The sequence below is a fragment of the Denticeps clupeoides genome, chromosome 16, assembly GCF_900700375.1.
Source record: "Denticeps clupeoides chromosome 16, fDenClu1.1, whole genome shotgun sequence".
NCBI classification, from domain to species: domain Eukaryota; kingdom Metazoa; phylum Chordata; class Actinopteri; order Clupeiformes; family Denticipitidae; genus Denticeps; species Denticeps clupeoides.
The window spans coordinates 13,566,886-13,855,243 of record NC_041722.1 but is presented as its reverse complement, the minus strand read 5'-3'; the positions used below and the strand labels follow the sequence as shown (position 1 = coordinate 13,855,243).

Here is a 288,358-nt window from a genome sequence, read left to right as displayed (position 1 = left end):
TTAGCGCGCCGTTTCCTCCCGTCTCGTCCACATCCCCTGCAATGGGGCAAGGGTGCTGCCTCGGACCCGGCACCACATCACTCTTCCTCCTGGACTTTAATAAAGGTCTGCGGACAGGCAGCAGCCGCCTGGATGCCCTTAATTTTCGTTTTTTTTTTTTTTGGGGGGGGGAAAGCCCTCAAAGCGTTCGAGTTGCCTCCTCTGGGATAATTTATTGGCTGTTAGGGGTATTATGGCAGCCAGGGTCGATTTGACCTTTAGCCGTGGCCCCCGAATAGCTGAAACAATCCAGCAGGCTTTACAGCACACACACACATCCCCTTCACACACACACACATATAGGCACAGTCTGAACTGTGATAATGAGCCCCTAAAAAAAATCTAACAAACCATTCTCACACCAAGCCTGACTCCATCCTCACCCCGGAGACTTTGATCAGATGGCTGTGTCCTCGCCGCTAATGGGGAATGGCAGAGGAAATATTTACCTCCACTGCGATCTAACGTGCGTCCCCTCCCCGCGGGTAGCTGCTTAATTAAAGAGACGGGTCACATGATGCTTTTTGGCATCGTCGGTAGACGTGGTAGCATCGCGCGGTGAATTAGGCCCCGGGGTGAGGGAGTATCTCGCTGGCGGCGTGAACCCCCACCTGACCCTGTGCGGATGCGGCAACGCCGCACAGGCCCCGCAAGGGCCATGATTTGGGAGGCAGGGGGTTGGGCTGGTGGTGTCGTGTTATTTTTAGATGGCGGCCGTCCCCGCCTAGCCAGGACGGCCACATGTTTACAATCCTGCCAAGTTGGTGTCCTCCCCCCTGCTTTTTTTTTTTTTTTTTTTTGTATTCGTCTCAGGCCAAAAGAGAACAGGAGCATTCTGGAATGTTTCTTGTGACCTCATTTACTTTCCCCCTGCTGTGCCGCCAAAAGCATCCCTGGCTCTGCACCGCCCCTCCCCACCCCCAGCTGAACCCAGCAGGGTGGACACAGCTGACCACACACCTGCGGACGGCCATTATTCGGCACCTTCATCTGCTAACGATGGCGTTGCTCCGAGGCTCGGGGCCTCTCTTCATTACCCGCTTTTAAGTCGAACCAGAGGTCGTGTAGCCGCGTGCCTGACTCAGAGGGAACACTTTTTTTTTTTTTTTTTTTGATGTTCAGCGCCAGCAACACGACCTTGACTTTCGACATCAGACCCCTGCGTTTCACAGCAATGCAAAACCCCGTCGCCGCGATATGCTGGGCTGGAGGTTCGCACGGGTGCCTGTGTTTCCATCTGTTTCCCATAATGACGGGTCTTAAAAAAAGAGCGTCCCGTCCTCGTCTTCATCAGATTAAATCCATCGCGCAGTATATGATTAGCCCGAGGGCTAGCTGTTTGTTTGCAGTCGGCTTTCTGGCTGTCGAGCTGAAGTAGTTTGGTTTAGGGTGGCAGCCGGCCAGCTCGCTTTCCCCCGGCGCAGCCGTGCAGCGCTGGGACTGGGATTGTGTGGCCGCGCGTTTGTTTAGTTCTCTGCTAGATCAGCTGTGCGATTGTGCACTTTTGTGAATGGACTGTGTCTGGGCCTCCACCGCTTGTTTACCGCTGGCTGGCGGACGTCCAGGTCTTGCACTCAACTCGAACCTGCAGCTGCGTGCTTTTGTTGCTGCGGACATTGTGATAAAAAAAAAAAAACTGCAAATGATCACATGAATGGTGTGTGCTGTAGTAGTCTGACTGTGTGTAGGAGTATTGATTGTGGGCAAGTGTGACTAGAAGCATTTGTGTAGGAGTGTGTAGTGGCATTGCTGTGGTTGTACAAACTGTGTGTGTGGGTCGGGCCGTTTGTGTTAAGGTGGATATTCCACAGGCAATGATGTTAAAGCATTTTCCATTCATATTTGACAACAATTTTGGAAAACATATTAGTGATCAGTATAATTCAGTATAGGTTTTGGTGGCCTGTCTTTGTTTCTGTGTTAGTCAAACTGTCATTTTAGTCTTTATTAGTCTTAGTCATGTCCATACTCATTTTAGTCCACTAGTATGACCAATTTAGTCTTTTTTATTCAGAAAAATCACAACTATTTTAGTATGGTTTTAGTCAAGTAAAATTTTAGTACAAGTACTAATAGAATATATATTTTTTCTTCTCGCCACAAATATTCTGAAATCTAACTATTGAGGATTGAGGAAGTGATGTCATCTGTGTGACCAGATGGAAGAGGAAACATAAATACTGCATATTATTGTCACATGATGAGCATTTACATTGTGTCTCATCTTGTTTCTGTGAAACCATAAAGGTTAGTTGACAAAGATATTTAGTCAAAAATGTTGTCAGTGGTTAACTTGTAATTTTCCAGTGTGAACGCTAAGAACAGGTCATGTGATTTATTTGTCCGATAAATCCAATTGATCAATCTCTGCCCCTTCCTCCTCAAATGACACAATGGCAACAAATCAACCAATCAACCTCAACACATCAAGCAGTTTTACAGATGTCCTCCAAAAATGTGCGGCGATTGTGAACCCAAACCATGACACAGAAATGCCTTCACAGCATCTCTATTCATTCTTTTCCCCCCTCCACTCATTTATTCTGATAATTTTCTTAATCCATACTATAAGTAAGAAAAATGGTGGCATATGTCTGTACATTTACTCACGCAATTACACGTTGTTTCGTGTGCAGCCATTTTATGTCCTCACTGGAGCACATTTCACACACACACACACACACACACACACACACACACACACACACACACACACACACACACAGAGACACACTCATGCTGTCTTCTCTGGGACCGATCCAAGCTCCACTCACATATGGCTTTCATATAACGGTGGTAAAAGTCACTGCTAATGTAATGGCTTCATTTTGAAGCTTGACATTGTTACCCGTAAACGTGGCAGGGGTGCGGCGGTAACAAACCTTGATTTACACTAAGGAGACACCTTGTTTGAGACCCTGCTAACAGGCGGCTGTGAATTGACTGAAGTGTCAAAGTAAGCAGGTCTTTCATGCGAACCCGAGACGTGTGTGAGTAAAGGGATACGACTTTATTTGGCCCCTTGATGACGCCTACAAATTACCTTGTGCTGGAGATAGAAACCCTGTGGTTTAAAAACCCTCTGTTATTAGCAGGAAAACATAATTTATTATTTTTATTAAAGATCTATTAAAATCATATATAGTGCAATGAGGGAAAGAAATATGAAAATAATGGGAATTAACAAGAAGATATCTTTCTCATTGAATAAAATATAAACGCTCTAAAAGCCCATACGTCCACTAGCTTCTATTTTCATTGTTGCAATGAGCAGGTATACGCATGATTTCAGTCATCATGGATATTTGTGAAACCCAGAATGTCATGTAACCCATGCTCTGAACTGCATTCTATAAATATGTTATATACCAACCTTCAAGGAGGTCTGGTAGCACAAAGGGTTTGGCCCTGGTCATTGTGTTGTAAATTCATCTGCATTTGAACAGTGTAAAAGGAAAACTCTTCTCTAGATTACTTATATACACTATAGATTACACTATATGCCAACAGTGGTAAAACAAAATCTCTCATATGTAGATGATAGCATACTGAGCTGTAAGGAAATTTAATTGAGTTTGAAAATTTCCCTAAAAGTTTAGGTTTAAATGTATTTAATACTTGGTTTATTGAATGAAGATCGAGAAATCAATTTTTTTTTAGCCTCATCTTCATTAAGGACCCACTCACCCATGTGTCTGGGGGCGTCTCTGCAGTCAATGGTGCAGCCACCACGCCTGATGAAATAACCAAAAACAGCTCAATACTATTGAATTGGATGTGTCTGCCGCTGCTAAATCGGTGCAGTTTTCAGAGACAGTAGGGCTCGCCGGCCATTTTCACTAGACGATAACCCGATTGGGTTTGTGTAAAGAGCACCATGCATGTAAATAAAAACATGTGGCACCATACAGTCCTCAATCCCCTGAAACTGGATTTCAGATCTCATAATTTTGGATTTACAGAATAAAACACTTTGTATGCACATGAAATCAACCCCTCGGCTACCTTTACAGAAACGTGTGTGTCACATTATCCTCCCTTTCTTGCAGTTTCTTTATTACATTGAGGGGTAGTACCTTGTCAGCAATGGAAAACAAAAGTGAGTAGCAATGGAAAAAGGCCACAGGGTGTCATGCCAAAACTCCAGTATAGCTATTTTGCAACAACAAAGAAAATGGCTCTGTAGAATCTGAACGTAAATGCCACTTGTGACATTAAATACTGCACGATGTAGTGTCATAATGTGCAGGGATGCGTGTCACAGTGGGCTTCAGAGTGTGACATTACGACACACACTATCACATGTTAACAGGCTGTCATAAAGGCAAAAGCCTTTGATGTGTGACTTTGATTGATAATAATGGATCCTCAGTAAAATGTTGACAGTCATAAAGTATGTTGTTTAGTGGCAACCTGACATATCGAACTCAGAGTAAGTGATGAATAAAGCCACTTAAACAGGTTTATCTGTTTATTCGTGAGCTTGGAATGATAGTGAGGTGGTAGAAACCTAGTGGGTAACACACTCGCATATGAACCAGAAGACCTGTAACTACTGATTGAAGGTTGCTCTGGATAAGGACGTCTGATAAATGTGGTAATGCTGCTTACTTGGTTACTCTACATTGAGACTCTATGTGATCCTTCAAATGTGGAGTTTGTTTAGAAAATACTGCACTGTTGGTGTGCCGGTGTTTGGTTTTTGGGTGACAAGGGGAAAAATATAATGATAAAAAATGAAATAGTTCATCAGTCTTGTAGTTACTGAAGGCACAGAGAAAAAAGGAAATCAGGCCCTGCCCTGCTGTTATGTCACTCAGGGTCAGGGTCATAATGTCGGCCCGTGGCGAATGAGACACTCTGCTTTGAAAAGTTGGAAAGGAAGCGAAGCGTGGAACGGTTACAGAATGGGCATGGCTACGACTTGTCCTGTTGGCCCACACCTGGAAGCTGTTCCCTCTCACAGGCCCAGCAGATTTATAGGGCCCTGCCCGCCCGGTCGTAGTGTTAATATGCCAAGGCTTTCGTCGAAATGTCTATGCTGAGTTCTGGAAGAACACATTTCAGCTCGCTGAGCTTCGCCATCCGGCTTTTAGACGGACACAGGAGGGGCTGTCTAGCCCAGATGGGAACGAATGCATACATCATATGTTTCTAATGATATCTTCTCACTTTGGGCAGGTCCATGTGCCCTGAGCAAATGGCCTTTCCCTGGAAGTCAAAAGTTTAGAGAGAGGGAATGAAGATGTATTTTTTGCTTGTTTTTCGCCAGAGAAATCATTGTAGGTTTGTGAGGTAAAGGGGTTTGGGTTGAAATCAGCTGGATTGAGGAAGCAGCGTGCATGAAGATGGTCAATCATTGGGCTTCTCCCATTTTAATTTTTTTTTATAAAAGCATCTCATTTTCAAGACACAGAAAACTACCAAGAGTTTCTCTTTTAACGTAAATCCACCAGACTTAGCATGTAGCATTTTGAAAATAGCACCCATTATATTAGCACGTATGTGAAAAACTGCTGAAGGTCTGTGCTCCTACCTGTATATTTTGAGCTAAAACCTGGAAATCACACCCTCTGTGTTTCTCTCCACATCTGTAAGCAGATTCAGAAATCTGAGTCGCAATGTGTGACGGCGGGCACCTCGCATATTTGAATCTAGGCTGTCCATGGGGCCGGTTATAAAAACATATGTGAATCAATGATTTGCAAGAGAATTTGTTTTAAAAAGCATTCCTCTTGCTGAGCACCGAACAATGTCGGATGCTCCCTGCATCCCAATTGGCTGGAATGGGTGAATCCTGCTGGGAGGCAGGGCTGGCCTGCTTTGGCCCATCACACCAGGCTTTCAGAGAGCCAGTCAGATGTCAATGAATCTCTTCTCAACAGGAGCCCTTTTTCTCTCCTGAGTCATTATGCAGGAGGACAAACATATTCAAATCTCTGATGGAGAACAAACCAAAACATCCCCAGTTCAACATCCAGCTGAGTGGAGCAGGCATGGTGATGTGTTTACCTCATTGTCTGATGGATGTGATTGTTATGCAGCTTTTGCAGGGTGGATGGCCTGCTATGAGATTGTGTCCTGGGTCTCTTTCACCATTAATATTAAGAATATTTAACTTGCCTTTTTAAAAAAGTTTTGAAAAAAAAACATGGCTTCAGAAGGTAGAAATCTACATCTGAGATAAAAAGCAGGAGAGCACTTGAGGTCGAAGTCGGTGCCGTTGGTCACAGCAGTCAGTTGATTAAAATGTTAAGTGTTAAACTTCAGCCTAAAACCATTTCTGTCAATTGGAACCCGTTTTAATCAAAACTGTTTTGCGCCCTGAAAACGACGTCCTTTTTAAAGACAACAAATGAGAGCTGGCCATTCGGTCTTCAAGACAAAACTTATCCAGTTTAGATTTAATGGATTTATTGAAGAATTATTGTACTGAGTGGTTTCGCAACGGGAGAAGCTGAAGGGTCAGAGGCTGAGGCAGAAGAATGGTCAAGGACATCACAGGTAACAACAGGACCAGGTAAGGGCAACCCAGAAGAATAGTCAGGGCCAGTCGATTGGTGTGAGCAGAGATGAATCCATGAATAAACGGCTTGCGACAACAAAGGCAGACAATGATGAAACAACAACGGAATCTTCTCGGAACCTTATATACTAGGCAGTGGTGGCCTAGTGGTTAAGAAAGAGTTCCCGTAAAGCAAAGGTTGATGGTTCAAACCCCAGTCCGCCAAGGTGCCACTGAACAAAGCATCATCTCCACACACTGCTCCCCGGGCGCCTGTAATGGCTGTCCACTGTCCACTGATGGCAGAGGACACATTTCGTTGTGTCACCGTGTGCTGTTCTGCAGTGTTTTACAATGACAATCACCTTGCTTTCACTCCTCACTGCTGCGATTGCAGTGCTGGACGTTTTTGGCCCGCAGTCAAAGTAACAGCATGCCTTCACCCCCTTGTCTGTCAAGCTTTGCAAAACATGCAGAGCCACTCCATAAGTCTGTAGCAGCTGACACAATGTACTGATAGGTGCTGAAGGCCAGACGCTCCATCAGTCAAAAGCCCATTCAGGGGGGTCTCCTCCCAAAGGATGAGCAGGAACATGATGGTTGTTGTCAAACGATCAAATGGTCCACAAACGTAATGATTACCTGATACTGCAGTAAGTGCTTGCATTATCACACACGGCCATCCATTTTCTGCGCCGGCAGCTACAGCCAGGGCGACTAGATGTTGAGATGAGTCAACATCAAGACAAACATCTGATTTCCTGGAGTGCTCTTTTTTTCCTCAAACAAACATCAATATTTGAAAGACCTGATGTGATTGTCGTTGTGGTATACTGCAGCACAGCACACGGTGACACAATGAAATGTGCTTAGTGAGCAGTGGGCAGCCAGGACAGGCGCTCTGGGAGCAGTGTGTGGGGATGGTGATTTGCTCAGTGCCACCTCAGTGGCATCTTTGTGACAACCTTCTGATTATGTGTCCTTAGGCCACCACTGCCCCTGGAGGGCAGATTTAATTAAAACAGAGAATCAAAATGTCAATCACAATTCATGATGATTGACATTTGTTGTTAAAAATATATGATTTGTTCTCTGATATTTTTGACCAGCATTGTTACTCAGTGTTTATCTGCTTTTACAATCATCAGGTGTAAAATAAGCCACTACTTTAGTGACAATGCATGCTGGATGAACATTTTTAGCTCTGCCCAACCAAAAGTGTTTCAGTCACAAAACAGCAGATAATCATTGCATGTAACTGTTCTCATCTAAACTGTACTTCCTTATAAAGAGTTTAATCCAAACTGTTATTGATCCATAAACTGATGTAAGTTGTGGTTAAGAATGCCAATTTGATCATTCAAACAGCCCAGAGGCCTTTGGGCAAGTCCTTTAATGCACATTCTATGCAGTTTCTTCTTAAAGAACTGTAGACCAGGTATTCATTCACTTGATGCAGTTTAATTAAGTGCAAATGGGTACTGATTCCTAAATCTGGAAAATTACTTCACATCGCAGCACAATTTATCATCTGTGGACCCATTTACACAATTAATTGATGCACAAGCACCTGAATCTGTAATTCATTATTTTGGCTTTAAAACCACGCATAATTGAATGGGACAAAGAACATTAGGAGATTTCCAAAATATTCTGATTTGTAGCCTTAGTAATAATAACTAACAGTGGCCTGTTTTTTCTATTTCTTGCGATGAGTGATCCTTTGTAGGTGTAACTGAATTTCGGCGGACATGCTGTAATGTAGTTTATAACATCAGTGCTTCGTTTAGCAGTGTGACTGAGCTCAAGGGTCAAAGCTTAATTAGAATTAATGTGGCACATTCTTGCCATGGCCTCGGATGATTTCACTCATCCAGTTAGGCAGAAGTGAATGTATATCTCCATAAAACACACAAAGACAAAGCTCTTTATCAGCGACTCTGCAACATGAATCTTATTTAGGCATGGCTCTGCGTGTTAAATGAAGAACCACACTTGCTGCTCTGAAATGTTAGAAACTCAGTCGATTAGACTAAAAATACACAGAAATATACTGAGTCACACAATGACACATGCACACATTAACACATTACCATGGCATCCCTCTAAGGTATAATAATTTCAATTGTTGTTCGTGGTGGACAAATGAAGCGGAGACATTCTGTGTTTTTATTATTTTCAAACACCCATTAACATTTATAGATGGAACATAGAGCCTGCTAATCACTTCTGAGCTTTTGTTTTTAAGAGAAATATGCTTAGTTATACATGCATTTATCAATAGAGCCAATTATGCAATCTTAGCAATTTGTCTCTTGTTTTATAACAGCCTGGGTAAGAATTAGCATCATAAATAAAGAATAGTTTCATGCAACTGGGGAATAGAAGTCTTACAAAATGTAGGTCAATAAATTATATATGATGGCATATTTACGAAGAAAAAAAAGGCGCCGTGGACTATTTCTAAACAGAGGACCTTTCATCTCGCCATTAGGCCAGTCTGCGTCAGAGTGCTCAGTATAACTTCTGACCAATTACCCTCTGAAATCCTTGATCTTTTCCTTTTAGACTTCCCCACTTTGATGTAGTTTCCCAACTGATTAATAGGTAATTGCATTACACTGTACTAATATATTTCATGTTTAACACTACTGAAAAATATGTGACCTCTGTGACCTTCCCTCTCCATTCACTGGTACATCCTTACGTCCTCAAATATCAGTTGAAATGCGATTTGCAGTTTGTGCTCATTGCAAAATTCTAAATCGCACATTCTCACAGGGTTTTGTTATGCTGTATCGGTACATGATAAATAGTAACTATATTACTTTTTGTTGAAAGTTATTTAACAATTTTAATAATTTTAGACCGTGTACATATTTTAGGTTTTCTTTTTAAATCTAGTTACTTTGTATTGTATTTGTTTTACAGTGAGTCAAATGCTCTAAAATTTTGTTAAAAACTGCTCAAATCCATGCAAATTTTGAATGACAATAAAGTAGCTTTTATATTTTACAGGGAGGAAGCATAGATTTAAACTAATCTTATTTTGTCTTATTCTGCTTAATAAAGACCATACCGAGATGTTTGAACATCTAGCAATATGTGTAAGAAGCAAAATGCAGCTTACCATCAAAATAGGGGTGGTAGTAGCCTAGTGGGTAACACACTCGCCTATGAACCAGAAGACCCAGGTTCAAATCCCACTTACTACCATTGTGTCCCTGAGCAAGACACTTAAGCCTGAGTGTCTCCGGGGGGACTGTTCCTGTAACTACTGATTGTAAGTCACTCTGGATAAGGGCGTCTGATAAATGCCTTCAATGTAAAAAATATCTCCTCAGCCATATTTATTTTATAATATGCAGATAAAAGCAATGGATTCTCCAGCCCTTAGGTTCTCTGAATGTGTAAAACATCCATCAGTGAAGCAGCCACGTACAATGCTCAAAAAATAAAGGGAACCCAAAAGGGACATCCTTACTAAATACTTTGTTCATTACATCGTTGAATGTGCTGACAACATAATCACATCAGTATTATCGATGGAACTCATGGAGGTCTAGATTTGGAGTCACACTCAAAATTAAAACAGGGAAAACACACTACAGGCTGAACCGTCTTTGATGTAATGTCCTTAAAACAAGTAAAAATGAGGCTCAGTAGTGTGTGGCCTCCACGTGCCTGTTTGACCTCCCTATAACACATAGACATGCTCCTGATGAGGTGGCGGAAAGATCTCCTCCCAGACCTGAAATAAAGCATCCACCAACTCTAGGCCAGTCTGTGGGGCAACATGGCACAACATGGAGTGAGACATGATTTCCCAGATGTTCTCAATTGGATTCAGGTCTGGGGAACGTGCGGGCCAGTCCATAGCATCAATGCCTTTGTCTTGCAGGAAACTGCGGACACAGTCCAGCCACATGAGGTCTAGGATTGAGGAGCCCAGGACCAGCCAAACCAGCATTTGGTCTCACAAGGGGTCTGAGGATCTCATCTCGGGACGTAATGGCAGTCAGGCTACCTTTGGCGAGTACATGGCCCCCCCAAAGAAATGCCACCCAACACAGACTGCCAAACCGGTCATGCTGGAGGATGTTGCAGGCTTGGATTGACTGGAGTTACGTTTTTGAGCAGTGGAATGCATGCATATTAATCACACTGGTGCTGGGGTGAAAACTGCACACTGTATGGAAAGCAGGCTGCTTGTGTGACCAGAGTGGGTTTCAGTTTTCTGTTTTACTTGGATAAGTGCTTGAGCCAGCTGAGGTGAACTGACAATTATTTTTCTTTTCCCTTCACTCCTTCTAACACCATCCCCTCTTTGTGCAGAACGTCCCTCCGAGGCCAAGGTTCGAATGTTGCATTTAAATGAGCCAAAAGTTAAATGAAGACTTTTGAATATTTCCTTTTTTATATTTGTTAAACCTACTTTATTCTTGAGCAACGTGGCCTCTGTGGAAATCAAACGTCCCACTCGTCATGCCAGGTATATGCCCTGTTCAAATGAAGCCTGAGCAAAACATGGGATGCTGCTAATAACCAGGCAGTTACCTTCCTTTTCTTCAGACGTCCTCGTCTGACGCCTGGGTGTCTCTGCTCCCAGGAGTGATGTGAAGATGTGTTTCCTCATGTCATCTATCATTTCAATTTCCCTCTAATGTGCCTCCTGTTTAGCTTTTCTCGCTTCAACAGAAACTGACATTGACAGGCCCCTCTGCCAAGATCACAGCCAGATCAAGTCAAGCAGATGTTTCAGGATGCTCCTGCCTAACACAGGGCGTGCATTCAATTAGGCTTGCAAGAAGGTGGTTCATGATAATGGGCCACTAATCTAACCTATAGGTCATCTTTACCTCGTCTGACCTACAACATGGAGAACAGCCAAGACCAGGCTGGTGCGGCAAAGCTTATGGTGGTTCCCCTGAATGACAAATGGGGTTTTACTCGAAAAAAATACATAGAGGATGATTACATGTAATTATCCTGAACTAGAGCAGATAAGATTTTGAAGCAACATGGCACACTTGGTTTGGGCCACCTGAAGCCAAAGACATTGTGGCAAGTTAAACGTAAACAATTTACATGTTTTTTGGGGTACACAGGTAGTATGACAGATATTTGTTAAAACTTGTTAGTAGGCTGTATACATACAATGTTTATGTATTTTGTGATATTTTTCAGAATGAAAACTATGCAATGAAAAGTTTTTCAAATGGATTGAAAGACAATCATTAACCCAGCCACCGCGGACCCACATCACAGAGTATTTCTTGGTGCCAGTCCCAAGCCCATAGATGGGGAGGGTTGCGAGGATTGACTTTTGCCAAATCAATTGTGGTTACAGGCAGACAGGTTGATCCGCCACCTTCAGCCAAAGGAAGAATAAGATTGAAGACAACCATTAAGAAAACTTATGTCAGATATAATTACCCAGTCAGGTTGTAAAAGTTTTTATGTTCTGCACATATTGGTATTTCCCAGTCTGTTCTTATTGGCCTAGCGGTTAAGGAAGCGGCCCCGTAATCAGAAGGTTGCCGGATCGAATCCCGAGCTACTGGCTACTTAGGTGCCACTGAGCAAAAGCACCGTCCCCACACACTGCTCCACAGGCACCTGTCATGGCTGCCCACTGCTCACCAAGGGTGATGGTTTAAAGCAGAGGACACATTTCGGTGTGTCACCATGTGCTGTGCTGCAGTGTTTCACAATGACAATCACTTCACTTTCACTTTTTGTTGGGTTTGCACCTGAATCCACATCTCTACTCATTACCTCTCTGTCACAGGTGGGCTGGACATGACATGAAGGAGGACGCATTCGCACGATCACAGGACAGGGGTTTAATACAAACTTCACGAGACAAGGGAACATTAACATGCACAATGACCCGACGGTGAACAGACGGTCCGGACTCCGGATCCGGAGTCAACCCCTGCCGGTCTGGATCATGACAGTACTCCCCCCTCAAAGGCACTACAACCTGGGAGTGCCCACAAAACGGTCCATGAAAGGCGGGAGAAGTCCATAAGGACGAGTGGTGTCAGTCCTGCACCGGTGGCATCAGGCCCGGGCCAAAGCACGGCTCGTCCGTGGATGACCGGCGTCCTGACCGCCGTCCGCAGGCACCATCACTCCGGTCAGTCTCCGGTACGCCCCGCTGGAAAGTTCGCCGCCTCCCTCGTCTCGGTTAACGCCGGGAGCACCTGAACTGCGCGACCGGTCTCCTCGACCCCACGGTAGCTTTCGTAGGCCATCGAGGTCCGGTTGCACGGATTCGTTGGTACTCCCCCGCCTCCGGAATCGCCAGGGGGAACATGGACAGCGTGACAGATCCTCTCGACCCCACGGTAGCTTTCGTAGGCCGCCGAGAGTCTGTCACGTTTGGGGAACTGATTAAAAACATGACATGGATCATGGCGGGGAACTGGCGATTACCGGAGCTGCGTCGCTGGAATCCGGTCGAGACGGCGGCGTCGGGGGACGTCCATACATGGAATCTTGAACATGGAACTATGGAGCAGACGTCCTCCCGACCATCCACGGCTCCCTGGATCTCAGCGGGGCGTAGATCAGCTGCGTCCACGTGGTCGGGTCATTCTGTCACGGGTGGGCTGGACATGGCGGTGAAGGAGGACGCATTCGCACGATCACAGGACAGGGGTTTAATACAAACTTCACAAGACAGGGGAACATCTACAAGCACAATGACCCGACCGCAAACAGTCACGAACAGGATAGTTTTATACAATTATATAAATATACACCAGGTGAACACGATCAGGGAACATTACACAGGACTAACATGAAACTCCGGTCCGGACTCCGGATCCGGAGTCAACCCCTGCCGGTCCGGATCATGACACTCTCGAACCTTGAGTTGTATCGAATGTGGTGGAACGTGGAAGGATGGAAGCTGATCCAGGGTTGATGACTACTGCCTTAGTGTCTAAACTACGACTGTGTGACTGTATCAATCCTAAATATCGATACTATCGATACCAAGTTGGTATCAGTATTGGATCGATAATAGCACATTGTTATTGATATTTTTGCTGTTCTATTTCTCTACCATGTTCCAACTTAAAGGTAATTGTGCTGGTAGAAATTCTGCTCCTCACACATAAACATGACTCAGTGACATCACAGAAAGGTACAGCCCGGCCTGTTTGGTGCCCTGGGCGAGCACCAACCCAACCCCCCAGCAGCTCAGTACCCGAGACACCCACCGGCCATCCTCTCCCCCCTAAAATCTAATGGTGCTGCAGGACACACACTTTTAAGATTGACTTTCCAATCACATTTATTTTTTCTATAAAGTATCAGTATCGGATCAGTAATTTTACTTGGTATCAGATTTAAAAGGAACTATGTGTTATCGCACATCCCTAGTCTGAACTGCCCCTATAATCAACACCCAATATCCATCAGCTTGCTTGTACATGATAGGTCAAGGCTAGGTTGAAGGCTAGGTCAAAAATAGTAATATAATAAAATAGTCTTGTTCAAGTATATAATGCCATATTACTGCTGACTATCGAGTCGGTAATGGAAGGATGGACATCAATGAAAAACACACATCTACACACACATCCATGTTGTTCCATCACATCCATCCTATTATAATCTGTCTGTTAAAGATGAAACATGCTTCTCCATGAGCATTTTTCTTGTAATGCTATGAATACAGGAAAAGGCAAGGAATGACTCGACAGACATTCTGCAAGCAGTGGGGAATCAAAAGATACTATCAAGCCATGCTGTCCACGATAACATTCATTTAAATAATTAACTATTGCAAGTAAGCTGTCTAAGATCCGATCACGACATCTGTATGTGAAGACAACTTTTTAATTTTACTGCAGCAAGTCTACTGAAATAAAGCAGAAAACACATTTCAATCTATTCCAAACTATTCCATCTACCCATTGCCATTCTTTTTCTGTCCCCTCAGCATGAAAAGCTGGGACTGCTTTTTTCAGCCAAATATAATTCAACAGGAAATTTCATACCTTGGCGCAAGCCTTGCTTTCCCATGACATTATAAGGACAAAGATCCCTGCAAATGAGCCCAGCGGCAGATTTTGTAATATTCACAGACGACTGGGATGGCAGCAAAGTTTAATCAGCGGGTGGGGCATTTACTGCTTTCTCTCTGCTTTCTCATGGTGAAGTATTTGTATATTTGCAGACAGCATATGAAATTGTGAAATTGTGTTTTATATTCCTCTTCACTCGAGCAGGAAATAAGTTTGAATGATAATAAAAAAGGGAGTAAAATTCGCCGCTGTGCCGCATCACAGTCCTGCAGGCCGAGAAAAAAGACGCATGCGTGGGGAGCGTCTCCGGGACACGCGGTGTTGTCGCGTCCTTTCATGTGTACAGTGACCATGGAGAAACACGCCGGGCAAGCCCACCAGCGTTACACAGACCCTCCAGGATCCTACAGGCCTGACATGAAGGCAGTTTTTCAGCAGTGTGTGAGAATGTGTGTGTGTGTTTTTGCAGTAAAAATGACAATGTCTATTCATGACAGGAAGTCAGACCATGTTAAGATGTAGAGGTGAAAGTGAAGGTGATGGGTTAAAAACACGTTTTGTGCACCGTGTGCTTCACAATGACAATCTTCCATTTTCAAGTGATTGTCATCGTGAATCTCAGCAGACGGTGATGATGTTGGTTCTGATCCCGCTGGTCACCTGCTGATTGCACCTGCAGCATCTATATATCCAAAAACAAGGAATTGGTTTTGGTGTTCTGTGTACACTGTGTACAGGCGTGGGGCAGCTGCTATGATCTGTGAATCCCACATGGCTCCCCTGTTAAATTTGGAGAAGGTTGCTGTTACTGTAGAAAAACTGCAAGGCCATGCAGAGCTCTAGGGGGTTGGTTGAATGTGTGTTAGTTGCAAAAATGATTACAGATATTGGAAAATATATAAAAGACCAACCAGCCTGTGTTATTGTTATAAAGCACTAAATGGCCAAGCTCCTGCATATATTACTAACTTACTCCAGAATAAAACTTCAGACAAAACCCTAAGATCCTCTAATAAGTTGCTTCTGGTTGTCCCTCAAACACTCCTAAAATCCAAGCGTGATGGGTCCTTTGCAGCTATTGCTCCGACACTCTGGAATGCCTCACCACGGTACATCAAACTCTCTCCATCCATCTTAGCCTTTAAAAAACAATTGAAAACATGGCTCTATACCCAGGCGTTCTGAGATCGAGTTTTTTTTATTTTTGTTTATTATTTACTTCTTATTTCTTTATTTCTTGTTTTACTATTGATGTTCGTTTTATTCTCACCCATTGTTTTATTCAGTGTATTATTTCTTATATGCACAGCACTTTAGTGAAAAGCTTTCTGTTTTTGAAAATGTGCTTTATTATTATGGCATGATTCACCACTGGCATGATTCAGAGAGTAAATAAATAGCAAAACCATGTTCAATGCTTACCTGATTAAAACCTTGCGTTCTGTCCCCTTCACTTACATTTACATTTACTGCATTTATGAGACGCCCTTATCCAGACCGACTTACAATCAGTAGTTACAGGGACAGTCTCCCTGTAAGTGTCTCAGGGACACAATGGTTGTAAATGGGGTTTGAACCTGGGTCTTTTGGTTCATAGGCGAGTGTGTTACCCTCTAGGCTACTGCCACCCCCTTTGCCAGTTGCCTATAATTCACCAATTTAGATCAATGTATCTCCTCTGTCATGTTAAACGGATTGATATTGGCATTACATGCCACTCTTCACCATAGCCAATTACTCTATATCTTGCTACTATCTAGTTTTATTAGTAGTTACAGGGACGTTTCACATAAATTTTTTTTTTACATATCTTTATCAGGTAGTGCAGAGTCAGGTTTGAACCTGTGACTTTGCAGTCAAATGGATCATACACATTTTCCTTCAACGTGCCCTGAAACCTGCAGAGACACGTGAGTGTCCAATGCACTCCACATAATAAAAATGTCAGTAACTCAGGGAAAAAGGGAAGTTATGCGCTCGCTACATCCATCCATGCCCTACCATGTCCTAAATGGATATGTACCATGTACCAAGCTGCCCATATCCTGGATTGTATTTTCCAACCGAACTCAAATGACTTTTCCTGTGGAACGTTGCCAAACAGTGAATGATGACGCTTTAGGAGCAGGAAATTGGCCACTTAGCCACCCTTTGAACAAGAGATCACAGCTTGCTGACCTCGAGCATATGACTTAACGTTCCATCGCTGAGGTTTGGCTGAGGTAGCGTTAATTAGGTTTGCCCAGCTTCCCTGGTAGTCGCCCACTTTTCAGTCTGTTAGATCCGGACTATATGAGCTTTTTAATGGGCGACAGATGTAGCGCAGTTGATAAACAATGAGTGATGAAGTGAGATAAGATTAAATGAGCCGCCGCACAGACACAGTCCAGATTTGACGTATTTCTGTTGTGATAAGTCTGTTTATCTCTGTTGATGCATCATTAACAGAAGTTAGACAGTGTCTGCCTATCTCCGATTATGCGACTGTTTGCTGTGAATTTAAAATCATGTTCATTTTCATAAACAACTTTATGGATTGGGATATTATGTTATTTTGTCTTTTAAATTCCATCATTAGATTGCAATGGCTATTATGCCCAGTGCTGTCATGAGCAGTTAATAATTCTATAATAAGTCTATGCTTGTGGTAATGGAGAGACAGTGTTTAAATATAATATATATAAATAAAAAGCTGCAATTTTGGTTGGCCATCATGGGGACAGGACAGAAACCGAAATGGCAGGTAGCAGGTGGTGGTAGACAGTTTGTGTGTCAGATGACTGTGGCTTCCCACGGCCGGACCCAGCTAGCCACCTCAAGCCGTGCCAGGACTTAAACAAAGCCACCCAGACACCTGTTTCAAAATGCAAATTCAACCCACCATTCCATTTTCTTCCTTCTTTTTTTGTCACCCTGTTTGCTAATTGTCTGCGAGGTTCATTTAAGTTTCACGGGGCACAGTGAATGGCTCAGTTTTACTGCCTAATTTCTCAGCCAGAGGGCTCTAATGAAGTACATTATGATCACATTTAATTAAACGGCAGCAGCGCACTTGTATTCAGCTTAAATTAAATTAAACCGAGTGTTTGTCATCTAATTAGATAAATCATGCTTCATCCAGCATGCAAATGGCTTTGTTCACCTTTGCACTTCAGAAACTTTATGCAAATATGTAATCAATTATGTGCAATTATGATTGCTGCTATCGTTCCACATGATATTGAAATGCTATTTTGATGATTTACATTCTATCTGCAAAACAGATGACCATATTCACACAATAAGATGCGTGCACCTTGGTTTTCATTTCCAGAAAATTCCATTAAAAACTGGATTGGAGGCCACCATGCTGAAGGTAGACCCTGCAGCTTCCCTGCTTCTATGATAAACACTGCAAGTTAATGAAATTAGCTAGGGGTACTGAGCAAATGCAACCCTTTTTTTTTTGTTTGCAATGTAGTATTCAGTGACAGTCTAAAAGAAAATCAAAGGTGGTCAGCTTTTCATTTATTATAATCTTACAATCAGAATCGAGATCATTTTAGAGCAGAAGTGGGTGAAAAATTGTACTTCAGAACAGGATGCTACAAAACATTGGCAAAAAAATAGCGATATAACAGCGATGCTCTTTATGGATTGTGCTCTTTTTACCCAGTGCCTGGAACTCATCATCATTTCAACCTAACAGCTTCATTTGAATTCCTTTCATTCTCTTTGGCTCTGGGTGTTTAGGTGACCTATCAGAGAAGAGTGAGATCCGAGCGTGGGCGAGAGGTGAGGCTGTCTTAATAAGTGCTTAGCAAAAAGTCTTAACTCTGTCAGTGCTGAGGTCATTCATTGTTCCCTCAAGGGTGGAGAAGTGGAATCTTCGGTTTCTCTTACCTCATTGGCCTATCCACTCCGGTTGAGACGGCGAGATTAAGATGAGGTCATCTGTTAAGACTGCAAACAAGGATCCTCAGTCCGTTAGGGGTGTGCAGTGTTTGAAGTTTACACATAACAGGGTGGAGGTGAAATATAGGAGCATAAATTTCCTGTTTCCGCTCAAAGCTCAAATTATGGAGTACAACTTAAACTTAGCACAGAGTATATACAATGGCACCCCTTCTGTAATGTGTGTGGGAGTGTGCCTCAATTGTTATTCAGTTTCCCCCCCAGTTCTGTCATGGCTGATGCAGACAGGTGCAGAACAGATGCCAGGGAAAGTGCCGGAATGCCAGCACTGATCCCTGTGTCATTCTCAGATCCCCTGCGGAGACCAGTCGGAGCTGCTTATTGTTCACTTCCCCTAACAATGACAAGGGGCACTGGGAGAGATACAGCCAGCTGGGAATGCTGGGAATTGCTAGGACAATGGCATACAAACTAGCAATGGCACTCAGGGTTACAACTAGTCTACCGGAATGTGGGAACTTGCCAGCCAACCCTGTAACAATTAATCTCAGTTGGGTTTACTATCCATACTACTGTAGCATTGTCCTGTCTAATAGCCCTTCTTTTATTCTAGTACCTGTTCTAAGCTAAATTAAAATGACTTTATATTTACATTTATGACATTTATCAGACACCCTTAGCCAGAGGGCATTACAATCAGTAGTTCAGGGACAGTCCCCTAGGAGACACCCCCGGGTTAAGTGTCTTTCTCAGGAACACAATGGTAGTAAGTGGAGTTTGAACCTGGGATTTTGTGGCCTTCAGGTTCATTGGTGGGTGTGTTACCCACTAGACTAATACCAACCCAATTTGGCACTTCAGGTCCAGGTTAGATAGCAATCATTTCCTGTCACTATTATCAAGAAAGAGATCTTTATTTATCTCTTTATTTATATATAAAAATTACACTGGTAAAAATGTAAGTACATAAAATATACAAAAATATTTTTTTATATACATATTCACCAGTTTATAAATAAAAGAGAACTGTAAAAATGTGCGATAATTTAAAACTGATTCATATTGGCAGTGCAATTAAATAGAATGTATTTAGAATGTGGTTCAAAATTTAAAGTAGGACTGGACTGTCCCTGTTGGAGGTAGGAGCAAAAACATGCAGTCTAGCAAGGTCTTGTAACTTCATTTCAAAATGACCAGGGGCAATTGGTTTTAATAAGTGTCCGGTATGAATTTCTATTAGTCTCTTTGAAATACCCTCCAAATCAATTATTTATTTTCCACTACGTTTCACACAGCACCGGATAACAAGTTATGCATATTCATTTAAATGAAGCCTACTTCTTTGGCTGCTTTTCAGGTTGGAAGTCTGGGCAGCACCACACATTAACCCAGAAGTGTCAACTTCACAGCCCAAGGGGTGGATCCAGAAATATATTCATCCAGGCTTCTTCAGTTTTTGATTAATCTTGAAATTTAATACCTCAGTGCTAGACTGTAACTTGATACAATGCTTTTTCTGTCCACTAGTTAATGTCTACTGTCCTAGATCTGGAACGTGCTGAGGGACTGTTTTTCATTTTACAATTAAATAACAAATGATTATCTACATGCTTTTGCTGCAAAAATTTTTTAAGGACCTTTAGGAAACATGCTGGCATGTTGAAATACACTACTGCTTTCCCCCCTCTTAATCATATTTGAATAACAGACTATATTAAAATTTTTATTTAAAATCTTTCAGTATTCATATATTCTTGTATGTACTTTTACCTAGACCCCCCCTCCCCCACGTACACATTCATCACATACACAGAGAAATCTCTAAATCTCATTGTACACTTTTACTCTCATTGTACAGGCGTACAGTGATAATAAAGGCATTCTATTCTATTTTATTCTATTCTGTTCTAAATGAGTTTAACACTATTGCATTAACCATTGCCCAGAGGAATCCCGGCCAAGGCAAACAAGGCCTCTGCGTCTTGTGTGGAAACATGAAGTCTGCTGTTGATTAAGAAGTGCGCTCTGGGTGTAATTGGAAATGATTGATCAGAGCGCATATCCACCCATGAAACTGGAAACTCACTGTATTTTCCTGCTGTCTGTTGGAGGGAAGTTCATTCTGTGGTAGTGGTGGGCACTGTGAGTAAGGAGGAAGTGTCGTGCTCAGCGTGCCAGGGAATGTTTCAATTAGGAGTGTGCGTTCCATCCAGAAGACCCGGGCACACCAGACAGCACCAATTTATTCTGTTTCTACATGTTACAGCTTATCACACCCAGGTGGAAGTGTGGACCTTCTCCACGTTCGCTCCAGGGCTGCTATTTCTTCAGCAGACTCCAGACAGGTAGAGTGTAATGCGTCCTCCAGCCTGGTTTACACTTCAGCTTCGTCTCCCATCCCCACTTCGGCTGTGCAGATGGAACACAGCGTTTGCTTTACGGCCACAATGCGATCGCGGCCAAACAGAATGGATGTTCCATATGGAAGGGTTTTGTGTTTCACAGTGGGTAACCCTATATGGCTGCGTAGTGTGTCACTGCCAGGATAAAACCTGTCATGAGAAGAAAGAAAAAAAAAACAGACGAGGGTGATTCCTGTTTGCGGCCATCTTTCGTTTCACCCCGGCCGGCGTTTGATGCGGTGTTCTCGCCTCTCGCTCTTCTTCGTGACCTGATTATTCTGCGTGCATGGGGCATCTGTTCCACCAGCCGGCCAGCGGCCGACGCACATCAATACATCTCACTTTACATTAAGTCTGGAACAGCGAGAGCCGTAAAGTCGAATGAATTTCCACCGCGCCAGTATAAACTGCGCCCCGCTACACTGCAGCCGGATGATTTATTGTCATCCCCCCCACGACTGCACTACGGTTGAATTTCGATTCACTTTATTTTTTCCCTCCTTGCATTCCTTCCTTGTCATGGAATAGCCATGCGTGTAAATCAGTTTGTTATTGCGATGGGTGTAGGCGCAGACTGTCTACTGGCCGGAGCACAAAAGGTCTAGATGAGGAAGCCGTGGCACGGGTCCAGTAAAGCTCGCCGTTTGATGTGAAGGAGAGTCAGGCTTAGAACAGAGTCAGACATGTCATCGGCTTATCATGCTTATCGAGCTGAAATCGCTTGCTTTGATATGCTTTCTCCTGTTGGAATCACACCAGTAAGAGTCTGAACAACAGGACGTCTGAAGCACACGCAGCATTTTAAACGTTTTCAGACATTTTTATTAATGGGTGATAAAAAAAAAAAGCTTGACAGAGAGCTTACCTGATGTCTGGCAAAGTCTAATGCCTGCAGCATGGAGTCATAATGGAATAGACTTTGCAATAGGAAGAGTAATGCTTAGCATTTCCAGAAATGGTGATTGAATTTAATTTGTTGATTAAATGTTAAATTAATATACATATCCTCACCTATGGTCATGAACTTGGGGAAATGTCCAAAACAAGAAGGATACATAAATTCATAAGTTATATATACAAGGATTCATAAGTTACTTTTTGCAAGTCCCACTGGACGGAGAAGCCAGGGAAGGCCCGGGAACCAGTGGAGGGATTATATCCTGGGAGCAGCTTGGGATCCCCCAGGGCTGGCTGGGATAAGGGACGTCCCGGATGGAATGTGTCTTGGAAGGGTTTTGCTTAAATACACCATTTAAGTGAAAGTCTGAAGAAAGCTTGAGGGTAAAGGTCCTTTATGTAAATTGTAGTTCTAAAATCTGATTGGCTGAACAGTATCCTGCACACTTCTTTTCCAATTATCACATATTGTTGAGCTAAATTGAAAAGTTAGTTTTCTCTGTAATTGTATTTCTCATGATTATTATAAACCATATAGAGGTGTTTGTTTCTGGGGAGATAAAGGTAAAGATTTCTCTATTCCCGTCTGCGATAACACAGTCGACAAAACAATATTCCTCCTGTCAACCATTTTTGTTCCAGTCTTCCACACTCAGGTTCCTGACCAGCGGGGCTCCAGGGCTAACCATTTTATTATGTTCCAATTCATGGAGCACACTGAGACGCCGAGGTGCCCACGGGGGCCAGATTCAGACTGGACCAAATATCTCTCCTGCCAGCGTCATTTAATGTCGCATAACGGAGCTCCAGAGGTCTGAAAGTATCGTTTTTACTCAACTACACTTCAGATGGGCACAAAAGGCCAACGCGAACATATAGAGCGGGGCTCGGTTAGTATCCTGGGATATTTATGGGATCTTCACTGCTCAGGACCTCTGCCCTTTGCAGACTGTGGCCCTGTGCAATTTCATATGTCCCAAGAGGGGGTACCAGGGTCAGTGAGGCAGAGCTACAAGCTGCTAGGTTCTTCCTCCCAGTACCGAATGTGACTGGTGTAAAGGGAATTTAAACTTCTCCAACCTCCAGTATTAATAAGAACCTGTGTGACTCATTTGGGCTGTGGCTGTGAGCGATGACACCTTTTTTATGTGGCTGTGTTGTCAGCTTTAGAAGGGACTGGAGCTCCTCCGAGACGCCTTCGTCAGCCAGACTCGTGTTTTAATGAGGCCCTACCTGACATTTACCTCCACTCTTCACCTTTCCCAGAACAACAAAACGGAATACCGAAGCAGAGCGCTCAAAGAGGTCTTGAGCTACTGATATGTATTTTTGAAAAAAGAAAAGAAGACCTCCAGAGTGATCTCTTTGTTTAAGGCCAGGTTCTCTGGCCAGGCCTCTCCAGAGCAGACCTCAGCCAATGTTTGCTCAGAACTCACAAATCTGACCACCCAGCAAACTTGACCTGGATATTAGAACATCCAGGGCAAAGTATGACCAGTGCATGTTCCTCGCGAGCTAATTTAAAAGTTTCTCTACTCGGTGTCCGTCGCCATAAGGCATGCTGGCCTTCAGAATGTATTATACTAGCACAAACAGGATTTTGTGAGGATGGGGTTTTTCCACCAATTTGCCCTTCCACAAGTTTGCCCTCTAATTACAATTAATTCCATTCTGTAAGAGAAAACAGGAGCAAATGGGTTGCTGATTGACAATCCTTCATGCCTGGCCTACAGAGTGAAACTTTCAGATAGAAATCACATACCAACTTTGAATTTGGCTTCTCCCACCAATAAAGCAACTAAGTTTTCTTTTTTATTCAACACAGAAAAAAGGTGAAACCAATTAATCAGACTCAACAGCCATGGTTCTGCCAGTACAGGCGATTCACACAAATAGATTACAGAGAAACCAGCCAGCAAGATTCTATGAATAAGGGAATTCTATGAATAAGTGACTATACTTATAACACTGACTGTGCCTGATTAGTCTGTTTATGAAGCTCTGTTTCAGGGATTTAGGATCTTTTCTCGCATAAAAGCACAATACAGATGACTAAAAAAAAAAGTGAAGTGATATACAGCAGTACAGCACACGGTGAACACAGTGAAATGTGTCCTCTGCATTTAACCATCACCCTTGGTGAGCAGTGGGCAGCCATGACAGGCGGCCAAGGATCAGTGTGTGGGGACGATGCTTTGCTCACTGGCACCTCAGTGGCACCTTGGCGGATCGGGATTTGAACCTGCAACCTTCTGATTACGGGGCTGCTTCATTAACTTCATTAGGGGCCACCACTGCCCCTAGACTAGTCAGAAGATGTTCCTCATTGTTATCTTAGATCCTCAAATGTAAGCATATGGAAACAGGAAATATGAAAAAAGATTATTGCTTCTATGTAGTTGAGGTTTGGAATTCAGTCGTTATTCTGTCATAATATTTTGTAATTGTATGGAATGACATTTTATTGCTCTTTTGTTTATTATAGACAATCATCCTAGCCTTATTAATTCATTAAATATGTATTTATTTATAGCCTGTTAATCCATTAGCACAATATAAAAAATGCTGCATGATTATAGTAAATAGTAAAATGCTCATGGTTTTAAATACTATTATTCTTCTTAAATTTGAGCCCACTTCTGAAGACCTACCCATTTGACTCCCAGAACCCACCCATCAGCAAACTGGAAAGGCCGAGACTGTGCATTCTAATGGCAGCAGGAGTGGAAGCGATTTCATTCACTCGCACTCCGCTGCCCCGCTGCTTTTGAAGTGCAGACCCTGCCAGGGCTGGCGGTGAGGCCCAGCTGCTGTAACACCATCATGAAATATGGATTGTGTGAGTTAAAGGCAGGGGACGCGTCTGAATTATTCCTCTCAGCCCGAAAGCTGGCAGGGGAGCTGCTCTAGAACAAACTGCATAGACGTGCCATCATATTTTTCAATCACCGCAGTGTGCGGAGCGCGGTACCTGTGGAGAGAGGGAGGTAACGAAGTAAATCCCAGCTATACACATCGTTAAGCCAAACTCATTACAACGCCAGACAGGGTGTGTATGGCTTGCATATGAGAGCGTACGTACGACGTCCAGGCAGCAGGATTTAATTAAGGCCAACATTTTGATAAAAGTACTGTAATTTAGTGTGACACACTACAGCAGGCTTTTACCTGGAGGTGCATTTGTTTCTGCGCTCTACCATATGTAGTGGTTTTTGTGTCTGGCAGTGATTGGTTCCACATTTAACCACAGATCGCCCTTTTACATGCGATGGTTTATAAGGTAACATTTCTCCCTCCACACTTAAAGAACATCTTTGAGATGTTTACTCTTCTCTTGCTCTGACATGTACATCCTGGGCCTTAGAACATTCTACACTATACACCACGAAATAAGAATCAGCGGGATGGAGACTTGTATGTGTCTGGTCTGCACAGCTGCCAGATGCTAAACTTACTGCTCTAAACAGGGGAGACTAAAACCCGTTGTGACTGTGTCCCTTCTGAGCAATGCATTAATGTGCAATGTGTCATACAGAGATCAGCCACATCATTAAAGCCACTGACAACTTACAATGGGCAACTTACAACTGGGCATCTCATTTACAGTATTTATCATCTCCAATGTGCAAGTCTGTCTGTTTTGACCCCATTGATGCCACAAATTGCTGAGGACCATAATAACATCCATGCTTATCAGCTAGCTGTTTATGAAAGCACCTACAATGGACAGGTGAGCATCAGAAATGCTCCATGGAGCAGAGGAAGTAGTACTACAGACCGTTAGCCTCACAACTGAGGGCGGGATGAAGCACAGGAATGGGACATTTTAAAGTGATTGGCAGCACAGCACATGGTGCATAAAACAAAATGTGTCTTCTGCTTTTAATCCATCACCCTCAGTGAGCCCGGGGGACGTGTGTGGGGACGGTGCTTTGCTCAGTGGCACCTCAGTGGTACCGTGGCAGATCAGGATTCAAACCGGCAACCTTCTGATTACGGGGCCACTTCCTTAACTGTTAGGCCACCACTACCCCTAAAAGGGTTTATTAAAGACAAAAAAAAAAAAGGCACGATGGCCAAAAGGAAACATAAAAGGAACTTAAACAGACGTATGTCAGGAACTTAAACAGACGTATGACAGGAACAAAACCAACATACAGGAATGTAAGGGTGAGTCCACATTAATGCAGCAGCATTGAAGTAGATATATAAGGCAAAATGGTGCTAGAAGTGGGACATCATGGTTCTAGATACTAGGCCTTGTGCAGTTCATACCTTGATTTATTCAGTGCTCTTTGGCAGCAGGGGGTGATTTTTTTGGCTGTTCTAAAAGTTTTTTTAGTCTGTATGTGGAAGTACACATGATATATTAGCTTGAACTGGAGGCACAATCTCCTCTGTGACCCGAGGAAGGCAGTACCAACCCAACGCCCACATCGCCACTAGCCCATCCCTCCATTAAAGCCGAGCCTGGCTCTGCGCCTGCACTCTCAACAATCTCTGTTTGTCTCACATCCAATCTGTTTCCCAGAAAAGAGCCTGGAGTTAGGATGTTTTCTGGTTCTATGTAATCAATAAGGGCTCTGAAGAGCTTGTGGCCTTGCAGAAGAATCTGGCTGCAGTGCTGGCACAGTGAGGAAAGAAGGGGGTAGAGTTTTTGAGGTTAGCGCTAAAGTCATATGCATCTGGAGGCTTCATCTGCCTGACTATTATTAGAAATATTCAGAGAGCAAACCAATGTGTGTCTTTTCATTCTGATTTTTTTTATTTTTTTTGGTATTGAAAAACCATAACTGATCATTGTGGCAAGTCTCATGAATGTTATAGTCTTCTGAACATGTGCCATGGAAAATATTTTCAACATTTAATATAAATCGCATAAGGCCAAGCCTTCAGTTTGCTCACGTCTAGAAAAAGGACGCAAGCAGTTGGACCTGTCGGGTTCACAGAGTTAAATTTGATGAATTAAACCCAAATCCCTGTTGACTGGCTGTTCTTTTTACTGCTTGGCTCTGTGAAACACCACACTCTTAAAAAGTTTGCCGACTCGGATGCCCTCTCGCTTTCAGGCCTTAATCCATTGTGCTGCATCTGCTGGGCAAACAAAGAGCAGACAGGAGTTGGGAAAACGAGGAGCGCTGGCTGGTCCTGGGGCATCAGTAATGCACATCCCTCTCCCACCCTTCCCCCTGAGGAGCCCTGGCTCTCCACTCACTTAGTATGCGTGAACACTTCGGCTTTCCCACTGGTCATACGCTAATGCAGTGAATGGCCCGGGGTCAGGGGTCATGCGGGCCCATAGTGTGACATCATGGCGACCCGCAGGGTCATGGAAGGGTAGGGAGGATACACTGTGATGACAAAAGGGCCTCGAGATGCAAAGGGAATTCCGATGCATGAAAGCGACCAACAAAGAGTGATGGAATCTTTCAAGGCTTCTGTTTTTGTCTCGGGTTTGACATGGAACAATGGTCATGTTACCACTGCTAAGCTTTATGGTAATTATTTCATGAGACAATCACAATTTTATTTAATATTATTTTTAGAATATGCCAGTGTTAACTGCTCTTCTTATTTGATCTCACTTGGTAATGGACAACCTACTGCACAACAATGCCTCTTAGCTGGCCCATAGCTCCCCTATTAAATAATGGCGGGTCACATGCATGGCTACCCCGTTTAAGTTTTTTGTGCATCATCAAGTTGATGTGGTATTATTGATGACTCACATTCTCGTCGCATTTGTCTCACACCTCGGGTGGAGTCTCTGCTTCAGTGCCTGTGGAACCTTGAAGCACGCGGAACTGTTTTGCTCATCAGCGTGACCTGCTCTCCGGACGCCAGATCACTACTAGTTGGGATGGTAGTAGCCTAGTTGGTAACACACTTGCCTATGAACCAGAAAACTACGGAGTCTTCCCACTTCTTACCATTGTGTCCCTGAGCAAGACACTTAACCCTAAGTTGCTCCAGGGGGGACTGTCCCAGTAACTACTGATTGTAAGTCGCTCTGGATAAGAGCGTCTGATAAATGCCATAAATGTAAATGTAAACTACTACATGTACACCTGTTGGCCTGTTGGAGTAGCTCAAGCTCAACCAACACAGAACTAGCGTTCTCATGGTTCTCACCTGGAATATTTCAAAGCATCAACACATTTTGGTTCAACGCAATCTGATGTGTGGAAATCCTGAAAGGGAGTCCACACATTGGACCTGATTCAGTAATTTATTAAGGAGTAGATTAGAAAGCATCGAATCGACCTAATTAGTAAATTACAGTAGGTTTTCCTGGCGGCAGTAGCGAAGGATAATTTACTCAAGATGGATTTCTGTTTCCCTGCCCTGTCCATCCACACAGAGGCCATGAGGACCTGAGGATGCTTGTTTTGATAAAAATGGGCAAAAGTCATCTTATCCTAATCCCTACTTTAGAAACCAGGTTTAATGAATATACACAACAGCATCAACTAAAGTGTCTCACTTCTGGGGTGATTTATGCTTAATAGTGCTAGGTCGGCTCTAACCCAAAACGGCGAGCAGAACAGCAAGCAGTAAATGAAAAAAAAAAATGACAAAGCACATGTAGATAAGTATTCAAAGCCTTCTCTATTTTTCCGATTCACCTTTGGCAGCAGCCTCAAGTCTTTTTGGATATGATGCCACAAGCTTGGTACACCTATCCTTGGCCAGTTTGGCCCCTTCCTCTTTGCAGCACCTCTCGAGCTTTTTATTATGAGGTGTTGTGTATAGAATTCTGTGAGAAAAAAAAGATAATATTTTAATAATTATGCTGAATTTGATCAAAATGTCATTCTAAACCTGATAACTGGGATTTTGTTGTGTAAATTGTAAAATGGCAGCCAAAGTCCCTTGTTTCTTGCTTGGGTGGTAGTAGCCTAGTGGGTAACACACTTGCCTATGAACCAGAAGACCCAGGTTCAAATCCACCTTACTATCATTGTGTCCCTGAGCAAGACACTTAACCCTAAGTGTCTCCAGGGGGGACTGTCCCTGCAACTACTGATTGTAAGTCGTTCTGGATAAGGGCGCCTGATAAATGCTGTAAATGTAAATGCTTTGTTGTTCCTTCCTTACAGGATGTGACAGGCCACTTGCAAAAGCACACCAGACAGGGGAAGGAATCACATCCGCAGTCCATGAACTGGACCTAAAGTCCCTCACAATCACATCTTACCATGATGCATGGCCATGAGGAAGCACCCTGAGGGTCGTGTGTCTGAGTGGAGTTCGGGCTGCTCCAGTCACACCCTGCTTCCGGTGCTCTCTGTGGTGGCATCCCAAAGGAGCTGTGGCTCCTGAGTGGCTCTCACCGTCGCTCCGCCCACGGTGTCTGTCTCTCCCGCATCTGCTGCTTAGCGATAACGCATTGCCGCAGTGAAATCGGCAACACTCGAGTCGCCACGTGAAAAATCTCATCAGCACTGCTGTACTGCTACGCCGTGGCGTGTGGGTGTTTAAAGTGAACAAGGCTGCAGTCCTGCGGTGCTTAATGAGCCTCTTGTTGCACTTCAGGTCTGGCGCTTCCACGGAGGATGAGCGGGTGCCATTCATGACACATTTACCTCATTTCACTTCTTAACACGATTCCGCAAATCCAAATAAGAAGAGACCAGAAGGACAACATGAAAGATGATGAATGGCAAGAGAAAGTTTGAATCTCATCAACAAGCACGACACTAATGCCCCCAGACAAAGCCTTCTGGCATTTGAAGCTACGGGACAGTAGAAGGCGCTGACCTTTTTCTTGAGCAGATTTTTGAGCGAGAAAATGAAATATAAAAGAAATTCCTGGCAACGTTAGTAATAGTGCCAAACTAGCCAAGTGTACAATAAAGTAATATATAAAACTGCACAGTATGAATGTAATAAATGGTGTCCTAGTAAATGGTACAAACGTGCATCTGATTTTATTAAATTATAATCTGTTATGCTCTGTATTTTTATCTATTTTATCTATTTTAGTCATTTGCATACAACTCAGAATCACAAAAGAACTTACTGAATAAATGATCATTAATAATATGCAAACATTTATTATTTTTGATACGTTAGTAATGTAATAATATTGTGGAATTTGATATGTTGCATGTATTGTTGATCTTATTTAAAAGGTCATCCTATTGCTTCCCAATCCTGACCCTATTAAAAATCGGTCTGTTGGGGAGGAGTTAAGCAGGTTAAGAGGCGTTTATCTCCAGAAGAAAAAAAATACGAATTTCTACCGTATTCATTTATTTTGATTTGATAGACCCCTAACCATTTTGTGTTCTTTGCCATCAGCTGATGATAAAATGCAGACCTGGCTGGCGTCATTTTCCCCTGCTGAGGTCAGCAGACTGTCGTTCCCACAGTCACTTTGGACTAATGGGTCGGCATGGGCTAATGGGCTGCTTTACAGCTCACTCTTTGCGGGGGATGGTGGTATATCTGCTGCCGTAATGATATTGTTGACCCGGCGTGTTCCTCCCTCTACAATTTCGTGGCAACATGTAACGCCAGGTCTGACGTTGTCATATCTTTCATAAGTCTTCCGTGGTGATGCTTTCTTGCCGCTGTGGCTGCTGTCATTTATTTCAGGATTTGTCACAATCAAGCATTCGAACCTCCAGGGAGTGTAAGATATATGCGGGACCAGTGATTTTATGGAAGTTTTATTGTGTTTGTCCATCACTTGAATCCAGTCATGATCCCACCTTAAGGTGAAAGAATGCTTTTTTTCTCCAGGAACTAAAACCTCCAACATGTAATATATACGTGGCCAATCGGTGGTTCTCTATTGAGGTAGGGGTTTAAACAGGTTTTATAATTAGCATGGAGGAAACATGGAGATTATAGCTTATGGTGGTTTGTTCTGACCTATTTTACAGTAACTAGGGCAGTCCCCTAAACTCCTTTCACTGCTGTAGGTGGCCCATTGCCTGTGTCCTTCCATTTAATGCAGTCTGTCTTAGAAGGGCCTTCATCATCATCATCATCATCACCATCATTGCTATATCCTAACATTAAATATGAATGAATAGGTTGCATTCAATGCACACAATGAGGTTTTTGTTCCTTAGATGGAAGATTTTGACTTCTGGGCTAGCACATGTACGTTCACACATGGTTCCCCCACCAACACACACACACGGTTTTGTTTTGTGCTTTCTCTGTATTTCATATTTTATGACGAGTTTGAGGCCTGCATGGCCTGAAGACATGTGGTGCTGGCGCTCCCCCAGACAGGGTCTCAGAGCTCACCAAGCATCCTCAAACAGCCCCGGCTCCTACACTCAGCCTTTCGGCGCAGAGAAAGATAGGTCTTGTGAAATGTAAAGACGTCTTGTGCCATGTTGTACTGCCAGCTCAACAGTTCTAAAAAAAGAATAACTGTAGCATGTACATTTCAATGCGCGGAGTGCAAAACTTGTACTGATACTCCATCATGACGATCAGCCCAAATTTATATGTGTTTTTAAAAGAACTTTTGAGAACCAGCTGAAGCTCTCTGTTGTCAAATCTCATTGCCATGTATTGTTTCAATGTGAATGGGACAAGAAAAACGGCAAAGCTTTTCCCCCGCCGATGCTGTGTGTTGCTCTCACACATTGAGCTCGGAGCTTTTGGGAGAAGGACGCAGCAGAGCAGGCAAGCTGGTGGCTATAACACAGCAGATGGAGCCGGTAGCAGACTGAATGTCGGAGTCGGGGGTAGAGTGAGAGCAGGGGGGCGGTGGGGGTGGGGGTAGGATGAGGAGGCGAGAGGAGAACAAAAAAAGGGAGGCGAGAGAGGGAGGATCCGCGAGGAAGAGTGGGGACTGTTGAAGCAGCATCGGTGCCAGTGGCTGAGGAGCCAAGACTAGCAGCAGGGCACCGCGGCGCTGCACGGGCAGGGCAGCTGGGGAGCGGCGGAGTGTGAGATGTAAATATGAAAGAGGTCTGCGGGTGTCGGGTACGGGGGCTCCGCGGAGCTTCGCTGCACCTTTTCTGCAGGCCCATCTGGGTGTGGCGATCCCTGCTGGAGGATCTGCATGCAGCTTATCGGCTCGGCAGCCTTTGTGCGTAGGCCCTGTTTCAGGACAGGATTTGGGGCGGGCGTGGGATCCCTGAATTGGCGTGAGTGGCGTGGATAACACCCCCCCCCCCTCCTTCTTCTTCACCGAGTCGTCTCCTGTAGAGCCCCATGGACCCCTTTGTCCCTGGTGGCTTTTAATCCCCCTGCAGATATTATCCTGCAGGCCCCCGCGAGAGGAGGCTCTACCCCGCAGTATCCGTACACACAGCGCCCTCGACCTTTCGTGGAGGTTAACTCGGTCGGCACGGTCCCCCTGACCTCCCCTGATTGCCTGTGCAGATGCTGTGTCTCTCCCAACTGTAATGTGAAGGGGGTGTCTCTGACGCCGGCGTAATAAAATTCTGCCTCGTAACTCCACCTGCTCTCCCACCTGTCAGACCCGGTTAAGGCTGTAATCTTCAGCCTGATCCTGCCAGCGCTCTGGGAAATTTACTGTAACTCACAAAAGAAAAACAAAAGGAATATATCTGACTTTGGTACGGACGGACACTTTTCTGAAATATCATAATTGAACAGGAATGTTTATAGTTTGTCATTGTAAACATGCCTTATTTGTAGTTTATTGCATATAAATTTCAAGAAATGGATATTTCTCAAGACATTGGGTCCACTCACCTCACACTATAGCTATTTGTGGGGTTTCTGATGCACTCGTACGTCTTATTGCCTTGTTCTAATTTTCACATTCATGTCCCATCTGTTTTATGTTTTGTCTTGCGTTGTGAAACGTTACACCATTGCTCCAGAGCAGCGCCGTTTCAACCGACTGTGTATTTGTGTAGGGCTGAGCTGAGAATAAACATTTTTGAATGCTGAGATGCTGACATGTATATAGACGCTTAATATGAAGCAGCTGTGGAGTTCAAGCTCATCTCATGGTGGGCAGCGTGGTGCCACGGTGTCACTCAGGGCAAAGTTATTTTGAGTGATGACACGTCTGTATCCAATTAGGAGTGGCATCTTCCAGGATGACGATGCACCCATCCACAGGACCCTGATTGGCTGATGAAGAACCGCCTTTCGTAGATGGTTTGGTAGTTCTTGTGGTGCTGGGGACCTTGTTGGGACATTTCCTCACCTCCTAGTGTCTTCCTCCTCTAATTCATCATCCAATCGTAAACCCGCATGATATTTTGCAGGAAACATCACAACAAAACAGAAGTGAATCTATCCAAACTGAGTATACGTGACACCTTTTTATTCAAACCAGTAAAGCATTTAGGGATCCATGCATAAGCAATGTCCATAAATTCTTCTACTGCTCTGCAGTAGGTGATGCTGAGTGTTTGCAGAGGTTCGCTTTAGCCTGTAATGGATGGAGACAAAATAACACGGCCCACACTACAGTCATCTAGTGCCAGGGTCTAACATTAAGCAGGGCATTCTCACGACATCAGAATGCATTACACAGCATGGCAGTCTGCGCGGAGGGGACTGATAAATATTGCAGGAGCCTCTGGGACTGGCGCTTGCCTCTGAGTGAGGCCCTGAGGGCCGGCGGCCTCCCAGAGCGACGGGAAACCCAAGCACCAGCTCACACGCTTACGGCACAGTGTTGGCTGGCCTGCTCCCACCCAAGAGTGAAGATTTTATTGCACAGTATGTAGTATTTATCATCACAGCGTGCGGGGATCGGCAGAGCTCTGGTTCACATTGGTATGAAGAAGTGATGCATTATGGAAGGCCACCACATTGGTAGAACAAAGGTCAGCATTCAGTCCACGCTCATCTGACACCACAGACGAGCGACAGTTTTCTGTTCATTGTAGCAAATCAAAGCATCCACAAGGGTGAGTATTTGAAAACTTCATGTGAAGTAATGTAGAACATTTATTGGATGCATTGCGATTTATGGAATTTATGGGATGCATTAGAAGTGCATGGGATGCACTTCTAATAATAATGCCTCATATTCTAAGATAAATAGCTTTGTGAAGGCTTGACCACTCTTGACCTGTTTTTTTATGCCCCGACTAATATTTTTAAGTTCAATTTATTTTTGCAGGAAATGGGAAGAGTATGGTAATTCAGTTGAACAATTCTGGAATTGGAAGTCTGTACAGTTTTCACCATTTGTTTTGTGAATTAATCATAAAGCTTTAATTTATAAATAAATTGTATGATGTGCCAAACTCTGCTTACCATTTCAAAGTAGATGTATATTATAATATAAAGTGTTACTTTAAATGCATGTATAAATGCATATTTGCAGATGCATTATAGGTACAGCACAGAGCAATGAAATCCTATTTTTTGGAACCTGATATGGTGCCATGCTGAAAACTCAGCATGTGTAGAATTAACCATGAGGCGTGTTGACCCTGCATTTGAAATATATTGATTTAATAAGGTACAAACAAGCGGCATATCTGATTCTGTTTTAAACATCGCCGATCAATGACAAGCATCGGTCAAACATCAGCAACTTGCTATGTGCTGCAGCTCATTGTTGCTGAATTTCCATTTCTGTAAAAACACAGTTGACCTCTGCACTTCACAAGAACAAGCATGTGTTTTCTGTCTAATACCATGCATGTAGAGAAATGCATTATGTAAGAGTAAACTTTTTTTTATTTATTCCACCTGTTCATTTCCATCATTTGCACACATCAACGTGGGAAAGCCGCACAGGAGAGCGTTTATATTTAAACAGCGCATTTCATTTTCGATAGAAAGGTATCCTGTCTGATGGATGATAAATATTTAAATACCCCAACCAGCTGAGAGGGAATTTTGTGGAGTGCAGGAATTCTTTTAAGAGGCCCATTACTACAGTATCATAACATCTCTGGAGAGAAAATGGGGTGAGGAATTTAGTTTCTTCTCTGAATAATTCAAAAGAAGTGTAAATGCAGAATTCTGATGAGTCCTTTTTTTGTTGGTTTGGAAAAAGTGTTTGGTTAGGAGGACGACACCACTGACTTCTTGAAGCAACACCCTGCTGGTGCTCAAGGAAATCTGTGCTCAAAGCTGCACTCTACCTTCACTGATCTCATGTACCACATCATAACATAACTATTATGCTGTATGTCGGCATATTTCCAAATTATGACCTGATCTGTGCTTAGGAGGTGATAAATTAGAAGGTTTAATGAAAATTCTTAAAGGCTGGACTGCTGGATGTACTTTCATGTTCCTTAAAAATAAAATCCCACACATGATTACATGTCATATTCCAACATAAATACAGTGAAAAGAGAGAAATGGCAAGAAAGACAAACGATCTTCTGCAGTAACAATAAGATTTAATATTATTGCCCCAAGAGTCTCACGTTTGAAATGACCTCCCTCACCCTGCCTTCAACGTGCACGAATGAGCATATTTTTCTCCTCTGATGATACCCCGTGAAATATTGAAGAGGAAAGTTCAAAACTATTTTCCTGTATTTATGGTGACCGGTTGCGGGGGGATCGACTGCCGCAGTATTTCAAATATACCTATACTGTTTCATGCAGTGCAGGATGTGCATGCTATTGCGCAATAGCCGTTTCCATTGTCCATAGATTTTTTTACGCTGATTCCATCTCGTCTGAAGCCATGCCAGGGAATATGCACTTGGCCATGAGCTTCTCCTGCAACTGCCCTTCTGTATGCAGTCGGGATGGGGTTCATCCATATCATATATCAGACTCTCCACCAAATGTGTGGCTGCTAAATATTTAACACCGTTACATCTTATTTTGCTCTCGAATAACAGATAAGGACCATTTCTCAAAACTCCAAATTTCATAATCTTTCCAAAAACAAAAATAGATCAATATCATCGCAATTTTTGTGCTTGTTCCTTGCAGACAGGGAGGAGCAACTGCTCGTCCTTGAAGTCTGGGGCAGAGCTGTCGGTGGGAAAGTAGGGTACGCTGCAGATTAGATCTAGCGTTGAGAATGGAATCACGTCATGGTCTGATGAATGTTCCATGGTCCAGAAACACAAGTGTAGGAATATCGTTCAGTGCCGCAGCCTCAGGTCTGGAGCCCAGTTTTAGCAGCCGATGGGCCAGTGTTTCTCTGCAGCCCACCTGTTACTTTAGAGGCATGGAGATGGCACACCACACAAGTGACAAGGTCATTTTGGGGCGTTTCAATCAACCTTGATTTACAGGGTGCTCTTAATTTGTTAAAGGTGTCCTAGACTGTTGGATGAATGGAAGGATGGAAAGTTGGATATATGGAGCTTTAACTCTAAGATAATGATATTTTGGGCACTCATGCTTAAAATGAATCTTACATTAACAGTTAAATAAGCAGAGAACATATAATCATGGAAAGGTTTAACCGATTTGAAATGTTTTATCAGCGTTTTGATCAAGATGTGTATTGTTTTGTGCAACATTTTACCAAGGTTCACTGGCCCAAGGTAATCTAGGAGAGCTGAGCTGGGTTTATGAGATGGAATATCATAAATATCAGATGAGCATATTGCATTCGATAAGCAAACCAAAACCAAAAAATCTAGATCTTGAATTCTGTTCAATAGCCTGAAATTGTAACGCTTCATATCTGATGCTGATTGAAACATCGGAGATCAATGACAAACATCAGCAACCCAATGTGAGCTCATTACTGCATGTTGAGTCTCTTTACAGAAGACATGCATGAGTTTTCAACATTCTGACCAATGCAATCTTCGCACATAAGCAAGGAACCAACACACATCAAGGGGACTGTGGCATTGTTAAATGGATTTGCATTCTCCTGGTAAATCAAGGTCATTTTTTGTATGCCATCACATTAAGCCATCAGCAGTTAACCGTGAGTGTAAAAGTCAAAGGGTGACACTGATGTGGTTTGATTTCATTGATCTGGAGAAGCAAATGAAGTGCAATTTTTCTCCCCAGTACAATGGCTCACCAGAAGTAAAAAGAAATCAAGAGATAACCATAGAAGCGGTTTGCGTTTAAGCTGCAGGTCTTCCCTGCTCCGGATCGTGGAGCAGAACACGGAGAAATCCAGGGCCAGAGGTCTGAGTTAATGGAGAGATAATGAGTTGATAGGCGTATGGCTGACATGAAGACATGGGCTGAGTTCTTACGCTGAACATCCACTAGCCACAACACCAGCGGGCAAATAATTGCCTCCATTGCTGCACAAAGATGGAGCGGAAATGGATGTGTGGTTGACTGTGGGGAGACGAGAAAAACAGGGAGTCGCCTGCCCCTCTGCTGCACGAAAGCGGTCGAGCCGAAGAGAGGCGGCCGTCACTTTCAGTCCTCACGCGTCTTCAGCCTTTCATTAACCGGCTGCGCCCGTCCACGTCCGTTCACTGAAAATTCAGCATCATTTATTAATCCAGCTTCCCAAACTCTGCCACTGTTCCCTGTGCAGATGGAGCTGGAGAGGTGTGCCTGTCAGTGTGGGTCTTGTTTCTATAAAAGTGTGTGTCATCTGTACAATACCCTGTGTCCATTATTTCACCTAGACAGACACAGTGACATGAAAATATCTGTTGCTGTCAAGAGTTAAGTGAGCAGAAGATGAACTGATCACCAAAGGAAATTAAGATGAGGCATGAAGATTAATATTTTAAGCAGGATTGCATTTTTATATCCATCATTCACAGAAGAAAACACACAAAAAAGAAACAAAGAAAGGAGTCAAGCTGATGTTTGTGCAGTACTTATGAACACAACCTACTTTGTTTTTTGGTTATTAATTCCTGGATTTTGCCACCATTTTTTCTATACACATACACAAATCAGTCCATATAACTCATTTCACATATTTAGATGTTTATTTTCTGGTTTTTTTTTGGCTAGGATGAGACATACGGTGCAGATAGGACATGACAATAAGGCCTCCCAGTGCAAGATCTGTAGAGGCACTTCAAAGTGAACAGTGCAAAGAAAATCAAGGACCTACAGTGAGTGGGCAGCAGAAAGATAACCGGCATTTTGCAGGCACCCTTTTCCAGAGTAACTTACATGAGTGAGTGCAAATTAAGGAACAGATGATGAAAAAACCTTGAAAGTGTGAGTGCAATGTGAAGCCAGAAGGCATGTAAAATGACATGCGTTTGAACATTAGGATTGCAGTGCACAGCTACTATCTTGTTGTTGTCTTGTTGTACTAGTATAGTATTAGGGGCAGTGGTGGCCTACCGGTTAAAGAAGCGGCCCTGTTATCAGAAGGTTGCCGGTTCGAACCCCCCCTCCCTCACTTTCACACCAGCCTGAGATCTTTCATAGTAAACTCAGAGCTCCAGTGTTGGAGGTCTGGGACTCGCGTCTGCCTCACGTTGATGGGATCTTCTCAGGATGTGTTTGGAAAGCTCCTGACGCAGCAGCAGAAGCTCAGCTCACCTGCAGAACGGTTCCAGGAGCATCTCTGTGTGAACAGAATATCAATGGATCGTTTTTTTGGTAATGAATGTGGTAATTGTGGCATGACGGGTAAAAACACGGCTGAAGAGAGCACTGTAGTCCCCTCCCCTGCTCTCCTCTCCTTGCCGGGAAGCTAACAACTGGCAGCTGATGAATGGCGGCCCCTGAAGGTCATGTCCCATTTGAGTATGATGAAACGTGCCGTCTCCACTGACCTCGGCGCTCCCCGCTGATGCGTCCTCATTGTCTTATTGGCCCGCTGGAGACACAATGGAGGAAAGAGAAGGAAAAAATATAACAAACACACAGGCACACACATACTTAAGCTAAAGATGATCACATGGCCATCTGTGTGAAAATGAAGGTCAATGACCCGTTCTCTTTATTCACTCAGTCCTTAAATACACTTCTTTGGTCCTGTTCCAATGGATGGTATAAGATCAACATGACTTGAGTCTCTAATTGTTTTTATTTTTTATTACTATTTTTATTATTAGTTTTACTGAACAAAACTTAAGACATATCTTTTTGCTTAGCATTTCATTAAGTACATTAATTGCACACTTAATTCATTTGCTATCAGTTACAACTTTGTGCCTCAATACCTCCCTTGTTAAGCACCTTGCATTGCCATTTGCATGGAAGATGCTATATACACCAAGCCTGACGGATTGAGTGCAAGAGTCCCTGTCATAAGCCAGCTTGCCACTATCGCCTCACTAATCTTTCGATCTAGACCTCTGCATGTCTTTTTGTTTCATTCCTACCTTACTCTTGGCCCATCCCTCAAAGACCCGGAAACTCAGCTTTTTACTTAATACTCATACTTAAAAAAAAAAATAAAAAAAACGTGTGGTAGTAATCTAGTAACCAAAGGATCCAACCCCACGTGCAATCACTGTATCCCTGATCACATTCCTCCAGGAAGACTGTCCCTGTAACCGCTCACTTTCATTTTTGATACATTTTTACCAGGGTCTCACTATTGTGCCTGTCGTAGTTGTCTTGTGTTGATTTTTCTTTGGTTTCATACACGGTGCTTTTTTCTGGTGTAATCTGTAGAAAGAATTTCAGACAGCTTTGAGGAGGAGGTACCAGATCTGCAGGCAGCAAGGTGCACGGTACTGAAAACAAGTTAATGCTGTCGATACCATGCAGTAGAGAAGAGACACTTCACTACAGCTAACGTATCTGAAGTCGGCCTGTACACATTTGTATACCTTTGTTTTTTGACGCCAGATCAGAGTCCAACTGACTGCCAGAGGGGCAAACATGGGACCTGGCTGGGACTGGGAAGTAGTTAGTGCTAATGGCGCAGGAAGTGAAAAAAAATCTCACTTCACCTCCTCCATCTGCTCCTCCATTTCATTCCTCATCTAGCTTCTCAAAATCTGGTTGCTTCTCAACTAGCAGGTCCCTCATTAGTCTTTGTTGGCAATATATCCCAACAAGCATTTTAAGCACAGTGCATTTCCTGTGTCCCTGTGCGAAACACTCCTTCTCCGCAACGATGGAAGCCCAGAGTAGGACGATGCTGAGGTGGACGGGAGAAGGTTGCCACCACGCACCGAGCGTTCACACAGCCCACCAGACAAAGGATTACCCATGAGCCCCGGCCGGGGGGCTGAAGAGGGGTGTGGGGGCTGAACGATGATGGTAGTGGGGGAGGTGTGGTTTGCTTGAGAGGCAAGGAAATGGTAAGGGGCTGTGGGTGTATGGGGGGGGGGGGGGGGGGGGGGGGGGGGGGGGGGGGGGGTGCTTTCTGTATATGTGGGGATAAACAAAAGATTTTCCTTGAAGCTCAAATTGTTGAGCCAGTTGTGGATGTTTGATTTGAAATGGAAATAGGACTTTAAATGAGAAAAATCACATGCTATATATGTATAAATAGAGATTTAGTTCAATCTTTTTGAGTGCTGTCATACATACCACATACACTGTCACGGTCTGCTTTACTTTTTTAGCCCACAGACACACTCTCAGACACCGGAGAGATGCGCTCTGTCACCCCCTCCCCCAGCAGACAGCATGCCTTTGAGCGCTGGTGGATGATGCCAATAACCAGCCATTTGATGCCTCTGAAGTAACACCTCACGGTCTAATCCTTTAAGCTCCAGGTTATTTCTTTCTGTTGTAACTAATAAAAAAAAAAAAAAAAGAGTTCTTTATCAAATTATTCTGGAAGCTTTAGAGGAAGATCACCAGCCGCAGCGAACTTGTTAAAACTATGTGTCAAAATCGATGTGTCGCTCTACGTGAATTAAGCTCTGTATGCACTGGAAATGCTAAACATTTTGTGGACTAGGCCACACATTAAAACACAGACTTCCTGCACTTGACAGAAAAACACACATCATTTATGCAAATGCGATTCTAATTAGGCTTAATTCAAGGCATCCTTGAATTTTTTTTTCTCTACAGTCATATGATTAATTAAGCCCCAATCAAACCAGTTTTCAGTCTCCACTCTTGGATAAGAGGTTAATTAGCACAGAGTTCCCCGATCCCGGTCTGGACTGAACACCAAGCTCTGCGGCTGGCAGCTGTACCACTGTAAAACTTTGATTCTGTGCGTTTGTTGAGACAATGAGAGGCGAGGTCTTTGGTGGCTCAGCGCTGCCCACCACTGGCCGGATGCGGGGTTACGGATGCAGCATGCGCAGGAACAGGCATAGGGAGCTGTTAGCTGTAGGCCAGAGGGTGGTGCTGGTTCAGGGGGTGGTTGTTCATTATAGCGAGCTCTCACAGACACAGACTCGCTTGTGTGGGTGGCATTTTCTGTGCTGTCTCCCTCATCCAAGCGGTAAAACCAGACAGAAACTGTTGCTGGTCCATCACCATGGCCTGATAAATTCATAAGAATAAAAGACAGAAATCAAAGCATACATTTTACAGGCCTGAACACAGATCCTGAGTGAACAGATGTGCTTCAGTTGAGATGTGAACAGGGGGGGGGGGGGAGTCCACCGTCACATTTCTCAAGGCCGACGCTCCAGTGCCGAGTGGACAAAAGAGGTGCCGTTCACAATCACCCCCTCCTTCCTTCTCTTTTTCTTCTCTATATCTGTCCGTCTCCCACATCCCTCTCTCTCCTTGGCCCTCTGACATGTTCCTTTCAGTGTCTTAACCGAGTGTAATTAATGGCTGGGATGCTGGTTCTGTACCTTAACCTGAAATTCATTATTGGGAAAAAAGCACCTTCACCAGACCCCTGTCTTGTCTTGCATTTCAAAGGCTTTGCTGGCCTCAGCACGTTTTTTTTAACAAACGGGTGGGATTTTTCTGTGTGTGTGAGACAGGATGCATGCAGCACCTCTGGCACCAGGAAGACTCTCCATTGGACCGGCGCAGCCGGAGTCGACGCTGTGCCAGCCAACTGGCTCTCAGCGTGAGGCTCTGTACATTTCACCAGCTCACATCACATCTAAATGTGATGAAGACTTAAAAAAAACTTCATGTGCTATCTGCATTAGTTTGAATTTTGGACAGAAGAGTAAATTACCGGAGTCTTGACCATTATGTATGTCTTTTCCTTTATTGTTATCTTTGCTATGGAGGTTGTTTTTTTTTTTAAAAAAGACCAGCAGCCAGTGGCTCAGGTAGGACACAGTGTTGGTTTTGCATTGTTGAGGTAAATCAGGCCGTGTGATTGTGTTGTCTTTCCTGGGCCTTATCTATTTTCTTAGAAAAGGAGAGCAGTTTGCATTCGTTCCAACGGGCTCCAATGCGTTTCAACAATGCTCATGGAGTTAAAACATGAGGGACATTGACACATCGCAACAAGCGACCCACATTCCCGCTCAAAAGGCAGCAGAAAGGGGGGAAAAATCTCAGTTTTTTTGGGTGACTCTGGCATTCAAGGAATACCTCCATGAGGATGGAACACGCGGTATCAAAATGTTCTTCAAAAGGCGACACTATCTCAAGAGCTCAGCCTCTTCACGACATTTTCTCCGCGGATTACGCAGCCCCCTTTCAACAGTTGTGAATGACAACTGTTTTTGCCAACTTCAAAAACAGAGACATTTCAAAGAAGTCATCGAGGGGGGATTTTGTTTTATTTTGTTTGATGTGATTCCAGTTGGACGTCCCCGCGTTCAAGTTGTCCAAGTCGAGTCAGACCCTTCCAGATAGGACCTCAGAGCGCGGTGCTGGACGTCAGTCATCACACGCTGGCAGACGACCACCGGCGGCCAAGGTTCCTGTCAAGCCTGAGCTGCAGACGCTGCAGATCTGTCCCCAGTCGCAGCGGTGTTCCACGGTCAGTTGGTTAACAGTTGTTAGATGTTATATTGGTGTGTGGGTGGAGGAGGGCGGGAGGGAAGGTCTATCTGCCCAGCCCAACTCTCAAAGGGATCTGCTGAGGGAGAGGCTGCAGCCTCGCATCTCATTAAGCTGCGCTTTTCCCATCGTCCCCTGCAGGGCTGTCACATCTTCCCACTTCTCTGTTTGCTCACCGATGGACCCTCTTTAAATGATGTGGGGTTTAAAGGCAAAAGGAGAGAAAAAAAAATCCATACATGATTTGTTTGAGAGAGAAAGCGGCTTCAGTGGCTGGGAGACAAACACCTTCACACAAAAACTTTTAAGGACGATAAGGGCTTTCAGGATGATTTGGTAAAATACAATTGCTGGTTTCTTACTGATTATTCTTATATGGTTTTATATGTAGTTCAAATAAATAAAAAATTCAGACTCTAGCTGCTGTGTTTTATGTTTAATCTTATTCATTAGCTGTTGTGTAGCAAATAAAGAACAATAATGTGTAGTAGATATATGGAAACCTGAAGCACTCATTTCACAGAACACAATTTTAATTGCGTTTAGTATTTTCCTACCATAAACCTATGTAAAAATAGTCCAGCAGATATTGTGAGAGCCGAGGCAGACTTTTGTTTTTGTTCCCTTTTATAAAGTGCACTGGACAGGGCAGCCAGGACTAAGCAAGATCAGAATCTCCATCTGGAGACAGATTACCCGGACTGCCGGCAAACTCACACTGTGCCAAGAAGTACGGAGCGGCGTATTTATGAGCACAACAGCTCGGTGCTGGATGTGTTTGGACAGCTCGTTGCTTCCTCTGTGCTCTGTTGTGTTATTGAGATGGTATTTCTGCCAAGCAGTGTCCCTCAGCACCCAGTCAGGCTGTTTGTCCAGGCGGTCAGGTCACTTGAAATGTATCTTCAGTGTCTCATTAACTCAGGATGGACTTTTTTTTTTTTCGTTTGGTCATGAGGTTTCATTTTTTTGGACTGTTTGTGTTGGAGGGCAGTGCAATGTCGAAGGCCTTAAACGTCGGACCCATCTGAACCCATTCTACAGTTAGCCATAAATACTATCCTACATTTAAAACATAAAACCCCTCGGCATTCCAATATGCCGACTTCGCTATTTTCCCCAATAGCTTATCTCCACTGGAACTTGTAGACATCAGCAACTCGGGTTCACGTGACCATGGAGGACGTATCTCTCGTACGCTCCCGTTTGAGAGCTATGAATCTTTTTACGGTCAGTGCTGGGATTCTGGGAAGAGACTACTGCTGAAGACACTCGTAAGTGGATGTGTTTGAAAAACTGCACAGACCATACTGAAGTCACAAAAAAAAGAAAAACTGACTACTTTATTTCTGTACCAAAGCAAGTGAAAGTACAGTGAAGGGTCGGAATAGGAACCCATAGACATAGGTGTGAATCTTGCTCGAAGACATTTAATCCCTGAGCACCACAGTTAACTCCAGATGGATTGGATGGATTTACATTTTTAGTGTTTATCCAGACCGACTTTCAATCAGTAGTTACAGGGACAGTCCCCCTGGAGACACCTGGAGGGTTAAGGGTCTTGGTCAGGGACATAACGGCAGTAAGTGTGACTTTGTGGTCTTCTTCATGAACAAAAGAACCTGCAAAATCCACCATGCAGATCATGCACCACTTGAAGAAAAGTCTGTTCTACACAAGATGCACGTATGCATTGTCGGCTGACACCCCCCGTGAACAAAGAATATTAGGAATGTAGAGAACAAATAAATTAGGGCAACAGCGGATACTGAAAGCAGGGAGGGCTGTCAGTTGTGAATATGGATGCCTTCCCATTTTAAAATGACAAAAAAGTAATTTGTACTTTGGGTGATACACAAATGAATAATTTTTTATTCAGAACGCACTATTCTCATATCTCAGGGAAACAGGGTAAATAGGAAAAACTGGTGCAAATGAGGCCAGGAAGAACAAGACACAGGCCTAACCAAAGTGTCAAAGAGCTGGAGAACAGGGTGCTGATAATATGGAATTTGACAGCTTTTTTCAATTCTTCCCTCTTTTTGTGTCTGTGACAATGTGATGGCTCAGGTGACCTTTCATCTCACCTGCTTCCGCTATTGGCATTTGTCCCAATTAATTGAGGCATGCCAAGTGTTGGCAGTGGTGTCCAAAGAGGGTCGCAGCACATGAGGTCACTAATGAACGAACCGACCAGTGAAATCAGACCTTGGCCCTTAATGACATGAGCTGGAAGACTTCATTACAGGTATTTTTGCTGCTCATTTGAACATCTTGATATCTTATCTCATGCACTATGTTATAGATTATATATACACAATTTTCATGCTTCTTGCTTCCCACAGACTGCTGACCTCCGAAATGTTGGTGTCGAATGTTGTTGGTGTTTGACGTGTAATTAAATGTATTGCCTCCGCTTTTAAACATGTGCGTTTATGTCTGGGAACTAGCCAGGTTGCAGCCATTAAAGCAGTGGTTGGTGTTGCAGAGGTTGAATTGCTAGCATCTGCTAAATGCCATTACTACGGATTATTTATCTCTCCATCCTAGCTTCTAATGAGATACTGTACGTACTAACATTTGACTCTGCTAGAATGAAAAGGCTCGGGCTCACTGGCAATTAACACCGAGTTTTAGCTGTAATGACCCATTGCTCGCTGTGTGGCTGCACGTGGAATGAACACATTTCACATTCATTATCCACAAACAATGACTGCAATATTCATGGACGTTTTCTGCTTTTCTTTTGCATCATAATCACAGTTCTATTTCACAGGCCTAATAGGAAAATATGGGTTACATTTATTAAGCCGAGAACTGAACCAGATATCGGGCAAATATTGGTGTCACATTTCCATGTAGTTTCATTGCATTCATTTATCAGTACAATACAAGAGGGAGCGCATTTTTACAAATAACACCATCATAGCAGCTGCAGGCCTGAGCCTAGGACGAACAGATGTGATGTTTCTTTTGCATTTTTGACAAACTGTCTGCCGTTCCGTTGGTCCAAAAATGTGCATGTTGTTATGCCACAATATAAACATCCTTGCAATTGGGTTTTTCAGCAGAGTTACAGTACAGTACAGCACATTGATGGTGCCCTCCGCCACCCCTGCTTCTTCTTTACAGCCACTTCAGCGTAAGCCGCTGTTTGTTTTGTCTGTTCTGTGCTTCTGTGGAATCACCGTGGCACTTCCTGGTAACCGAAAGCAGGCAATAGCCAAGGGCTCCACGCCGCAAAGGGGTCCATGGGAAACCACTGATTATGTTCTTACACTACTGCCATTAATTGCTAGTAAACCGCACGTTTTATGTTTTAATTGCAAAAAGATTGCGGTGGACCGTGGCTGCTATTGAAGCATGCATCTTTGCCGGAGCTACCGAATAAGGAGCCGTCTGTAAATCACTTCAAGCTGTGCAAAATGTTCACATTACAACGTTCACATTTACAGCACTTATCCTGAGTGACTTTTACTGGTTACAGGGACAGTCCCCGTGGAGACACTCAGTGGTCTTCTGGTTCGTAGGCGAGTGTCTTACCCACTAGGCTACTAGCAATCTGTGTAAATTCAACTATCTTAATGAGGCAGTTTGCTGATATAAATGAACAACATTACAGAAAGACAGAAGTACAATATGCTGAAATATTTCATATATAGAAAAACATTTATTCATAAATCTCTTCAACCAGAGCACAGAATGATGTTGACACAAGTTTCGTATTTCCACATTAATATCCTTCAAACAGCAAGCCTTGAAACAGCCCTGGGTGCTACTTCGGTGGAAAGGGACCTGGTCATTATTGTAGATAAAATTCTAATTATTATGTAATTCTCATTCTAATAATGTTAACACTAAATATTCATTGTCAGAAGTGATTAAACACCAATGAAAACATATTTATGAGAATTACTGTACGCTTCAGTTTTTCCTATGTTTGATAAGTGATAACACTAAAACTATGTGCTGCATCTGCAATTTGGTAATTGGGGATGCTGGACATTTAGAACAGATCTGACCTGTTCCCAGTATCCATAGTGCTCGACTTGTAAACAAAAAAACAGTCCATGTAAATTTCACATGCTCCAATTACATGGCACACAAACACACATTTGTCTCCAGTACACTCTGTTCAGGGTGCTCTGATGTGAGTGCAGGCATTACACATTGAGCTTATTTCAAGTTATTTCGGTTCCAGGTTCAGCGGGGCCAGGGCGAAGAATACACGTCACTGTGCGGTTGTCTCCTGCTCTTGTCCACACTGCTGTCAGCAGATGCTGCAGCTGAGTGAGTAGCCCTCACGCATTAGCCGAGCAGTTATGATTTTCAGCTTGCGATCCCCCTGCCATTAACCTTGTGTCAGGACAATCCAGCAATAGAGGAATCCGCAGAAGGAAGCTTGCACGCTTCATATGTTCTATCACTTCAGCAGGCCTGTTCCTGGCAGCCAGTCCTCTAATTCAGTGTACTTTTTGGAAAGCCCATGGATTTGGTACAAAGGCCATTGGCAGCGTTCAAGCTCTTCTAATTCCCTTCGCTCCTCTAAAGCATCAGACTTGGAGAGGAGGCTGCCTGAGCCCCACCTGTGAAAACACTTGACTGTATCTCTCGGTGACCTGACGTCTTTGAGGCCGGTCCACACAGTCCCAGCTTTGCCTAAAAAAGGGTCCGGTTCATCATCGTTCAGCATCTTCTACCTTCATATAGAGAGCAGGGTGAAACGGCCCTTGTGTCTCTCTCTTGCTCTGGTTGTTTCCAGGTAGAAGGTGATTTTAGAGATTCTTTCTGACGCTAACGATCTGACTCCACACGCCGCAAACTCTCCTGTATACAGTTCACACAAGGCAGGCCTGGAGTCAGTGGCTTCACGAATGGAAATAAATTTTTTTTTTCTTTTTTCCAAATAGCACTGAGAAGGGTGACAAGCAGAATGATGTCTGTATTGGTAATTTGTTACTCATTTCAATTAAGTCTCCTGATGTTGCCACGCTGCAGCTCTGTGTTTGCCAGGGTAATTAGGCAGGCCAACCCAGACCAGTGAATCAAAACCGAAAACAGCTGCTATACAATCCATCAGCACAGTGACCTTCCAAACAACACACACACACACACACACACACACACAATCATTCTTCTGGTGTTGATGAAACAGTGGGACTTCATTCAAAATTATTCACAGTCATTTCCCTCACTCCTCAACCATTTCAAAGTTTTCAACTGTAAGAAAGTCCTAGTACTTGGGTTGAACTGACCCTTTTCATTTTTACATGATAGATAGATAGATAGATAGATAGATAGATAGATAGATAGATAGATAGACAGACAGACAGACAGACAGACAGACAGACAGACAGACAGACAGACAGACAGATAGACAGACAGATAGATAGATAGATAGATAGATAGATAGATAGATAGATAGATAGATAGATAGATAGATAGATAGATAGATAGATAGATAGATAGATAGATAGATAGACAGATAGATAGCTGACTTCCTGTCTCAGGGGTGTTTAGAAATGCGTTTCTGCGAGCATCGTGGCCACACCGGCTCATTGACCTTTAGCCGCTAAAATAAGCATTGCCCAATTAGCGGCACATACTCGCTGAGTCATGGGTCATCGGTAATTATGCCGTGTGAGATTGGCCCCCTTTGGCGCTGGGTGTGAGAATGCGCACGCCATTGCACCCGAGTGGTAAATAGCACTTCAGATGTGAGAGGTCTGATCAGCACTTGAGCCTGAGATGGTGCGGCTCGTCCACAACTCAGTGGGCCATTAAAAAGTCCTGCTTCCGTGCGTCATGGCACCGCGGCCGTAATCATTGTCAACGTTTTGATTTTCTTTGCATGCATGGCTCATTTTGTTTGGACGGAGAGATTCCTCGTGCTGGAGGGGGGAGGGGGGGGGGGTTCCTCGAGGGTCCGGTTTTTCTCAGCTTGTTATCTCTCCTCAGACGCGTCCAGGTGTGCTGCCTGCCTGCCTGCCTGCCTGCTGCTTTGTTCACTGCCTCACCTCATTTCCAGTCCTGGGGGGAGTTTCTTCCTTTTCCCCACGACTCCTTCCTGCCCTGTGTGTGTCCAGGACCAATTTTCCTCCCCAGGCCGAGCTGCTCTCAGTATCCAATACTGGAGGTGTTCCCTAAATGAAAATGTAACCCCCTGGCTCACTGACTGTTGGTTTCTTTTTATACTTTTGGGAATTTCTCGGGGCTTGTGTCTTGTGTCTTGTGTTTCTCTCCCCAATTGAGAATCCTGAGAAGAAGACACATAGCCCAGTGCACCATAGAGTCAGCTCTTCTCCCATTCAGTCGCAACAACCACTCAAGCACAAAGTCATGCTATTTCAGACTGCCGGGGGTCAGAGGTCACCGACCTTTGTCCCGCCCTGTCCGGGCTCCGCCTCGGTAGGTTCCCGTTTGGCGCTGAAGGGTGCGGCCCATAAATCTTGTGTCGGCCTCGTGTAGGAGGACCATTGTGGTCGCAGCGAGGGAGATGTCAGGAAAGAATGAGGCTGCCTTTCTTCAGCCCCCTTCCACCTCTATACGAGGAGGGCTGTAATAAGAACAGGGGTTGGGTGCTCATTGTCCCAATCAGGCCGGCCCTCTGCCCTGTCACACAATATAATGAAATCCTTCACGGGGCCACGTTCAGAAAAGAATAGCCCGAATCCAGGAAGAGAGGGAGGGAAAGCAGCTCGCATTTCTATGTGGCCAGCCATGCAAAAAGGACATAGGCGTCATTTTTAAAGGGTCAGCCGGACTAAGCTGCTTTGTCGACTCTGGGCCATTTCTTTAGCCCGTCCACTGACTTAAATCGCCCGACACCTCCAGCCTCTCATTCACACAGAATTTACATTCGTTTCGACCCCTCGTCTGCTCGGTTTCCACAGCAACGGCGGACTGTGTCAGAGTATCATTTCCACTGTAGATTAACGACTGGGAGTGCTGCTCAGAATTCGATTGTGGCCACATTTGGAAGTAATTGCGGCTTTATTCATCCAATTATTTGACAATATTGCTAATTACGCGCTTCTTCAGTCTGTATCATTTCTCAGTGTATAACAATTTACTCTGCGCAAAATGAAATCCAAGCATCCAGTCTCAACATTTTCATAAGAAACATTATTCCCCCTGTCAACGTTTTGGTTGTCATTCAGAAAGAACACAATTTTATATAATAGTTTGATTTGTCACTAAATATCTAACTACTCACTAATTATATAATAATCAATCATTTATTTATCTATTTATTTTCCTATAGAATACTTTGGGGTAATTTTGAGTTATATTATATTCAGTGTGTATTTACCTGTACGTTTGCAGCGGGTCAGTGAGCAGGTGGCTTTAATAGAGGCCACCATGTTGCAGCACCATTTTTAGCTAGATGTTTGTATTGCTCTGCAAAATGAGAAATCTGTGGAACTCCCTCGGAGTCCAAATAGGCCACCAGTATTCTTCTTTGTTGTCAAAACCAAGTTGATTTTGTAGCTCGGGGCCTGTTATGACACAATTTATTAAGTTGCTCTGATTAAATCTGAATTGTTTGCAAGCTATGTGGCAGAGGATTCATGCTGAACTTCAGCATTTGCGCAGACATGTCAGGAGAGCCACCTCAGCTGGTGACAGAAAACTGTTCAGAAGACAGATTGACTCTCAGCATCCTCACCTCGATTCCCATCCCAGAGCTGGCGAGGGGTTTCGGCATGTTTTTTCATTCCTGGATAGATGCTCTCCATCTAGACGCACCTAGTCAAAGACTCTCAGCTCATGTGTGTACCAGATGAAAAGAATAAAGGAACAAGTTGGATGGAACTAGTTAGAAGAAATCAGAATGGTTTCTTTCGGGTCCAGCCTGTGCTTCTTGCTGTCTCCCTGAGGTCTGCGAGGTACGTGCTTCTTGGCGATTGCACACTCCTGGTGACGTTCTTCTTATGATGTCACACAGATGGATGATGGGAGTTTCCATCTCTCTCACCCATCATCTCCTCCCCCATTATTTTAATGCCATTAACACACATGTGGAGCTTTAAACCAGTCCAGGTCCTCTCAACAGAGAGAGGGTCCCGCAATAAAAAGAAGACTAGGTTTTGACTTCAATTCTCAGATGGGGAAGGTGCATACTGAGGCCAACCTTCGGATTTCTTCTTTAAAGACCATTTTCTGTATGTGACTGAACAGTAAATGCAGGTCAGAGGAAGACCCGTCTACAGGGGACACACTGACATGGACTTCATATTGGCTGAAGCATGGATGTGATTTTTACTTGCTTACACCAAGGCATCTAAACAGCAGTCAGGCTAAGCCCCAGAGGACTGAGTGATGCTTAATTGGGTCGCCTATCATCCCAAACATTATCTCTCATTGTCCTCTGCCTAATGAAAAAGCATGAATATTAATTATATTTGGTAATTATGATAATGATTCAATTCCGCAAATGCATGTTATCTGAATGCATTAGAGAGGCAAATAACAGGGCTTAGCAGCTACTATATGGAGGCCACCACTTTAGCTATTGCCCATTTCATGCATTTATTCATTCTTTTAAATAGGACTTTGTTGACCGGGTAAATTAGGAGAGCTGTGGGGTTTGTCTGAATGACATTCTAATCAGGCAAGTACGAGTTAACAAAAATACTGTCTGGAATATGTTTACAATAAACAATGAGTGGAACATACAGAATTAACACCGTGCAACTTTTCTAATGTGAAATCTGAAGGGACAAACATGCAGGGAATTGGATTTTTTACAGTTATATTTACATTCACTTTAACACTGAAATACCGTTGCTAGCTAAGAGCTATTATGTCATTTTTGAGGAATTAGCTTTGAAAAAGGTAATACCTTAATAAAAAATAAATGTGTAACCAAGTGCAATATTAGTATGTCAGTAACACTGTTATTTAATTTAGTCTTAGTCTAAACAATACATTTTATAACAGTAAATTTAAACCATTTTAAAACCTTCTGTAGTTCTGTAGTTTTGTGTAGTTTGGTAAAACAGATTTAGCTCAGCTCCAGACTAAAAATGAAAAAAATGATAGAAAATAAATTTTAATGAAATCACCAACATAGGAAAATTACAATTGATTGCTAAACTGATTAAACAGGATTTAATTGTATATTTAACAAATATATATTTAAACTTAAGGTGTAAAGTATGGTAATTAAGTCAATAAACCTCAAATTTTCACTTAATTTCTAGTGATTTTCCCAGCTCTTTGATTTGGTAATCATAAAAAATATATTTAAAAACACATATACAAACAACCAAACACACACAGCACTCAAATTTTCATCAAAAAAGGAACCAGTGCAGAATGAATTAGTAGACAAAAAAAGTTATTTTCATCCTGGCCATCCCTGGGCACTACAAGCATGACATCCTTAATATTAAACAGTCCTGTTTTTGGTAGTGGCACACAGGCCCATGTGCTTCTGGGAGCTTATCAGAGTAGTGAGTTCTCAGGCTCTGTTCTACCGCCTTCTCAGCAGTTGAACAAAATGACCTGCTTTCCTGTCATTGGCCAGTGTGGACCAGTGAACAAGAACCAACTCAGCCATTGCCCAAATAGACAGGTCTTCCATTTTTCTGAACCAAATAACTGTTCCCCCTTTCAGCTGTGACCCCTGCCTTCAGATCCTCTTTGTTTTTTTCTTGTTTGGTCTTTTTTTCTCACATCCATCTTCGGAATTGTTTTACAATAAATTGCCAGTAATTTATAGGATTCATAAATAGAAGATTGTGATTGTAAATGGAATGGGAACACTCACTGATCCTTGGACTTGATTTCTGAGCCATGACAGATATTGCATGAATAAGAATTATGTGCGGGTCTTGGCATACACTGCGGCACAGGTGCAGCAAGCGTTTTAACACGTCCAGGGAGCTTAAAGTAAAAATGTCACTGGAAATTGCAGCAGAAATCCATGAGTGAACACGTGTGTGTTTCAGCAGGGGAATGCTTTTGTGTACTCCCCCAGGGCAAGGAGTGGAGATTCTTACTGCTGATTTCTGGCAGTAGGTGGGGTCTGGGAAGGTTGTATTGGGTTACGCTGTGTGCATAATGCTGATCGTACTACCTAGACTGCAGTGAACTTACCCTCTCATTTTAATGCCAAGTGACAAAAAGCTAAAAATGTGACAGGTCCTTATGTGACAGGTCCTTTTTTCTAAATCCTTTACTTTCGTGGTAATTGAATAGCAGTGCAAATCTCGTGAAAAGGAGGTATATTTCATACAAGACAGTCCAACTGCTGGAGGCAAATGCAAATCAAATGTCTTTTTTACAAGGTGCACGTTTAACTCAAATGGGGATGATCATTAACCAGAGACTGACAATGACAGCAGCGGCAAACTAAAGTGCCATTTAATTGCTCAGCTCCTGTTAGTTCTGATAAATGCATTAAAAGGGGCTGTGAATTAAAGGATGCATATTCGTTTATGTAGATTTTACTTTTCGATCACAGGAATAATGCAAAGTGCAGTGTTATTTCACAGCCTTGAAATTTCCTCATATTCGTTGTGGATAAAATGCCAACACCATGATTATTGTGAGCAGGGGCCAAAAAATTCCTTTTGTGCTTGAGAACCACAACCAAATTGCTTGAGTAGATGCATGGTAGATTTCAGATTGTTGGGACGATGGTGGCCAGGGAACCGGTTAGGATATTTTCTTGAAATGAAAGGCATTTTCCACACTCAGAAAAGACATATTGAGGAGTACCCTTGTATGTGGACATAGAAAAATTGGTGTATTAAGAGCACGGATCTCATGTTCTCTAAACTAAGCTCTTGCTTCTTGGTAGACATCAGAACAGTCTTTTAGTGGTCATCGAAATGCAGCTTATTGGTTATCCCTTCCTGAATACTTGGCACCAAAGGGAGCCATATAACATAAGCACATTGTACTGATTGTAGATTCAGAACAATCCATAATAGACAGCATACACAATATAACAAATCCCATCTGAAGTGCAATCACAAAAATATTGTATATTTTGACAAATCAAATCACAAATCATATTTTAGAGGTGTATTGGGGTATAAATGTCCTTTTTGAAGTCATTGTCTTGCAAACACTTAAATGCACTTAAAAACACATAGGGCCCACTGGGATGTGGGTGGGCCTGAGCCACCAAATCACGAGCTGGCCCACCCATCCAGAACGCCACCATGTTATCAGGTTAAAGCCCACAGGTGCTGCCCATTGCAGTTCCATTTCAGAAGTGCACCAAAACACATGTAGTCCTAATGACGTTTTATTAATTTTTGTTTTTTTTCAAGCAATCTTTTCAAGCAACCATTCAAGCAATCTTCATTTAAAAATGATTCCTGCAGCACACAAATATCTGCTTGTTTGCGACCCTACGCTGATTTCTGGTGCCGCTGATGAATGCTTTGGTCATTAATGAAAGGAATGCCTGCGTCTGTTGTGCATTGTTTGTGGATCCTGTCCACTGACCACCTGTGTCCCATCTGTGTTTTTTTATATTGTGACCTCAAGTTACACTCAACATTTACAACAGGCTGCTTTCAACACATACATTTTAGTACACGCAGTACTACGTTTTCACCTCCACAGTGGCCACAGTGCCTACTATGTACGAGTCAGAATACAGAGATGATTCTAAAATAATGAACCAAAGGTCAATGCAGTGCAGGAAAGTTTCAGGACATCTCCACTCCAGCCAGCACATTTTATTGCACATTAAAGCACAACGCCAGGCCCACTGATCTCTCTTTTAGCAGCTTGAGAAAAAGACGCTGGAGCAAAGCCCTGACACGGCAGCGCTGCATTAGGATTACATTAAAATGTATGAGGTGACTTGAATATGCAGTTCATGGTGAGCGTTTCACCCAAGGATATCAGTCTGCACACAGTTCCTGTCGGCGGCTGTGGTCTCCGGCACTGCTGAGGTCACGCAGCGGCTAGACGGGCCATTAACCAGGTATTAAATCCTCCCGCAGATCGAGCACCACGCTGCCTGCTAAAACGTCGCCAGCAAAAATATCAAAGCGTTTTTGTTGTTTTTTTACTTGATAAGAGTGGTATCAGGGCTCATAACGCAGGCCCTTTGAGTACATCTGGATGGGTTCCTCACTCTGAGTTGTCCCTGTGACTGCCTGAGCCCAAATAAACATGACCGGCCAGGGCCACAGCGCTTTTTTTTTTCCACTGCGGAATTAGATCAGCAAAGTCATTCAAAAGTTTTAAATGATCCTCGCGCTGGCTTGTAAAAACAGCGGCCGTGTGAAGCTGGCGGAGAGCAGAAAGGTCCTGTTTGAAGTCAAAGCTGGAACATCTAGCTCACCGTTTATATTGGAACCAAGAGGAACTCATTTATTTTCCCCCAAACACTAAAAAGAGCTGTACCATCCTTGAAGACCTAGTGACAGAAAATGACTGCAGAAGATATCTGTCAGACGTACGGGTCTGAATCGTCCCTGGACCCCAGCTCACGTTCTCTGATACCCAATCAGCAATGTAGCTGGGAACTAATTATCTGTCATAATAGTCACATAATCGAATTATGCAATAACAAGGTAATCTCATTGCAATAAGAACAGGACAAGTGTGCCAACAGCATATGGGGAATTGACTGGTTCTGCTCGGTTCTAATAGATGTCAAATCAATCAGAAGCCCTTAGCTGGACGGTACAGATCTTTGATCTCAGAACACCAATAATAACACCAATAATAGTATTTTTTTTCGACTGAGGTCTCAGTGTTCAGAAACTGGTTTGATGTCTTGTTGGCGTTACTAGGATTAGGTATTTGTTAAATTAAAATTCATAAAATAAAATTAATGCACACTAAATTGTGAGTTTTCAGTGTTTTCATCCAAGGAAGCACCACTAGTGCTTCTAGAATTTAACCTACTGGTCTCCTCTCTGAGTAAAGAAAGGATGGAATCCTCCGGCCAGACCTTCCCAGCTCAGCTGAAGCAAAAAACAGTCACACGGGGGGAGCAGACAGGGATCCTCACGGGCAAATCATCTGAAATTGCGCTCCAGTTTAGCCCCCGAGAACGGAGAGCCGCTTTTCACCTGCCATTGATCCCAGAGCCTCAGAAAACTAAACAACCCGACTCCCCGCTGCTGCAGAGAGGCACGAATCGCTCAGAATGTCCAGGGGCCAGAAAATCCTTCTGCTCAGAAACAGTGTGGATGGGGAGAGGAAACGCACAGCACCAAGCTTACAGTGTGCGGACCACACAGGCCACACCAAAGGGCAGATAAATGATGACCCTCAGAGCATTTCAAATGCTATTCATATGCGCAAAATGTATTTAGAGAGTGCAAGCTATTAAAAAAAAAAAAAATTCATCCTTGTAAGGATGGACATCACGGGAACCTGCTTTTGTGTTGCATAACAGCTGTCTGCAGGGGGAGGTGTGACATTTCTGTGTCGATGGTTGTGCGTGAAGATTCGGCACCTCTGTTTTACATGCCTTTTGTCTGACGGCAACGTGTGAAGCGTCAGCCATCAGGCCGCCCACCCTCTTTGTCCTCCCCAAATGGGAGGCACCGGGGGCGTGACATCAGAAACAACAGGTTCTGATTGGTCAGTGACAACTTCCTGTAGGCCAGTGACAACTTCCTGTAGGCCAGGGGTATAAAGGTCTGCTCACATGTGGAAAAAGAGGCTTTCTTGCTCAGGGGGTTTTCCATCGGAAGCCGGAAGGCTTCTGAGTCTTTCTCTCCGCCACTTTTTCTCTTCTCCCTCTCTACTCTTTCTTCTCATTTTTATTTTCTCTGTAACCTTGGTACCTTTTTACATTCAATATTCACATGTAAGTACAATAATTATTTACCGGTGTTAATAAATTAGAAACTGTTCATTTTTAACCTCTATTGTTCCACACACTCTGTTCTCTCTCACACCACATGGTCTTTTTTACATCCTCATAGACTGTAAAATTTAAAACACTTTTTATGTTATAGAAAAAAGACCGGGCCGATGCTTTGAGTGACAAATGAGATAACCGTCTTCCATTTTCAGTTTGGCTGTTCAATTTTTCCCCGGTTATCTAACAGCATATTTGCAGCCAGATGTCAATTAATCTAACACAGCAGGCGCTTTTCATTTCAGCTGTAAAGTGATGGGAGGAAAGTAAAATAAGAGGGAGATTAATTGCTGCAGTTAGATATTATGACGCACCTTTTTGCGCGTCTGTAAATGATGAATGACTTTTGCCCGCATCTTCCCTTCTCCCCCATCATCATATTTGGCAGCGACTCGAATGAGGAACAGAGGATCAAGTGACTCCTTTCTGTGCTTAACAAGAAACTCCTGAAGTGCCCACTGGTCTCTCTTAATTGCTGGCGAGCGTTGATGCGCTGCAGCGTAATACAGCGATATACGTTCAGTCTCAGATGGATAACGTGCATTGATTTTTTTTTCTCCTCTCTGAAACGACAGCATATCTGGACTGCAGTTGTCCCAGGTGATATTTATGACCGATTTATGAGTGATGTGTGTAAGAAGCTTTCCATACCACGCACTCTTGACAGATTTTTTTTTTTTTTTGAGGGAAAGAAAGTTTCTAACGGTGCTGGCCCGCTCATGCAAATAATCTTTATCATGTTGGGAGTTTCCAAAATTATGCTTGAGGACTAATCCGGCGCGTAGGAAGCGCATGTTGGTATTTCGGTGTGTTGAGATTTGGTCGCACGCTTAGACGATCACGCCGTGTCAGAAAATGCTGCCCCCCTCTAATTTACATACAAATGTATCCCCGTCCCACTTTGAGCCGCTCTCTTTCTTTTACGGAAACAAAATTGGGGGACTGGCTATATGTCTGCCTGAGGATTTGTCAGGAACATGAACAACATGACGGCGTGAAGATAATGGGTTGCCATGGCGATCCTTTTCCTTAATGAATTGTTGTGACGCTCGGCTGATGTGAAGAAACACCCTGCGTCTGGCCGATATTATTTTCAATTTGCCGCCGGAGTAACGGAATGGAAGCACTCGGCCTGGCGCCGGTGCCCGGGCGCCGCTCACTGTTTCTAGCCTGAGCACCGCTGGTGGTTGGGTCCGGCAAGTTCTGAGCTCCGGAATCTTCCACCACAGAAGCAGCCGGTGAAGGGCACCTCAGCGGGGTCAACCAGGAGCCCTTAAAGAGGAAAGATCACAGCACCAATGAGGGGATGCAGCTCAGAAAAGGGGCCGTGGGGCTCTTAGAGCCGCATCTGTGTGTGATGTTCTCTCCCGTCTCCTGCTGCTCCACCACAATGAGCAAAAGGATGTTTTTGATAGCGGGATGGCACGTCCTCTGCAGCGCCGCCTGTGACATAATGCCACGAAGCGAGAGGCAACGGCGTTCTTCTGATTCCTGCCTTGCTTGTTAGAGCTGCAGCCAAACCGCCCCAGGGGAGCGGCTCCTGCCAGAGAGAAAATGCTGCATCCGCGCGCCGCCCCACGGAAAACAATCTCCCAGTATCCTCCCCTTCCCGCCTCAACCTCTATCTGTTCTCATCCGCACATCTTGTCACTTCCTATTTCATTCCCTTCATTCCCTTTATTTATTTCCTCCTGAAAACAAAATCAACATGTATGTATGAAGCCTCATGAGCAATTGCCCATATGCCATCGTAAACTTTTTGGATTTGGTGCAGCCATTGGTGGAGACGTTTGCAGCCATTTAACAGAGCTCTGCAGGAACCCTCTGCTTTTCGCCTCTCAAAAAAGGATGCATATTTTAAAGGCCATTTTGAAGCACTTGCTTATCAACCTGTTCTTTTGCCGAATTTCGCTCAGAATCGTATTCACAACTTAACTAGGCATATCCATCTATTTATACAGCAGCGCTTATCCTGGATTAACATATGGGAGTGTTCCCATTTTTTTGGTTGTTGTGAGCTTTCGTTTTTAAATCCCACACATTGCAACCAGACTAATTTTTTCCATTATGATTCAGATTCCCATTCAGAGGACTCCGGCTTGTTTTAAAAAAAAAAATAAAATCTCCAAGCTTTATTTTATTTATTTATTTTTACCATTATATGCACATTTGATGTGCATTTAGCCTGTTCCCAAAAGAAATCCCTTCATGGTCCTGCCATGTGGCATACAGATGCTGAAAGTAACTCTTCAGTTGCTGTGCTTTCACCAGGCTGCGTGCTTGGGTGTGATCGCTTGAGTACGAGTTACGGGAGTTTCACGCTGTTTCAGTTACGCACTGGGTGGGGTGTGGGAGGGTTCACATCAGTTCACGTCATTCACCTGGTGAACCCATCAGATCAAGCAAACAAAAGAAGCGACAACCTCCTCACCTTGCCTTGCATGTGCATTCTGCATCGCTCGGCTATATATTCCTGGTATAGCGTGCCGGAGATGCATTAAAGTCTTGAGGTATGCGATCCCTCCAGAGGCCTCTCCTCAACGCACTGCTGCCCTCAGACTCTTATCTCAGCAACTAAGGCTTTGGCAGACTCATCTTATTTCACTGCGAGGTACTCTACCAATCCTGCAAAATGTAATTGCAGAAAAATTCATGAGCACGGCCTGCTTTTTACTTAATGTTTCAGGGGTGACCAGGCTGTGAAAATGATCAGCTCGGCCAGTGATACAACAAAATTTGAACCTGCTGAAATGGAAGGTGAATAACTGTGAATAAAGTGAAGACCTAGCACATGCAACACAATCTCAACTATGACTGTATTATCAAAAATATATAACATAATCAGTTTTATGGTAGGGATGCACTGGTTTTGACTGGCTGTACATTGGTATCGACCAATTTTTGCCTCTTTTGCCAATCTGCAAAATGGCCAATATTTAAAAAAGATATTGTCTCCCGACCACCAGGGGGCACCGCAATAATCACCCGAGAGTTTATCTCTTCATCGCTGATTTGAATGAACATCTTAACCTCATGTACTGGTTCACCTTATCGTCACAGCCTCTCGTTCTCTTGGCCATTCTGTACTGAACATACATTCAGCAAATTAGTGAGGAGTACGGGTGTGTGTTAGCAGGGCGGCTCATGCCTAATAAAAGACAAGGATGAGATGTGCCCCATGACCACGGGGGTATTTACCAGATTAGGCCTCTTGTTTAGTGTGAAGATGATTTAGGAAATTGCCGGAATGAGCATCCAGTAGCGCTCGCAGTCAACGCTGTTGTAAGAGAGATTTGCGGCCTCGAGACTTGCTTTCATCCTGAAACGTCCACTACCAACCAACAGAGTTTCCAGAACAAATATTCAACCCCACTAACCAGGCTTGCAGGAGCGTGCGCTACGAGTTCGAATGTCGATTATGACCTTAGTGACTGCACCAACATTCATTTCACTCCTGTGTGAAATTTTCTTTGACGCAGCCCCCCTTTGATGACGACAGGGCACAGCGAGTGCAATATGACGGGATGTTATTAGCTTCTCTGTGAAAGGTGGTGTAATGTGTCTCTAGGCAGTATTAATACCACGGCAGTAGCGTCAAACGGAATGAGCAGTGGTGGCCTAGAGGTTAAGGAAGCGGCCCCGTAATCAGAAGGTTGCCGGTTCGAATCCCGATCCACTGAGGTGCCACTGAGCAAAGCACCGTCCCCACACACTGCTCCCCGGGCACCTGTCATGGCTGCCCACCGCTCACTCAGGGTGATGGGTTAAATGCAGAGGACAAATTTCACTGTGTGCACCGTGTGCTGTGCTGCTGTGTATCACATGTGACAATCAATTCACTTCAAACGATAAATTGCACTGGCGAATCTATACTACAAGTATTTCCAGGTGAATTGTGTCTAAAACCAGCCAAATGATTCATCAGCTATTAGTAAAAAGTGGCGCTGATGCGGTCACTTTTGCAGCACAAAATAGCTTGGTGTTTATCTTGTAACGCACTGGTCACTTTGGTGAGCTACCGACTGACAAATTTCCGTGTTTCTCACCAGACCGTAAGCAAACCTTCACCTCTCAATTAATGCTAATTACTTCAGTCTGTAGGAAAAAGGTCTGCTTTTAATCACACTTCTTCACCGAGACACGCACACTGTCTCACACACACACGGGCTGCTCTCACACGGATTGAATATGACTGGCTAATTTATGATCAATAAACCGTATCTTTTCTTATCGTCATTCATGCAAAATGTTGAACTCGCTTGTTTTAATTCATTCCTGCGTTTTATAAATGGTTGAGACGTGTTTTGTTAAAATACCAAATTTTGGCAATGCTGCTTCAATGTAATTTTTTTCTTCTTCTTGGACCATTTCATGTTTGGTAGAGGCTAAAAATGTGACGCTATCTCCACTGCAGCATGCACTACAGTAACATTTAAATCCTAGGCTTCACCACTTGCCAATAAACTGTGGGCTGAGACCAAACAAACACCCACATTCTGGCTCCTGAAAATCTTTAACAAGCTTGATTAAGATAATAACTGCACATGTGTTTTTTTTCCCTTTCGGAATGATATGTAGAACGGGAAGACAGATGCTGGAACCTGCATTCATGGTCCAGAAAAGCTTCTGGCAGAATGGAAACATTTATGGAAATGTGTCTTAAAGAATGGCATACATGGAGCGGACGGAATGACTTTATGTAAATGAATACTTTTGCAAATTCTCCACAGCAGCTCACAAGACAGAAATGAAAGACTGTTTCCACAGTCTGTATTTGATGAAGACTTTGGTAGCACTTCAGATGCAGATGGGACCTAGTGCACAGGTACATATGCAAGAACTACATAACTGAAATCATTCATGATATATGTTTCACTCATTGAACTAGGCTTTGGAGCAGTACGATGCACACAAAACACACTCATATTTATTTCTCAGAGGAAACTAAGATCATAAGATAATAATCCTTTAGTTCCACAAGTGGGAAAATTGCAGTCATGGAATAAAAGTAGAAGTTAATAGCAGCAAAATATGTATAGATAGAATAAAAAAACTATACCTAAAAGTACAGTATCAAAAATACACTATAGAAAAAGTGTATTTAAAATATAACTACATATGTGAATATGTATAATTGTGTGTGTGTGTGTGTGTGTGTGTGTACATATACAGAGTGGATATATACACATATTGCACATAAGGAAACACTATGTGTATTGGATGTGTGTGTTTGTTAGCCTTTTATTTGTGATTTAATTTCTGCGGTTAAAATGAAGAGAGCATCATATACCACTAAAAGTACCAGACTGGGGGGGTTTGCTGTGGAGACCCACAGCCGGATGTAAAATTAGTGAGAAGATGGTGGAAGAACAGCTTTGGTCCTATTTTAGGCCAATTACTGAACACCTGCATGTAAAATCTGTAGCTGACTAATTGAGCGAGAGACTGAGTGATGGAGACATCAAGCTGGTTATCCTGCTGAAATCTGCTTCTGGCTTTTCCGTACAGAAAGATGTTAGGATCCTCCTTTAGTAACAGGCAATACCTCTGCAGGGGTGGAATGCTATTTATATACAATTGTCATTATTGGTAAAGCGGTTCACCTGCAGCTGTTTATTCATTTCCCTGTAACTGTAATTATGCTCTATTTCTTTGTTATTTGGTGGTGGTGAGGGCGCAGTTTTTAGTACATTTTTGGAGAAGCCATATGACTGCACCATAATCAACATGTACTTTCATTTTAGCTGATCGAAAGGTCGTCCATTAAGGGCTACAAGTACAACACAAATTTATGATTTATACATTTTTTACATGTTGTGCTCTTCCTCCATATGGTTCCTCCAAATTCTGTTATTACATTATATTTTGAACAGAAATAGCACAGAATAGCACACAAGAAATTATAATAACAATATTCAGATTTCATTTTCGTGTTTACTGTCCTTGGTGTGTTCATAAGAAAATCACATATTTATGCTCAGCATGCATACCATGTCTTGGGAAGAGACTTCAGTCTAGTTCAATAATAAATCCCAGACGTGCAATGCCCTCAAAAGCAAACCAACTTCCTAATGCCACTAATAGACCATTGATGCTCTAATGGTCATATCTGAAAGATTTCAATGAATGGAGAGGCATTCATGGTAGGCAGGAAATTCAACTCAGTAATGGTGCAGAGCACATGGCCTATTTTACAAACAAGCATAATTTATCCCTGAGTTGCACAGTTACCGTCTCACTCTAGCCAAATGTCATTCCTGTCATTCTTAAAATAGACAGAAGTTCCAGGGTGGTATCATTTAATAATGCTGTACAGGGAAAGGGCAGTGCGCTTGGGTGAACAACAAATTACCCAGCTCTGGAAATGGGTCATACCCAAGGCTCTGCAGAAAGAATTGTATCGATTCATATGGCAAATGGAGAATAGCAATTTGACTCTGGATAACAATGCGGCTAATGATAGGATCCCTGCGCAGTCTGCAGATATGTAGTGGAACTCCCTGAGCAAATCACGTCAGGAGGCCTGGGGGGCATCGAGTTGAGAGTGAAATCAACGCAGAGACAGACGGTGAGCTGATGTAAAATTTGGAATATTTTCGCGTTTAGGGTCAGAGTTCTTTAATAGCTTACAGGAAGTGGACTGCAGGTTTGGAGGGCAAGGATGTTCTCAGCAGTTTTTTTTTTTTTAATAAACAAATTTTCATTATGTCAAGTGCAACTCAAGGTCTCTTGACTCCAGCAATTTCACACTTGGTGCACCGCAATGTTTCAGCAATTAGTCAGACGTGCTGACTTCATTTATAGATAATGCCATTTGGTCCAATGTTATGATTCATGTTGTCATGATTCACCTTTGTAAATGTGGATGGCCATTGTTATTAACATCTTGTGGCATTGCAGACATATTCTGAGGGAGTTTCATGGCGTCAGCGTTGTGTCCCAATTTACTGATAGTCTGCACCTGATGTCTTTTCATGTGTAGTCCGTGTCGGGTCATTATATGTATGTCTGCGCTTGTACCGTGTCCTGTATGCTGTGCATTGTTCCAAGTAAATCCCCTGTCTGCAAATGTGCCCTTCTGTCCTGCCATGTCCTGCCAAAATTATTTGACAAAATTAAAGAGATAAAAAATGCTTGCTAGCTACCTTGGGTGGCAGGAGATTAACTTTCCTTTTTTTTTTATTTCTAAAGTAGGCACAGAATGGTAGGACCCTATGAACATCATGATAATAATCAGCTATAATAATGATTTCTGGGTGATTTAAACCCCCCTCCTTTCCATATATCACATTTCCAGAAATGTATTTTCCATTTACTCCTAATACGCATTCCTGGATCGAAAACATACATTTGATTCAACCAAGCAGCTGTTTGGTGAACTCACTACTCAGGTGGTTGTTTCATCATGAGATCATCACCATAATTGTCTAGGGGTCACAGGCCAACCAGAAAAAATTCTGATTGGCAAACTAATGAATGAACAGTGACAAACTCTCAAAGCCATCGATCGATTATGCTGTATTTGTGATGGTATGTTATTTACCTTTGGGTTGATCTGGGTCAGCAGCCATCTCTGGACAGCCGTCCCGCCACTGACTACTGTGGGGCAGTGGTGGCCTAGTGGTTAAGGAAGTGGCCCTGTAATCAGAAGGTTGCCACTGAGGGGCCACTGAGCAAAGCCGCGTCCCCACACACTGCTCCCCGGGCGCCTGTCATGGCTGCCCACTGCTCACACAGGGTGATGGGTTAAATGCAGAGGACAAATTTCACTGTGTGCATTGTGTGCTGTGCTGCTGTGTATCACATGTGACAATCACTTCACTTTAAACTTTTTACTTTACCAATCTTTGTTCCCTGGCACGGGTCTCGTTTTCCCTACATTCCTAAATGGCCGGCAGTTTTATTTTTCCTGGCACCCACTGCCTCCTGTAATGTCATTTTTATGCAGTGGGAAGCACAGTGCTCTCTGGGAGAGAAAGCGGGAGAAGCGGCTTAATTTGTTTCTGTGGAAACTAATACTGTTGGACCTGGCCTCTCCGTTCTGTTCCTGCCCCTGATGACACGGAGGCCAGAATCAAAACCAGATGCCCTTTTGCACAGTATTTGACTGTGCAAGACACTGAGTGTGCAAGAGACCACCTTTGGCCAGAGGACCAGAGGAAAGCATGTTTCCATGGCTGTTGCTCTGGGTTTCTACATCTCTGTAGCTTCCCACCCTTCTCCAACCCACCCTCCCTCTCCTTCTGAACTTAAAGGGCCTGATATTTGCCCAAGGAAGTAAAGCGAATAGGAAAAGTATTTCTTGGCAAAATGCGGTTTGCACGGCAAGACTCCAAACGCAGCCAAATCAAAAACACATGGCACATAAAGAGGAAGGAGTTCTGGATTAGGTGTAGGTGGCTGCCATGTAAATGGAAGCTTCCTGTTAGTGTTATTATTATAAAGACGCGTCCACTGAGGCAGAGTGGAGTCTGTCTTTGCGGAACAGAGGTCTGTTTCTGTCCTTCAGCGCAGGTGAGGACATGGTCTAACGTTCTGCCTTGATGAGAAGATGCCATGTTGCTTAATCTGTCACAGATCTGTCACAGAGAGCACAAGGAATTTCTAGAAAGAGTCTGTTATGATTTCTCAGACACACTCTAAAAGCTGGTGGGCTGTCTCTGCTCCTTGATGTTGTTATCTTTAGGACATTTTTTTTGGTCTTTCCGCAGGATCAAAGCAGCTGAGAAAGATGTCTGGCTGGTCCCAGAGTGAGGAAGGTGTTGGGAGCGATGCTGAGCTCACCGCTCTACTGTAGTGCCACTCTCATTTAACTAAAGTGTATCTGTAGCACCTCAGATGTGTGTTGTGTTTCATTTAGCAGTGGCGTTCACTGAAAACGGAAAAAAAAAAAAAAACTTTCTTTGCACAACGCTGCAGTTTCGAGTTTAACTTAGGGCCGCATTCGAACGCAATTTCTCCAGTTATGAATAAACACGGCGTGAGTGGAATGCTCCTTTTTTGCAGAAGGTTTAATATATTGGACAGCAGCCTGTCTGTGCACTGTTTGTTGAATCAATTCCGTGGACTGTGGGGGGTGGGAGGTCAGAAAGCAGAGACCCCTCCTTTGGAAAGTTACAGAAAGCAGGTGCTGCAGGAATGAAATTTTTTTTTAAGGTGTAGCGCGTCTTTTCATCTACTTGTAAAGACTCTCCCCTTGTTACTGACCTCCATCAGCACCCAGTTAACAAATGATCTTGTTCACCCGTGGAAGGTGAATGGACAGTGAACCTGGTACTTTCACGTGATGGTAATTGTGGAACTTTCTAGTAAAAGTTAGGTGAGTTGTTGTGTAACACTCAGTGGCACTCAGTGGTACCTTGGTGGTTCTGGATTCGAATTGGCAACCTGCCAATCACAGGTCCATTTCCACAAAAAAAAAAGAACTGCGTATGGGGTTTTAGCACAAAAATGAGAAAAAAAAAAAAATAATAATAATAATAATAAATTCAAATACAATACATACATGTTTGTAAGCACACAGACTGTTACTGATTATTTGGGTAACTGAAAATATACCCTGTGAAAGTGAAGTGATTGTCATTGTGAAACACTGCAGCACAGCACACGGTGATACAATGAAATGTGTCCTCTGCTTTTAACCCTCACCCTTGGTGAGCAGTGGGCAGCCATGACAGGCGCCCAGGAAGCAGTGTGTGGGGACAGCATCTTCCTTGGTGGCAACGTTTGCGGATCGGGAACCTTCTGATTACGGGGGCCGCTTCTTTAACCGCTAGGCCACCACTGCCCCTACAGGGGCAAATGGAGCAAAGAACAACAACAAATGCTCTCCTCACTGTCTACATTCCCACATGAGTGGTGAATGTTTTTTTTTTTTTTAGATATTGTGTCTAGTCAGTACTGCCGGAGGCGGACTGTAAAGATGGAGGGAGGTGGTGGCTGAGCACAGGGGGATGCAGATAACAAGGCGAGAGCCTTTAGATTAGGTGCTGCTTGTTAAGGCACTTAATCGAGTGCTCGCCCGGGCCCCGCCGAAGCTTCGAGAGCAGCAGCGGGGAGCTTTAGCGCAAATGCAGATGACTTCCGAGACGGGGGGCAGGACACACGCCGCCTCCTCGTTCATTTCCTGCTTTCCGAGTCTGTTTCATCAGCTGCCAATGCCATCTGAGGTGTGCTGGAGGTGTGCAGGCCCACTCTGTTATTTTCTGTGCCGTGGTGGCGCTGATTCAGACCCGTTCGCATTTGACTCACAGAAGCGCACCCGTCTGATGAAGTCCTCTTCCTTGCTATTTTCTGCAGTTCCTTCAGAAAAAAAAAAAAAAAAAACGAAATGAGGTTCATTCTGTCAGACGCCCAATCACAGCGCAGTCGCTATGGCTGGGGGGTGGGTGAACGCTATGAATAATTGAGGGAATAATTGAATGTTATTAGATGTAGCACCAAGAGTGTAGACACACAGGGGTCAGAAGTGGGAGGCAGTCTCCGACTGGGAGGGCGATCTCTTTCTCTGAAGAAAACCAGGAATCGCTCCATACGTCTGAAGCTTTCTCTTCAGTTTCTATATTAAATCACAAAACGCCGCGTTGCCCTTCGTAACAGGCTCACTGAGTGCGGTGTTAAGGGTCTCTGGTAGAAGGAGCCAAGCGGTACAGCGGCTCGGCGATGGCCCATGTGACCTGGGCTCTTGTGAATGTTCTCCTTCAAGACGTCATATGGGTTACTGTCTAGACTGCGTTGCAAAGCCTTGTGTTCGTGAGTCCGTTACAAGGCTCCAATTCCAATAACCACGTCCCCCCGCCCCAGCCACTACCCCCCTCATCTTTCTCCTGGCGAGGCACATTGTTATGAGCCCTGTGATGCTGTGGAAGTGGTTGGCACGGTGGCTCCACAGCCTATTTTCTGTCGGAGAGAAAATGAAAGAAGCTCGCCGAGCCCCTAGCCACCCCCTGTTTTTTTTTGTCTTTCTCGTCCTTTTGTTCGCACATTTCCTCTCATTAACAATTCTGAGGGAACGGAGGAACACAATGTTGGCATGAACATGCTTTCTTTTCGTGAGGCTGCAGTCCTAATGTCTCATGATAACACCAAGCCTCTAATATTTCACACTGAAATACATACATGTACAGACAAATACATACAAAACAAATGAAATTTTTAATGACAAGCTGGTTGTAGCATTAAGGGTATATTGACAATGACATCATTTTTAGAGCTTCCATTTAGTCACCAATTTTAATATATTGTCTAAATAACCTGAGTCTAGTGTTGCCAGAACAGATCATTTTACATATTTTATTACATTATGTTTTGGTGAACGTCCTCTCCTATTGCACATATCAGGAAACACGTTGTAAATATGTGTAATGTACCGCCAAGGTAATTACAGCCATTTATAATTCATTCCGACCTGAGCACCTTCGCTCTCCTTCCTCCCCCTTTGTTCTGGTTGTGTGTGGCGTTAGTCACCTTCAGGCAGGTGGGCCTTCTCATCTGACTGCCTGTGGCGGCGCTCCCCCTCGCCGCCGACGGATCTTTTGTGCTCCCACGGCGCTTGTCTGCTCAGCAGACTGCAGACGCTTTGTTTCAGCGAGTCAATATGGGGATGGGGTGGGGAGGGTTAGACTCATTATAAGCACTTCTGTGTTTTCGGCAACATGCCGCCTGCGCCGACAGCAGCCAGCAAGAGCGGCTCTCATTTTATTTTTCACCTGAGCACTCCTGGAGCGCTCTTAATGGCTCGCCCATAATTCGTCTTCCAAAAGCTAAATCCAGTATTCTTGGGAGTGGTGGAGAATGAGAGAGGAGAAGAAATCAATATCCTCATTTAAACTCTTATTGCCGCGCCGGCAGAAATCATCCCGGCTCAAATTATGAGGCTAGTGCGGAGAAGACTAATCAGCCAGTGCGCATTATCAGATAAGGCGCTTAATGGAGTATTTGCCTTGTAGTGTTCCAGCACAAAGCGTCAGAAGAAGGCCTGCCTGAACAAAGACAGACACCATCTGATCGGCAAGGTGTGTGCGCTGTCAACAGGCAACACTTTGTGCCGCCATTAAATATCCGACTTGGTGATGAAAGGAGAATGGAACCAGTCCCCTGCCTGCCTGCCTGCCTGCCCACCTGCCTGCCCGCCTGCCTGCGTGTCTGCCCACCTGCCTACCTGCCTGCTTGCCTGCCCACCTGCCTGCCTGCCTGCCCACCTGCCCACCTGCCTGCCTGCATGTCTGCCCACCTGCCTGCCTGCATGTCTGCCCACCTGCCTGCCTGCCTGCCTGCCCACCTACCTGCCTGCCCACCTGCCTACCTGCCTGCCCGCCTGCCTGCGTGTCTGCGTGCCTGCCCGCCTGCCCACCTACCCACCTGCCTGCCTGCCTGCCCACCTGCCCACCTGCCTGCCTGCATGTCTGCCCACCTGCCTGCCTGCCCACCTGCCTGCCTGCCTGCCTGCCCACCTGCCTGCCTGCATGTCTGCGTGCCTGCCTGCCCGCCTGCCTGCGTGTCTGCGTGCCTGCCCACCTACCCACCTGCCTGCCTGCCTGCCTGCCTGCCCACCTGCCTGCCTGCCTGCCTGCCTGCCCACCTGCCTGCCCGCCTGCCCACCTACCCACCTGCCTGCCCACCTACCCACCTGCCTGCCCACCTGCCTACCTGCCTGCCCACCTACCTACCTGCCTGCCCGCCTGCCTGCGTGTCTGCGTGCCTGCCCGCCTGCCCACCTACCCACCTGCCTGCCCGCCTGCCCACCTACCCACCTGCCTGCCTGCCTGCCCACCTACCCACCTGCCTGCATGCCTACCCACCTGCCTACCTGCCTGCCCGCCTGCCTGCGTGTCTGCCCACCTGCCTACCTGCCTGCCCGCCTGCCTGCGTGTCTGCGTGCCCACCTGCCTGCCTGCCCACCTGCCTACCTGCCTGTCTGCGTGCCTGCCTGCCCACCTGCCTGCCTGTGGGTAACACACTCGCCTATGAACCCAGGTTCAAATCCTACTTACTACCATTGTGTCCCTGAGCAAGACACCCTGAGTGTCTCCAGGGGGGGGACTGATGGTAAGTCGCTCTGGATAAGGGCGTCTGATAAAAGCTGTAAATGTAAATGCCTGCCTGCCTGCCTCTCATGCACGCAGTTTATCCGCACTGTGGCATGACTAGCGGGTCGGGGCAACGCGGCTCTTCGCTCTCTCTCATCGTCAGTAAACACTCATTAAGGCCACATCTGGCACGGTAACGAGCACAATTAAGAGCAGCTTCTAATTTTCCCTGACAGGGCGCTCAGGTATTAGATTTGTTCCTTTTAAAGCGACGCCGGGGGGAAGCAGCCCCTACCCTTCCACAGCATTCGGGCGGAGCCCTGGCAATTCCGAGCTGCACCATTATCCGTGCTGCTGTCACACGCGGCCCTGCCACGTCCTCCCCTCCCAAATCTACACATGTCATGCCACTGAACATTCCTGGGCGTGTGCAGGCTGCCGAGATACAATTGGGAACATTTCCTCTTAAATAAAAAGCCCCCCTCCTCCCAGAATGGCTGCTGCTGCTGCTGTACTGGAAGGTTGGAGCTGATGATGCAACGATGCTGGATGTTTTCCTTGTAATTAAATGGTAATTGGGTGATTGTTCTGCGCATGGGGGGCAGGCTGAGGGGTTGCCAGTGCATTCAGGGTGAGGAGAACAAAGAGCACCCGCCCCAAAGGACATATTTATACTGCCCCCCAGTGGCGCGTCCGAGCACTGCCACCAAAGCCATAACAAAGGGCGGCCCCTCAAATCTGTAGACTGTTTATGTTTATTGCTGCGCAGCAGAATTATTTGGCTTAAAACGGTGCCAGATTTGGATGTCTGTGGTTTTGTGCGGGCTACGTGAACATTTCGTATGCCCGGCACGGTTATTCACTTAATTAAAGTGAACTGAGGTGTTGAGTAAAGAATTGTTTTTGCCTTTCGTCGCGTATTTAGCAGAGAGAGGATTACGAAACCTCGGCTCTGTTGAAAGCGCAAATTGGGCAGCGGTGTCTCGTTTCGCCCAAGCGGGCACCAGAGACGGGAGCAGGGACGGGCCTGACCTGAAAAGTAAATAAACAGTGGCGAATAGCTCGCCGTCCCCTGGTGATGGACGCCGCGCCGCAGCCACGGCGGCTGGCGAAGACTGGAGGCTCTTTCTCTCAGGCCTGCCATCGCTTTTCACCGGGGAGACGGGGGTCATGGAATAACAGAGATGGCGATGTGTTTTATTATCCAGATGGTTCACACAGCCTGACATTGTCTGGCTGGGGTCAAGCGTCTAAGGAAGCCGGCTGCCCGGTGAAAGGTGGATAAAGTCTGGGCTTGTTTTCGGGATGAAAGGCCCCGCTAATGGGAGGGGCTGGATAGCTAGTGGGGCTTATTTGGTTGTGGTGATTTTCGTCTGAGGTCAAAGGGCATGGGGAGTGAACTTGCAGCGTCCAGTTGGAGGTTCTGTCAATAGAGGCGCTGGCTGCGCTGCCTCCCGGTGGAAACGTCCCCTGCCCAGCAGCAACCCACGCGGCCCAGCCGAGGCGGCTACAGGAAACCCGTGGTGCCCAGCCAGATCCGATTATGGCCACGAGACTGACCGTATTCAGAAGGTTCGAATCCCGATCCGCCAAGGTGCCACTGAGGTGCCACTGAGCAAAGCACCGTCCCCACACACTGCGAATGGCCCAGCATGAATGACGGCTGAAAGCGGTGGGATTGTCGGCCTTAAAATTCCATCTCCATTCCAGCACAAGGACAGAAACACTTGAGGTTGATCCGAACGACAAGAAATTGCAACTCTCCACAAGAGTCTGCAGGCAATTGATACAATTCACCATTTTAACAAGGTGCTTAATACGATTAGCGAACATTAATCAGTGATTTGATACTTCACTCTGCAGTCTTATTTGCTAAGATAGTCCTTTCAAAGGCTGAGCCTTCTGCTGGTGCAGATATATTCGGGCTGCAGGATTGACTGGATGCTTGTAATGTTTAAACAGTAGGCTTTGGTAACTGGCACGAGCCCTGAGCGCTTAATCCGTATTAAAGTCGACGGGCATTCACATGCCCATGGAATGCATCCTTGTTTTGCCTTGATCTGAATCCTCAAAAAAAAAAAAAACAACAAAAAAAAAAACGCTTTTTTTCTGCTTCTGTGGAGAGATGCTTCAGTTTCGGGTTCATTTGGCCAAATTTTAGAGTTTTTTTTTATGCTTTGCTTTGTGACGGTGTGTTTTCACCTAACCTCCAGATATGATATGAAGTCTGAGCCACGGTGTAGGTGTAAAGACAGTGACAGTCCCGACAAGACAAGTTCAGGAAAAGTTCACTCCCAGCTGCCTTTCATACGACAGGCTTTCATGTCTGTAGCGGGCGCGGCGAACACAGGCTGTTTTAAGACCAAAGCAGAGTTGAATGTAATCGGACAAAAAATATGCACATTCTTTCATATCCCACACCATGGCTCCTTGTCAGGAAAACTGTGTGTTTTAATCACAATATAGAATAAGTAAACGGTGACATGACATTCAACTAGGTTGATTATAATAGCAAATTAGCATAATTATTTGTAAGGATGTTTTGTTTCTTAATCTTGTAATCAAATGGTTGTCCTGAGGAGGCTCTCCTCTGCCACCTAGTGTTGACAGGTAGAAAGTAGTTTGGGTCTGTCCATTCATCTATTTTTCAACCTCCTTTATCCAGACCAGGATTATTTCATGGCTGGTACCTCTCCCAGCTCTCTTTGGTGTGTGTGTGTATGTATGTTGTTGTATCTTAATTGTGAAAAGATGGAATATTGTTCTAATATTCAAGGGCAACAACCCTAATTCTGATTCTGAAAATGAAGCATCAGGAGTAAGTCTGGACATGAAGAATTCTTAAAAAGAAAAGCTGGTTAATAACTCAGGTTATTCAATTGAATTTATTGGAGGAGCTCATCTTGTGGTGCGGTATAACCTATGTCCCTCTTTGTTTACAGACTATTTGTCTTAATTTTTTACCATCTGCTGTGCGAGTGCTGCCACTGCCGTGGACCAGGGCTGACCGGAGTGCGGCTTTTGAATGTAGACTCTCCTGAGAGTCTTGCACCAGAAGGACCCAGCCCACTTTCCCTGCTGCTTTATGGTGGGACCTGCTGCATGGAACACACCACCCTGCGGTTCACCCATAACCAGCAGATGGGTGTGATACCTTTGCTTTGCTCATTTGAATATGTGTGCAGTCAACACATTCCTCCAGAAAATCAGGTCGGTAAACACACAGAGAGACGTGTTGGAAAGCACGAAAAAGCCTGGGGTGAGTGGCCAGCATCACCAGAAGGTGGCAGCAAGGGACTATTGTTCACGGCACAGAGTGAAGCTGTTCAGAGGTTTCCTACTCTTGCAGGTAATGGAGCAGAAAGCTAGAATCAAGGGTGGAGACACAGGAAGCTGAGGGCGAGGCACACCCAACCAAAACACACACAGGGTGTAATAGTCTGTGCAAATCAGAAAAGCCTTGAGATTCCCACAAATCAGTCAGAAAATTCCCATTAAAATTGTTCTTAAATTACACTTAAAGTAGACGGGTCAGGCAAAACAAAAAATTACATAAAATCGTAATATATTTAAACATTACAAATACAAAAATAACACTTACAAATTCCTAATTGTTCTCATCATGGGGTACATAAAGTATATTTTTATAAAGTGATTGTCATTGTAAAACCCTGCAGCACAGCACAAGGTGACACAATGAAAAGTGTCCTCTGCTTTTATCCCATCAGCCTTGGTGAGCAGTGAGCAGCCATGACAGGCACCCGGGGAGCAGTGTGTGGGGACGGTGCTTTGCTCAGTGGCACCTCAGTGGCCCCTTGGCGGATTGGGATTCGAACCGGCAACCTTCTGATTATGGGGCCGCTTCCTTAACCGCTAGGCCACCACTGCCCCATGTACATATGATGTACATGTCACAGTTTATAACATTTCCCACTGGCTGCACCATGCACCATATTTATTTTATGCAACATTTATTGTCAATAAAAATGTATTTCCTTTGTTTGATATCATCATGGCAGAATATTTAACACTTGCAATTTTCCTGATGACTCGGTGGTGATATCTCAGCCAGATGGAGCACTGGTATTATCAAAAGTGAGCGCAAGAAGATGAAACCCTGCCGGCCAATGTAGTGTCTTGTTTTCGGTGCATCATTGATTGCACCATTCTGTAGCCTTACATTAGGCTGAATCATCTGTAATGCATCTATTGATTGTGTTTTATGACCTCTGCGACTTCACATTATGTGTTTTCTGTTATCCAACAGGACGCGCTGAATGTATAGGCTGTCCATGTATCCCGAATGAGCTTGTGCATTAGAGGAGGAGTGTAAATAATTTTTATGCAGATTAAGGATTCATTGAAGTGTTTATGGATAGTGATGCTGCCCTTGGTGACTCTCAAGGTTTTATGAGCCATCAAACACCAAAATATACATTTCTTGCTTGCAAATACTTTCTACTACCATTTGAATTGATTTGCAGTCTAAATCATTTAGTTGTTCCTGCCAGCCTTCATTTAAAGGTATCATTAACAAAATTCAACATGCAAAAGAGTTAGATTCAAAAGAGGATTATTGTCTATACAGCAATATACACAGCATGCAGTGTCTTGAAATGCTGTTTCACACAGACCCCTGCCCCATTGCATTTAAAAATATTAAAAAATGATACATAACTAAACTTAAATACCTATATACCTAAAATATATAAAAAACATATTTAGTAATGTCAGTAGGGTGATATAATGTATTTACATTATTATATACATATCAGTGTATATAAATCAGATGAACCTAACGATCCCAGAAAAATCCCAGTAAAACCAAAATCATTACGAAATCGAAAACATTTCTTTACAGCAGTGTTTTTCAGCAACGTTCTTAAGGATGTAAAATTTAAATATGAATACATGCTTTATATATTTAAACTAAAATGTCATCATGTATATAATCATCATGGGCTATATGCAGCGTATTTGTGTAACCATGATGTTTGATAAGAAGCCTGACCATAATGTGCCATAATATTATGAAATACCAAAATATACATTTGTGATTGCCAATTATCTACTCCCAATTCAATTTAATTACAGTCTAAAGTATTTAGTCGTTTCTGCTAGAAACCATAAGGTACCATTAACAAAATTCTTTGTTAATGTCAGTCTTGTGAATTCACTTCAAAACTTTTTAAGTTAAGGAAATGGAAATGGGTTAAGATGTAATGCACTGAATGCACTGCACATTGGGTGTAGGGCCTGAGTTTCATCATCATCTCGGTTCTTATGGCTTTGATTGTGTTCCGGATTTGCATCTGTTTACACAGCCAGCATGTGAATTATCCTCCGGTCCCTTTCATACGGGGCTGGTGTGACTCATACCCGCGCTGCGTAGGTGTCGCCGCCACTCTCGGCGCTGCACGCCGAGGGGCGATTTACAGCGGGCCTGGTGAGGAGGAAAGCATGAGTCAGGACTTTTCAAGGTCATTAAAGCTCGGAAATGGCAGACTATCAAAACACTGACCAAGCGCTTGGCTGTAAATTACACCGCTTACCTTTCACACCGGAGGCGAGCGGCCAGTCTGCTGAAATCTGCGTGGAGTCGGCAGCCGAGCACCATTGAAGCGCTTTTGTTTCTATAAAAAGGCAGAGAAGGCTACTGAGTCGCAGCAAACCAGGTTTCAGGTGATTATATTGGTGACTGCACTGAAAAAAGAAAACAAGATGGCAAAGCTGGTAAAGATGGTGGACCAGATATGTTTACACACTGGACACACCATCTTCGACCAGCAAGTTTGACCAATTTATTTCGTGTTTTTTTTTCTTGTTGGCCATGCACGTCTTACCATCTAAACCAGTTCAAACCACAATGTTAAAAATATATAATTGTCAAAATTGCAATGCATTGTTTCATTTAGGTTTTCACTGTATTTCATCTTGTATGAAGGTTTTTCTTTTTTATTACCAGTCACATCAGTTTTGACCTGCAACTTTTACCAGTTGTGTTTCCCTTTACTTTGCTTTACTGGTCATACTGTCTAAAACCAGCATTATTCTTTTTAATCCATTCCTGACATGTTTTTTAAGATCTGTTCCACGCGAAATTTAGATGTTGCGGTCGTTCCGTTGACCTTCTCATATTGAAAGCCTTAACATCTTTGCCCTTTTCTTGCTTTAGAGACTTTTTTTACAGAGGACCTCTAAACTTTCCCATCAGCCAGAGGCTTAATTTCGACTCAGAGTTATAGGCCTGGTTAAATGTTCATTCTCATGATGTCTTTACAGACAGAAAGACTTTTAGAATGACTGACCTGCGTACTAAATGTTTTCATTTAATCTGATAGGAGATTACAACATATTAATGTATTATAATTTTCCCAGTCATCCAAATATATTATAATATATTTGGAAGCATGCTTGGAACATTTAGAGGAATATTGTCAAACCATAGCATCGCCCACTTTCAACAGGTCAGGAAATATGAACAGAAAATATAATCCCTTCTCTGTTATTAGGCATCTGTAATATTCTCTTTCCCCAAAACTGAATCAGTGTAGCTGCATTTCCCAGTATTCTTATTTTATTAGCCCAAATGATTGTATAATGGCGGAGCAGCGAGGCATGGGGATGGCGTAAATGCATTTCACTTCGAATGTGATATGATAAAAGCAATCCTTATTGTGGTATTTTTAGTGATACAATAAATAATCCCATTAAAGGTAACAGAAGCAGAGTGTACACAAGAGTTGTGGTGTATGTGTGTGTGTGTGTGTGTGTCTATGTGTTCTTCTATTGTAAAAGTGGGAACACTTTGCCGGCTAAAATAAAGGCTTGTTTATGAAAGAATACATTTTCATAAGAAAAAAAAAATGAAAGATTTCCCTTTGGTTACTGAGGTGTACTGAAGTGTGTTTACTTATAAAGTTATACGTGTGTATGCTACAGCATGCATGTGCATGCATTTTTTATTCATTTTGATGTTCCTGCCTCCGGATATCTTCTGATGCTGGGTGACAGTCCAGAGAAGGTGTTTCTATTACTAAAAGGAATGTCAGGATAGACAAATGAATGTCTACAGTAAGACTCTTTATTTTTTACTTTAGAAATGCAGGTTCGTGTTCTGATTCTGACTATATTACTGCAGCACAGCAAATGATAGATTTTTCCTGCTCGTAGAATATGAATTAAAAAAACCATGGTATTCCAAAAAGCTCCTTGGTTCCTTGAATTAGATGAAGTTAACAAAAAACTCATTAAACTTTGCTCTTGTGAGTTTGCCATTACTTTTGTAATTAATTGTGCATGGAATAGGATTGCCACAAGCAGCTTATTTTATTATCGGCCGTTAAAGGACAGTTCATGGACCTCAGATTCGTTCACTGCGCACTTGTGTGAAGGCCTAATGCATTTCTTTGTGGCCCACGGATTATTCAATTTTCCTGAGCTTTGCCTATGAAAAAAGAGAAGAAGGGACAATCAAGAACGTTAATTTAAACGCTTGTCACGTTTGCTGTCACATTTGTTCCACTTTTTCACAATTTTTCATTTTTTAAACTGAAATGCCCGATCCAGTTATTTGGTCAACGTCAATCCTTTTTCTCACTGTAGTTAGAGGAGAGTTTTTAACAAAATCCTCCACAAAGGATCCCCAAGAGATATTGTCAATGAAACATTTCACACTCATACTGCTCCTCTACTGCTCCATTTATGCGCTCTGGACCTTCTGTTCTGTTTCAAACGACTGCCAATAAAGCTGGACATATGGCACATTAACATATTACTGGTAACTGTGCCGGTGTGTCTTTTCCAAGAGGAGACTATTAGCTCTCATTTGTCCTGTTAGTCCACGATTCCTTGGGGCTTCTTTAAATAAGATACATTTGCATATGTAATACCGTAATATTCCTCGTAATATTTTCTTTTACTTTCGTCCAGACTGGAAATTGCAGAAGGGTCTGACATGACTAACAGCTGGCCATGGTGGCTGTTCCGCTGTTTCTTTAAGGGCTGAATCCCCCTGCTGATTGGAGTGATTGTGTTAGCTCAAACCCAAGCAGCCCATCCAATGAGGCGTCATATCAGCAGGTAGCAGACTGCCTCCAGCAACCCCCCCCACCCGCCTTCACCCTTCCTCCCAACCTGCTGCACCCTCCCCGCCCCACCCCCCTCATCCTCAACCCGTGCCGCACACGCTCACGCTCTCTCCACCACGCCGGAGGGCTAAAAGTTTCTGCACGCGCATCCGGACCTTCGCCATGAACGCAGTGACAGAGCCTGCCACCATCACCAGAGTGCCCACAGCCAAGAGACACAAGAGCGTGAGGAAGAACTCCAGGAGGATTTACTCTCCGTACCAGGACGAGAACCCTGGGTGAGTCACGCCTTTCAACAAGTCCCTCATCTACAGTCCTTCACTCGCCGCTCCTCATGGCATCTAGGGCTTTTATGAACATCATTCTTAAACTGTGTTTTTTTTTTCTATTACTTTCATCATCCTAATGAGACTCATCTTTTCTGTCAGAGGTCACAGAGAGCATGGATGTTCTACTGCTTCATTAATATGTATAGCTTATAAAATCAGTGTAGACTTTAAATCTGCATAGTGAAAATCATTTTTTTTCAGGCTAATTAAAGATACTAATTGTTTTCTTTTTTACCAAATTCATGAACCATATAATCATGAATCTCGAAAGCATTATTATTATTTATATTAATCTAGCAAAAGTAAATAATTTCAATGTGTGCGTAAATGTAATTAAGAGGCAAGTTGTGTAATGAATTATTCCAACGAATATTAACACAGAGATTAGTTCTAGTGTGATACTTCTCTTAGTAATAGCTGCGCTGCTGTTCTCTGTAAATATTCCTTCCGCCCTCCCCTGCAGACACTCGGACGATGAGGATAAAGACGCTGAGCGAGTGGACAGCAATGATCCGGAGGAAATGTTCCAGAACATCCAGTATCAAAAAGAGATCATTGCCAACATCCGCACACGACCCTGGCCCATGAGGAAGAAGCTCCGAGTGCTGAAGTAAGACGTTAAATTAAATTACTACCTGTTCAGATGTTGCTTCATTATGCAAATGCAGGTGCTTGCACACATCCACATGTTTTAAACAATTAAGCCCAGTAAACTACTTTGTCAGATTATCTTCTTAGATGATTTTTATCTTCTTTTAAACCATTCGTGTCCCTGCAATTAATTTTAATGATCAATTAAACATGCATAACATTTCATAGTTAATAATAGTGGCATTATCTGGTAAACCTGTCTACCTTGATGCTCCACATGTGGTTGAAAGAATTGCCGAAGCAAGCGGCAAACAACGAATAACACCAGAGAGCACTCTTCATCTTGATAGCCCTTGGAGAACGAACCATATTAGCTGGGTAGACATTCCATTTTGCAATGTGCCTCTTGCTCATTCTGCAAGGGTCAGGGATTTGACCTCTCCCTCAGATGCTTCCTCAAGCCGGATTGCTAAACCCGTGATTTATGCTTCTCCTGATGGACATCTCACCCCCTGTGTACTGTTGCTGTGCCGCTTTACGGCTGCATGTTGTTATGGGCGCCGTAAGAGACAATCCTGCATTTTACACACAGCAAAGTGCGGTGAATGTGGATGCGTTCTTGTCCTGATATTGGTCAAGGATTAAATTAATTATCTTTTCTTTTATACATATTTTTTGGTCAAATATCATTTTACACAACTGTTGTCCTAAAATGATTACTTCTTCTCTGAACAAATATGGAATGTGATTGGGCGCTGCGGAGGAAGGTGATAAAAGCGGGGACCCGTGTCAGAAACGGGCGCAGCCGTGGTGTAGAGTGTGCAGCAGTAAAGCTCTGTATTAATGGCTTCATCAGAGACTCCAGCAGCAGTAAATCTGAGCTCAGATCACACCATGAAATAATGTGTTATGGTCCTGGCACCTGTGTGTGTGTGTGTGTGTGTGTGTGTGTGTGTGTGTGTGTGTGTGTGTGTGTGTGTGTGTGTGTGTGTTTTCAGGCTGGCAAGGGAGATTGTGCTGAAGTATGAGGGTCGACTGACCAGAACTCGAGGCTACCAGGCTGCCGGAGCCAACGTAGGTCCTGAGTCGCTCACGCCACCACTGTGGCATTTCAAGTAATGAGAAGACCCATGAAATATGGTGGGGATCAATAGCAAAACAAACATGAGAGATTATGAGCATGGCTTTTGTTTTTGCAACATTAGCGTAAGAAGAAGCTTCCGGAACAACAGCAGCTCAGTGATTTGATGCAGTGCACTCACAATAATTGCACTGCAGTGACGTATTCCGTCGTATTCGCTCTATAAAGATGCTCATTTGAAAATGGTGCAAGAATCTGACACTCCACAGCAATGACCTGTTGTGTGTGACTTTAGCAGTGACAGCCCCCCACTTCCCGACAGAGCAGAGCTCCTGCTTGAGTTGAGTTGATTTCAATATATACAGTATGTGTAAATGCGTGCAAGTTGGGGTGATGTGGTTCTGCAATCAATTAAACTAAATGAATAAATAGTCCAAAGAGTTGCCTTTGTTTACAGAGGTTTGACATTTTTAAATGTTTAAAAATATCCATCATATTAATAACATGTATAATGCATATGCTCTGTAATACATATTTATGTATAAAGAGTTTCTTAAATATGTCCTTAACAAATAGCTGTGTTTAAATACACACATTATAAGTTTTATGTGTTTAAGTGTGCAGATGATGATTCTGGGTGTTCACACAGCCATTTTTGTCCTCACGAGAAATAGGAAAATCTTTTAATTAGAAAACCGAAAGAGACAAACAGCTTAGTTTTAAGGGACCTGTAGTTACTTATGTATTTATGATTCATTATATACATAGTTATTACAATTTCTCCTCATTACAAACCAACGTGGGAAAACCAACGTGAGTGGGTGCCTATGTGTGAGTATGTTTGACTGTCAGGTTAGGGTTCTCCATCTCCACATGGCTCAACCTGCCTCAGCAGCTCAGCTCATCCACTCACAAGCTGCAGCTGGATTTATGGCCAGTTGTTATGGCTCAGTTTAATTAAAATGTTCCAAAGGCATTTGGCAAGGCTGCCCAGGCATCGTTAAAATTAATTGACTGTTAGCAAGTAGATGGATGATGAATTATTAATTTCAGAGCTGGCTATGGGTAAAATGAATCTGGTATCCTATACTTTGATTAAACATATTTATGCATTATGTTGTGTATTTACATTCCACCGTTGATTAGGTTCATGATTATATTTTTGAGTGATCTACAAAATCAATACCCATGGAAGAATTCTGCTACTGAAATATAACAGCTATGCTGTATTGGTCTAAGGGAGATACTGCCAAATTTAATACTTTGTTATAAGCCATCAGTGTTGCCAGATTGGTAGAAATAACACAAATACTTTTGTAATTTGCATAAATTAAAGATTATTTAAATTACATAATTTAAGTGATGTTAAAACATTCTCAAATGTGGTTTTCTCCAAAAATTCTGGTTGTAATCACAGTAGTACTATAAAAGTATTAAAGTGGTCATTATGGATTTTGGAACTGTGCTCTGCTCTGAATTTTTGATATTGGCAGCTGCTGAAAAAGCTCTCCCGTGTTCTGTACAACCTCGTGGTTCTCTTCGTTCCCTGGGAGATGAGAATCAAGAAGATTGAGAGTAAGTCATCAGAATTCTTGGTGAAGACATTTGCTTGCATTGTGGCTGGAACACCAGATATAAAATGTATTTGGAATCCATGCTGTTGTTTGACAGGTCATTTTGGATCTGGTGTTGCTTCTTATTTTATCTTCCTGAGATGGCTGTTTGGCATCAATATCGTCCTCACAATCATGACTGGGGCTTTTATCGTCCTCCCTGAGGTTAGACACTGCAAGTACATTATTCATTTTGGCAGTAACATTGTATTCAGAGAAATAATGTCCTGCAGATACAGATACAGGGTCAGAAGGTATAGAAAAAGCAGTAACCTGTGAAGGTGTTCAAAGCCCAGAGATTTTGTTTGTTCAGTGACACTGACTCTGATGTGTCTGTTTCTTCTCTCCCATCTGTGGCATGCATCATCATGCATCTGTCAGTTGCTGGCTGGTGCTCCGTTTGGGTCCACCAGAAGTAAGACCATACCCAAAGAGCACCTAGATTCTGCGCAGGACCTGGACACCATCTGGTCTCTTGGGGTAAGGTCATTTCCCAAAAAGGGATTTTGCCAAAAGTGATACCCTTAAAAATTGTGTCTCCTTCGCATGATTATCTCTCTGAGCCTCTGCATTTTGTGTGTTGCTCTCACAGGGCTACCTGCAATATTCTGTGCTCTTTTATGGATATTACGGGAACGTGAGGAAAATCGGGAGCGCTGGATACAGGCTCCCCCTTGCCTATTTTCTGGTTGGGATGGCTGTTTTTGCATACAGTTTCATCACGCTCCTCAGAAAGTAATCACGGGACATGATTTCTGCAGTGCTCCTATTGCCATCTAATGCACATTATGAGGGCAGGTTGAATCAGCATACTGTTAATAATGTAAACAGTAAGAACTGAGTAATACTGAGCGCTTATGTGTATTATCTTCTTATGCTGTTTATGTCATATATCAGGACTGAAAATAAGATTTTTCTATGTTGAATGTAATTAACACAAGGGTTCAGGATACCTTAAGGCTGGTGTGTTGACTCTGTGTTTTTGATTTTATTAGAATGGCGAAAAACTCTCGTCTGAGTCTGGCCAGTGCCTCCGATGAAAACTACACTTTCTGCTGGCGAGTCTTCTGTGCCTGGGACTACCTGATTGGGAATCCCGAGGCGGCGGAGAGCAAAGGGGCCGCCATCATCAACAGCATCCGGGTGAGCCTCTTCTGCTGGGCCGAGACGCCACTGAGCTCCCCAGATCCAATTTCCAACGATCCTCCGCCTTTAATTCACTACAGCGCTCTACGCGGGAGGTTTATGTACCGTTGTATTACTGCTGATTTCCCAGGGGAGACTCCATCATTTCTGTCTGATTGCTAATCTGAGCCACGCACATAAACAACAATGCGTACAGGAGTCCCATGCTCACAGGAGTCTTCTAGTGGCTGTTAAACGTGTTTGTGTTTTTGCTGCGCTAATGCTGAATTTTGGCTTTTGAAGGAGGCCATTGTCGAGGAGCAAGAGAAAAAGAAAGAGACAAGCCTGTAAGTAGTATCTGGACCTTCCCCTCTCACATGCCATGTAAAAAAATAATAAGTGTAATAAATAAAAAAAAATAAGTAAAGTGATTCACATGGTGCACACAGTGAAATTTGTCCTCTGCATTTAACCCATCACCCTTAGTAGGCAGTGGGTAGCCATGACAGGCGCCTGGGGAGCAGTGTGTGGGGATGGTGCTTTGCTCAGTGGCACCTCAGGGGCGGATCGGGAATCGAACCAGCAACCTGCTGATTATGGGGCCGCTTCCTTAACCACTAGGCCACCACTGCCCCACCAAAAAAATGTAAAAATATCCTCACAAAGCGTTCGGGGGAGATATCTGAGAGCCCACACAGCTCATGGATAATATCAAAGCAGGCAAAATCGCTTGTGTCTTGCTGGTGGGATAATTAGAAGGCCTAGTGCATTTGTGTAGTACTGTCATTCGTACATTTCTGTTGGTGGGTTTCTCTCCAATTTTAAGGGCAACTCCAGACCACTGCTGATTTATAAACACCATCCCAGGCTGCTGCAATCTTGGCAAAAAGCATGCAGCTGAAAACAACCCACTATATTTCATACAAGCAGCGTTTTCTGCAGAAAAATCTCTGCACACAGATCACCATCAGACCTACCCCCGCCACGCCGGACTGATTCACACAAAAAACATTAACTGTAGTTGCTTTATTAGCCCTCATGAATCTGATCCCATAGCAACAATCAGTTTTTTTTTATGCTGAATCGTTCATCCTTTGAAAATTTTGCATTGTTTTATATTTTCCAGTTCCATCATTTTACATTTTATTTAAAGAAATTGCCAGTTTGAGAAGCTTGAGAAGAGTACATCAGCGGCATGAACGCTGCGGCAGTAAGAACTTGGTAAAAGCACCACAGGGAACCCTCTATGACAGACGGCCTTTAATGATACACATCTTTGCAGTAAGGAAATGACTAGTCAGACTGGCTGCTGGCACCAATGCGGACTTTCTGTGTTTTGGTGCAGAGGACAGGCGGTCAGAATTAGAGTGTTATCACACATTAAATATGTGATGGGTGTCCAACAGAACTTGGTAAAAGTACCAGGATACAAAGACAGACACATTTCCTGGACAATTGTATTGAACACAATCTACTATGATCTCCACAATCCATTCCAGACTTTCTGTGGCCTCACATCTCTAAGGTTTAATTCTGGACCCTGGCTTTGTGTATGCATGCTGTCCCTGTAAGTATTCTTCGGCTTCTCAGGTTCCCTCCGATTGCCAAAAGGCATGCACACTAGTTGGATTTGTTTAATGCGTGTGTATGCGTCTGTGTGTGTGAATGGTGATGCCCTGTCCTGGGTGTGTCCCTGCCCTGTGACCAATGTTCTGGGATGGGCTGCTGTACCTGCAAACCTGATATGGGTTAAGCAATGTAATGCCGTGTTGGGCTGGCACACCCACCCCGTGAACTCCTGATCCCTAGTACTCACGTGTATCTTGTGTCCTCACCGTGTTCACCTGTGTTCCTGTCCTCTTTGTAAATTTTCTTGTGCAGTTGCACCTTCTGACTTGCACCATACAACTATGCCTATAAAATATGACATGTGCCTAATAGATGTAGTAATGTGTTATAAAAATGGACCAGGCCTTATCATATGCATAAACTTAACTGAAACCGTGTTGATCAAAAGTGAGTTTTAAACCCATTATTCTTTATGGGGACAAAATAAATGAGCGCAGTAAAACAAGTGCATATTTTCTGTGCATTCCTATGTCTTATGTAAATACAAACGACACACACACACACAAAGCCCATCCTTGCTCATTTCCTCCCTCCCGCAGAGCTGTTCTGATCAGTTTGCGGATATTGGCCAACATCCTGGTGCTGCTGTCTCTGGCTGGCAGCATTTACATCATCTACTTTGTGGTGGACCGATCCCAGAGGCTGGAGCAGGAGAAGCCGGAGCTTACGCTCTGGGAGAAGAATGAGGTACCGACTTGCAGGGCCTCCCATGTCATGGCTGCTCAATTTAGCCAACTGCTGCAGTGTGCCCACGGGGACATTTAGAGACAATCGCTGCTGTTTTTAACATCCGCCCATCTGATTCACCTTGATGTTATTAAACCGTATGGTTCTCCTGCTACCATTTCTGTAATGAACTGATGTGCAGTAAGCATGCTCAACCCTCTACTGCTGCACAGCTGTAATTGTGTTTACCCAACTCCCTGACAGGTCAGTGTGGTGGTGTCCCTCATTACCATGATAGCCCCCTCAGCATTTGAGCTGGTGGCCCAACTGGAGATGTATCATCCCAGGACCAGCCTCAGATTTCAGCTGGCCAGGTCAGGAAAACATAAAACATCCAATTCCCTGTGTGTGCAAAATATACCACTGCTCCTAGTGATAATACATTTAGCATCATAGTATGCATTCATGTTTCTGAATGCATTGGTGTTCCGTTGCATTAAGTGCCATTGGTGTTCTATTAGTGTAAACACTGTAAGGACACCATTCAATAACCTCAGTGCTCTGGATGCAGTAGTAGCTGACTTGGGTTGTGTTGTGTTTCTAACATGTTGTTGGACTATTTCACCAGGGTTCTGGTACTTTACCTTGGCAACCTGTACAGTTTAATCATTGCACTTCTGGACAAAGTCAACAGCATGAGTTCAATGGCAAGTGATGATACTAATCTAAGAGAAGAAGTATTTAAAACTATATCAGACCAAACACACTCATTTCAAATAATACAAAAGAATGATTTTCATACCCAGTATAATCATGTCTTACTCAGGTACCAACAGGTCCAAGTAACTGGTCGGATACCACTGCGTTCTTAGCCACCATTTCTCAGCCTGATGAGGAGAACGCCTCTACCCCACTGCCAGACATGACAGAGAGGAAGAACAGCACCATTGCCACCATCTTGGACATCAGCAGAACTAAAAGCACCACTGCTGTGGTCCTAAATCACACTGCCCCCTCAAACATGTTCAACAGATTCCAGCAGGACCAGTGCTGGGAAACGTATGTTGGACAGGTGAGAGCATGTGATGGCTTTGTGGTGAAGCACTTTGGGGTCACTGACCAAGTTGTTCAAATATAAATCTGAACTTTCACCAAGACACTCAAACGTTGTGCCAACATAGTCTGGGACATGCTGGACCACATCCTTCTCCGATCTGAAATGTTAATGTTGTGCCCATAGGCAGTGACAAAATTGCAAGTATTCAGGTGGAGACCACTTGAGACAACATGATAGATACCAGAGTGAATAATGATCCTTCCAATTCCCATCACCCAAGATGGAGTTGAAGTGCACTGGGACACACTCTAGAACTACACTTTATACTTTTAGATGATTGCACAAATGGCCCATTTGTGCTGCTCTGTAAAGAATGCCAGGCGCATAGCTGTTACTCATAAGTCACAGTATGTTTGTGGTGTGGGTGTCGTAAAGAGCAGAGCTGCAAAGTGCCCTCTGGAGTAAGCACATTATGAGCCTATACAGGTTTCCATTCTTTATTCTTTTTAAGTGTTGGTTTCAATTTTAACAACTGACAGAAAGTCCCATGTCTGCAACATTAGATGAGATTAATTAAACAAATGAAGCAAGTGGCCCAAGTAAGCGCATGCTAGCCTTCAGTGAGCTTCATTATTCAGTCCCTGAGCTGAGTAATTACTTCACATTGCTCAATGGTTGTGTTTAATCGCTTTAAATAATAGAAATGCTCATTTCTTTTTACAACATTTTTTTGTAAGTTTCACCGTATCCTTTTCTCTTTCACAGGAAATGCTGAAGCTCTCCATTATTGACATGATCTTCACTGTGGCAAGTATCCTGTTGATAGACTTTATCCGTGGTCTCGTTGTGCGCTACCTGAGTGATTGCTGCTGCTGGGATTTAGAGAGTAAGTTTGTAAGTACCGACGCGCGCAATTACAACCGCTGTTTCTGATGCCGCTGCTGTTGTGCTCTTCCCCTGACTGAACATATCTCTTCCGCAGCCTGAATATGGTGAATTCAAAATAGCCGAAAATGTGCTCCATCTTATTTACAATCAAGGGATGATCTGGTAAGTGGCACAACCAGGGACAACGTCTGACAACATCATGACTAAATTCAAATTAAGCAATAAAACACTAGTCAGACTGATATTTAGTGATTATAGTGAAAAGGTCAGCTCACCAGTGCCAATATCTCAAGGTATAGCACCACCTCATTATTGTTTTAGATTTATTTTTTTTTTTTTATAAATTTAACATTTACTTATGACTGTTGCAAAAAAAAAAAAAACAAGGTTTGAGAAATACTATTTCATGACTTATACTATTTCATGACTTATTATTATAATAGTTTAGAAAAGTTGAATGACAATGGGACTTTTTGGTATATTTTTTATACGTTTTTGAAGAATATGCAACATGTCAACATATAAACAGCTTTTTACATTACATTCTACACAGACCAAAGCCAATAAACTGAGAAAGAAAAGATAACATTCCTACAGTCTTCCAGAGGTTTATATAGTGTATTATATTGAACATCACTTGTGCTTCATTGAAGTGTGTGATAAGTTAATTTCAGACCAACTTGGTCTTGTTCTGCTATTTTATGTGCAGTCCTCCACTTAATCACATCAAATACATTTCGAACATGTATTCAAATGTGTGACCTATTGCCCCTCGCTCAGGATGGGGGCTTTCTTCTCCCCCTGTCTGCCGGCCTTCAACGTGATGAAGCTCATCGGCCTGATGTACTTGCGCAGCTGGGCCGTGCTGACCTGCAACGTTCCACACCAGCAGGTCTTCAGGGCCTCCAGGTCGGTGCTGACTCCAGCTCATAACACAGGCATTAGATCTGCCCCTGCGGTAGGACCTGGGCTAATGGAGTGGTGCACTGAGTGGAGCCGAGATTGGCTCAGAAAATGTGATAAAAGTGTGCCTTTCAGTGTCCTGCTGCCTCCTCAATTTAAACCTGCCCCCTCAAGCAAGAGGGACATCAATCAGGAATTTATTTAATACACCGTCTTTCTTTTCGGTCGCAATGGGAGCGAAGATGTGGTGCTTCTGATATCTCTATTGCTTCTCCCCACCAGCAGGGAGAACAATGGCTGTGTCGCCCTGATGACCGGTTGCGCCGGCCTCTGATTTATTTAATGGCCCTTCTACTGCCTCCTCCAGGCTTATCAGTCTGTTGCAGAAAGGGGTGGAATTCGCTCATCTATTCTATCGCTGTACCTGCCCCCGAATCCGGCCCTCTTCAGCGAAGCAGAAGAAGCACAACCACTGACCTGACGCTGATTGTGAGAACTGCTGATGCAGTGGTGCCGAGTGCGTCCCTGTGCTGATACTGCTGAGAGACCTTTGTCACTAATGATATGATGGCCATGAGTCAGCTCTATTATCCCTCTCTTTGATGCGAATGGTGTTTTTGTCTCTTTTTTATAATTCATTAATTCAGACTAACGGATTATGCTCTGAACTCCATGCTTTTAATGCTGATTTTCAGTATTGTTGCAATTAATGTTTCATTAAGTGAAATATGCAAACACCAGTGCTGTTGCCAGACAACAGGAACGTCCGGGTGTGGGCTCTTATTCAGAATGACTTACATAAGTGTTTTAAAATATCCACAACTCAGAACCCAACCTTAAAACCCTGTTTATGTCTATAGTGACTCAGCTGTTTGAACATCTTGTATCTAGAAGAAGTATCTTGTTTATACCACCACCTAGGAGCCAAGAAAGAGAAGAGTCTAGACAAATGCTTTCCTAGTAACTTGAGAGATGGTGGTGCCACACATGCAGATACCATCCTCATTAACCAGTAAGAACCCTGTAACATGCTCTCTTACATTGGTGCAAAAACAGAGCTAATGGTTTTTAATCAACTACATCATATTTAGAAATAAAATTGGCCAGATTCTTTTTTTTTACCTTACATTGGCAACATGATGTTTGAAACTTTATTAAAATTGTAGATATATGAGGTTTTCCTTACAGCATCTGTGGTAAAAAGGCTGTGTGGTGGAGAAAATAGTCGTTTTAATTTGCTGAGCTGAGCCACATGATCCAACCCACTTAATAAAGAGATAAAAGTGTTGGGACATCTTTTTTTCCCCATAGCTTTCGACTGTTTCTTCCTTTCTCTCACTTCCAGATCAAACAATTTCTACTTGGCAATGCTGCTCTTCATGCTGTTTCTTTGCATGCTGCCTACAATCTTTGCAATCGTGAGGTACAGACCTTCAGAGCACTGCGGCCCATTTAGGTAAATTGCACGCTCACGTCCATGCCTTTAAAACCAAACGGAAATGTGAAACCAAACCTTGTAAACCCAGTTAATTAATCTCACAATCTTAATGGCCCATCAGCAGGAAATCAGCAGTATTCGGTACACTGTGACAGTAATAAAATCCACGGCAGAATTACAATGGATTGCTTTCATTTCCACGTGCCTGAGTTTCTCATCCTCCGCCATCCCTCAGTGGACAGGAGAAAATTTATGACATCATCTCAGAGACCATTGCCAACGACTTCCCTCTCTGGTTCAGCAAAGTGATGGGTTACGTCACGAGCCCTGTGGTTGTGCTGCCTGCTCTTCTTTTACTCTTGTGAGCATCTCCCCTTTGAGTTCTTAAACGTTCCTCCAAAATATTATTAGTAAAAATGTGCTGAGGTCTTTATGTATTGTGCAATTCTGCATTTCAGCATGCTGATTTATTACCTTCAGTCCATTGCAAGATCACTCAAATTCACCAACAACCAGCTGAGAATGAAGCTTCAAACCGTAAGTCTGCATTCTTGTGAACTGCATAGGAAATAAATTCAAATGCTTATAATTACTGCTGCTCAAAGTAACCATTTCAGGAGTTATTGATGATGATGACATTATGGTCACAGCATCCAAATGACTCCTTCATGCCTTGTGAAACATGATAGAGATGGAGTCAGGGACAAAGCAATTTCCTTGTCCTTGTATTTTGAACCTAGAATTAAACAAGAAATCAATATTGCATTAGACTTCAGTGGATTGCTGTTTGTTCAGGAGCGGACGGAGGACAAGAAGAAGGTCTTTCAGCTGGCAGCCGGTAATGCTCTTTTATTACACACTCTCGCTCTAACCCGGCGACACCTGCGTCAGCTCCCGCAATCGCTGAGAGCCATTCTTACATGTCACGTTCGACAGCCCGGTTACATGGCCCAGAGGGCGGGGACAAGAAGCCAGACCAGGAAAGCGACCTCACCAGCATGGAGTCTTCGATACGCACCGCGTCGCCACGGCGCAACGGCAGCGTGACCAACTTCGAGTCGCCCGTGCGCCTCAGCAACAGCATCCACACCATCACGCAGTCCGCGTCCCGGGCCGATGTAGGCCGGGCGGCCGGCACGTCGCGCAGCCCCTCTGTCCCTGTCCGACAGAAGAACAGATTCGAACACATACAGGTTCCAAACAGGTGGGGATGTTTTCGGCCCTTGTTCGCCATGACATTCAAATAATAAAAAGAAATGATGAAGGGTGTTTTATGCTTTGTTTCTATTTCATTTGAAGGTACCCAGTGTACCTGGGTGGAGCTGGTGGGGCCAGCCGTTCTAAGTCTTTTCATCAAATGGCGTACAACCCCTCCACACGCTACCCAGAGAACATCCACTCAGACCCCCTGTTCAGAAAGAGCATCAGGCCGGAAGCTGCCGGTATAGTGACAGCTCAGAGCTTGGTTGGCCGTCGGGCCCACACCACCCGCTACGTCATAGTGAACGAACACGAGGCCAGGAAGAAGCTCATGCGCTCGGCCACTCGAGTTCCCCGCCACTATCGCATAGCCGACGAACCGGATGACATCGTAGAGCTGTACCCGAGGAACATTAAGCGGTACGCCATACGCACCCCTCACAAGTCGTACCAACCTCACTTCAGTGAAGAGGAGGAAGAGGAAGAGGCCAATAAAAGCACAAGAAAGGGTTCTATCAGCCAATCGCATCGTCCCAGGTCATTGTCCGATCTGCACCGGCCTGCGCGCTTTTATATCGGAGACACGGTGGACAGCCAGTTGTCCATGGCCAAAGACCTGGCCCGGGGTGTGTACGGGGCACATGAGGAGGATTGGGAGGAGGCAGAGTGCCGCCCCCATTCCCACACTAACCCAAGGGGTGTTGAGACTGCACACAGACACTACGAACCACAGGTCAAACCCAAGATTAAACACAAAGTAGAGCCGTCACTAACAGAGTCGGATTCCGCATCGCTTGCATCCAGCAGCGACCAGCAGAACAGCAGCACTGACCAGTACATCCAGGTCATCCACAACAAGGAGAAGTATCTCAAATCCAGCAGCAAAGTGGCAAAAAAGAAGTCCAAAACAGGCATCGATTTCAACAGATCTGGCTCAAAGGAACTTGTATGCTCAAATGTATAGGATAACACTTCCTATAAATATCCCCTTCACACTGAGTCATAGGCATACTTATATGACCTGCATTGCGTTACGTTAAAATATGGGACATTAAAATAACATCTAAATGGTTGTAACTTCAGTAATGTAACTTATATAATGTTACATTAAGCAAATTGTTGTGGTGCTCACTTTTCATATTATTATCACCTCATAATACAGTAAAGGTTATTTACATGTCTTATAAAAGCTATTATTCTGAAACAATTATTATAAAGTACCATATAAGCATATATTATATTGTAAGTGCCTTTTACAGGCCTTAAGAAAAAGGCTATATATCTGTACTGTAAGTCTACATTACAGATACAACCATTAGGTGTCATTATAAGACACTATGAAATACATTACAATGAATTAAGCACACTTCATTTTGCATTATGAATATGCTCATTATAATGCGTAGTGAAGGGGGTATTCATAGGAACAGTTACCATGCATAGTTTGCTTGCATTTACATTTCATATGGTGCGCTATATGACAGTCATGTTGTAAAGCACATACAACTGCATGTGTGATGTAAGTGTAGCTGAATAAAAGATTTTTTTTTAAATAATAAAACAACAAAAAACATATCGTTTGTTTCGACATTGCTACTGGAGTAAAGGAAAAAAAAAAAAACATCCTGACCTTGGCTAATCCAAGGGCCGTTTATGGCTCTTTCCCCTTCAGTACTACATGTCCCAGAGTTCCCCGCGCCGCCACGCCAGCTAGACTAAGGAAGTGTTCATTCATTTCTGTAAAATGCTTTATAGTCCTGGAGAATACAGTTATGCAGTATACATTTAAAACGCGCTAGGGGTCATACGAGCGCACGTGTTACGACAAAAGACATCTTTTTGTGTTCCGGTAGATTTTTACGATGATGATCAGTCCCCCGTAGCGCGCCCCTGTCACAGTTCTCTCAGTTGGCGACATGCTGCTGCTGCTGTTGCTAAAGAGAAGTTAACACATCATGCAAATCCTCGCTACCTCGCTGTCCTGATTTCATGGCGCGCATCGTTTCTTGTCGTTGTGATTGTGTTCAAATGTCCGTGCGTCGCTAGATTATCTGTGGAATTCTGTCCTGCCGACCACGACCCGTTTTTGTCAGGAAAAAAAAACAAAACATGGAATATAAGGAAACCGCGAACACTGTTGCCGACCATCTTTTAAGCTACAGCAAAGACCAAGCCGGGTGGAAAGTCTGCAAAAAAACGGTGAGAAGGCCCGAAATTCCGCATATGTAACCTATATAACCTGTATTCGCTCTGTTTCACCCCGAAATGCTGCATTGTGAAAAGTGACGTGTGCATATTTCACAGTTGCGTAATCCCTGTAAAAAATCCGTGACACAAACGTTCTACAAAGGCGACTGTTCTGTCATTTGTCCAGAATGAAGTCGCTGTTTACTATCGACCGTCCTGTGAATTTCCCGGGAACGTGTGAGTGTTGTTTCACGACCTGGTTATTACGCTGAAATTAGAATGTGTATGTACATGTTAGCATGTATATGGGATTTCTATATATATACGTCAGAAGGTGAACAGGTGTGTGAAATTGTCAGGTATAAAGGAGAAGGGACCATTAACGCCAGTCCGGAGAAGGTCTGGGAGTGTCTGAAGCCCGAGCCCGGTGGACTGCGGGTCAAGTGGGACAACAACGTCAAGAAGTTTGAGCTGCTTGAGCAAGTGACTGAGGTGACATTTTCTCACCGTCCGTCACTTCTGACCGGAGGGTAATTAAACTTCTAATCTGGACATAAGTGCCTACGGTGTTTGAAACCTTCTTTCCTGTACAGGATGTGACCGTGTGCCGAACTGTGACCCCCTCGGCAGCCATGGGCATCATTTCTCCACGGGACTTCGTCGACGTTATTTTAGTGAAGCAGTACGAGGATGGAACCATAACCTCAAATGGTGTGTAATGCATTACCTTCCTGATATCGTGCTTTAATTTGTTAAATGCGTTATTAGGATATGAAGATTATGGATTATGGCAGCGTTGTGTTTTCTGGTGACCTGTTTGTGTTTTCTGGTGACCATGTACACATTTTACACTCACACACACACACATACACACAATTGCATAGTGTCAGTGGAGTTATTGCTTCTTCAAAATGCAGCCTTGATAATACATTAGTGCATATTGGGACAAGCCATCAGAAAGTGGTTATAATAATTTAGGGTAAGTGCATTAAGTAAAAAGTCAGTAGTAAGTTTTGTGTTTATAGTGGGGTTTTTTTTTTACGGTTCATGGATTTTCCTTGTCTATTTCATGTTAATTTTTGATATTTTGCCAGCTACCCACGTCGGGCATGCTGGGTGTCCACCACAGTCTGGCTACGTCAGGGGCTTTAATCATCCGTGCGGCTGCTTCTGCGCCCCCATCGCTGGGTAAGTTTGGTCTGAGTAAAGTCTGCCAGCCTCGACCGGCGCCGGTGAAAAGGACGTGTTGTTGCAAGTAGCCGGCAGAGGGTGGCAGCAGACGGCCAGCAGAAAAGATGGCGAGCATCGCCATGGCCTGTCTTGACAGCCCTTCTCGCATTTCTCTCTGTCCCACAGGGAACCGGGGAAGACCCAGCTCCTCACCTTCTTCCAGACTGACCTGGGAGGCTTTCTTCCTCGTTCGGTGGTGGACTCGTTCTTCCCGTCCAGCATGGTCGAGTTTTACGGCAACCTCACTAAAACACTGAAGTCTCTAAAATAGGTAGCTAGAAACTTCAAGAAGAAAAATATTAATTTGCGTTATTCAGAATTAGTACAAAGATTTTTTTAAAATAAACATTCTGTTGCTGCTTGCACACTGGTAACAAGATTTTATTATATCTATTGGGGAAAAACTCAGTGTATTACAGTAAGGGAACCACAGATGTTTATTTTAGTAGTCTAGATATGTAAACAGATTTTTAAAATAACTCGTATTAAGATATTTTTTAGCACAAACCTTCTTAATTGAAGTTTCTGTGTTTTGAGGTGGCCGGCGCAGGATCATTCCTTTTTTACTGTTTACCACGTACAGTGAACATATTGTACTGTATGACCTTATGTCCGAACGGTTAGCATGGACCATGTGAAAGGAAGCTCTTTGAGCAGTGGTGCCCTGCCCTGTTCCTCATGATCTGCCATCCTAGATCACGAGATGCTGGGCAGGGCAGCCGCGCTTTATAATGCAGTAAAATCTGTGAAAGTGTTGGTGTTTGCCCGTTACCATGAGTAGCATGTTTTAAACCACATCCCCGCTCCTATCATGTTTACACTACATAACAAAGTCTGTGGAAGTGAGTAGGTGAAGCATGGCAGTGGTTGAGCTTGAATAATGTGTTTGGATGTAACAAGGACTCCTGTTGATGTTTGACTGAGTGTGGAAAGGCCTGAAATGGTGCAAGTCCACTGTACTTTACCCTTTAAACTGCAGCCAGTGGCTTTATATAAGCGAGCATGATCGCCCGTTCGTCCCACACAGTCGTTGTGAAGTTCTGTTATCGCAGCATGACTACAATCAGAAGCATATTTTATTTAGATTTCTTTTTTTTTTTTTTGCGAGAGTACATGTGATATTTTATTTGCATCCTGTTTTACTTGCAGTGGGTTTGTTTTATGTGCCAAGCCATGTGATGCTCAGATTCCTGCCATTTGTGTGTTGTTAACGGACCTTTAAACATCAGGTGACGGTTTCTGGTTATCGGTACAAATTTTTTTCAGCCATTTGTTTTGGTTGCTTGATTGTTCCAGAAACTTTGTTGAGTGCCGTCTGTATAATACCTCTACATTGAAATCAGTTGCTGCTGTTAAATGTCTAACCTGGAAGAAAAAAAGACTGTATGAACCACTTACCACGTTCTGTGTTTCACCAGCATCTGTAATAAATATACAAGGAGAATACAACCGTTTCTGTTCTGATGAGGCTTTCTTTGTTCTTTTATTTCATGAGTAAATAACAGCGTTCGTACCCTCTGTGTGACATATTTTTTAAAAAATAGTTAAAAGCTGGAAGGTCAAGTGCACAAATTATATGTAAATGACATTCATGTTCTGTGCAGCAAATGGTCAACATTAGTCTTTGGTCCCAACTAAAATCGGCTGTAGGTTTGTGGTGCTGCATGTAAACAGGCTCATTAAAATGCCAACCCAATGTAATGAAATATTCATAGATTCATTTAAATTAAACTCCGAATTCTTTCAACTCAATAACATTTCTTTTTGCACGACTGTTGCCTGTTACATGGGTTTATATTTCTTTGCCATTTATATTTCTTTGTTAAATATAGATTATTTTACATTAATTTTACATTATTTGTGCAAAATTCCATACTTAATAGGCGAAGTCCCTGATTATGATGCTTGATCAGTACAAAGGCAGTGTTTGCAAAGTACCTGTATTTGCACTGCATGTTAAAGTGCACGTGAAAGGCCACCCCAGACACCGTATGAGCTAAAGTATAGCCCGATGCTGTGGGTAAGGCGGCCTTGTCTTCGGCAGATTTAGTTATCAGTTGCATGTGTGTGTGTTGTGTCTGCTCAGTCCTGCTCCTCTTTCTTCCTCCTGATGCCTGCTGTGAACGGGCCGTCCGGAAGGCCCTTAATGACGGTCCAGGCCTCGAACCGGGTCAGGCCCTGCAGAGACGAATCCATGACTTGCAGCACCTCATCTCCAGGTCGCATGCCTTTCTGCTCCGCGGCACTCCCTGTGGGCAAAGCGCGGCTCTGTTAGTGTGACGCCACCACCGGTACCACGGTGTACGGGTGTGGCGGTGGAGGCATTATGAAGGACTGGTACCTGCGAAAACTCCTTTGACAACCAGTGGTTTGTCTCCATAGATGGACCGTTTTCCACCCTCGAGGGTGAATCCCACCCCTCCGGCATTCTTCTCCAGCTCCAGAGTCATGACTCCACCTGGCTCATCACCCACTGGTAGAGACGATACAAGTGTGAGAAACAGACCAACTGACTGAATCAGTCTCAATTTGTCTCTGAAAAATAGATAACGGGGAGTCAATATGACAACATACACCAATTCTTCTGTTCGGATATTTTCTCGAACCACCTTGTAGTTCAGTAATACCAGTAACGACACTCAACCATTGTTTTTGATGTTTAGTTCTTGCCTTAACTAATTATAATAATCGAAATGTAACTATTACAATTTTGTAATAAGACTGGCCGTTGTTTGGTTATAGTAAAGGACTGTGCAATTTAAATGTTTTAAAAATGTTTGTAAAAATTAGTTTTATTATTTGATGAATGCTCAATATGATTCATTATGAACTGTTTAAGTGTTTGCGTAAAGATAATGAATTTCTTGTTTGTCTGATAAATGGGCAGGTCCAAGTCTATAAAGACTGGCCCAAGCTTTCGGTCGGGAGAATAGAGATGAGATGGAGAGTAGGGAAGAGAATTTAGAATAGAGGAGAGTTTTATTGGAGATTTTTTTACATTTAATTTAATAAACGGAGTCTGTCTCTAATTGCCATTTACTTTGTGTCATCTTCCCTGCCACCATTACTGCTCAGCTGTCCTGCACAGGGTGATCCTCAGGTCCTCCCTACACACCTAAAGCGCAGGACATGGTGCTGGACGAGTCACTCACCCATGGAGCTCTGCTCCGCGCCACCACCGCTTGCGCTGGAGTCGTCGTCACAGCTCCCGCCGTCCCGGTTTTTACAGACCACCACCACCGCCTGCCTCAGGCTGCGAGCTTGGCGGAGCGTGGCGGTGGCGTCGCCGTGGCTCACGTTCTTCAGTGTCTGCCCGTTGATGGACAGCACCTCGTCACCTTTCTCAATGGTGCCTTCTTGTGCAGCCAGGCCGTTGGGAAAGACTCTGTGAACCTGGACAGACCAAACACTTCATTTAAACCATCAGAACTTTTCAATGTTCTGGAAAGTTCCATTTGTTCTTTCCAACGTTCAATTTGGTCTGTTATATATAAAATTCTCTGGGCTCTTATGGGTTAATTCAGGACTCTGATGGCGGATGCTGCATGGAGCGGAGTAGGCGGATGCGTCACCCACCGTGGTTGCTTTGTTCTCCTGGTCTATCCCACCAGCGATGCTGAAGCCCAGCCCTGCTCCTTCCTCCTTGTGCAGGATCACAACGCGGATGTCCTCCAACTGCTGTGAGAGCGAAGACAAAGTCAGACTTTTAACACCCTCCTCAGCAATACCCTTCCAGAACCTCACTTTTTAAAATCTCAAATATAACCTGACAGAGGATCATTTGAATTCACCAGCGGTTGTGGATTTGTATTTTCTTCTGAAAAACATCTGCCTTCGCGATGCTTTCCAGATGGCCTAGCGTCAATGCAGCAGCACAGCTAGCTCTATCATGACAGAGGGCTGCAAGCCACCCTGAGACTGGACAGACCACCAGCTGTCTCCTGAGCACAGGATGATGACACTGAGTGCAGAAATGTCTGCAGATGTTCTGTCTAGAGCCGGCCCAAGCGTTCTTTTGGGGTGGGATTGGGAGGGGGGTTCCACTGCCGCTTGGAGGTTGATGGGTGTTGATGGGTGTTCTGCTGATGGGTGATGGGTGTTCTGCCATGTAGGCAGAAACACAATGCATTTACAGTCCTTTGTTTTTCTTCCAGAAAAAATAGGTTTTATATGTATATATAAAACCTGTATATAGATGTGTATATATATGTGTGTTTATGTCTGTGCATTTATGTGTGAGTGTGTTTTATGCTGCCAAGGGGGCTTTAAGAGCTGCGCTTTCTGTTTTTGGTGTCTAACAGCTCCCAGAATGACGTATTGCAACTCAAACTATCTCCTGTGTTGACATCATCCCGCAGCCTGCTGCATGATAAGTAACACACTTGCCAGCGTTTTTTAGTGCGTGCTCAGGATAAACTGCTGGGGTGAAATGCTTGGGCAAGCAAATATCTCGCGCTAGAGCTTTCATTTTCATGCAGTGCTCCATTTCACTCACACCATCTGCTTTCAGGGCCGCGGTGTTTTATTGGGTTGTACTGCTCACAGGCTGCCATATTAGAGATGTCCAGAGTTAAAGCAGGGGTCACCATCCCTGGTCCTGGAAGGAAATTATCCTTCACGTATTGGGCTTATCTCATTTGATTCCACCACTCTGCACCTAACCAGTTGACGCTGGTGTGGCATAGTTTCTTTACAGGGGAAGTGACCCCTGAGTTAGTGGGTAGTTGGTGTTGTGGATGGTCCCAAACCATAAACACCTAAATTATCTGTGTGTTTCGAAAAGCATGGGTTGCTATCTGTATAAGCTGGACCACTGGGACATTTTGGGAAGCATCCTGCTGGTGTGAAACTGATCATTGATGAATGTGGGTGGGTGGGTGTTTTATAGATGGTCATATGGTGTATAGGGTTGGGTATGTGTTTTTGGTAAAGGTGGTTTGAACAGGTCTCAGACTTTGACTTACTTTTAGAGTCTCCTCGTCCAGAGATTTGACCTCTTCGATCATCCTTTCAATCTCCTCCTTGGGGATGGCTGAGATCACGGACTGAGCGCAGCCACTGCAGGTTATGTTTTCGGGACTATCCTCTTGGTAGACGTCTGCCCCACGTCCAATGGTGCACTCTCGCAGCTCCGCCAGGCTGGCCGGTGAAAACGGAAACACTCAGTCAGACACCCGTCCAGGCCCGTGCTTGGCTTTCTGCAGTCCTTCAGCTGACTTATGCACATGCTTAAACGATCCAGCCTGCGTTTTCAAAAGAGCTCCTTCAAAGACTTTGTTGCTAGGAGCAAATCTGCCTGAGTGGTGAAGCTCTGTTCACCCCAGATAAGTGTTTGTATGATAAGCGTTTGGGAAACTATTTACATACCAAACAGGAACGAATGATCGAAACCATCTGTTTGATCTGCATGATGCTACAGGAAGGATGCTTTAACTCACAGCGTTTTATGTAAAACAGCAGAACAGCAGAACTTAAAAGAAGGCACAAGCCATATCTTATCGGCCTATTCTTCAGTAAACTCAGGTCGCCCATCGACACCTTGATCTAAATGTCTTATCTTAAAACGACTCATCACTTATTACAGGAACATGCCTTAACACAGATAATGAGCGTTAAGGTTGTTTACCTCACAGAGAATCCCTTCTCACTGAGGTCACCTGCCGGGGACAGTTTGTCAGATGTTGGGTTCTCCTGGTCCTCAGAGGTGAGCGAGGAACCTGATGGGGCTGTCCAGGGATTGGTCGTTCTGATACAAGGAGACTGTGGGAGCGACTGCATGGAGCGCATCAGGGCATGGGACATCTGGTTACTGAAGGACAGGATCTTTGCCAGGTTCTCTCCATCCAGACCCATGGAGCTGGTGGACTCTGGAGATGGGGAGGCATTGAGAGGCAGGCTCCTAGTTCTCAAGCCGGCCTGGTTCAATGCATTTTCTTCTGAGTATGGATGTTTGTCTGATGGAGTCTCCTTAGAGCTGCTGGCTCTTCTGGGCGAATGAGTTGGAGCAGAAGTCTCCAGAAGGGGGCAGAAGGCTGCTTCCTGCACTGTCTCTGAAATGATTTCCTCTTTCACAGTGGTGATAGACTTTGAGGGATGGTTGTTAATCTCCGAGACACTAGTGGTGGGCTCTGGTGAACTGGTGGTGGGCTCTGGGGGACTGGTGTTGGGCTCTGGGGGATTGGTGGTGGGATCTGAAGGACTGGTGGTGGGTTCTGAAGGACTGGTGGCTGGTTCTTTAGCAGGTGTGCTGGTTAGAGGTCTACTGGTCTTTTCTGCACTGTTATAGCTACTGGTTGTAGAGACGTCATTACGGTTTGGAGGTTTTTCTAGGACAGGCAAAGAAGCTGAAGGGGTCTCTCTCCTACTGCCCCTCTCTACTTTGTCGGGACTAGAGAACGTCTCAAACGAGTGGATTTTCTGCTTCAGTGAAAGAGTACTTCCTGAAGATGCTGCATTCCTTAAATTCACCCCAAATGTTCTGCCATCGCTGGGGCTTTTCACTTCTGTCAATTTCAAGGCCTCTGGCTGCAGTCTGCCATATTTTTTCAGGCTTTCTCTGGCCCAGCTGGGCTTGGGAGCCACAGGCGGACCTTTCTTCCCACTGGAGACATCATCAGGCTTAGCCGTGGACAGATTGGCCGTTGGAGTGGAATGGCCCTGAGGGTCATCGGTCCCATTTAACTCCACTGTGTCCAAGCTCTGACTCATGGTGATGGGAATCTGGTTCTGGTTCTCTGTGCTGTCTGAGATCCGGACCCACGGGTCCTGCTGGGGATCTGAGATGAGTTCCACACAGGCCTGGCGCCTCAACCCAACCTTCCTACCCTTGCAGCAAGCGTGAACAGGTGACTCACTACCTGAGAATGAACAGGAGAAACATTCAGAACTTTTCATAATCAATTGATAGTGTTTGTCACCAGAGGAAAAATTCCACTTTGTATGCCATGGAGGTTTAACAGCAAATGAGTAAGAAATGCAATATTGTGCAATGCTGCACATGATGTAATGACAAAATACCAAAAAAACTATCACTCCTACCTTTTTCTCTTCTGTCTGAGCTGGTGGGATATTCAACTGTAAGACAAGTGGATGTGACTGAAGCGCTCGGAGTCCCTTTAGTTCCTCCTGAGTGCTCACCCGTTTCCTGTAGCACAAACAGGAAATGTTAGCGTGATCTCGATATTTGCAGAGACCACAGGAGGTGTGGTAATACATCCGACTGGCTTTGTTTCGACATGCATCATGAACACTAATTCAATACAGGCTTAAGCGCAGCAGCATCAGCATGCCATTGCATCCCATGTGAAACACAGTGCACTCTTAGGATGCTCTTATGTCAACACACACCAACACAAAAACACATTCATAACCTCATCCTGATTTGTAAATGCACACTCATGCAATGCATACTGCACATTCAACAGCAAGTAAATAAGGAGTTCCACATACATGTTTAAATAAAATCCTTGAGACCTTTCTCAAAGCTTTGTAAATGCTGGAGAAAAACTTGAAGCATGTGGAAAGACAAAGGCACTGATGAGGATAGGTTTTGTCTAGATGTGCTAACTGATCACTGAAGTTACTCAGTGTAACGTCACAAGCAGGCGGAAACTACGTCAAAATTCAATGAAGCATCCATGTGATGAAATACTGTATGCTAAACCACTGCCACCGTTTTTTTTTCCATGCTAATGTTCTCTTCTCAGAGCACTGCCATATATGGGAAAGCTCGCTAGCAGCGATGTGAAAACGAGTCTTGCTGCAGGGCTTCTTCCTCTTTGGTGAAATTAATCTGTCAACCATCACCATTTTCAGTCCCGTTTTGCTTTCCGATTTAACTTGCTGAAGTCTCATTTGAAAGTTCTATTTGAATATCTGTCGTTGAAGGGGACCGTAAGCTCCAGAATTAATGGTGCCTTAGGAGACTATGCAGAATCTGATGGCATAAATCATATTTATGGCATGTATTTTTTACTTTATTATTAACAACCATGTTTCTATGTCTTCTGGCATGAAATAACCCTTTTTAATGTAAATCTGCTTTCATTTTAAAACCACTTTCAAGATCCTTGAATAACCACAAAAAGGATTGAGGTCTGGAGGAAAATACAGTGGCTGCAAATACTGCTGCACCATTTTTATCGCTTACGACTATAGGATACTGTCAGTCACAGTTGAAGTAAACGTCCTGACAAAGCATGTGGTTGGTAGGCGATCAAGTTCGTTTAAGAAACCTGGTTTTGGAGGTGGTGTCTCATAATTGATTCTGGCAACCAAACTGATTCTTACCCTTCACAATCATTTGAATCATTAGTGTTGATACAATGAGAGTCCATGCGCTGTCTACAACCGTATCAGTCCCATTTGTCACATGAATGTTTTGTGAATAGCTTCAATTATTTAAGATGCACAAAGATGTATTTATTTAGATGTGGAACTAAAATATGCTTTATTTTGACCTCATCATTATTTTTGCTTTGGAGTGACTTGTTGACAGTTTCAGCCAAGTCATTTGTTCTGCACAATACCAGACACCCACAAAGAGAATATAACTAGATAAAGCAATTGTTGCACAATATCATATTTGGCATTTTGTGTCTATGTGCAAAACCTCTTCTTCAGATTCATTTTGGGGGAAAAAAGTCTTCTATTAGACTATAATACAGTATTTTCCTAATTTATGGCATGCTTTGATGTTGGAGATGTTATCATAATGTTAACTATGTAAATGAAGCACATACCTGACAGTTGGTCTCTGAGTGGAACCAGTCCTCCTCTTGAACAGGGGAACCCCTGCTGGACCCACTTGTGTCTGTGAGCAGCTCCTCACTGGTTACATCTTGTTTTCTGCAGTACCTTCTTGGAGGGGTGAGTGGCTTAGGTTTGGATGGCCTCAAGCCTCCAGTAGCAACTTCTGATGACTGCACATTCACAAAGTTAGCTGGAGAGTTGTAAGGGATGTTATAGTCATCGTCACTGTATGTAGGAGACAGTCTGTGATTGGACAGGACGTCCCCCTTCACAGTTGCAATGGAAACATCCATGCTGTGGACCCGGGCCACCAGGTCAGGCTGCTGGCTGGTCTGGGGTGAGCCGCTGGGCCCACAGCGGTGGCTGTAGGCACCTTCACTGCAGGAGCGGGTCATCGGCTTCTGGACCCGACGGGTGGTCAGCTGACTACAGCTCCTCTCCAGGCACCTGTCACACTTCTGTTTGCCATGGGAACAGGGATCCAACCTTCTGAAGCCTGAATACAGTGGAACAGTGAGCTCCATTGTGCACTACAAAGCTAATTCACCAGCCTAAAAGCTTGATCTTATATGAAACATAAATGAAAGGAAAAGTGGGTAAAAATGCGAGCTATTCAGTGAAGTTTATGTTCTTGGAAGATACCATTGAAGATATCATACAAATGTTTAATGCAGTGACCCTTTCATGTAGGAGGACTAGATCAACTAGATCTAGTGAAACTTTGATATTAAAATGTGAGAAATGTGGTCAGTATTGTGAGGCCTGTTTCCTGGTGATGGCTGTCTCTTTACCTTCCATACTCCACTGATTCTTATCCTTCTTCAGCTTGCTGCTCTCCACTGCCTGAACAATGGCCTCATTGAGCTGCTGCTCAGAGACCTGCAAAAGCGTGCACACACACACACACACACATACAAAATACATACATCCACATTCAGAAAACACAGAAGAGAAACACACACCATCAAAAAAATAGGAGGAAAAGATACACACAAGAACAGATAGAGGGGGCACACACAGACATTTACACACTCAAGCATGCACATTTACACACACACACACAGGGAGGCATCGTGTGTCTGCGTGTGTGTGGGGGTGTTATTGAGGGGACTCTACATACGTTGGGGTCAGGATGGCGGCTGATGATGATGTGGACAAGACCAGGGCTGCACTGACTGAGCACAGTGTAGACATCGTTCAGGGTCATGTTACACACAACAGTGTTGTTGATCTCCATGATCTCATCCCCACACCTGAGCAGAGATGGAGAGGTGAAGTTCGGCTTCCAGTCAAGTTCTGGTACTGTACCACAGTGACGCAGAGTGTCCTTCTCTCACCTCAGACGGCCATCCATGTGGGCCACAGAGCCGGGGGACAGCGTGTGGATGTAGATGCCAGGGCAGCCGTCTGCAGATGGCACACAGCACAGCCCGATGCCCAACCCCACACCCACCTCTGCAGATACAGCAAACATTACCATCACTGGTATCACCAGGGGATTACCTGTATATAAACTAGGGCTTTCAATTGAATTGTCAGGTCTCAAAGATCAAACCATTCAGTCATCATCCCTCCTGACTCCTGATTTTACTGTATAGCATGCATATACACTAGATTTTATATTTATGTAAAAAAAACATGAGATAAATTATAATTTACAGTACTGTGCAAAAGTTTGTCCTCATTTCTTCATAATATGCTTTCCAAAGTCTATTCTAAGGACAGGAAACGGAGAAAATGTCCACCAAGTTACAACGAACGTGCCTGAAAGTAAGTTTGGGGCCGTGTGTCAAGTCAAAACTGAAAAAAAGTTGTCAGATTCTGATTCACCATGCAATACCAAATATTGACTTGAACAAACTGTCTTCTAGTCATATATTCTATTTACATATATGTTTGAATATAAATCACTGTACCTTTCGTCTATTTTTTCCTATCAAAATATAAAGAAATGAGAGGAGGCTCGAGACGTCTGTACAGTAATATATATGCGTGTTCCTGGACTCCATAAAGCCTTAAATAAACTGCCTGGCCCTTCGTGGTCGCAGTCGCACCCTTCTGCAGCGTGATCTCCATCATGATACGGTCGCGGGGCTTGGTGGGGTGGCCGGGCAGGCTGTAGTCGCTCAAGTCGGTACTGATGCGGCTGATCGCCGTGCTGGAGCTGAGGGAGAGGGAGCGGCAGAGCTGCAAGCCCTGCGCCTGGCCAGACAGGGCCATCGCCCTCAGACTGGTGCGCACCACCAGAGTCAACAGACCCTTCTTTATTTGCTTCGGAGGCAGAGGGAAAACGGGTCAGTGATGGAGCCGTGGCTTTTTTCAAACTAGTTGCACAGAAAAACGTCTATGTAAAAGGTCAGTGGCCACTTTATTAGAGATATTGGCTGCTGCCCACTTGTTGACAGCTGCATTTTTTGGGGGGGTGGAGGACAACTTTCTGCCCAACAGTGACAATGATGCATTTTAATGATTTGCAGTGTGTGATATCGGCAAAATCTTTTATCCTTTTAACTGTACGTATTGGGAGGGTAAACTATGTATAAACACAGCTAATAAAGTGGCCAATGAAGCTAGATATTAACACCTTTTGTACAAGCAGAAAAATTCCTCACTTTAAATCTCTGTAAGGCATCCTCATGTGTAACTCCGTGCAGAGACTCTCCATTCAGCTCGAGGATCTCGTCCCCTGAAAATGTCTGGGATTTATTTCAACATTCCCATCGTTCTGCTCTGCTCTGAACTGCTCTGAACTGCTCTTCTCGTGTTTTCCTTTAAGCACCTGACTCAGATTTAACTTTATTTGAACGAAACCCATTACATCATTTCCCCTATGCTCTGAAAGCCAATACAGGAAGTGAGCGTACTCTAATTGTTCATTCGGATGACATGCTGGTCCCCACATGGTGAAAAAACATCTAAAAGCCTCAGAGAAGAGCTGAAATCCTGCTCACTGTATTCAACATTTCATGCACCACAGTGACTAAATGTACATGAGATACGTAGGAGATTAACGAGCGCAATTTGATAAATGACATTTTCCTGGAATCTCTGTACCTTCCTGCAGTCTCCCATCTGCAGCTGCCGCTCCCCCAGGAAAGATGGTCTTGACATAGATGCCCATGGGGCCATACTTGCTGTCCCTGCCTCCAACAATACTGAAGCCCAGACCCTAGACAGCAGAAACAGCCGAGATGAATGCCTCTCCCTGACTCGCAGCTGCACCACCAAAGCTTTACCTTGCCGTGGCCCTTCATCAGCACGATGTTGCATATGATGAAGGCCTGTGCACCGCTGCTGGAGTGGAGAAGTTGAGCCGAGCTGAGGGAGCGAGAAGGTCTGGGAAGAACCTGCCCAAAACACAAACATTTTTAGCATTGATCGTGACGGGCCACAGTAAAGTAGCTGACGGGCTAACTATGTCTCGTTGCAGGCTGCAAGACGGTCAGCCCCAATGTTAAAAATTTAAGTTGTCAAACCGTAACATAAAAATCCTTCTTCTTCAGGGCCTGCAGTGTCCATCTGGATCTAATGCTGAAGCATGTTATGATTACATGATAATCAGATCCCAATGTCTAAGTGCGGAAGTAGGTCCAGGTCTGTATTTTATGCTGCATATAATTTCATTAAGGCTTGAATCTCCACGACGAGATGAAGACCACACAGCAGCAACCAGAACAGAGGGCCTCACCAGTGGGACGTGTGGAAATTCCAGCTGCTGAGAAAGGGACTTCCTGTTCCCATATAAGCCGTCATTTCCTTGTGGGGGTCTGCTGTACAGGTCAGGGGTCTTCATGATAATCGTGTCCAAGTCTCCAATCCAATAAGGGTGCACACCTAAACAAAGCCAATGAGAAGCAGAGCGTTGAAATAATAAATTGGAGCTGGAATGTTAGGAAATCAAATGAAGATTCAAATGAAAAGAAACTCACTGGTGGAATTGGATCGTGTCCTCTTACAAGCTGTGTGACCAGAGTTTGGGTCTGTGTTGTCCAACTCCGACGTCTTCTCAGCATCTTCCGTGACCTCAACTATGGGAATCTTCACAAACCAGCAATTGGGCAATTCTTATGGGCAATTCAGGCATGACATACAATGAATTTATAACAAATTTAATGTGCTCACCCTTAAACTGCACTTTCCCGTTGGCTCACGGTCTTCGTAGCTGGGGCAGGTTGGAGAGCCTGAAGGAACCAGTGAGGTTTTGGGGACGAAGCTGCTGTTTTTGTGATGAGAGACGTCCTACAGGCAGAAGGGTTCTGTGATTTTATTGAATACTTAAATCCTCATAGTTGATAAAAAAAATGATGTTTTATGTGCTAACTGACAAAAAAGACAGGGGTTCCACCACTGACTCATCTGGACGGGCATCTTTATTAGAGATATTGGCTGCTGCCCACTTGTTGACCGCTGCAATTTTTTTGGGGGTGGAGGAAAACTTTCTGCCCAACAGTGACAATGATGCATTTTAATGATTTACATTACATACTGCAGTGTGTGATATCGCCCTAAGACAAAATCTTTTACCCTTTTAACTGTATGTATTGGGAGGGTAAACTGTGTATAAACACACCTAATAAAGTGGCCAATGAAGCTAGATATTAACACCTTTTGTACAAGCAGAAAAATTCCTCACTTTAAATCTCTGTAAGGCAGTGTAACTCCGTGCAGAGACTCCCCATTCAGCTCGAGGATCTCGTCCCCTGAAAATGTCTGGGATTTATTTCAGACATTTTTAAATCTGGACGGGCATCATTGGGACTGCTGAGTTCTGAGTGAGGTTCTGAGTGAACCAGCAGTGTCTTTCAATTGTCTGCACAGGTATTAGAGGAGGCCTCTGATAGCTTGTGTCCTCCTGTACTGATGGAGGTGGTTGTTGTGTTTATTTTTGTGTCCATTTGACCAGGTCAGGGCGCAATGTGGAAAAAGAATGTCAATCTGGCAAAACTAATTATTCAAAATTAAACATAGCCAAATGTTTAATTTTGTACTGGATCTGTGCACAAACATGTCCAAGTTTCAGGTAAGATTGTGACTGTTTAAAGTCGGGCATGTCCAGTCCCTGACGGCCTTGTTTATTGCTACAGCCTATCGTGTGAGAGGACATGTCCTCACTTCCCTCTGTCTGCCTGCAGTTTGTTTTCTGGGATCTCTGTATCTGTGGAATGAATGACGTGGGACGGGAATCTGCATGCCTTACATCAGTGTGGCCCACAGCGCCTGCTGTCTTCATAGCTGCCTGCCTCTGCGCTTCGCCCACTGTCCCTGCATGGCTGTTTAAAAACTGCCCATTAACAGGGCCAAGCTTGACTCCAGATTGAATGGAGAGGTCCCTGGAGACAGAGGCAGAAAATAAGCCCATTAGTCCACTTATAGCCGGGTCGTAATTTCTTGAAAAGCGCCAGTGCGTGAACAGTACCTGTGCTTCTCTCCACCGTTTCTTATTTGGCGAACAGTGGGCCCTTTGTCAGAGGACTGGAGGCCGTTATCGGCTGTTTGTAGCCCCAGACCTTCCTCGCTGGTCGCTACACACATTCTCCATATGCTGCTTTCCTGTTTCAATCAAGGCGTTGCAGGATTAGTACAACAGAGGCCCTATTCATGGTTTTAAAAAAACAGATCAAATCAACACCTCAACAACTAACAAGCCTATGCCCCCACCCACCCCACCCCCCACACACACACACACACACAAAAAAAATATGATTTATTCCACCATGAAATTTATTGCTTGTAATTCAGCACTTGAACATTAATTAATGTCACAGGGTGACATTATAATTGGTGTTAGTATTTTTACTGCCTGACAAAAGTGCAACTGTGAGACTTACTGTGGGAGGTTCAGCGCCATACAAGCCCTTCTGGTCTTTAGTGCGGTAAAATGTAGAACTCTGGTTAGAGTCTATTATTAAATACTGACTGACATTTTCTAATTCTTTGGCTTTTGATGGAATGTGAGCTTCACTGCAACCTTATAACCGTTTCCAGTTAAAATGAAAAATTAGTTACATTGAATTGTTGCTTCTTTAAATTTACTTGAGCAAATTTTAAAAAAATTATTTCACTTCTGATTTCACAAAGATGTGAGTTCAACAAAAAAAATAAGTAATTACATTAGTAATTACATTATTTTCAGGTTTTAGTCTTTATTGAGACCAAATGGTTAAAGTCAGTCAAGTTTAATTCACCACTAGTGTAATTACAGGCCCTTCTGCTGTGTTATTGTTCATATTATCTTACTTTAATTTCAGACATTGGTTGGTTTATTTTATGTTTAATTGCTTTTGTGAATAAAGTCTCTTTGCTTAAAATCATATAAACACGTCGATCCAGCTGTGACTTTACCACCTGGACTGTCAAGCATTACAGCAGTAATCTGCCTTGCATGACATCACTGCGGTGTCTTATGAGAGCATCCCAATTGGAGTTAGCGCTCCCTCAGGATCACAACAAGCCATCTTTTGTGCATAATCAAATGAGCCGAGAACGACTTCTGCTGAGGACATGTGATAGTTGTTCTGTTTTGCAGTGAAAACCACAAGCTTCTGATGGGAACATTTCCAAACATGTATTAAAATCATTAAAAAAGCTCAAATTGAAAAGTAAATTTAAAGCACCATTTTCAGAAGTTTTCTCTATCCAGTGGAATAGAGTCATATGCAGACATGCCCTACATGTTCTCGAATCATCTATTAGCATGCAAATTGACAAACTGATCAACTCAAATGGCAAAGCAATCAAATCTTTAAAATCTTTAATTTTTTTTTATTATTGTGCTTTACAGACATACTTTGACTCTCAGAACATCTCAGAACTGTCACGGCCAGCCATACCTTAATGGAGAAAGACCTCCTCATGTTCCTCTTCAGGTCTTTGGCTCTGTGCTGGGCTACAGGTGGAGCTGTTTCTTTGTGGATGGAGCCGGTGGTGTGGAGATTCCCGACGGAGGACAGTGCCCCTTGCTCGCCTTTTCCACAGCTCCAGTCCGCCTCGCCGGGCACACAGTACCTCTCCTCAGGGCTGGAGCTTTCATCGCTGGACTTTGAATTGCACAGGATCAGAGACCTGGAGAGGATGGCCAGCTTTTTGGAGTGGTGGCTGGCTCTGCCGGCGTGGTCCCTGCGCCGCTCCATCCTCCAGGCTGTGCTGTTGGCCGAGCGTCTGTGGTGGATGTGTTTGTGAGGCATCTCCACTGATGGGTTCCTCCCGTGCTGCAGGACTAATGGATGGGGACGCTCTGCAGAGCAATTAGAAAATTCAGTTAGGAGTCTGCCCTGTGTCATAAGTGTTCTGAGAAACTGCTGAGGCTATGGCCAGATAAGAGCTCTTTTCTTCCCTGGAAGTGGGGCCTTGTGACAGCTCCCTGTCCACAAATACTTACATCGGACTAAAATCATAAAAATGTTTAATTTCTGAAAATTCATTGTGTTACATGTTTTAAAATACACTGTAACTCTTGCTAATAGTCTTCAAGGGTGCTATATAGAAAATCTCTGTCTTGTGCATCAAGTTACTTTGATCACCTGACACCTCAGGCAGCGCCATCTAGTGGTGCTTCTTTATATGGCTAATCCGTCACATTTTGTATGTATTTATTCCTGAAAAATTATGATATTTATCTGGTAATAAAATTATGTGGACACATGCATTGTGGACATGTGCATTACTGAGTGATGAGCTTCCCATCATCTCGTAAATATGACACCCCTGTACCAGGATAGCATTGTCCACAGCCATGACCCCATGTCATGGAAGAGGCTTACTGAATTATTGATAGAGGACTTTAGTGCCATTTATTCATAACACACCACTTAAGTGCAAAGTCAGTGAAACTACAGTGGTATTCAATTCTAGCAGAATAAAACATATCACTGTTACATCATATATGCTTTTTGTATAAAAAGATTTACTATAAGCCCCATATATACACACTCTGTAAACGCTGGACTGTACGTTGTGGCCATTAAAGATGCATAAATGCACAGTTCAGCCGTACAGCTATCCTGACTGTACATCATAGCTCATTTTTATATGCCAGTCACAGCTACTGAATGGTTTTATTGTAGGGTCTAACTGTCATCAATGTCCGACTAATGGCCTGAGCATCATGGGTGCGCACAAAGTGTGTATTCTAACATCTATCCTCACTGTGAAATGTCTATTTTTCCCCAAGTTTGTTCCACTTGGATTTTTGCATAATGTCCATTTGATGACTATTTATTCCTGCAGGATTCGTCCTCTGACTCTGACTTTCCTGTGAAAGTGCAGAATTTCAGTCCTGATGTAATGGCACACAGAAGTAAGGCTGTTTTGTTTGAAAACATTAACTGAGTGAGAGAGAGAGAGAGAGAGAGAGAGAGAGGGAGAGAGCAGAGTGGCCGGAGCACAAAGAACACATTTTTTGCTTATGAGATGAAATGGCCCATTAGGATCAAACACACTTCTTATGTGCCATGGAGCTCAGCGAATCGAACCATTGTGGAGTGCTGGGGACGCTTCTCTCATTTTAAGGTGTTTTTCTCTCCCCAGGGGTCAGCATCTTAAATGAAGAGCTTTTTAGAGTTTTTATCTGGTCTGCCTAAGTCTGCTCTAGGCCTGATGTCATTTTGAAGCATCCCAGTGTGTATGGAGTCCCATTCTTAAGAGGGCAAACATATTGATTTTGATGAGTTTAATATTTCAAGAATAAGTGTTCAGGGTGTTGTTGAGTGTCCAAGATATTTAGATCCATTTTTATATGCTTTTGATAGGAGTAGATACAATTTAATAAAGTTCAGCAGATATACATGCTATTTGTTGCACTGTATAGGGCAGTTTTTAGTAACTAGCATTAACCTTTTAATGAATTTGTGCCATTTCTCATTGTGCAGTTGTGGGCTGATACAATGGATACAACGAATCCTAAATAATGATATGGCTAAAGATGATATTTCAATTTTTTATTACAGGCTACAAAATGATCGCTGGTTCCTCTTCATTTCTGTACAAACAGAAGAAACTGGAAAATAAACCATGTCCATAGCAACGGTCTGCAGCTAATTTTTTGCAAACAGCCTCATCCAAAATAAAGTTGCTTAATACTGCTGGCTGAACTCTAATAGCCTGTGGAAAGTTCCATGGTACCGACGTGAATATTGTTCAAGTATTGAAGTAAATTACAGCAATATTTACCATCCAGAGTTTACTTAATCAGATCCATCTCTCTTAATGATTGAATTTTTAGGAAATGTAAATATTATTTGATAATCTTCCCAATGCACATGTGTCTGCAATAAAGACATGCAGCAGGTCATGCAACAGATGAACAATTCACTCACCAAAGCTGATCATGTCTCCTGCAGTGGAGCTGTGCATGGGGAGATGAAGCTGAGCGCGTCGGCGCTCCAGACTGGGCATTTGGAAGCAGCGGCCACCACCCCTCCCCAGCAGCCCGGAGCACACAAGATGTCTCACAGCCCCAGCCTCCCAATCACAGCCCCTTCCTGTCTCCAGATTTTTTTTTTGGGGGGGGGGGGGGGGGGGGGGGGGGGGAGAAGGGAAAAAAAAGGTGGAGTGGGGCGTATTTAACTTTCCCTGGGAGTATGTGACCTCACACCTACTCTGTCTTACACAATGTGGTAGTCATTTTCAGAGGGGCGTTGCCATCCCGCTGGTCAGCCTCCAAAAAGTCGTTTGCAATGCAGACTGTACAGATAGTTGTGATTTTTTTTGTAAGAGCTAAGTGATGTTTTATGTTTTATTTTTTACTGAATGATGTGATGACCATCGTCTCCGGGCGGAGGTCCCGCGTTAAAGCCCTCAGAGCGAATGAACAGGCTCAGTGTAGCCATGACAAGGGAGGGGTTACGAGGGGATGCAGTGCCCTCCTCCACCTCGGTTTGAGAGTAAAGAAGCTGCCGGAGGATTTTAACCTGAGAGCCCTCAGCACAGAAGGCCTCTCAGTGACAGGCTCCCCATAGGCCCTCAGACCGGCCTGTGTGGACGCCTGTGTCCTCAGCCAGGCAGAGATCCCTACATAAACAGGGACGGCACAGAGGTGGGATTGAAGGTCCTGCTCAGGGCTACACGCTTTTGAATGCGCCACACTCACTCCCACACATTAGTGCTACACATGGGCCTTTTAAAGATACACAGTTCAATATGTACACACAGATGGGCACAGCTACAGATTCACCATGTGGCCTGTGGACAAGTGACAGGACAGGTCTCACATTTTACACCAGCTGTTTAAATCCCTCTTACTATTTTCTGCAAACAGGAAGTGTTCAGGTTTTACAGACTTCCCATGTCCTGCTTGTCAGTCACAGTCACATCACAGAACATTGATGATAGTGAGACAGACTGATGTATAGATAGATAGATAGATAGATAGATAGATAGATAGATAGATAGATAGATAGATAGATAGATAGATAGATAGATAGATAGATAGATAGATAGATAGATAGATAGATAGAGTGTCTCTCAGATCCAATCATTATTAATAATGAGACAGGCACTGTTTTAAATATGCACATGTCTCCCCCTGGTGGAAGACAGATTTTATGACCGTTCTTGTACTCTGTATTCTAAAAGAATAAGAGTAGGTAAGGGGTTATCCAATGTAACTCTGAATGTATTTCTATGTTTTTTTCAGCAGTTTCACCTTCACACACCAGTAAGAAAACTGTGTGAGGTGCCAGCCTACACACCCTTCTGAATATTTCAAAAGAAGAATACAGAATGCTCAAAAACCTTTCCAACCATGAAAAACTGTAATACGTTTCTGAAAAAATATTTGATTGGTTTATGATCAAGTCCACCACTACAAATACAGCGCACCTGCATACAAACTGTCTTTACTTTAACCAGAACGAATGTTCAGTTCCTACAGGCATTCAGTCCCCATTCATTAAAAGCGGCCACAGCAGAGAAAGTGAAAGGAAAAACAGGAGGGTGGGCATTTGCAGGAAACGCCTCCCTCTGAGCATGCTTAGAAGCAGCAGGATGTCAGAAACACTATGGGGGTGGACGGTGTGTGTGTGTGTGTGTGTGTTGAGGAAACGGCAGGGATTGGGTGTGGTGGGGGGCAGTAAACAGGCCGGACGGAAGGCTGCCCTCTCTGCTGTGCTGCCCTCCCACCCACTTCCACCGACATGATCCCTCTACAGTTTTTTTGAACAATAGCACACTCTCCCTCGCCATTGATTGCCTTGGCTTCAGATCCCCGCGCTCACACCGGCCCATTAATCCCCGCATGTGTGAAATGTCACACCGGTGTCCTTGTGTAAACCCTCTCCTGGCCTTCACCAAGTCACCAAGTTCACTCACAATCAGCATTTTCTCCATTCATTTTTACTGCAGATTACTCATGACTTTTTATGCATTTGCTTATTTCAACAGCGGAGGAGCGCCGGGTTCTGAATGGGAGCGATGACATCACGCCGGGGGAATGTTCTGCTGGTTCACATTAGCCGGCTCTCATGTCGGCTCTTAATTCATGCTTCTGTTGTTTGGCCTGACAGTTTTACGGATCTTGGCTCTGCTGCGATCATTTGTAGCCGTTGTCTTGCAACCCAAAATTCAGCTCTGGACAACAATACAAGGTGCATATGAACTGGAGGTGATCATGAAATATCAGTTAGCGGACAGATAATGATTTTATCGAGGTGTGTGTGTGTGTGTGTGTGTGTGTGTGTGTGTGTATATATATAAATACTCATGACTACAGGCAGCCTGTTTTTTCAATTACAGAATCAATTACAGAATCATAGATTAGAAATACTTAAAAATAAAAACTGTGTCCAGTTTTCCAGAATCTCTCTGTCCAAACCCTCCAGGCACCTTTTCAAGCATCAGGTACATCGTTTCAAGTATGTCTTCTTTTTTTTTTATTGTAGAAGTTCATTTTTGTATGTATCATTTGTCACATGGACAATAGGAGTCAACATTACACATATTACACGACATTCCTCTTTTCCTCACATTTGTTAAAACAGATTATGTTACCAACAGCCTCATAAATATTCAGTAGACTGTACTTTTGACTATGGTGCTCTGGTTAGGCTGAGGGACTGATGGGAAATGCCTTTTTCCCCCATGGTATATGAAATGACCAAAAAGTCCAAATTCAAAAGGAACTGTGGGGTTTTCCTCACCGTCAGCTATCCCGGTGGCCACGCTCATCTGGCTTATTTTAAAACAATGGCTCCCAGGCTGAAGTTTGTCCCGCTTAACGTCCGCCCCTCCGGGACTGAAAGACAATAACCAGCTAGGTGGGGTCACTCTGGACGAGGAACGCGCTGAGTGCAGGCCTCAGCGAAAGGGTGGGAAACAGCTTTGTGTTCGGTTCCACCGAATCCTTCAACCAAACATGCACACGCTGACCAGCCGTCCCTGACGGGCTGGGCGGGAGCCTCACAAAGGCACCGCTGTCCCCGCCTGTGCCAGAGAGGTTGCTGGGTAATACTGTAGAGGGGCCTGACCTGGAGCCAAAAGGTCATGTAGGAGAGCTCCTATTATTAGAAAAAGAGGAAGGAAATACATATATATGCGTTTCCAAACATTATTTCCCAAAAGCCTTTTAGAGAGAAAGAAACACCATGTATTTAAACAGTAAGGTGTAGAGTAATTACATGATATTATATTTCACTTTGTAGACTTTAATGGTACGAATAAATCAAGGGCTACTTGGCTTCTGTTGACAAAAATAGCCCGAGGGTGGGGTCAGAATCCTGAGAACTGTGTCTCTTCGCTTTAGTCCGTTCATGGTGCACAGATCTCTTCCACTGCGGTGCTTTTTCGAACACTCGCTACCATTGGCTTTTGCATCGTAACCGACGCGGGTGGGTCCGCTGCGTGGGTGGAAGTGTGTTTTGAAAGGGTGCGGGGAGACCAGGTGTCATGTGACGTTTAGCCCTGCAGCTGAAATAATTAGATGCTGTTTGAGGGGTCGGCTGTCACTCCACATGCATCCAGTACACCGCACCGTGATGAATTCTGCCTGCCGTACTCGGTGAGGGTTGAGATGGTCAACTGCCACAATTTGGCCACTCCCACCACCTCTTAAATATCTGTTAACAATGCCATGTCTGTTCCGGATGAAAACCCAGGCCATTAGACCCCATCTTCCCATTAATAATGAACATTGGATCATCTTCTCCACTGCTCTAGTGTCCTGTTACACACATTTGGTGTAGCCGCTCAGGTCCTGTTCACGAATTACCAATTTAAAAAAGATTAGTTACAGTGAGTAAAAACATTGTTTTGGGACAGAAAAAGTCTTTTAAACTCTTTTGATACAACTTTCATACATTAAATACGCCAGTGTTAAATGTCAATTTTAATCTGATTAAATCTAACACTGATCTGGAGTTATATTAACACTAGCACTTTTAATTTAATCAAAATCAATAGGATGTTTACATAAACATATTTATATATACAGTACAGGCCAAAGTTTGGACACACCTTCTCATTCAATGTGTTTTCTTTATTTTCATGACCATTTACATTGGTAGATTCTCACTGAAGGCATCAAAACTATGAATGAACACATGTGGAGTTATGTACTTAACAAAAAAGGTGAAACAACTGAAAACATGTTTTATATTCTAGTTTCTTTGCTCTGATTACTGCTTTGAACACTCTTGGCATTCTCTCGATGAGCTTCAAGAGGTCGTCACCTGAAATGGTTTTCCAACAGTCTTGAAGGAGTTCCCAGAGGTGTTTAGCGCTTGTTGGCCCCTTTGCCTTCACTCTGCGGTCCAGCTCACCCCAAACCATCTCGACTGGGTTCAGGTCCGGTGACTGTGGAGGTCAGGTCTCCACTTTTTGTTAAGTACATAACTCATAATACAACATTGTATTATTCATTTTCACAACGGACAGCAGACACACCAGCTTAACCTGTCTGCTGCTGATACTGGACTATTGTTTGGTCTTAAAGCTCATTAGCGGCAAGAGGCGGCTTAGCGGGTAAGGAAGTGGACTCCCCACACTCTGCTCCTTGGGCGACTTTCATTTGGTTGTGTGCACCATGTGGTGTGCTATTTATCCCAGTGACAAAAACTTTCACTTTCACATGCCTACAGGGACAGTAGCATGAAGACACTGGCATGAGGGTGGAACAGAATGAAAAGGGGATGAAAATGTGCCGCTGCCTGGGATTGTAGTCAGCAAAACTTGTCTTTTGGCAGGAAATGGGCGAAACCATCTTTGAAATTATTACTCTGACGTTTTGTGCTCCAAAGGAAATGTCTCCTGATAGCTCAGCCTATTGGTTTCCTGCTGTGGCCCAACAGATTGTTTTTGGAGGCAGTGGTGGCCCAGCGGTTAAGGAAGCGGACCTGTAATCACAAGGTTGTTGGTTCAAGTCCCGAAGCATCAAGGTGCCACTGAGGTGCCACCGAGTAAAGAACCATCCCCACACACTGCTCCCCGGGCTCCTGTCATGGCTGCCCAAAGCAGAGGACACATTTCGCTCTTTCATCATGTGCTGTGCTGCAGTGTCTCACAATGACAATCACTTCAGAGAAATATGTCTATATAGCCATTTCCATTAGTAATTACAGATCGGTCGCCAAAGTGTTAAATAGAGTGGTAGTCTCATGTGTGAGGCTGAGATTGTCAACCACAGGACCAGAATTTGGCATAATAATAGTAAAAACAATTCACATAGTGTCGCGGATCCCACAAAATCTTCTCTATCAGCTGTTATATCGAACACTACAAAAGGCCAGAGCTCCAGAACACATTCCACTGGAGGATTTGTTTTTGATCATCCAGCAGCTCACGGTGGTTTTACTGTAGGAGTGGCTGAGGAATATCCTCAAACACACAGGCAGGTTTCCATTTGTGCGGTTGGAACACTGAAGATAGGAATTGTGCACAGCAAAAGAAAACAGGCTCGAGCCTAAAGGCTGCTGTGAGCCTATCCGCCTGCGCGATAACAAACGGAACAGATCAAGGTCGAGTGTCGCTGGATGGTGAAGGTGAAAGCGTGTTCCTACAACACGAAAGCGCCAGTTTACACACTCTCACAGTAGAGATGAGAAAAATCTCAAACACTTTTCTTGCTATTTTTGCAACTGATTGTAAATGGTCTGTTATGCCACGAAAAGATCCCGTATATACTATGTGGTGGCCTAGCTGTTAAGGAAGCAGCCCCATAATCAGAAGGTTGCCGGTTCGAATCCCGATACGCCAAGGTGCCACTGAGGTGCCACTGAGCAAAGCACCGTCCCCACACACTGCTCCCCAGGCGCCTGTCATGGCTGCCCACTGCTCACTCAGGGTGATGGGTTAAATGCAGAGGACAAATTTCACTGTGTGCACCGTGTGCAGTGCTGTGTATCACATGTGACAATCACTTCACTTAACTTCATACTTTCATCACACTTTTGACCCAGGTTTATTTTATATACTATAGTAATAATAATGGTATTAGTTCCATACATCAAGAGTCAGTTTCCCATTCATGGATTTAAAGAGAACTTTTCCATTTGAAACACAAAAGTCGTAAGACTAGTGCAGAATTAGTCTTAATCTATTAACATAAAACTGACATTATATTCAGTATATTAAATTCTTTTTTCATTATTCATTAAATGTGTCTGCAGAGTTTAAGAGACCCTGTATAGTGTCAGTTTTACAGAGTGAACTTTACACTGGTTCATTGCTAATTAAACCCTACGGTTTTATCTTAGCACTAGCAGTTCTAATGCAACAAATTTAATGTGTATTGCAGAATTAAGTAATATAAGTAAAATGTGAAAATGCTTAAATGTGTTCAAGTGACATAATTATCGCTATATCATTATATTAAACATTCTTAAATCTTGATTAAGTCTGTTCGAGCGGTTAGGGAAGCAGCCCCGTAATCAGAAGGTTGTCGGTTCGAATCCTGGTCTGCCAAGGTGCCAATGAGGTGCCAACGAGCAAAGCACCGTCCCCACACACTGCTCCCCGGGCACCTGTCATGGCTGCCCACTGCTCACTAAGGTCCAGCAATGCTTCTCACGTCTTGGAGCCATGATGGTCGGTGGAGATAATGTTTTAGGGGAGGGCGGGAAATTCTCCGACTGGGAAAAGCATGAGAAACGGGAGGTAACCTTTCCCCTTTTGATGACAAGGGGAGAAATTCCAGATCCGACCATCTGAGCTACCGCCCTCTGAATGGTGGGAACTCATATTAATGTTAAATAATCTCACAAAGTGAACTTTTCATGATAGGGGACCTTTAACATTGAAATAGCAATATGATTATTTAACTAACTAAGTGAAATGGAAATAAGTATTAATCATTTCAAGACACAACCTACCTGTAAAAATGGTAAAATGTAACTTAAGTCTGATTTATCTGATAAATAAGTAATATTTTACATTTACAGCATTTAAGTGGTGTTCCACTTCACCATCAGACAATCTCAACATTCAGACCCAAGGAGGCCGAGAGGAGCACGTATAAGAAACAGTTTAATAGTTGAAATAAATACTCCAGTACATGCATGGTCAAGAACACAATACAATACTATTGTAAGACTGGTAACTAGTGTAAAACCTATGGCACACACTCACAGCAGCTTTTACCCACACGTCAAGTCACACGCGGCACACAAGCGTCAAAACACTCTCTCCCCACTCGCACTCAAGCACGCCGACGATGCGGCGCGCGAAGCTACATCCATGGTTTCTACTTCGAGGAACTTGAGGTAAGCTTTTTTTTTTTAAATCATGGTCAAAGTTTGGGGCTTTTGGCAGAACGCGGGTCAGTGGTGAGTGTGGCGGGGTAGGAATGGTCAGTTTTAGTGAAGGTTTCGATCACATCCAGCGCGAGAAAACCCTTTCATTTTTCCATACGTAACCCCTCACGGTCAGGATCACTCGGTCTCTTTGGTAAGGGGGCGGGATTTCAGGGTTGGTTTAATTCACAGAATGGGAGTTGACTGGCGGCAGCGTTCTGGGCGAGGTCCGGTCCCTCAGCGCCTGGGAGAGCAGCGTGCAGCCGTCGGAGACGGCGCAGGCCGAGTTCCGCAGCCGCTCCCTGTAGTCGGCCATCTTGGTGCTGCTTTCCGGATGCTGCGATATATCCCTGAGGCCTTGAGTCAGGAGGACGCAGGCTGACACCACGCTCATGGCCCCGCCCAGCACGGCCGTCTGGACGGCCTTGGCCTCGGGGCTGATCGCCGCCGCCTTGCCCAGAAACTGGGGCTCGGTGGCGAAGCCCACCAGGGCGTGCACGGACTGCACCAGGGGCCCGCTGAAGAGGACGCAGCGGTTCCGCGTCAGCTCGCTGGGCGAGGTCTTCACCTCCTTCACGCAGGCCAGCAGCGCCTGGGCGCTGGTGCTGATGCACCGCACGCTCGCTCGGAACTGCTCCCTGGCAAACTTGTCCTTGGACTTTTCACTGGCCAGTGTAGACACGTCCGAGAGGGTCCTGAGGTTTCTCGAGACGTTCTGCGACACCTCGAGGAGCACTTGGGGGGTCAGCTCGGCGAGGGGGGTGAGCCGGAGCACGCCGCAGTTCTGCTCCACCTCGTGGCGACAGCGGGTCACTTTGTAGCGGTCCACCAGGCCCGCCACCGCGGCCTGGGACCCCGGCGTCTCGACGGCCGCCAGGTACGCGGCGTGGGCGGCGCACTCGGTCAGCGACACCACCAGGTCCCCCATCTCCATCAGGCGCTCCCCGACCTCCACGAACTTGCCCATGTTCAGCTGGCTCTGGACGTCGTGGGTGAGGATGGACAGCTCCTTGGTCCGGGCGATCACGATGTCCCGGCACCTCTCGAAGGTCTCGGCCACGAAGTGGCCCTCCGAGTTCAGCACGGGCCGGGTCTCGCTGGACAGCAGCAGGAGGTCGGCCACCAGCTGCATCTTGCTCTTGCACGCGTCGCAGGTGGCGGACAGCTTCTTCCTCTGCTGCAGGCTGCCGCTCGGAACGCCGGTGGGGACCTCGCTCGCCGACTTCCCCGAGCCACTACTCGCCATAATAGTGCGCTCAGCGGGTTAGAGGCACGCAACGTAAAGACACCTTCGTACGAAAAACTTCGACACTGGCCAAGAAGTCTTAATGTCCTTCAGAAATGCGAGACATCAAACTATTTCTAGTAAACATTTCATGAAACCTTCCAACAAAATCCATTTCTGAGCCATTCTGCAACAAACAGGCTACATGTGGACTGGAAAACGTGTACAATGTTTTTATCCCTTCCACCTCCTGCAAAAACGCACACTTTCAGCTTCCGACATCTGCAGGAGAGAGAAATCTTGACTGGTCCCCATCATCTGTCCCGTCCCAGAGGTCATCATCCCCCCCGACTCCAGGTCACGGTCGCTTCTGGGAGACGGGACGCCACCCCCTGCACCTTCACCCTCAGCAAACGGCGGGCCGACGCCCCGTCCGGCGGGGGCGCGCATCGCTGGAACTTCCCGCGGCGGGCGCGCTCCGTATCAGGAAGCGGCGGAGGGTGTGGCCGCGCCGCGCTGCCTCATCGCGGCTAACTTCGAAAGGCGAGCCGGATCATAAATCCCACGAGCGAGAACTTCCGATCGGGTTTAAATAAATTTATTTTAAAAAAATCAAATCAAAAAATGTTAAAAAGTCAGCGGCGCATCCCTGCCCGAGGCCCCGACGCGGGACGCGCTCGACCGCCGGCGTCGCGGCACAAAGTTCCACCCGAGAAGCCGGCGCGCCTCCCGGCCTCCATTCCCGGCGCCGCCGCCTGGTTCCTCCCGAGCTCCGGCCCTCGCCCGGCCGCCGCGGAGTCTCCGGTGCGACTCGGCGTTCAATGAGACGCGCGGCGCGCAGCTGTTAACCGTAACGCGCCCCCGCCATGTAGTAAAGCCCGTCGCGGCCCTTCAACTTTCAGTGTGGCGTCGGCGCCCGCGGTCAAATTCCGTCAAACCCGAATTACGGCTCATCGCGCATTTTAACAGTGGACATGACGTACGGCCCTTTTTTTTAAGAATGAGTAACAGTAAATGGTGGACTAGTTTACTAGGAGGTGATCAATTTCTTTTATTTTTTTCTGGACGTACAGCCCAAAAGTTTGGACACACCTTCTTATTCAATGTGTTTTCTTTATTTTCATGACCATTTACATTGGTAGATTCTCACTGAAGGCATCAAAACTATGAATGACCACATGTGGAGTTATGTACTTAACAAAAAAGGGGAAATAACTGAAAACATGTTTTATATTCTAGCTTCTTCAAAATAGCCGCCCTTTGCTCTGATAACTGCTTTGCACACTCTTGGCATTCTCTCGATAAGCTGAAACAGTTTTCCAACTTGAAGGAGTTCCCAGAGGTGTTTAGCACTTGTTGGCCCCTTTGACTTCACTCTGCGGTCCAGCTCACCCCAAACCATCTCAATTGGGTTCAGGTCCGGTGACTGTGGAGGTCAGGTCTCCACTTTTTGTTAAGAACATAACTCCACATGTGTTCATTCATGGTCATGAAAATGAAGAAAACACATTGAATGAGAAGGTGTGCCCAAACATTTGGCCTGTACTATGCATAGTTAATTTTTTTTAGCTAGAATATGTAATTTAATATACACCGTGATAGTATCAAAATATCATTTTGATATAGTCCCACGTCCCTCTCTGTGCTGTGTGCATGAGTTTAATGAACTAGAGAAAGAACGTAACGCAGCTGCCGTGAAGAGCTCGGCCGAAAATAAAACGCGCCCTCCCGACTCCTGCGCGGCCCGAGAGCCGCAAGACCGAAGCTCGCCGGTGAAACCCGACTCTTCGCCGCTGCCCGCGGGTGATGACGTCGGGCCGGAGGACCGCTGGTGTAGACAGGAACTGAACGTTTACGGTGTGGACGGGCCAATTGGGAGACGCAGGTGGGTCTTACCAGCTTCACACAACCTTTACAGTTTCCTACACGAGCCGAGCTTAACGTAAACTAAGAGAAACTAATTCATTATTTACTCACATCTGTATACGTCTTACTTACTGATGGGTTGTTCAAAGGTTTTGTGCATGTGGGTTATTATAACGTAACATGACATACTATGGGACATAGCAGTGATATGCCTCGATGCACAGACAAAAATGAATACTTCAGAAACCGCAGCTGTATTATTTGTGTTGTTTTAACTTCCACATTAGCCATTATGCCACTTTCCCATTCACAGTCATCATATTGTCCCTTACTATTCGTTGTTATATGATTTAGGCACATTTTCTGGACGGTGTGGACATGGATCGGGCCAGTCGGTGAAACTACAGCAGCACAGGGCCCTGTGCCATTGGGTGGAGTGTCCTGAGAGGAAACGGCTCAGATTCTGAACCGAGACGAGATGGGTAAAAATACCGAACAATGGACAAAAGACTCAGATTGCACCTAAATATTGTACAAAAAAAACAACAGTAATGCACCACATAACACTCAGAACAACAGACAAAGACCTAGATAAAAGCTTACTTCTCAATGTAATTAATGTTTTATCGATAAATGTGTGTGTTGCAGACATTCACTATATGCAGCTATACAGAAACAGATCCTTAATTTTCTAGCATTTTATTGACATGAATGTACATTGATTATGATACGAACATATGAATTGATTATGATACGAACCACTGCAGATTTCATGTAAATATTAACACTTCAAGGTGGCTTTTAATTAGGTTCCCAGACCTTTTCCTCCAGGGCCCCTTTCCTATGTAGAGTATATGATAGAATATTTTGTGAAACCCCACTCTCACTCCAACAAATGTGCATGTATTTTGCCTCCACACTCCCAATTGTTTAAATAAAGACATTTAAAATACAAATCGCCATAACAGAAGAATCACAGCAAACGTGAAACGCGTCCTGCAGCAGCATTTCCCCACATAGTTCTTCTTATTTTTAAATTCGTGCAGGTCTCCAGCTTGCAGCCCGGACGCCACGCCCCCCTCTGACGACATTCCGCTCGGCCAATCAGGCGCTTCCAGCTTCGCTCTCCAGGCGCAAAGATGGCGTCGCCCAGCGCGCTGAGGACCGTGCTCTTCTTATTCCTAATAACCTGCGTCTCATTAATACATTGCAAGGACGCTAAAGCGAAAAAGAAGAAGGATATTAGGGATTACAATGACGCCGACATGGCGAGGCTCCTTGAAGAATGGGAGGTGTGTTAAAGCTCTGTTTCTTCTGTGTCCGGTTTTTCCCGTTATCGCTCATGTTTCTTTTGCGATCCTCTTAATGTTCTTACATTCTGCTTCTTTCCACGCGTGTTCAAGTGCTCCTCGCGTCTGAACCCACTAACCCCACTAACTTAACCAGTAGCGCACAGCACAGCAGCTTCTGTACTTAAAGTAAACTCAAATGTCTCTTGTACTAATTAGGCTGTAGACTGTAAACGTGCATGAGCTTTTATTCATTATAGCTGCACTAAATAAAACGTTATGCAGTGGTCACCGCGTGTGGTTTCGACCCCGGCCGTCAGCATGTCCATGTCGTATTTCAGAAGGACGATGACATTGAAGAGGGCGACCTGCCAGAGCACAGGAGGTCCCCTCCGCCCATCGACTTCTCCAAAGTGGACGCGTCGAAGCCGGAGGAGCTCCTGAAGATGTCCAAGAAGGGCAGGACACTCATGGTGTTTGCCACGGTGTCAGGAGACCCCACTGAGAAGGAGACCGAAGAGGTCACCAGCTTGTGGCAGTCCAGCCTCTTCAATGCCAACTACGATATTCAGAGGTACATTGGTACAGTTTTTTTTCTTGTTCGCTTCATATTTAGACTTCAGACCAGATACGGGTGTAGCCATATGCGTGCAGTTACACTATTGAATGTTGGGGACACACCAGTTCATAAAATATCATGAAATATCATAAGCCGGAATTTTAAAACAGAAAATAAAAGTACCGCATCAACATTAAAGAGTATGTGACACTTTTTTGCACCTTTTCAGAATAAGAAATGACCTTACAAAAGGGATCAGGTCCGTGATCGGTCACTGACGTACGTGCTGTCTGCTCCTCAGATTCGTGGTGGGTTCCAACCGTGTCATCTTCATGCTGCGTGACGGGGCCTACGCTTGGGAAGTCAAAGACTTCCTGGTGGCCCAGGAGCGGTGTGCCGATGTGACCGTGGAAGGCCAGGTGTACCCTGGCAATGCGGCCAAGAAAGAGGACAAGGAGACAAAAACGGCTAAGAAAAAGACAGACAAAAAAGCAGCCAACAGAGCCAATAAAAGCAGGCAGGAGCTGTGAATTTATACTGTGAACAAGACGAGACTGGATCATAAGGAAAACAGGAAGAAGTTCATCTTTTTTTCATTTCTGAAACCCCCAGAATGTCCTTTTTTTGGCTTTCAGGACCACTGAGGTGGAAGGTTTCACTTGAACTCTGAAGATGCCTTGAGTACGGTAATGGCCTCGTGTTTTGTATCAAACTGTTCTACTTTCGTGCTTTTTTGAGACACTTAATGTTAAACTTGTAATTGGCACACAGTGTTATGTTCTTCATATTTGCTTTCCAGTGACAATAAAACTTTCTGATATTTTGACTTTTTTTTTTTAACTAGCAGTGTCTGTACCCCACATTATCACCACCACCATGCCCAGTCCCGTCTATTGTCTGGGGGTCAAAGGGGCCATGGGCCGCAGGAACGGGGGTGTTTCATTAATAATTTTATTATTCCTGTTGTTGTTATTAATTGCTTAGACTTTGAAACACGGCACAGACAATTCAATAAAATTTTATTCTATAATCCTATTTGGAGAGAGAGAGATGATTAGAATATGAAAATATGTCAGTCACCCTGTGATAATGAAATCTGACCTACACTACATGTTCTGAACACATGTTTTCAGATGACAGGTTGGAGAAGTTAAGATGAACAATGACATTTTCAGAAGATTTTGTTACAAGTATCAGAATCACAGGAAGAATTCCGGGATGGTGGCTGTGTTGTTTAAAAAAAAAAAAAAAAAAAAAGCCAAATCCACATCTGTGAGTCGACTGAAGTGTTAAAGAAAGTAAAATCATTTATTTCTGTGTGAGATGAGAATAAATCACTTTCAAATTAAATCTGAGCAGTTCAGATTCGGCTGCATGTTCTTGGTTGTGGAGGAAGTTAACCGGCAGATGCACTTTTAGTTATTTCTCCAGCCAGAGGAACAACCAGATTCACTGACTCTGGTGAGTAGCACTTACCCGGATCTCTTAAGTGACTCAGATTTGGTAATTTCTCCGGCCATAGGAACCGCCAGATTCACTGACTCTGTTTAGTAGCACTAACCCGGATCTCTAAGCGGCTCAGATTCAGTTATTTCTCCAGCCAGAGGAACAACCAGATTCACTGACTCTGGTTAGTAGCACTAACCCGGATCTCTTAAGTGACTCAGATTTGGTAATTTCTCCGGCCATAGGAACAACCAGATTCACTGACTCTGGTTAGTAGCACTAACCCGGATGTCTAAGTGACTCAGATTCAGTTATTTCTCCAGCCAGAGGAACAACCAGATTCACTGACTGTTTAGTAGCACTAACCCGGATCTCTAAGTGAATCTGATTCAGTTATTTTTCCAGCTAGAGGAACCTTCCCTTTCTCCTTGGTCTTTGTCTGTATCTTCCTTCACTCTTTTACATCTTTCAACCTCAGACTCGCTCTTCTCCTTACCAGTGGAAACAGACACTAACACTCTCCTCCCCTCACTCTCCCTTTCTAGGTATTATCTCTGTCCTCTGTCCTATTATCTTCCAAAAGGACATCTCCCCCTGACTATCTAAGATGTTGTGCAGCAGTCAAAGGGAACTAAGAGCAACAGAGAGGAAATATAAGAAATTACAGCTTGACTCTTGACCTGCTGCATTATCAAAAACTCCTACGCAAGTTGTCCACTAACCACACCTCTGCTAAATCTACTTTCTACAAAGCAAAACTGGAAACCTCTGCCCACAACCCTCAAAAACGTATTCTCATCTCTATTGAACCCTCCAACTCCCCCTGTTCCATCTTGCATACCCGCTAAACATTTCACCAACTTCTTCACAAGAAAGATTGAGCAAATCTGACAGACATTCTCCACCCCGACAACCCCTACTCCACCCTCTGAAGACTCGCCGACTATTTTCAAAACTCAGACTCAGATGAAATCATCCAGATCATATCTACATCCAATCCTCTCCACAATATTTCAAATCATCTCTCCTGACTGTATCCCCTTTATTTCTCACATCTTAAAAGGTTCAATTACAGTGGTGGACTAGCGGTTAAGGAAGCGGCCTCATAATCAGAAGGTTGCTGGTTCGAGGCCCGAACCACCATGTTGCCACTGAGGTGCCACTGAGCAACAAACTGCTCTCGGGCACCTGTCATGGCTGCCCACTGCTCACTAAGGGTGATGGTTAAAAGCAGAGGACACGTTTTATTGTGTCACCGTGTGCGCTGCTGTGTTTCACAACTTATATACTCACTTATAGTCTGAGTATGTAAGAAAAACTACAACAGAGTGAAGAAAATGATTTTATTCATGGTCCTAGTGAACCAGAACTGATTACTTCATTGATGGTAACATGAAAGCATGTTGTAATTTGCTCTGGAAAAGGCTGTCTGCCAAATGGCATAAATGTAAATTAGATTCGTTTGTAAAACACGCTGTAGGAATTTCTGCGCGGTAAACGTTAATAATTTCTATGCATGAGGAATGTGAGAATTGGTATATGGAATGGAATGTGGAATTGGTATATGGTGTCTCTTTTGCATTTGCTAACTGTCTGATTAAAGAAAGTGAAGTAAAAGTCATCATGATACACAGCACAGCGCACGGTGACACAAATGTGTCCTCTGCTTTTAACCGTCACCCTTGGTGAGCAGTGGGCAGCCATGACAGGCGCCCGGGAGCAGTGTGTGGGGACGGTGCTTTGCTCAGTGGCACCTCAGCCTACCGGTATTCAATCCCGCAACCTTCTGATTACGGGGCCACTTCCTTAGCCGCTAGGCCACCACCGCCCCAGCTAGATCATATGAACCCTCATATTTTCTCACCATCAGGTAAAGCCCAAAAACTTTCACCTTATCCTCTTCACTCTCTTCCTCTCCGTCGAAGAACATGTTTTTGGCCTCCAGAGTTAGGGTTAGGGTTAAAGGGTTCCGGCAGTCCCAGTGAGCTGTGTGTAGATCGCTCTCCAGTTCACAGTGGAGAGGCCAGACACGCCCGGAAGCAGATGCTTCACACACATGTGGGTAAAGGCTCATGGCATCAAGACATACATGCATGGAACCGCAGCGGCCAATGGTGTTTCAGCTTCACCCCTCCTTCCTTTCGCATGGATGTGTTTTGCAGTCACCTCATGGGTCTTCTCGAGATATAAGATGGGCCCTCAGATAGATGCCAGACATTCCATAAATTTTTCTTTTCACTTATGCTTTGTGTAACCTACAGTGACCCTCATGTATGTTTGGATGTATTGGCACACTAGTAAAATGAAACTAGGGATGTCAATATAGTAATATTTTTATCACGATTAAATATAAATTAATGTAAGACTGTGAACACAGCTGTGTTTTTTGTTTACACTCACACGTATATGTCACATGTCTGCTGTGCAAGGGGCAGGAATTCAACCAATCATTGTTACTCAATCGTGACTCCATTAGCAGTTAACTAAGCATAAACCCATTTTTAAAATAAGGAAGACAACCAAACAAATCATGAATAGCAAAAAGAAAATCTGAGTAGGTTTTATGTAATGTAATCCTGGGACCATTTTCATAACATAACATCCTGGTGTATAAAAAGGCACACAACAGTGCTGACAGTACAAATTTTAGACACCAGGGGCAGGAGAAATTCCATGAAGTGGGATTATTTTAGTTAGTGATTAACCAGAAGGAGGAACGTTCCTTCCTTCGGTAGGAGCCTTCTTCGGTCAACTGACAGAGAAAACCTGCTTTATGGAACACTACTGTAAAAAAAAAGTATATTGATGTATGCAAATGAACACCCAGAAATGAAACGAGATCATCTTTTAATCATTTATTTCTGTACAAAATTGTCATGGACAAAACTTTAAGTTTGTTTCCATCACTTCCGCCAGACACATTTACATCACAGCAATGTACAAGTAAACCAACTGAAGATACTGAATATTATGAGCGATATGCTGGAGGGCTGAATACTGAATATAAATGATGGCAACCGCTTTGTACAATGAGGACAGGAATACATTACACCCTTAATGACGTCCCTTCTGCACGTGTTGAGGGACAGTTGTGCCTGTACAATAAATAAGTAGAAAATATATCTCTGATATCAATCTGAGGAATTTTAGAAAGACATGAAACATACAAAACACAAACAAATACAATCTCCGAAAAAAGACCAGCTATTTCGGCAAAGAGTTACTCGCCGGCTTCTTGCCGAAAGGAGAGAAAGGGACGAATGGATCTGAAGGGGCATATTGCTAACTGTGCTTCTTTTGGCCATCTTTGGCCTGGATGCCCCTAACCCTGGCAGGGAAAGATGGGGACTTCATGGACCCTTCAAGGACCTTCTGGAGTTTCTTATTATACGTTCACTGGTGAAACGATCACGTGTGTCAAAGGCGGCATGTACTTTTTTCCATTACACATCGATTTATGCATTAGCAGAGACCAGCATGTTAGCTGAAAAAAGGGAAAATAATGCAAAAAAACCACCCCTACTGAGTCATGGTACAATCCATCACGTTATATCAGCATCAGCTTCTATTGTAGTCAGGAGGCAACAAAGCTGAAACAGCCGCTGTGGATTTTTGGACAAATAGGGCAAAGCACCTTCAAACTCCAACGCAACGTACAGTTTCCCTCAAATCACAGAGGTGTCGGTATTATTTGTGACCTGTGGTTTGCCATCACCTACTTTCTGTTTTTCCTTCTCAAAGTTCATCCACACTGCGTTGCAGGTAAATATCCCAACTGTGCGTTTCTATCCTGGAGAGGAAAGCACCATTAAAGGTCCCATCCATTACAGGTGTTTATAGCACCCAGATGGTTTCGTGAGTGACATCAGAACAGTACATGTAGTAACCGTGAGTGTGTTTAGTTGAGCTTTTTTTTTTAAAGAAACAAACACAAAGCACATTTGACCTGTATCTGCATTTCGGGTTCGTCCACATCTCTTTTTTCTATTTCTTGCTGGTACTCAACAAATACGCCACAAAAACCCAGTATGAGAGAATTATGAGGACACCCCCCCAACCCAACAAAATATCTCATTTGGAATGGTTCAACATCACTTTAAAAAGGACAAATGTAGGAATGTTTTTCTCAAATAGTTTTTTTTCGTGAGGGGTCAAGTATATTCAAATGACGACACAATCTAAATCACTCACGTTCCACATTGTCACATACACTGAGACCGGCTGGGAGGGCTGGTGTGCAACACGAACACATGCGTTAGGTTGAATTCTTTTTTGAGATCTCGGGTTCAGTAGTCCTCTGTGTGTGTGCTTGGCGAGCGGCTCTCGCGCTGTTCTCTCGACGAGAGTTTCTGAGCTCACAGTCCCGCCTTCACAGCTTCAGCTTCCTGACTATGGGCACGGGTAAAACCTGGTGGATCTTTGCCCTCTCGTCATCCACGACCATGCGCACCCAGTCCGGCCTGAAGCTTCCTTTGAAGCCCACAAAGGCCAGTTTATCTGGAGAGAGAGAGAGGGAGGGGGGCAGAAAAGAGATGTTACTGCCGCCACGCTCCCATTGTTTTCTGGATTTATGTCTGAGGAGGAGGGGTTCAGATGTGTGCCTGCAGAGCTGGGAGGGGTAGAGGAAGAGGAAGGAAGGATCCTGCTGCTCTGGCATGTGTCTGAGTGCAGGCCGGCTCTCAGAAGCTCATCTATTTCACACACAAGTGGCATGTTTATCGAAACGCTCTGTATGCTAGTGTGCACCACAGCAGGAAATCCATTAGTGGAGTATGCTATTTGTCTCTTGCAAAACTTTTTTTCTGGGGTACAAATAATAAATCATACTAAATGTAATTATGACTTTGGAAAAACAGACAATTAGAGCAAACATTCCCTCATAGATTGGTCTCCAATTGTGAAACACATTTTTCATAATTTCAGTCAGCTTTTTAATACTGCCCTCTAGTGTCTGTTTGAGGATAAACTACTTTAGATTTTACAACGACTGACGTATGATTAAATGAAACATTACCTATTATATGCTATTATTTCCAAAAAAAAAAATTAATCTGGAATTCTCCCACTGTAACTTGGTAGAATGACTAACAATGATGATAGATTATTATTACAAAAACGAATTTAAATATATCATCAGATAAGTGATCAGATAATGAGAATCAAATGAAAAGACTAATTATTTAAAAAATATAGTAGGTAATTAACTAAAAGAACTGTTAATGACTGGTGATATATTTTTAATAACTTTGTTTGATATTTGTGTATATGTATTTGTTTGTACCCTTCAGCTTCACATTGGGATCTGCTCCAAGATGCCCAAGAGCTTTGGTCCAAGTTCCTCTGGTGACAAGTCGTCCTTTTGAGGTTATTGCCACTATCGAGCTGTGTGTACAAACACGAGTGTCAAGGCATTATTCCGCTGGACACATTTGTCCTGCATGCAACTGGAGACAGATATAGATCTTACTCGTCCTTAATGCTGGTGATGTAGTTCTCAATTTGTGCTGGAATGCCCATAAGGATGGCGTTTCTGAAGCCCTTGGTGTCGAGCAATTTTCCGGAATGGCCATCAATGACAGTCAGCTGCACTCCATCATCAGCTTGATAGAGCTTCTTTCCATTGACCTGTCAGCACATGACAGTAATTCCTTTTTCACAGGCCAAATTCAGTACTAAATCACTAAGGGTGATGTATGGGTCAATAATATGCTACCGATAGTCACTTGAAGTCAAATGAGCATTAAAGGTGAACTTACTTCAATGAAAGAAAAGTCCTCTTTGATGTGGAAAAAGCGTGTATTGTATGACTCCATCTTCATCTCCAAGAAATGTTCTGATGTCTCTGGCTGTAAGTGAGCAAAGTCATTTTGCCATTGCCATTATTTACAATACTACATGACATTCAGAGCAAGACATTTTCTGTGCTGCATAACAGCAGAGCATCAAATGAGTAACACTGGCCTACCAGTCTGGAACGAGGTAGCTTTTTGGGCATGGGCACATCAACGACCGGCAGCTCGGCATATTTAGGATAGGCCGCAGCCATGCAGTCACTGGGCCCGCTGCCTTTGGGAATTATGGCTTTGATCTTCACTCTCTCACATCCTTTCACTGAGCAGAAAGCAAAATCCTCTTTCTCATTGTGGGCTTTGAGTTTTACGAAGAGAAGCCTGGGGGGTGCAGAGGACACGCCAATCACTGCTTAGCACCCAGAGCACAACCTTACAGAAAGAATCCAGTTAAGTGGGGTACGTCTGCAGAGAATGCCAATGTGATGTTTGAGACAACCTGACTAAGCAGCCTTTTACTGTCATGTGACTTTACACTGACAGGTAGAGTGAATGTCATTGATGTGCAGATAAAAGTGTAAGGATTTGAGCAACTTTGAGCCAAATTGAGATGCTGAGATGTCTCGGTTATAGCATCTCCAAAACTGCAACTCTAGTGGGATGTGCCTGGTCTACAGTGGTCAGGACCTACCAAAAGTGGTGCAAGGAAGGAAACCTGGTAAATCACAAGGGATCACTGATGCACAAGGGGAGCACATTCTGGCCTGTCTGATCTAATCTAATAGAAGCGCTGCTCATTTTACTGAAAAGGTTTGTGCTGGTTCTGATAGAAAGGTGCACCACTGTCTGAGTACAGGGCTATGTCACAGGAGACCATGCTGATCACCACCCCTTTGGGTACATCAGAACTGGACCACAGAGCAATGAAAGAAAGTGGCCTGGTCTGATGAATCATGTTTTCTTTTATGTTATGGGTTCTGGGCATGACTAGGTCCACCAATGAAGGCACCACTACTTACATAAGAACTTAAATAATCTGCTATTTCTAGGACACCTCATGGGGTCTAGTCAGTATTTTAATGTCTAATGGTCATAATGTGGTGGCTGATCGCTGAATTTAAACTCCAACTAGATCAAAACCTAGTTAAACAAGAATAAAGTCTTTCCTCCAAAGATTTCCCGTTGGACTTGTACATACCCAGTGTCCTCCTCCCAGTAATAGTAGCCCCTGGCCTGGTGCAAGTGTCCCATCTTCTCTTTCTCCATGGTCCTCATGAAAACCCCCGTTTTCCGGGTCACTTTGGTGAGGCGGTTGTGAATGTCGGAGATGATTGTGAAAGTCGTCCCTCTGGGATAACAGATGCCAACGTTGATCCACTCACCCCTGTGTAAACCAACACACCATTCATCAAAAAAAACGTTTGTTACAGTGAACCAATCTAACCCATAGGGGGCACCAGAGGGCTGTGGATGCAGATCAGCCTGTTGCAGCTCATGAACACCCAAGATCTCGAATGACTGCTATGCCTCTGTCTGTCACCACTGTTGACATTTGCTGCTTCAGAGGATCGGCATTAGTCACACATTCCCTCCCCAAATAAAGAACTCATCTCTTTGCAGCCCAGTGATTTTTCAGAGTGCTGTTCAAAATGCATGATGGGTAAACACGTGTTTAAAACAATGTGCGGTTTCGGGCGTGTGCGTATTTGGCGGGGGGCGCGTGCTGCTGACCTGTTAAAGTTTATGAGCCAGATAGTGACCTCCAGAGGAGCCACTTGGTCCCAGTGCATTGTGTATCCTTTAGCCAGGGTGACCACGGGCTGGAACTGCTGGTAGTGGTTCCTCTTGCCCAGGGCACCCACAAGGTGCAGAGGGCGATCGGGGTACTCATCCTTCACCATGTTCATGTCCAGATTGGCCGGGTTCCGTGTCTGTATGTATATCTGTGCAGTAGAAATAAAAAATGAGCCAGTGATGGTAAACAAGATCATTTTGGAAGAAAGGGTGTGTATGTGTATGTGGGTGGGTGCGTGAAGATGTCTGCACTGACAGATTCTGGCGAGTCGCACCTGGGCGTAGTTCCCGCTGCAGATGGCCGCCTTCCAGTCGGGCACGTCGATGCAGTCCGGGTGACGGAGCAGCCAGTTGTCCTCCTTGACCAGGAACGCCCCTGGGTACTCACTGACCGAGCCGTCCACATCATGGAATATGGTGGTCTTGTCCCCGTCCATCTGCATCTCACTGAACCAGGGTCCAGGCTCCCCGAAGAACACTCGGGACGTGATCTGGTTGGCACAGGGCGAGAAGCAGGCCAGTGAACTGTGCTGAGTGTCGGTGTTCCTGTCTCACCTCCGCCAGACTTTCCCCTCCCTACTGAGACTCGCGGTGCTGGTAATTCGTACCGACACTCCCTTCATCTAATCAATCCCCACGTCGTCTCTCTCACCCTCATCGCCCTGGAACAGCGGATAATCCGCTGTCGACATGAAATTCATTTCCACACACTGCACCACGCACATTAGCAAATTGGCACACGGGAACCAGGAGTTGGGAACAGGGGTCGCCCCGGGGGAGGACGTACCGGCACGTTGTCGAATGTGATGTCGGTGACATTGTTGTTGGGGCAGCTCTGCCAGGAGTTGTTAAGTCGGAAGCCAAAAGCGCTTGTGTGGCGTCCATCCAGAGCGATGTATTTGCGGAAGGTGCAGTTCTGGACGTTGATGGGACCATCATATATCTGCATTCCTCGAATGGGAAAATTCCTATAGGCGAGAAAATTATACCTCGCTGGATGCCAAGTTGTCAAATCGTTTCTCATCTGCAACATCAGAACCTTCCATCTGCTCTCTGCACTTTAATATCAACGATTCTGAAGGGACTGACATTTGGGTGGAAACTATTTCACGAGAAAAAAAACACATTCGGGTAAACAGTGCATGAAAATACATTTCACACACTTTAACACTCATGTGTCATCACTGCAAACACTATCAAATGGAGGTAAATAGAAAAAGATTTTCGGTGCACACTAGGAATTCTGATTCAAAAACCAGTTGGGAAGTTTATTCACTACCAGTCAAATAATTTAACAGACTTTCTTGGACTATTTTTACATTGTGGAACAAAACAAAAGACTATCGAATACCACATGATGTCAACCACCTTAATTATACAATGGAGATGGTTTTCCAACAATCTAGAAAGCGTTTGCTGATTACTGATGACGCATATTAATGAGTTTCATCATAACCTGAAGCAGGTCGTGATGGTGCCAGTAGTGTGCCAAGCAGTCCTGCACCTCACTCTCTCACTATCCTTAACCGCTTAGTTCTGTTATGGGCTGCCAGACCCCATCCTGGTACACTGAGCGCAGGGCGGGGCAGGGCAGGGCACCCAGGACAGGGTGCCAGTCCAGCACAGGGGACAGACACACCATTCACTCACACACTCACACCTTTGGATGGCTGAAGGAAATCGGAGAACCTGGAGGAAACCCATGCCAACATGGGGAGAATAGGCAAACTCAGCACGCATAAGGTCAGATCGTGGATTCTATCTCACAACCTTAGAGGCCACGTTGCTGAATGTGCAACACTGTGTGTAACTTCTGTATGAGTTGAAACTTTTGACTAGTAGTGTATGCTGAATACAGATGGTTAAGAAATTAAAGTTATCAAGGATATGTGACCAATAACCTATTTTCTAGGTTATTGGTCACTGGTGTCTAACATGATGATGATGATGGGGATGATGACCACATCCATAGTATCTCCACATCATATGATATTCTCCAATCTCAGGCTAACTCAATACAGGTCACTATATTTAAATAGAGAAGAGGAGAACTAGACCTTCTAGAATAGTTTCCCCTGGTGTTTGAGGATCTCCTGGTGTGTTTAATGCTTACTTACACTCCTCTGGGAAGTGTCCTCTTCTCCATGTCTGGGCCTCCGGGCCCCCAGACGCCATTGTCAGGGATGGGCACCCCACGGTTCTCACTCTCTCCCACAAACAGGGAGTTTTTCACCTCCTGACGTGAGCCATCATCATCTGGGAAGGTCCCACCGCTGCAGGGATAAGACGGACTCTTTCAGTGCAGGTTTTTCTTCTTTAACACACACTCCACATCCCTAAAGCAGCTACTCTCACGCCCGCTAAATTACTTTCACACACACGTGGCCCTCTAAGTTCTCGCCGAGTCGCCATCCGTCTCCATATAAGGCAATTTCCAATTACAGTAGCAATGCGGGGGTCTCATAATGCATTCCATAAATAAAAACACATCAATATCTGTGCTGAGAAATGTGTTTAAGGGTAAAAAAAAACAGATTAACTCCCTTACCTGGCAAGGGTCAGGCCAATTCCATTATCAGCGAATCTGTTGGAGAGAACATAGCAGCGCAGTTAAATTGGTGCACGTGCCAGAATGATTAGCATCGGCAAGGCAACGGATAAATCCCTCAACATATATATTAGCTGTGGCAGTGTATAAACGCAGCCCAGCAGAAAATGCTGAGGAATATTATATCAGCCACGAAGAAATTTCTAGCCGGGCGAATTCTCCACCGTTCGGAGAGCAGAAAAGCCGGAGCTCCAGGATAATTGGAGCAGTGCCGGGTTCGTTAGGGTGATAATTGGAGTGAGACGGGTTTTCGAGGCAGAGGTGAGGCAAGCGCTACTCACTGGCAGTCATCCAGCCATACGTCTCCCCCCCGCAGCCACGCTCCGTGGTCCTGGTTCTTGTAGGCCACAAAGTGGTGAATCAGAGCCGGGACTCTGGGCTTAAAGGGATCCGAGTCCAGGTGGGGGCCGTACCTGGGTAATTCCCCCCGGGGAGGAGACAGACACATGCAGCTTCAGTGGCCTGCAGTGCAGCACTGCTGGGCCTGAGGGATAAAGTCGCATTTGCTACAGCACTCACCTCGCTCCCACGAGTGAGAGGTAGGGACGCTTGTCCTTGGCATTGGCTTCGGTGGTCTTCACCCCGTTATCAAGGATCATCCCTGCCTACAAAATAATGAGCAAACAAAAAGGGTATATAAACTGCAACATCTTATTAATTCCCTCTGATCTAACAGTCATTCCGTTTGAAGGTTCTGTGTGTTCGCTATGCATGAATATATGTGAGGCGTGCTCCTTGCATTGTATGCTGGCATCCGCTGCAAGCGCCATCGGCTCCAGGCGACGGCATAATTGCCCTGAGTCTAAAATCCAGAGCCACATTATTCACCCGGCTCATAACACGAAGCTTCCTGAGATTCCAGTCAGCTGATGTTTTATTAAAATGGAGGCTGCAGCCTGAGATGAATTATATTTCAATTAAACAGGGTTATAACGGAAGGGGGAGGGATGCGGTACATTACGATCAGAGAAGGCGTAAAAGAGTTCAGCTCCAAATATTCTGAGCCTTCCTCTGTTGTTCCATGGCCCATAAATCAGACGGCAGGGGTGTCTTCACTCAGTTTTTTCTCTTACCCTGTAGTTGGAGTGGGCGCGGTTGTTGATGAAGTGGCCCATAGGGGTGTGCTCGGTCCTGCCGGGGGAGTACATGCCCTCAGAGGGTCCAGTGGGAACGTGGTGGAATATGAACCAAAACCCTGTCTCCTGCAGGGAAAACACACAAACACACACACACATGCTGCGTGTATTCAGATAAGTGGGACATGCACGCCTGAGCTAATGGTGCTCATCACTGCAGAGCCCCTCCGAAATAAACAGAGCAGCGCAGACACTCACGGCTCATCACGCACGCACACACAAACAAACACACACTCTCCCAGGGCACATCCACGGATGCGTTGTAATGCAGAATCATGCAGATGGCTTGGACAGGAGCGCGGGGGTTAACCCCGGTCGCTGTTCCATAGGTGCGCTGTATAGAGCCATACAGTGGCGCCATTAATCAGGTCCACTCGAGCAGTAACGAGACGGACAGATGGGACCACCGCTCACCTCCGAGCCTGCAGCTGCACAGTTGATGAGGTTGTTATTGGGGTTAGCCATCCAGAAGGTGGACGTGGCACTGCAACAAGAGACAGGGAAGAAGAGCGAGAGAGGAGGGATGAAGAAAGGCCTCTGATTAGGGCTCATTACTGACAGGCCTCTGCCCACTCTCACCCGGGGCTCTAACAGCGCTGATTTCACACCGGCCGCCCCGAAACAACATCGACCCGGCCACAATCATCATCACAGTTCAAATCACTGCCTATACACAGCCCTACCTCCCCCCAACAAATCCTGCCGAGCCTCTCTCAAACCTGAGATCTTGGAATTTGATTATCGTACAAAACCCCAGGTTAGGATTTGTAGCCTTAATAATCAGCAATTGTTTTAAAACGCTTAAAAAAAACCTGTGGCGCGCTGCTCAGTAAAAAACAGATGGGTGTGGAGAAAGCGCAGCACTGAGCCCTGGAGTGAAACACGGAGGCGAAAGTGGTTAAAAATGCATCGAGTGGTTTACGCTGCCGGCCTCTCAATCCATTTTTCCTTAAACGTATTTGCCCAAATTGGGCTTGTGACCATTTTTCTACCTAGACATGCAAGGCCACTTTAACGTCAAGAGAAATTCCGGCCTAGCTCAAAAGTAACAGCTACTTTTGTTAAAAAAATCTTCATATCCTTAAGGCTTGAAATATTACTATTAAAGAAACAGTCCTTGGACAAAGGGTACAAATGACTGCAGAATAAAAATGACTCGCTCCCAGGTAGACATTAGGTCAGTGTAAGTGCTGTTAAATAATGTTTATTTAAGTTCATGTAGATTATTGAATTATAATGGGTTACATAATTTCATGATTATTGTTTTAAATCTTTACATTTCAAATGTACTAAGTGATTTATGAGTGTTTAAGTGGTGTTTCGCGATTGCATGTTCGAGATTGCACGAGATTTCTCTCATATGGACTGCAGGTGAGCGGATGTTAAAAGATGTCAGAGCAAAGCTACAAAGACAAAATGTCTCTTTTCAGGACAAGCGGCTTTTTTAAGAATTGTTTTGCTTATGTTCACATTGAATCTTTGTTTCGTGTCGTTGTTAATGTGTTGTAGCGTTTAAATACAGTTCTCACAGCAATAACCATCTTGTGTCTGTGTTGTCGTGAAGAGAGCTCAGACAATCAGCGAGTACTCTCAGGCCCTCACACACAAGCACATCTTCCAATCGTGTCGCATATATTTTTGACAAGGTCGAGTGAAATAATGCTAAAAGCAATATGCATCTGCCATTTTATGTAACTGAAAAGCATGTCTGCAAAAACCAGTAATGGGTGCTATAGATCTAGAATAATAATTATGGTGCAAGTGAAAGGAATGATTCAACATTAATGGAATACTTTACATAATGCTGGTTAAATATGCATAAATGATTACCAGCATACTGGCCCAACTTTAACCCCTTAACCCTCCAGGAATCAGTACCATAGACAGCTCCTCTGCATTATACATTTCATAAATATGTTATTTGAATGAATCCATGGAATGCAGATGGTTTTAGGTTTTAAATAAACAATTATTGTACAAATCCACTCGCTACCCCCCATCCATGCTTCACCCATGTGTTTGGTCAACCTTTTTCAGGGGTCCTGCATACGGTTCACACACTGGGTAATGCCTCCAATAGCCTCAACGCTTACGGTGAAGAGGGCAGTCACACCGCCCTGCCATGCGTCGATGTTTACAAAACCATTACTTTCCATTACATGTAGCACTGGCTCTGCAGCGGAAGCCTCGGCTGCATGTGTGTGGATAAGCGGCTTTGAGGTAATGAATTAGTGCCGTCAGGGCCTCACTGTAATTATCCGGGCCCGTAGGCCTGCTTTGTGCCCCTGTCCCACCCCACCGCTCACAGCAAGCCATGCAGACGAGGAAATTAGCCCGCCCACAGTTATCTACGTGCTACACACCTTCAACATTGTTGCATCTTCAATGTAAATCTGATACCCCCGACTACAGATGGATGGGTTTGAAAAGTAGTTCCGATGCTTGAGAGACTCATGGGAGACGCGGGTTTTTTTGCGTCTTGTTGTTGCTGTAAATAAAGTTATGTACCAGCATAACTTTATTTTCTGCTTGTTGTTTTTGTGCATATCTGTGTTGTGTAATTACAGAACTGATATCCCCGTGAACCCTGACAACCATTAGACATCCAATGCCACAATCATCCGCCTATATTTCAGCCACAGACATATCTTTTATTCAGCAAAGGTATTTATTCCCATGCTCAGATAGGCATCTGAAATAACATGTTTACTGTCAGCAAAGAGGATGAGAGCGAAGAAAAAAATAAGGAATTATTTCCAAACATAGCCAAAGGGTGTGTAGCTATTTTCATTGCCTGAGATTAAACTAGACTGAAAGCATAAAGTGCATAGTGCTTGGTACGTTTGAAGATTAAAAATCATTATGAAATAATGACCTAGCTCATTAGTGAAAACAGCATATTGTGCTCTGCGAAGAGAAATGAGACTAAAGACGATGACGCTAAACAGCCTCGACTTGGTAAAGGAAAGCGTTTGCGTGTAGGCTTGTTTTGCTGCATATCAATAACAATTAAAATAACTAAAATAATTGCCCCCTGTTGTTTGGGGTAAAACACAAGTTATTATTTTAAGCACTTCTGGTAATGCTGCTGTTGCTGTTCTTTTGTTCTTGTTGTTGTGCAGCAGTGAAGAAATACATATACAAATACAGTTGCACCAGGAAAAAAATGTGATCACTTGCAGGATGGAGCATTTACTGTGCTTGGTTCTTTAATGAACCCTTTCATGCATGAATTACAAAAGCCTTTTGTTGTAATTTGCTCTATATATTTGTGAAATTATTCACATCTCTACTTCGGTGGACTGAATGCTTTTGAGCTATCAGCTTGAAGCAATATAGAGCTCTGTATTATCTGAAAAGTGCACGTGCAGAACGAATCCGCAGAAGGAATGGATAGGGTACTGAAAGACTGACTCGATATAAATCCAATAATGCATGACTTCCATCTGTACTTGCCTAAATGTGAACTTTCTAATGGAACTGTACTGAGAAATGTCTATAAAAGGAGATTTCATCTGTTGTCTATTTGAAGCTGGTTGACCACACCGTTATGGTGTATTGACACAATTAAATAAATAAATAAAAACAGACAGAGACCATCTTTTGCGCAGAAACACTGAATCTGAATTGACATCAGCTTGATCAAGACCTACAATCAAAAAGCATGTGGAACTGCCCAGATAGAACAGTGAACAAAGAACTAAATGTGGCGTTTGCGAGGAGAAAAATCAAGGCTGAAGCCTCGGTCTGGACACATAATAGGTAATGTTCCTGGGATCACACTCCTCCAGGTGAACCTGCCAGCTAGATGCTCTGACCCTATGACTCTCCTCTTTTGATCCACAGCCTTGCTGTAAAATAACTCCATGCCTCCAGATTCATTGTAGCTACTGCATTAATAATAGTGAAGGTGTCTGTGCTGCTGATTCCTTACGTTTTATGGAGTTCAAATGTCGGAACGAAACAAGATAAATAATAGCATTATTTATTGGTTCATGCCGATTCAGAGGCAGCTTATACAGTGGAAATCAGGCAAGACCAGATGAAAATATTTTAATGCACACAGTATACTGTGACACACGTGGTTCACAGCATTTTTGGGTGCATCATCTGACTCATTTTAGAGTCTTTAGGAGTGTTTATATATCAAAAGACCAGATCATCGCCCATTCACTCCCTATATGAGTTGTTGTCAATTGCCAATTCTCTTTATCATAATTATGAACGTGCATTCTAATAAGTTATTATTATTAATTCATTGCAAAATGTGTGATAAATTTGTATATATAGTTATATAAAATAAGCACATAATGGCATGACTATGAATAAATGATTGGATATTGCTTGGGCTAGTCCTGACTTTAATGAAGACAATGGTAGAGAATCTTGTATAACTGCTTAGGCACAGACTGATCATTCCAATTGCTTCGAATTGTGATGTGTGTGTGTTATCGCGTTTTACAGCGTTCTCACCTGCAGTCCTGCCGAGGTTTCGCCACGTAGCCTGGGAAGGCGCCATCGGTGATGTCACGGCACATCTTACTGTCTCGGTCAGAAGGCAACAGGGTGCTTGCCTTCACCATCAACCCCAGGCAGTGATCAAAGGTGTTCCGCTCCTCAGGTCCGTCCTCGGTGAAGAAGCAGTGGCCCAGGGCGTCATAGCCGACCACGTCCTTCACCTGCCAGAGCCAAAAACGCCAGCTAAATCTTTACATCCTCTGTTCTTGGCAGGGGGAGAAGTTCTGTTTATGTTTACCCTTTTGCTTCATTAGCGCCTCCAGAGGGGAAAAAGGCGGCATCATTAGCAGAAGGATATACACTGATAGTGGGCTTGTTAACTACATTACTGCAGGGACCTTTCACAGCGCCATTCCTGTCAGACCAGAGACGCCGCAGCCACAGGATGTCACCACAGTCTCCAGGGCCCACAGATCTGGGTCACGTGACCTGTTCCTCCTGACGCAAGTGCCATGATTTCAACACGATCGCATTTCAATTGCCTCCGCGGCCAAATCTCTGTGAGAAATGAAGCCAATAAGTGCCCCACGGCCCCCCCCGAATAGTTCGGCGGAGGGTCTGAAAGGCGGTGTGGGCTTCATTAGCCACAGCCAGGGCGACAGATGGCTGTGCCAGTGGGGTAATAACTGCAGAACTCATGACAGCACCGTGACTGTCCAGCAGCCCTGCCTCTGAAACCTCACATCCATCCATCTCAGCTGGGAGACTGATACGGGGTCCGCCGACTGCACTGAACTTTTCAACTTGCAGCCTGTGTAGGTGGGTGCTGCAGAAACGAAACAAAAAAACGCCATCCTGCCTGTCGCTCTCTCTCACATTCAAACACACACACTGCCTGGAGACAACCCGGGCCCAGCTCAGCCCCTCTGGGATGAGGACTTTAGCGGCTAATTGACTAAAGGTCTCTGGAGAGCTCTGCCACATCCACTGGCTTCACAGATCAGGCTAATGTGCGCTGGGCTCATTACTATTGAAATGTATTCATTATTGCTCATCTCTTTTGTGTCTGATTTCATAGCGATGCCCTTTTTGGGAAGCAGCCGGAGTAGATGACTGATCATTAAAGTTGTTTTGCTGTGGGCCTGTCAAATATACAGTGAGTGTGTGTTTATGTGTGTGTATATATATATGTGTGTGGTGTGGACACAGCTGAATTTTGCCAGCTTTTCTGCAAACTAAATGCTCTGATTTCACAGCAACTTTTCTTTAAAAAATGCACTGAATTTTTTTTTTTTTTGAGTGAAACTGTGCGAAAAAGAAAATAATTATTTTTTTTTTAGCTTCTATCTCAAGGCAACGTGTTCCAGTGAGCATAAAACTGTAGCAGAAATATTTCCAGGTAAATTTGAGGCATGCAGCTGCTTAGTGTCTCTGCACATGCATATCAACATTTTTGATACATGACACAACATATAAAATATTTGTTAACAGGAGCGAAAAATAAACTAGAACTCCCTTCTTTCCATTCTGTGCACATGCATGGTAGAGGAGGTCACGTTTTCAGGAGAACAGAAGCCACTGCCTGCTATGATTGTTGGAACTAACATAAGATTATGTTCATGGGTGGAAACTCATCAGGGACTGATTGATCTGTGTGGCCACACTCACCAGCAATCCATTGGATCCGTGCACGGTGACGCAGCGAGAGAAGGTGTGGTGAATGGACAGGTCTCGGACGTAGGTGGGCGGATCGTAGCCTCCCTTCTCGTCCACGTCTCCATTCATGTGGAAGTGCACCGGATAGTGTCCCATTGACTGCTGGCCCATATGCTTCAGCTCCACGCCTTCCACATGCGTGGCCTTAAAGCCCCGCTCCACCTGAAGGAATGGAATGCAGTGAAGGGGAGGGTAGGTGTGGGTGTGAGCGTGAGAAAGAGTAATAAAATGAGAATACGAAGAATTTAGACATCGGCCATATAGAGAGAGAGAGAGAAAATGATATGTATGCACGCAAGCAGGCAAGGGATATATTTCCTATCTTTCCAAGCCATGCTCACCGACTCCTCATGCATATCCATCCCAGGATTCCGCATTCCGCCCCGGAGGAGTCAGATTAGGGATGTACATGTCAGAGCATGTGAAACATGTGACATAAACTGAGGCAGAGCTCAGGGCATGGGCGCATTATCTGGCATCATCCTTCCCTTGAGAAGCAACAGACTGCGCTGCAAGAAAATCTGCCCGCTCACTAAATCCGTCCTCTTCCACATGCAGGCTGAGACAGATCCCTTATTCCACCCTTCTTCCACCTCGTTGGCGAGGACACCATTCTCCTTCCAAAAAAAGGCTTTGACTGCGACTGGAAACGTCAATAATCAATGGGAGGCGTCCAGGCTGATGTTAAGGAAGGGGTCAGTGTGTCATGTTCGACTTTAAGGAGAACTTGATAGCTGCTCCATTAAAAGATGACACGGGTTTGCACATTCTGTTTTTTTTTTCTCACAGCTAGACATCTGGCGTTCGTTAAGTTATTGACTGGGCTTCAGATGACAGGAACCAGCATTTGGGGACATTTCAAACATGTGGCCAAGAGTAATACTCTCACAGAAACAATACGCCACAAGTCTGAACTGTTTACTTATTTATTCAAACATCCCCTGAATCAATCGCTTTTTTAGGATTTGGCCGACTTTACAGAACGTGACTCTTGGGAGCCGAAATGGCCGCCAGTTCCAACCCTCGCAGAGAGGGCTGAATCTGAGAGAAGGTAATTACCCAGGCCGCCAGCTGCTTGGCTGATCCTCTGTCACACTGACACCCCACCCCACCTGCAACCGTGTCACCAAAAGCAACAGGTCTGGTACCTTCAGATGGCCTCCGAAGGTGTCAAACTCGAAGAACTTGCAGGCCTCGTTAGCGTAGCAGGCCGGCTCCATCTCGCCCCGGATCAGGATGTTCCTGGTCAGCAGGCCGACCTCCGCCCTCATGTCCACCCCGTCCACTTCCTCTCCCATGTGAGGGAAGGTCGGTTTTCCTGAGGGATGAAAAAAAATAAAAAATGCCACATGCTTGTCAATGTCGTCGTCTGGCCTGCTGTCACTCACCCGGCACGCTGCCCGCTCCGGGGCCACGGCTTCACGCCCATTAGCGGCGCTCTCCAGCAGCTCAACCTGCCACAGCGCCGAGCAATTCAGACAACTCTCACAGCCAGACAGCGACAGAGCGCTGATGGCTTATCGCTCGCAGACAATTTCTGAGGCTTCAAATGGCAAGGGAAGAGAAGGAGAGAGGGGGGCAGTCAGGGAGGTTGAAAGAGGGTGAAGAAGAGAGAAACAATGATCAGGAGAAAGGGACGGAGTGTGAAAAGAGGCGCTTGAGTGAAGTATAATTCTGGATGACCCAGATAGAATGAGTCAGGATGGACGGATTTTAGACAAGAGTGATGCAGAGGCAGAAAACTCAAACCTTTTTCCTGTCGAAAAAATGCTTTTGGACAACAAACACAGCCCACTTTCTCCTGCTTTCTAAATGCAACACATTTACTAGTGCTTTTAAAAAAAAATTAGAATATAAGAAAAAAAAGGTTCTTTGTTCTTGTAATTTACAGTATTCACTGAATATAACACAGAATATGCCAGCGCCATTTTTCAAGGTGAATGAAAACATTTGCTGGGGAAAACATGGTGAAATATGTTTTACTAATATATTTTTGGTTGTTCTGACCATCAGAATTTCCCTTTCTTTCTTTCTTTTTACAGATGTGCTAGTGTTTCCGAGCTGATGTCGGCCACTGCCCCGCCCAGATCCGGAGTGGAATACAGGTCAGTGGGACTGGCTCCAGGCCCAGTCATTACGGGCGGACAGGCAGAAGTAAATCTTTTCGGCCTCGGCCGCATTAAATCTGATTTCAGATACCCGGCTGCCTAATTGCCTCCCGCCGCTTTTCTGGCAAGGCGTTGAGGAGGTAGGAGCCGCATTCGCACAGCCAGGCGGCTCACGCTGGCAGGGAAAACAGAGGGAAAATGCGGCAGCCAAACTACAACATCCTCGTCTGAGGGCCTGGGCGAAATTGTCTGTGAGAACGGAGGGGTGCGTAATAAAACCACAACTCCATTACCTCTGCACACGATCTTTCTCACTCCCTCTATCTCTCACCCTCAGACTCTGTTCTTCCATCTCACACCCCAATTTCTCACACTCTCGTTCACCACTCTCCGCCGGGGTGTAGTAATATCAGCCCGGGGAGCACCAGCACGGCGGTGTGACACTACAGGCGGCTGGCAATCAGAGGAAGTAAAATTGCTGTAATTCGGCCCGCTGTTCCAGGCCGCTGTCATTTGGAGGAGCGTTTTTTTCCCCCCCTTTCTTCTTCTTTCCTGCACAGCAGCGGCTGATAGAACCGACTTCCCAGGGTCCGCGGTATTACATTCTATTTTTGTTTGGAGTTCGGCAGAGTTCCTGGCTTTCTTGTCGTTCTGCAACAAGCTCGTGTGAGAGAGCCGACCTGGGGCGCCCGCCGTGGCGCTGTGGCAGCGGATGTGAGGGGAGAAATGGAGAGGACAGCAGGGCATCACTGCGAATTACATCCTTCTGGAGCTGCCTCAGCTGTCTGAGGCGGGTGAATGACCCCTCATTCCACATAAGCACACACACACACACACCAATGATGCACACATGCAACAGGTACATGCATGCATACATACAACACACAAGCATGCACACTCGCAACATTGAATACAAAAAGCACACGTATATAAATCCTTTTTTCACTTGCAAATAAAAATATGAAGCGCAGAAGCTGTTCACATTCACAATTGTGCCTTAAGGTTTTATTGACGTAGTTATTGTGACCATGGAAAAAAAAACCTAACACATATAACCATTTGTTTTTATCTGCAAAGTCCGACCCATTATAAGCACCAAAAAATCCAACCAAATTTAAAGCGTACTGGCCACACACTTGCCCGCGGCTATGTACAGCACACACCTCACACAGGCTGTCTGCTAAACAGAAGAGCCAGGTCCAGTGCCAGAGCTCCCTGCCGCACACTCACATTGCCACTCCGCATCCTGCTGTCAAACACCTGACACTGCGGGGACGCGCGGGCGAAATCTAATTACGGGCCGCAGTAACCGTCAGGTCATGCGCAGGGCTGTCTGCGAGCCAGGTCTCCATCCACGGCCAGAGTGGCCAGGGCTAAAATCCCGATTGCTTTCCATCAGGGACAGAATACATAATGCTATGTATGATAAGTAGAGCATTATGCAGCTTTTTTTTTCATATGAAGAGAGTGAAATGCACGAATCACACCAGCGAGTGCAAATCAGTCCCCGTTTAAAAAAAACGAAACAAGGAAAACTATGCTTGGCACGCGAACCTGTTGCCATATTCTCCTATCAGCACCTCATATCACCGTGTTGTGGAGAGGGTGTTGTTAAGGGCTGCGTTGTTTCTGACATTCCCTGCCGCCAGGCAACGTTTAAAGCATAACGTGATAATCCCTCATTCGTGCAGGACGTTTTCACAAGCTGCAGAGACAAACCGCTGCCAGCGGGTAACAAGGCTGGCTGCCCCCTTCCCAACTCTGGATGCGTGACTAGCCTCTCTCCGCGACCCCGTGGGGTCCCGACACATCACAACGGTCCAGTTACATTACACAAAGGTGCACCCCTGGATCTTCAGTGCAAAACAGATGCCAGCTGAAGACCAGCACAGAGTGTCTTAGCTCATGATATCCATTACCAGAGCTTCCTTAAGACGTCTGCCTGAACTATCGAAGCTCATTTGATGTTAAATGAAATCATTTTACATGTTTTAAAGACCTCTTTTAGCATTAAAGGCCTGGCCAATTATGATTGAAACCGTGAAAAACCTCCCAAACAACCACAGGCCCCCTCAGTCAATAACAACAAGTGTTACTAATTGTAAAGACCCGTAGGCTAGGTATAGACATTAATGCAGCTTACACTAATCTGACGAATTTAAGAATTTGGAGATTCGCATCAAGTGGAAAATTCAAAACATTCAGAAATGGCCCGTCCTGGGGACAAGTCACTGAGGAACAAGCACAGAGTGACAGCGCAGAACAAGCGAGCCTACATGTGCCGTGCGAGTGTTGAAAATTTTCAGGAGCAGCGGATTAGCTACAACTGGATGTTAGCTAGTTAAGAGTTCATTTTTTACAGGTCGATATGAAAACCTGTTAAAATAGAAAAAACTATTAAATAGTAAAGGATTGTGATACACAGCACAGCACACAGTGAAACAACGAAACGTCTCCGCTTTTTAACCATCACCCTTGGAAAGCAGTGGGCAGCCATGACAGGCGCCCAGGGAGCAGTGTGTGGGCACGGTGCTTTTGCTCAGTAGCACCTAAGTGGCACCTTGCCAGATTGGGATTCGAACCGGCAACCTTCTGATTACGGGGCCACTTCCTTAACCGCTAGGCCACCTCTGCCCCAACGTGCCCCATTTGGAAGCTTTTAATACTCCTAATATTACAATACTTCCTGCCCTGACATTTTTTTTTTTTTTGGTTTTATGATTATGGCAATTGGCAATTAAAAAAAAATTCGAGTCTTCATAGTGGCTTACGATGGTGCAACTCATAGGTTTTGCATTTCAAATGGAATTAATTGTAAGCAATGCCACAAATTTTAGTCTCTACCATTATTTACAATGTCTTATACTTCACATTGCGGAAGGGTTAATGCTCAACATTGCTACAGGCAGGGTTAATGCTCAACAAATCTGTTGCAATTCTTGTTTTTGCCTTCAGGTTGAACACACGGTTGGACGGCGGAGGGTCGAACTGCATTCTTCTCATTTGGGCATGAAGACATGTCTCTCTCATCTCTGACATGCCCCAGGAGGGTTTCGTCCTCTCGCTGAAGTGCATTCCAGTCATCCCTAAACTCCAGATAACCTACAAATGATCCTGCAGAATCCCTGCTAATTCATTACAGACCTTTGTTTTTCACTTCTGAAAAAGGGAAAAAAGGGAACGTGGAGACTTCAGTGAAGGAACACCGTACATCAGTTCTGAAAATTCACTGTGCAACCCTGACGCTCGCCTTCTCAGATCAGAGGCCGTCTATTGATCTCACACCTAACAACCGCTTTTGATAAACACAAAAAGGCTTCAAATTAGGAATAAGCGGCCCCGATCTGACAGATTATACAGTTCAGAAAAAAATACATTTAACAACCACACTCCAGAGAAAACATCTCCTTTCCTGACAGGCAAATGCCTCCCAGAGACACCGTGAAAATGAGAACAGAGTCAGACTGGATCCAATAACGCACCTAGACTCTGCAGGGAAACAGCAACTCGGGAGCAAGAATTTTGAGGATCTTGATGAAGAGGCCATTTCCAGTAAATGGAGAAATGCCACCAAACTCATGGCCTTCCAGCTGTTGTTGGCATGAAAGTGGATGGTGGTTCAGACGGTGAAAAACAATCCTCGGTTTAAAAGCATCTCATGTCTCCCTCCCTCTGCAGGTTTGCATGCGGGAATTAGAGGTGGAGAGCCACCAGCAGAGATTTGCATGTTTAATCGCGGCAGGTAAACAGAGAAGGGGCATTTGGGGCCTACACCTCCAGGGACGTCGGCAATTATGTGCACCGCCTAACAACACCTGTCAGAACAGGAAAATGCTGGGGAGTGGCGGGCGACACGTGTTTGTTTGCCGTGAGTTTTCTTTTTTTTTAACCCTAGCAACTATAATCCTCTTTAGAAAACAAGCAAAGAAGGGAGCCTGTGGCTGGTGAAGGAGAGCGTTCCGATAAAAAGCTTCGGGTTCGGAGTATATGCTCGTTTAGTCCATCTGGTCACACAAGTGAAATGCTTTCCTACTTGATCAATATCTGTAGGGCGATTTACAGTTCAGTATGATTTACTTGCAAACACACAGCCACAAAGAGCTGTTGACAGACCCATATATGTGGCATAAAGTTGACATAATTATGATATTGTACAGTAGAAGGAGTGATGTACAGTGACATATTGAAACAGGAGACTGCCAATGTCTGAAAACACAAAATATGGTATTCTATCTGTTAATATTAGGGCTTTTGTGAAAAGAAAAACTTTTGAAAGCCTTCCTGACAAAACTCTTAAAATGATTTATCTTCCATGATGAAGTGGTTCCAACCACAATCTTGCTGTTACTAAGCAACGTCATTCAGCACCAGCATGTCGCCGTCAGCAATGTAATATGGCAGAATGATATTTAAACAGATGCATCAAGGTGGCATGGGAGTTTTAATTTTCTCCCAGGAGTCCTCTCATCCAATCACATGGCCAGACGAGATGGAAGTGGTACGAGAGTGAATATTACAGCCTTGTTTAACTAAGAAGTTTACAGAAGATATAACTTGATTACACACATTAAGCTAATGTGTACACTGTGGTAACAGAAATTGACCTGCAGAAGAACAATAATGGGACTGTTCACACGAGTTATGGGGCTTGTTCACTATTGTAAGATCAAAGGCGTCTTCAGGATTTACATACATTAAATAAATAGCTAAAACAAGAAAGAACCCTGCTCTGCAATGATTGCACGTGTGACATATTGAAGGTCGCAGGTTAAAATAATCCAAAATGAGGATTTAGCCTGTGTGAGAGCTGTCAATCATCAGGCTCCTCCAACTTTAAAGTATGTTAATCAAAACATGGAGAATTTGTTATGGATTTGTTATGGATTAGACAAATTATTTCATACCATATTTTGTTAGTTCTCTTCTACAATATAGATATCTACCAAGCACTTATTTCTTGTTCTATCTATTTATGTAAATCCTTACCTTACACAAGCCTCACAGTTAAAAAATCCAAAAATAGTGCATTAAAACACAAAAATGGGGGTCTAGCAACTCAGAACTAACTATCAACACAGCCATGTCCTTTTTTAAGTTTGTGTATAATTCTTAAAATCAGCGAAAGGCATCTTTTATCTCACATTAGCAAACATGTGCTAATGCACAGTGTGATGCACAGTGGTGTTACTAAAAATTAAACTCAATTAAAACCAAATTAAACCCAAACCCAAAGTCACACATCTTCAGGACAGACATTTCAGAAGCAAATGACTTCATTGGAAAAAACTAATTCGCTCTCATATTCAAGAGCATTGCAAGAGAGCTTTACATTCAACTTCTCTTAGAGGGTAAAACTGAGGTTAGCAGGGCATACAGCATTCCAACAGGAAGTGTTATTATATCTCAGGTGCAATGGAAAGGTGCAGGAATGCACACATTAATAAGAAAACAAAGAAATATGAGCGCAATCTCTGAAAAAAAAAAGACCAACACAAATATGTACTCTGAACCTTACCCAGAATGCTTCACAGCGGAGAGAGAGAAGCTTATTATTTTTCATAATCTGGGACACATTAAAAATGTTATCTTTTTCAAACAACTTTTTCCGTCTGCGCTCTGCTGTCTTTCCTTTCATTCCTCACTTGTCACGTCCTCTACAAGACCTGACACAGACATGCTTAAACAAACAAAACCAACAGACCCAAGCAGAATCAGTTTTTTTGGTTCAGAAAAAACACGACTAAAATACCTCAAATGTCTTTTATTCCATTGGGCGTGCTGTAAAAATGAGTAGAGGGCGGGGGCATGGCGGTACTGACCTTGCACTTTGACCTGATTGGCGTCACAGGTGGAGCAGGGGATGACGTCGAACTCTTCCGCCTGGTGCATTGAGTAGTCTGTGCTGGCCACCACCACCCTGTCCCCGGCCCTCCACCCGACTGCCTCGTCCGCCAGCTCCAGGATGCTGGAGTTCGACTGCAAGTCAATGGAGATGGAGGCCTGTGGTCGAACTGTAAAAAAAAAAAAATGGTACATTACATTACAGTCCAGTCCAACCAGTCCACTTGTAGAACTATTCTGCACAGAGCTAATTAGCTGAATAATTACTCTCCACAAACCTGCTGCTCACGACAAATTAGACAAACGTGCAATTAGAAAACCATCAGCTTTTACGACGCTTTAGTCCCAATTAGGACGTGAGCCCTAAAGCCACTGTGCACAATTCAGGTCAGTAGGAACTAAAAGGTCATGTTCGAGCTGAGCCAAAACACACTTCCTGAATGGCCATGTTGACAGGGCAATTGTCTGCTAGTATGCTTGCTTCAACAGATGGCGAGTGCAAATGGACGCTGAACTGTGATTAAATGCATGACAAAATGTGTAATTATTTTAGTTCAACTTCAAAGCCAATGGATTTGTTCAATGGCAACATTAACAAACATTCTGTGCAGTTCAAACTGTACAATTACAGCTTTGGCCTTGAAGTCCATTATGTCTTTTTTTATTTTCATCGAAATGTATATTTATGTGAAGAATAATGAGTGGTTATGTACTTGTGAAAGCCACTGCAGAATAATGAACTATTTATCTATAATACACAATGGCATCTGGGTATTTTGAGATGTGTGTTTATGTGTGTTCAAGCATGAGGGGGAAATTTAATTTGGGAGCCGATTCCGAGCGGCATCCCGGCGCTCCAGCTCAGGGTTCCAGCCAAATGTAAACCACTCATCCTCTCCCGCAACCACAAGCTCAAACCGAATTTCACTACTGTGCCTTCATTACTGCACAGTCATAAACATGGTGGTCTTCGTTGTTCATCGATATCTCCCCCTTATAGCCCTCCCGAGAATTTTCTAATCTCTCTCAGCACGATATGCTCAAGGATAAAACAAGGAACCCGAGAGCCGTTATCGCCCATCGTTCATCTAATCTCGAGTGCCAGAGGACTCATCTCCCTTCTCCAAACAAGAAAATGCTCACATGTGGCGTTTGGAGTGACGCTGCGGCAAACTCTATTTCAGGTTCACACACGGATTCCCGGCTTTGATTGAAAACCAATGGGCAAGCAGAGTGCGCCGGCACGAGTGCTGCATGTGCACAGCGCTGCTCTTGCCTGCTCGGCTGCGATACTGGCTCACGCTCGAGAAACGCAGGCCTGGAAACCACTGCGGGGCACAGAGTCGATTGGTCATGCCTGAGCGGATCAGAGAAAGCAGAACACAAATATCTACGTTTGAGGAAAACAGGCGTGTTCGTGGAGAGTCTGGCTTCCACAGCATTGTTCAGAGTGGTTTTATCTCTTCCTTACAGATCAGCGAGGTCAGAGACCTAGTAGGCTTCACATGAATGCCCCGTGGGACACAAGTATCTGATCAGCACAACCCAGCACGGACACAGTGTCAGTGTCTTCCAGTCTACTAAACTCATGTCTTTAAACGGTGCTGACAACTTTTTCAAACTTACTCTATGTACAAAGCATGGGGTATGTTTGCTAGTGTAAGGTAAAGTGTCCTACTGCTTGGTAGAAGTGTTTGGTTGTTAGTGGCAGTAGCCTAGTGGGTTGAAAACTTGCCTCTGAACCAGAAGACCACCACTGTGTCCCTCAGCAAGACACTTAACCTTGAGTGTCTCCAGGATCATGATGGTTGTCAACTCTCACACACGCTCGATGAATTAAACCTGCACCCTTCAATATATTGCAAGTTCAATAACTTTTTAAAATCCATTTATTTATGTAAAGGACGCTGATGACCTTAATGTCAGGTTAAGTGAAATTGTGCCCTTAATGCTAGGGCTGTCAGCTTTCTATTAGCATGCTAATAAAGAAAATGTCTCTTTTGCTATTTGGCTGTTTGAACCACATGTGGTAAAACTGCTTATGAATTTATGACTGCCAGTGGTGTTATAAATGTGTGGGTCTTAACATGTTTACATCATTAACTAATAAATACCAGAAGAGTGTTGCAAACCCTGTGGGAATACAAGCAAATTCACAACGCAGGGTTCACAGGGTCAGAATGGCATGTGTAAATCCCCACATTACTTATTTGCTGACTTAATTAACATAGAGAAGTTGAAAGGTCTGTTACAACAAAGTTTCAACTAACTGGAATTGTTTGTGAAATCCACAATGTGGCAGTTTACTAAAAAAATACTATAGAGTTGCTTGTATTTCCTTGCTTTTGTTGCTTGTATTTACAAGCATGTATTTTTTAAAAGATGTGACATTGGTGAACACGCCCTCAAATAAGTTAAAACTTTTTTGAGCTGGTCTCAGCCAATGGAACAGGCCCCATTCTCCACACGTGTTTTTAACCCAAGCAGGACCCTGTTGTTGAGCTGGAGACAGCGAGCCACATGACACAGCAATCACCCAGACATGCCTAGACAGGGTGAGCTCTGTGCCAAGTTTCCGAAAAAACAGCTCTTTGGTCACTGTGATATTTTTTTTTGTGGAACTGAAGTTTTGCATGCAAGTTCCCAGTGTGTCGGAGTGTGCCATTAAGATAATGGTTTCAGGCTCTAGAGGACCACATTGCACACATACCAAGCTTGCCGCACAGAAAGCGAACTCTGTAGTTGTGGCAGATGCCGTCAGGCTGGTCCTTGTTGAGACACACAAATCCGTAGTTCTTGTCATTCTTGGAGAAGACCTCTCCGGTCATGTTTGACGAAATGCCATCAACGGTCTCAGCCTATCAGGAGAAAAGGAAACAGAATGTCAGCAATCTTACAGCACATCTTATGATTTTTCTCTGTCATTTACTATTATTCAAGTGAACTGGACAACAAAATTCTAAAATACCTCATGCTATGTGGGCTGCTTGTTTTAAATAAAAGGGAAACTGAATTAAAAATTTTCCTAGGTAGGCTCCTTTTAAGAGAGTATGAAGCTTTTGAGACTTTTGGCTTTGTTTATCTTCCTACAAAAATCAGGGGTTGGTTGTGGTGGTTTGCCAGGATGAGCTAATAGCAGATTAACTCATATGTTCATCAAATGCGCCTGTTGATTAGATTAGCGTTACCAGATTAAATCCTAAAAAAACGCACAAACCCATATTTCTTGAATTGATAAACATGACAACAAACAAAAAAGTGCATAAAAAGGCGCGGCAAATAGTGCCTGGGGTATTTATATAAATGAATTTCCATGCACAAATACTGAATAAATCACTGTGTACATAGAACAAAGATGCTCCCATGTCTCAAGACCTCAAACCTGCATGGGAGCAGCTTTGTTACATTTCTGCCAAATGCCATAAATGCAACAAAGCTGCTCCCTTGTAGGTTTGAGGTCTCAAATTTCTTATGACAACACATCCAACAGGAGTTTTGAGTGCCAAATCAGCAATTTATGCTGCTCTTGTGTATTTTTGATGAACGCAAGTGTCTGTGTAAATCTTTTTGTGCTTGTGTGTATGTTCGCAGACCTGAATGTCCAAAGGGCTGTTGCACAGTCGCTCAGGGAAAGTTTTATGCAGATCGGAGAGCTTTTCCCAGTCCCCGGAGCCCCTCTCATCATCCCGGTCGAACCACTCCGTCCACTCAGCCTCTGTAGGGTAAACCCAGGTCCAAACCGTTATTTACCTACTTACACTCACTAACACACTCGCTCACTCACTCAGAGTTCACAGTAAAATGGATTCATGAGCAGTTCATCAGTCGTTCTCCCTCGCCTGTCAACCGGAGTCCAGGCAGATATTAGACTAATTTAAATCCAGAAGTCTACTTCTCTCCAATTCCGCATGTCAGAGAGTATTTGCGGCCGAGTCATTTGAAGAGCTTTCCCCCTGCATTATATTCTGCATGATGAGCTGGAGCCAGCAGGGAATTCTGGCTGCTTTGTTGAATGGAATTCAAATCAAATTCAATAAAACAGCGGAGGGAGAAAGTTCCAATCAGTAAACAGCACCTCCTCACCGCTCTTTGATCACTGTAATAATCTCTAGCAGGGTTTGCGTGAGACAAGACATACTTGTTTATGATTATGTGTTACACGAAATAAAAAATGCTATCGTGTGAGACATATCTCTAACGGGCTATGAGATGAATGTAGCTTCGCAGTATGGACACATTACTCAAAGACATGACAGGACGCTGAAGCAAGAACAGTAAACAATTATAGATGCATTCTGTCAGCATTGATACCCCTAAAGGATTGTGGGATATTTATGAGGCTGCTCAGAGATTGATTTCTGGACTGTTGTGCTATTAGATTAGTAGGAATCAGTTTCCTGTTGACCAGTAGCAGGGTGATGAAATGTGAGCTCTGGTTTGAAATAGGCACAATAGAGGTTGCATAAATAGACACTGCAGCCGATCATTAATAATCTGATACATGAAAATTAGGACGAAAAAAAACAAAAAACAACAACACACAAAGTGATGCCGTGCCAGTTGTATTAATGCATCATGTCAATGCGGTATGTGCAGCAGTGAAACAGAGCTTGTGTGCTTATGTGGAGTTACCTTGCACCCACTGACTGCTGGTGGTGATGGTGAAGTGCTCCCCGTAGCCAGTGTGGAAGATGCTGGAGCTTCTGGCTTCTGACGATGCTTTGGTTCCTATCAGACAACACAAACAGGACAGGTGAAGAGTGACTGGCCTGTCTCAGCAAGTCCCTTCTGATCTGCCCCTGTAGAGGACATGCTGTGTTTGCTTTCTGACAGTGTGCAAACAAAGACGATTACAGACTCACCTTGATAGATGGCATGATCCTCCACAGTGGAGGATGAATTTCCTTTTACTGTGATGAAACTCCACGGATGCCTGGGATGGACAGGAGAAGAGAAGAACAGGAGAAAGAGAGAGAGAGAGAACGTCTCCATTAAACAAACATCTGGGCTCTGTAAATGATATTGACATAAGGTGTGATTGGCAGCCCAGGCACTCAAGGAAGGCTGGGTAATTACAGTAGGAGAGGCTCACGTCAGCCCCACCGGCTCCCTGGGCCTCCTCTAAAAAGACAGACTGACACCGTCCCCGGGCCTCTGTGGCATTGCTGCCTCCTCTTTCTGACATTCAGGGATCCAATTTTATAAGTCACTTCTCACCAAACTAGATCAAGAGATTGACATGCCGCACACACACACACATCAGGACAGCAGCAGAGCAGGGCAGGACTATGCCCTGCCTGAATAAATAAACTCTCAAGCCAAGGTAGGCTTTCAAGGTTTGGGTAAACACATGTAAATCAGATCTACGGACATTTGATCGCCAATTCCTCCTGCTTGTTAGAGGAGTTATTGCCTATTAAAATGTTTCCTGGCACTTGGTGAGTCATATTCGAATCTGGGGTTACTTGGCAGGAGTGGGTGGACAGAAGGCAACGTTACTACAACCCCCAATACCCCATGAGGTTCTGTCACGAGGAAATATTTAAATTTGAGCATTCGTCAACCTCGGTGCGCACAACTCCACAACATATATTTATATTTTTTCTGATGCTTCAGTTGAAAATGAAAAGTGAAAGTGAAGTGATTGTCATTGTGAAACACTGCAACACAGCACACGATGACACAAAGAAATGTGTCCTCTGCTTTTAACCCATACCCCTTAGTGAGCAGTGGGCAGCCATGACAGGCGCACGGGGAGCAGAGTGTAGGATCGGTATCTTGCTCAGTGGCACCTCAGTGACAACTGGGCAAATTGGGATTCGAACCTTCTGATCATGGGGCCACTGCCTTAACTGCTAGGCCACAAATGCCCCTGCCCCCATACAATCTCTTAACCAGTTGGATTCCAGTAGTTTTTGTATTGAACAATGCTCCGACTGGATAATTGCATCATTATGGTATTATAACATTATACAGATGGCGCTTAAATTTCTGCACTGAGCTTCAAGGGAAATTACTTATTTAAAAAGAAACAAAGAAAAATACTGATAAAACTTCAAGCAACACAAATCAATACTGAGCCTTTGTAGGCGGTTGGGGACCCATCTACAAAAAAAAAATAAATGTATGGCCCTGCAATGAATATGCCCGCTTAAACCCAGCCCAGAATTCAAGAAAGATTTGCCTTCTCGATCTATTACGGATGTTTTGCTCGGACTCGACTTGGAAATGTGCCCAGGAAAGGAAACGGAGAACCTACCGGAATCCAAGACGATGGAAGTGCTGGCTGCCCAGTCTGCTGAGTGTCTTCTTGGCTGTGTCCTCCAGGTTGTTAGAGCCCTCGTCATTCACCACCATGGCAAGGATCAGGCCGTCCTCCACCAGGTCAACGTACTGAGCGAGTCGGCGACTCTCATCTTTGCTCCGGTATGTGTCAAACCTGAAGAGAATGAAAGATTATCCATCAAAACACAAATCATTTTGTGTGTATAAATGTCTGCAGTTTTCTTGTGACATATGCCATTTGAGAAGCCCCGCCCCCCTCAGAATGCAATATGTTCCACTGACCTATCAGAGTGCAACACATCTCCGCTCTTGGGATCAACGACATGGACAATGATGCCTCTGTTTCCCCAGCCTCTCTCAAAATGGTAACTGTTCTCGTTGCCCTCACCAGGGTGAAGGGTTTTGTTGAGAAATGTCCATGACAGCTTCCGGTCCCCATGGATCTCAAGGGTACCACCGGTGCCGACGCCAACATACTTTCGTCCAAAGTAGCTGTGCTCTGTGTCGCCATCGTCGGACCTGTTCGAGGTCAAGGGTCAGCAGCACTGTGTCATTAGGGTTCAACAAATCGCATTCACCACTGTCAGATTCAGATTATGATTGTATTACCGTCCATAGAGGGAGATGGTGAGGCTGCCTTTATAAGGGCAGTCTGGGCTGCCAATGTGGAGCTCCCCCTTCGCTCCTATAAGAATGTGTTTGGTCCGAAGCAGGATGGGTCGGATGGTGTCAGCAATTACTAGTTTTCCTGAAGAGCAGAAGGTGTCCAGGCTGCTTTTATCAACAGTTAAGACTCTTCAGTATTTACAGAAATAAAGACATTTTTGTACAGATATGTGCATCTTTAGTTTAGGTGCTAACTACCCAACCAGCAATTTTGTTGATGTGTAATCAATTATGGTGGTAGTACACACTCTCTGAGTAAGATACTTAACCCGAAGTTGCTCCAGGGGGGGACTGTCCCTGTAACTACTGATTGTAAGTCGTTCTGGATAAGGGCGTCTGATAAATGCTGTAAATGTAAATAAACTATCTGCATTTAGTGAACTCGTGGTGAAACTGCCAGCTTTAACTGCATCAAACAGAAAATGCTTCAGGGTTACATACTTACTTTGAGAGACAAACAACACAGAATTGTTGTTTGTCTCACACAGAATTAAACCGGAATTAAACCGGTTATAATATTTGATTTGGCCTCCCAACGTCAGGCAGCTTGTGTACTGAGAATGTCTGCAGTGTTTTTTTTAGTGTTTATAAGGAGTCTGTAGACTACAGAGGATATCTGGCCATTTCCTTAATTCTCAGTGATATACTGGAGCTTCATTTGATGGATTATACATGTGCCAGGTGGCACAATCTTACACAAAAATCCACCTGACATGTTGGTTGAGTGTGAGCTGGTCTGAGCTGGACAGGCAATCTGATTCAAATGTGTCTCATATACTGAATGCAAATGTGACTGTGGGTGATAAATCTTTATCAGTGCGGCAGCTGCATACCACCATCCAGGATTTCTATGGAATGGACGGTTGCTGAGGACGTGAGGAGGACTTTCTTGCCGTAGCCAATGGTGACGCGGTGAGCTTCACTGTGCCCTGGGGTCCATGGCTGCAAGCCGTCTTCTTTATCAGGGCAGACTGTAGCAGAAGGAAAGACTTCATTTACTCGAAAGCACAGCAGGACGGCTACAAGAGCATGAGTAAATTGGATTTGTGCAAATTTAGGGAAATCTCTCTGTAACAACCTTGATTTGCGTCTCACTCTAACTTGATTCAAGTGCATTGGAAATTTTGTGGCGTTTACAGTCCCACTTAAAACTGAGGAAATCCCCGTTGCCCTTATTCACTTTGAACAGTTACCTCAGGCACCGTATCATGACCCCAAGTGCACTGTGGTTCATTATTCAAACAAAAACAAGTGTGGAGAAGTAAGGTCCAATTGGCTAAATGAAAACCAGAATTTTAGTACTGCTGGTACTGGTGCTTGATCAGAACCATCGGAATGCCAATCACAATGCGAAACAATAAAAACATTTTTAAAAGGTGTTTTTGAAAAGGAATAATGTATTCAACATGCATAATCTCGCATGGTAATTTGAGCAGTAAAGATAATAAGCATGTGTGGGATTGCTATTCAATGCTACTGTGATGTATTAACAATGGTGACTGAGTTTCATTCTACAGAGAATATGCAGGAATTGTGAATTTTAAAAAGACCTCAGTCCCACTTTTTTTCTGTAATCAGACACGTCGGCAACACACGTCGGCAACTCTTTGCTCAAACAGGAACTAAACACTGTAAAAAGCTACCAAATTGTAGACCTCATAAAGTTTGCGGATACCCCAGTCTAAAAAAGAAAAGAAAAGAAAAATCACAATTTCCGAGGCAATATCCTCTGTCTTTTGAGAGACGTGATGAATGGACTGGTATGTTTCCATTAGAGCCACATCTGCACCATGAAGGCAGAGCTGCGGCGTGTACGGCGCGGGCTGCAGAGCAGGAAAAGGCATCAGGAGCAGCTCAGCTGATACTGAGCAGACGTTTTGGGCGGATGACCGCAGGACCTGGCCTGGTGACCTGTGACTAACTTGCTGTTCTTCATCCTGATTACGGGGATGAGGCAAATTAATGCTGAAGAGAACAGAAAACCCAATTCCACACCTCCCCCTCCTCTCGCTCTTATAAAAACAAATGTGAAATCCAAGTTAGTGGTTAACATCTCCACAAAAAATATCTTGGACGCACAGATGAAGAATAGCTCTACACGTCATTTTTTTCTACATAATGAAGGGACTTAATAAACCCCCTCTGAGAGAAGAGTGAAAAAAAACACATGACTGGAATACTGACTGACACTGGGTCAATGGAGAGCCCACCACAATAACATATTTTTTACATTTTTCCAAACATTTTGAGCAGAAAAAGAACACACAGCATTTCAGCTCATGCATACTTTCCCAGGGGGGGGGTCAACCATAGCAATTCCCATATAAAAAAAATGTGATAAAAGACTTTATTATGGGAGCACAAAGCCTTTCTTTCCTGCATTCATGTAAACTTATTAAATCATTCCACTTGCCACTGTGAATTTGCAACATAAAAGCAAAGACATCTTAATATTGATTTTTGTTCTCCAGTCTTTTCACATGGAGTCAGGGGAAGATTGCTGCAGTGGCTGGGAAGCAGCAGGACACTTATTTTTGCAATTACTCACAACAGTACCAACAACAAAAATGACTCCAAATGACTTCTGTTTGTAATTAAATGGCTGTTTTGTGCACAAAAATAAAGACAAAAAAAGAGCAGTTACACAAAAAAAGCGCATCTCTTTCCCACAAAACGAGAAAGGGTGTGATTGTGATAGCAGTCCAGCGTTTTGTGGTGAGCGTCTGCTGCCTACGGTAAAATTAAAGCGAGAGGACTGAGGCCACACGGGCTGGAGGTACGCCAGGTGATCGTCTCGGCCAATCAGGAAGAGCCGCCGCGTTCCTCATACGTGGCGGCTCTGCAGCCCAGTTGCCGTTTGCAGCAGATTTGCAGCTCACCCACCTTCGCCGCTACGCAAACAGCCTATTAGATCGCTGACGCATGTTCATCTCCAGGGCCTGGCCTTCCGCTTGCTCGAAGAGGCGACTTGATAAGGACACTCAGGGGTAGGCTGAGGACACTTCAGCTCGGCAAAATGATTGCATTTATTGGAACAAACAGACAATTTCCCACCAATCGCCCTGCCGGAAGGGAATCAAAGTCGCAGGCTTTGTCAGATGTTTCCCTGCCGTTGCCCATACGGCGACATGCGAGAGGCCGGAGTCACGGGCCCATCCGCCCGCGTCACGCCATAGCGCCAGTATTAATACTGACAGGCGAGACATCGCTGGAATAAGCCGTACGTCGTTGTACATTAGCGCCCGGCTGGTCGGCGATGGACAGCTGACCTGATCTCTTACCGGCCTGAATAATTGGAAGAACAGCAAGGAGCAGCGTGAAGCAGGTCCTCATCTTTCAGGAGGGGATGTTCAGGACGGACCCAACGGTTTCTTCAAGGCACCTGGGTTAAAAAAAAAATAAAAATATCAAAGCGTGCCACCTGCGATGACCCTGACAACAGTCCGGTAAAATCTTCTGCCCGAAATAGCGACTTACAGTGTGCTTTTATCACCAGAAAGGCCTGATACCTCAGAGGATTGAAAGTGTACGTTCTTCAAAGAGATTTCGAAAGCACGTTGGCTATCTCTAATCTCAACAGGATCAAAGAACCCGAAAAGGAGGCAAGGGAAACAGCCGGCTAATAATAGTGGTTGTTATATAAATGTTACGTAATTTAATGCTGTCGCCAGTGCAGGCGCGCCGTCTGCACGGACGGCAGGTAGCCCGTGTAGGCAGAGTTGGACATATTGTGGGGATTATTTGAAATCCAAGCGCCATTCTCGCTGTGTGTTTTTCAGAGGCGGCAGGATCGCACTGGTCTTAGTCAAAAGCCTCTTCAGGGGCTGCGGGAAAGGGGGGGCCGCGCCGGAGCGCTATTATTCGCCGATAATTACGAGTTTACAGGGCCAGAAGAGTTCCATTTACAATAAATGTATCCGCCAAATGCACCTGACGACATGCATACAGTACGTGTGTAAAGTAAATGAGCCCGTAATGGGCCATGTTTTTGAGGGGCTAAAATTTGAGGAACGATGCTCCAAATTCACGGCCAAGATGCAGAGGGACATGAGACATTGAGTAAACCAGCAGGAGCACAGTAAATCCCACAGACCTACTTGATGTGACACTTGGGAAAATGCCCCAAGTCTTATTTAGCACCGGGGGAGTATGGGAGAATATGAGACGATGGGTCGTTTATTGTGAAAAAAGACCCAGACAGGTAGGGCGGGTAGGGCAGGTAGGGCAGGGTGTTGATTTATTTCCTAGCTAGTTTTTGGTCAGTGTTTTTTACAATTGGACAACAGAATCCTGCTTGTTAAAAGGACTCTTAGGACACCGACTGGCACAGAGGAGCTGCTCTTCTCCGGCTTTTCAGGAAGGTAAGGCCATCAGGAGATCTGCCTGCTGGCACAATGCGCCCTCTGACTGCCCCTCGGCACCCTGGGAACGGCTAGACGATTCCTCAGTCCCACCGAGACAGGGCGAGAATTACGAGAAAGACAAAAAGAGAACGAGAGACTGGCCAGAGCGCCGCGGCATCCCATGAGAAAGGTCAGATAATCAAATGCCAGTCACACCGAGGGAAGAGATCTTTCCTTTCGTTCTTCCTTTAAAACATTCATCCGTTTCAAAGTGCCCGGACGGGGAGAGAGAGAGAGAGACTGGACTCTCACTACGTTCTGCTATGCAGGTGAACTGGACTAATTCAAAGCGTGCGCAAGAGGCTCTCGAGAATAATAAGGCTCCGCTGCCGCCACGCGCTACAGACATGCACGCAAACACACACTCGCCACTCATCTGTCAGTAGGCCTGGCAGAGGCAATATGGAATTCTCAGATCTATTTTGCCAATTTGAGCAAATTGCATGGAATATTTTCCCCACCATCAAATTAATGGTAAGATCTGTGTCAGGGAAACATGTGCCGTCCTCGGTGGATGGGGGAGAAGTCTCTGAAAAAGGTGCTGTTCAAAGCCTGTTTTATGTACGGATGAAAGTAGGTGCGAGGCTGCAGCCGGGCTGCTGCATTATTAATGGTGGGAATTTATTTCTCACTGTTCTCGCTTCATCGTGTTTCATAACGGGAGACTTTGTCCACCAGGACAAGGCTCTTCATACAGAAAAGGCAACAAAACTGCCGTGTCAGACATCTCAGCACTGATAAACCCTTTCCAAAAACATTACATCACGTTTCCGGAGGAGGACAGCGGACGTTGGGAAAGGCTGCATGATTAAGGTTGCCCCAGTAGATATCTCCAGAGAGGTCTGGTGGTACCAGGAGGAAAACTGTCCCATCAGAACAGATAACCCACTTCCACCGCAGCACTCATGATAGCTAACCCCCTGCTATCATGAGATGGACAGAACAGAGATTTCTCATGTAAGGGGAGAACAAACAAATCCCATCTGTTAGTGAAAAATTTCACACCAGGAATGGTGGACTTGCAGGCACATGTTGGATCTGTACCAACAAATAAATAACTAAAATAAAAAAAAAAACCTAATCTCCATAGTTTTGTAGGCTTGGTTTTTCGCTGTTAAACACATTGCACAATTAAAACATTGACAAATGTAGCATCATATTAGAATTTGACAATCTTCATAATAAATGGTGCTGTTGTTTGTGTTCATATTCCTGCAAATTCCTTACAGAAATGTTTGGATTCATGTTGGTAGAAGTTTATTTTGTATTGTAAATGTGCAATAGACTTTGCTGAGTGTTTGATTTGTTGTTGTTTTGGACCTTATGTCTAATTTTTACTGTTTGTATATTAAACCATCAACCAGTATTGGTATATTTGCATTGAGATCACTTTCACTTTCAGAAGAACCCTGTTTCATCTCAATATAGTACCTGTACACAGTTGCTGGTGACAATAAAGTGAAAACTGAAACTCGCTGCATCGATAGAGAACGTCAGAGGTTATTCAGAAAGTCATTAAAGTAACTGAAAGTTGAAATGTTGTAGTATTTGAGAAATGAACTGCTTGTGTACAGAAAAGCTGAAACACACTCCCTGCTTCATGTCTGTTCAAAGCGGCACGATTCCAATGCAGCTGATTTTACAGGCTTCTACTTCCACATGTTCAACTACTAGTTATGAGCGCTTTTATGAGCTCCCGGGGCCAGTGAACGCGGCGGAAACTCCGCGGCTCGACACCGTTCTGTAAAAACACTCATTGCTGCGCGGGCTCATAAAAGGAGAGGGGTGGGAATCCTCCCTTTTTTACCTTCGTGCAACATGTTACGCTACCTGACCTTTAGATTACTGCGGTAATGATGTAAGGCCGGCTTGAGGTTTGCGGGCAGCTTGGAAAGGAGAACAGTCCTCCGGCACCCTGTAATTATCAGGCCTCGTGAGAGCATAAGGAACCAGACACTGGCCGCATGCAGTAAACGATGGAGGCGCTGGCCTTGCTCCTGCAGACCGAGCCACTGGAACAGTGGGACGCAAACTAAAACTACAATTTTTCGCTGACCTGACACACTCCAAATATAAAGCCGTAAGTGTTTCCATGTGGGCTGACATGACACCGGGACCCGGTAGGCTTCGCACGATCCGCGTCGAGCGGACTGACCTCTGGGAGGCCCGGCTGGATGGGGTTTCAGAGAGAGGTGCGTGAGGGACAGGAGAACAGCTCCTTCATTTCTGTTGTGGCGAGATGGAGATGTCCGCGACTGGATCGGGGAGGGGAATGTGCGCCCTCAGACGGCCCTGCTGTTGAAACGGCTATTTTAGGCCTCCTCCACACGGCCTAATCCCCTTCAGCATCCGCAGGTCTGCTGACAGAGGCACACGGCCCTTTATGCTAGCGCATCAGGAACTGGACCTGCTAACGGGCATGAGAATAAACATACTTAAATCCACAATATTGGAATACACTTCTCAAGAGGGCTAATGGAATTATTTGATATGTGAGGTGCACAGTCGTGGAAATAATCCAATCGCCAGATGGCGTTTGAGCGATTTGAAAGAACGCATGCATTTTAGCATATGCTCCATCTCCGGAACTCAATTATCCGTACAGGCCGCCGCCAAATGCAACCAGGCTGCAGGACGGTGAGGGCAGAAAACGCCCGAAGATCTGGAATAAAAGACTTCCGGCCTCGGTTCCCGTGAGGCTACGGCCGGCTGGCGCTGGGGGGGGTGGTGAGAGCATATGATCCCCAAGGTGTGAACAATGGCATGAGTCAGAGCTGGAAGAAACTCGCCGCCGACCCTGCGCTTTCGCCCAGAAACTTTTACGCGGCGGGGAGCAGCGAGGTACAAATCCTTTGTCTGTGGGGAGGCATTGTGCTCAACAGGTCGTTGCTGGCCGGCTTTTATGCTCGAGGAACAAAAGCTCGACTCGGAGGGGGCGAAGGGAACACGAGGTTGGAAAGTCCGGAGCTGCGCGCTCCTGCCTGCAATGGCTGGCTGGCCACATTAAGGGACGTGATGATGCGGTCACATTAAAGATGCTCTTTTTGTCTGCAACTGACAGCACTTAACTGTTGCAGTACAACATTTATAGGTCGAAACCCTTATCCCTACCAAACCACAGCCACCCAGACTTCTATTCATAGCATGGGTGGCACAGCCGATGAGAAAAAAACTCACTCCAGGAGTTGCACTAAATCTGCTCAGCTGGAGAGAAGACGTGGTGGGCAGCAGAGAGTCGGAAACAAGAAGTAGAAGTCTGCTCCTCAGACTTTGAAATAATAAGCCGGGGATGGTCCTTAAAACGGCTGCAGACAGACAGTGTATTTGTAGACGGGGAGAAAATCAAGTAAAAATAACGAGCTAAATGTAAATGTGAGGAACACTTGAATATCAACAAGGCTTTAATTTAGCATTTGTATTCATATTGTTCATATGCCATAGATGAGGCGGAGGCTGAAATAGCGGCAGAGCCGACAGCACTTGGCTGGGGCAATTTTTAAACTCTAAGTAGATCAACAAGGACTGAAAAAAAAGAAGGCTGGCTGGATGGATGGATGGATGGATGGATGGAGGGGGGGCTCAGATGTCCATGCATTCTGAACATGGCGTACCTACAGCCTACTGCCCACTCAGAATGGCTGCAGTCAACAAAAGCATAACATTCACACTCTCACGCTAAACCTGCATGCTTTGTAAGGAACAAAACAGCAGCACAGGCTGATGTGTCAATTGCTTCATACAAAAGGACTGAAGAAATGCACGCACACACACGCACAAAAACACACACACACACACACACACATTCTTTCTATATCTAAATGAGGACCTAGGATTATAAATGTGCAACCACCACTTCATCACAATTAATTTCCAACACCTCCAGCTCAGTAACCAGTAAGCATCAATATGCAATATGTTTTTCAATTAAACTGCATTCCGCCTTGTTAACGTGGATCTATGCAAGTACAACCATATGACAATGTTTATGTAGATCTATGTGCACGTGTCCATTTAAAATAAGGGTCGCATTAGAATACACAGAACATGATAAGTACATGGTTTTAATGTTTTAATGGTATGCATCATGATCGTTGCAGGTACAGATACATGACAACGGCACTGTAACATAAGTGTTACTTTATACGTTAAACCTTTGTAAATATGAATTTTCCTATTGAGCCAGGTTCCCAAAAATGATATACCACAAGACAACAGCAAAGGTTAACCTGCCCTTACCCCACCTCAACCCTTCCACAGCAGCAAACTGCAAAGGTCATTAGTGTAAAACAGAATCAAGGACAAGCGCTCGTACGCCCATCTCCTCCTTTACCCAAAGCCCTCAGCATGCTGTGGACCACAGAGAGCTGCAGTGCCAACAAAAAGATCAGAAATCGGCTCATTATGCAACGCAACAAATGTAAGATCCCTCTAGCGAAAAAATAAAAAAGCTAACTCTGCTGAGACAGAAAAGAAATGCAATTAGATGATGATGAAATGAAAATGCAGCAAATGATGAAACCCGCTCATTCAGACCATGGGAAAGTTTGCCAGTCTGTCTTGAGAGCCCTTTATTGCACGAGTGCCACCTCAAATATGAGCAAACAATCTGGGCCGACAGCAGACAGCGTGGCTCGCATGGCAATCGGTACAGTATAAGAGTGCGTGACCCAGAGAATCCACAGATGCCCGCAAAGCCGTTGGTTAACTGAAGATTGATGCCAGGCATTCGGAAAAAAGCGGACAGATTTCGGACGTCTTCTGCGATATTTCATAATGCCACGTGTCTCATTTTGCTGTAATGACTTTTTAATTAGCCCTATGCTCTGTCCAGTTGCCAAGGAAGAATGTGAGGAGCTTACATGACGCCACAGATCATTATCTGAGGGCTTCTGCGAGAAGGAGCCCGCAGAGCCGGACTGGAATTTAAAGAGAAGAAGACAAGTGGTCCAGGAACACCACACATCACAGCCTGCCCAGTCCAAAGCGCTAACAGAACAAGACAGGAGAGCCAACTGTGGAAATCTATATTTACAAATCTCAGCATATTTCTTAAAGAGAAAAAAAATTGTGAATCAAATGCAGGCAAACGTGGATAAACTGCTCCGAATTCGACAAACGCCTGAAGGCATTACTTCTTCTCGGCCAGCTTATTAGAACAGCTTGCTAGGTCCTGCTGGACAGTTTGCTTCATAGAGCCGGAGCCACGCTTGGCTCACAGTGGGCACCTTCCTAATGCCAATTTAAATTTGTGCCATGATTCCCACTGCAAACAAGTCTTCCTTGTGAGAAAAAAAAAAATTAGCAGAATTTCAATATCAATTGCTTGTTCATTCAAGATACTGTTCTAAACTCCTAGGTTCTTCAGGTGCCAGAAGGCATGCTGGGTCATTACATGCCCATCCATCCCCGGATCACAGCACAGAGGGTCAAAATAAAGAGCCGGCGTATGGAAATGGACTGCAACTGGCAATTAGCGGCCGTCCAGTTTAATTGGTGTTATTTTTAGATTTGACAGGTTGGAGCAAGAGCGCTTCTTTGTTCTACACCCAGCAATCTGCAGAAAGCACCCAGCATGCCATTCGACCAAAGGCCACTTACTGCACGCTACAGTACACTCGGGGTTGTTATCTGTCGTCATGTTCTTATTTGTCATCAGGACTGACACCTGACATGGAATAAAGTGACGCTAAAATCGCGCAAGCACTGACGTTCCTGGGAGATCTTGCTCAACAAGTGCTGAAAGTTCTGCTCCCAGAGGAGCTCTCAGCGTTGATGTGACCTGTCAGAGAACATTTGGAGAAACCGGGCCCGGCTGGAGGTTGAGAAAGAGACGGAGGGAACCCGTGGGGCATGAAGGGCTGTCTGGGCCAGAGTGTGCTGCCCCCGTCACCTCCCAAGAACTTGTCTCCAATAATTTAAAGAATGTCCTAGTGGTGTAAAAAAAATATATATATATATATATGTGTGTGTGTGTGTGTGTGTGTGTGTGTGTGTGTGTGCGTATATAGAGCAATCAAAGATTTCCTATCCAGGAACAGGTCCAATCAAATTAGGGAAGCATCGTTCAAGGTCTCTGAAATGTGCAATCAGCAAGACAGCGCCCTCCCATCATCACCCCTTAAAACAAAGCTTGACCTCTGTGACATTAAAAGAATAGGTTTTGAATAAACTCTTGCTAGAAAACGTGGAAAACATCAAGCACATGGTTTAATAAGAAAGGTTTTTATATAAGATATATGGTGCATTTGTAGGTTCCACATTCTATAGGGTGTATGCAGTTTAACTGTTTAATGGCGAGCTTTAAGGTACAATACACACACCCTAAAACATGGCAAATAAATAAACAAACTCTTTGATGAATTGCTCCTGACAATCAGGCACGCAGAACTGATGAATGGCGCTGATACATTTTCTGGGGAGCTGTGTGAGTTTAATAAGTTCACCTCATTTCCATGTGCCATGCATCTTGAGACCCTTCCAAGCTGCCTCCCATCTGCAAGTCCAATACGCGGCATTAAGCGCTTGGTTAGCTCGCTGTCCCGTCACGTGTCGAAGATGGAAATTCTGCACTTTCCCATTAATCTCATTTGGATGCTCCTGTCTGACAGCCTTGTTGATCTTTAAACCTTTAATATGGCTTCACTCAGAGACGAGGGGCCTATAATACATAATACATCATGCGTAGCACCCACTCACAGAGCAGGGGGCCACCGCAAAAAGAGGCGTGTCCAGCGACTAACGCCTTAACACAGAATAAATTAAATATCTAACAAATTAATAAAAGGATGACTGAGTGACTAAACAAAGTAGGGCACCAAAAAAAAGCCTGAATAAGTAAATGAACTGAACAAATCAATCGATTGATCACTGTTAAGTGATTAACAGAGTGGCTAATGTACAATAAACAAACACGAAACAGGCAAAAATTCATTTTTTATCAACCCAGTGGAGCAAATGAATGTAACTGAGGGGACTAAGAGAGTTTCTACCTAAATAAAGATCAATAAACACTGAAATAGATAAAAAATAATGTATGAATAAATAAATAAACAACTGTCTGTTTTAATTGGTGTAGAAGAGCAACTAACTGGCTGAATGAATGAATGAATGAATTTTGATGTGCAGTTGCAGAATTAAGATCTGACATTTTTGGAGCTTTAGAAATTGTGAATAAGACAAGACTCACAGGTAAAAGTGGCGAAAGCAGCAGTATACCTCAAGGATAAGAATTTAAAGAATGCGCAACAAATGAGAGAGAAGAAGATAAAGAAAAAGAATCAACTCAGACTCGACGCCACAGCACAGCACCCTTAAATCCCGCTGAGTTTCCCATTTCACATGGAGAATTCTCTCCCCTCTGACAGGCCGTGCAGCAGTACAGTACCCTTCCTGAGGCCGGGCGGATGTGGGAGAACAGACACGGGGCGGATTACTGCTGCGTCGGTGACAGGAAACAGAGAGAGCAGGACGGTGGGGGGTGGACGATGGCTGATGATAGCTGATACAGGTACATAATGGCTCAGCTCGCGAGCTGCTGGGGATACGGCCTGACTGAAGTCTTTTAGATGTCCCACCCACAGCCCGGGCCAACCTCATCCATCCCCCCCGCCGCTCTGCCAGCAAGAACACATCCCTGGGCACAAAAGCATTATCATCATGCGCAGAAAACATTTACCCCAGTCGAGACACGCTTCAGGACAAGAAGGCTGCATTGTGGACGAAAGTGAAAAGTTGATCCCTGCAGCAGCTTTCTGGAAATGGCCTGGAGGATCAGTGACTTAGAAAAGAAATCATTTGCATTAATATTAATTGGAAGAAAGAATAAAAAATGTATTGGTCAATGACACATGTTCCAATGCCAGTTTCTCTGCAGAAGGACGGGCAGATATCTGTTTATCCTTGTCCTTCATAGCCCAGGTGTCCCTAGGTTTATGGACTGCTGGACTGCTCCGTTGACTTCACATCTCATATTACCCCGTATCGCATTTACGCCTGCTCAACATTCACAGTTTGACCTCCAATTTGTGGTGTCTTCGCATATCCTCCAAATTCGACAAAATCCCCCTACAGCCCTTTAACTAAACACAAATAAATCCATAAAAAGCTACGCTGAAAGGTTTTTAAAAAAACGCGGCACGCTGGTTCTGGGCTACGACGAGAAGCTCATTTTCGGAGCCCGTCATTTTTCCAAGTGGCCCACCTTCATTAACAGCTGGGGTCTCCAGCATTTTCTTCCCAGGCTGTACAAAGAGACATATTTTGCTGCTTTCAGTCTGGCACTGGCCACTTTGTCAAGATACAAAGGCTGGCGATAGAACGGACACCCCGAGCGACGAGTTTTTCCGCGCTGAAAGGCCCCCAATTTACCTCAGTGGCCGCACACAGAGTCTGTCCTTGGCCATTTGTAGCCCGTCACAGAATAATGAAAGTAACACACGAAAGTGCTGTCGGGCTTAGGAAAAAGGGACTGGCGCAGGGTTTCAAGGCTAATCCTTAAACAATACATCTTCCCAGCACGGCTGCTCCCAAACACATTTCAATGAACGGCCACCGTCCGCGAGAAGGTAAAATTGTACGTATGGAAGGGCGCGTTAAAGCAGCTCTCTTCATTTGATCCAGTAAAGTAATGAAGAGCTTCCAGCATTCTTCACCACACTCGTAAACGCAAACAAACAAACAAACAAATAAATAAATAACCGTGAGTGGGGTTTTTTTCTTCTTTTTTTTCATAAAGCACGCATGCAGAAAATTGTGAATATTTTCTCACGAGTCGCCCTTGTTGTGCAGGCGGTGAAGGACTCGCTGTTTTGACAAGATTCTTTCTCACGTGTTTCTACATTAGAAAGGATGTCAGACTGTGTATTACAAACAATATCAAGTAATAAGAGGAGGAGAGAAAAGGGAAAAAAATCAAACCGTTGTGTGAAAGTACAGAGTTCCTGGGAACGGCAGATGAAAATGGCCAATCAGAGAGCTTTCAGGTATGAATCAGTACTCAATTAGGATGCATTCAGTGGAAAGATTTTATAAGAGCCAGACACGCCAGTTCAGATTATGAGAAAACTCTGCGTGTGCTTCTTCTGGTATTGAGCAGAAATTCATAAAACAAAAGGCTGGACAAATTTGAGTGAAACGAAAGCGCTGAGACATCCACCCACGTAGCCGCAGGTGGTAACCCATGGCAGAGGGGCCAGTAACTAACACATTTCCAGAAGGGATCCACCTATAGTGATACTGGAGTTAGATACCCCATGGCAGAGGGGCCAGTCACTAACACATTTCCAGATGGGATCCCCCTATTGTGATACTGGAGTTACATACCCCATGGCAGAGGGGCCAGTCACTAACACATTTCCAGATGGGATCCCCCTATTGTGATACTGGAGTTACATACCCCATGGCAGAGGGGCCAGTAACTAACACATTTCCAGAAGGGATCCACCTATAGTGAAACTGGAGTTAGATACCCCATGGCAGAGGGGCCAGTCACTAACACATTTCCAGAAGGGATCCACCTATAGTGATACTGGAATTGGATACCCCATGGCAGACATTTACATTTACATTTATGGCATTTATCAGACACCTTTATCCAGAGCGACTTACAATCAGTAGTTACAGGGACAGACCCCCTGGAGCAACTTAGGGTTAAGTGTCTTGCTCAGGGACACTACTAGGCTACTACCACCACCACGGTACCCACAACTTTTATTGAGTGGTGTCAGCAAAATGGCAGAATATGATTTCAACTTATATGCAAGTAAAAGCTTATCTTGTCACCCCCACTGCTGCAGTGGTGATAGTAGCCTATGAACCAGAAGACCCAGGTTCAAATCCCACTTACTACCACTTGTGTCCCTGAGCAACACACTTAACCCTGAGTGTCTCCAGGGGGACTGTCCCTGTAACTACTGATTGAAAGTCACTCTGGAAAAGAGCGTAAATGTACATGTAAATGCTGCAGTTGTTGAGCCTTGCGAGGGCTAACCTATACTTCCTTGTGACACTCACAGATTTCAAACTAGCTGTTACAGACGGACTTCTTTCTCAGCAAAACATTTCAAATGTCGTTCCAAACAAATGTTATTTCATCTAGCAAGCAACGGCTTGCGAAAAGCACTTCAGACATGAGAGGATACAGAACATTTATAGTAATGCAATATTTGAAATGTTAATGCTCCAGTTTTGCGTTCTGTTTTTGGAATCAAGGGATATTTCATAATTTAGTTTTTTATCTTTTTTAGTTTAATTGTAGTGAATACAATTTTATTGAGACTATTCTGTATTGGATGATCAATATCAAGACTATTTTCGGTCCCTAGTTTCCAGTATTACAAAATTAACTCATTTCCATGAACGTGATGCAGAGAACATGATGTGCTAAAGCAGTCTCAATCTCAGGATACACCCTTCCTGTCTGCAAGCCACGCACTGTTATTTGACATGGCGTTTATTCTCCAGGCCCGTGTAATTACCAATTGGTGAGCACCTCACATTTATATGTATTAAAAAGCCATTTTCCCATCAAATTACAGCCCTTAGGCTGGAGCAATAGTTAAGTGCTGTAGAACGTCTACAAAGGTTTTAACCAGAAAGCTGCTTTGATTCCTTACAAATTACTGGGGGAAAATGTCAGTAAAGCAAAAAAGATGATCATCTGCATAGCTTTTCAGCGCGTGTACATTCATTTGAGACAAGGCAATCCATGTCCTTTTCACTTTTGAAAATGCATTTGCCCTACAAAAGCATGATTATTTATTTACACGTCTGGTGCCCCTGTTATTATCAAGGACCGAATGGAATGCAATTTTAGTTTGAGAGGAGTATAAGTGACGGCTGGAGAGAAATACTGATAGGCCAAAGTTTTCCAGTTCCCTCTGACAGGAATGGTGTGAGACGTTTATGAGATCAGCAGAGAAGCGCTCTGCCAGTGCTCTTTTTCGTTTGTGTCAAAGAACATAAATCACGACAGCACGCCGAGAACACATGGCCAGCAGTGGCACGGCGCACCGCCATGGGATCGCAGAATATATTTCTAATTGGTGAAGTCAGGATGTATATTATCTCAGCAAATAAAAGTCATGGAAATCTGGGGCCATATGGGGAGAAGTGCCATGCTTCTTACCGTCTTACTGCCACTAAAAGACAAAGGAGTCTTATACGAAAACGTACCAAGGCATACCAATATGTATCTTTATCTTTTTGTATCTTTTTTTTTGTTTTGGTGAAAGATTTTATAGACATTTGTACCCAGACTTTGGCAAACAGCAACTATTCATAAGTCAGAAACCTAATAAGAGCATGGCACTGATTCAAATGCAGGGAACGTTCCATTTTCATGCAACATTCACATTCTGATGCTCTTCCACACGACTGCTCCAAACTCCAAAACGGGCAATTTTAGGATGAAACTGCAATTGAATTGGACCACCGTTTCCCCAGTCAGCCAATCAGACTTTAGCAAATATCCAGAATTTGAGGAGATTCATAACGTTCCTCTTGGCATGCCTGGTCAACTCACACACTGACTGAAAACCACTGGCCGAGGCGAAGTCATCAGAATTCCGCCGGCATGAGAGACCCCACTTTTCCTGTGGCACATAAGACCCCTGCCTGTGCAGTCAGTAGGAAGCCCCCATCAGACCTGGTCCAAACAGATGGTCAAGCACCCCTCTCATACAGTACAGGTGTCACGAACACACAGTCTGTTCGGCATTCTCGCCGCCCGCAGTCCATAACCGTGAGCAAGGCCAGCTGTGGAGCCTTATTTGGCAGCGAGCGAGGGGAGCGAGCCATGTGAAAGGGCACCGCCACAGCCTCCGTTCTGACCCAAATAAATATGATTCATTCTCAGGGAAGAAGTCTGGGTTGGGCATCAGCCTTCATTAATTGCCCCCATCCGTCAGTTTGATTTATATGTGCTGTCCTGCTGCAAGAATGCCAAGGAAGAAAAAAAGGGAATCGCACCAGTAACAGTGTGGTCAGCCAGACTAGACCCGAGGTCATGACAAATGAGAGGGAGCGAGAGCGAGAGAGGCCCTACTACTATTTTATATTTGCATCTCTGGCCGAGGGCTTCTTAATTGAATTTCAAAGGAGTTGGATTTTTTTTCGAGTGCTGCACACATGCTCGTACGTTCCAGTGAATTCCCGTGTTACAGTTCTCTGTTTAACTAGGTCACGCTCTTTTATTGACACAAAGCTGGTGCTCTGGCCCCCGACTGGACACTGAAATCAGACTGAAATCAAAGGACGAGCGCAGAACAGCGCTTGATCAGAACGAATTTGCCTCGACTGAGAAACCCGTGTTCCTTCGATCCTTGTCCACGTTATTTATGTGCTCCGGCAGTGTTCAGATCAAGCTTGAACAAATAACTTGCCGCATAATTTGAATTCCAGGGCAAAACCTGGGCAGACGCGTATTAATGAAGACAAAGCGAAGGCAAGAGGCTGCAAAAAAGTCGATTTCCATTGGCTGCATTGTTGTCATTTTTACCGCCTACGTCTAATTTCACTGACATGTTGCCGCTTGCTGCCAGGCCTGTCCTACATAATCATGCACAGGTCTAAGTACACACTCCTGTGTCTTTAAACTGCACTCCATTTTCAACTCACATGTGACATGTGGCTTCGCTGGGCCGACATCGGGGGTCAGATTCTAACCACAGGACAGCAGAAGATTGGATATTTTCATGTGATGTCCTGCACTCTCTTCCTGTGGTGACCCTTCAAGACCATGCAAACACCGAGTGTACAAATGAAGATACTACAAAAAAGGTAGACATTCCTGTATTGTGGGTCCCTCTTCCAATTATCAAAGGATAAGATAAAATAAGAAAAGAGAGAAGATGATCCTTTATTAGTCCCACAAGTGGGAAGTTCACATTGTCACGGCATAAATTGGACGGTACCAGATAAGGGCAGCAAAATATAAATAAATAGCAAAGAGAATATGCCGACTGTATAATAAAATATTCACAATGAAGAATATAAAGTGGATGAAAGCATTAAAATCTGTATATACATAAAAATATTTTTGTGAATGTCTGTATAGATAGAATGTGTACATATGTACAGAGTGGATACATATTGCACATAAACAAATGGAAATGGTGTATTGCATGCATGTGTATGTGTTAGTCTATGTACTTATGTGTGGTCAGCTGTTGCAGAGTCTGACAGGAAAGACCTTCTGAATGTCTCCGTCCCACATCATGAGTGCTGAAGCCTGCCACTGAAGGAGCTGCCCAGTGCTGCCTGGGGTGGGAGATGTTGTCCAACAGGGATGACAGCTTTGCCACCATTCTCCTGTCACTCACCACCTCCACTGGGTCCAGAGGGCATCCTAGAACAGAGCTGGCCCTCCAGATCAGCCTGTTCAGTCTCTTCCTGTCCTCAGCAGAAATGCTACCTCCCCAGCAGACCACACCATAAAAAATGGCCGAGGCCAACACAGAGTCATAAAAGGCCTTCACCCCAAAAGACCCCTTCACTTTCGCTAGTTAATGCTTATCGTGTAGGACTGTGCTTAACAATACTTAAAAAATGACGCTCTTCATCTCGCGTTGTCTGCTGCTCAACAATAAGCATTAAATACATGGTCATGCAGTGGAGGGAATAACAAAAAACTGAATGCATTCATTCCAGTCAGTATTGGAATTCCTGCCAGAATGAATAAATCCCTTACAAACTATGCAGCTATTTTTGCTGATATTGATTCAAATGTGATAACTGGCGCTGTGACTCATTATACTTTCATGAAGATCGGGCAGATTGTTCTAAGTATAATATGTTTTCTTCATCTCTGCTTTCACTTACGTATATCCAAGTGTTACACAGAGCCAGACATATCGCATTCATAGAGCGTTCTAGATGCACGCCCATCCGCCCGGGCCTTCTCCCTTACCACCGCCGCCCTCCTCTAGAGGGATGCTGGGGACGGAGCCTGGAGGCAACGTCTGCTGAGCCTCCAGCCCTGGCACACCCACGTTCCCCAGAGCCCCCGAGCCACTCCAAGGCGACTCTCCCAAAACACTATAAAACAGGAAAAACTGCGTGAAGCTCTTCACTTTTTCCAAACGTTGCAAACAACACAACCCCACAGGCCAGAATAACGAAAAAGTAAAAAAAAGACCTGTTTTACATGGCAAAGCAACGTGCGTAGCGTGGCACAGCCGAGGAACAAACAGGGCGCTGTTGTCAAAGGGGCTGGAGGATAAAGCTCTTTAATATTCTTGAAAACCCATTTGCCAAGATAACGGGTCTGTTTCAACTGGAGGTGCAAGTAAACAACAGCGGTAAATAACAGGGTGATATTTCCCCTTTCCTGGAGGTGATACGATCTCGCTGCCGACACGTTGTGGGCCTGTGAGGAAAAAGGAAATGAATCGTCCGCCTCGCTGCGGACCCGGGCCCGATCGTTTCGGGAGCCATTCCGCTCATGCCGTTTCTCACGCCGGCAGATGCCGCACACGCGGCGGCCGAGAAAACCATTACCCTCGCCCGGGGGAGTGGGAAAGGTCAGCGCGACCACAGCGGGAAATTTGGCGGGCCGCTCGATGGCGCAGGCACGCGTGTCCTGGTTAAACGCGAAAAAGGTAAAAGGCGGCGGATCCGGCATTACAGCCATGAACGATCTCCGTTCCGCAATCGCAGAGACGTCCACGCAGGCACTCCAAGTTCCAGACTGTGCCGTGCGGTCGCTTGACTTGGCGAGGAGTCCTGGGACCTGTTCACGTACAGTAGAGGCGACCCCTTTCCGGAACGCTCCACTCCCCTCATTGTAAGCCAGCCGTGTCCGGATAGCAGACGAATCAGCGAGGGGAGAAGAAAGGGGCCCTCGAGGGTTCCCGGTGGTGAGCGCGCTCATGCTCGTGTTTAACGGTGATTACGCCATTGTGCCAAATTCATTAGTGTCACTCACGCGCCGCTATTGTTGCGCCTGCAGACTCCTAATTGCGCGGCGTGCTGAGAACCGATCCGGATCGGCCCTGCACGGCGGCGGGAGGAACGTTGCCGCGCTGGCGGAGGCCGCTTTAGGGCTCCCCCGTTCCGAAGGTGCTGTGATCAAGATAATCGCGTCCTGTAATGACTGGCATGGCAGACGATGCCGGACCAGGATCACGGCTCATTTTACCACAGTGTCTAATTATGCCTACCGTACAGCCTGCCTCAGATGAAACGCATCCGGAAAAAAAAAAAAAGTACGTTTGGATATCAGGAACGTCGAGCAGAGCTACTGATCCGCATAAAAAAAAAAAAAAGAAATACGAGGGGGGGGGAGAACATTTTTTCCCCTGAAACTGACACCTCCGCTAACTCTGGAACACAACATTCTTGGCGGGCAAATCCGGTCTAATTACAGACAAATCACAGAAACTGCATAATGCACTCGGTTGGCTGGGGCAGACACTACAAGGCTGCGATTCGTTTTGAAGCATCCTTCACCTTGCAGAGCACTGTTCACAGATTCATTTATAACTCAAACCCGAGCAACTCGACAACAAGGCAGCCGGCGGTCCCAGGGTAGCGCTCTGTGACCTTAAACTGGCTTTGATACAAAAGGAGAAGGTGAAAATGTGGAGTGCTGTGAACCCTACACCCCCGGCAAACCCCATAAAGACATTTTTCATGCGATATATAAATACTCTGAAGGCCCTGGGAGTGCATTCTTGGCAGAAGCTTGGGCAAATACTTGGAGGGAGATGTCATGAAGAGGCTGCTCAATGACCAAATATTTCAGCACCCAAAACTGAAGAAGAGGACACCGGAGCCAAGAAGGATGACTGAGTGCAATCCTGGATGAAGGGGGAGGGAAATGAAACGTAATGAGGATCATGTCATGGATAAACCGCTTATATCCATGAAAATTCCCCCAAATGGAATCTCTCCTCTTGCCCTCCCACCCGTTTCCGTCTTGGATCTCTTACCTCCTCTTCAGTCCTCAGTAAGCTCCATAGCGCCATCCCCCCAGTTCGCACGGAATGCAGCAACGCGGACCCCAATTCACCCATGTGCCAGAGGAGCGGGGGATGCGAAACCCCGGCACTGTCACAACGATGACAGATGAACGCACCTCTCTTTGATATATTACTGAGCGCCCCATAACGGACACGATTGAATGCCTTCACCCATCTTCTATCACTCCTCCTTTCACCAATTTGCTCTGCTGACATGAGGTCTGAGGCGTGTTGTTGGTAGCAAGCCATAACTGTCACTTGGAGGAAGTGTGCATTGTGACGTTGAGCTCTTCCAACATTAATCACGATCATGAAAAGAATTCAAAGTCACCATAAGGCCTTAAGCTGGCAGAAAGCAGACAATTTCACCACTGCACCGAGGATTATTAAAGAGTTGTTAATATTAAAAAGCTATTCTTATCAGGCACATTATGGAACATCTGCTGCTAGTTTTTATTAGGAAATAAAGCAGATCAAAATTAAGCACATTAAAGCCAATTCTGCCAAACAAGCTAATGAAGCCAGCTGTAATTATTTTTTACGACCTTAAGGTGGCAAAGCGAAAGGCGAACTGGCCATTCAGATAATTCTACTGTCTCATTAATAAATTACATTAGCGGCGAAAAAGATAGTCCTCTCTAATCTGCTCTTGGCTCGCCACTAAACGGACGCGCTCTGCTTCGCCGCGGCCTCCGGTGACCGTGCGGCCGTCTCTTTCACCGCACCTGCAAATCTTTTTGACAAATCAGAACATTTTGGGGTTTCTTTCAAAAGAAATGCTAATAAATGAACTGACAAAAGAGGACGTTATTGAATTAAGCCAATAATGCACTGCAAATTGGTAACTTTTATCAGGGGAGCAAGATACCCACCTTCTTTTTGGTTTTAAGCTCCTTTTTCCCAGTTTAATAGCTTCTGCAGCTGTGGCTCACTTTAATTGGATGCTTTTTCTTCAATTTTGTGGATGATTGTCCATTACTCTAATTGCAAATCCGCTTAAGCCATGCAGGGGGGTAGGACAAACACACTTGGCATTATTCTTATAGCAGGACTCTCTCTCACATCTGCACATAAAACCTCGTGCAAGATTAAAGTGCAAGAGCTCCTAAGGAATGGTGGCTTGGGAGCTATGTGAGCCTCAGGTTGAGATGCTGCTCCACCATTCCACGAGTGTTACACAAACCGGTCGATTGGTTCCTTTGCAGTGAGCTTGCATGACAACCCAGGTGAAGACTGAATGACGGGTTTTATGCTGAAGGCATATGGTTGATTACTCACGTCTATTACATGATTCTAGCATGTTTGAAAAATGTGCTGGTATTTCATTGGCTTGTAAATGACTTCTGGTACAGGGCCATGAGTCTATATTAAAAGTTACGAAAGAATAATACAATGACATAGTGTATGTAAGTTGACATTTATGTGACAATGGAGGGGCATAAAGCCTCGTAAATGGAACTGGGTGAAGTCTATGGCATTGACATCATTTCCTGAAGCTCCCATGATTCATTACTCTGATCAGATTGTGTAGGGCAGTGTCGAATACGGAAACAAGACAGAGGCTTGTCGCCATAATAACATCTTCAAAGGAAAACGTGTCACTTCTGTGGAATGTGATTAATGAATCCGCTCCTTCTGAGCTTCCCACACCCGCGAGGAACACCTCCAAGGCTGAGGGATTATCGCTGAGCGTGGTGGCACCAACTGATCCAGCAGCATCATTTACACAGACACAGAGTCGACTGCCAGACTCGTCCGCGTGCTTTTTTTTTATTTATTTTTTTTTCTCCACTTCTTTGCATGTCACGGTTTTATTGCCCAGCGAGGGGTGCGCCACATCCCCATGAATGTGACAACAAATACAAATAAGTCAGCGCGCTAAGCATCCAGGCGTCCAAAATGATTTTATCTCAGATTAATGGAAAACAAACTTCCATTTGTGTCGAGAGACAATTATGTTTTGGAGCAGCGTGTGTTCTTTAAGTCAAATTATAAAGACGCAGACAAGCACTTTTCGACATGTGATGGCAAATTGTTGCCATTAGCAGATAATTATAAATTCTCATATGGGCCATTAAATTCGCATAAAACTGTGTAGCACAGCCCTTTAATTGTGACCGATTTTTCAGCACCAATGTAGAAGCAGATGATGGAACATAGTTGTTTGTTGTTGTTCTTAATCAAATTAATTGGTGTACATTAAGAATCGTGTGCATTTGGACAGAAATGAGAAAAGATGAACAATGAAATATATTCTTACAGCTAATTTATGACACAAGGGACAATTGTGAGGTGATCCTATTGCAATGCACCATTCTTTATTCCATCATCTGTTTCTAGATCTGAGTGCATAATTGGTCTCAGTTGAATTTCAGATATAATTCACTTGCTGTCATTGAAGATAAACGCAAGAACACTGCAGCACTTAGCGTGATTCTATTCTTAAGGCTTCTAAACTCTCTGCCATTTCCCTGGGACTGAGCCGAACCGAGACCCTCCAAAAGACAGGAGTGGGCGTGGCTCGCCACTCCGTCAGAAAGCACCACATCCGTCTCCCCTCTTCATCCAGAACTTAATCCATGCTGCATTACAGATAAAGGACAGGCCAGACGAGAAGATGATCGTCTCTGCCTCTCCATCTCAGGCCCGGACTGCCAGATCGCCTGTGGGCAGCACGCCTGAAATCTGACCATCTGAAACCTAATAAAAACACGAAATCTTGCACAGAGACATAAAAGAGGATACAGAGCGCTTCGAGTTGCCCAGGAGTCATAAGGAGATTTTGATTATTCCTGGACTTCTCCGCGGCGCTGACGTGCTCTGGGCAATTACGGAGGAATTACGGCAACGTCCTGACAAGCATGTGCTGTATGAATAAATGAATTACACTAATGGCTGCTATTCAGAGATCCATGGAAACGTAAAATATGGAATCGGTCGAACATCGATTGCTCGCCGGTCCCAGTGTTGCATTACAGAGCCAATTAGCCGGGTCCCGTCGCTGTCCGTGCCGCTTCCTGGATACAAAAAACAACATCTTGCCGCGCCGCAGCATAATGACCTTAGATTTTGATTGTCTGTGCGATGAATGCGAGTGCGAGTACGTGGTGAATTACCAGTGGATTCTGTCACAACCACGGCATTCGGCTGCGCGTCTGGCACGGCGCAGTGTAAATACTGCATCTGAACGGATTCCCCTGGCATCCGCTCGCATCTGCTACGAATCCGCCAAGCGGACGGCTTGTTGGCAACGCGAACCAGTGCCGGGCTCTGCACAAACGCACGCCAGGACGTGCGGGCTTACGTCGGAGCGCACGCACATTCCAGCACCGGCACCCAAAACCCAACTTTTCCACGCTGCACCCCATTACGCGGAGCGCGGCCCCGAGGTCAAGCGGCGGCAGCGAGAAACGCGAGCCGAGCGCCAACAATAGACTCCAAGGCCCGGCCCGCTTCCAGAACCTTCCCTCCCCACAGTGAGCCTCAGCGCTTCAGCCAAACAGGGCCAAGCCAGGGCCCTGACCGTGAACAGGAGACTGGCACAAAAACACCAACGCGGGCCGGAAATTACCCGAGTTCGAACTCAGACTTGGTCGGAGGTTGGTTTTTTTTTTCGGTTTAGTTTTTTTTTTTAGTTTTTAGACCAAATTCATGTCACTTTGTACTGCACATATCACTTTATGTATATATATATATCTTAACTTATTTGAACTGTATCCTGCACTTGCTGCTTATTGCACTTCTGGTTAGACCTAAACTACATTTCGTTGCCCTGTACTTGTACATGTGTAATGACAATAAAGTTGAATCTAATCTAATCTAATCTAATGTGAGACCTGATTTATTCCCTCCCCTCGAGAAACACCGCAGATGAGGGGACGCGCACGGGAGACACTTGAGAAGCTGCCGAAGGTTCATATTCAGTCATTTCCCCCCTTCTTTTGGTGTCACGAATTTTGGTGTCACGAATAATTCAGCCGAAAAAGACACGCCAACGCGCGCCACAGCTTTCTATCCTGCAGCCGCAGCCGGCCAACCAAAACGGCCAAGCATGTTCTGGACGGCCGGTGGAGATGCAAGGTTGCGATACGAGGGCCCCTGCACCCCGTTACTGTCTGTTCTCCTGGAACACCAACACCTCAGCCAGGCCCAAACATAAACCGCATTCTGCACGCGTCCGCGCGGTAACGCCGGGCCTGCCTCGCTCTCGGCGGTGCGGCGGCGGCGCGGGAACAGGTGTGCTCGCGCGCACAGCGGCCAGTTTTGCCATCTATCATCCGCTCCTTTGTACAGCTGTCAGGCTCGGCTCAATTTCACTTCCCCGCGCTGGTACCAGCATCGATTGCCGATAATGCCGTCGTTTTGGGCCCGGTGCATCCAGCCTTGCACCTCGGTGATCGGGTGACGGTTTTCCGGGTGACTGTTCCATCAGGGCCATGGCGGACGGAGCATGTTGGGGCTGGGCTTCGCCCCCGCCCTCCCAAATCGGCTATGAATTACTTTGGCTTTGACAGCTGTCAAGACCAACAAGCCCACTGTTCCGTCATGCAGGATTACTGTCTGCCGGAGAAACAGGACTTGCCGAAATCCATAGCCTTGCGTATCTCTGGGCATATTTGCTCAGAGAAAACCGTTTAGTGCTGAACGCGCGCGTGTGGTGTCACCGCAAAAAAAAAAAAAAAAAAAAAGAAAATACATAAGATACATAAACACACAAAAAAAAAAAAAAAAAAGAAAATACATAAGATACATAAACACGCAAAAAAAAAAAAAAAAAAAAAGTCGCCCTTAGCCCGCGCCCTCGGCCCAAAACGGATTGCCGCGTTTCCGGTCCTGATAGAAGCGGTTTGGGTTCCATTAGTCATGTTCCCCGTGTTATTCTCCATCATCCCATTAAAGGCATCTACAAGGCCTCCCATGTGCGCATAACAAGGTTTGCCTGTCAAAACACATATCTTGGCGCGCTGCGGGCCGGCTTCAGCGGCCTGCCAGGACTTCCATCTGAACCCTGTGTCCTCTCACGATAACGCATAATTAATGTGCAGTCAATCACGCAACACATAAAGAGAACGTGACAGGCACGTATTGCTCAAGAACTAGTATACATACGGAGCCTTGTGTACTCAGAACATTCTATCCACGGAATATTGCATTGCAGCATGCATGAAATACTGTATAATGTTGAATTATAGTAATATAATATCTAAATGCGTACTAATAAAACAGAATGTATATTTTCATGTTGTATATGAGGTTATGGCTGCCTACTATTACCTTTTCCTGCCAAAACTCAACCTGTAGAGGCATGGACTCGATTAGACCTCTGAAGGTATGCTGTGGTATCTGGCACCGAGCCTGTCGTGTAACTCCTGTAAAAATTGAGGCGGGGCCTCCACGGATTGGGCTAGTTTTTCCAGCACGTCCCACAGACGCTCCGCCGGATTAAGACCTGGAGAGCTTGGAGGCCCAGTTAACGCCTCAACCCTTTCTAGAGAGTGGCAGGGCCCATAATCCTGCTGAAGATGCCCCTCCACCTAATGGGTGAACTTGGTCACTTCCACATTAATTCCAGCGTGAACACGGTTCTGCTTCTGCCATCTCGCTTCTTCTCGCAGCGCATGCTGGTATTATTTGACTTCCTCGTCACAACTCTCTGCCACTGTAACAGGATAATCACTTCACCCGTAATAACGTTACGGCTGTAAACACACCGCCAGGCACTTTCCTGCTCAGATGCCGTTTATTTCGTTTCCCCGAAATTTAAAACATGCATGCCGATTCCGAAGGCCACAAATCATTCAGCGCCTCCTGAAGCTTCGCGTGCGGGGATCCAGCAAGGGCAAGGCGAGGCTGGCCGGAAAGCTGCGTCCACCTGTCAGGAAACTGGGTCAGAACCGGCCAAGCCACGTCCGCTCTGAGCTGCATAATATATGGACCGAAACAACCGTCCGGGGAGCGGGAAAAAAAACGGCTAATACCTGGCACAGATTTCTATTTTGTAACGCCGCACACATGACAGGAAGTTGCCTGCGGGTTACAAACTGCTAGAGAAAATAATCAAACCCGAGTGTCAAATCCGCTCCAGAGCTTTTTTTTTTTCGTTTTCTTTATAAATTGTTAAAATCACTACAGCTTCTTCACAAAGCAAGGAAAGGTACATCGGATCATTTAATGGAAGCATATAAAGAGCTATTATTCCATATATGGCATGGAATGGCGAACGGCACATGCGTCCGCCTCTCTCCTTGAACTCGGTGGGCGCACGACAGCTTCCTCAAATAAACACTGGGCCCTGGCCGCCAGCCCGGTCCTCCACAGTGCCACCGGCGTGCCAGCAGCTCAGGAATCCCAGGACCACGGTGACTGGCGTGGCTCGCGCATACGCGCTCAGGGTCGGGCAATCCCAGAGAGGACACCTGCTGTCCTGCAACCATCATCACGCACCTTCAAGACGGCCCGTCGATCAACACCATGCTCGGCACGCTGTAATTAAAGCGTAAGTAACATCTGTTCCTTTTAAAAAAGGAGGTGACCCATCTTTTTTTGAGACGTTACCAAGATGCCATTTAATGTCAGATGCGTTCTTTTGCAAAAACTAAAAAGTCCCGTGTTGGATGGATTTGATAATTGCTGCATCGCTGCATATGCATGACGCGGGGAAGTAGCTGCCAGTGTTGCTCTAAGATCCACAGGCAGCCAAGCACACAGTTTTCCCTCTGCTGCAAAAACGGACAGAAGAACCTTTCAGTCAGCCAGCCAAGCAGGGAGCCCAGTTAAACATGAACACAAGCTCTTTTAGATAGATAGATAGATAGATAGATAGATAGATAGATAGATAGATAGATAGATAGATAGATAGATAGATAGATAGATAGATAGATAGATAGATAGATAGATAGATAGATAGATAGATAGATAGATAGATAGATAGATAGATCTCACCTCTCTGCATAATGATGGTTTCATTTCTGTCGGAAATCCTCCTGCTGCTGCACATTCGGCCACATCGTGTGTAAATGTGCGTGTGTATGTGTGTGTCCGGGGCACGTGGTGGGGAGAGAGACGGAATTAGAGCGCGACGTCGGGGTCTCTCGACCACGGAGACCATCGCGGGGCACCTGATGCCCCCCTGGGGCTTTTATGGACAGCGGTGCGTCCGCGCTGATCAACTCTGCTTCGTTAAAACGCGTTCGCTCAGTAACTTTACCGCATTACATTACTGTACATTACTATATATCTAGATAAATATATATAGATAGAATGCAGCATTTTGAACGTCGTATTGTTATAATTATAATGGCCGAATTTATTTATTCGCTGAAATGCATGACCCAGATAATAAAACGGCGCACCTTGACCGCGCCTTCCTTCTCGTCTCTCTCTCTCACACACACACACAAACACACACACACACACACACACACTTGTGTGTCACACACTAAAATCCTTCACCATCAGGTGCAACAGAATCCTGGCTGATAAACCAACCCTCTCTCCTCAAAAGCAAAACGGGTTTAAGAGAGAGAAAAAAAATCATTTAAAATAAAAAAAGTCCAGAGAGATGAACCAACCTGTAGCGCGGGCTCTGCGGCGGTTCCACCGGCGACGTGACAGCGGCGACCATGTGGACACGTGTCGGGCTCGGCGCTCTTATTTATACTCAACCTGTCCGCCCGCTCGCGCTCCGGAGCGGCGCTCGGTGTTTACAACGGCGGCGCGGGGCCACGCCCACCGCGGCCGCTGATTGGCTCCCGAATCCCCCCCACCACCACCACCACCACCGCCGCCACCGGGTTCCAGTTACCCCGCGAACCCGCATCAGTAAACCGTACGGAGGGAACGACTCCGACTCCTCTTTCTCAATGGAAAATTGACGCCAATCCTCTCGTTTCACGTCGAGCAACTCACTTAGTAGGGTGGTAGTAGCCAAGTGGGCAACACACTCGCCTATGAACCAGAAGACCCAGGTTCAAATCCCACTTACTACCATTGTGTCCCTGAGCAAGACACTTAACCCTGAGTGTCTCCAGGGGGGGACTGTCCGTACTGATTGTAAGTCGCTCTGGATGAGGGCGATACATGCTGTAAATGTAACTTACTCAGGCCGTACTACCGGAGCATAATGACGTTTAACGTAATGTCGTGTCAGGTCTAAACCACGGCGGCCGAGGAATAAAGTAAGACTGGAAGTTTTACACCCTGACTAAGAAGAAACCCATTCGCTGTTACATACTAGTGAATGAAGGCTGAACTCGAGGTGAAATTAAAGAGGTAAACGTGGTACGTGGTGTTCCCCGGTGTGTCCATAGGGGGCGCTGCTCTCTCTCGCGCGCGCTCGTTATCGGTGCTGAAATTATATTTAAAGAAAGAAAGGATGAAAACTGCGCTCGCCTTCAAACGCTGACGAAAAAAAAAAAAAAACACTAAATCTCGCTTCCACCGCACACCAGCCCCACCTCACCCGTCCAAAAAACGCGGCTCGGACGCCGGCTTTATCTGCCGCGCCGCCGGACTCGCATTTACTTCAGGACTTAAGCAGGGTTTATTATTGCGTGATTACGTAATTACGTGAGAGGGGAGGGGGTAAATTGATTAGGTGGAAGGTCGTGCGTGCCGAAATCGCAAGTTGTCTGATTTTTTAATTTATTTTTTATTTATTCGAGTTGATTTATTTTGCGGGTTGCGGAATAAGCCCTGGTAATTATTCGCAATACGGATGCCGGCTTAAGTGCAGGGAGGTGACGGTGGGGTCACCCAGTCGCACCCAGTTTCAGTCACACGAGGAAAATGCCTCCAGGCAGAGTCCAGGCAAGACACAAAGACCAAGTATTCTGCTTTTAATTCTTGCACACACACCCATATACATACAGTACAGGCCAAAAGTTTGGACACACCTTCTCATTCAATGTGTTTTTCATGAGCATTTAGTTGGTAGATTCTCACTGAAGGCATCAAAACTATGAATGAACACATGTGGAGTTATGTGCTTAACAAAAAGTGGAGACCTGACCTCCACAGTCACCGGACCTGAACCCAATCGAGATGGTTTGGGGTGAGCTGGACCGCAGAGTGAAGGCAAAGGGGCCAACAAGTGCTAAACACCTCTGGGAACTCCTTCAAGACTGTTGGAAAACCATTTCAGGTGACGACCTCTTGAAGCTCATCGAGAGAATGCCAAGAGTGTGCAAAGCAGTAATCAGAGCAAAGGGCGGCTATTTTGAAGAAGCTAAAATATAAAACATGTTTTCAGATATTTCACCTTTTTTGTTAAGTACATAACTCCACGTGTTCATTCATAGTTTTGATGCCTTCAGTGAGAATTTATCAATGTAGATGCACATGAAAATAAAAACACATTGAATGAGAAGGTGTCCAAACTTTTGGCCTGTACTGTATATAGTTATGAAGTGATTTATTGGGTTTCAGGACAGGCCTTTGACAAACACCTTCAAAAACCTTCCTTATGTAACTCTGAGACCATATGGCTCAGTAGGTACCACCATGGACTCACGCACCAAGGGTTCAAATCCAGGCTTTGTGTTTGTGGACTTTGCATGCTGTCCCTGTGTGGGTTTCTTCTGGTGTGTTATGGACTTGTGGTGTACCCTGCAGTGGGCGGAGCTCGATGACCCCAGACAGGTCCTGGACCCTGATATAGTTTGAGCAGTTATGGATGGAGATGAGTGAATGTCAAAGATCTTCAACCCCAGAACCCAACAAAAGGTTTGTATAGAACTGGAACACACACAGTCTGCAGTGCAAATTTATCTTTATTTATCTCAGGATAATGTTTCATGGTTTGGCAACATGTTATTTAATATTAGTACAAATGCCTTTTCAGCGGAATCGATTAATCAGCTTGAGGCTCATTTCCAGGCCAGACTCATGGAGGTGAGGAGCTGATATACAGGTCAGTAGGCATAGTGTACCTGGTGAGTTGAAATAATTTCACACATCCTTTTTATTATGCAGTGCGTGCTCCTCTGGTACTACAAACCTCTTAAAGATTCACAGCAAAGCCGCACACAGATGGTGAGGGGGAAAAAGCAAAAAAAAAAAAAAGAAAAACTTAAAAAGCAAAAAGGTCAAAAGGAGACCCGTGTATTACCGTAAGTCAACTTGTTGTTGAGGGACTTGTTTGACTTTGGTTGAAATTTTATCAAACTAGAAATGTTGGTTCTGTGCGGCATCTATCGAAATCCTATTGGGACCCGGGAGCATTCTGTTCACCGTGCTTCTGCCGTAACAATTCAATGAATTGGAAGAAAACTGTTTGCAAGGAGTATTTATTAATCACGTTTAAGTGGTCTGCAGGCACTTCCCCCCTTGCGTTCCTATAGTGTTCACAGAAGGTTAAAAAATAAAAAATCACTTGCTGAGGGCTGCTGCCCCCGGCACATGACTTGTAGACATGTCGGAAAGGATCTTGGCTGCTGAACCCCTCCCAGATCCCAGCGGTGGCAGCAGTCCTGGCTCCGCTCCAGTGTACACTGTTAAAAGTCAACTAACGGAAGGGGTTTAGCGTTTCCCCCCCCCCACATCCACGGGCCTAACACTGCAAAAAACGTGGAGGCATTCATGAAGCTTTCCACTCCTTTGGATGGGGAATATCAGCAATCTTAAAAAGAACCTCTGTCATGTCTCTAATCACAAAAACAGCACACAATGCCCCAGATTCCATGCATTCTTTATTCCATTATAAGCAATACAACATCCACGGTGTTGCTCTGACGCAACGGATCCAACAATAAAAACATTAATCTGTCTTACGGCACATTTAAGGCTTTTTGTCTTTAGTCAAACTTACACTAGCAATATTATGTACCAACTAGGTTTCTGCATTATATTTGCATACCGTAATTCCAGTGTCAAGAAATCATGAAGGCTATATATCATAAATCATGTAATACATATCTATAGAGGAGATACAGTTTGATTATCTTACAAACCAGCATTTAAAGAGGTGGAAATAGTACTGGAAACGTTGTAAAAACATCAGTATAAAAAAACGCGGGGCTCAACTAGTCAGCTTTTTTTTTTTTCTTCGTCATTCCCTAAAAAGATTTTGGTTTTTTTTAAAAAATGGATGGGGCCTGATTCATTCAACGCGAATACCCCTTGAGTCATGATAGAGAGAGAGAGACAACACAATAACATTCCTCAACACAAGTGAGTCAACAATCACTGCAAAAAAAAAATTAAAATAAAAAGAACCCACTGACATGACCTTACAGCAACACAATGATGAGTCAAAATATTACCAACCACAAGTTCCTTCATTATGTTCCTCAAACGTCACTCCTGGCCAACTGGATTGACAATACAATAACAGCAATTAACTCTGATCCCAGTGCATGTTCCCTCATTTCAACACACAGAAGTAGAAATGCCTACGGACCGCGCCGAGCTCTTCTCCTGACATCTCTCTCGCGCCATGAGATACGAGTCAGGTTGTTCTGGCTAAGACGCAGCAGGAATATGGAGACGGGGTGTTCATCGGCGGCCACTGGGTGCTAACGAGAATGCGGCGAGAGATGGCTCTGTGAACAGCGTTCAGTCTGTACCTGTTGGGGAAGGCTGTCCAGCTTCACAGTGATTCAGAACAAACAGCAGCAGCTAGCAGTAAATTCATTTACCGAGAGGAATGTGGGAGCGAAATGTCAAGTGGACATAAGGCTTGTAACGTAGTGTTAATCCAAACTTAAAAAAAGCTTAATGTTATACACTTTTTTTTTTTTTTTTTTTTTTTTTAAACACAATGAATCAACATGACGTGTAATACATACCAATAAAGAGTGCCCTGATTGCCATAGTAACATCAAGCACCATGCCTCAGAGCTAAGACCCTAACCCCCCCCAAAAAACAAATCCCTAAACAGTATGTGATGAGTCTTCGGCCATCACAAGGTCAAGTGTCATTACCACAGATGTTTTGCTTTTTGTTGCAGTTCTCAATAGCACAGCTACAGATCTGATGGAGGAGTGTTCCCTGGGTAGTGCATTCATACCACACACTGGCCACATAAAGATTCCACAACTATTCTCCTCTCCTCTACTGAGAGAGTTGAAAACGGAATGCCAAGAAACAGAAAATTACAGAGAGAGAGAGAGAGAGAGAGAGGGAAAAAACAAAATAAAAATCACCTGAAAAATTAGCACAACAAAAGTGCATCTAGTTAATTACCCTGCAAGGGTACTGAAAAAAAAATCAGTCTAAAGGAAAGAAAAATACAAACCAAAAACATTTAATATGCAAGTGAGGTGCAAAAAACTTCTTCATTATCAGGTATAAAAGAATACAAAGTCAATCAAAATTATTAAAATGCTCCCCCATCCCTGGCCCCTACAGAGATGAGAGGGAGGGTGACGCTTCATGTGTTGTGAGGCTGAGTGGAACTGGGATTCAAGAGCAAGTGCAAATACTGATGGGATCCCCGCTCCCGTTGCAGGGGACCCGTCAAAATATGTGCGCCTTGGCCTGCGGTGGCCGGAGCCACCTCAAGTGGATTCAGGAGTTGGCCAGTTCGAACGAGATGAACTGCTTGAGTCTCTCCAGGTACTGGGCATAGAGCTCGATGTCGTTGTGCCCGGCGCCTTCCACCCACAGCGGCTCCACGGCTCGCGGGCAGCGCTCGTAGATGGCCAGGCCGTGGGAGAAGTCAATGACCTCGTCCTCCGTGCCGTGGATTACCAGAACGGGAGATGCCACCTTGGACACCTTGTCAATGCTGCAATGTAAGAGACAGGACAAACATATATATGAAAATACATTTAAAAAAAAACAACTGCACAAGTCTTTCTGATGCCAGTAGTCCTGAGATTTAATTTCTTCTTAGAGATCAAAGAAAAAGGTCTCGCAGTCATCTTAATAAAATATGTGCGTGCGCAGAAACCCATCCCTCTTCTCCATGAAGGACTCAGAACTCCACTCAAGCCCAGTCCCAAACAAGTTAATTGGAAAAAACTAATCACATCTGTACCTTTTCCAGTGGCAAAGTGCTTGGCTAGAGACTACTTTGTGCAACGTTGCCTGGCATATGAAGGGGTCAAAGCTGCCAATATAAATATTATCAGTTTTGTATAGCGACACCAGGTGGTTGCAGAAAGTGTGAGCGTTCCATATCGCGCTCGGTCATAGTCATTCCAATTCATGTGATATTTGGGCAGGATGTTCAAGATATTTCTTTTTGAAGCACTGATAAGGACTATCATATGTTGAATAGTGAGTTAATGCTGACATTGCAAACACTGCAAAAATGCCCCATGGGACCCGATGCGTTCAGCCCCACACCGGACCTGCCGTGTGACATTGCGATTCCGAGCCGCGAAATGCAAACAAAGTTTTGCAAAATGCATAAGAATAACTTCACAGAGCACCAATCATTTAAAATACCTGCCTCTATAGTTTTTTTGGTCACACGTCTGACAGTGCAGTCAAGCTGCTCTAATAATGCCGGGATAATGCTTTTTTATATATTTTTATTTATTTATTTATTTTTTCATATTCTCTAATTGCGCAATTTGAGGGATAATGCAGAAACTTAAATGGACTTAGAGGGCACCTCTGCATTTTATAAAATAAATTATAAAAAAAAAATGGAGGGGGTTTTAGAGACATTTTGGAAGTTATTATTTGGAAAGTATTTAAAAAAAAAAAAAAAAATTTAACGTGCCACTTAATAATCCCACACCAGATCTAAAAGATCTGTGTGGGCCACAGATGGGGCCCCGGGGCCACATGCAAGTATTCCACCAACTTCATTTCAATTATGCATACTAATTAATTACTTTAGCTCTCCGCATGACTAATTGCAGCTTATCTCTCTCCTTGGAGCGCAGGTTGTAAAATTGGGGTTAGTTGGGAGATTAATGTATGTAAAGCGTGATTGAGTAATTACATTTCAGACAGGGCGAGACAATTATCTAAACTATGCTAAACAGCGAGCTGCATCGATTTCATTCAGAGACGCGCAGCCCCGATAAAGGTGGCTTTTCGTCAACTCACCACAGGCTGCAAGGTGCATAATAAGGGCATTCAGGGAATGGAGCGGGAGAGTAAAAGAATGTTTACACCAGTTTACAGCTGTGCCGCAGGAAAATGAAACGCTAGAGGTGTGATTATTGCCTTCTTCTCTCCCCACAAACTGTGTTGTACCAGATCAGTAGACCGTCCTTCTTCATAAGGGGACACGCACACATGCATTATCAATGAGGCCGGTCCACTGAGCAAACAAAAGACATGCTGGCGATTCCAGCTTCTTTTTCAGCAGAATGTTAACATAAACGGAAGGAAAACTGCCAGCCTTGCACACACGCTGAGTGATGGGTCCGGAAGGGCAGTCAAAAAGCCAGCGTAAAAATTTAGCACCAGATCCCCTTGGCCTTCTGCTCTCTTCAAACACGAACACAGAGAGCTATGTGAGAAAAAACCTCATCTAACGCCCTTTCACTGTAGGTGCACTTAATATTACGATCCATGCCACGCTGCAGCCGGCAAATCTACGGAGACCGCCAACTCATTAAACTTTCATACAGTCAGACAGACCATTCACCATTCTTTCATACATAACGCTGCTAACTCCCGGGCTTAGTGTCCAGGCCATCAGGGCGCCGCTGAAGGGATGGCAGAGTCACCCCGAGATCGCATTTCATGGAATTCATATTACCCAGCATGTCCTGGCCAATAAATTCAAAAGGTGCTTATGAGAAGGCCAGGAACCGGAGAACATCAGAAATATGTATCAGTAAAGCCACTGAGAAGGGCTTTTCTTTATTATAATAATAAATAAATAAATAAAAAAAACTCACCTGCATTGGGGCATTGCCAGCAAGAAGGCAAAGAGATCAACTATTCTAGCCATGACAGACCCCCTCCTTTAAGACTAAAATAATAATAGTAATAAAAAATTCATCTCTTACCACGGTCTTAAGACACTGACTGCACAGTAAGAAGGTGACTTCCCCCATTAGAATGGCCAAACAGCACATTCATTATGGGCGCGCTGAGGGAACGGGCACGGCGCCGTTACTGCGCTGACATTTCAATAGCTCACAACAGAGGACTCATTAGAAAAAGCCCAGCTCTGGCCGGCTTGCGGGAGAGACAGAAGTCTTCTGCTCCCATTCATCAGGAGAAAGGAGACTGGGAGAAGAGAGCGAGAGCAACACCTTGATTGCAACAGTGAACTCGGGGCCATCATTAATTCCACTTTCACCCCGGACTGAAGGAAAGAAAAGATAGGGAAAAATGAGTATGAGTACGCAATCAACTCTTTTGTTGTTTTTTTTTTTTTGGAGTTTGTAATAATAGCTGACAAGGGGAACAAGAGCAGAAAAATCCGAGGTTACCCAGTCACCGTCCTGAACCAATGAATGCGTATAAATGGCCAAAACACAAGTTCCTGAGACATTTAAAGAAATAAAAATTGAAGAACATACAGTATGGTGGCCCTTCAGAAATGACAGTGGGATGATTTATTAAAAAAAAAAAAGGGGGGGATTGACAGCATTAATAGTATTAAAAATATAAAGCGATGGATCTTTCCTATTATGTAACAAGCATTATTTATAATATGAGCTAATTAAAATAACACAACACTGCTTTGAGCGCATTCAGTTAACTTCTGTTCATGGGGATCTATGGCTGCATTTATTGGGAGGGATTAAAAGGTAGATTTCCTGCAGGGGGCAGTGAGGAGTGGAGTGGTCCGATGTGTTTGTGGACACAGGTATTAGTGGATTTATTTTCATCTGTATACACACTGAGAAAACATTTCATGTGTTAGCATTAAAAACGATGAATGTATTGTTATACATCATTTTGTATTATGGAACCTCTGAGTTCAGTTTCTGCGTTGTGAACGCTTCTTATTTTGCTGCTACTTTTTTTATTACAATATTTTATCTAGGGCTAGTAATCTTTTGTTTTTGAAAGGGCTTTTTCTAAAATAAATGAAAAATGTGCTTTATTTATATTAAACTTTGTCATAAAATGCTTTCATGGTAGTGATACAGATACAGTGCAGACGATATCTATCCATCCCTTGATATTATTATCATATTACCATGATCTTTGAAAATATGCTCAGTATAAATGTAATTAAATATTCATAAGAGACATTTCTACCTTCAAAAAACAAACACATTTAAGGTCTGTTTCACAGAAAACCATTAATCCTACTGCACCGCAGTGAATCACAATAAGGGATTCTTCACTGAAAGTTCATTTTGGTCCAGGACTGCGTTTAATCCCTTTGCTGGCAACTGAGACAATAAGTCTGGAGGTGATTGTTCAAGCAACAAAAACCCAAATGGAACTTCCTGTTCAGCAAGAGCAGACCCTACAAAATATAGGCTCGTCACACAAAGAAAATGTACAGTGCTACCGATTTCTTCCCCTTTCCCCCCAAACACCATCTCACGCAGTCTACATTTATGCTATGCTTGAAAGCATGCACTTATCAGAAAGCTTCAAATAAAAGGTCCAAAATGATGGGAAGCAGTTAGGATTGAAGACTTCGATGATGACAAAAAAAAAAAAGGGGGGCCTGGGCCTAAAGTGTGGCTGAGAGGGTCTTGAAAATTCTACATAGCCTCTTATTTCTGCTGGAAAACCCAGAGGGATGGATTGGTGATTATTCCACAACATGCTGTGGGTTACTTTTGTCCAATTTTGTTATGTAGGACCATTAGTATAATGGATGGACAGACAATAATATATTATCACTCATATTGCAGGACCATCATCTGTGCCATAAAATTCATGAGTACAGAACAATTAGCAGAATGCATCCGATCGATACATTCACAAAATACAATGATTACATTTTCAATACGCGCTCAGTTTTGGCACATAACCTGGTTATTAAGAATTCCATGCTAAGTGGTAGCGGACAATGAGAGGGAGGAGCATAGCAAATCTTTCATTAGTAAATACTTTGACTGCCCATCGAGCCCTTTTTTGGGTGTAATTATTTCAGACACACTGACTATTAAATAGGAGTCCGTAGCCATGAATGACAGAACACACACAAAACATCCTACTTCCTCCTCCTGGAAGATGAAATACCAATTCTGTCATTAAGTCACACATGAAAATGAAGAATAGCATCTATCTTCTCGACTATCTTTTTATTTTGTTACAAAGCTGCTCAAACAGAGGGCTGACAAAACTGCAAGTAAACTATCATGTAAACTAATTTCACCAGACCAGTTAAGCACAAGCTCCCCACAAGGTGTTGGGAATAAATTAATATATCAGTCTTATTTACTTGCATTGCCACTAGAATTTAAATCCTACATTGGCGAATTTAAATCATACAATTTTACGGTTCATGAATGAATCCTAGTCCTAAAACAGTTATTGAAGGGAGAATTTCACTGAAGTTCTCTTTTAGTCCAGGGCTATGGGAAAAAAACCCTGGAGTTTTAGACAAATCAGTGTACAAAAAAATAAAGTGTGAATCCAAAATATGTGGCAGTTTGCCTGGTTAAAAATATCAGTGCTCCTTGCTCATTGAGCTGAGCACCCTGTGCACCTGGGTCTCCCCTGTGCTGTGGGTGATAAGTGTAGGGCACAGTCAGTCGGGTCTGTGGGGCGTCGGCCCACTCTACCTCCTGCACCTGCTCTCAGCTGACCAGACACTGAAATAGCAGCCTGGAGCGCAGCGCCCAGATGCTACTGATGTCAGGGTGTTAACTGCCAACTCGCCACAGGCAGACAGACGTGCCATGCAAAAATAATCCCACTAAAGATTTCTCAGAGTGGGATGATGCTGTAGAGTTGGGATCACAGAGCAGCAGATGTTTGATCTGATCTCAAACACATACGCTTACATATTTGTGAGACCCGTGGTAATAACTATGCCTGAAAAAGGATTTGAACTACGTAACTAAGATTTAAGGCTGGCAATATGCCCTCAAATCAATATAATTAATTATTTTCATTTTTGTACAGTAAATATGCCAATGTTTTTTTACTAATGAGAGAGGGCATAAAGGGTAGTATTTTTAAGAGAACAATACATAAATACACAGACAGTAGGTAAGCATTAATAAAGTTGTTTTTTTTGTTGTTGTTTTTTTTTAATTCTCCCAATCCCTAATACACAAAAAAAAGGAACCTCCAAATATTTCCACTTTTATTGAAATTCCTGTGTTTCTATGTTTATGAGGACATTTGATACGAAGATAAAAATCTCTGGAAGGCCATTTTATTCCAGGAGGCTGGAATGCTCGGTTACAGCCAGAGTTTATTCTTTCAGTCAGTGAAGTTCATAAACAGGTTGAGTGAACATTACTGAAATCCCCCCCCCTCCGCCACACGCACCCTTTTCAGCCAAAAAAACAAAACAACGGCATGAATTAAAGTAAACTGGGCGTTGAGTTGAAACAACTGAATAAGGGATGGGGGAAGTGGCTCTGAGGACTTAAGAGCTTTGACAAAGGACTGGCCGCAGTCCAGCAGCAGCGCAGCTAAGAATGAAAAGGATGGAAAAAGTACATGCTGCATTATTAAATATACATCCAGCAGCGCAGACAGAATGTCAATGGCGCAATAAACCTGGCCTGAGAAGGGCGCAGGTGGAGGAGGGAGACACATACATCATCGGGTGCAGATGCCATAATGATGCCATCCGCTGTACCACAGGGCAGGAAGCTGAAACAACCTGACAAAACCAATCAGAGCAGGGGTTCTTTCTGCAGCGAGCAGCTGTGTTTTTTCGCCCCTGGCAGGTCACCCACCTAGGAAAGGCATCGAAGCAGTAGGTTTTGCGAGTGTCCGGGAAGGCGACGCGGAGGCCGGACATGAGCGGGGAGTGCAGGATGACTGCGGCACACTCGTAACGCGATGCCAGGTCCACGGTGGGCACCGTGCCAATGCTCTGTCCATACAGGATGATGTTCTCTGGTGTTACGCCATACCTGGGAAGGACAGAGTGAGGCAAACCAATATGTTAGATAGCTGATGCAACAGACTCCTAAAAAAACAATACTCATAATAAACCACAGGGACTCACGGTTTATGCAGCTTTTACTTTAACTTGTTAAGACCTCAAATATCGAATTTCCTGGTACAGTTATGTATGCCCGAGACATTGTTTTTGCTTTTGTTGCAAAAAAGGTAACATTAAATCCATATAACAACTGTAATATTACAGCTACATCATCAACATTATTTTTCACTTGTTTTAACCACATTTGTTGGAAAACATCACTATGACTTACACGGAATATTGGGCCTTTTGCCTTAGAGAGAAAAAAAAAAAAAAAAAAAAAAAGGACATCTGTCACAATGAGATAAAGGTTAACAAGATGTTCAGTTACACACTAAGTAGAAATCAGTCTGAGGTTTTATGGGTTAAGACAAGAATAATAATGTATATTGTATAAGGACATCTGTATAAGGACAACCTTTAATTAAACCACAAATTAAAAAAAAAAAATCTCTCAACATGAAGACTTGAAAAGCTATAGGCTACAAAGAGAATCTGTGCATTTAAAACGAGTGCCCAACACAGGAAGTGTTCTTTTATTGGACGTTTTTAAGATGTGCTCAAAGCTGCTTCTCTTGACAGATGTTGGACTTGACTCAGTTGCACAGATTTCACGCCGGGGCCCTGCCTAATAAACCACGCGATTGAGTGGAGAACGTGGCTGGAAGCACAGAGGACCGTGTTTTTATCCTGGCTTTCCTTCTTTAGACTTGGCACATTCAGCGAGCGAAGGCCACCGTGTTGCAGCACACGTCTTCTGGCACATCGTGCGTAAGATGGCAGACCTGGCAAGGCGAGTCAGGTCTGGGAGACAAAACAGCCCTGAAACCTAAAGGCCACGATGAGGACATTCTGTGATGGAACAAAAATAGATTCCCCCCCCCCTTCTCCTCCCGGAAAAAGCGGTTTTGACACTTGTTGGATATAAATTTAAACCAAAAAAAAAAAAAAAACTCAGTGCCATGTGATAGAGCTGATGACAATCTACCAAACACTTTGTTTCCTAATGTAAGAAACATGCAGCAATACCGCCTAACTAAACACAATAAACCAAAGAGCGCGGTTCAATACAAGTTGAGCAGGATTAAATCTGCTCAGCCAAATTTGGGAGGGGCCATGGGACATTTCTGAGCTGATCTAAAAAGGATTAGTCAGTGGAAGCTGGCTGTAAACAAATCAAATCAGAACAGAGCTAGAAAGGCCTTCACAAAAAGTAACATGGTATTAAATGAACAATGGTCCATTATTATGGTCTGTTTGCGCAACGTAACAGTGTGCACTGTGTGCTGTGCTGTGCTGCTGTGTATCACGCGTGACAATCACTTCACTTCACGCACACATAGTGGAGCACAGGGTTACACAGATTAGAAATTTTGGTGGTACAATTAGTCAGAGAAATAATCACAACTGTTTTAACATATATAAAGCCCACAGACACATTATGCTAATGTTTTAAACTTAAGGAGTTATATATTGCAGCTTTTCAGACAGTTAGAATAGTAAAATGTGTAAATAAAAGTACACATTGCTGTACACATCTGGGGTAGCACAGCCAAAAGCCTTACCTTAAAAGCAGTGACAATAAAAAACGTTAAATAACGTTAAACTTGTCTACATTAGAACTTGCAGTTGAAGTGCAAAAAGGTGAGCATGTTCACAATTTCTGAGCTCAACTTGGCACTGACTCACAACAATGTGTCACAGTGTGCAGTGGTCAACCGAGTGGTCAAAATAGTCCCACACAGGAGACTTCAAACGCTTCCCTCATGGAGTAGTGCCAATGGTGGTTGTCTCTTAATGTCCTTCTGCCATGATCCACCTGTCCGTGTGGGTCTCGCTATTCTATGTCTGTGGTTTTTATCTGATGTTGGGGAAGTATTGATTGTGGATTAACAATGTTTCACACCACAGTTAATCGTCCAACCAGTTAATCCCAACAACCCTAGTGGAGCATAGCCCTCTTTAGCCTTCAAAAGCTGCGTAGGATCTTTGCAGACTCAACAAGATGGGGAAGAAGTTTCTTAAGAGCGGTGGACCATGCTGACCCAGCAGCATCATGCCGTTCCTGCTGATCTGTCAACCACACGTTCATGCAGCGAACATCCCATTCTAACTCAGCACAAAACGAGATCTGAGGATTCACACCGGTCACTGGAGTCACCGAACGAGCATTCAGAGGAAGGCTCAACTGTGGTTATGAGTATGTACTCAGGTTCACTGTATAACAATCAAATGATGGACATTTTACAGAAGTCGTGAGCGGTATTATGGAATTATAACTGTTTGCTAAAATAGTGTTAATTTAATTACTAGATCATAATCTTAAGTCCAAAATGAAGCTTGAATAAAAGAGGAACTAGGAAGGGAGGGTTTTGGATCATGTGTTGCTCACACACCAAAACGTGGCCTGGCATGCTTGCAATCTAAGCAAGATCATATGTTACTTGTATCCTATAGAGAGGATCCTCTGAGAAATGCTGCAAAGCACCATGTCTTGCCCCAAACACCATGCCCAGGTCACCAACAACACACATCTTCCCACTCAGCAAGTGACCTCTCATCCATGTCAGCAAACTTTGTGCACAGAGCAGCTGTTATTCAAGGCAAAGGAGCAGATATTTCTAATGTGGACCCACACACGCACGCCTCTATCATCTGGTAGAGTCCACAGAGTAGTCGGTTTCTGTTCAGGGCACTGAGGAACGAAAAGTGCTGAATTCATGAAAAGACGATACCAGAGGAACCATTTCATGGATTCTGGAAGAACTTTGCATGTTTTCACCACAGGAACAAAAAGAACTCAGTTCTAATCTAAAATGGGGTGGGAATCAGAGAATCCTGGGATACAATAAAATATGTTGTTCAGAATAATGATAACTGAAGGTGAACATTTTTTAAAGCCGAGTTAAAATTCACAGACAGAATTTTCTAAACAATAGAGGGAACACCATATAAAGTACTGCAATGTTGTCTGGAGAAAGTGGTCCTGAGGGTTGCTAAACCTTTATGTAGATACCAGTGCATTGACAGTCAAGGAAAATTGCCATATTAACCAAATCTATGAACTTGGATTATATTACAATAACAAAGTTCAATATACCATTAAAAATCACAGCCCATGCAACAGGCGAGGGCAAATGAGGCAGGAAAATGGCAATAGCTTGGCTGTTTTTCATCCATAAAGCAAACTGGGCAAGGAGAAGATTTTCCTCCTCTATCAGAAAATGACTAAAGTGTTACCCAAGATGCATTTTTATAGAGCATCTTTAGCCACTTTTGAAACCTTTCAGTAGCTTGGCTCCGTGATTTAACTAAACTGAACTTCCTATCAGAACACCAAAGGCTGGACTGGATTGATTTCTCCAGCAGCCCTGCTAGAGGCTGTAGATGCCGGTATGTGGATTGAGGTGGATTCTGGTTTTAAGGTCAATATTAAACACATTCCCAGATCCAGATAATGGACATGCTGATGGTTATTTAATGACTGATTGAGCCGGTCAGCAGACAAAAATCTACAGGCATTTTTAAGGTCATAGTTTCTTCTCATCCACAATCTGTCCTTTTCTTACTACTAATAATAAGATGTATCTTTATGTGCTTTAAAACATCCAAACAGAAAGCTTCTGATCGTTCAGAGCAGAGGCAGATACCATGTTTCCATGTGTGGGGACCCGGGGCAATGAGAAATGGAACTGGAACAGGCACAGAACATTATGTTGCTGAAGCCTATGGCCAGGGTGGTGTTTGTTCACACACCAAAACGTGGCCTGGCATGCTTGGGATCAAAGCAAGTGAGTCATGCACCAGGAAAAAAATGAAAGAAAACGTGCATTAAAAAAAAGCCACTCTGCCTCTCTGGAAGAACGGGCGTGAGCAGGATGGATGCCATACGGTAGCCCCTGCTTCCTGATTCTGCCCTTTTGCCAAAACAAACAAAAGGAGAAGTGTGTATGCGTATTCTTGGCAGCACGCTCTACTTCCACTCAAAAACATTGAAGTCTTAGCTGTGTATTCCATCTGTAACCCTGGAAACAAAGATTCCCCTGCATCGGCCCAATTATTCCAGATCGTTCCCCAAAAGAGCGGAAAAAAGCGGAAATTTAAAGCGCACTCACATGGACAATGGAAAGGACATATGGTTGAAAGTTCAGCCATTCAAATCTCATCACTTCGAGGGAATGTGACATTTATCTCCATTTCATCTGAACTCGTGGCTTTTCTCCCACCCATGAGGAACCCGACACGTTCTTCAGCATTTCACAGACAGCAGCGAGGCAGGAAGTCTTTATGGGTGATTATCCATATACTGTAGCAATGCTACCATCTATGAAGTTCACCCCACCCTCCCACCTCGGAAATAGCAAGGTTTAATGATTAGCTCCATTGGACATTCAATTCAGATAAACAAAGCCTAAAGCTAGCTCTCTTTGCAGCAAAGAACAAAATAAACACTGGTTCAATTTTATATATTTATATTGCATTTTTCCTTAAAAACATGGTGGTGATGTCAGTCAGTCTGTATGGGATAAGTTTAGACCCATGAAGCCAGGCAACACACGTGAAATAAAACTTCCCTTTAATTTACTTGGTGGTCTTTGCATCCCAAACGATCTGTGGAGTGGTTCATTTGAGGTGCAAAAACGATCCTACCCATGTCTGCATGTCTGCTAACATTAGGGCTGGGTGATCATACGATCTCAATCTAAGATTGAGATAAAATTCAGCTTTCACTATAAAAATTGCAGGAAATCTGCATCTTTTGTGTATTTAGATAACTTTTAAAATGGAGACACGTAGTTGCTGAGGAGGAATACTGAAGCAACACACCCAGTACCATGTGACATGTGGTCTGTGTTGTGAAGATTACTTTGAAAATGTAATTTATGCTATAATTACAACCCTGTAAAATGTAATAGTGTGACTATTTCAATTACAAAAGTAATGCAACAAATTACATTTGATTACTTTTGTAAATTTGGAATGCATATTCTTAAAGTCTATCAATTTGGAATTTTGTAGCCTGGCAGTGTTAAGCTGATATAGCAGCACTAAACACTGATTAGTTCCAAAGTCCTTTGAATAAATGAATTGAGAGCTACAATAGATCAATTTAAGAAAGATAATATAACAGCAGCCACCACAAGGTCAGGCTCCAGGCCTCGTTTTACTGTAAGATCATATAGTTATAAACCACTTCTAAATCAAACATTTAACATTCACGAGCTCTACCAATCTCACCTCTGTCTCGGTAAACCAGCACCCATTCACTGTCAAAACACACCTGGCAGGTCTGTACAGCGATTACTGTAGAAACCATTCAATCCACATCACTACCAGCTCCAAAGGAAAATACAGGTAGCTGGCAATATGGATGCAAAGTCTGTAAACGTGACTACAGACTGATATACCGTGACTACAGTATATCTGACTAGATATACCGATTCCTCATAATGTGAACAGTCAAGTTGCCCTGATGCTCAAGATCTTCCTGCATGCGACAAAAGTACCAATGGACACATCAGACAGTAGGGCAGTTGAAATTAATCTTATAATGCAGACGAGGACGGTTATGCATTGATGCAGCACAGAACATAATCCATTATATAATTGCTTGGACATTTTCTGGCTGCGGCATAAAAATGACTGTTACTGGCTGTCTAACCTCTGAACAGCGATGCTCCAAGTGGTTTTGTGCTGCGAATCGCACCCCTCAGGAGACATGCATTTTCGCAGGACCAAAATTAGAAGCTCAAATATAAATGAGCAAAAAACGTTTAGCAAAGTCATTTTTAAAATGGCATGGCAAGATGTTGGTTCGGCAGGAGCACTGCCTCCTCTCGCAGAGAAACAAGGAGTTCCACATTTTGAAGTCTGGTGAAAAGGCTGCCACTCTGACGATGGGAAAGCTGCCTGTGGGGCAGACAGTGAGAAAAATTCATTGCAAATACTGTGACTGTCCAGATCGACCGTGAAGAGGAGCCAGGCGTGACTTCAAAAGTTTCACAAACTTGGCACACTTGACAGACATCGTAAAGGCTTGACCCCATGACCCGGGTAGCCATTCCAACATGTAGAGATGAGCGGAGGCATACAAGCTGTGATGGCTAACCGTGTGTGACCAGAGCGAAGAGGGGTACTAAAAGCAGGCCACTAGGTGCAGTGGGGGTGATGGCAGAAGGGAAGATTAATTGTGCTTCCTGCTCAGATCCCTGTAACACAGCCAAACAGCTGTGTGAGATTAGACGTACCCCCGGCATACATACACCTCGCGTTGTTGCCTTCTGCCAATTAAGCCCGCGGTAAACGAATCCTGTAGCGACATGGTTCAATGAACGCCTTGCTTCAATGGTGATGGGACGCGGTGAGTAAACAAAAATTTCAAAAGCCAGCCAAAGCTTTCAACAAGTCATCTACCCATCATTTCTACATGAAGAGGTTCAGGGTAAAGGGTGGAAGACACTTCTTGGTGGCAAGAAAATTAAGATCCTATTTAAACAGCACTGAACAGACGTAAGCAAGGGGCAATGTGCAGTCACTTGAAGAAAGGGAAAGAAAAAAAAAAAAAACCTCAATCAATGCTAAATGAAACGAAAAGCAAAATTAAAGAAAATTAGAAAAATGTAGCCATTGCTTTTAGTTGCATTCGTGTGGAATCCATTTGCCTTCTCAGCAAATATCCCTTCCAAAAACTGCATTACAAATAAAAGCCTTAATCATTCTTCCAGATGCTACATAGAGTAATATTTACATGCAAAAAATCGTGGATAGAAGTAGTAGTAGCAAACTTGGGATGCACCAATACATGTGATACTCACAGACACAGAGCAGCAACAAACAAGACACAATAACAGCCTTTTGAAGTTTACTTCTTATTTTATAAAACAGTTCTTCATGTGTGATTTTGCAGTCTAGACTAGAAAATGTTGCCTACTGTGTGATGTTGCTGACATGATCAATATGGCTACGTAATCATTTTTGATCATCTGTCTGTTTTTGCTGCTCAATGCCCTGCTAAAAGTGGTGGTGTGGTTGCAGAACTTCATAGCAACGCCTACAATTTTTGGAAAATGGAACAAAAACAATGTGATATATATATATATATATAACATTGAAAGGGCACAATATTAAGCTGTTAAATATATTTCTGAGAAAATTCTATATCTGGAACAAAAATACTTTTATACAATGTAACAATAATATTACAACTCATTAGTACAAAACAGGAGACTAGTGTATTTGTGAACAAGAACAAAATAGCAAGTGACAGACATGAACTTATGGCAGACTTCATGCATATCAGATCGCTTCATTAGAAAATATATAAACTAAAACAGACCTCAATTTGGACCTCGTTTAAAAAGGATTCCTTTAGAAATTTCAAAGGACTTCTACTTCCACACAAGCACAAACTGGTTATCTTAACTTATTTACTCTTATTGCTAAATTTGCGCTTTGAATCTTTAAAATGTGTGTTAATCTAGTCACAACACGCATTATATGGAATGAGTCAAAACTAAGTATTCATACAATTAACATTTTTGCATGGTGACAAATGACAAACACCTTTTCCTCTTGTTTATGACCTAATGCTGACTAATTACCAAAAGTCTCGTCTGATATCAAATACATGAGCAGGTACTGGGGAGCCTGTGCACATAACCACATGAGTAACACTGAATGCACACACACACCACATCAGACTCCACACCACCCCATAATCTTGTCTCGGAGTAGCTACACGTTGGTGGAGTCACCAAGCACCTTTCCCTTATATAACAATAAAGTAATAACATTGCAGGACTAATTCAACCTTTCTGCTTTAAAATGAATCCAGAGAGGCCCATCTGCAGATGCATTCTGGGTAATCCTCCCATCAGTACCAGAAAGGGGGAAAAATAAAATAAAAAAGATTTTTCACTGACATACCCAATGGCAACAGCATCACTCATCGGTTACAGTTTACTGGTCCTGTAGGCCACCGTTCCCCCCGTGGAGGCTGCAGTACTTTAAGCTGATGAAGGGGCTAAAGCAGAGGAACCATGAAGAGCGGAGTTCAGCCTACATCCAGCCACATCCACAAAAACACAACTGATCACAGCTCCAGCACGACATATGGGTAATCTGCAGAGAATCATGAACCAGATAAGATTCACAGATCTGCACCAATTCTACCAGTGTACACTCTATCATCATAATAATAATAATAATAATAAATCCAAAATTAATGTTACAAAAAAAAAAAAAAACATAACATATTTCAAAGACAATACATCTAAATAAATAGCAAATTTCACATCTTATCTACAAGAGCTGCTTCATCTTATCCAAGTGTGCCAAACCCAATTTGCATGCTTTGGAAGGCCTGGCAAATGGACTGTTTAATGTCAATCTTAATCATAGTCTGCCCTCCCACGCTGCCCACAGAAATCTGATTATAGGCCAAATGAAATTATAATTAAAATGGCTTTTAAAATCCAACATATTACTCCACCCAAATCTCTGACACGGTCGTCCCCAAAACTTTTACACAAACTTGGCTGATACCCACATGTAAGATGGGGCATTGCAGGACCATGCTTTTGTTTTGCATAGCGTCCGTCTGCAAGAAGAAATGTGACATTCCTGTGCCAATTGTTGTGCATGAAGATTCAACACCTCTGTTTTACATGCCTATTATCGGACGACATTTTGTCGGCCTCCCCCGAGCCAAACATGTGACGTGTTGGCCGTCAGGACCACCCACTCTCTTTGTCTTCCCCAGATAGGAGGCACTGGGGGTGTGACATCAGAAACAACAGGTTCTGATTGGTCTGGGACAACTTCCTGTAGGCCAGGGGTATAAAGGTCTGTTCACACGTGGGGAAGGGGCTTTTTCTTTTCTTTCCCTGCTGTCTTTCCATCGAAACTGGATCTTCTGGTTTTCGAGTCTGCCCTATCCTCTCATTTTTTCTCATGGCTTCTCTTCTCTCTCCCTCTCTCTTTATTCTTTCTTCTCCTTTTTGTTTTCTCTGTAACATTGATACCTTTTTACATACAATATTCACATTAACTGCAATAATTATTTACCGCTGTTAATAAATTAGAAACTGTTAATTTTTTAATATCTATTGTGCCATGCCTCTTTCTGCCAGGTAACATCAAGTTGGAGTGGTTTGAATACAGTGCTTTTGTGTGGAGGAGAAAGAGTTTTATACTAGGGCTGCACAATTTGGGGGAAAAAGACATATTGCAATTATTGAGATCAATATTGCGATTGCGATATGATAAAGGGCACTTGCTTGTATATCAATGAAAAGTCGCACACAAATTACTAATAGTGAAATGTTTAATTTCAAAGTGAAACATACAAACTACTTATAACAACTTGAAATGCCCAGTGCTTTCAAAATACAATATTCTACAAAATGAAATAATCACAAAAAAGTCTTTACTTTAAAAAAACATTACTGTCGAACGACAAACCCTGGTAAGGCTAAACAACTGTTTTGATTCTATTTGGCCATTATAAAATCCCGTATTGTAGTTCTTATGTTTAACCAAAACGTTGTTTGGAGGCTGACTTGAACACAGGGATGCATAGCTTTGCTAGCTTAGCCTAGCTTAACTAGTTAAACAGAGGTGAATTTCTTTAGGAAACCTTCAAAGTTTGAAAAAAGTTAACTAAACAGCTAAGAACAGTCTAAATAGTTAATGCCTACGTTTAGCCAAAACGTTGTTTGGAGGCTGACTTGAACACAGGAATGCATAGCTTCGCTAGCTATTATTTTGTAATGGCCAAATATATTCAAAACAATTGTCCAGCCTTACCTATGAAATGTAATCCCCCGGGATCTGGTTTGGAGCGTACAGTGGTTTATACAGCCCCAAGCAGCACAAGAGTGAGGCATTTTTATCCATGTCTTTACATAGACATGTATATGCTTCACTGCACAGCACAGCCTATTGCAATATGGCAGCGATGTTGACGTACGTGTACAGATATGTCTATGTGAGTCACGAATCTGAGGTCTCCATTGAACCGAATCGAAAGTCATGTGACCAAACACGGCACATTTAAATCGCAGCTTTTTGCGTTCATGTAATCGCACAGACTGACATCGCGATTGCGATTACACTCTGTTCTCTCACCCCACCACGGTCTTTTTACACACACCCCTCCACCACAGACCACCACTAGACTGTGTCCTAATTCATTGTCCTGTTGCCTGTATGGCAAATTGTAGCCTTCACAATTTCATATTGTAGTTTGTCCTCAAAGATAACACAGTCCTCATCTGTGCATAAGTGTTCTGGTGTTTTATGCTAGAGTCCTTGTCACTGGTCACAAGAAGCAGTATCTGCAGCAAATCAAGTTGCACAGGTAGTCCAGCTCCTCCTAGAAGGTGCAAGAAGGTCACTGGGAGAAAAAGAGTGAACAGTGGTAGCATCGGAAGGTTGACAGTTCAAATCCCAAGCCGCCAATGGTGCCACTGAGCAAAGTACTGTACCCACACACTGTACCTTTCATGGCTGCCCACCAAGGGTGATTGTTAAAAGCAGAGGACACATTTCGTTGTGTCACCATGAGCTGTGTTTCACAATGACAAATCACTTCAGTCACTTTTAAACAGCAGCCTGCACAAAATGACCTCCAGCAGGTGATTGGCGTTAGACCCAACGCTGGACAATAAGAATGGGTCCCACAAAAAAGCCTGCTTCTAACAGTGCAGGTAATTATACAGCAGAGTTTCCTTTTCATGGCTTTAGTGAACCAAAAAAATTACTTTCCTGAAGAATTTGTTCCATTTATGAACTTACTGTTTCTAAGCAACAGCATTCCAAGAACATGATGTTGCCTGTAAAAAGGCAGAAAGATATTTAGCAAGATGCTTCAGAGAACTGAAATGGTCTCTCTCATTACTTGCAAGCTACTTATCTCCTGCATATATACTTAGCAACTTGACTGTGAGAACAGTGTAGTCTCTGCGAAGAGATGCTTGCTCAGTTTTAAATAAGAACCTTGTCAGAGGCTTAAAGCAAGGGAGATGAAAAGCGCAACTCGTTCCCGGCGTTACTAACCTGCACCATCCAACCGCTGCTAGCATTACAGCAGCTTCTGTTAAAGTTCTAAGCCCCATCCCTCCGGCAACATCGGTCAGGATTCATGGTTTGCTTTTCACACCAGTGGAACGGTCGACTTCATTTTTTTTCTTTCTCTCAAATGTGTACAATAGTCAACACTCTTTCCCTTTTCAAGTCATGGCCGAAACTATCGGCTCCCCTGGAACTCTCCCAGAAAAATGCACCGGTTCTCCCAGAAAATTGGTGCAATTACAAATGTTTTGGTATACAAATGTTTATTTCCCTTATGTGCATTGGAACGGGACACAAAAAAAAAAAAAAAAAAAAAAACACCTGACGCCAGTTTAAACTGAGAAAAATTGACTCAACCTTTCTGTTGTGTTTCTGACTGTGCCACACTAAGAGTGGAGAACAGAAAGAAGAGCAGAGAGAAAGAGCATTCATGCTGTTCTGCAGTCTGAGGAAAGCAAAAATTGTAGAAAATCAACAACAAGCTCCAGAGATCTTCATGTTCCTTTGTCCACTGTGCGCAACATAACCAAGAAGCTCCCAACACATGCCGTGGACCGTCGACGGAAGAGGAAAAACTGATAAAAGACTGCAGAAGACGAAGGATAGTCCCAATGGTGGATAAACAACCACAAATAACTCAAGCATATTCATGCTGTTCTGCAGACTGGAGGTGCAAAAGTGTCAGTTTGATCGATCAGTCGACATCTGAAGGAAATGAAACGCAATGGCAGGAGAGCCAGTAGGACCCCACTGCTGGCACAGAAACATAAAAAAGCCAGATTGGAGTTTGCCAAAACATACTTGAGAGCCAAAAATCTTTCTGGGCGGACGTATAGTGGACAGATGACACAAAGGTAGAGCTTTTTGGTAAAGCTCATTCTACAGTATACAGAAAATGGAATGAGGCCTACAAAGAAAAGCACACAGTACCTACAGTCAAACATTGAGGAGGTTCTAAGATTTTTGCAGCCTCTGGCACTGGATGCCTTGACTGCGTGCACAGCATCATGAAATCTGAAGACCGCCAAAAGCTATTGGAGGGCAAAGCTGGATCTGTTTTAGAGGTCATGGGTGGTGTTCCAGCAGGACAATGACCCCATACATACCTCTAGAAGCACTCAGAAACGGTTTAAGACAAAGCGCTGGAGAGTGGCCAGCAGTGAGTCCGGAATCAAAATCGGATTAGACACATATGGAGATCTCAAAATTGCTGTTGGGAGAAGGTGCCCTGCAAATCTGAGAGACCTTGAGCAGTTTGCAAAAGTAGAGTGGTCGGAAATTCCAGTTGAGTTTGTTGATTGTTTCACACAAAATTCAAAAACCAAGCTTCCTGTAACAATCTCAGATTTGCCTGTAAATGACTTGTGTTGTTCCAATGCACATAAAGGAAATAAACATTTGTATACAAAAACATTTGCAAAAACTTTCCAGGAGAAATGGTGCCTTTTCTGGGAAAATTCCTGGGGTGCAGATAATTTATGCCATGACAGCACGTTTTAATTTTAAAAACACCTAAAAAGCACAGATGTAGGGCAAAAAAAATGCCATGCGTGAGTTAGGTTGTTGGTCCCCATTTACCTTTAGATGGACTTTTTGCCTACTCATGTGGTTTTGTTTTAAAGGCAGCTCACGATCAGTCTGCTTTACCTCTTTCATGATAGAAAAAAAAAGTCAAAACAATGCGCATATATATTGCAAGGAAATAATGTCAAAAAACATGTGCTGAATAATTTTCTATGAAAACTGAAATAAATAAATCTGCTTGCTCAGATGCTTTCTGAGGTTTCAGTGGTTTGAGAAGTGGAATATCCAGAGATGTAATATAAAAGAAGTGAATGGTTTGAAGGAGATCTTGTGAATGCCCAGTGCAGCTCATGTAACTTAAGCAGGTTCTCAAAAAGCAGATTTCAACCAGTGGTTGAAACCGTAGCAGGGTGCCTAGTATTCCTGATGAAGATTAGGGATGCAGTCAATTACCGAGCTTACATACGTGAAAGTGATTAGTTGCCACATGTGACACAGCACCGCACCCAGTGAAATGTCTCATTTATCCCATCTGCTGAGGGAGCAGTGAGCCGCCATCATTTTTATCCCACCGTGGACAACGTAAATAAAGGCAAAAGATTAAAAGATACATTAAGATTTATACCGGGCACATTCCCAATAGCTTATGAAGTACATCTCCTGCAGTTACGTAGCAATCCTTTTCTCCGCTGCTAGCAATAATCAACCAGCAAGCAAAAAAAAAAAAAAAAAAAGGCATGTGTAACGTGACAAATTGAAACAGCTCGAACAAATTAGCCCCCACTTGACCCACACATTAGTTGTAAAACCACTGAAATGCCATTTAACATTGTGAAGGGAAAAAAAAAAAAAAGTTTATGATGGTGAAGCTGGTGAAGAATACAAATCTATAACCAAAGCAGCAAGTGCCACAATCACTTCACTCTTCCTGTGCTTGACGGGCATTCGCATCAGCCCTGCTACCATCACCAGCACCCTCCAGCCACCAACATATGCCTACATCCGGAACGGTCAATATTGTCTGTCCGTCGCGACCAGGGATCCATTATTAATGTCCACAAGCATTGGCTGCAGCATGGCTACTTCATCCCAAATGCAATAAATTCATTCACAATGGCCGTTGAGGTCACGTGCCGATTATGAATGCTCCAATGAACATGTAGCCTACATATGACACACACCATGTTACAGCATACAGTTACAGTGACCCCTTCTCCACAGCAAAACAGGGTTGCGTAGCGTGTGGTGATATTTTACAGGCAAAAAAAATACCACAAATATGATACACAAGTCAGTACAAATCCGCTCCAGCCACAGGTGATGATAAGCCAACGCTATATAAACTAATTCCTGGGGAAGCGTGGCAGGATTCGCTCATCTTCTTAAGCCTCGGTTAAGGAGCTACAGGCAACATCCGAGAGACAAACTGAAACGTGCTCGAGGCAGTCTCCTCCCTTCCTTCTTCGGGACCTGTTCCTGGGACATTAGTCTAATTGATTTCCCTGTTGGGATCTTTGACTGGAAACTGAGATCGGCACGCAGAGCAAAATGCAGACAATTAGTCGGCAGAAAAATGACTCTGCACCGAGTCTACGATGCAGGCGCGTGACTTAGCTCTCTCTAGCATTTATTTTGGAAATACAGCACTGCCAAAAACTGTAGAAATGAACAGCAGCTCGCTTTGGAGAGGAACTAGAGTGGCACACCTTTATACTGCTTGCATCTTAGCTGACAAAGCATTTGTCGATTAAAAACTTGCTATGTTTGGTATGAAGATCAGATGTGGTCTACAAAGTAATGTTGTAGGTCACTCTGGACAAGTGCGAGTGCAAAACTCCACCAGGATATCCAGATTCAGAGACATTGTGGGTGTGATCTCCACAATGACGGATGGACAATGCAGGCCTGACAACTGGACCCGCCCTAGACTTGATTGGAAGAGCTTTTTTCATCTGGTGATGTTTGTGCCTTTTGTGTTTAGATGTGGGATGCATGGAAAAAATATCAGACAAAGCTTCACCAGACAAGAGATGCGTGAAACTCACTTGTTCCTGAGGACCTGCCATGCTGCCTCTATATCAGCATACAGGTTCTTTTCGGAGGGCTTCCCAGTGCTCACGCCATAGCCGGAGTAATCGTAGGAGAAGACGTTGCAGTTGATCCTGGAGCCTAGGCCGATGTAAAAGCTGCACATCTGGCCCAGGTCCACGGCGTTACCGTGGGAGAAGAGCAGCGTGTATCGGCTGTTGGGTGCGCATCGCACGAACATGCAGCCGACCCGGTTCCCTCGACTCGTCCGGGTGTTGAACACCTCGACCGCGTCCAGTTCCCGCTGGGAGTACTGCCAGTCTGCCCGCTCGGTTAAATGAAGGCTGGCCGTCCCATTGGCGTCCGTGTGGACGGAGTACGTGGGCTCCGGAGGCAGGAAAGCTAACTTGGCCGCGATGCGGCTCGGACACGGCGGGCAGCAGAAGAGCCAGCAGAGTTCGCCGAGGGAGAAACCATTCATCCTAGGACCTTGCTCGGGCATCGAGACCACAAGCAACTTTGCAAACGGCTGCAGACGCGACCAACTATGCAGCAAATAAAAGCTACCAAAGCGGGCCAGCTGAGATGCTAACAGCGGCTGGCTAGCTAGCTAGCTACCGGCGATCACCGGGGCGCAGCTAATTAACTGAACACACAACAGCCCTTTGACATAGTTCTTACAAAACCGCCGCACTCGTTCACGATGACACGAGCAGCTTGAAAATTATAGCGGACCGAACGTCTACTTTACACGTAACGCACAGCTAGCTGGCTAATCACAATGTAAGCAGCCATATCTTCAGCTCGACAAAACGCCAAATATAGGACTTCCGGGGAAAACCGGAAATCCCTTCCCGGTGCGGGAGCCAGCCAGACGTGGGAGACGTCACGGGCGGGATTCGGATCAAGTCAAGCAGGATTTTTTTTTCAACGTTCCACCAAAACTACACAAAACAACACAGCGCTTTGTCTGCAGACATGACTTGGTGTCATGAGGGGATGCACCTTGTATGTACCTGGAGTCAATGCTTGGTTCAGAGAGTCATTTACAGTAGATATTAAGAGTCAATGGTAAGACAATGCTTGGTTCAGAGAGTCATTTACAGTAGATGTTAAACTCAGTTTTACACAAAAAAAAGTCCTCTGTTTAAACTTCTACATCAGTTAATTACATTGCTTTTCAAAGATACTGAGTATCTAAAGTGTGGTGCTTTATTAATACACTGGTGTCTATTAAAATAATCACAAGCACAAAACATTAAAGGCAAACGATTTCCATTTGGTAGGAGCCAAGTATATTTCAAAAGGCAACGTTTCCATTTGATATTTATTTGTAATTTAGTTGCAAATTAAAAATAAGATTAATCACAGATTAACAAATGAGTTTCCCTTTACATTTTTGCATCTGTATCTTTTGCATAAATCAAATTAACTATGATAAGAAATAGTGCTTGTATAAATTCAAAATGAAGACCCATGCCAGTCATCCCTGGATATGTCTCTATATTTCTGTATTTTGTTAATCTAGTTCTCCAATCAAGGCCTTCTTAGTTTTTTAACCTTTTCTTAAATGTACAAGACATGACAGATTTCGCATTTCACGCATAGACATAATCTGGTTAGTATAATGACCAATTATCCCAGCAATGCAGAGTAAAACTGTTAATTATGCTAATTATACTCAATCATGGTATAGAGTATATCAAAGACATACAGATTGGTGTCTCTCCTAAATTTAAACCATATTATTATGGATTACTTTTGCATAAGATGAGCATTCTTCCTCTGCAGACGTACTATTTCAGACAAAAGCAGTAAAATAAATAAACCACATAAAATCAGTCATAAAACCATGACACATGCAAGGCTTTAATAGTCTTTGCATTGCAATAAATAACTCTGAAATATCCCTCTCTGTAATTAGCATGCATATTGCTTGTGGTTGTATGGGTTTCACCTTGTTCTTGGTAACCTGCCTGGAGGTAGAACTTTATATTCAGCATAAAGATGATGACTGTACTCCTTCAGATCAACTTTGTCCTTCCCTATGTCAGTAAGTCAATTGTAGAAGACTATGGCATGCCAAAGATGCGCATCATTGCATTAAATAACACTGCAGTTTTGTTTTCTTTTTCATTACTACATGTAAAAAATGTATATTGGTATGCAGGATGCGTGGCAATGGAGTAGGACACACCCAGGAGGTGAGCCTGGGGAGGATCAGCAGTGCTGTGACAGCATAGCTTTGACCTTGACCCTCGGGGACCTCACCCCTCAGCAAATGTAAAATCCGCTTGGCAACATTAATGGCCACACAGCAGTCAGAATGTTTGGCTGTATTTAAAGCAGACAAAGTATAAAGAAAGCATGAAGACACAGGGGGGCTGTTCTCACCACACACACTCACTTAATCAGCCTGGAAGCATATGGAAGCGGGAGTTGAGTAGATTTATCTTAGGGAGGAGGAAGAAAGACATTAGCAGATAGCAAAGCATGTTCTTTCCTGAGAGGAGGTAGAGATGCAGCGAGGGATTTCACTAAAAGACAGATGCTGTGGTCCATCTGTTTAACATTGCTGGAAAGATTAAGTGTTCACATTCCTTTACATTTATTTTTTTCACGTGTCTTCAGGAGAATGACCCCACTGTTCAGCATGTGTCTCAATGCTCTAAATCAAGAGGAGAGACAACTTTCAGCTCACAGTGAAGGACTTTTAAGTCAGATTCCCCAGGCACCTCAGTTACATAAAGCAGTGCCCACTTTTTGACACTTCGTCCTTGGAAGGAAGAGGCTGTGCATGTGTGACGGCAGCATATAAGATGCCCTGTGACTAGAACGACTTCCAGAATACGCAGAACAGGGCCTATAGCATTCATTACCTTATTATTTCTCCCTGGAGCAAATTCGCACAGAAGCATTGCTGGGTTTCTTCCACACTCTCTCTCTCGCCCTCTCTCACTACCTCTTGTTTTTTTTTTTCAGAAGACTGCTGGGCTGTGAGATATGGATGTGCTTTGGCTCTCAGGAACAATGAGCATTGTCTTATGTTTCTGCCGCGGCACACAGCTGCCTGTCTTCCTGTGTGAAACCGGGTCCTGTGTCCTTCCCAACCTCTGCTCTAACCGTCCAATCCGTGACTGCGTTGACATTTATGCTTTATGCAAATGCAGTTTATATCTCAATGGCAATGAACAGTTGAAAGAAGCCTATTTACAACGGCACTCATATCTACATGCTCATAATGAAATGTCAGATTTGAAAAAACCCAGTCAGTGGGTTATTCTCACCTTTAATACATTATGATAGATTGTATATTTTAAGTTGTGCATGCACACACACCACTCGTGAAGGGAAGCACCTTTTAATATGATGAGAGAAATAAGTCGGTCTATAAAAGTCTCTATTAACTGGGCAAAAGAGGCATTTTTCTTTTTTTTGTCCTAACTCAGCCGTACAGTTCAATCGCTGTCAAATAGTGAGGTTATCAACTGTGCACACAGGTTTCGTGTCGGATTGAGGTCAGGCTCAGGCTGGGTTTTCCCGGACATCGATTTCTTTTTTATTCTTAAGCCATCCCTTGGTTATGCTGGCTGTGTGCTTTAAATCATAAAGTCAAAAGGTGAAATTCTCCTATAAATGCAGCTTTGTGGCAGAGGACAGCTCCAAAATATCTTTGGATTTGGACCATTCGTTACCCCGCGTTTTTATGGCAGCACGATGCTGCTGCCACTGTTCTTGGCGGTGGGTATAAGGCCGTGTGCTTGTCGGGGCTGGCTGTACGTTGCAGTGAAGAATGGCTTTCGTCTGGCACTGTACCCTGCAGCGCAGGGGCGAATACGAGGAGAATATATGAGCCATCTGTAATGTGGAAGGAGTGGCCAGATAATGACTTTGGCCTTTCGGTATCCTCAATGATGAGCATCCTTGCTGCGCAGGTGATGTCATATTTCTCCAGCGTCACAGTGTTTGGCACGGATGATGTGGTTCAGAATTTGTGTATGTATGTGTATCAGAATAAAACCATATAAATACATTTATTTTTTTTATTAATTTCTGTAAATCCTGTAATTTCTGTAGCATTAGCAGGCATGGCCCATGCATTACATAAGGCTGTGAAAATTATGTTTAATATGTTTAATGTTGTTTAATTATCCCTTGTACATGGGGGACATTAACAAAGTGACATTAAGAAAGCTCGGCTCTGTACGTCAGTGTGGAGGCTGCATTGCTGTCGAGTAAGTTTTAGTACATCTACTGTGCAAAACAAGCTTTTCTGTTGCTTAACAGCTGCTGAAGGTGGCAAAGCAGTACAATTTTGTGGTCATTACACTACACTATACATAGCCTTCGCAAAAAGACATTTTCAGCTCCAGCAACAATCATGTCTGTTGCCAAACAACAATTATGTAATTTTCTGCATGCTTTGAAGACGAGTGCTTCAGGGACATTCAAATGCCATCCTTCAAAAATGGCAATACCAAGTGCAGTCTCTGTCTCTTCAGCCACAGGATGTGACTCAGTTGAGAGTGATAAAAGGTCATTTCTTCTCAAGCTGATGGATACCTACGGTAACCGGTACTTTTATTTGCCTTAGTGTAACTTCACTGTTGCAATGTCAGCCAGATGGGACTATAAACAAAAAAAAAAAAAGACTTTTACGTAAATTGGGGAGCGGTCGTCCAGGAGATCGTATTCCCAAATGCCGGAATGCACGTCCAATAACCTGGGTTTCCCACACTGAAGGCTAGGTTAGTGCCGGAAACAATCAGACAAGCCACGGTGTCTTCTTGACTCACAATTCCAGGGAAACTGACCATTGTCACAAAAAAGAACTCTTGACGCAATTGGCAGAGATGCTCCGGCGTCATGATCACAGTGTTTATTTAGAACACCATTGTGCGCCGCCCTTTGATTTTCTGGCACTTAACTTAAAAGAAAGCAGGCAGAGGACAGAGAATAAAAGCTGAGAGTGAGTGGCACGGCGTAGGCTGGGGTTCGGTTTTAGATGATAAAAAAAAAAAAAAAAACAGCAACAAAATGGCATTATGCTGCTTTAGTAACAGCTAGTCTGGCTGTGGAGGGGATATAAATAGCGAAATATTTTTTATAATGATGGCAAAAACATGTTGAAATGTCATGTTTGGACATAATAACAATGTGTCGTTCCGCGCCTCAGAAGGAAGCCATTTTCAGCAAGACAGAGAATTCCAGGGCCACTTATCAGCTCTTGGGTATTTCAAATTCAGGAGATGGCACGACATACCTTCGATGTGTCACCACAGCCCACATGGCCCTATTAGTGCAAAAGCCAGAAGATGATATTTTTTTTTGCTCTGAGTGCCTCCGTTCCCCCGAGCATCCAACCTTACACAGCTTGTGCCCAGATACAGGGACAGCAGCCAAAGGCTAATAGACTTATAAAGCGTTTTCCGACCGAACCTCATCTCTAGAAAGAAAAAGGGTCATTTAGGGGCACATTTTGCAGTCTCAGATGGGAGCTGAAATTATGGCATGTAATATGTAGCCAGGTCATATCAATCTAAGAGCATCGGTCTACAATGAGGGTTGAAAACTCGTATGTTTGCTTCTACCGTTGGTGTGCTGACCATATGGTGTATGTGATGTCTGGAGGAGATTTAGTGAATCTTATCCTAAAGAGACAGAGATTCTCTACGCAGGATGAGGTTTTCTTTCTTTTTCCAGCTAAGCTGACAGCACGTCAAGTTACTTCTTAGAGCCTCGTCTCTTTTCATCATGACAGGGCACCTGTGGATCCAAGACCAATTAGTACTGGGAACTGAAGGTCTCTGCAGCTTCATCGACTAACAACACCACACCGACTCCGACAACAATGACTCTTCCTGAAGAGCTCAGCAAGGGAGGGAAACGTATGTGTGAAAGCCCACATAGGGGCTGCTAAATGTCTACTTGTATTCACCTTTTTTCTCCCCAGGGGAACAGAATTAAAAAGGTACCAGACAAGTGCCATGACAGGAGCTAACCTCACTTCACCAAGTATTACTTCTAAATGCTGGACAGGATAGAAAACTCAAGACGTCTGATGAGGTCAAGATCCACAAAAGGTGATGATTTGTATTTTTGCATATAACCCCATCACAGAGCTTTATGATATTTATTCCAATTTATTCCCCTGGTCAGGAAACCAGACAACCACATAGTTACTAGATTAAAAAAATAGATACTGAATAACAAAAGATGTCTGTCTAGGTTTCGAATTCCAGCAGCATTAAGGTTTTAATGCTATTTATAATTCTGCTCTGGGCTGAACATCAGAAAACTGTAAATGAACTTCTGTATTTGGTTTGTTCTGCTTTTTTGATGGCAGCGCGCACATAAAATGCCTGCAATCCCCAAACCTGGAGAGCAGAGGCGTGATCTGAGTGTTGCGCAAGCTGTGAAAATCTGTCCTTTTGGACAAAGGAGTTAACATTTTTAGTGAAAGGAAATCTGCATAAATGTAAATATGAAAATTTCTGTCCCTTTAAAACTATTTCTAGGCTTGACAAAGCATAGTTGTTTAACATGGACAGTGTCAACACGGCCTGAAAACTTTCAAGAATTAGCCTAAACAATAAAGCAACTGTGAAAAAGTGGATTTTCATGTAATATAGGAAATATAGAAAGATCGCCAAGAGAGAAGAGGAGCACCAGACTGAAGGCCTTCCTAATTTCAGCCGGATTGATTATAGAGTTTAGAGCCTGGAGCCAGAAGGGCAGGGTGTCCTTTATACACCATTTACAGCCCTCCAGCCGTCCTCTCCTACATAAACACAGGGTCTGCAGACTTCAGAGAAGACAAGTGGGCATGGCGGCAGAATATGAAGCAGCAAAAGCGCCCTGTTCTTCTCAGCAGATTACAGACAGAATCAGAGGTCACAGATGAACTGGCAAAAGGGACTTCAGCCAACATTCTTTCATCTAAAAAGGAGAAAGGAGGCATGTATAATAAAACACAAATTCTGGTCAAAGTCATTACGCGTGGCACCTAGAACCTGGCTCGCACGTTACAAACAAACATTCTCACAACACTGGTGTATCGAAACGAATCAACCACAGTTATGTTTGTTCTCCTTTTTTTTTTTTAGATATAATCTGCATTAGATTTAGTTTAATCACTCCAGGTCCGGGATTCGGAGCGGAGTTCCATGTTCCCTTGACTCTAGATGGTTCTCACCCGTGTACGCATGTTTAAAGATGCCCCGTTTATGTCCGTTCTCACGTTGGGTCGTTGTTTGGTGACGTTTTTGCATTAAATCCCCGCCCTCCTCGCCACATCCTGCAACCGTCACATCAACAAACTACCTGCTCCTGTAGTTTTTTTAAACTTTGCACAGAGGGGTGGCACACATGGACTCAGATATCATAACCAAACCCTGAGCTTTAAAAAAAATAAAGCCCAAATTGCCTCTTCACACTGCTGCCATCTGGGCGCATATACAGCAGAACATTAAAATGAAACAAAGTTTAATCCCTTCTGCCAAAGAGGACCTCAATAAACTACATCATTATCATTGTGGTCTGTGTTTCACTGTATGTTTTGGCCACGCAAATATGAGTCGGGTGACAGAATGACATTGTCCAATTTTAGGGGAAATTTGTTTCCATGCTATACAAACAGGAACAAAGACGATCTAATGTAGTCAGGAGTTCACAAAGTTCAGAGTTTTACACTGAAAAATTGCGCCCCGCACAAGGTCTATTGTTCCCATTCATCATTCTGCAAGAACGGCTGTACAAATTAGATGCTCCTTTAAGAAAACAGATCCCCATCACTCTTCATGCGCCGCCTCCACGCCTCATTCCGTTAACAGGCAGAGACAGTGCTGGGACGACGCCCAGTTCGATGCCTAACCCACTTCCTCAAGGGAGAGGTCGCTTCCTAGCACCCTCCCGCGGCACACGGGGAATGCATGTACGGCTTTAATTAAGCACACTTGTTCACGAGCAGGGAGCCGGATGAAATTCTGTCAGGCTAAAAATACATTAAAGCATCTCCATTTCAGACTAGTTATGAAGCACTAAATTTTGCACACGTATGAGTCACGCTGTGCTATATTCAGAGTGACTCATTCAATAAACTGACATACAACTGTGGAGCTGAAAATATCCGAACGTGAGAATTACACAGACGGGTGACATTGCACTGAAGACGAGATAATACCAGGTTGGTGAATCTTAAGCTAATGGCCTTCAGAATACCACAAAATCAGCACAAACGTCAAACTGTGATGCTGCGATGACTGCTGGAGCAATAAACAAACAATAAAAACAGGCATCATGAATAATTCAGGAGAAAAGACAAACTGCTCTTTTCGTTTTGAAAGCCACATAATCAATGAGAATTTATTGTCACGAGCACAGTTGTTTTTTTCTGTTTAAACTCACACAAAAATAATGGGGCACATTTACACAATTTATACAAGTCTAAAACGCAATGTACAATTAACAGGCTAACTAAATACCAATAGTTAAATATGTACTCACATTGCACACAATGATTATTAAACCTACACAACGTATGTATAGCCATATATGTGAAAGACACAGTTCGACATGAAAATCATATTATTTACAAAAGACAGCCGCCTGATTTAGCAAAAAAAGATTTCCACTTCATTTTTCTCACCCCATCAGTCTTACAATCGTCGGTGTAAAATTCGTAGACGTCTATATTGTCACTCGGGGAAAAGAAATTATTGAAAAGTAAGGAAGAATTGCGGCAGCCACAATAATACATTACACTACTGCGCAACACTGCATGGCGCTTTCCCTTTCAAAAGACTGGAAGCTGGTGATATCAGCTCAGATGAAGTGCACTTCAAGCCATAGTGTTCAAGCTGAACTTCTCTGAAAATGTAGATTTATTCATTCATTTAATAACAATTTTAATGCATATTTTATTACTGTGTTTTTTTTTTTGTTTTTTTTACACAAGCTTCTACAGGTGTTAGTTTCACTAGTTTATGGATAATATCACTACACATACAACTTTTTTTTTTTTTTTTTTTTTTTACACAAGAAGCATCACGTTAATGCTGGTGCAGCAGAGAAGTAAACGACTTGTTCAGCCGTTCGATCTGACAACGTTTGGCAAAGATACATGAAGTGCAAGGAAAATACCAATTGTTTTTTTTCTTCTTCGCGTCATCTTTCCCCAGATTACCCATTAAAAACACTCTTAAAATAGCCATTGAACAGTAGATCGTATTAAAAACCCGGAATCTGTAGACTCATTTAAAATACCCCTGTTCCTCTCGTCACTAGAGAAGAGGTGTGTGCTGTGCGGCGGGCGTGTAAGTGTGCTGTGTTGAGACGACCGGCCTCAGTGGCCTGCGTGTGGATGCAGTGGATGGTGAGTGCATCTGGACATCCAACTGAACAGAACTGCAAAGTTTACCTAGATGTAAACATGAGAGCCACGTTAAAATAACAGGAAAAAAAAAAAAAAAAGACTCCATTCGACTCTTCCAGCTCCTTTACTCGGAAAATGGAGGAAACATGCCCAAGTCTGCAAAATCTTCAATGTTGTAATTGGCTGTGCCCTGCGTGGGATCACCGGCCATCGGCAACATGTCCTAGAATCCAGGAAGAGCAGAGTCAGAGAGGGCAGCAAAACAGAAAGCTGGGCGTGTTCACGACCTCAACTGCTGAGTGTGTACAATAGTGTGTTTTTTGAGGGTGTGTGTGTGTGTGTGTTGGAGCAGCAGTGCACAGATGGCCTGAATAAAAATGCGGCTGCATTTGCTCTCTCCATGGCTACTTGACTCTAGATATGCTTATGCGGGTCAACTGGCAGTCAGTGGAAAATCGAAATAAAGTGTGAAATGCCTCAATTCAATCCCAACCCATAAATGTCCCGAGTGGGGGCGCGGGTTGTGTTGCTGTGAACCGGGAGGCAGTATTACCTGAAACACCTCGGTCTGGCTTGGCTGAGGGTGCTGCTCTCCCCCCTGCTGGCCGTGGTGCTGGCTCTGCCACTGGGACCACACCTCCGACGGTCGGCCCTGGAACTGGCCCCCACTCTGGCTGCCCTCCGCCGACACATCTGAGAATTCACACAGATGTAGAGTTTTACCCTACAGGCCATTTCACAGGAACACTGATAAATTCACTGTTTCAATCTACAAAACCACTGGCGGGTGAAGGCATTGACACATTTGGCCCAGTCAGCTCTTGAAGATGGAACCAGGATAAAAGTGTGAGCATCTAAATAACTTTGATAAAGACATATCCAAAATGGCAGGTCTTCTGGGTTCTGCAGAGGTTAGTTTCCACAGGAAGTGCAACCACTAAACTGACACCAGGCTCCATGGAGACAGGTTCCACTGAAGACACATCTGCTGAAGACCACTGGTCATGACAGAAAGCACCTATGATGGGTGTCAGAACTGGAAGGTATACTGGGTGTCATCTGGATGCACTATGGGAAGAAGCAGCGGTAGTGTTGATGCCGTGCCGTGGAAACTTGGATCCTGCATTCTTGTGGATGTTACCTTGACACCCCTTCATGGTAACCGCACTCCTTGACAACAGTGTAGTCTTTCAGCAGGAGGACGCACACTCCCACACTGTTGTTGAGGAATGAATCCAAATTCCCCAGCATCTGCACCATGGAGCCCCACCACCCAAACTTAGAGAACTTCTGCAAGACACCATGCCTGGATAGGATCAACACAATACTAGGCAGTGGACAAACAGTGCGATTAGCTGATAAAACCTTTTTCCTCCCCTGATAATGTATAACAGAAGGAGAATGTTGCAACTGTACATTTGTAAAGTAACTTATCTCCACGTGAAAAGGAGAGGTGACACTGTCAGTAAACAGAACCATGGGGCAGGAGCAGGTGTTGCACAGGGGATTTCACAGCCGCTTGGTTGTAATGCTTTCAAGATATTCCCTGCCGAGACAAAATTTCCAACCCCCCCCCCCCCAAAAAAAAAAAAAAAAAAGGCTGATGGAACATTAAAAACCATACATCTGAAGACTCATTGCCTCCGGGGGCCATAACCTTCATACAGTCAACGCTTTAGAGAATGATATATGACAGGCTGCGTTTTGGGGGGTAGGGAGAGTGGCTTTTAAAAACCGGAGACGTCAGTCTCATGCCCACGGGCTTGGCGGTCGGCATCGCAGCCCCCTGCCGACCTGCCACCCCCGTTCCGCCGAGGTCCTGTTATTCTATCGTTAGCGCTATGGCTGCAGCGCTGCTGCAATCAATTTAACACTTCCTGAGAGACATCATTTTATTCTGTGCTGTGTCTAAACCTGATTAGATTTCCGAAGTGTTCTTTTTTTAACACATTAGCTGATGAACCCGATAAAAAAAAAATAAAAAAATTCGAACCGTTCACCTTCCCGTTCAGTTGATTGGTCTAGGTTTTGTTTTTGCCTGTTCTTCTGTGCCAGGGTACAACGCAACACATTTTTACACACATCCTTATCTCTTTTCTCAATTTCCTCGGCCTCACCCCATCCGTCGCTCGCAGTCAGAGCGTCTTAATGCCGCCTGCGTGTGTGAATTTCTGGAGGAGAATAAAGTCTGTCGTTGTCGAACTGCATTTTGCAACACTTCAGAAATGTGACCAACCATCGTCATTCTTCATAAAACATTGGCGATCAAATAGAAAAAAGAAACAGCTGGGTGATTCAAATACTTTTAATTTACCATAAAACAAATGGACATGTTTAGATATTTCCTCCAGCACCGTTCCGAGTCTTAATGTCCAAATCTCCCCCTAATGCATTAGACATCGCACGAAGAAGAAAAATGTTCCATTCGGTTAATGACGGCACATTAAAAGAGAATTATCTGGACATGGCGAGCAAATGGCTCCATCTCAGAGCAGCTGGTGGTAGCCTTTAGGGTTCGGGGAGCCGTTTGAGTCCTGATCCTCCACGTGGCCCAAGCACAGGCGGAATTTAATCATGCAAATTGACTACTCAGATGTTATAAGTCGGACAAACTTGTGGTCCCCTGTAGGCTAAAGCCTCAGAATAAGAACAAGAGCAACTTTCCTTAACATTCAGCATTAAAGCTGTGTCAACATAATCTGTATTTAAGCATTTCGGGCCGAGCATTTTAGCAGAAAAAATGTCTATGATGACCCAGTTGAAAGTAGCCACCGTATTCGCTTTTGGAAGCGGAATTGTCTGAGGTCCTTGTGTCATTATCGCTTTGTTTGGAAATGCATGAAAACCAGATTTGCTCTTTGAAGAAAGTATTAATGAAAACGTGCTGGTGCCAGGCTCTGTTTCAAAGCAGAGTTATAAATCCCTCCAATCAGACATCAACCTACCACATACCTCTGGGCCCCTAAACTCTAGCCACTGCATGTTGTGGTTAATAAATTAACGATTGTGGTGGTCAGGGTATATTCATTTCATTTGGATTACAGGGTTGCCAGCGCTACATTTCTCATGTGACTCACTATATTGAAAGCCGTGACTGCTCATATGAGTATGAGCTAGAGGTGTGAAACTTTACGGGTCTAACAATTGTATTATGATGATGATCAATGCCTGGATTATTGATGAAATCACATCAGTCTTTCTACATTACTTACTTAAGGCCTAACAGACGTTTGTCTTTTAATTTTCTTTTTGGAGCAAACCAGTGTCCACACGAGCATTCAGCACCAGCATTGGTCAGTTTCGTGTCTGGATGGTGTCAAATAAACGCAGCGTGGAATGTTTTCCTGTCGTCAATTTTTCCCGATGAACGCCTGTTAAACAGTCAAGCAAACACCAGTGAAACGCCAAATGAGCGCGGCTACAAAGCGCAGCAAAATGCATATGCCGTTCAGAGGGTGTTCATTTCGAACGTGGACGAGGACAAACTAAACCGGAGCAGCAGCCAGAGTCACTACCGCCATTCCTTTTTAACTAGAATTTTTATGTCGCCTCCAGAAAGTCAGAGCAATGTCATTATGATATAATCAATTATGTTCTGTACTGCATCGATGCAGAACCATCCACGTGTACATCGCGATGCATCGATTATGGGATTAATTTCAACACCCTAGTATGAGCAAAGCGTGTACTATTTTTGGCTGGAATGATTTATCAAACTGAAAAATCATGTTTTGTGGAACGCCATCCCATTAAACATGTATGTGTTCACTCACAGTCGACATTAGTATGTGTACATTGTGGGTCCTACCGAATGCTGTGCTGCGGTTGGCCAGGTTGGAGTAGGCGTTCCCGCTGGGGGAGGAAGTGGCAGGGCTGGAGAGGGGGCTGTAGGAGGATGGGTCAGCCTGATAGCTGTGACTGGATCCAATCCCGAAAGGAGAGGACTGAGCCTTACTGGACTGTGAGGGGAGTTGCTGTGGACAAACGTGCAATACCATTAAAACGAGCAGGTAGCCTACATTCTTTTACACCAACAGTGACAGCTCAAACATAAAAAAAAAACAAACAAAAAAAAAAAAAACAGCCAGGTTGCCAAACCGGAAATGCTGAAAACTGGTTACAGCCATAACTTGTATACAGTAGGGATGGGAATAACCGATGAACCTTTGGATTCTAGGACTTTTTCCAATATATATATATATTTTTTATCCCAGTATTGATTGTTATTTCAATGCTGATAAACACATTCACACAAGGAGATATATGTGCGTGTGTGTACTCTCTCTTGCTCAGTAGGTCAGCAGAAACAGAAAGCCAGCAGTGTGTTTTTGAACAGATGTCCACAATGTTGGTAGGGGATGGTAGTAGCCTAGTGAGTAACACACTCGCCTATGAACCAGAAGACCCAGGTTCAAATCCCACTTACTACCATTGTGTCCCCGAGCAAGACACTTAACCCCGAGTGTCTCCAGGGGGGGACTGTCCCTGTAACTACTGATTGTAAGTCGCTCTGGATAAGGGCGTCTGATAAATGCCATAAATGTACATGTTGGAAAACGTGATACCAGCTAAATTAAGAGAACTAAAGTAAAATTACTAATAAAGCTTAAAATGAGAACTACTCATTTCTTATCTAAACTAGTGTAAGCCATGTTATCCACCCCGGTAGCAGGCTTACAGTAAGCAGTTCATTTCACCAATGCTAGACAAGTTAAATCTTGTAGGTGGTTTCAACATATGTGAAACTGTCTGGTTGTTCTTCAGAATGCCATTGGTTTATTTTAGCCCCAAAAGGTCATTCTTTCCTTTTGAACACACTGGTGATAAAAACAGCAGAAATGGGCTGTAAATAAATCAGAATTTGCCATAAAATTTTACAATCGGAACAGCCTTTTCTGCTGATTATATATCAATCGGACACCGCCGTATTGATGCTCAGGCAGGGCTTCAGTAAAGATGAAGCCTCTATTGATATATTGAGCTCAGTTCACAGATGGATGTGCCAAGACAAGGGAAAATTGCTTTAATATAATTTGGAGGATGAAATATGTTTGCGTGGTGACTGGATAGACACTGTATCTGCTTTTGTCTGCTCCCCTCACCTGGCCAGAGAAGGGAGGTCTGCTTCCAGACCAGGACACCTGGCTGGGGTTGAGCTGTCTGGAGATCTGTGCCAGGTTCTGTCCTGCCGATGCAGACGGCTGGATGTCATTGACCCCCGGCACGTGAATCACAGATGAACTGAAACGAAACAGCACATTTCGCAATCAGCAATCATCACTTTATGGATGGTGATATTTCAGGGATGTTCATTTGGCTTCAGCTACAGAGTCAAATTAAGCTTAAGACAGAATCTAGCAGTAAATGTAAAGCGCGAGCACACACACACCAGTCTATCTCTTACCTGAAGCTTTTGCTGGAATGGCCAGGCTGGAAGGGGCTCCCCTGGGAGTAAATCTGCTGGCCTCCAGCAGTGGACGACGGCACCATCATCTTCTTATCAGTGGCTGAGCAAATAAAGTTTACCACAAACACACACACATATAAATTCATCTGCCTTAATTAATATGCTTCAATATGCTTATATATATTTTTTTGTGTGACCTGAAATATGTTCTGCACCCCTGGACAGCCAGTAAGTTATGTAGTTCAAAGATTGTGGTTTGTAGACCAATGTGTAATGAATACACTGGCATTAACTTACAAGCATTTTTAAGAATGAAAAATAATATAAACTAACTTCTTATGTCTGACTGATATAATACAAGGTGATTTAAATAAAAGGAGGGTCTGCATACATCCAGAGATTCCGGTGTACATGTCTGTGAAGCGGGGGTCTCTCTCCTGCGAGAACATGGCCTCTGTTTTGTCAATGGCCTTCCCCGTCTCGTGCACTCCAGTGGGCACGCTAGCCACCGGCACCTGGGAAGAGATCAACAGGGACCAGGAGGAAGCCATTAGGAGCAAGAGGAGACCAGATGACCATCCTGAGGGGTCAGTTTAAAGGGGAGCAGTCTGTCTTTACCTGGGAGAGGTCGTAGGCTGTCAGGCCGTCTCTCTGATGCACCTCCAGCTCGGCCTGCTGCTGCTGCTGCAGCTGCCTGTGGTTCATCAAAATAGCAGAGGACCACTTACACAGTTACATTCACACGACATGGCTGCTAACAGGTTGTTTTGTAATTGTAATTGTAATGTACTGCAAACACCTATTATTCTGCATTGAAATAATCACTATTCATTTGTAAAAGCTTGCTATAAAATACACTTAACATTATTAATGCTGCGAAAGAAGCTTAGAAAAGGGGAGAGATGATCTGATCATTCTTTAAAATGAACCCTGTAAACTCTGACAGTGACAATAGACAATAAAATGGAAATAATAATCTAAGTAGGTCTGGATAAGGGTGTAAATGGTGTAAATGTAGATGACGTACCCCACAAACGCAGTGAACCTGGTACTGCATGTTTAAATATTTTCATCTGTTTGCACCTTATTTCCAATCTGTTCAGTTGCTCATTTATTTTAATATGCTGCAGTAAAGTGAGGAGAAAATGTAAAATTTTCCTAACAGTCCATGTATCTTTAACAAATCACTAGAGTTTCAGTTTCATGCATAAAAGAAAGTTATACAGTAAACAGTATGGCAAGCAGTGCTACTCAGGGCCTGCATTTGAATGCCCTCGCTTGGCCTTGATTTCCTTCAGGGACATTTCAAAATATCCAAAGCAGAGATTTCCTGTTAAAAAAAATTTTTTTGGATTTTTTTAAAGAGCAGGAATAATGCAACAGTGTGCACAGGAGACCCAGTCAGTCTCTCTTAGGAAAAAAATCTCAACCCTGGCAGGACACGCTGCCATCCTGCAGCATTGGTCAACACTCAAAAGTCCCCTCTAATGAAGCCCACGTGGAGAATGGTCACCAAAAAAAAAAAAAAAAACATTTCCTCGCATCAACTGTAAACTGCCTGGCTTTAGAGTCCCTCCCTGAGGTGAGTTTATGGCTCTTCTGAGGCCGGAGACGTCTCCCTCTCTTAAGAATGACAGGAATTGTAATTGCACGGCATTAGGAAGAGTAAGCCCTTGTCATTCTGCTCAGTGTGCACTTGCTACACAATCCAAAGGTGGCGATGATGATGATGATGGTAATAATAATAATAATAATAAAGTACACCGAATGGTAAGTAAAATGATTCACAATCATCCACTTGTGCCGCAGCAGAGTAGAGGGCATTTCAGAGGAAAAGCACAGTCAACAAACAAAGAACTTGCAATGATATAATGGTCTTTGGAGTAGTTTCCATCAAAGATCGGTTATATATGAAACACACACACACACACACACCACCACCACAGGGAAGAGAGCAAACATGGTCACCTGAATCAATAGAGTGAAATTCCAAAAAAAACAAAGTCATGGAAGAACGAAAGAAAGACAGAAGACAAAACAACCCTGGATCCAAAATGACACACCACTGAACCTTATGAGAATTAAAGGATGAAAGAAAAGGAAAAATAAAGGAAAAGGGAGAATAAAGGAAGCGCTTTACTTTGTGCTGGTATTTTCGGAGTTCACAATTAGGTGTTTTTGCTGAAGTTGCCCCACAAACGCCATAAACATACATATAAAGTCGATAAGAGCCGAGAAATGGCCTCATCAGTGGGAGAAGCTCCCCGTTCTCTCTGTGTGTTTGGCCTGTTATTGTCATGCTAATGAGGGAGGCTACTCCATTCTGGCCAAAATTGGAGTGTGTGTGTGTGTGTGTGTGTGTGTGGATGTGTGTGTGTGGATGTGTGTGCCAGACGCCTGCAGACTGCCCATAACGCAGCCAGCACTTGGACCTACTTTTCTGGTTTCCACAGGTTACTTTTTAAAAAATGGGGCCAAACTGGAGTCCTGCCATTCAATAAGTTTTTTTTAATGGCTACAGCCTTGGGATGGAGCTGAAGTTATTTGCATTTGCTATCAGTTTCCTGCATTAAAGACGAGTAAATTACGTAAGTGTAAACTCAATTTCTAAATCTCATTTCTCCCGGGCAGTGCGCTGTTAGCATGCTAAAATACACGCCTCATGTGCATAGCATCACCCACTCTGAGGAGAGAAGACGATGTTTTTGTAATATAAAACAAAAATGTAAATAATAATAATAATAGAAAAAAGAACATGAACAGAAAATAATGTATTAAGTCCAGAGACTTAAAACTGGACAGAGCACGGTCCAGTAAAAAAAAGAAAACAATTCTTAGTGAAAGCGAGGAAAAGGAGTCTCAAAATCCCTTCAGCGGCGGACAGAAGAAAGGTTTACTGCCCCTGGGCAGAGAGATACGTGGCCAGACCCAGTCAACTAGCAATCAAGACCCGGTCAGCAACAAGCTGAATTTCAAGATATTATCAAAGAATTTATCAAGTTTTCTTAGATTCTTAGCACCAGATCATTCAAGATGCTGCTAATACTTGTGCAGCGAATGCCCTGGCAGAAGTAGAGACAAACAGCGGGGTTTTAAACCCGGGCCACCTTGGAAACTCTGAGACGGCACCATAAAACTCAACAGTTTAAACTTCCTTCGCCCCATACATTCTGTGCAAACAACCAGCTTCATAACTCTTCACCACGTTGCCAAACTGGGCAATTTCCAACCCAATGGGGTGGTCTGAATTCTACAATTTGACTGACTACATATGCAACTAGAAAAAAGCACCTAATCCAAGGTAGTAAAATGACCAAAAAAAAAAAAAACCCTAAATCAAGAAATGCTGGTTTAAATGGTGAGCTGAGCGGTTGTCCTTCTGAAGAACGAAACGTTCTGTGTCTTTTTTTTTTTTTTTGTTGTCATGTCTGCTGTTTGTTCTATGCAGGCTACGCTTCGTTACGTTGGCCTAAGCAGCCGTGTCAACTCATTGCTACAGAAAATGTCCATCATGGATGGAGTGCACAGGAAATGCTTTCTGCGTCTGTACCTTCTTAATCTAGTGCACCGCTGCCTCCCGCTGGTTAAACACACATAAAATGATGTATGTGTTTATTTACACATAGACTGTGTAAGATCTGATCTCTTGAGGACACACGTGGCTGTACTGACATCACCGATCTTAAACAAAGGTCTGAACCGGGTTCATGTGAAATGTGTTGGGGTCCAGTGACTTCTGTATGCATGTCCTTGTCCTTCATATAAAACATATTAGTTATGGCAAAATTTAATTCCTAAAAAACAATGTTCTGGCTTAACATAAATGATGCCCGTGCTGTTGAGCGATTATCATTTTTATAATTTTTTTGTGCAGTCCCACCCCATATTCACATCATGCGTCTTGAGAACTAGTGTGCACCTCCTGGCTTTGGGGCTAAAGACATCGGATGGCTGCAACAGTGTCATTTTCCCCTGCTCTGTCCAGATATGATACGGCTCCAGGCCCCACACGCTCCTCCAAACCCAACATGGCGCGTTGGAGTAGCTCGGTGTTCCTGCCACGGTGCGCTCCAGACACCCCACAGGCCAGACGGCCCATTTACTCAAGCGTGGAGGTTCTGATGGAAGCAGCCTGCTTCTTTATTCTCCTGCCATAAACCCGAGGTCGTGGACGCGAGCCGTGAACCCAGTTCTCCCTGAGCTGAAGCGAGGAGCATAAACAGGCCAAGCTGAGGGAATGTTTACACAGTTAATCCAATCTCCTGCCACCTTAGGTTGTCTTCTGACTCTTCTCGTCTCTTCACAGGGGATTTGGAGAAACCGAGGATGCCGGTAAGCTGCTTGTTTAATGCTTGCTATATAAAAAGAGGGAAACTTTCGACGTGCTGCGGCTTATGCTGCATTGTTTACAGATGCCGTTCATCTTGGGAAAAAGGCATTATATATTTCTCCCGGTGTTCCGAGGAGCCGCCAATGTAGCATCGTCCTGCAGACACACCTGCCCCCTACAGCTGGAGCCCTGCCATTCCAGTAAAAATATTTCATAAATAAACAACGTACAATGGCCATTTTGATGTAAAGCTGCCCAGACTGTGGAGACAGAACCTTACCGTGCCCAGCCCATCACAGGTTCAGTCTGCATGAACTAACCCTTCAGTCAGGGACCAGAAAGACCAGAGTAAACAAATACTGGCAGCCAGAAGAGGGTGGAAAAATCAGAAGGGGGAACGGAGTTGGACAAAGTTGGGATATTTACGGAACACAAGTAGCAAGATTCATGCCAGTCCTTTCTAGTGTAGGTTTGTTAAAAACAATTCACTCAAATGTGGTCAGCAGATGTCATTCAATCATTCAATTTTACATTTCAAAATGGTGTGTTTTTTATTGACGGGCCACATAAACATTTCCCGTTTTCGTGATTTGGCACAAGTGCCGAGTTCGTAGCTCACTGAAGCGAGCTGTCATTAATTACCGCCATTCCTGAAACGCACGTCACCATCTGCAACACTTTCTCTGCCATTTTCAGGCTGGATCTGAGTTTGTTTTTGGATTTTTTTAAGTTTAATGTGGTAAAATGCGAACAGACGCTGATGTGGCGCCTTGAGCCGTATGTCCCAGAGAGCGCTGGCGAGCAAGGCTTACTTGACGTTGGTGTTGGTGCAGATGATGTACTCGATCTCGTCCGAGTACGGGTTCTGGAAGGTGAAGCTGCTGGTGCGGATGAGCATCCACTCGCGGTTCTTCATGCGGAAGCGGTACATCACAGACAGAACCTGGCCCTTCAGCTTCACCACCTGTCGGGGCAGGAGAGGTGTTTACAGCAGCACTTCTCACCGTGACACACAATTTAATGTGGCACGTGAGAGAAGGCAACTCGCAAACAAGTGGCGACACCAAACTCTCTTGGACAAGGACTGTGGGTACCTGGGTGTGTGAGATGTTTAACAAATAATCTAAAAAAATATCAGGACAGTGTGACCAAACAGCTACCCATGAAGACACTATTCATCAGAAATATATTCCTGTGTAGTTCTGATATTTCCAAGATCACTGGATCCCAACCTGGTCCTAGCCACCCAAGCCAGTCAACATATTTGTTATGTGCCAACTTAAAACAGAAGAAGGTAAAAAAAACAAGACACAACAGATATTAAGGGCAAGTGAAACCATGTGTTTGGTGTGTTAAAATACTTAATAGTTTTTTTAAAGACTGTAATCAATATGATTTAACATGTGTCTTTCTCATAGAATGTAGAGAATGTGTTATGTGTTCCCCAATCCCAGTCTTAGCTTGCTTCAGGGGTCTTACTGGGCAGGTTTCTTACACTCATGAAAAAAAGTTTCTTCAAATTTAGTGTAATTTTGGCAAACTACATTTAACGCACAATTTTTAAATTTTGTTGTGAGTTGGCCAGTAGTCTTTACATTCTTGTGTAATTTTGGAAATTCTGTAGTTATTTTAATATTGTCTTAAGACATAAATCCATTATTCTTTATCAACGATGTCCTGAATGATGAGTTATGGGGATCTGGAAAGCCTCCTTGCAGGTCGACCTCAAAGACCAAAGTTGGCAACTCCTGCTGTAAAAATTCACATAATCTCGAGAAGCTCAAACGCAAAAACATCTTGGAGCCTCAAATGCAGACCAGGACAAAGAGAGATGCAGAAAGTGCATTTTACAGGCATAGCAGAGATGCTTTACCTCCACATGAGACCCCTGCAGCCTCAGCGGTTCAAGGCACAAGAGATTTGGCAAGCTTCATCACACTTTTTTTTGTTCTTTCATTCCTTCCACACTATCATTCCAGCTGTCAGTCTGCTGACAGGGTGTGTTTTCCATCTCACTCCGAAATGCCTGGCAAGCCGAGGTTCAGCAGTCAAGAGTTGGTTTTTCTACCCAAGATGCGGAAGGATGCAGGAAAAGAAAAAATGATGTTGCTTAAAAAAATAGGTAATCTGTAGGACTGGTTTCCTAATGAAAACCATCTTAATCACCACTCCTCTCTGGTCACTGGAACAAAGAGAAGAGGTCGGAATAAAGGAGGACTCAGAAAGAGGAAGGGGCGAGGAACACAGGGTGTTATTCTTGGCTATACGAAGAGGTTCTTCTCTTGATAATGGAAGGCTCTTTTCCCTGGGAAGTGAAGGCCATGAAACACAGCACAACGCTTATTTCACTACCTCCCTTCCTCCATCCACCAGCCCAACACAGATACCGTTAACAGCTGGACAGATAAGCCACGTTTCCAGGCTGTGTGTAAAATGTTAATGTTTTCTTTTTACACACAGACAGAAAAATCTGGCTTATAAAGCTCCTTTACACCAAGGTCTTTAAACCTCAGATGAAGCAGTGAAGAAAACACCAACAACCTAATCACGCCACTGGCGCAGGTTTGGGCAGGTTCTGGAGGTCCAGGTGGTTTAACGCTTGTTTATAGGACATGCCGTTTCCTTTGCCTTCTAGCAAAGTCATATTCTTAGTGTTTTCAACTTGAGTCGAGCTCCTGGCCAAGATAAACATGGGTGCACCCGTCTGAAAGCGTAAGATGGTGTCGATTAGCATTTTTTAACAGACGAGGTTGAATGGCAGGTGTGGTTCATGCCAGGAAGGGAGAGGGAGAACCACCAGAGGGAATCAGGACATCACCACCCCTCACCAGTGTTTGGAGGGAAAACTTCAGACAGTTGTTCATGTCCCTATTACAAAACGCTAATCTATCAGCAGGGTCGAGCAGAATTAAAACGTTCTTGTGTCTCCTCTGTCTCCAGAAGGGTAGGCCTTGCCGATCGATCGGTGAGTGACACTGGGCAGGCAGATTAATTTGCACCGGCTGGCTATGGTGTTCAGCGGCATTGTAACAGACATCAGGTTCGGCTGCTGATTAACAGAGTCTTCATCGCTGCCGGCTTGTCAGCAATGATTTTATTGGGAGCGGCGTGGGGGTGGAGGGCAATCGGTGTGGGCGTACCTGCTGAAAGCTTTCCCTCAGGTGGCTCTGGTCCTCTGGATGGCAGAATTCAAGGATGTCCTTCCCGAGGAGATCCTATTGAAAAAAGCCATGAAAAGCGCAGGAGTTGATTTCTCTCTTACACACAAAAATGTATAAATATTTTTTTTACCTAATTCCACATGCACATAATACACAAAATTAGCTTAGAAGTATGCCTGAGTTTTAGGAATAAAATAGTACTGTCAATGAAGTATCTGTATCTGTCAGTCTATCTCAGGTGTTAGACAGGGTAGTAGTAGCCTTGTGGGTAACACACTCGCCTTTTGAAAGTCGCTCAGGATAAGGGGGTCTTGATGAATGCCATAAATGTAAATTCTAGTCAAAGCCTTATCTAAAAGTTAACATGGATGTTTACAATAATGCTGTGATAAAAACCTCTACATGTTTTCCTCAATCTATAACAAGCCTTAAATATATTGATTTCTTGCTGTTGGCTTGCAAAGCTCAACTGAACAGCAGCTGCTGATCTGTGGCTGTATAAAAAGGGCATTGCGTTGTAGTTCATTTCTCACTCCAGTTGGCTAAATATTAGTCACACTGTGAAACTGGATCTTTCTCCTGCAGCAAAAAGAACTTCTCAGGACATTGCGGCTAAACTAAAACACAAGCGAAGAAGGAAAACCAACCTGCGGCTGGTAGCCGATCACATTAATGCATCGAGGGTCCACGAAGGTGATGATGCCTTCAGAGTTGTGGCGGGAGAGAAACTCTGTGGGCACCGACAGGCCGTTCATATCCATAGAGACCGGAGAGCTGGTGACCTGACAGGGAAACAGAAGACCCGAGCAGTTGAAAATACACCCACATGTTTTGTGGATGCCACTGACTGTGTTTGTTAGAACTCTTAATATGTCATGCTCTTTACTTGCACTTTAAGATGCAATCTCTGTGTGGCTATTAAAAGTGTTCTCAGTAAGTCTGTAGCTAATTATTGGGGTAACGGTTGGCCGTGGCATGTTTTTTTTCTTCTTCGTCTTGCTGTCATTAGATGAATTACATTACTGACCTGCCTCCACAGACCTGATATCAGTCTGGAGGGATTATGAAGGGTGGCTGCACTCAAGCATTTGACCCTATGTGTCTCAGTGTTACAGCCACATCCATTTAACGTAACCATTCAACCTTTTACGACCAAGCGGCTCAAATATTACATACCCGAACATCTCTCAGTGGAACACTAGCTCATACACAACGTCATAACTTCTCTCTCTTTTATCCACACACAAATGTCCATTACATTCACTGACAATATCTTTAAAAAGTTATAAATATGCTTATTTCCGTATTTAGGTAAAATACACAGAATTTAATCCTAAATCAAACTCCACCACTAAACATACCACACGTAACCAAAAGCAAATCTTTTATCAGGCCTTTTATCTTTTTTGAAGAAAGAATATTTGCTAGAATATTCTGTGAGGACATACACGCACATACAGACACACACAGCTGCACAAGCCGCCAGATCTGAGGAATGATATACCTGTAGTCTTCCAATGGCCACCAGACAGTACTTGCTGGTCTGTCCAGCCTCTGTGTCCTCATCAGGTATAGTCATGCCTGGAAAAAGAAAGAAAAAAAAAGTGAAGAAACTCAGCTGCAAGCTTATAGAATATTCCTTACAAAAAAAAAATAACGTGCTGTGCCCTTTGCGATTGTGTAATTTCAATAAACAAAACACAGCTGATGAACAATTCTTTCATTATTGTTTTGAGAATAACTTTCATGTTCTGTTTATGTTCCAAACCACCTCTTCATTAAACATTTATTTCTCTCATTATGGTTGAGATCATTTCCCCAAGAACAAAGCAATGGTGTTTAGGGCTAAAAAAAAACAAAACAAGCAACACACCATTATGACAAATGGCCTCAGTAATGTCAGCTCTTGCTACGGTGAATGTCACTGAAGAGCGCGGCTTCAAGAAATCTAATCTCTTTTTAATTATTCCGTGCGTTTGGGTTCTGTGCGTGCAATCTGCCCATGCTTGGGACTGTGTCTCTAGCACCCTCCCGCCCCATGTCCTCCCCCAACAGCGAGCCACCTGTCAGGTTTCACAGGACCCAGTCTTCCATAAACGGACTGAAAGAGGGAAAAAAAAAGTCCCAAAATGTCCATAAAAGAACTGCAGAGTCTATAAAAAAAGGTAATAAATAAAATGTGCGCAGAGATGATCTCAGACGTGAAGACGTATTCGGAATTGGGCCCAACTGCCTGTACCACATATGGGTCTGTAGGTCGTCACGGTGACAGATCTGTGCACGACAGTCCCGAAGGACAATAATAATATGTAATATGAATCAGACTCAGCTATCCACAAATTAGGACTAAAGCAAGGAGGACATTTACTTTTATTGTGCTTGGCACATGGCAAGACATTACAAACAGGGATCATGAGTGGGAAAATAAAAAAAGAAAACTGAATTCCTCCAGGATTGTGCAGCTTTTATAATGCATATTTTACTTGTGTCGTTATAACTTTTATTTATAGTAACTGAAAGCAGTTGTGGTATATATAATTTAAAGTGTGCCCATACCCCCACAACTTTTAACAAATTCTTGGGGACCAGATGCAGAGATGATCTATGAAAACTTGGCGTTTGCTCCAAAAAGGGAAATAAGCTAAGAGAACAGATTACAAAATCCTTCCCAACTTTGCTTACAAAACAGAACAACCCTGATATCGGTCTTAGCATTCCAGACAAATGGCTCATTCCTGTTGTCCATTGGATCAAAATGTTCTCTTTTCATGTCAGCAAACCTATTTTGGTTTAAGAACAGGAAGTGCAGCATGAGCAAAACATTTCGGCACACATGTGAAGCGTTTCTGCGATAGCCCAGGGAAACTCCCGGAGAAGCGATTTCACAGCAAAATGCACATCGTTGCTCAAGCCCCACTTTCCTGAAGACACCTGACAGAATACTGAACGAGCCAGAGCCAGACCAAGCCGGATTGTGAGCCTACAAGCAAGCCCAATGGACCCCAATAAAGAACGTGCACATTCCACAGAAAACAGTGCAGAGCAAGTCCATCACGGTGTCCTCAGGTGCTCAGAACAGGCTAACGTGAGTAGCGCTGTAGCCGGACGTGATCGGGAACAGGGGTTCTGGAACACTTGACACAGCTGTTTCCTGTTACGGGGTTGGAGAGGGGGGCACAGAGAGTGGAACGCACCTGCGGGGGGCCAGGCTTTGATGTAGCCGGTACAGTGCACCACCGAGTACTGCGCCTCGCCCTCCTTGGAGGGTCCTAAGCCATTCCTGCAAAGCACAGAGACAGAGAGAAAAAGAGACAGAGAGAGCCTGTCAATGGCGGGGCAAGGTCACATCTCACGCGTTTCTCCTAGACGGGTGTCTGACATCAGCGGGAATTCAAATCTAGGCTATGTTTCTTGCATACAAAAATACCCCCCCATTCAGACCACATAATCTGTATTTAACCCAATTCCTTGAGGTGTCGGTGATAGCAGCATTCCGCTGCTGCATTCCAGAGCTCACAAAAACACATCTATCCAAACGGACAGCTCCGACACAAGGGCCAAGGGGTCAGTCAAGATTAGGCTCAGGCCACAGAGAGAGACGGTGCTGATAGAAATTCTGCCAAAATGGAAAATCCATGGGGGGAGGTTAATAGAAAAAGATTCAATTGAGTGTAATCCTTTATTTAAATGCATTGCAGGCGTCACACAAAGCCTCGGTGGGGAAGATTACAAACAGATCTGGCGTAATCTGAAAATCCCACACCTGTGGAGCGACGAATGTGAATTGTTTCTGTTGCACTAAGCCCACTCACCTATATCTCTTCCTCATGCTGGACAGACGGTTGAGGGAGATGTGATCCAGGGGAGCGCTGCCACACCTGCAGGTACAAAAACAAAACACACAGGACAGTTATATCCACATCCACACACTTTAGTCTTTTTCAACCTGTGATTGCTTTATATGTGGCACATGAAGTGACAACCAACAAACTCAAAATAACCAGCAATTGTTTGTGCAATGATTTGTTCCAACAGTCACATGAAAAGATTGTAGGTGGTTCCTATGGGTGGTTTGTTGCACAGAGAGAGCTGTAGAAAGGACATCATCCTGTCTCCTGTTCTGACATTGGCAGTTGATTGTTGGTAATATTTGGCATAATCTACATGTTTAATGGCTTGGCATAATAGACATCTTAGAACTCGTTTATGTAGCGATTGCTGGTTGTGGTGGGTTCTGTGAGGCTTTAGGTAGGAAGGTGGCCACAATCTTCCCCGTGGTGCACAGCAAGCAGCAAATAACAGAAAATCAATACATTACACACACACACACACACACACACACACACACAATGACAATATTTAAAAGGTCAACAGTAACAGAGTTTTCGAATCTATATGAAGTTAAGGCAGATCGTGGTACTTGCTTCTCTGTGGCACATTTTGACAATAGCCCGTAGTCTACTTGTTCTTCTTATTCAGAAGACCATATTAAATTGTAAAATTGAAGATTAAAACCAATGCAATTTGGTTCAGTTTTTTTATTTTATTTAAAACATTAAAAGGATAAAGCACTCTCAAGCCTTACTGAACCAAGCTTGGGATAAAAATTCAGCCGTTGATGCGCCTTCATGCATACTGTCTCAACGTGAGGTTCAAAGGTCAACGACAACATTCTACAATGTACACATTCTACAGAATGAACATCAATCACCACTGGATTATTAGAATATAATTAGAATGATTCATTTCCAAGTCTGTGTACTCTTTTAAGGACAAGGCTGTAATAAAGGTTGTCATTAGTAAGCAAAGATGAAATGACTTTAATACAACAACCTGGCTTTGACAAGCATGTGTGTAAAGAATGAATAAACCTGTTGACAGTGGTAAATGGATAATTTATCATTGCTTATGTGGCCCAATCTGAATTTCTGATAACACACTTGAAATATTGTGGTAGCCCGATGTTAAAACGGGCTTCAGGCTTTTTAATTTCTATGGGCAAAATTCCACTTCAGGAAATGGGAGCTTGTATCAAGGTTTTAGGCTTTAAGAAACTCTTTGAGGCAGCGTCAGTGCTCTTAAACCCTGAGACAATCTCTTGACCTCACAGCATCGCACGGTCTGTTGCCTAATGTTCCAAAACCACACAAAACCCCCCTTACAAAAAACAAAAAAAAATAAAAATCCCCCTAAATTTGCATCAAGCAGCTTGTTCATCATTCACAAAATTTAAGGCATGTGTGTTTACAACACACAGTGGGACGAAACCCATAAACATCCGAACGGGAAGCGTGGTTGGCTGTCTAATGCTATTAAGGTGCAGATTACCTAAGGTCGGCAAAAGCTAAATATCCTCAGTGCCGCAGCAGGGACGAAGAAGAAGATGATGCTGATGTTTGTAAGGGTTCCATTTCACGTGGCCACGCCCCCGTCCCCTCGGGGCTACTTATGCCGGAGCTGCACTTTGCTCTTTTCCACTCAAGACCCTTCGAGCTCCTTCTGTCATGCCGCCATGAGGCTTCAATTTAAATCGCCTCAAATAGAAAACTTCAATCGAGTGCACATTCCGGGCAGCGTTACGAAGCACAATTATCATTTGCTCAACACTGCTGTGTGACAGATGGAGACAAAACACGCATTACGCTATGGGTTTGATTATCGAACATCATTATGTTTGCCAGCTGAGGAAATTTGTGTCATTCTTTGTGGGTAAAAATAGCTTGCTTTCAATTTCTCAAAAGGAACTGCACATTCAAATAAGCACTTTGCATCTTTTTGCAGGCAACGGGGGGATTTGATGAGCAAAACAAAGAATCCCACAGAAAATAACAGTGTTTTCCGAACACGCGATCGCAGCACTGAAAGCTCTCAACATGATGTTGTAAGGCAGCAACATTTCTTGGTAGACAACTGAGATAAACATTAAAATTGACCAAAAAACACTATGGACGAAAACAAACTGCTGAATCAAAACCATGAAAGGAAGCTTAAGCGTGGGCATCATGATGATTTTCTGAACAGTTAAAACTGAAATGTACCCATGCAAATGACTAAGGCCTCTGGCTTTACAACTGTTCAAACATGCCATTCTACATACACAGGCCAAAGGTTTGGACACACCTTCTCATTCAATGTGTTTTTATTTTCATTAGCATTTACATTGGTAGATTCTCACTGAAGGCATCTAAACTATGAATGAACACATGTGGAGTTATGTACTTAACAAAAAAGGTGAAATATCTGAAAAAATGTTTTATATTCTACTTTCTTTGCTCTGATTACTGCTTTGCACACTCTTGGCATTCTCACGATGAGCTTCAAGAGGTCGTCACCTGAAATGGTTTTCCAACAGTCTTGAAGGAGATCCCAGAGGTGTTTAGCACTTGTTGACCCCTTTGCCTTCACTCTGCGGTCCAGCTCACCCCAAACCATCTTGATTGGGTTCAGGTCCGGTGACTGTGGAGGTCAGGTCTCCACTTTTTGGAGAGTACACAACTCCACATGTGTTCATTCATAGTTTTGATGCCTTCAGCGAGAATCTACCAACGTAAATGCTCATGAAAATGAAGAAAACACATTGAATGAGAAGGTGTGTTCAAACTTTTGGCCTGTACTGTAATTCATACTACAGCTTAGATGTGCTATAACTGTAGGATGTAATGTTACACGCAACTTGATTCCATACGATTTATGCTTTTAAGCCTTACATTTAAGCCCACAATTTGTTACAGCAGGCTACAACATGGCTTTGCTTTTCTATGAGTCCTGAACATTTTTACCTGATTCACAGTGCATTTTTAAATAACACAAATAACAATATGTTTCTTGGTGCCGGTCCCAAGCCCGGGTTAAAGGGGATAGATGCATCAGGAAAGGCATCCGGCATAAAACGTTTGCAATTGTGTGGACAGCCAGACCAATTGATTAGTTGTGGCGACCCCTAAGGGCAGCAGCCGAAGGAGGAAGAAGATGATGCATTGTTGCATCCCTATTAAGTGTAAAATGGGAAATTCCAGGTCAGGCAGCGGCCTCCCACAAGCAAGAGGTGTCAAAAGCCAGCAAATGGCTTGAGATGACGAGAAAATCCTGGTCGAAGGAAGATGACCACCGTCTTCCTGTATCTATTTGAAAAAGGCAGAGACATGAAGGGACGATCCTGATTGGCCTGTGGCAACTTTTTTGGGACTCAATTGTCCCAAATTCTATTGTGGACTGTGGCTCTTCTCTTCCTCCTCTATCGGGAACTGTTCATTCTTGTAATCTCTATTGTGCCGAGCCTCTTTCATGCCAGTTAACATCATATGAGTTTTTAATACAGTGCCTTGTTTTCTTTACATAAGTAACTGAGAAAAAAGTACAACTTTTGGAAAACACATTTTTGTAAATCACTCACCAAATTTTAGATTAAAGACATTACTTTCTGCAATTCACTTTTTTTGTTATATGCACTAGATCTGTATAGATAAGCTCAAAACTGTACTGAAACTTTGGAAATACTAGGAAATACGAGCATTTATCTTTCTAATAGCACACTAATAGCTCTCTGATGTGTTCTGAACAGATAAACTGTGAACTTAAACAGTGCCTGCAGCCATGGTGCAAAGTGGAAAAACAGCAATCCCAACTGAAAACGGAAAAAAAACAAGTGCAATGAACAGCTTCAGAACATAACACTGATTCCGCCCACAGCCTACTTGACTCAGATGCTCCAGCATCTGTATTGTATTTTATTGTATTTTGATATGTTTGGCAACGTGGAGTCTGCTTTCCCAAGAAAAATGTACCAGTACCACCCATCATACAACCACATCCCAGTCTCAACCTTACAACCTCATGCTCCTCTTGGATGAGAAGACTGGAAGTGCATGATTGGCACTTTAGCTTTCTCAATAATCAGTCCCTCCATGAATTCACAATTTTCCGATCAAAACAATTAACGCAATTTCAGCCAGTGCACGCAAAATATTTGAATTTTGCGCTTTTGTAGTTGTCACCACCACATATCGCAAAGCACTCACAGAGAATTGAAGACATTCACGGCCACAATATAATTTATCATTTTCTATTTAGTTATCCAAAGATTTGATCAGTGCCTTCCATACCGGTTTAACGACAATATGGAGTTTTGTATGCACAATAATGTGGCATTCACAAGTACTACATGTTTTTGACTTATAGCAGCACTTCCTGCATTTTGTCATTCAAACGTAATCAGTTTCACTTTTGTGTCACTGAACATGCAGACATGTGGGACAGGAATCTTGCAATTACTCTCAAAAATTTCGGCCAAGGGCCGTGCCCAACAGTTTCCACAAATTATCATCCTGGAGGGACTGAATAATGTGAGGAAATAGTCTAATCTAATAAAAAATGTAATCAATATGTGCCTTTAAATCACGTGTTCAATCTATTGACTCTACAGTAAGTGTGTTTCATGGAGCCGCTTCCCGACTCTACCTCATTCTGCAGATGAACGAGCGCCTGGAGCCCATACACATTCTCATGGAGGACTGTTGACCTTCCTTCTTCACTGTGCCCGTCTTCAGATCCAGGATTCGACCTGGAGAAAAAAAAAAAAAAAAAAAAAAGAAGCATAATTTGCATTTGTTTTTCCCCAATTCCATGAATACATGAATACTGTGGGAATAATTAATCATTATACAAGTCACCTGCTCTGTTCATATTCCAAAGTTACAATCTCAAAAAATATTACATGTATAGAAACATTTTTCACAATTTAGCATCAATGTGGATAATTACAAGGTCTTTTTCCCCACTCCATGTTCACCTCTTCCCATATGCATATTTATATCTCCTTTTTGGTTTCTAGTCCTTTGGGGTCCAGCCTGTCCAGCCAACCTGGCCCCTTTTGGCTTCATTTTGGCCACTGTGATTGACTTCTTTTATGGTAAATAAAGCCAAGTACCTATGTAGGTATGTGTCTTGCTTTGTTTTGCCATGACCATATTTTGTGCCTTGGCTGATGTGGTGAAGATGTTTAGATCTAAAGCAACGTTCAGTGAATCTGAAACGCATCTGGGCCAGCAGGGAATTGCCATGGTGGGAAGGCCAATGTTTTTATAATTTTGAAGGTTGTAGCTCTAGAGGAGGTTATGTTTGTTCCTGTTGGGGAGCTGCTGGGTGAAGGTAGGCTTGGGCAGAAGCCTGGAGCGAGAGGCCGAGATCTGACGGGAATTCTCTTCTTTGCATGGACAAACAAGAGTAGCCTGGCTACTCACTGCTGCTTGTGTACTTCTATGCCTTAAAGGTGGAGCTTTCCTGTACAGGAACAGGATTTGATGGAAAAAGTCTGGACTGTGTTGGAAGCAAGGACTACAAGGCTTCTGGGCAAAACTTCCCAAACCTACTTTGTTGTCTTGACCTTCATTTAGATAACCAATTTAAATATCATGATTCTTCTAAATAGTGCATGGATACACATAAATACTAATTTTACTGCCTAACAAATATGTATTTTCAATACATGAGGCAATTCATTCATTACTGTTCACCATGTTCACAATTACCCATACTTCATGGATATTGTGATTAAGTGTCTATAGATAATTTACACATTTTTTCCCCAATTCAATGAATACAGGAACATTCTGCTATTGGAATAATTAATCATTATACCAGTCACCAGTTCTGCTCATTGTGAACGAATGAAAAATGACACCCAGCACATCATTGTAACAGAATTAACAAGCATTTGGCTTTTTTATGTCTGTGAAACTAGTCGCCACAGCAAGATTGACCAGTTCTGGTCAGTTTACTATGTGTTCTTTTTACAGTAAACGAATCAGCCGAGAATAGCAAGAATTTGTCTTGTGCAATGTCCTGATGTGGAAATGGAACAAACATCTAAATCCTAAAAACATGCTGCACCACAACAAATGACCAGACAACAGCCGTCGCGTGATTCACATTCTTATTCTGCCTTAAGGATGCAGATACCTCGGGAATAGCAAGTTAGCATGATGTAAGCTCACAGTCATTTCCATAAACAAATTATCTAAAAAAACCATTTCAGACGGAAATGTGCTGGACCCCCCCCCACCACCACCACCATTGACAGCTGCTAAAAATCCCCTGGAGCCAACGTCTTTCTCATATAGCATCCCAGGCCCGGGTCAGAGATGGCAAAATCCCTTAATTGATTTGAAAGACTGTACTAATAAATGCAGACGACACAAGTAACCCCGAGGAAAACTGGATGAGAGCTGTGGGACAAAAATGACTTTGGGAAGAAGAACTGTCCAATATACAGAACAAGCCAGGCTTTAATTCAATGAAAAGCATCTTTTTGTATTTATTTTGAGCTCACACATATGGCCTAGATGTGTCGAAATTGTGAGACTGGAGACGGAGACCAAAAACAAACACCCTACATGAGGTACGCCAATGAAGAGAGCAGGGCGGAGGAGTGTGATGAATTATTCCTGCCGGAATGCAGACAGTTGAAGAATCTACAGCTTATCACGGCAGATATTATTTACCACGTTCAGTCGTAAGGACTTAAAAGAGAAAAGATCTACTTGACTACATCAGAGTGAATTTTCTATGAAGTCAATCTCTCGTAAAACAGCTTACCCTGGATTACGACAGTGACCTGACAGTAAAAATGGCCAGTACCAGATGACCTCTGGACAGTGATGTGACTTCTGGAAAAGCGCTATAAATTCCAACGCCATCTGATGTTTTGTTCAAATGAGTAGGCCGCTGTTCCCAGCACATGTTTGATATTGTAGAGTCCAGCATGGGCTGGAACAGCTTTAACCTCTGACCTCTAGGGTCTGCACTTTCTATGGGTCGTGCTCAGCAGGTGGGGTTTGCTTTGGACCACTCAGAGCGGTTCCGGTGAGCTTGCGGCAGGGAGGAGAGGGAGAACAAACAGCCATATCTGCCACTTCATCTCCCTGTGCTGGGCCAGCTATTCTATTAGAGCCTCTGCAGAGCGACCAGGTCACCAGCATGACGGCGTCAGGAAAAGATCCAAAGAAAACGGGGACCAGCAGGAAAGCGGATGGGCCGGCCAGACCAAACCCTGGGAGCACCCATGATGAAGGCGTCAGAATTTGGGAATATCTGAATGCATATTAGCCTTGAGACACTCTGGGTTGAGAACAGAATACGCAAAACCAGCTGTTCTATTTCAACACAAAAGAAAGACCTGATGTTGGGTCAAACACTCCTACTTCAAACACAAATACTTCTATTCCACCTTATTTAGATATTGGTTTGAGAGTTGACAGAAAAATCTATAATGCCATACTAACTAATCCTAAAAATGAATAGGATTAACTAGATAATTAACAGGATTAAATACTCATTTGTCTCCTTAACCTTCTCCATACATCACGCTGCTCCCGCTGCAGACAGGTAAGCACACAGCCCCTCCTCTCAACAGCAGCCGGCATTCATATGGTTTCATCAAGACTATGGTATCAAAGGCACCAAAAATGTTAGTAATTCTGCTAGTAATATTTTATTATTATTTTCCCTACATTTTTTTTGCATTACATAAGACAAATCTTAATTGAATTGAATGCTTTTACAGATCAGTACATACTTTACACATAGTTGGTCTGATCAATCATTTATTCAGACCCCTGGCTGTAAAGTGTTAAAGTTATATCCTCTAAAAAAAAAAAAATCACAGAAATGATAGGTTTGCAATTTTTCTATAGATAAGATCTTATTACACACCAGAGATGAGAGGTGATCCAGGCAATCAACATCTTTATGACACAGGAGCAAGTAATAAAAGGCGCCTTAAAAAGACCCAGCTGACCCTTAGACTATAACGGCAGAGCCAAGCACGTTGGTGGAAGACGGCTGGAGAGTAGAGCCTGATGGATGGCAATGCCAGTGATGGGAGAGACCCCGACCACATTTCTCACATCAGGGAGACTTCAAATCGCACAACCGAGAGTGGAGATTACTCTTAATCAATTATGTATGCATGGCCAGTAAGAGACGTTCCCCGGCCAAGACAGGGTGAGTCTGGAGAGGGGAAAAATATCCTCGCAGCACTTCGTTTTTTCATTTTTCGTTTTATCACCGAAAAATATGCGGGTTATCAAAACCTCATCAAGAACGTTTCAATATTTTATCTGGACATTTTTCAAGGACAGAATTCATAACAAATGAGGGGGTAAGAGTGGGAGAGAAATCACTGAACAGGTCCATTCTGAAATCCGCAAGAAAAATACCAGACTCTTCATCAAGAGCGATCCAAAAACGTTCAATTCGATTCCAATCCTTCAATGTCGATGCAGAGGTAATTTTTTTCTTCATTTAATTATACGGGGAACCTCAAGCAAGACGCAGCAGACATAATTACTTTGCAAATCGCAAGGAGAGTCTTTACACAGCTAAGCACAAACACACCACATTCTCTCTGTTCCGTAGCTGGCGAGTTGTGAAAACTGAAAACTAATGGTGCAGAAAAGTGTGCACTCAATAGAGGTTTGGACTTTAAGGGGCATATTGACAAGCAAGGGACAAAAGGGTATCTGAGGTCATGTATATATCTATTACAAACTCCAGATTGTAATAGGCAAATTGTGAATTGCTGGTAATATCCAGTCAATCCCTTCAAATGACCAATTTAATCTAAGATTAGATTTAAATGCCACAAATATAAGTGTATTATGCATTCTGTAATTTAGCGCACTCTTTTTAATGCTGCAGATCCAGAACTCTATCATGTTAAAAGCACCTTCAGCAAGTAATTTCTGTGACTGTTTGCATGTCTACAGCTCCCTCTAGTGTACAAAATGCCAAATTGTGATCTCATCAAAACACTTTCAACTATCGGGTAAATTGTTGCACAGACACACATCATTTATGCACACACTCAGACCTATAATCAATTTAGAGTCACCAATTCACATAGTGATATGACGCCTCTGTCATTAAGCAGTGACGAAATTAAGTAGTGACATGGATTTACATTTGCAGTGCAGATTTGAAGAATCCTGTTCTCCACCTTTATGCGCACAAGACATGCTCCACAGTGGTTGTTTCAACACGGCCCTCTGACCAGTTCAGATTTTCCACTGAGAGCTGGAATAGACTGAACGTGAACCAAGGGGGGGTAGTACTCTACTGGGTAACTCGTTGCCTATGAAACCATAAGACCACAAAGTTACAGGTTCAAACCCCACTTACTACCACTGTGTCCCTGAGCAACACTGAGTGTCTCCAGGGGGACTGACCCTGTAACTACTGATTGTAATTCGCTCTGGATAAGGTAGTCTTCTAAATCCAGGTCCAACTTAACCCACCCAGCAGACGAGCTCCAGTCTTACCGGTCATGGAGTTCTCTGAGGTGCTGAGTTGCTCCCTCAGTTTGTCAACGTCATCTGGGTGGACCTGCTCATACAGAGTGCTCCCAAACCACTCCGACTGGGGATGGTTGAGGACCGGCGTCACAGAGTCCGATACGTAGATGACCCGGCCAGTCTCAGCTGCCACCACAAACAGGAAACCATCTGCAGCTTCCAGAATCAGATGCTTCAGTTCCTGCAGACAGGAAAGAGATGGAGAGATTGATGATGACAGGAGGACTGAGTCCCGAGGGTAACCATGGAGCATGCATTCAAATGTTGCTTACGGAAAAAACATAATGCTACAGGGGCACTCTTGTGCTTCAGGGAGCAGAGAAAACAGGAAAGCGTGGAGCAAGTCTGAGGCAAGTTTGCAGCAAAAACGTGCTGCACTCTCACAGAGACTCGGGACGGTGTTGAAGACACAGAGTAGAGCAGTAAATATGGAAAAAAAAACTCAATATACTTTACATATACTCCAAATAATTAATTAAAACATTAGATGCAACATTTGTTATCATGATAAAAAAAAAAAGAAAATAAATTATTACATTTATGGCATTTATCGGACACCCTTATCCAGAGCGACTTACAATCAGTAGTTTCAGGGACAGTCCCCCCCCCGGAGCATTTTTTTTTAGGGTTAAGTGTCTTGCTCAGGGACACAATGGTAGTAAGTGGGATTTCAACCTGGGTCTTCTGGTTCATAGGCGAGTGTGTTACCCACTAGGCTACTACCACCCTTATGATTACAAACCATTTTATTTATATATTTTGTGCATTTATTTCAATTGCTTAAGATTTCTTTTTGCTTTTATATAGTGGTCCTCTAATACTGTATCTGAAGCAGATACAATACTGTAGCAGAATTACAACCACTTTTATCCAGTCACACAATGAGATTTCCCCGTCTGTAGCTTTAGGAGAGAGGCAGGACGAGGAGTAGAGCGGCCTATAGAAGTGAGCGTGAATTCATGGAAATGACGTCCTCAACACCAATCACCAACCACAATGTGTCGGTGTTTAAAAAAAAAAAAAAAAAAAAAGTAATTAACCCAGTTTCTTCAGTCTCTGTGACCGATCTAAAAAAAATGCATTTGTTCTCATTTTTACATCCAATCACCGGGCAACTGCAATGCCTTGCACGTTTGGAAGCCGTGAAGGGTGGTAGAGTTACTTTTTGGGGGGAGGGATGGGAAATTCTCTGGGTGGACAAAGTATGAGAAACGTGAGGTAACCTCTCCCCTTATGACGACAGGAGGGGACAAATTCTAGATCCGACCATCGGAGCTGCCACTCAGAACGGTGAGAACGGCCATTTCAACCAATGCAGGATAATAGAACTAGTATTCATGTTAAATAATCTAAGTGAAATTTTCATAATAGGAGATTGTTGTTAGATTGTTGCAATTCATTTTAAGTATTAAAACAAATAATAAAATAATAATAATGAATGCTGTTAAATTCGACTGCATTTTATTTACTGTATGCTTGAATCAATGTATGACTGGGGGGCCTATTTGCCGCAGGCTAGTGACAACCAATCATTGATTCACCTTCGCAACAGCATAGCCACTCTACCCATCACAAACATAACTGATTGGCTGCCATTTCACCTACGGTACGTGTTTTGCATTAATGTGATCAAAGTTACATTCGCATAAATGCACTTGATTTACTGATGCTTACTTGGCACTAGAAAATTCAACACTGGCAACGCAAATTTACAGACCCACAATTCATTTCGGCGGCTCATGACGTCACCCCATCCAAAGTAATTGGGAAACGCCTCTGTTGATGCCTTCAGCACATATGTGTGAGTGTACTGTTGTGGCCTGAGCCTCTTTCCCATACTTGTCTTTGTAATAATTTAAATTAGGCATAATAGCAAGCTTTAGTCTGCAAAATGAGCAGAAAAAACAATGCTGAATGCTAAACTTAATGTCTGCATAGGTATCATTGACTAATGAAGTTTCAAATGATTTTCTGTACATGTGATCAGGCTGAAAATCATCTACTCCACTAGAGACTGTCCTGACAGAAAACGCTATGATATAAATTGTGGTTAATAGATCAAAGCCAATTACTGTCATGTAACACACAGCCAATTTACAAGACGAAAGCACAAAGGTCATAAAATCCAGTTAATCTCAGTCAAGCAGTCGTTTCATTCTGCCATACATTGGAATAATAATCGTCAATGTGATCGCTTCAGGGAATTAACAGTAGAAGCAGTAATTAAAGTAATGACATTTAACACTGGCTGGCTGATAATAAAATTTTCATTATTCATTACTGACAAAATATCTGAAATATCAGTAACTGTCACGGTTGTCGGACATGGCGAGGGAAAGAGGACGCATGTGTGTTTTCATGTATATTTGCTTAGAAAGAATATATTACTTTTTAACTGGTGAAAACATGTTGTTATTGCAACGATGCACACTTTCACTTGTCAGAGCTACATGAGTTAACTGTGTTAATTGTTGGGGTGGGGGGCATTATTGATTATCTGCCCAAGCGTACCGTTTAGTACAGGATTAGCTGTGCTGCAGTGGTGTCAGCAGTTCTACCTGTTCGGTGAGGAAAGAGGGTTTGTAGGCCCCGTCAGTGGAGGTGTTCCCTGTGCCCCTCATGGACTTCATGTGGGACACGGCCATGCGCAGGATTGTCAGCTTATCTGGCTTCCGTGCCAGGGCGCTGCAAGTGGGCACCATGTCCGACAGCTCTGTGATGTACTGGGTCATCTTGTTGCGTCTGCGGCGCTCAATCTCACTGTGGTTTTCTCTGAACAGAAGGACGGGAACAATTGCAGGATTACCTCCTGTTTCAGCACATCATACACAAACACACATACACACACACCTCTGCTTACACACATTCACAGAACGATAACAAAGACAGCAAATGAAAGACACACACTAAAATATTAAAGAAGGTATTCTGTTGCTTCTCCGGTTTTGTGCAAATGTCTGAGGATATAAAGAAGAAAAGTGCATTTATTACATCAGTTCATACACATTTGCTGAGAAAACACAACAGAAAAGACAAACCAGGTATGGAAAACCTCTGAACTTTGACAACCTCATGTGTCATTTAAGAAAGGACTAAGACTTTCAAATAAGGCTTATTCTAGGGCTGCACGATCATGGCCAAAATGGTAATAACGTTTATTTTCATCAATATTGTAATAACAATGATTAATCATGATTATTCGATATTTTAAACAAACAATGAGTGAAAAGGCTTTCGGATCAAAATTAAACCATGTAGAAAAGGCACGTACTACAAGGAACAGAAACACCAGCCTGTCAACATTTTCTGGCTTAAGAGATGACCAAAGGCAGGTCACTATTTTTAATATGAAAGATGAACATCCATTTACCTTCTTATTAGGGAAAAAATTATTATAGACAGGGTAGGTTCATAAACAGAGGCATTTTGTATAGATGTGTCAAACTATAGACAATGAACTAAGTATGCAATATATATAGGTGTCATAAAAGAAGCTGTGCCTTTCCTATTAGGTGGGGGTGGGAAAACGGATGCTCTGGTCGTAACATGAATAACGTTGTATGTCGAACACAAAATTTCGTACCATACAAGATGATAACATAACATTTTACTTATTTGGCTTGTTATTGTAGCTTGTAGCTTTATGCATCGAAAAAGTCTGACATTTTTGCTCGTACCTTCAGAGAAGCGTGGTTCAATGAGCTTGGAACCCTGTCCAAATATGACATCGATATTGATGCATGCCGAGATGCTGAACGTGAAATCTAGTGTATATATCTTTTTTGTCACCTACTGCTCCCGACATTACATCTCACTCTGTCACTATTTGAGGTTGCCGCTCACACAGTGTATGCTATCATTTTGGTTGGGATACTATTTGTTGAAAGATTTGATATGCAGCAGAGCTCGCTATAAAATATCACAAACAATCATCTTAATTGAATCGTGGCAGCCAAAATCGTGACTAAAATTTGATTAATTGTGTAGCCCTAGCTTATTGAACTGTACAATACATGAAAAAAGCCTGGACCAAAAGCAAAAGTCATGTATAAAAGTCAAACTTAGAATAAATTGTTGAAGTAAAATCTGCTAAATCTGTTGAGGACGATGTAATGAAAGAACCCATATTATTATTATTATTATTATTTTTTTGGGGGGTTGACCTCTAGTCAACTCACTGTTGACTAGAGGTCTGATACGGTCACCTGAAGTCAAGCAATCCGCTGTGAAAGCCACAGGACAGCCCTACCTGGCATATCTCTCCTTATCAGCAGGAATGTGATCATCATCATACCTGAAAAGGGGGACAGTAGAGAACGTAAGAATTAACAAATATAATATTTACAAATAAAATATATGGGTCATATCTACACATATCTACACTTTCATGTATTACTTGATATATTGTCCTACACCATGACAGTGACTCAAAAAATAAACAACAACACAACATGGCATCATGACTCATCTGGTAATGAGTAAAATGGTAAGACATGAGAAATCAGCATGGGCAGTTTAAAGCGTCTGTATCCTCTCTCCTGTCTCTTTACAGCTTCTGTTGAGAGCTGAGAACAGATTTACTTTAATGAGCGCCCTGGCGTAGGCCGGCCAGCCCTCACACTTCCCCTAAACACGGCATCTGAGCAAAAGAGAGAATCAGCCGGTTGCCAGGGAGATGTTAAAGAGGGCGTGACAGGATTTGCAAGCGGCGGTCGGGGCGAGGTACGTTCTATTGTCAGACCTCAGAGAAGAGTCCGACTAGCCTTGGAAAGAGATTTGAAAAACAGCGCACACTAGGCTGGATATATTTTCAGCATTATTCATCCTCGGGACTATTTGAGGGGGTCTTTCTCTGTGCTTCCAACAGAGGGCACTGTCTCCACTCCGATGGTCAAGATAACAGAAAGAGACTTTGCAGGCGGCTCATAGGGATACAGGTCCTTTAAAAAGCACATGAGATAAAACACAAGCATTCTAGACAACAAAAAAAAAAGAAGAAGATGAAAGTCTCAGATGGCACAAACAAACAAACAAACGGTCATAAAAATGTAAAAATAAATGATTTCATGGAAAGACATTTCACTGGTCATTGTGAAAATGCAGACACGGATTAAATAAAGTACACGTATGCCTCAATCATTACGTGGACAATTCCCATTCAATCCTAGTCTAGGTTTAAGGTTTTTTTTTTTTTTTTTTTTTAGAATGATGGTTTTCGCTTTTCCTCACCTTGAGAATTTGCTGGGTCCTTCTCCATCTTCATCGTCAAAGTCCATCCTGCATAGCAGAGAATTTCAGTGAAAAAGGTTTCACCACAAACGCTGTGTTGTAAAACGATTCATGCGCCAAATCAGTTACGTTGCTCATAAGAGGCACACCAGGAAACACTGAGCCCTCGTTGAAATATTCTGATGCAACCGCCGGACTTGCGCAATTCCGTTTTATCCTAGCGCTTGCAAAAACGTCCAACCTAAGCCATGTGCACAGATCCCAGTGACCAATCACCACCCTCCATGGAAGAGAGCGCACATTCCACTGGAAAGACATAATGCCTTTCCACTTAAATGTCTTTGTGGACTGGCTGTGTTCTCCAAACCACCTCCGTCTGCCAGGCCTCACCATGCAGCCCGCTTGCATGCCGACAATTTACCTTCACGGGAGGCAGACTGCACTATTTTGTGTGCTGCAGTTCTATGACAACGAGTGTTAAAATTCACAAGGGCTGAATGGCAGAGGAGGATGGCGAGGGAGGCGCAAGGCCTGTTAAAACTGCTGCATGTGCGCGACTGCTCTAAATCCGTATTCGTTCTTACCTGGAAGCATTAAACATTCTCATAGTGTCAGACAGTAGGACAGTCAGACAGTCTGCATAAATGCATAAAATGTACCATTAGCATTCAGTCTTTCATAAAAAATACAAATCTGCTGATAGGTGGTCAGTCACATGTGGCTGAAAATTAAAGGCCACAAATGTAATTTCCAAATTATCTTTCCACTTGTTTGAAAGTCAAAAATTGCAAATTACATTTTTTTTAACCTGTGGCACTAAGGAACAATAATGAAAGGAAAATCTCCATGTTTCTGCAGCGGCTGTGCCCAGACCAAACCAAATCATGCAAATGTGAGACTAATATCACATTCGGCGCAAAGTAGATCATTAATAATTCATGCATCCAGTTTCATAAAGTTCTTATGAAATGAAACAAAAAACAAAACATAGTTTGAAGCGAAAGTCCAGATGATCTCCCTTATCGGTCTAGCTTCAACCTACAATTTCCAACCTGGTGCGATTAAACACACTGGCACATTCTGTTATGCCGTTTAATAAGTATGATAAGTGTAAAATTAATTGCGGCTTTTCGGAACAGCTGTGTTTGCCCCCTTCAAGTATTATGGATAAGTGGTGGTTAATGGTGATTATTTACTCCATATACAGCAGATCAAGATACATGTAAATCGACCATGTAAATATTACATACACATAATATACATATATATGAACAGAGATCGACATCCAATGCTGCCAAGTTCATTTCAACGATTTCAGAATCTCAAAACAGGATCTCCCAGCCTGCCAGCCTTAACGGTACTACAATTTACAAGACGTGGGGAGGGTTCACTAATGTCTCCTTCACTTTATCGCCCATCAGAATGCTTGACTGAAAGCGCCGATAATCTACCTGCATGTTTAGTGCGGTAGTGGCTGTGGTAACAAGACGTCTACAGCAGAGATTATGATCTGATGTTTGTGCTGTCTGCTGATGGCCCCGCATAAGAGGGCTATTATGACAGCGGGTCACTGGGGAGGAAGGGAGAAGATGGACACTGTGGTACGCTCATGCCTGTGATGTATGGACAGGAGCAGCGGTAAAGCATCCAGAATGAGGAGCTGAATGAGGTGAATGAGAGCTGTTTAACTTCCTGTTTAATCTTCTGGGTGTCAGAAATGATTAACTCAAACAAAAATCTTGGGTACTTTGTCCTCTCTGAGATGGAATTAACTAGCAAGCAGTCATTTTTCACTTGTATTTATTACTCCAGAAGTCAGAAATTAGGCCCATTGTCTATTAACTGTCTTAATTGAGAATTGTTACACCCCTGATACATTTATTGAAACATAATGTCAATCTCTATCATTTTTTTTTTCTATCAATTTGTATCACAACCTTTTCTGACATTGCCTCATACCAAAGACACAGAGAGATAATAAACAGTTTATTAACATATAAAATCATGACTATCACTGCCCTCCTCAGCTCTGTTTTTCAGAATTGGCTAGCTTTACACCGTGGTACCGCAAGCGTTGCTTCCGTATTCCAGCGCCTAAGCAGCACAGACATCCCAACCTGCAAAACCTGTATTCTGAGGTGAAATGCGTTTTAGATTTTCATCTAAAATGCATTTCAACGCATGTTCTCTCTCTCATTTTGTCATGTTCATGCTTCTATCAAGCGCACAATGAACACGCTACCGTCTCGTTTGCTTGCAACATGCAGGAGACTCACCGACAACCACGAGTCTACATTTAAAAGAAATGCAACCACTGATGAATAACAAGCTGATCAGCAAGATCAAACTTTTACACAAACCATTCAGCCCTAGCTTAGGTGCATCTGGACATGGCTGTGGACAAATTTTAATCAATTCAGTTAAAAAGATCCAACCGCAGTTGCAGGTCAGGTGGCTTCTATCTGGCAACCTTTTCAAATCTTCAGATTTGCAAATTGCTGCATAAAATTATAGGAAATTTGCAAGGCATTCCCAATAAGGGAGTGGTTCTATAGGTGGGGACCACAGACCACTTCTCAGTTCCTATGCTTTCTAGCTGATGGTTTGGTCACTTTTGAATGCTGGCGGTGCTTTCACTCTCATGGTAGCATGAGATGGAGTCTAAAACCCACACAAGTGGCTCAGGTAGTGCAGCTCATCCAGGATGGCACATCAATGCGAGCTGTGGCAAGAAGGTTTGCTGTGTCTGTCAGCATAGTGTCTAGAGTAGACAGGCCAGTACATCAGGAGACGTGAAAGAGGCCGTAGGAGAGCAACAACCCAGCAGCAGGACCACTACCTCCACCTCTGAGCAAGGAGGACAAAAATTACCCCCAGCAGGCCACAAATGTGCATGTGTCTGCTTAAACGGTCAATAACAGACTCTGTGAGGGTGGTATGTGGGCCTGACTTCCACAGGTTGGGGTTGTATTTACAGCCCAACAACGTGCAGCACGTTTGGCATATGCCAGAGAACACCAACATTGGCAATTTCGCCACTGGTGCCCTGTGCTCTTCACAGATGAAAGCAGGTTCACACTGAGGACATGATAGATGTGATAGACTGTGCTACTCCAAATCCAGACCTCCATGGGTTGACAAATTTCATTTCCATTGATACGTTTTGTGTGGTTTTGCTGTCAGCACATCCAACTATTTAAAGAACAATGTATTTAATAAGAATATTTCATTCATTCAGATCTAGGATGTCATTTTTTTTGTTCCCTTTATTTTTTTAGTGTATAAACTGGGTGTATAAATTCTAACATTTTAGTCACAGTGTGGAAAGGGATAAAAACAATTCTCAGTAATTGTTTAATAATCGCACCCAGAAATCCCTACCCATGGTAATTACTAGGTAAATACACATTTTTAAAGTGCTGAACCAGACCGAAACCTGAACTAATGGGACGCCTGCTTTCTGGAAGCTTCTATTGCTGCCTTCACACGAGCAGCCCACCGACCAAGATCAGAAGTTAAACAGATGCAATCAGCGTTTGTTGAACCAGGTGCTGCTGTGTGTAGTTAAGCTCTCTGCGGATTGGCCGCGACTCCCCTCCCGGGCACCGCTGACGGTGGTGTCGTGCGCAGCATGTGGAGCCGCTTACCCGCTCGATCTCCTCTTCCCTCCGCGGCCGGGCATGGAGCCTGCCATCCTCACCTGGCCCGCGCCCACCACAGCGCCAGGCATGGCTACTGGCCCGGGGAGATCTGTGCCCATCTCTGACGAAACAAGAAGACGACACACACACACACACACACAGTGTTAAAATACTGCCAGACATCTCGCTCCAGCAGTCTGCAATGGATAGGGCAACCTCATACACACGCCCCCACCGAACTCGTAGCCATGTTAATATTTGATGTTGTTTCCACTGGAATGCTCGTTCGCCCGGGAGGAAACATGCAACCCAGCAGAATCCGGGCGAAGGGCTCGCATTCATGCATTTATGAAGCGCAGGCCCGGCACCCTCGCTTCAACTCCGCATTTCAGCCTGCGCCGGAGAGGGGGAAGTTAATATGTGTCTCGGGTCGTACAGCTCTAACTCCGCGGCCGCGCAGCTCACTCATTAAAAGCCTCGAGGTCAAACTAATGAATCGGCCTGCCGGGAGCCGGGTTTCGGACGTGCTTTCTCCATTTCAATCACACCTCTGACAACCCCGAGGTAGTTTCCTTTATGCGCCCGGCAGTTCTCCCGGCTTTCTAGTCATCCTAATATCCCGAGGCAATTTGAAAAGATAAACACATAAAACTTTCAAGCTCAGACGACAAAATATCCCACTGAATATGTGAAAAATTAGAGTTTGCTGGTAGTGTAATATTTGCACTTTTACTTGTCCTAGTATTTAAGATGGGTACTCAGATAATGTGGAAAATCCCTTAATTTCAATGTTATTTAAATATGAAAGACGTTTGAAACACCTCTCATGATGTAAAATGTTTACTTATGTTTTCTCAGCAAAAGTTGCTCAGAAAACATGTTTAAAATGTTTTCTGAGCAAAAGTCCCGCCACCGGAAACGCATGTAGTGGGCTGCAGTGGCCAGAAACGCAAATTATGCACAATCCCGCGTTCTGTTTGTTGGAATCAGTCTGTTTGTTGGAATATGTTAAATTCCACAGCATTCATGTAGCTTTTAGACCAGTGAGACGCGCACCATCTTGGTCATTTTAGTTGCATATATTGGAATTGCTTAAACATCATTTTATTGAAGTGTTGCACAGTTTTTCATCCAAACTTTATATTGAACTACTAGTCATGTACATTGACATTTACAGCATTTATCAGATGCCCTTATCCAGAGCGACTTACAATCAGTAGTTACAGGGACAGTCCCCCTGGAGACACTCAGGTTTAAGTGTCTTGCTCAGGGACACAATGGTAGTAAGTGGGATTTGAACCCGGGTCTTCTGGTTCATAGGCGAGTGTGTTACCCACTAGGCTACTACCACCCACTATGTCATGTCACACTTGTTCATAGTACAGTAGCTTGTGTTATCAAAATGTCCTGTGCATCACGTAGAGAATCGTCCTTAATCGTCCTCCCCCTGCAGTCCTGAAACCAGCTTAATAAGGTAGGCATGTCTCCAAACAAAACGCGTGGATAAAGTGACGGGTTCCAGACCATTAATCACGTCTGCTCTGATCAGAGGGCCCATTTTCAGCAGGCCCCACTCCCGCCAGATCAGGAGGTGGGGTGTGTTGCTTAATGGATCCTCTCCTTTGCCTTTCATCATTAGCCCAAGGCCCAATCTAAGGTAAAGGTTAAAGGAACAAGAAGGAGCGTTTCCCCGCGGCAAAATTCCACAGCTTATGCAACAGTTATGCAAAACCGTACACTGTGATTGGCTGACAGGCGCTGGAGGAGTCTGACAACAGGGGATAAATTAGACATGGCATGCTGGATTCACCAGTCCTGGCAGTGAAATACTTACCAATAACACGCAGTTTTGTGCGTTCGGGTGCATTTGCGGGGCTGAGAAGATGACATATCTGGCAACGCCGTGTCCCTATTGCTGCTCCTCTACTTCTAAACTCAGTTTAAACAAACTTCCCCGTGTCAGAAATAATCAGACACCAACAGAAAATGCTGAGCGGGTAGTCGGTCCCGATATCTAGTAAGTTAGTTTTTTTTATCATTTCTTCAAATCTTTAAGACATTTAGCTGCTTTTAAAATAGAGCTCCAAACCCCAACATCAAGCGAGTTGAGTTTAAAAAAAAAAAAAAAAAAACAGTACTGTACGTACAGTACGCACCACAAACTCCAAAACGCTCACATTTTTACACCGACGCCGCTAATGCAGAAGCAGTGGGATATTTCCGGACGCCGTTTTGCCAGCGTGCGGTTTAAATCGCCATCCCTCCACTCTCCTGGGAGGCGGACGGGCCACCGCGAACGGCCTCCCCCTCCTGTCTAGTTCTCGCCCGTGATGGGGAGAGCCTGGCCTTCGCCTGGCGCAGGGTGCCCTTCAGCGGTGACTCCTGACGGCCGGCCCTGCTTTGCATTCGAAGCCGTGCCCGCCGGCTCTGTATGCGGAGCGGGCGCTGCAACACTGTCATTTTGTAATTCTAATCCTGCGACCGGCACACCAGGCCTGAACCTCGCGGATCACGTACAGGAATAGTTAAAGCCGAGCGGCACGTGAGCTCGGGCTGAAGTGATGCTCGTTACCGTGGTACAACAGCGCAGTAGTGCATGCTGTAATGTAAGGAGGTTAGGACAAAAAAAAAAAAAAAAAGTTTTCCTGGGGCAGTGGTGGCCTAGCGGTTAAGGAAGCGGCCCCGTAATCAGAAGGTTGCTGGTTCGAATCCCGATCTGCCAAGGTACCACTGAGGTGCCACTGAGCAAAGCACCGTCCCCACACACTGCTCCCCGGGCGCCTGTCATGGCTGCCCACTGCTCACTCAGGGTGATGGGTTAAATGCAGAGGACAAATTTCACCGTGTGCACTGTGTATCACGTGTGACAATCACTTCACTTTCACTTCACTTTACAGCCAGTTATGTCAATATATAAGCATTAATTAGGTTATAACAGATTATAGAATCTATTAACAGCTAAAAAGTTTGTTAAAATAACAAAAAGAGGACGGCACGGCGCTCATTATTAATAACACGAACAAGGCTAACTGAGGTAAAATGAGTGAGGATAAAAGCAGTAGCTACACCCAGACGCGGCTACTAGCGGGTAAAGGTTATGTGGAAAAGCCGCCGAGTCGCTGCTCACCGTCCCACATCCAGGATCAACAGGCGGGGGGAGCTGCGCGGCTCTCCTCTCCTCTCCTCCGAGATTTAAAAGGCGAAGTGAATCGTACTCGTGTTCGTTCCTTTTCTTTCCTTCATTGCTTAAAAAAACGGGATGCGGGAGCAGCCTCGGCTGCGGCGTCTCGGTGAAATCAAAGCGCGCAGCGAATGCAAATGCAGGCGGCGGCGGCTCATTAGCATTTTCCAGGCTAAAAAACGAGACGGAAATGTCGGCCCAGCGTCGCTTCGGCTCCGGCCGCGTTGGCCGCGACGAGCCGCTCGCGTCGCAGGGGCCGCACGGCCGTGTTGCGCGGCCGCCGGGCCGCCCGGCCGGCCTGCCGTGGGGGAAGGGGATGCTGCGCCTCCGGCCGCGGTTCTTTTGTTGCGAACCAACCGCCGACCTCCGTCCAGCGAAAACAACCGCGAGGAAGCGGCGCAAAACGCGGCCCGACGAGCTCGCATCACTTACCCGAAGGATTCACCGCGGCGGGCGTCGCCATGTCGGCTCGGAAACGAAACGCAGGGACGCGGCGAGGATGACGACGCCGCCGCCGCCGCCGCCGCCGCCTGAGAACCGGGGCCGCCCGGAGAACGACGGGCGCCGAGCGTCGGCGTGGAGAGCCGCGGGGTGGGGGCGCAGCGGGCTGGCGGCGGGCGACTGAAAAAATGCAAGATGTCTGAAAGGTAACACCGCGAGACTTGGGCTGAATTAATTAATACCGGATCCCGGGAGGATATAAATTACCAGCGCCCATTAAAGCGGGTTTTCATTATTCATGTGCGCAGAAACAGAAGCAAAAAAAAAAGACAAAGACGTTTCACAGGGGTTTTTGCACATTCTGCACAGCCACGACATGAATTCTTTAATTCAACAATATTAAAAAAAAAAAAAAAAGATTTTAAACAGGGATATAACCGGCTAACCATGTAATGTTTCAATATACTGTAAATTTTATAACCCCCTTATAAACCCTATAGCACCCACCCCACCCCTCCCTGACTCCAAGCCAGTTTAGCCACAACATTAAAACCGGATATATTTGTGTATTAAACCAGCACGACTGTATATTTAGTCCAAATCTCACAGGACGTACACATGCTTGGTAGGAACCTTTCCTGTTCCGAAAGCAGGTCCGAAAAGTCCTACTGGTAGATGCCAGGTTTGAACGTAATCCACAGTTTCTCCACCAGCTCGTCTTCTTCCCTGCCACCACCTCATAAATATCACATCATTAAAAAGGAAGAAATAGACCTTCTGATGGATTCAGACCTTTTTCGTTTGCTCTGTTGACCGGAACTATGGGCCTGAACGGTTCAGGGGCAGTGGTGCCCCGTAATCAGAAAGTTGCCGGTTCGAATCCCGGTGCCACTGAGCAAAGCACCGTCCCCACACACTGCTCCCCGGGCGCCTATCATTTCTGTCCACTGCTCACCAAGGGTGATGGGTTAAATCCAGAGGACAAATTTCCCTGTGTGCACCGTGTGTTGTGCTGCTGTGTATCACAAGTGACAATCACTTACACTTTCTTTTGGAACCACCACGGTCACTTGGACCTCTTGGAGCTGTGGATTCTGACACTTTTCTTTAGTCAGCCGCAAATACTAGGATCTGTAGGATCAGGCCAGATGGCCTTGAGTCCTGCGTGGTGGAAGAGTGTGATTTGCTCAGGACCCGTGTGCCAGTCTGGGATAAATTTATCCTGTAATCTCGGCAGGTCTTCCCTTCATTATTCTGCTTATGGATGATAATCAGAACGATTCCACAAATAACTTGTCATTTAGGCCATTGCCACAGAATTATCTCTTGTTCTAGTACAGTGCTTGGAATTGGGTAAAACACATACATTTATCTAGATGCAGTGCGGTGGGTTTCAAAATGGTCAGAAACACATTTTTTTCAAAGCCACAAAAACTTGAGGCACTGACCACTGCAATTTTCTTGAACATGTTTGTATAAAGCTGTAGTTTTCCAGGTTTTCAACACCATACTTTCGCAATTCAGAACGTTTAGCCTAAGACGTGTGTTTATAAAGAGCATATTGATGTGTGATCTACACTGGAGCACCAACTGAAATAAATATGAATATTTGCAAAGTCCTTTTACTGTTGATGTTCTCTCTACCCCATTAAAGCTGCAACCCTGTGCCTGTGAAAGGTTTAAATGTTAAAGTGTGTGCTGCTCTCTCATTGCCTCTGTTTCTATTAGAGCTTCCATTAGATTATGCACAGCCCATTAGTTCCAAACAGGCCACTGACAGGCCTAATATACAGCAAATGAAAGTGATACAAACCAAACATACTTGTTTGCCTTTTACGCAATAATCCATTCACTTAAAGATTCGCATAAAGACGTGAACTTTTATTTCGAAGATTATCATAAAGTTAAAGTGAAAAGTAGAATGTCAGCTGTGCATGAAATATTTTTTGTGCAACTGATGTGCTTGTTAACTGTACGGTATGCTGACAAGCATTAAAATGAAGGATATTTCTATGCATATGAAGCAGATTACATTGCTGGGTAGCTTTGTTCTGTTGCATCAGCCTCTCTAATCTGATACCGTCCATCTGATATATCCCCGATCTAAATATTTTGGTCTTGCAACATGCCCGGCCCTGACGAGCAGACCAAAAAAATGAGTGCTGCCCCCTTCTGTCTGCTCTCAACTGTCACTTTCCTCCATAAATCGTTCATTTCCTTCAGCGACGGCTGTTGATCAAGGCTCCTTACAGCCCGCTGATGAGAGGAGCGCCGTCCAGCTCAGTTTCACTGTCCTGCTAAAACACTTGGGATGCATCCTGCATATCTTGGACCAATATAGAATGAATAGTATCTGGGTCAAGAGAAACTGAGTTCATACATCATTTGATTTACAGTGAAGTTGGCGCAGCAGTAAATGCTTTCAGGACCCCCTCTCATTCTTTACTGAACAGACTTTAGGCCAGTTTGACAGGTAGCGGTTTTCTAAGGGCAGATGGGAATCCTCCAAGTCACATTATTGTTAACCCCTCGCAGGGCTGACCCCGGGTCGGCCCCATCGCTGATTAGGGAAAACCTTTTGTTGTTCTGCTGTAAGCTTCAGTGTGGAGGGCTGCTGATGTGTGATGTTCTGGTCACGACTCTGTCTGGGAAAGAAGACACTGGGGGCAGATGCTGAAAGCCAGGGGGGGTAACGCAAAAAAAAAAAAATGCATTTGTAAATACTTATTAGTCCCCATGCAGAGATAAAAACAAGTTGCAGACTTGTAACCTGGAGACGTGTGGATGTGATATGATGTGATATGATGTGATATGTGTGTGTGTGTGTGTGTGTGTGTGTGTGTTGAGGTGCTGTTTGCATATGCAATTGAAAATATTTGTTATTTGAAAATCTGTGCATGTGTGTGGCTTCAGCACACAGGAGTCTATGTGTGTTTGTGTGTGTGTTACGTTGATTTTATCTTCTGTATGGCTTCACGAGGCTTTGGTTCCAGCAGCAGCTATGTGATGTGTGTGTTTTAGTTGTATTGGGATCCTGCTTGTTTAATAAATGTGTGTATGTATGTGTGTGTGGCTCTATGGGGTTGGGGTTCCATCAGTGTGAGCCTGTGTGTGTGTGTGTGTGTGTGTGAACAGCCTGCTCCCGCTCGCTGCTCCACTCGCAGGACAATGCAGTAGCAGCGCGAGCAGAAACGGGTGCAGCGGCAGCACCAGCAGCTCCCAGCCCCTCCGTCCCCCTGCAGTTGGCACAGGCGGCGCTCCCACTTTCCCGCCCGGCAGGATGTGAGTGCAGGTAGGACTCAGACTCTCTTCATCACCGGTGGCAACTGTGTGGTGTGTTTTGGGGGTCTGTGCTCTTAATCGGGGGGGGGTGTCCCACTAGCAGGTGCTTTCCCTTCTCTGAAGCGGAGTTGTGCAGAAGGCTCTTCAGTCTGGTATGGTGCAACATGACTTTCTGCTTTTCATATTTTCTGATCTTTGAATTCATTCAAATTTAAACTGTTGTTTAGACACTTCAATAGTTGCTGACTTGCGATGCATGTCCTGTTTTGAAAAGTTCAGAAACCAATTGCTTAGATCTATAGAGTACATTAATCAATAGAATAGAATGGAACTGAGTAAAATACCTTTTATTGTCACTATATACATGCACAATGAGACTCCCTCAGTGCCAAAAAGTACAAGAAAACATTTACCATAAGGTGTCAAAGCTATATACATATGGGCAGAATAAATAACTGAGCAAATCAAAGTGGATAATGAAGAAACATAGAAGTTTTCACATTGTATAATGTACTACATATGTATTGTTCATAAAGTAATGAACAAAGTAATTTTCTCTTAATTATGGATGTTGTTAAAATCTGGATATAGTGTTTGTTAGTATGCAAAATGTCTTGATTGTGTTTTGATTACAGAATCAATGTAAAATCATATTTTATTTATATGATAATAGATAGTATATACAAATAGTAACTAAATTTTTATTATAATTAACTGCATTTTGGTTAAATATATTAAATTGAGGTATTTACCACATGGTGTCAGAATCCAAAATAATTTGTAGATTGTATTATTAAAAAATAATTAATGCACATCATACTTTAAACTGATCACTGTAATAGGTGCAAATTAGATTTTTTTCCCCAGAAAGGATTCTGCAGACACACACATAAACCATAAATGTATGTATGTGTTATTTATATATAAATTGTTAAATATTCTATATATGCTGTGGTTACAAAAAACTGCATTAACAAACAATGCCTGAATTGAAAAAGTTTTTAAATTGTTAAACAAGACTAGCCATTGCATATAATCAACAGTATGTAGACATTAATTTTGAGCAGTAGATATTAATATATTTTTTTCTATTTATTTATTGTTTTGCTGTTGGTTGTTTTGTTTTCTAAACACAATTGCAATGCATGCCAAGCCAGTGCATGTTAATCCTGCAAATCCTACGAATATTAGTTTCTTTCTTTATTTTGCATAGTAAGATAAAAAAAATAAGTCGACTAAGTGGGAAGGTTTTTTTCCTATGATAAATAATGGCCTTGCCATAGGCAGTGATTAGCAAAGAAACTGGAAATAATTAATTCAGTGATATTCCGTTGTTTTATTGAATTGTTCCCCAGTGCAGAACGCCTCAGAACTTGTGCTGCAAATGTGGACACTTGGTGTCTAGCACATTGGCATTTTGGAGAAAAATGCCAATAGATTTGCCCAAGTGTTGGACTTGTATGTGGTCAATACTGAGGCCACGGCACCATGCTGTTCAAATGATATTTATAGCCAAGGGGTCAGGGACCGTCTGACACAGAATGCCGTTTAGGGAGACCAAGGAGTCTTTGTGGTGTTTTTTGGAGTTTAGCGGCTGCTTAGCCGCCCTAGTCTCAGAAGAAACAAATTACCGCGATGGGTCTTGAGGGTCACCTAAACTGTCAGATTACATCTGGAAGCCAGGTACCAGACTGGTCCTGCACTGACAGGAAAAAGGCAGCTCTGTATCAGGCTCAGTGGGCCAGTTAGAAAGGTCTTGCCCAGCAGTGGACTAAATGATGTTTACAGCACGGGTCATAAGACGCCGCAGTCCAAAGTTCTGCAGGAAAACAGGGCTTCTTGTTTTCTAGCACATCACTCTTACTATTGTATCTAGAACCAGAAGCTCTGCAAGACTGCAGAGAGAGTCTCGACTGAGTTCCCCTCAATCTTTCAATTGCCACCACATATTAGACGATAGATATTTTTTCCCCCTCAAATAGTGCAATGCAGCAGTTCTGTTCAAATCTTTTAGATCAGGAAATAAGTTCTGCAGGTTGGGTCTACATGTTTGTCCTCTCCATGTCTGTGTCATACGACTGGGTTAATGCCTTCCTGTTTATTGTGTATGTGTGTGTGTGTGTGTGTGTGTGTGCATTGCGGTTTCCTGCTGTCTGCCTTTTTAGCACACAAGCATCCACAAACACACGGTACACTTCACCCTGAGCCAGTGACAGCAGTCTAGACTCCAAGGTGGCTAATCAGCGACCCATCACAGACACACTGCATATCATCACGCAGTAGGCGTATAAAAGAGGCTGCCATTTTTTAAGCACCAGCTCTGATTTCATGGCCCACCGTGTCCTGACAAATCCCTGAAAGGAAGTGGTGGAAGGTGGCAGGGCCCCCACAGTGGCTCAGATGACGGAGGAGCACCAGCTGCCACAAAGGGCTCTCCCACATGGGTTCTCTTAGTAAAGGAGGGTCAACCTGTTCTTTTATTTCACATATTATTTAATCTGTTATTTTTTTAAGCATGGAACTGGAATATAGTTTAGAAACACTGTCATTTCTGTTGAGCCTGTTTTGAAAGTGAAAAATGGGGAAAGTGATTGTTTTTGTCATTGTGATACATTGCAGCACAGAACAAGGTGCACACAACGAAATTTAACCCATAACCCTGAGCAGTGGGCAGCCATGAAAGGCCCATGGGGAGCAGTTTGTGGGGACGCTACCTTGCTCAATGGGACCTCAGTGGCACCGTGATGGTTTGAGATTTGAACCCGCAACCCTTTTGATTACGAGTCCGCATCCTTAACCGCTAGGCCACCACTGGCCATCACATCATAAAGCTATGTGAACCATAAATCAGTGGCAATCTTGCATGTAAACACCAAACAAATCCTGCACATCTGTTAATATGTAGATGTCCTATCAGGTCAGCTCACAAAATATCTGCTGCAGTCTATTCCATGCTACCTCCACAAGGTACTGATTCATTCAGTTTGCCTTCGGTGTTGTTACTCCTGTACTAGGACAGGGCAGGATTTTCCTCTCATGTGGTTCTGGCCACGATGCCTACAGCTAAATTCCGTCCGCTGGCTTCTTTTACATTCCGATCATGCGCTGAATTTATATAAAACATCAGAAACCACCTCCAGAAGGCCCTGTCCAAACTGAGACCAGCTCCTGATCAACTCCGTTTATACACGATTCCATGCAACATACCATTTACAGCATTTACCAAATGTATGTTACCCACCAAATTGACACTTATATATATTGGGCACCTCATCTTGTGATGGTATGACACCCATTAGGCAGCAACATATCCAGCTTCACTGCAGTATGGAGCAAAACATCTCTTGGGTCACTCAGTTTAAAGCAGTGTATCGTTCTAATGGCAACTCTGTGACACACTAATTTCTCAGTGAGCTGGAGTTTTGCTCAGTTTAGTGGGCCAGTTCAACTTTTGTGGCAGCTAAGTGGAGTCTAAATTAATGACCCAGTGTCTGGTTGGTCACCTCTGGGAACACCGTCTGCGGTGAATGGCAGCTCTTGATAGAAAACCTCATCTTCACGCTCTGGATGTCAGTAAAGAAACAAGTAATGTCAGGGGAATTCTGTTTTCATGAAATTGCGTACTGACTTTACATCCTTCATGATTCAGTCTGAAATAGCGGCAGTTTCTCAGGATCCTAATCTCGCAAATTCATTTGAAGGATGCCACAAATCCCCACAAAGGATCTTTACAATGCCTGGATCCTTCATTTTCTTAACACCTTCCCCCCCAGTATAACAACCTCATGCTTCCTTCCCAGGGGATGATCAGTGGGTACACCAGTGAAGACAAAAACCACAAAGAAAGCTTATATTTATGCAAACACAGCAGGGCTGGAGTGGGACTCATTTTCAGCCCTGAAGTTTCATGCCCCAGACCAGCCCGCTTTAGATCACAACCTATTATTATTAACTTTACATGTTAAATTTACGAAAGTGCATTGTTCTGTAAAGCCTTGTAATTCAACGTATTCTTCTAAAATATTTTAGTGCAAGCAATGCACTCAAATAACACTATTTCAACATGATCTCTCACATTATTCTTTAAAACACATCCTTTTCAACAATAGCAGAATCTTTATTCCATTCAAACAAGTTTTTATAATAAATACAAATCTTTAAAAATGTTGTACTTTCCAATAACACAAACATCTCTTTTTCCTCGGCAAGGAAACAGTTCCACCACATCTTATTAACTTATATTTCACAAATATGAGAACATGAGTTAAAGTTAAAGTCTCCAACACCCTCTGCATAAGAGTAGTTTCAAAGAAGCTCTGGCAACCTCAAAACATTAATAAACGCCTGAGAAGTGCAATGGCCTCTGCAACGTTGTTTATTACAGCATCATCGTCCAAAGACATGAATATTTCTTTCTCAGTGCACATGAGCTTAAATGCCTCAAGTTTCTTCTGTATCAAAGTGCTCCTGAGTCAGTTTTTTTATGAATTTAACGGTTGAGAAACATCTTTCGCAGGCTACCAGTGTGATGGACAGTGTTAATAGCAACTTGTAAGCTGGCCCAATCACATGGTTGGCATTAGTTAGCAGATTGTAGTAGAAGAAGACAAATGACACAGTTTTCACAGGAGGGAGAAATTTTGCTCTCTAGTTCAACATCCTGCTGTTCCATGGAAGGGTCCTCCTCACTTCCTTGTGGCATTCTACTAGCTGTCCTTTGTAACCCTCCAGAGGGGACATCTTTAGTCTGTCCCACTGACGTGAAAGGCTGTAGAATTCACTACATAAGGTGCCAAATGTAGCTCTGTTATCAAACTTAAGCAGATATTTGCTTATTTCTCCCAGAGCTGAGCTGGGGAGACTATATTCCCTCACATGAGCCATGTTTCGAGGATCTAGACAGGCAAAATCTGTGCAAAGTTATGCAGTGGCAGAAAACCTTTTATGCAGTAAATAAGTTCAGCTGACGCCGAGTCCACAATGACATTGTGAACTTGGACCTTGAATTCAGTATTTGCATTCTTTTCTTTTTTAAAAAAAAACTTCACAAACTCATCAGTTGCACACTTAACCACACTTAAGTCCCTAGCACACTCCCTGAGACTCTTTTCTGTCCCCTCAACCAGAGCACTGTCTCATACCTCAAAATTGCATTGCCTTGCATTGCCCTCACAGTTGGCTGTTTTGTTTTGTCATGGACACTGGTTTGAAAAGTCATAAGCACTTTAAGAAACAAGGCTCCCTGAGGAACCTTCCTTAGTGCCTGATCCTTAACCCACCACCTGGTTGGTCCTATTGGGCATGGACATCTGTGATGCTTGTCCTAGCTCGTTTTGTCCCACCTTAGCATGCGCTTGTATGACTCTCTTAGGAAAACTGCTATATCATTAAGCAGGGAAAACAACAAAAGATGTGCATATATGAATCTGATTGGGGACTGCTCAGAGAGGAATGTAGAAAACCCGTGATACTGTCCCTGCTAGTGGTGGGCCGTTATCGGCATTAACGTGCTGCGTTAACGTGAGACTCTTATCGGGCGATAAAATAAATATTGCCATTAATCTATTCACAAAGTTGGGTTGGGAGCTGGGTCTATACTACGCAAGCTATTGTGTCAGAGTTAAATGGTTTCACTAGATTTATAAGTATATTTCTTCTTTCTTGTGTCTTTTAGTTTCTTATTTTCTAAAGACTTTTATTTTGTTTTTGAGACCCGTTTCAGGTCTCTTGGACACATGGCGTGAGTTGTGAGAGGTGCGTGGGGTTTGTGTACAAAAAGTTATTTCTTTCATTTTAATTTATGTACATATAAGGAATATTTTGCATGTGTGTTATTTTGTGAATATTTTTTTTATGTTCTTTTAATACTGTATATTGTAGAGAGAGGTGCAGAAAGACACGATGTGTGACGTGATGTTCTGACGCGATGTTCTGACGCGACCTTGCTTTTTGTACAGGTATGCAGTATTGTAAATTGTGAATGTTTTATGTTAATGTTCAGTTCTCTTGGACACATGGCATCAGTAGAGAGAGAGAGAGGTGAAGAAAGACGCGATGTGTGACGCGATGTCCTGACGCGATATATTAATCTAGATTAAAAATATAGATTCATTTAGATTACTCTAGATTAATCTAGATTAAAATGACTCATTTGAATTCTGCCGAAGGCATTCAGAATTAATTCCATATATTCCATTAATTCCAAGATTACAGTGAGATTAATCTAGGTTAAGAAAATTAATCTATACCCACCTCTAGTCCCTGCATATTGGTAGCATCATCTGTGGAGCTGCCAACACATGGGCCAACAGTAGAACCTTTTTCAGGAGCTCTGCAAAATTCTGCCCTGTAGATGACTCACAGTATCCACCATAGCAATCAATCTTTCATAAATGACATTGGTTACACATTTTAGGATGATGGAGCACTGGTTTTTGCTTCTGATATCTTGTGCGGTGTCAATTTGAACTAAAAACATACCAGTTTGTCTTATTTCTTCGGCTATAATTGCATTTATCAGTAGGCTAATAACTTTATTGAATGTGTCTTTTGACAGCAGTGTAACTATAGACCCTCTGCCTTTTGAACCAGTTTCACGCAGCTTCTTGCTATATAACTGTTTACAGGCTGTTGTAGGCAAATGTACGTACATTTACGTACACTCAAAAGTAAAATCAAGTCTAAGACATTGACATGATTAACAGCAATGTTTTCTCGCCTGTAACCTGCCTTCTCTTTATCTCCCCTGTAGCTATGGCCACATTTACTTTAATAACATCCACTGTACGCTCCATCACCTGACATTTCGGTTTCACTTACTCAGCACAAAATTCACATCTGCTTTTCACATCTGCTTTTTGTACATTCAGAAAGTAAGCATCTATGTATGTCTTACATTTTTATGGTGTTCCACTATCATTTATGAATGTGATTCCAGACTTACATGCCTCCCTTCATGTAAGGGCCATCACTAACCACAGGTGCAAATGCCAGACGAACAGAACAGTACAGAGATTGTTTTTTTTCACCGTAAGTCAGACGCTTGCAGTTCAATCTTTGCTATTGAAAACGTTTGGTATAGTAATATACCAAATATTAGCTTAAGAACATTTGGAAATACAATTTTGATTGAACCAAATTTAAGGTATTTTAATGGCAATAGATGCAGGTTTGTGTTTGTTATTACTTTCATCCAATTCCATTTCAATTGTGGGCTTTGCATATTTACTATCTTACTTTTAATGATAAAAAGTACAATGGGCCTCTTCTATCTTTGGCCATAGAAAGTGGCTAAATTAGAACTAATGTTTGCTTGTTCACACACTCTGTTGCAACAGCTCGCCTGTCGCTTCCATACCGACAAGAGCAATTCCCTTTTCACTACTGGCTCTGCTTCTGACACTAAATCGCATTTTTTTAAATGTCATAATTCTCAGCACAAATCTACCCTTTTTACAAAGCCTTCTGATCAATTAAGGTCAGTTTCATTAAAGTAGAACTGAACCATCCAGCATCTCAGGGCACTTTTCATATAGAGCAGATCTATATCATACTCTTCATTATATTGTATATTGTATATTATATAATTATTGTAATAATATTCACTCAATGAGCAATGCTACCTGCCCACTCTGGATTTGTGGGCTCATAGCCGGTGCTTGGTGCTGGCTCTTGCTTCTGACTCTGATGGGCTACAAGACAAGGTTTCCCAGTTATGTGGTATGGCATCATACTATTATTTAAATGATATAATGTTATGCTATATGCCACAACACCACACAATTGACTGACTTGATAATGGATTAACTTGAACAGTGGTTTGCAGGCAAATTTCAACATCTTGCCTCACCCATTTCATCGCCCTCTTTTGATGTTACAAACTGAAAAAAGTTTGCAATTTTTTTTACGTTTAGCTGAGCTTTCCTCTTTTTTTTCTCAATGCCACCCAATCAAGAGTCTTAACTCTTAACCTGTCCTAACAAGAAAGGCTCTTTACTTTCAGAAACACGTCTAGCTCTACTGATAAATGCATGTTTGCTACATTCTCCTCTATCTACTATAACTACAGACTCCACTATAACTACATTTGTTAATGTCTGTGGGCTACCTTTCCTGAACTATAAAATAAAAGATTCAGGTGAATCATTTAGCAAAACAACCCCTGACACTTTAAAGGTAGTATTGTAAATGTTGCTCAGTGATCTTTTAAGTGAAAGTAATTTGGGACCATGTGTACGTAATGCTGTCCCAAGTCCTGCTTTGTGAAAGATCTGTACTTTTCTCTCATCTCGGTGGAGAGTGGAGAGTCTGTTCTGAACCCCATCGTACAGAAGCAGGGGAGTAATTTGGACTTGTCATAGCAGAGCAAGGCATGGATTTATGGGCATCGAGTTTATTTTCTCAGTCACCCAAAAATTCCTGCTACATCAGCAGCTCTTTTTAATTTGTTTTGTGGTTGGGCAAGGGCTACATGTTCCAATATCGATTATCAGAGTCTCCGAAGTGTTATCAAGCTTTAGTTGCCTTCGGCGAGCCTCCGTCCGGGGACATTATTGGCACTCTGGATTTGTTATCCTTCCTCCTCGGGTCTTCGGTGACGCCACAGGAGGGAATGTGCCAGAACCCTGCAAATAGTCAAACAGTACGACGCAAACAAAGACAAGGCTGGAGGTGTCACTTGCCCATCTGAAGGACATCTGATACCCAGCTGGTGTGTGTGGGTGTAGCCAGTGCACACAACAGATGCTCTCTCCACCAGCAGACGGGAGCATGATGAAAAATTTCGTACCAGTTGAATTGAGATGAAAGAATGCAAGAAAGAACACATTTGCATTCAAATCGGCCATTGTTTGCCTCCTTTCTTGTTCTCCTGCCCTGGAGCCATTTGAAACTGACATGGCGGCGTGGACCTACGCAGACAGGAGCCCTTATCAGTGCAGTTGCCTCTCAGCCTGTCCGGGTGGCCTGCGATTTGGGCTGTTCATCACAGCCAGGCAATTATGAAGGTACACCTTGTGGCGCACCGTGCAACAGCTTAAATGATAATGCAGGGCAGAAGGGATTTATTTGGGGTGGCAAGACAGAAACTCTGCTCATGAGAAGACTGGAAGCGCTGCCCCCTCCTTAACTTTTTATAAGGAAACTACGTAGCACCGTCCCTGTAATTAGGGTATAAAACTATTCCCAAACTATGTCAAAGGTTCACGTTCCTGAAATCCTGTGGTTCATTGATATTTACTCCAAGTCCAAGTGCGGCTCAGCAGTTCCACAAAGACGATTCATCATCTTAATTAGAACTCCACATTGGAGCAATTACCATTCATCAGGAACTACTCCAGAGAAGGTCCTGCGCCATGTTCAGCCACTTCAAGCCGAGCTTTAGTAAATACGGCTCTCCATTTCGCAAGGCAGCAATAAAGTTTATCTTTCGGCCTGAATAATATTTACTCTCTGATGATTCCTTATTCTGAGATGGGCCTGTCCAAAAACAGGCCCGGCTATTTTTAATGCAAAGAGTTTCATTGCATTTATTGAATTCCGCAGGGCTTTTTAAATAATTCCCTGTCGTCTCCTGCATATTTGTTTTTTATTGTTTTGACAGCCGATCTCTGGCTAAATGCATTTATCAGAGGAAAAATATTAAAAGTGTAAACAACAGCAAGGTTTTATTCATCATCGACAATAGACACTTCATTCGACTTGTTTGCCGATTATTTATTGCATTAAAATGTTGTGTTTTGTTTAGTCTGATACAACCGCTGAGATGGAGGACCACGGACACACATTTCCTCCATTCTGAGTTCATTTCTAGATCAAAGGTTTCCTCTTAGAAGTCAAAAGTCAGCTGTAAATTCTACATTAAATTGCTAATGGCGTTACCAAGGTTATGGCTGCCCGAGTCCTTGAGGGAGCAGTAATTACTGTCCGAAATAGCGCTGGCTAGCCGCGATGCTCAGAAAGCTTTTTTTTTTATTCTTTTTTCTTTTTTTCTTTTAAAAGAAATTGCTTGTAACGGGATGCACGTAAGGTAATACCGAAAACCGCTGACGTGGGTTGGGCACCAGCATGCCTGAGGTGGACTACAAAGAATGTCCTGGCGACAAGCTTGATTAAACTGGAATATTTTCTCATGACTTGTTGCTACACTTCTAATTGAAGCTGCCAGTTGTGAGACAAGGTTGACATGGAAGCCATGTTAGGACTGTTCATTTTTTTGGTCTCCAGTGGCAGAAAAGCTTAGATGACCAGTCATTTACTTGATGAATATTAATTATTTTCAACTATTTGAAAAAGATGAGACAGTAATCAGAAGGTTGCCAGTTCAAATCACAATCCGACAAGGTGCCACTGACGTGCCACTGAGCACCGTCCCCACACACTGCTCCCCGGGCGCCTGTCATGGCTGCCCACTGCTCACCAAGGGTGATGGTTAAAAGCAGAGGGCACATTTTGTTGTTTCACAATGACAATCACTTCACTTTCAGTTTCAAGAGTTTTATCTAAATTCTTACAAGAGGCTACATTTCAGGGAACTTTAATTTAAGGAAACTCTAATGAAAAACTAATGGAAACTCTTGCCTGAAGCAAGAACATCGGATGCATTTGCCCTGAGGCATATTTTCTTAATTCCACATCAAATTTGACTTTTCTACTGGAAGAAGCTTTTTCTTACCAAGGAACCAACTGCCCACCCAGCCATTTCTTGTGTGTATTTTTTTCTGAAACCTAGAAGACAAAGTACAATGAGATTTTTCTGCCCATGTGTCGGACAATGTCCCATCTCCATCTTTTCTTTCTTTTTTTCTTTCTTTCTTCAGCTTTTGTAGTACTAGGAAAATTGTTGTGCTATACCTGGTATATGTATAGCTCACACCGAGGCTCACACCACCATTTGGATCTGCTCATTGGTAGTGTTACTACAGTAGTAACCCATCCTGTAGTGTTACTTGATGATAAGTAGTTCATGGACGCTTCCATAGACTGAATCTATCTTTTAAAGACTGTGAAATCTACTTCAATAAATAATTCATGTGATTTGGCCTCTGGTGAGTGTGGATCCAACACATTTAAACCAATTAGACCTGCCAGCGCGGCTCTGGGTGGTTTCAGATGACTACAGTAAATTGAAGGCCAGTCGATGCCACAACATTATAATGAAATATTGTGAGATAAATAATTGATTGATCCATACTTTAAGACTTCTCTAGTGCATTATAAACACTGACTGTGCAAGGTCTTTTTCATGAGTTGAGAAAAAAAGTGTAAGTGTTAGATATATAGAACTGTTGCGGTAAACTGGAAGCCATGAGATTTATGGGACGGTTGCAGTTTCTTTTTGTACCTATGGCCTGACAACACATACAGTGTGGTAGTAGCCAAGGGGTAACACACTCGCCTGTGAACCAGAAGACCCAGGTTCAAATCCCACTTACTACCATTGTGTCCCTGAGCAAGACCTGAGTGTCTCCAGGGGGACTGTCCCTGTAACTACTGATTGTAAATCGCTCCGGATAAGGGCGTCTGATAAATGCTGTACAAATAAATGTGCATACACAACAGCCTCAAATCAAATTCCCTTGCATTTTCCCTCAGGATGGACAGGGCCTCAGCGCTGCCTGTCCGCTTTCTTCAGAAGCGGACGGATTTTTAACCAAAAGAGCAAGGTTTCCTAATAAAAACACTTTTGGAAAGATTTAAGCAGATGCTTATTAAAATGCTTTACATTAAAAGCACAGTTTTGGCCATCTTGCATTGCATCATGGGATTGTTATTATCCTGTAATTTACACATCTTAAAAATCAACCTAATCAAATCATCAGTTGGCAGCAGTTTTCATATGTCTAACTGCTGAGACAGTGTCTGTCTCTGGGACACCAACATGATGAATTAATACTGTGTGTGTGTGTGTGTGTGTGTGTGTAGACAGCTCAATCAGTATTGAGACACAACTGTAGTGGGGGGCTCAGCTGAGAAGACGTGGCTGAGGTGTTAGACATCTTCCCTTGTCGAAGGAGGTGTTCAGGACAAGTCAAAGAAAACCCAGAATATGACTGAGGAATGTCTAAACAGAAAAAAAGTGTAAAAATGTAATGTGCAAACAGCTATCAAATCAGCAAAAATTAGATTTTGGTTTGTAGGGAAGGATTAATTACAGGTCATTTTCATTGGTCAGTGGTAAGTAATTACGGCTGCGGCCACCCATCTGTGCTCCAGATCTGGATATTGAACTAAAGAACGTGGCACAAGAGAAATCTCTGCTGTTTGCTAGCATATACATATAGCAACAGCACAGTATATCTCTTTGATGTTGGAAGCCTAGGCGTTTATTGCACTCTGACCAGCCTCACTACTCCTGGCACCGGTTCTTATTAACAGACAGCTCGCCTGGCCCGGCCCCTTTGATTCTGACTGCTTGACTTCCAGGCATCCAGATGCCTAGGATGCAGCCAAGGTCAGTAATGGAGAAATGATATAAGCCGCCTGGCCTTTGGCTTGGCAAAGCATCCTTCCCGCGGTGAGAGAGTGAAGACAGAGGGAGGCTGAGGGAGAAAAACCGGAAGGGGAGGGCGGAGGTTGAGTTGTGGGAGATTGATGGTGCAGGCCGTATGGCTGTATAAGCCCTCCAATGTACCAAATGGACCTGGTCCAATTACGTCATTATGCTTCATTCAGCGATGCACTACATCATGTTATCCTTTATGAGCCGAAAACCTGTAACAATGACAAAAAATGGTTATAAGATAACGTAAAATTATTCGATTAATATGGACCTCAACTGATTTTTTTGCAACAAAGGTTTCACTACACTGCAATAGCACATCATTTACTAGATTGAGCACCTAAAAATGCAATCCTGCATTAGGCTGTGACATCTGGAAGACTTTTTTTCCTGTTTATAATTAAACAATTGATAAGAAATAACTGTCCATTGCTGTCACAGAAAATAATGCATAAATATTTTTATTTGCTGTGTACCACTGATTTTACATCATTGAACCTTTGCAAGAACCTTTACAAGATTGAACCTTTACAAGATCACAGTGATCAGCATGCAAGCAGGAAGTTGAGTCCATGATGACACAGCATAATACAAAAGTAACATAAAAAAGTCAGAATAACACAACTACGCCATGCAAGAACAATTCCCTTCATGTGATATTTATAATGCATTGTCTTGGGAAACATGTTAAGTGGATATAAAAAGTGTATGTACCTCTGCTAAAATTGCAGTACATACCTCTGTTAAAATATGTTAGGAGAAAAGTCTACAAAGACAGCAGAACTTAATTTTAATCAGTCTCTTTCATTTATGGCAAGTGTTATTTAGTTAAAGGGTGTACACAGTTATGCAATCACATTATTGTATATTAAACTGTATTTTTTTATTTGTTTTCACTTGAATTGTACAGATTATGGGATCTGTACATTATAGTGCATGCTTTCCATATTCCGTCATGTCATGTCCATCAGTATCAGTCAGTAGGAACATTACAAGGGTAATTACTGTGCTGCAATCAGAGAAATTAACACTGATGGAGAATTAATGAGGTTGAGATCTTGTTCGCGACTGTAGAAATGATTTTATATCCTTGTGACTCTGGGTCTAGATATTGACAGACTCCCTCTGCACAGATGAATAAACCCATCATATATTGATAATCCTCACATCTCTGCATTGCACTGCATGAAAAAATGAGTAGCAATATTGTTGTGTGTATTGGTGGACCCACTCACTCTTCCTCCTCTCATCTTTTTATTTCTGCCAAGCTGCTTTATGATTTCGGCCAGGGTCTGGGTGTCAGGTTATCTTTCCTGCCAGGCAGACGTTTTCATTATTAGAGTGCCAGATTAGATGAAAATAGGGTGCAGCTTATGAAAGAATGATGAAGTCCTTAAATACTCTTTCAGGGTACTTCTGCTTACCATGCATGCCTATAAGGGCACACGTCAGATGAATTGATCTTCCTGGCTTTAATAGCCACGTTGAACTTTGCTGACCCTGCCAAGAGCCATGCCCTCATTGTGCCTGCATATACGGGATCAATGAGTAGCTGGAGTAGATTCATTTTCCTGACCACAGCCAGTGGCATGGTGCCAAAAGGAGCGGAGACCTGCTGCCAAAGGACCTGCCAAAGGGGCAGTGGCTGGCATAGTGGGTAAGGAAGTGAACCTGTAAGGCGCCAAGGTGCCACTGAGAAATGTATCATCTCCGCACACTGCTCCTTGGGGGCCTGTCATGGCTGCCACCTGCTCACTAAGGATGAATGCAGAGGAAACATTTCCCAGTGTGAACTGGGTGCTGTGCTCTAGTGTTTCACTTATGACAACTAATAATTTTTAATCACTTTTCAGACCAAAATGACATTATGGGAGTGAGCCTTTTATTTTATTGAGCCTTTATTTATTTACACTTCAGAAATGACATTGTGAAACCTGGAGGGACATCCACTCAAATTTTTATTATGTCTCTGAAGCTCCTTTGACTCTGAAGAGGGGGGTTGTCCTCTATTTGTGGGGTTCTTGGTGACAGCAGGCTGTCTCTCCTGTGCAGATTGGACATCAGGATGCTGCCAGCCACGGCCCAGGTTGCCCAGGACGGACAGAAGCGATGGAGGAGACTACACCTGACCCCGACTTCGTTGATGTTGACCAGGGCCTGACCCTGGCCTGCATTGCCTTCCTCTGCCTCCTGCTGGTGGCCATGATCATCCGCTGCGCCAGGGTCATCATGGACCCCTACAGCGCCATCCCCACCTCCACGTGGGAGGAGCAGCACCTGGACGACTAGCACACTGTCAGGGGAGCAGATGCACATGCACTACTTGTGCAAATGTAGCACCATGACAGACATGTGCACACAATTGCTGTCAGTCCCAATGCATGCACACACACACTCACACAGAAAAACACACAAGCCATGAAGAAGGACACAACAAACAAGAAAACAGCAGCTCTGGAGGATGAGGAGCTTCTCCAACCGTCAAGCACATGAACTACATCTACCTACTACAACTGGCTCTCCATGCTGGGTCAGAACATTCCACACTAAGCTGAGAGCAGATGGAGGAGAACACCACACATTGCCTGCCGCAGTAACACAGGAATTCTTCATGATCAGAAATACAGCTGCACATTTCCCAGCAGAGATGTGTGCATTTTTGTAATTAATTTTTAATATTATTATTTTATCAGTAGTGATTTTTAACAATAGGTGAGCTAATGTGTTCCAGGTCGTACTCTGAGACTGTTGTAGAAAAGCAGCAGCACATCTTAACCCATTCATCACCTCAGCAAAAACACTGCAGGCAACAGCGCAGGTGCTCTGCCATCACGTTCCAAACCCCAAGTCCCTCTGCAGAAAAAAAATACAAAAAACGAAATCCCCTAGACTCCGTTACGATGCTCTGCTGCATCTCGGAACAGCTTGAACAGTGTAATTCATTGGCCTGTTTGTTTTTCATGCCCTGGAGTTGTGCTTTGACTGAAGTATGTACACACCGTGAAATTATAGTCTGAAACTGCATGTTATCAAGTGCCTCAGCTGAAACCACAAGAATGTCTTGAACTGTTCTCAGCTTTTTACAAACATCCAGCAGGAAGGAACAGCTTCAATGAAACCTTCAACAAAGTCTGGAATGTTGTGTGAACCTAAATCAGTTTCATTCATTTATACTACAGAGGTTATCTGTGCATTTTAAATTCTAAAATGAACTTGCGTGCAATTCGGATAATCTTTTCATCTTTTTTTAATCAAATTTGCTCTAAATGCATTATTTAATCCTGAAGACGAGTTGCGTATAATTACTGGAATGGAACATATTTCGGAACATTGATTTTGATAACGCTGTCACCACAGTTGAAGGAGATTAATTCTTCTGATGGATGTTTCCTACTATTACATGTCAGTCCCCACCCACCCCTGCTTGCCTCTCTCTCTTCCTTTTTTTCAGTTTTTAAGAGTATCTGCAGGCCTGAAGCTAAAGGAAAAGGTCAAGTGAGTTCTGAGCACTAATCTAGGTAGGACTAGAATAAGAGAAGTATTCATTCCCAGCATGCAATGGGAGACTGGGGCGTGACTCTGGCGTGTGCATGACATACTGGCACCCCACCAACCACACTCTTGTTTTCACAGAACCGCAAACACATGGCTGGTTTTCACACGGCCGTTTGGTACGTGCTTTGGCTACCTTAACCCCTCCTACCCTTGCTGGGTTTTGTGTGTGTGTGTGTGTGTGTGTGTGTGTGTGTGTAAATGTGTGTGTCTGTGGGTAAAAGAGAACTATGTTTGCCTAGCAAATTTCCTCACCTTCATTCCAGCTGCTGGCGAGAGCTGACTATGCGACGAGGACCACAGGCTGCCCAGACAGAGCCTCCAGACAAAGAAGATGATTCATCCTGGATGGCTGTGATATTGATACTGGCCACAATGTGCAGAAGGAATCGGGTCGTGTCAGAGGAGAGCTTCAAGGCTTCGGTTAAATAAAACAATCAGTGAATCTCAGCTTCGAATGATTTCTGAGTTGTTGAACTCGTCCACGCTTGCCCATCGAGAGATTCTATCAGTTTAAACGAGATTTACTGCAGTCCTTACCTTCTTCTAGCACCGAGATTCCAACTATTAATTTAGCCAAGAGCCCCTCTGGTTTCCTTTTCCAAATGATTTAAATGAAAACAGTCTGTCATTTTCTTGGCAGCGCGGTAGACGTTTCACTTAGGGAGGGATTGTTGGAGAGAAAATTTGTTCGGGGACACGGCTATATGTTTCACGCTCGATCTCTTTCTTCATAGCGTGCGAGCTCAAGAGCAGGAAACATGGCATGTCACAATTATATTCAACAAAACAAAGAACCACTACAGCTAGTGCGTGCGTGCCTGTGAGCGTACCTTTTGATGAATGGCTGAACGAGCCATTCATACTATTCATATAATAAGCATTTTATTGCAATTATTAATAATGCAGGCATAAGAGGGAAATCTTTTGATCGGCCAGCCCGACCCCAAATACACATTAGAATGACTCGGAGCCAACACCAGAGCCGGGGTCCTTCTCTATAACTGAATATTTCTGCTGATGTTTGTCAAATTACCTTGAGAAGAAACGCACTGGTCTATCCAACCAATGGTCATCGGTTTGCAAAAATACAGCACCAACACAGCTGGCATCCACCAGCAACCAAAATGCAACCAATGGTCAAACACGCTGCAAGCAGACACCAGAAGAACGGATACGGCTGAGGTGGGATGCCCAATAATCACTATAGACGTGATTATGATCTAAATATACAGCACGACCCTCCAAATCACCCACAACCAGGTTTATCAGCCGTTGAAGTATGCGAGGAGCATTTCGCAACCTGAAAGGCATGACTTTATAGGAATACAGACCTGATAGTGTAATGGGGTTTTGAGACCAAGCCACATGGTGATGCCCAGATGGAAGAAGATGGTTCAGAAATTCTGTAACCTGGCAGGTAAGACAGCACTTAAATTATGCGCCAAACTTCTCTTTTCATGTGGCCGGAAAAAATACCGTAGGATAACTTCTGTTGTCAATTTGTCGTTTGACAAAAACATTACGTTTGGCTTGGAGCAACAGAAAATTTATCTTGAACGCGGCCAAGGAAGGCCGACTGAGTTCAGGAGGGGGTGCAGCGACACAACACTGACCATGGACATGCTCCTGAGACAAAACGCTCTAACCAATCAGCCACAACACTAACAAAATAACAAACCCGACGCACCCAAAGAGGTAACGCCGCCTGACCGGGGATATACACTCAAAGCATCGTGTTCATTCACCTCCACCTCCATGACCAGACAGATCCAAAATCCCCAACAGCAAGTGTGTTACCCACTAGGCTACGACCCCACCCAGTTCAGTATTAATTAACCCATGGGTTGCTGTAGAGTAAACATACAGAATATCTAGACTTGATATTTCCTCTTCCAGTGATCTAAATGACACTCCAGCATGATTAAGGGTCACTGTGGGAACCTGACTTAGTGCAAAAATGAATGCCCTCCAGAGATTCAGTATGATGCAGTGCAGTCTCTGCAAACATTTTGTATGAATAAACTTTGTGTATGAATAAACTTTGTGTTAGTAGTGTTGGTCAGCGGTCTCCTGATCAAGCCCAAATGCACTGCTCGGGCAAATCAATTCGTAGGCCCATTATAGCACATTCTGCATCACCCTTTCTTATTGAAGGGTGTTTGATGGTTTCATCCCTCTTTCCAAAGTTTCCCAAAGATCAATGCTTATCTTATGTTTACAATATAAAGGGATATATTTCAATGCTGACTTTGGTCAGATGCTCAAGCTTGCACAGAAGAGCACTTACTTTAAATGAGAATTTACATGATCAAATTTGTCTTTAAAGCATTCTTTTCACAGTAATGTAAAATGCTATACAGTCGGCCATGTACAGTCATGATTATATGTACACAAAAGCCTGAAGCTGGTAGGAAAATGGTAAGAAAAGAGGGTGAGCACTTGAGCCTGTTCTAATGGAAGGACACAAATTGTTCCCCTCCTGACTTTTATATTAATGTGAATCAATTAGTCTTAATTAGATGGCATTTATAACTTACTTCTGCATCAGCAGTTCTGTGCCTCTGAGTGCTGCCATGGATTTCTTTTATAATTCAGGGGACACAATTTATTGGGCATGTTTATAAATACCAGCCCTCCCAAATGGAGGCTGCATTAATATTGCACACCGCATTCCGAGCTGAACCACCATGCCATCTGAAAGGGAAGCCTGTCAATAGCCATAAAACAGCTCCACCAGTACCCATGGCAGCACTGATTCAATTAACAGTTCAGAAAAGAAGGATTATATTTATAATGTAAATTTATATTTATGTAATGTAATGTATATTTATGTAATGTAAAATTATATTTATAATGTAAATTATATCTCATGTTAAAGTAACATACTGAAGAACATTGGAAGCAAAAGGGTGGTAGTAGTCTAGTGGTTAACACACTCACAAATGAACCAGAAACCACAAAGTCCCAGGTTCAAATTCCCACTTACCACCACTGTCTCCCCGAGCAAGACACTCAACCCATGGGGACTGTCCCCGTCACTACTGATTGTATGTCGCTCTGGATAATGATGTCTGATAAGTGCTGTAAACATTAATCTAAATGTTAGCAAAAAACACTAAAATAAACTGAAAAATGGAGATGAGATTTTGTGTTGCACATTGGCCATGAAAAATATGCTAAAAGTGTATTAATTGTGTTCAAAATAGTACTAGAATTTAAAGATCAGGTAAATTTGACTTACCTATAGGCCACTCCTGGATGAAGGTCTGTCCAAATGTAACAAAAATTATCGCTTACTAATTCACTTTCTGTCATTATTCGAATAGGGATTTTATTTTATGATCACTTTTTACTTTTTCTGATACACTGATCTATGAAACTATCATGCAAAAACATGAAAACCAACAGATCCAAAATGCTCCCAGCATGCCAATGTGATTAGCTTGCTTAAGGGAAGTGTTCCCAGGGGAAGTGGTGGGTCCCTGCATTACTGGCTGTTGCACAATGACAAATAATCACTTACTTGTTTGATTCGATTCCATGCATCTGGTCAGGATTTTAAAGGTTAATGTTGCATACATTATTTCTGTGTAAGAATCAAGAGCTTTCCCTTTCGGGACTGCGGCGAAGTTTCAGTAATACATCTGTAGGCATTACCCAAGACTCAAGATTTTTTTGTTTGTCACGTGCATAGTTATAGCAGTATAACAAGCATCCTGAACCACTCTGTTTTGACTTGCATAATTCTGTGTCAGGACGATTTCCACGGGCCGCTGCAGAAAGTCTTTAGCATGCCTGGGGACACCCTGAACCTTCTCAGCTATTTCAGGTGGTACAGGCGCTGTTTTGCCGTTTTGGATGTGTTCAGATCACGTCAGGTCCTCAGAGATGTGAACACCCAGGTATTTGAAGCTGCTCACCCACTCCACTGGAGTGCCACTGATGTTGAGGAGTTTGTAATCCAGTTGCTGTCTCCTAAAGAAGTCCACCACCAGCTCCATGGTCTTGTCGACATTCAGCTGGAGGTGGTTTTTCTCTACCTCTTCCATGTAGGCCGTCTCATTGTTGTTTAGAGGTTAAACCCATCACCACCATGTCATCAGCAAACTTCATGATGGTGTTGGAGCAATGAGTGGCCACACGTCATGGGTGTAGAGGGAGTACAGCAGAGGACTGAGTTCCAATGCGTCACCAATGTAAAATACACACTGTTAGCTCCTGCATATTAACTAACCCTCAAATATAACCATAATAAAATACATTACAATTGTAAGGGCCAAAACTTCTTACTACACCCTGTATATAATTATTCAAGCACTACTTAAGTACATTTATTTACATTTTTATGCAAATGAGAAAGTTATGTTTACTACGCAGCGACAGAAACCAAGCTCTTCCCCGGTCTTCCTGCTCCAACCTTCGGCGAGATTTTAAGGTCGTCTCTGCCGCCAGGACTCCACCTGCTCCACATCAATAAGACAGCCCACAGAGGGAGAGCGTAGGAGAACGAGAGAAAGAGAGCGAGACAGAAAAAAAATCCCAGCAGCCCTACCAGGACACACAGCACAAGACAGCCACTGCCCTTTATTCACCGATGCCATCAAATGTCCTGGTGGACGCTGTGCTCATCTGGTCAAGAGCTGTTGAGGTTGAAGCATCTGAGTCATGTGGGATCTCCATAGCGACATAATGCCATCAAGAGCCCTTCACGCTGCAGGCTGGTTCCAGCCACGGTACGTATACGTGACAGATTGTGTGACGTAATTGCACTACAAACACAGGCCGCCTCCTACCTGTAAACCTCTCCCGCACTCTGCCGAAGAGCAGACGGCAGGAGACGGATGGCTCTTATCGTGCTGCTCATCGCAGGGAGAGGGGTGGCGGAGAGGAGTCCCGACGTAACGCAACACAACACATTCGATTACAGTAATGATTCAAACCGCCAGCGCAGAGCCTGGCTTGTTTGGGTTATCTGGCAATTCTGGGACTGGCTCAGTCATTATCACTGAAAAGTCATTATCACTGAAAAAGCTAGTGTGTGTGTGTGTGTGTGTGTGTGTGAAATACGGTCAATACAGCAGACCATATTGTAATCAACGTACCCTCATATCTTATATACTGTGCTACACTTTAGGCTGCACACACACGCATCCTCAACTTTCTCAGCTCTGATCGATTTTTATGTCTTGTGAGCAGATAAAAACGTAACATGTGCATTATAAATATGTAACTACCTCTACAACACAAGACCCATCTTAACGCAAGGCTACCCATGATCCTCAGCAGATTGTTGTAAATCTTTTATGAGTGGAGCCCATGTTTTCGTGAGAACACTTGTTACCCTTTGTCGAAATTGTGATACGCTGCCATCATCTCAATCATTTAATCATATACTGTATTATGTAGTATAAGATGGTTTAACTCAGCTTTAATAGACCAAATAGGAAGGAACTGTTCCTGAGGAAGGTGAAACTGGAGAGGAGTCTTGTAAAATAGTGACCCTGCCCACGACTCACAACTCCACTCCTTGTCCTTAGCTGTGAGAAGATGCGAGACCATAGACTTTCATTAAGAAAGAATGTATATTTCTTTCATTCAGTCCTACTGTTTCACAACGTAATTTAATTTCTGTTGCTCCCTCGCATTTCCAGCTCACAGCAGCGTCGTAATGAGATCAGTCAACAGGAAAACGAGTGACAGTGATGTGCCCGCTGCCTCAATGATTCAGCTATCAGTGGCATCAGCAATATGAGGACAAAAATGGCTCATGTTAGATGGATAGATAATACATGGAAAGAATGAGAAGCAGGGGTTGTGGGGGGTCGTTGAAAACAGTAACTTTATGACATGACTCCAAACATTACGGTAACACTGCTTCTGGTGACATAATTTTTTGGGGTTTTTGATGAATACGTACAGAAAAAATGTTCTCTGAAAAGACTGTAAAAAACAGACATGAATTTTTCCAACATTTTCTGATAGGTGTGGACCTGTTTGACGTGTCCCACAGTGGCCTCAGGAGGTGGGTGGTGGGTAATGGGGAGGAACTTATTGCTGCAGTGCTGGAATGATTTTGCCGTGACATGGACCAAAGCCAACCCGGTAGCCATGGCCCTGACAGTACCCTGGAAAGAAACGCATACAATCATCACACACGTCATTTTGGGGATACATATATACTCAGTCAAAGTCGTTTAAAGCCATTTATTAGGGTCAAAAGGGTGCTGTAAGGTTTTATATTGATACAAAGCAGGCCCAGGACTTAAAATGGGTGTAATCCTTTCTTTTTATACTTGTTGTTATCTTTTTCTAATTAAAATGTAGAATGCACAGGGTGCATTCTAGTGTGGTAGTAGCCTAGTGGGTAACACACTCGCCTATGAACCAGAAGACCCAGGTTCCAATCCCACTTACTTCCATTGTGTCCCTGAGCAAGACACTTAACCCTGAGTGTCTCCAGAGGGGGATTGTCCCTGTAACTACTGATTGTAAGTCGCTCTGGATAAGGGCGTCTGATAAATGCCATAAATAAATGCACAGTTCAATAAGAGCTGTTCTCTGCCAATGTTTGCGGAAGATTTGTGGAACCAGAGATCTTTTGCTTTCATTCTGAAAGCATCTATCTGAGACGCCTGTTATTGCTCTTTAAGTTATGTAGACATTATGTAGACAATGTGTTCCAGATGTAATTGCACTTAACCAGTCTGCCATGGTAGGGTATCTGCCACTCAATCACAGACAATGATAATAACCCAAAACAGGCTCCTGATAGTGAATCATTGTTTCTTATGGAGCACAATGTGTTTAAGATGTTCCAAGACATCCAAGACATCCAAGACATCTTGAACACCGGGAATCAAAGATAATGTTTTGGCCGGACTTTATTCACAACTTTATGTTGTGATTAAACAAAGGATTTTTTTGTATTCTTCAATATAAAACAATACACACACATATTGAGAAAGGCAGATAGTGCCAATGAGGAAAGTGGGGCAGGTTTTTGCAGCCAGATACACAGTTGTAATCATATACTGTCACGTTTGTCGGTAGAGAAGCAAGAGACAAGTCTCAGAGTGCTCTGCTTCAGAGCTGGGGTTCAAAACGCCCATTACAGTCTGGCATTGACCTTGGGGCAGTGGTGGCCTTGCGTGTAAGGAAACGGACCCGTAATCAGAAGGTTGCCGGTTCAAATCCCGAACCACAAAGGTGTCACTTAGCAGAGCACCGTCCCCACACACTGCTCCCGAGGTGTCTTTCGTGGATGCCCACTGCTCACCAAGGGTGATGGTTAAATCCAAAGGACACATTTTGTTGTGTCACCGTGTGCTGTGCCGTGTTTCACAATGACAATCACTTTACTTTGACTTCTGATGCATTAAGAATGACGATGTCTGACAAGATGCTGTTTTGGCTGAATTATTTAGGTGGAGGTGTAAAGTGAGTCGTACCTGTGAGGGTAACCTCGTCACCATCCTTCAGAAACGTCCTGCTCCCTCCCTCGCCCAAATCAATGCTCTTTGATCCCCTCCATGACAGCTCCAACATGGAGCCAAAGCTCTCGGGATCCTGCACACACACACACACACACACACACACACACACACACAATCTGTCCCTCTTTCTGATGTATTTCACATTATCAAAGTATATATCAAAACACATACTGAGACAAAACCTTAAAAAGCCAGTGCAGTGCACAAAAAACTTTCACTCAATTGCACAGTTAACATTACACTGAGAATAATAACAGTCACGTGACCTCAGATTGGATGAGAACATTTATGTCTCACGATGACCGAGCAAAAGGAACTCTCCCCCTAGTGAGGCTAAGACCACCCAGAGACGGGCAAGCCGGAGGCTCTCACCGGTCCGCTGATGGTGCCTGAAGCCAGCAGGTCTCCAGGTCTGACATTGCAGCCGTTGACTGTTTGATGAGCCAGCTGCTGCTTCATTGTCCAGTACATATACTGAAGAGAGACACAACACACTTCAAACACCAAAATCCCTCTTCACTGCCTATCCCCAGACAAAAGACGAGCTAATCTCATCCATCTCCTTCTGTTCAGGGGAAGGAGTCCATCAGTGGGGGCCTGGAAGTAGCTTTCTGCTTCCCAAGATAACGGGAGAAAGTTAATGAGCCTGCAGCATTACTCAGTCTATGGAGTCTAACGTTTCTCCTAATCACGCACAGACAATTTCACTCCTACCTTGAAGTTGGACTTGCATATGGTGGCAGCTTCCTTCATTGCATCACCTGGTCAAATACAACACAGATACACGGAAACACAGTTTGACTTTTTAATCATGCAATACATAAATAAACAGTAGAATTTTAGATTTAAGTCACACATTAGAATCATATTTAAGCAGCAAGAGGGAATACATTGTTGGATAGACACACAATATACAGTAAATAGGTATATAACAATGTAGGTATTTAAGAAATGTTATTACATTTAAATTTATTACACAAAATGTTATTTATTTATTTTGGGGGGTTAAATATAGAATATAGAAAATTATATATATAGAAGATTATATTTTATCAGTGCATTCATTAAAATATTAATTAATTAATTAACATTAAGAACAAACTCTAATCGATCTCACACATCTGGATTTACATGTAACTGATGGCATTGTGTAAAAACATGCAGTTAAGGGTCTCAGTAACCAGTTTTTATGATGTTGTTTCATATTTAATTTGCCCCCTTCATTTTTCGCATGTTCACTGCTCCAGATGCTGCAATTTTGTTTTGTTCAAAAACTTTGGTCCCAATTGTGCTTCTATGGACTGGAGATTTATGGATGCAAACATTTAGTCATTTAGCCAAATGCGAAGGGGGATTTGAAAAGCACATTTGGGCTACATGCTGAACATCCAGGAGAGGAAGAAAAGCGATTAGCCTCCATGCTTGGGATAAAAGCTCCTAAATTCAAACCCATGTGACAGCCCAAGGGCTTTGAATTAAGTGCTCTCAGTTCCGCCTTGAATTAAAGGCACTTGGGAGGCAGTGCTGTACCTTTCACAGACACAAAGAGGTTAATATTAAAGGTGTAGGGGTCATCGTGGCTCAGGTAAGGCAGCGGCTTGGGGTCCTGAAAGGCAAAAGCAGAATGAAGGATGCTGGAGGGTCAGAGGCTTGGATGGCACCAAAGCCTTGCTCAATGAAGAGAACACTGAGCATTAGAGATAATGCCCCACAAAGAATTCTGGGATACCGAAGTGCATGTCTCATTAGCCCCTCATATGCTCGGTCGGCACTCTCTGGCCCTATCGCTCCCTCCATCACTCTGATTAAGGGATCTTCCGA

The 288,358-nt window shown here is 43.8% G+C and overlaps 10 protein-coding genes across 17 annotated transcripts in view; 4 read left to right on the top strand and 6 right to left on the bottom strand.

Annotated features, from left to right (window-relative positions):
* The first annotated feature begins 77,271 nt into the window (after positions 1 to 77,271).
* tmc3 (transmembrane channel like 3) lies at positions 77,272 to 91,368 on the top strand. Its single transcript, XM_028957102.1, has 22 exons — positions 77,272 to 77,700; positions 78,215 to 78,361; positions 79,341 to 79,416; positions 80,917 to 80,998; positions 81,095 to 81,201; positions 81,418 to 81,516; positions 81,629 to 81,771; positions 82,032 to 82,179; positions 82,465 to 82,508; positions 84,330 to 84,477; positions 84,721 to 84,830; positions 85,085 to 85,163; positions 85,283 to 85,528; positions 86,279 to 86,407; positions 86,496 to 86,563; positions 87,182 to 87,310; positions 88,650 to 88,760; positions 88,978 to 89,103; positions 89,201 to 89,279; positions 89,538 to 89,580; positions 89,679 to 89,946; positions 90,042 to 91,368. The coding sequence occupies exons 1-22, from the start codon at positions 77,585 to 77,587 to the stop codon at positions 90,904 to 90,906; spliced, it is 3,363 nt and encodes a 1,120-aa protein (XP_028812935.1). The 5' UTR covers positions 77,272 to 77,584; the 3' UTR covers positions 90,907 to 91,368.
* A 284-nt stretch (positions 91,369 to 91,652) lies between these two features.
* On the top strand, positions 91,653 to 94,808 carry stard5 (StAR related lipid transfer domain containing 5). The gene is made up of 6 exons (XM_028956563.1): positions 91,653 to 92,141; positions 92,317 to 92,366; positions 92,489 to 92,621; positions 92,723 to 92,840; positions 93,224 to 93,317; positions 93,486 to 94,808. The coding sequence occupies exons 1-6, from the start codon at positions 92,052 to 92,054 to the stop codon at positions 93,628 to 93,630; spliced, it is 630 nt and encodes a 209-aa protein (XP_028812396.1). The 5' UTR covers positions 91,653 to 92,051; the 3' UTR covers positions 93,631 to 94,808.
* A 3-nt stretch (positions 94,809 to 94,811) lies between these two features.
* Positions 94,812 to 111,551, bottom strand: il16 (interleukin 16). 2 transcript variants are annotated; one of them, XM_028956561.1, is made up of 23 exons: positions 111,425 to 111,551; positions 108,941 to 109,344; positions 107,527 to 107,660; positions 107,308 to 107,440; positions 106,233 to 106,349; positions 106,040 to 106,148; positions 105,799 to 105,944; positions 105,347 to 105,457; positions 105,165 to 105,279; positions 104,723 to 104,796; positions 104,165 to 104,381; positions 103,448 to 103,565; positions 103,231 to 103,363; positions 102,902 to 102,989; positions 102,101 to 102,606; positions 100,809 to 100,865; positions 100,398 to 100,503; positions 98,986 to 100,216; positions 98,324 to 98,498; positions 96,936 to 97,037; positions 96,512 to 96,752; positions 95,701 to 95,832; positions 94,812 to 95,608 (listed from the first exon to the last, which is right to left on the bottom strand). In XM_028956561.1, exons 1-23 carry the CDS (start codon positions 111,501 to 111,503, stop codon positions 95,442 to 95,444), a joined length of 4,695 nt encoding a protein of 1,564 aa, XP_028812394.1. In that variant the 5' UTR covers positions 111,504 to 111,551; the 3' UTR covers positions 94,812 to 95,441. The 2 variants fall into 2 exon arrangements, with proteins under 2 accessions (XP_028812394.1, XP_028812395.1); XM_028956562.1 differs by lacking the exon at positions 100,809 to 100,865.
* A 6,998-nt stretch (positions 111,552 to 118,549) lies between these two features.
* tlnrd1 (talin rod domain containing 1) lies at positions 118,550 to 120,936 on the bottom strand. The gene has a single exon (XM_028956822.1). The coding sequence runs from the start codon at positions 120,072 to 120,074 to the stop codon at positions 119,010 to 119,012; it is 1,065 nt and encodes a 354-aa protein (XP_028812655.1). The 5' UTR covers positions 120,075 to 120,936; the 3' UTR covers positions 118,550 to 119,009.
* An 813-nt stretch (positions 120,937 to 121,749) lies between these two features.
* On the top strand, positions 121,750 to 124,797 carry mesd (mesoderm development LRP chaperone). 2 transcript variants are annotated; one of them, XM_028956881.1, is made up of 5 exons: positions 121,750 to 121,938; positions 122,274 to 122,401; positions 122,974 to 123,211; positions 123,550 to 123,782; positions 124,069 to 124,797. In XM_028956881.1, the coding sequence occupies exons 3-5, from the start codon at positions 123,059 to 123,061 to the stop codon at positions 124,295 to 124,297; spliced, it is 615 nt and encodes a 204-aa protein (XP_028812714.1). In that variant the 5' UTR covers positions 121,750 to 121,938; positions 122,274 to 122,401; positions 122,974 to 123,058; the 3' UTR covers positions 124,298 to 124,797. The 2 variants fall into 2 exon arrangements, with proteins under 2 accessions (XP_028812714.1, XP_028812713.1); XM_028956880.1 differs by having other exon boundaries at positions 122,966 to 123,211.
* Positions 124,798 to 128,053: 3,256 nt separating this feature from the next.
* cemip (cell migration inducing hyaluronidase 1) lies at positions 128,054 to 185,678 on the bottom strand. 2 transcript variants are annotated; one of them, XM_028956550.1, is made up of 29 exons: positions 185,548 to 185,678; positions 160,884 to 160,996; positions 158,448 to 158,585; positions 157,558 to 157,696; positions 157,231 to 157,467; positions 156,923 to 157,102; positions 155,526 to 155,596; positions 155,296 to 155,391; positions 154,257 to 154,378; positions 153,374 to 153,521; positions 150,642 to 150,833; positions 143,863 to 144,032; positions 142,667 to 142,876; positions 141,014 to 141,219; positions 136,955 to 137,024; positions 136,478 to 136,606; positions 135,924 to 136,009; positions 135,686 to 135,817; positions 135,345 to 135,380; positions 134,914 to 135,069; positions 133,584 to 133,764; positions 133,072 to 133,287; positions 132,734 to 132,945; positions 132,201 to 132,386; positions 131,179 to 131,383; positions 130,970 to 131,059; positions 130,681 to 130,838; positions 130,495 to 130,595; positions 128,054 to 129,710 (listed from the first exon to the last, which is right to left on the bottom strand). In XM_028956550.1, exons 2-29 carry the CDS (start codon positions 160,945 to 160,947, stop codon positions 129,583 to 129,585), a joined length of 4,059 nt encoding a protein of 1,352 aa, XP_028812383.1. In that variant the 5' UTR covers positions 160,948 to 160,996; positions 185,548 to 185,678; the 3' UTR covers positions 128,054 to 129,582. The 2 variants fall into 2 exon arrangements, with proteins under 2 accessions (XP_028812383.1, XP_028812384.1); XM_028956551.1 differs by having other exon boundaries at positions 160,896 to 160,996.
* A 2,970-nt stretch (positions 185,679 to 188,648) lies between these two features.
* abhd17c (abhydrolase domain containing 17C, depalmitoylase) lies at positions 188,649 to 212,404 on the bottom strand. Its single transcript, XM_028957012.1, has 3 exons — positions 211,614 to 212,404; positions 196,721 to 196,900; positions 188,649 to 190,704 (listed from the first exon to the last, which is right to left on the bottom strand). Exons 1-3 carry the CDS (start codon positions 212,096 to 212,098, stop codon positions 190,485 to 190,487), a joined length of 885 nt encoding a protein of 294 aa, XP_028812845.1. The 5' UTR covers positions 212,099 to 212,404; the 3' UTR covers positions 188,649 to 190,484.
* A 7,522-nt stretch (positions 212,405 to 219,926) lies between these two features.
* arnt2 (aryl-hydrocarbon receptor nuclear translocator 2) lies at positions 219,927 to 259,914 on the bottom strand. 3 transcript variants are annotated; one of them, XM_028955682.1, is made up of 20 exons: positions 259,700 to 259,730; positions 256,093 to 256,207; positions 252,446 to 252,493; positions 251,466 to 251,510; positions 249,775 to 249,988; positions 247,184 to 247,397; positions 242,325 to 242,427; positions 237,680 to 237,745; positions 237,062 to 237,147; positions 235,372 to 235,448; positions 234,515 to 234,649; positions 233,847 to 233,921; positions 231,519 to 231,670; positions 226,995 to 227,070; positions 226,768 to 226,891; positions 226,374 to 226,476; positions 226,072 to 226,210; positions 224,778 to 224,943; positions 221,523 to 221,662; positions 219,927 to 221,192 (listed from the first exon to the last, which is right to left on the bottom strand). In XM_028955682.1, exons 1-20 carry the CDS (start codon positions 259,728 to 259,730, stop codon positions 221,094 to 221,096), a joined length of 2,208 nt encoding a protein of 735 aa, XP_028811515.1. In that variant the 3' UTR covers positions 219,927 to 221,093. The 3 variants fall into 3 exon arrangements, with proteins under 3 accessions (XP_028811515.1, XP_028811516.1, XP_028811517.1); XM_028955683.1 differs by lacking the exon at positions 259,700 to 259,730 and adding an exon at positions 259,214 to 259,381 and having other exon boundaries at positions 221,094 to 221,192; XM_028955684.1 differs by lacking the exon at positions 251,466 to 251,510 and having other exon boundaries at positions 221,094 to 221,192; positions 259,700 to 259,914.
* ctxnd1 (cortexin domain containing 1) lies at positions 259,283 to 279,181 on the top strand. Of its 3 annotated transcripts, none has more exons than XM_028955686.1 (2): positions 259,283 to 259,914; positions 277,542 to 279,181. In XM_028955686.1, exon 2 carries the CDS (start codon positions 277,599 to 277,601, stop codon positions 277,776 to 277,778), a length of 180 nt encoding a protein of 59 aa, XP_028811519.1. In that variant the 5' UTR covers positions 259,283 to 259,914; positions 277,542 to 277,598; the 3' UTR covers positions 277,779 to 279,181. The 3 variants fall into 3 exon arrangements, with proteins under 3 accessions (XP_028811519.1, XP_028811518.1, XP_028811520.1); XM_028955685.1 differs by lacking the exon at positions 259,283 to 259,914 and adding an exon at positions 262,891 to 263,000; XM_028955687.1 differs by lacking the exon at positions 259,283 to 259,914 and adding an exon at positions 262,907 to 262,990.
* Positions 279,182 to 284,859: 5,678 nt separating this feature from the next.
* Positions 284,860 to 288,358, bottom strand: part of fah (fumarylacetoacetate hydrolase (fumarylacetoacetase)) — a 9,202-nt gene continuing 5,703 nt past the window's right edge. The window contains exons 10-14 of the mRNA XM_028956350.1: positions 288,068 to 288,143; positions 287,252 to 287,298; positions 286,910 to 287,011; positions 286,493 to 286,610; positions 284,860 to 285,169 (exon numbers count right to left, since the gene is read on the bottom strand). Coding sequence (XP_028812183.1) covers positions 285,093 to 285,169; positions 286,493 to 286,610; positions 286,910 to 287,011; positions 287,252 to 287,298; positions 288,068 to 288,143 — 420 coding nt within the window. The 3' untranslated portion in view covers positions 284,860 to 285,092. The remainder of the gene's footprint in view (positions 285,170 to 286,492; positions 286,611 to 286,909; positions 287,012 to 287,251; positions 287,299 to 288,067; positions 288,144 to 288,358) is intronic.

What these genes read in the sequence shown, in the direction of transcription:
- arnt2 (XM_028955682.1), bottom strand. Translation starts at nt 259,730, where the DNA reads ATGGCGACGCCCGCCGCGGTGAATCCTTCGG. An exon ending in CAAAGCCTGGCCCCCCGCAG is followed by an intron (nt 235,449 to 237,061) that starts GTGCGTTCCACT and finishes TTCTTTTTCCAG; the next exon opens with GCATGACTATACCTGATGAG. An exon ending in CATTCCAGCAAAAGCTTCAG is followed by an intron (nt 226,211 to 226,373) that starts GTAAGAGATAGA and finishes GTTTCGTTTCAG; the next exon opens with TTCATCTGTGATTCACGTGC.
- tlnrd1 (XM_028956822.1), bottom strand. Translation starts at nt 120,074, where the DNA reads ATGGCGAGTAGTGGCTCGGGGAAGTCGGCGAGCGAGGTCCCCACCGGC.
- mesd (XM_028956881.1), top strand. Translation starts at nt 123,059, where the DNA reads ATGGCGTCGCCCAGCGCGCTGAGGACCGTGCTCTTCTTATTCCTAATA. An exon ending in GGCTCCTTGAAGAATGGGAG is followed by an intron (nt 123,212 to 123,549) that starts GTGTGTTAAAGC and finishes GTCGTATTTCAG; the next exon opens with AAGGACGATGACATTGAAGA. An exon ending in GCCAACTACGATATTCAGAG is followed by an intron (nt 123,783 to 124,068) that starts GTACATTGGTAC and finishes TCTGCTCCTCAG; the next exon opens with ATTCGTGGTGGGTTCCAACC.
- ctxnd1 (XM_028955686.1), top strand. Translation starts at nt 277,599, where the DNA reads ATGGAGGAGACTACACCTGACCCCGACTTCGTTGATGTTGACCAGGGC.
- abhd17c (XM_028957012.1), bottom strand. Translation starts at nt 212,098, where the DNA reads ATGCCCGAGCAAGGTCCTAGGATGAATGGTTTCTCCCTCGGCGAACTC. An exon ending in TGGCAGGTCCTCAGGAACAA is followed by an intron (nt 196,901 to 211,613) that starts GTGAGTTTCACG and finishes TGTCCTTCCCAG; the next exon opens with GTATGGCGTAACACCAGAGA. An exon ending in TGCTTCGATGCCTTTCCTAG is followed by an intron (nt 190,705 to 196,720) that starts GTGGGTGACCTG and finishes CTTACATTGCAG; the next exon opens with CATTGACAAGGTGTCCAAGG.
- tmc3 (XM_028957102.1), top strand. Translation starts at nt 77,585, where the DNA reads ATGAACGCAGTGACAGAGCCTGCCACCATCACCAGAGTGCCCACAGCC. An exon ending in GAGAATCAAGAAGATTGAGA is followed by an intron (nt 80,999 to 81,094) that starts GTAAGTCATCAG and finishes GTTGTTTGACAG; the next exon opens with GTCATTTTGGATCTGGTGTT. An exon ending in TCAACAGCATGAGTTCAATG is followed by an intron (nt 85,164 to 85,282) that starts GCAAGTGATGAT and finishes TGTCTTACTCAG; the next exon opens with GTACCAACAGGTCCAAGTAA.
- cemip (XM_028956550.1), bottom strand. Translation starts at nt 160,947, where the DNA reads ATGAGGACCTGCTTCACGCTGCTCCTTGCTGTTCTTCCAATTATTCAG. An exon ending in CAATCAGGTCAAAGTGCAAG is followed by an intron (nt 144,033 to 150,641) that starts GTCAGTACCGCC and finishes TTCATCCCTCAG; the next exon opens with GAAAACCGACCTTCCCTCAC. An exon ending in CCTTCGGAGGCCATCTGAAG is followed by an intron (nt 142,877 to 143,862) that starts GTACCAGACCTG and finishes CCATTCCTTCAG; the next exon opens with GTGGAGCGGGGCTTTAAGGC.
- stard5 (XM_028956563.1), top strand. Translation starts at nt 92,052, where the DNA reads ATGGAATATAAGGAAACCGCGAACACTGTTGCCGACCATCTTTTAAGC. An exon ending in GGAAAGTCTGCAAAAAAACG is followed by an intron (nt 92,142 to 92,316) that starts GTGAGAAGGCCC and finishes TCATTTGTCCAG; the next exon opens with AATGAAGTCGCTGTTTACTA. An exon ending in TTCTGCGCCCCCATCGCTGG is followed by an intron (nt 93,318 to 93,485) that starts GTAAGTTTGGTC and finishes TCTGTCCCACAG; the next exon opens with GGAACCGGGGAAGACCCAGC.
- il16 (XM_028956561.1), bottom strand. Translation starts at nt 111,503, where the DNA reads ATGCCCAGTCTGGAGCGCCGACGCGCTCAGCTTCATCTCCCCATGCAC. An exon ending in GCGCTGTGGGCCACACTGAT is followed by an intron (nt 106,350 to 107,307) that starts GTAAGGCATGCA and finishes TTCTGCCTGTAG; the next exon opens with GACGTCTCTCATCACAAAAA. An exon ending in TGGACGAGGAGACTCTAAAA is followed by an intron (nt 97,038 to 98,323) that starts GTAAGTCAAAGT and finishes TCGCTCTCACAG; the next exon opens with CAGTTGGAGGACATCCGCGT.